This window comes from Pteronotus mesoamericanus, unplaced genomic scaffold (genome assembly GCF_021234165.1).
Source record: "Pteronotus mesoamericanus isolate MK-2021 breed Mesoamerican mustached bat unplaced genomic scaffold, CSHL_Meso_final contig_32, whole genome shotgun sequence".
NCBI classification, from domain to species: Eukaryota; Metazoa; Chordata; class Mammalia; order Chiroptera; family Mormoopidae; genus Pteronotus; species Pteronotus mesoamericanus.
Genome location: NW_026555134.1, coordinates 8,072,281 through 8,360,638, shown reverse-complemented (window position 1 = coordinate 8,360,638; position 288,358 = coordinate 8,072,281). Strand labels below are relative to the sequence as shown.

The 288,358-nt window shown below is 34.6% G+C and overlaps 3 protein-coding genes across 3 annotated transcripts; 1 reads left to right on the top strand and 2 right to left on the bottom strand.

Moving 5' to 3' along the window:
• The first annotated feature begins 66,863 nt into the window (after positions 1-66,863).
• On the top strand, positions 66,864-110,624 carry ANXA10 (annexin A10). Its single transcript, XM_054575978.1, has 12 exons — positions 66,864-66,905; positions 69,898-69,979; positions 75,324-75,418; positions 93,375-93,488; positions 95,279-95,369; positions 96,441-96,520; positions 103,226-103,279; positions 103,373-103,466; positions 104,201-104,296; positions 106,381-106,439; positions 108,486-108,608; positions 110,556-110,624. Exons 1-12 carry the CDS (start codon positions 66,864-66,866, stop codon positions 110,622-110,624), a joined length of 999 nt encoding a protein of 332 aa, XP_054431953.1.
• Positions 110,625-114,855: 4,231 nt separating this feature from the next.
• Positions 114,856-187,066, bottom strand: LOC129072507 (probable ATP-dependent RNA helicase DDX60). The gene is given in 38 exon segments (XM_054575977.1): positions 114,856-114,958; positions 115,058-115,120; positions 123,170-123,321; positions 124,783-124,925; positions 128,100-128,247; positions 130,438-130,559; positions 132,572-132,716; positions 132,860-132,964; positions 133,678-133,878; positions 134,566-134,670; positions 138,641-138,797; positions 140,758-140,898; positions 142,307-142,465; positions 143,434-143,561; positions 147,997-148,122; positions 148,710-148,814; positions 148,905-149,014; positions 150,736-150,875; positions 151,487-151,602; positions 153,026-153,235; positions 154,854-155,003; positions 155,920-156,075; positions 156,702-156,865; positions 158,219-158,471; positions 160,454-160,620; positions 163,816-163,931; positions 167,767-167,869; positions 168,892-169,047; positions 170,484-170,625; positions 172,140-172,298; positions 173,493-173,663; positions 174,297-174,419; positions 175,915-176,256; positions 176,603-176,792; positions 179,206-179,275; positions 182,448-182,736; positions 182,839-182,944; positions 187,034-187,066. Coding segments are annotated over 36 exon segments (5,427 nt in total). The 5' UTR covers positions 182,734-182,736; positions 182,839-182,944; positions 187,034-187,066.
• Positions 187,067-194,538: 7,472 nt separating this feature from the next.
• On the bottom strand, positions 194,539-288,032 carry LOC129072570 (probable ATP-dependent RNA helicase DDX60). Its single transcript, XM_054576073.1, has 38 exons — positions 287,846-288,032; positions 277,276-277,385; positions 277,036-277,105; positions 276,268-276,457; positions 274,837-275,178; positions 273,783-273,899; positions 266,914-267,075; positions 265,225-265,383; positions 259,892-260,033; positions 258,719-258,874; positions 256,950-257,055; positions 256,372-256,487; positions 254,910-255,067; positions 249,492-249,750; positions 247,568-247,734; positions 246,874-247,032; positions 240,841-240,990; positions 239,638-239,757; positions 238,371-238,466; positions 235,727-235,842; positions 234,741-234,883; positions 234,537-234,646; positions 229,659-229,763; positions 228,996-229,124; positions 227,603-227,727; positions 223,047-223,205; positions 220,636-220,783; positions 218,535-218,687; positions 215,629-215,733; positions 213,721-213,921; positions 209,394-209,498; positions 208,988-209,129; positions 207,324-207,445; positions 202,677-202,824; positions 201,235-201,377; positions 198,653-198,804; positions 197,496-197,558; positions 194,539-194,740 (listed from the first exon to the last, which is right to left on the bottom strand). Exons 2-38 carry the CDS (start codon positions 277,277-277,279, stop codon positions 194,641-194,643), a joined length of 5,142 nt encoding a protein of 1,713 aa, XP_054432048.1. The 5' UTR covers positions 277,280-277,385; positions 287,846-288,032; the 3' UTR covers positions 194,539-194,640.
• Positions 288,033-288,358: the final 326 nt, after the last annotated feature.

The following is a 288,358-nucleotide window of genomic DNA, read 5'->3' as shown; positions in this document are numbered from 1 at the left end:
CTTGAAGGGGAGCTCATTCCTTTTGTAGATTTTTATTACTATTATTATTTAAGTAGCACAAATTAAACTGAGGAGAAAAACATTCATTGCTCTTTTATTGTGGGAATTATTGTAATTTTATGTATAAGTGTATATTTCTAAGCTGATTTGGTATTTAAGTAGCTTTTCTGTTCACCACTAGAAGTTTTTTTGTTTGTTTTGAGGGAAGGAGAAATCCAAACTGCATATAGAGTACATCAACACTCAGTAGAATGTGCCATAGTTGTAAAACTGGCTTTCTGGAAAATTCCATAAACAATGTTTGTAGATGAGAATCTGTTCTCTCACTTGAAGGTAAATGAAAATGCTTTTTCTGGGATTCATAATTATCAATTATTATTTCAGAAGACAAACTGCAGTTCCAGTTTGCTATTAGACTCTGCAATTCAATCCACCTTTACTTCACATAGGTCTGCTTCTATAGCTACTTTGGAAGTTTTCAGAGAGAAGTAGAGAGGAGTAAACTATACAATTAAAGCAGTTACTACAGGTAAACATTTAATTAGTCCCTTGTTAAGGTCAAAAGGATTGACCTTAATTATGGATCTACCCTAAAAATTTCCCTGTAGTGAAAACTAGACTTGATGCTGTTCTAATTTTTGTTTCAGGGAAGTGCTTCTGAACATACACAGCATATCTTGGTTATCAGAGGGAAACCGCCCACATCACAATAATTTCTAATATACTGACTTTTCTTTTATCAATTAACTTTCTGTGTTCTCAATTTATATGCTAACCTTACACAATAAACTATGTAATGGGATTTTTCCTGTATGTGTTTAGGCACAAAGAAAATGATAACGTTTCCTTATACAATAAATTATATAAATGAACTTTTCCTACATGTGTTTAGGCACTAAGGAAATTATAATATTTAAAAGAAATGATAAGTTATGACAAACAAGTTTATATAATTAGAAAACATCACAATAAAGCATATTATCACCAAATGCTCAACATATTTGCTTTGACTTTTTTTCACACACATAATTTGTTAATTGAAAATAATAATGCAGCTTGTAAGTTATCCATGCTTAGTTATAACCAGCTCACTGTTTGACAATGTTGGTATTGAAGTATTATGGGGAACACTTCCAAAATCCAGAAAAAGTCCTTGGTCATTCCATCAATTTGAACCCTCTGAGAAGCTGATCCCAAGATGGTATTAAGTAAGCAAATACATGTGAAAGAAAACAGGCAGGAACAAAGCAGGCATAGAATGGGAAAGTCATAAGATCGCAATGCAAATCTTACCCTAAGAGAGAGAGCAAGAACGAGCAAGAGAAACAGACCATTGAGCAGCAGACTATTATGCATCCTGAGATTGGTTTGCCAATCTGACGCCAAAGTCTGTGGTAGGGACAGTCCTGTATGTCTCCGGACAGAGTGTGCCTTAGGAACCACACTCAGTCATGGGACTGCAGTGAACAGTCAGCTTAGGTCTTCTGGTTGCCAGAACTGGGGTCAATTAGATCTCATTGTCTTCTCTATCAATGTTATAATAAATAGAATGTAAAGAATGTTCAAAGCATTTGCAAAGAATTGTTTTTGCATTTGACAAACAATTTTTCCTAAATAGCTTTTTTGCTTTATCCCAAACTTTTTTTTTCATTGCCTTTCTATACTTCATATGCTTAGAAGCAGAACAGACAATATATGATTATATAGAGTTCCAATCTAGGAGTACTAGGTACTTTAGTTCCAGCCATCAGCTAGTTGTAAGATAGCTTACTGTGCTGAGTGTTTTCCTTTATAAAATAAGCAAATTATTTTGTATCACTAAATGTAATCATATCTACATGGTTTCTACTTTACATAAAATCTTGTTTTATTGCTAGAATTAGCATAGAAACAACGTAATGCATCCAATTAGGAAAATTTTTCAAACCCACAAAAACAGTGAGTGTGATCTGATATCTAAATAATTAAATAATTTTTCTAGCCATACAGCTTGTTCTAATCTTTCTGGCAAGCTAACTATAAAGTTTATAATTCTCATTTTGTTTGCATGTGGCTGGGGCAGGGATGGCGGGTAGGTAAGGTGCAACAAAAGGTTCAATTCATAGTTGTCCAGTTGGGTAAAATGGGAACTGTTTCTTTAAGTTATATATTTAAGTACTAATGCTTATTTTTTCACCAAGTTATAAAACATAGCACACAAGCATATTCCAACTGAAAAGCTAATGAAGTTAGTGACATTGGGTAAATATACTATTGCTAAAGTTTCTTAAGAGTGCTTCTACAATTCTCAGCAGTCAAGAGGTAAATAATGGTATGTTATTTTAACAGTAGGTTAATTATTATTATCTTATTCTATATTATCAGTTTTTTATTGTTATTGTCCTCACTGCACATTTATATTCTTTGTTTGCATAGTTTACTCTTCCAGTTGTATGATTCAACGACCATCTTAGACATGGACTACAAAACCTTTTCTTGCTCTACTAAGTGCATTCTTTTGTTATGACAGAATTTAAAACTTTACTTCCAAAATCATCTTGAAATATATATATATAACATATAATATATGAGATATATTACATGTACAGTACTTATTTTTAAAAATATTCTGTAGGGAAGTCATACAAAATATAGCTTATTCTTGAGCTTGTTAGATTGCCCTTTATTTAAGTTATTTATTCATATAGAAAAAGTGCCCGGTTTTGAAAATTAAATTTTAAAAAATGTATGTTTATATGAAGTAGGTTGCATAATGCTAAAGAGGAGGTGCTGAATAAACAGAAAGATATCTTCAGAGCAGAAGTAATCATACAGGGTGGGGCAAAAATAGGATTACAGGGGTTTGCATGGGAAATAATACAATAATTAATAAATAATAACACATGAATAAAGTTTGCATTTTGTGTACTCACAACTGTCAATCTGCTTTTGCCCAACCCTGTATTTTCATGGTAAGAGGGCCAGGACATGGACAACTTGATAGAGAGAGGAGCTCTGCCCCTTTAAGTGGAATTTCTGCAATTCAAGAATTCCAGTACTCAAGCATACCTGATGGTGAAGCCAGCAGTGACTGGGCATGTTCCTCTTCATGGAAACATAAACCTCATTTGAGAGAAGAATCTGTACACAGCAAAGGATAGGGTTTGTTTATTTGATCACAATCAAAGAAGAGTAACAGTGTGATGCAAAAGAAAGAAAAATGGTCTTGAGTTTCACTTCTAGGTTTTCTACTAAGAAGCTCTATGGTTTTGAGTAAGTAATTGAATGTCCCTGAGTCTTGGGCCATTTCAACTACAAATTTAGAATGATGAAAGCTGAATGGATTTATTAAAACTATGTATAAAAGGGCTAATGATTAAAACTCAGCAATTATAATAGGGCCTTCTAGCATTTTACTTATGTAGAAAAAAATAATAATATAAAGTCAACTTAGAGAATCTAGGATTCTCACAACATAGAATAATTCCAGTCATAGTAGTCAACATCAATGAGTAATAATTTTTCTTCTCCTACTGTGTAAATATCATCATTATTGCACACACATTCATCAGGAAATACAACAGGGTTACTGCCTTATTGGTTAGAGAAGTAGTCAGAATATGTTTAGTGGTCAGCAATTAAAAAACACTTCAATGGATTTATTTTCTATGGTGATTATGAGTCAACTTTTTTAAAAAAAAATTTTAAGCATCTTTTCTACCATTCACTCCTTCTTCAGCATACTACCATTTGCAATTTGACCTGACATTCTTGAGGCTTGATGTAATGTTTTTCATTTGAAATCTGTCATTGACATAACATAGCTCTGCTTCCATCTGCCTTGTGTGACAAATTTGAACTAAACAGCTTTATTGAGGTCTCTCCTATCCCTCAACATACCATTATTATTTTTATCCAGGTGCATTTTCAAATGTCTTAAGTTGAGTATAAATATTTCTATTAGCTTATCAAGTCATGTGAGTTTAATCTTATGCTAAAACATGGCATAAACTAGAAACAGATGATAACTTGAACAAAAACACATAATAAAATGTTGTTAATCATTTTCTGTTTCTTTGCATATATCTGTGCATGACTATGAGATGTATGTGTGTGGGGGGGGGTGTGTGAGAGAGAGAGAGAGATCTGGAAAGTAGAGGCCATTTATTTCTTGTGTGAAAGAAGAAGGTTAAGTGCTTGAGTTTGATTCCTTTATTTTTGTAGCAGGAGCACAGGTCCTTTACTGCCATCACCTGGAATAAACAATAACTCACAGCAAGGGGAACCGCCAAGAAAATGAAAAGGCAACCTACTGAATGGCAGAAAATGTGTGCAAATCATGTATCTAATAAAAGGCTAATGCTCAAAATATACTCTAGTCCAAAATAATCTATGGAAACTCCATAGGAAATGGGCAGAATATCTAAATAGACATTTTTCCAAAGAAGGTATATAGATGGCTTCACTACATACATGAAAAGATGGTCTACATCATCAATCATCCGGGAAATGCAAAAGAAAACCACAATGAGATATTACCTCACTCTTGTTAGAGAAAAGACAAGAAAAGGGAACTCTTGTGCACTGCTGATTGGAGTGTAAGTTGGTGCAGACACCATGTAAAACAATATGGCAGTTCCTCAAAAAATTTAAAATAAGACTACATATGATCTAGCAGTTTCACTTCCGGGTATTTATCCAAAGGAAATGAAAACACTAACTGGAGAAGATACATGCACCCTCATGTTCACTGCAGCATTATTTACAATAGCCAAGATACAGAAACAACCTCAGTGTCCACCAGTGGATGAATAAGAAAATGTGGTATATATACAATGTTACTCAGCCATCCAAAAGAATGAAATCTTGCCATTTGTGACAATATTGATGACCCTTGAGGGCATTATGCTAAGTGAAATAAGTCAGACAGAGAAAGACAAATATCGCATGCTGCCTTTTATATGTGCAATCTATATCTATATCATCTGTATCTATACCTATATAGATAGAAAAATACACAAGTTCATAGACAACAGAGAACAGATTGCTGGTTGGTTGCCAGAGGTGGGGAATCAGGAGGTAAAAAAATGGATGATATTTTTGTTAGTTTAAATAAATTTTTAAAAATAAAAATATGTGATTAGTTTAAAAGCATTTAATCTATGTCTTTGTGTAGAATGAACTATTTCTAAGGAAGTCATTTTTCATATACAAGAATTCTCAAAAATGGGTAAGCATGTTGTTTCTACTACTTCAGTGTGAAATTCATGCTTATTTTTTTAAAACAGTGGACATGTAGAGAATTTGTATTTATGTATCAATACTCTATAAACATGCATCATTTTTATATTCAGAATAAAATTAATAAAGGCAGTAAAATTTTATGCATTACAAGAAAGTTTAAAGATATATTGGTATAACCCTTTAAAATAAGGGCTTATTATATAAATATTAAAAGAATAACATGATTTGTTTCAAAAAACAATACTGACAAAGAAAAATTAATAGACTACTGTATTTCAATTCCAAATTTCTTTACCCAGTACATATTTATCAAGTGACTATGACCAATGCATGTCTCAGCTCCTGAAATACAGAGGGATACACAGAGAAAGAATATAAACTTTGGCTTTAAGAATTTATGATATCAAAAACAGAATATATAAGCTATCATATAGAAGTAAACATATCTCATAATTCCAATGAAACATTAACTATAGAAGTAACACTTTTACAGAATATCTTCCTTCTTTGAAGTAATTTTAGTAAGAGTCTATTCCAATAATTATGAGTGCACACAGAAATGGAGATGAACACATCAAAAAGCAAATGGAAGTAATTGCATTGTATGATACAATTATTTTCTAGTTATGCCATGAGGCCCGCAATTCACACTTGTTTTCAATTGCACAAAAATTATAATTTTTGAAGACCTATATTAAATGGCATACAAATATGGGATAAAGTTATACTTTGTTTTGAGGAAAAAGCACCACTGTAAAGACAAAAATGTGTGTAATACTTTCGATTTTTACCAACTATTCTTTGTGCAAATAACATAATTATTTCTCCCTCAATTTTGAAACCAAAATATGTTAATTTTGGAAGCCAGGTATATGTAGTCATTGTCATATATTGGGAGGGGAGAGGAGAAAGATGGCGCTGAGGGGTAGAGAAGGGAGGGAAAAGAAGGACTGAAAAAATACGATTTCTCTAGTGATGGATGCTTTTATTTCATTAAAAAATTTTGTAAATTAAATGTATTGGGGTAATATTGGGTAATATAATTATAAAAGTTTCAAGTGTACAATTGGGTGATATAATTATATAAGTTTCAAGTGAAACATCACCTGTATAATGTATTGTGTGTTTTTATCACACACAGTCAAATCATCTTCCATCACCGTATATTTGACTCCCTTTACTCTTACTAGTCCCCCATCCTCCTTATCCTCCTTTCCTCAAGAACCATACAGCTTTGCTCATATGTGGGATGTAAAACTTGATGCTTTTATTTTAAAATACTATCTGAAGCAGCAGAAGAATGGTTGAGAAAAGTACTATAGTACATACTGCCGGTAGCCATGTCCACACTGCGGAATGAACTTTACATCACATTCAAATCCCCACATTGATGCTTTTACTAAACATGTAAGAACTGATGTCTGTCTGACTGAGGTTAATTTTCTTGGCTATTATTATGGGCTACAAACCTATTCAGTAAATCATTTACAACAAGAAATTGTCTAGAGAGTCAATCATTATTCTTTGGACATCTAAAATTAGTTTCTAGGTTGCTTATCTTTGAATATTTTTAAGCCCTGAGAAGAAAAGGCAGCAGAAGTTATAGAGCATACATGACAGTTAGGCAATACCTAAGCCTGACTCACAAGCAGATATAACAAACATCACAAGTCCTCTGCTACAGCAGGTTACTGAGTCTAGTTTTACATCAGCGCAGGAAAGCCGAACTACAGAAAATGAAGAGACCATGGCTTTGAAGGGCTGATCCCATGGGAAATAAAGACAGATAAAGAGGAAAAGGCAACAGAGACCAAAAGAGATTTTATGCGTTAGTTCTGATTTCATACTGGTTGGAGCGTCCACTACATCATTTTTTTCCCCATTCAGTTAAAGATCTTATAAATTAATTATGTATTGGAGGACCAATAAAATATATGTATAAAAAACAGAGGAGATTTTGTATTGCCTAATGTATAGCAAATCGTTAAGAATTACTAACAGAACACCGTTTATGTAAGAAAGAAACCCATGCTCTTGAGTTTCAACAAATCATCATTAAGCGACATTAACCTAGAGCAAAAACTGGTTTTAAATTTTTATTGCCTTCTCAGTGATTATTTATTACTTTTTAAGGCAATAGTAACATAGTGGCTTACAATGTATATTGTTGAAGATTTCCAATGAAAATTCACATTAATGATTTCTTTTGATCCTTGCCAGAGCCTTAAAAGTTAGTTGTAAGCAAATTATGTTTACTACTATGTGATCCAAACATTTTGAAGTATCTCATAATTACAAAGATCTCTTTATGCAAGTTGACTAAATTATCAGATATGATATTTCTAGAGACTGTATTCACATAACTGAAGGAAAAAAATGAATTAGACTTTTCTGTTTACATGAAGTATGTTAAGTAATCAACTAGAAAGTTAAGATCAAATCATTGACTTTAATGCCTGAATTATTTAATGCAATAAACTGAATGGTGGACAAAAGGAAAATCTCTCTCCAGTTCAATGAGACATTTCAGGTTGTTTTCTATGAGCCACATAACATTATGCACCATGTAAGTTTATAGAAATCTTCCCAACACTCACATATGTTTGAAAGAGACATGATTACAATAAATACTATGGTTAAGAGAGTGAGTTCTGAAATCAGGCTACCTGACTTTAAACACTGGCAAAAAGCAGGTTCGAATAAAAGCTCCTTGAATAAATAAATTAAATTTTTTGAACTGGAGGGAATGTACACAACAGTTACTTGTTAATCTAGACATTCAGTATATATATATATAATTTGACATAAAATTTTATTTATTTTTTTATCTGAAAAAATCTTTAGTTTGCATTCTTTAACAATAGGTCCTTTTTTTCCTGACATCTAACAAAAGAAAAAAGCATTTAATTTCCTCTTTATTTGCCTCTCACTTATCTTTCTTTTACACTTTTGATCCTTGAGAGATGGGGAAAGATAAGGAAAGTGAGACCAATAACCTTGTATTTTAGCATACAGTACAGAATGGTACGGGAAATAGAAGAAAAGGGAGTAAGTATAACTTTAAAGAAGTGAAAATCACCCTGGAATCGAGAGAGGACATGTTAATGTGGACCCTATTATCAAAGCTTAGAAATGATGACAGTCTACACGCTGTGGGGTTGGAGTGAGACTGGGAAGACCTGCGTGAGTAAGTTGTTACTTATGAACAACATGAAGAGAATTATTTGCATCAGTGATTTCCATCTCATGTAAAAACTACATTTTAGAAGAAAAGAACCATGTTCTACCTTATGTTAGCAAGTCTTTTTTTCAATGTTATTTTGTTGACTATTTCTTAGTTGCTTCTGTCTAATGTTCACTAAAATAGGTACAGAAACTGCTAAAATACCTTCTGTGTTTACACTGATGGCATGCAAACATTTTATGTCTTACCCAAGATTTACCCTGGCCCCTGTGGATAATCAACAAATATATTGTATCTTATCTGGACAGAGATCATTTACCAGCTTGAAATATCAAAAAAAGAAATCTATAATGTTTCAGAAAGATGGAAAGATGGAAAAGAGAAGTAAACTCTACAGTATCAGTAATCAGATTATATACACACCTGGAAGCCAGTGAAAATTTTCAGGTAAATACTCTTCGAGGGAACAGAAAAAAAGGAGATAAACTATCTCCATTGAGCAGAGACTTTGTGACTGTCATTCCACTGAGTAACTTACATGTATAATCCATTTCAAACAATACAACAGCCCCATGAGGGAATTTGTATCATAATTCCCATTTTCCTTCTGAGGAACCTGAGGTGCTGAAAAGGTAATTGATTTGCCCAAGGAAGCCTCACATTCTGCAAGTAATAAGGACTAATAACTGCAATAAGAAATAAAAATGAAAGCAGTAATAATGGCAACACTGTTAGTAGTTTCAAGAATGTCTACAACTTACACAGTTCTTACTATGAGACAACAACTTGCTACCACTTCACACACACTGTTTCATCCTTATAACTTCTATCGGGGGGGATCCAACCTGTGGCCCATGGGCTGTATGCAGCCCAGGATGGCTGTGAATGCAGCCCAACATAAAATCATAAATTTACTTAAAACGTTATGAGATTTTTTCGTGATTACATGTTACAATGTATTTGATGTGTGGCCCAAGACAACTCTTCTTCCAGCATGGCGCAGAGACGCCAACAGGTTGGGCACCTCTGCGAGATGATAGCAGGAAAGTGTAGTATAAATAAATCATGCATTAGATACATAAACAGGGACTTACTTTTCTCATTGGAGTTGATAAGAGATGACAAAAATTTTTTTGTATACTGCTTATATTGTCCTCTGCTCAAAATGGTTCTCAAATGAATACTGTAAAAGTTTGTTGGAATCATCCTAGTATAGTTACAAAATCATGGTCTTCGAAGCCAAACAGAGTAGGCTAAAGTCCAAAATATACCAGCTGCCAATTTTTAAATTCTGGGAAAATAAGTTAAATTTTCAGAGACAATTTTACACTTTTGCAAAACATAGATAACATCTCCTAGTTCTAATTGCAAAGATTAAATAACTAAATGTGTAGCCTACCCTGATACATCACCTGTGATTAAGCAGAAAATAAAGCAAAAGCTGTGAGTGTCTCCATGCAGCCTGAAAAAACAAAGGCATTCACCCCTCCAAGTGACTGGTATGGGTTGGGGTGGGGGCAGAGGAAGTACAAAACACATGTTCTTCATTTTAAGGCAGAATCAGAATTGTTCATTGAAGAGGGTATTACAGTTTTTAATTAGAGTGAATTATTTAAAAGCTCACAGATTAAGACAATGAAAAAACAAGTCAGACTTGCAGAAAATATTTTCAAAACACATATCTGATAAAGAAGTTGTATCCAAGTTATATATTTTTAAAAAACCCTTTAAACTTAACAATAAGAAAACAACACAATTGAAAAGTGGGCAAACTATCTGAACAGACACCTCTCCAAAGAATATATACAGATGGAAATATAAGCATATGAAAAGCTTCTGCATATCATACGTTACTAGGTTATTGCAAATTAAAAGAATGAGATAACACTACACACATATTAGAATGGATAGTATCCACAAGAGCAACACTATCAAATGCTGGTGAGGATGTGGAGCAAGAGGAGCTCTCACTCATTGTGGGTGGAAATACAAAATGGTCCAGCCACTTTGGAAGACAGTTTGAGGTTTTTGCCAAGTTAAACATAGCCTTACGGTACAATCTAGCCACTGCTCTCCTAGGAATTTATCCAAATACTCTGTGAACTATTTTCCACACACCAATATTTATAGCAGCCTTACTCATGATTGCCAGACATTGTAAGCAACAAAGATGGCCTTCAACAGGGGAAGCGTTAAACAAACTGGTACATCCAGACAATGGAATAGTGTTCAAAGATAAAATGAAATGAACTACTTAAGTGAAAATTTTACAAAATGACATGGAAAAAACATTTAATGAATTTTGCTAAGTGAAAGAATTGACTCTAAAAAGGTTACACACTATAAATTTTAACTATATGACTTTTTTTTAAATCTAAGGCAAAATGACAGTGATGGTAAAAAAAAAATCAGTGGGGAAAAAAACGAGTGATTTTCTGTGCCAGGAATTGGGAAGGGAAGAGGAAGAGATGAATAGGAGTGGAGGAGGCACGCACAAGTCAGTGACAATGTTGTTTGTGAGATGTGGTCATGGTTACATGATATTACTCCTTTGTCGAAACTCATGGAACTGTCAACACTGAGAGTGAAGGGTATTGTAGAACTACGGACTTCAGTTAATAATGTATCAATATTTATTCATCAGTTGTAATAAATATATCAGTGCAAGATGTTAATAATATGGGAAAAGGGAGGAGTGGGGCACATAGGAACTTTCTCTATTTTCTACTCAATTATTTTGTAAGCCTAAAACTGCTCTGAAATATTGTCTATTAAATAATTGTTTTTCAGTTCACAGGAACAAAATAAACAATGAGGATGGTCTTTTACATGCAGGTGAAACAATCTGGAAGGCCGATATACTATATTCCCCTTGTAGATATCAAAATTGCATTAGTATATGAAAGTTGGAACAATCTGAAATAAAGAAATATACTTATTTTTAGTCCTAGTTTCCCAGACATTTCAATTACTGTACCCAATTTCTAAAAATATGTGTTATCTAGCTGTATGATACATTAGGAAAGGCTGTACTGGGCAGTCATTATTCAGATAACTTCCAGATTTGGGAACCATTTACTGGTCCTGGTATTTCTGTTTCCTGATGAAAAAATGGCTATGACATTCCCAATACTTAAGGAAATCTGCCCTCATTATTACTGAGGCAATACATTAAATATTTTTGAAGAAAAGCAGGAATTGTTATGCGTCTTAGCATTTTATACAAAGTCACTTTTTGCTTCTAGATTAAAAACAAAGACTCTGGAACCAGTTTACCTGGACTCACATACACTTCTGTCACTGTCCAGCCGCTGTGCAATTGTGGGCATTTAGAAAATAACAGTAAGCTCTCTTAACCATTAGCAGTTATCATCATTATTTTTATTTCTTGCAAATATCAAATTTACTCTGAGGGTGTGACCTTTATAAAAGGGGTCAGAATCTCAGTGAGTCAAAGTCAATGGCTACCTTAGAGGTTGCCCTGTATGATGAAGAAAAAAAAAGTTAAAAGTGGAAAATCTATGTAAAATGGAGTTTTACTTTGGCACATGCATCCTCTTCATTTTCTAGTCTTTCACATACTTTCTGCAATCCAAATCACATAGACAATGATGTTATTGCTTAGTGAATATACATCAGGGTATGTTTTTAAATTACTCTGCATGTATAAGTATCTGTGGTTCCCTAAGATATGACTTGATTCAGATTTACAAAAAAGAATTAGAAATGTTGGACACAATTCTGAAATTGATTTTAAGTTATATTCTGGCCAAATTAATATTTCACTGAGCTTATAAAAATTCCTCCTTTGAAATAGGAAAATATAAAAATTAGATATGTGGTTATAAAGTTTGCGTTAAACATTTAAAAATTCAGAATTTATTATCTGCTTTACCCAATCCTAATAAGATAAATTGGTACCAATATATGTCAAATAGTCTTCGATATTTTTTAATTACGTAATGATAATTAATATATAATTAAAATATGTAACTGATACCAATTTGACATACATTGTCAGATGTTATTAAGTTTTACTACACTTTCATTAATCAGTTATTGTGAATGAAAAATGTTTTGCAGAGCTGTTCATTGATAAATCTGGATTAATTGAAATACTTTAACATTTCCATTCTATAAAGGCTCATAATTAATAGTTTTTCTTCTCTTGTCATAAACATGTGCACATCAATGAATGAGCATAAATTTTTTGTTGCATTGTATCTCTTTAAGTAGTCTTATAGTGGAACTAATGTAATTAGCATTCATTAACTTGCAGTTGATCCTTTATAATGGTTCTGCTGAGAAAAAAATCTTTCCTTCACACATTTTCTATAGTTTGTTCTTTTTTCATTGGAAGATATGACTGCTCCCCAAATTTGCCCTAGGCATTTAATTGTGATTGCAAATAAGCCTGAGGCGTATTTAAAATATGTTACACATGGCTTAAATATACTTCTATTTAGGTACATTTGTAATTCATGATGGTTTTGATCATTATAATGGGAGATGATTTTTCTTGTTCACAAATTGAGAGACAAAGCCACATATGATTTCAACTCTATAGGTTTGTAAATTTTTATACCATAGTTTTACATCAGAAATGCAGAAACAGCTTATATTACATAATTCTTATTAAACAAAATGTGTGAATGTATTTTTTAAATTTAATATATACTTACATGTTGTATTAGCTTGCTATGGCTGCAGTACCAAGTACTACAAACAGTGTGGCTTGAAACAAAAGAAATTTATAGTCTCACAGTTTTGAAGTCCAGAAATCTGAAATCAAGGTGTTACTATATGGTTGATATCTTAAAAGAGCTGTGAGATTTCCATTATTTATTTCCTTGCACATTCCAATTAGGAAAGTATTATTACTGTCAACTTTATTGTTGAGATAAGGGATCTGAGGTAGAAAAAAGTTAATAGCCCAATAAAGATCTCACAGCAAATGAATGATGTAGTCAACATTGGACCCATTAGTCAGGTGCCATAGTCCATTCTCTTAATCACCATACCATACTGCCTTTCAAATGGTTTGATGATAGATGGCATGCAACTTCCAAATGTAAGTCATTTTGAAACACTGAGATTAGACACTTGTTTGCTACCACACTTCACAACAACACATTTGAGGCACTTTCTTGAAATTTTAGGGGATTTCTTCAAATTTGACAGAAATTCCTCACCAAAGGTTTAGACATATGAGGTCTGTCTCAAAAAAATCCAGTCATTGTTACTATAACAAGAATGGTTTGAGCAACATTGATATAACCTAGCTGCCAAAGAGAGTGGACTGGGATGCATATGTATGAACAATGATGACTTCACTGTTCTAGTCAGTGGGGGTAGTATACACCATTGAATGAGCATGTGTACTGTGTGGCCATCACATTCAAAATGACTGAGCGAGTACAGCAACGAATCTGCATCAAATTTTGCATTAAGCTTGAACATTTCTTGGCAGAAACTATTCAGACAATTCAGAAGGCCTCAGCTATGGGCAACTGGTGATTGGCAGCTTCATCACAACAATGTGCCTACTCATGCATCACTACTCCTGCAGTTTTTTGGTGAAACATCATATTACCCAGGTGACTCAGCCCCTCTACACCCCCAATTTGGCACCCTGAGACATCTGGTTTTTCCCAAAACTAAAATCACCTTTGAAAGGTAAGAGATTCAGATCATCGATGAGATTCAGGAAAATGCAACACAGCAGCTAATGGTGATAGGGAGAACTGTGTGAAGCCCCAAGGTGCCTACCTTGATGAAGGGGACCGAGGCATCATTGCATCATTGTCCTATAAACAAAGTTTATTGTATCTTGTATCTTCTTCAATAAATGTCTCTATTTTTCAAATTACATGGCTGCATGCTTTCTGGACTGACCTCAGTATTACAAAGTTATGATAAAAAACAATAAGGAATAGAAATAAGAACAGGCAAACAAATTAATGACAAAACATAATACAACTGTTAGAGAGAGTCCAATGTATGTATAGATACTTCATATACAGTAAAAATGGCACCAGAAATAAATGATAAAGGGACATCCTATTTTCAGCAGATGTCTCATTTCACAAGGAACATTAAAACAAGTCTTTTCTTATACCATCACTAAAAGTGGACTCCATTTAAAACATTAAGAGATAGATATGAGAAGCAAAATGATATATCTGTTAGGAGAAAATATAGGGGGAGTATTTAAGTAAGCCAGACACTCTAAGTAGGATTCTTCTGCTTATTTATTGAGCTCTTTATACCTCAGAGATCCTTGTACCATGGTATCTGCCCTCAAGTCATGGCTGCCTCAGACTCCCAGAACTCCTACCTTTATCTACTCATCTTGAGAGATTGCCCAGCTCTACCTGTAGTCTCTCTTCCTGTACTGTAGTCTGAAAAGAACATCTAGTTAAGAAGCCCATGGAAAAGTTAGGTCTGATCTCATTGATGCTCCTCTCAAGGTTTGCTGATTTCTGCTTCCTGTTACACCAATGCCTAAAAACAGATGTTTCATATATTTCATTCTACTTTTGTAGCAGACCGTAAGCTCTGCACCAAAAATTTTCATGGACATAAGCAGAAATTAAGCATGGTATTTTTAACAACAAAATTTATCTGGCCAGCACTCTTACCTCACTATCAAATATAAATAGTTACTTATAATAATTGCCTCTTCCCACAGGAAGCTGTGAGGCAGCATTCTGATGACAACTGATAGTTGTGTCTGTAACAACAGAGAGACACATAGACTCTCTCTGGTTTTCAAACTTCTTAGTTCTGCTATGTGAGTATCCAGCAAACTAATCCCATTACTTCTATCATGTCCTTCCTGAATCAAATTTGGTTGACAGTTAAAATTCATTACTGAACCCACAATCATGCAAACGTCATTCCTAGGGTTTTTCACCTACATATAATACCTCTGATCTCATCTAGTTATGGGAAAAAAGATACTTAGAGTACATCAACTTTAAACATTCTTTTAGGTAAATATAAGGAATCATTAGAAAAGACAGTGGTATGAGACCTTTAAAAATTAGATGAAGCTCTCTGTGAAATTGTATCATAGGAAGTAATAAATTCTATATAATAAAATATAATAAATCATTCAGGCCCTAGCTATTGCCAAAAATATTTTAATTTAAAGAGGAATAGCAAATAATATACCACAGAGATCTAAAAAATGCATTTAAAAACGTTTCAACAATTAGTTTCATATGAATTCGTGGAAGGTAACAAAGGATGCTAAAATGTTCTTTATTTTTTTAAAAATGGAGTCATGATAATTATTAAAGGAACACTTGGGAGAAAAACCTTTATATTGGATATTACTACACCACAAGTATACAGTCATGACAATTCTAATTCTACCACTAGCTTTCTTCTGTTTCAGGGCAAATTTTTAAGTATGAAGTTTTCGAATTTGTTCAAGCAAATTTGTAGCAAACAGGACTGCAGAATACCTCAGAAGGAACATTTTTATAACGTTGGCAACATTGGTAGATTTCCATGCATATTCTACTTTTTTAAAAAGAGATTGTTGGAATAGGAACACTGCTGTGTTTTTCTTTAGCCAAATATGTATTTAAAGAATGAGAGGGAGTTGAAATATTCTCATTTTAAAGGCTGTCTTCATTAGCAAGCATTTACAACAAATGTTGAAATATTTTGTTTTCACTTGTATGTCTCCATAAGGATTCACAGTCTGCCACTAGTTTCATTAAACATCTATGACTACTTTGTCAGTTTTGCATTTAAAAGCAAAAACTGATTTTTTTTTTACTTTTAACAGCTAAAATATGTGCTGAAGAACATAATCTGTTGTAATGTTAAGAAAGGAACTCAAATATGACTTTCAGCATTCAAAGTACAGGCAGAGAAATAAAAAGTCAATACTATAAGATAAAAATATTTCTAGCACAAACACTTTTGAGTACATCATATCTCCAGATTAGTAATATATTAGCACTTAGAGTAGGCACTGCTGGAGAAGTGTTTGGCTTTAAGTGAAGTGAAAATCCTAAGTCATAAGAGTAAGTTTATGACAAACAAAAAAACTGGATGTATTATACACAAGCCATCTTGAAACATGGAGTTAAATGGACTTCAGTCAACTTACAAAATAAATTATTTCAAAATTGAATTCAATTTCAACAATTAAAGCTGAAATCTGTTAGTGATTTTGTTCTCAACATGGAAATAAGTGACTGCATTTCATGCTGGTGCATGAACAGGAATCTAGAACAGTGGGCCTCATGGAGGGAAAGACTGGGAGACTGCAGCTGGTGTAGGAGCCAGTCCATTGGATGCATGTGGAGTTGAGGGTATTTCACTCTACTGGGTCAGAGCAGAGTAGAAAGAACAGACTTCTCATTAAGTCCAGCTGTAACAGAACTGGAGGAATAATTTTGCAAACTCTTGCAAGTTAGATATTCCCACTTTTCTCACCTACAAAATGAAAAGCATCCATCTAGTCTAGGACTCTTTCTAAATCTAAAACTTAAATAGCATTTTAAAAAGAAGAAAAAATTGGCAGACTAAATGGAAGGATCTCCAGTAATTCCTGAAATGGTGTGAAGACTATTTTAAAAAATTACTACCAGGTTTCTTCAGAAGGTTCCCAAACTCTCCTTGGGCCTCTGTGATGCAACTGGTTAGCACGCTCAGCTGTTAACGAAAGGCTAGTGTTTCAAGTCCACCCATATACTTAGCAAAATCCTCTGTGCCTCTTTGTCCTCTGCATATTCTCTCAGCTGTTCCCAAAGAGACTGAATGCACCCAATCTGTTTTCTGTTAAATGGTATCAAGTATTTTCTACACCCTTATTCCATTGTTATTAGTCAGGGTTCTCCAGAGCAGCAGAATCAATAAGAAGTGTATATGTGTGCACATACATATGGAGATAGAGGGTAGGAGAGGGTGAGGAGGGGGAAGGGGAGAGCGGAGGGAGGGAGGAAGGGGAAAAAGGAGAGAAGGAGAGAGTTGAGAATTTCTAAGTAATTGTCTTGCATAATTATGGAGACTGAGAAGTCCCAAGATCTGCAGTTGGTAAACTGGAGACCTGGGAAAACTGGCATGCATAATTCCAGTCCAAGTCTGAGAGCCTAGCACCAGGGGGGCCAACGGCGACAATGCCACTCTGAGAGCCAGCAGGTTTGCTGCCCGAGAAGAGCCAATATTGCAGTCCAAATCTGAGGGCCTAAAAAGACCAATGTACCAAATTAATATTGTATATATACATACACATATATACATGTATGTTATATAAAATTATACATATTATATAATTATATATATATATAATTAAGCTAAGGTATAAGGGGAAAATGTACCTGTTCTTAAAAATATTCAACATAAATCCTTAATTTTTTAAAAGAAACTTTTCCACATTACAAATGTAATCATGTTATCAAAATAATACTTATGTTCATTGACGTACTAGAAGAGTGCAAAATTCTAATTCACTAAGTATAGGTCGTAATACAGTTGTATTTTAAAAAAGTTCTCTCTCTAATAATTCCAGTGCCAGCAGTTAACTCTGTATTTAGTTATCTAAATCGCTTTGAAATACAATGCTGACAGTGAAGTACTGAAAACTGCTAATTAAATATTGCATTATTCAGAAATAAAAGATATCAGACATTATAGAATACAAATTTCATGTTACATTTCTAAGTAAGACAACCATATTAATTGGTATAATCCTATTAAAGATGACTCCGGGGATAATTTACCAGATACAAAGACTTAGCAGAAAGACTATTATACAAAGACTGACAGAATATAATGGGAAATAAATATTATGATATAAAATTCATATTAACCATACAGCATACGTAATGTTTTATTTAATGATAATGACTTTCATTAGAATTTTAAGTTATATTTTTAATATGAATTAACAACTTTTGAAATTAAAATACTTTTAATAGCAATATATATATTTGTTATGTATTTATATTCAAAATTTTTCTTGTTGAAGCTCAATCTACCCTCACAGGAAGGAACACATTAGCCAAGCCTTGAAAAATGATCAAGTGCTTGACAAATGAAAAGAGAGAGAAATATCATTTCAGGGGTTCTAACTCTGAAAGACGTAGCATAGAGAATTACTCAATGTACCACTCAATGGGAAGAGAGGAGAAATTTGGATTATGCCTAGAGACAAGGTTGGAGTGACGAGTTAGTGTTAGATTGTAAATGACTTCATATAATCAAAATAAGAAATTTGTATTTTCTTCTTCAGGCAAAAAACCCCAGCTATTTTAAAATTTCATTTTTTTTTGAAGCCCTGGCCAGGTAAATTAGTTGGTTAGAGGGTTGTCCTAATATGCTAAGGTTGCGGGATCAATCCCCAGTCAACGCACATATAGGAGTCAATCAATGAATGCATGAATAAGTGAGAAAACAGATCTCTCTCTCTCTCTCTCTCTCTCTCTCTCTCTCTCTCTCTCTCTCTCTCTCTCTCCCCCCCCCCCATCTCTCTAATCAATAAATAAAATAAATTATATTTTTGGAAAAAAAATCTTTGAAAACTCTGACAGTCATATGAAAATGGAGGTATTCATCAAAAAAAGAGGAATTTAGTGATAAGATCAATTAGGAGGTTGTTTTAATAGCTAGAGCATGATGTCAAGGCCATAAACTACATAATAATGGGGGAACAATCTTTAGTCTTGGGTAATTTATTGGCCGTTTTGCACATCATACTGTTTTCTGGCTTTGGAGACCAGGTTAGTGCCAGAGCTAACAATGTGTCTGAAATGGGTAGTTTTTAGTGTATGGGGTCATACTGGTCACTAAGGACAGCACCTAATTGGCAATACAAACATCTTCATGCCTCTGCTGGCAAAACCCAAAGCAAGAATATTGGGCCTGTTCAGTGAACTATGTAGTCCATATAAACAAAGATAAACAAGCTGCTGAGTTTCTGACCTAGCACTGAGAACTCTGTACCTGGCATGTTACATAAGATGCTATGGAGCCAGTGGGACTACTACATGCAAAGTTATACAGTGAGCTGCTCCCAGAATTTGAAGTATAAAGTTTCTCACCGAAAATAGCACAAATCACCATGCTCAGGTTGATTTGTCCTGCTAACAAATACATATTGAGCCCCTGCTACAGATCATGCACTACATTGAAAACCATAGATAAAGCAGTAAACAGAAAAGAGGGGAGGCCTTCATGAGTTGACAGTCTAACTGCATTATCTTAATCATTATAGAATTAACCAACCATGAGAAATAGTTTGTGCATATGTTGGTGATGAGATCTTGAGAAAGATACAAGTACAAGGTGTATGCAAAGGACATATACAAGAAAAATCTATTTAATATGGTTTAAAAAATAAAAATGTCAATTTGATTATAATGCAAACTGTCTGGAATGGTGTGAGTGCATGTTTAGTAAAGTTGTACAATATATTTTAAGTAAAGCTGCAGACAGTGTGCAAAGGAAAGTGTTCTGTATTCTAAAGCACCCACAGTTACTGTGTAGACAAAAATATCCCGAATTTCACTTAGTCAATTTTAATACAATATTCTCCAAGACCACCTGGCTCACCTCATTCTAATTATTGCTCCAAATCATGTCTTAAAGGGATTGCATCACCAGAAGTTCCCAAGAAGAGGATGTACACTGAGAAAACAACTATTAACAACTGATTCTTTGTGTATTGTTCCACTGGCAACTTCCAGTGAATTTAACTGGGTTGTGTTAATTTTACCACAGGGGCTAAAACTGTTAGATTTATAGATCTCTTTTTTATTGTCTTTTATTATTTATGCTATTACAGTTGTTGCTGCTTTTTCTCCCCTTGCTCATCTCCACCCAGCTCCCCCTCCCATTCTTCAGGCAATTCCCACACTGTTGTACATGTCCATGGGTCATTCACATGTGTTCTTTGGTTAATCCCTTCACCTTCTTTCATCTAGTCCCCCAGGTTTTTTAAACAATCTTGGCCCACAGCAAGATACTGTACCAAAGAAAGCTATGTGTTCTTTTTTAATCCTCATCCAAGGACATGCTTATTGATTTTAGAGAGAGGGGAAAAGCAGAGTGGGGGCGGGGAAAGAAACATCAAATGGTTGCCTCTTGTACACACAACAGGTGATTGAACTTGCAACCCAGGCATGTGCCCTGACCAGGAATCAAACCTGTGACCTTTTGGTTCATAGATGACACTCTACCGAAATGAGCCACACTGGCCAGGGAAAAAAGCTAGGTTTTATAAGAACATAGTATCTGTCTTGTTAAAGCTCCAATTCAGTGCCCATTACAATGCATGAAGTATTAGTTACACATTTGACAGAAACATCCAGTCAGCCTGCTGATTTTTTTTAAACTATCAATACTTACAGTAGTTGTAATGGTGCTAGTATACTGTGAAACATTAATCCAGGTGATTTTTCTATGCAATTCCTATATCCTATGACCCCTTCCAAAGGCCAGGCAGTTAGGATATTTATTTGCTTCAGGAGTAGGAAAACACAGAAAAATGCAGAAATCAAATCTGATTCATTCTTAACTTTTATATTTCATACACATAACCAAATACTTGGAAAAATATATGATGTACACCATTGTGTATTGATAGAATTGATCTCAGGGCTTTGATGAGATAATGATTTCCTGAGCATTAGGAAGATGAGTGTGAGAGGGTTTCAGATACTGGCAGATGCCTGAGAAGTGGAATTACCACCTTATATCAACTGTGAGAATGTGGGTGAGGATAAGGAGGTGGCAGTTTCAGGAACACAAGAGTAGAAGGCATTAGTCCTATGAGAAAGCCTAGCGAGCAGGTAACATCCAAGCCTTTCCCATAACCATCATTCACCAAGGGAAAAACATCTATTACATATCTACATTGAGGGACCAAAAAATACCTCAGATAATTTCCCAGCCTAAGAAACTGAGACCTACATAGTAAAGGCCCTGCTTGTGTTTGGAAACAAGGGAGGGTTTGGCTGTCATCTGTTTGGGCCAATGAGCCAAGAAAAGCATATGTCAAGTAAAACCAAGGATAAGAATGAATTAGCAGATGCTGGTATAACTGGATGATGAACCCAAGGACAAGGTGTTCCATCCCAACATCTTTGTCCTTAGAAAGCCTTGCTGACTTCCAAAATTTAGCCACTGTCTCTGGATAAGATAAAATTAGGTAAACCTCAAGTACATTGAGATGAATTTTTGCCATTTTGGGGAACATGCAGCTTAAAATGGAAATCTAATTATCAGAACACAACAATAGTGTTCTTGAACAATTTGTGCCCATTACAGAATTATCACACATGCATTAGAAGTTATTATCTATGCATTGCAAGCAGAATAATATCAATTAATTAGATGTGAGAAATAAAGGTTCATTTTACAAATCCATCTACATACTGATCAAAAATATATTTTCAGGAAATATAAGCATTTTAATAATAAATGACCATATACGCTCTTAATGATTGTTTCTGTATATCTGTACCAGGCCAGGCTCTGAGCTAGCATTAAAGCTGGCTGAGCAGTCATTTAGTCAAGACTGCCTGCCTCTAGCCAATGCAGGAAGCCAGTTAAATGATGGGATAGCATTTATAAGAAAGTACTGATAGATGATTACAACAGCTGGTCTTAATTTGGGATTTTTTTTTAATGCATCAAATAATAAATTCAGGTATAGTACAGTGGAGGTTATACAGAATTTAAGGACAGGTAATGAAAGAAAAGATTTTTCAAAACACAGTCCCTTAAGAATGTCACATTAAGTGAAATGTTAGGCAGAAAAAAACAAGAACCCTATGATTTCACTCATGTGGGATATAAAACTGAAAGCAACAAATGAGCAAACAAGAAAAACAAACAAAAACTCATAGACACACAGTACAGTATGGCTTGGTGGTTACCAGAGGAAAGTGGGGAGGGAGGGATAGTAAAGGGTAAAGGGGTTCAAATATACAGTGACAGATTTGTCTTTGGGTGGTAAACACACAATACAATATGCAGATGATGTATCATAGAATTGTACACTTGAAACCTAAATAACTTAATTAACCAATGTCACCTTCTACCCCTCCAAAAAACAACAACGACAACAACAACAAAACCCCAGGCGCTAAGCTCTGTGGACTGTAGAGAACAATCTGGTCGGAACTGTGAAACACCAGCACGGCCTCTATGCCCTACCCAGGCTGGAAGCAATAGTTGGCCTTCACCATTGGTTAAGTTCCGAAGGTAGAGTTGGGTAACAGATCTTTAGGGCCAAAAAAGTTCTTGATTACCAAGCTGGGTTTTTTCCCCTGCCGATTCTGGGTTATTTCCCAGGTGGGGTGGGTCTGTTTTCTTTTTCTTGGCCCTGACTACTTGCTCTCTGCCAACTTTCACACCTCTCAGCTCACACCATATAGTCAGCAATTCCAAATACTCACAGGCGCCCTGAGCGTGCTCAATGATCAAGAGAAAATTCCAGCATTAAAACAGTAACTTCAAGGAATCAACTGAGATTTTATTTCTGTTCAAGGGTACAGTGTAGATTGGTAGAACTGCAATATTTTCATGGCAAACAGTCCTTTTATAAAGTCCTGTGCTATAGGTTTAGGTTATATTAAACTTTCCTTTGCCACAACTAGTCAGTCATCACCAGCCACTAACATACTAAAGCAAATAAAAATAGTGAAAGCAGTTTGGCTTTAGTAATCTATTAAAACTTATTTTCTTAGTTGGGAAAAAATATAGTCTACGGTCTTAGTTGTGGGGTGAATTTTATCAAATATTTTAAATATTTAAAAAATAACTTTCATTGTTTTCTTTCTCACATAATTTTGGAGCTCTTGAGCAGAGAATACTTCAGCTGGAATTTACAAACATAATTCATGTAGAAGGAAGTATTTTTGTACTATTATTAGGAGGTTAAAATTCAAATTTTATGGTATAATTTTAGGTAGACATATATAAAAGTTTTATTTATTTGATACACCTAGACACCAAAACAAAAAGCCTAGATACTTTTTAGTATCTCAATTGTTTTTAAAATATAGCAAAGAGCCCATAATTTCTCCATAATTTTTTTCTTTCAACCATGTATTTTACTAGAACAGACAATAAAGGTAAATATATTTAGACTAAAATTATAAACCCATCAAGAATTTCATATTAAATTCACAACCACTTTCAAATTATTTGCAGAAATTAAATCACTTGTATCATAGTCACACAATACAGAGTCAAACGTTCAATACAAGCTACCTTATCTATCATTTCCCTTAGAAAAATCTGTAAGCCATGAGTTGTGTGGTGTGTGTGTGTTTAATTTAGCTTTTAAAACCTCTTCATTACAGCCTAAATCAATCAGAAGGTAGATTCCCTAGCAATTCTCTTTTATTGATCTAAATATTATTTAGAAATAACGTTAAATTAGTTTCTAAGAGAACAAAGTTAATTGCTTTGAAAATACCATGTTTTCATTGAGAAACAGGTACATGTACAATTAAAAATGCATGAAAAAAAGTAATTTTTCTTTCATTATTTGAGTTTAGCCTATTTTGCTGTGATGAGTTTCCCAGAGACTACTATAATACTGGCTCTTAAAAATATCTGAAATCAAAATAAAAATTTTTCATAGACTATTCAATACTCTAAAAATAAAATCATCAATATAGAAATTTTATTTTCTTTGGAAGAATTCTGACTTTTATTAAACTCAATAAAAAGATAATATTCAACTTATGCAAGATGAATAATTTCTAGATACCTGCTGTACTACATCATGCCTACAGCTAACAGTGCATTGTACACTTAAAAATGTAAGAGTACATATCGCATGTTAAATGTTCTTACTACAATAACATGTATATCTATGAATATTTAAGCAAAATCTAAAAACCTTTCATATCACTTCTCTAAACAATAAAAACATAAGTAGAATAATAAAAACATAATATAGAAATTACAGAAATAAAAAATAAAGAATTGTAACTATCATATGCATAAAACAAGTAATTTGTAGCATGTAATGGATACAAAAACTTGAAAGAATGAATTCTCAAAGATAAATGTACTATTTTATTATATCATCAGAAAGCACAATATGGGGGAATGAAAATAATCAAATCAAAAGATTTAAGACCATATTGACTTATATGTAATGGTTAATATTACCTTTCACAGTTCAAAACTGTTTTTAGCAACCACTATAAAGTAATAACAGTGTTGGAATTTTTCCAAGCAAAAGCACCTTCTACATTAAAAAGTGCTTTTAAACTAGTATCATATGATTTCACTTCTATATGGAATCGAATGAACAAAATAAACAAAATAGAAACAGATTCATAGATATAGAAAACAGACATCTGTTAGTGGGAAGGAAATTGAGGGGATTGGACGAAAAAGGTAAAGGGATAAAGCAAAAAGGAAGGACAAAAATTCATAGACAAAGCACAGTATGGCGACTGACTACCAGAGGGAAAGCCGGGCAGGGGAGACAGGAGAGGGTACAGGGGAAATAAATGGTGACGGTGATGGAAGGAGACAACTTCGCGTGGCGAACACACAGCACAATATACCGATGATGTATTAGAAAATGGAACACCTGAAATTTATGTAATTTCATTAACCAACGTCACCAAAACAAATTCAATAAAAAAGTACTTCCATTGTAAGGCATATCTTCTGATGTTACCGTTGGAAAACAGATGCTAATTAAGTCTATTGTTTAAAAAATAGTTAAAAGTCACTACATGCAGAATTGCACCAGAATTTCACAAAAAAATGAAATATTCATCTAATAAAACTTTTATTTGTAATATTTCACCACTGGTTTCAATTGAATTGAATTGTATATATATATTCAGCCTTTGCTCTTTATATGACTAACAATAATGTTATAATATTAAGAGTAAAAATCACTACACCATCCAATTTAAAATAAAAAATCAGATTTGAAGTAAAGAAAAATGACCTTTTTTAATGAGACCAAAAAAAAATATAGCAGTAAAATCTCTAAGTATTCAATTAGTTATTTGCTGATCTCGCAACTACTTACAACTTTATTACAACTGATGAATTTCTGTCAAAAGAAAAAATAAGTAACAAAATAAACCTAACTCCTGCTCAGTAACGATCAAGGAAAAATCACAGAAGCATTTTCAAGGTTTTTGCATAATGATTTTCTCTGCAGGCTTTCTTACTGTATTTTTATCTCTGATGATTTATGCTTCTCACACAAGCAACAATTGAGAAGTACAGGGGGGAAAAATGTACCCAAGACAACATTTTAGACAAATCTCTTAGGAGAAATATGCACTGGATTTTTTTCCCTTCAACTCTGCCTTTGTGCCCTCTCTCCACTCAACACCACTTTGCACCTGCCATACACAGAAACAACACACACTTCCCCCAAACACTCAACACATATGTACACAAATGACACAAACATGCATATATTCAATACACACATACTTATAGCAGTCAGATTCTTCTTGTCAGAGGGTTCATATGAAAAAAAGAAAACGTTTCATCCTGTAACTCTAAACTTTAGTTGAAATGACTTTAAAATCACCACCTTTGTCTATTTGTTTGTGTTACTAAATGTCAATGGCTTTCTTTCTTTTTTTATTGGGGCAGACCACAGTACCCAATTTTGGTATCCAGATATAGGAACAGATTATGCAAATGTATTAACCCATCAACTATATACTGTGATATTCAAGAGGTCAACACATGGTTTTTAAAAGATTAAAAAGCCAAGTATAAATACATACAGAGAAGAGGGAACTGGGGGCAGGGGGTACATGAAAAACAAGAACAGAAAATTATTTTCATACCCCTAACCCTCAGAAAGTTAACTGCCACACATTTGCTTGATGAATGAATATTGTAGTTAAAATCATAAAAAGTAATTATAATGACATTTACAGCCACCTCTGCATGCACAATGTTAATTCCACCGAGCTGTCCGCAATTATATATTTAAACTAACTGCTGTTAATAAAACTGCCTTTTTAAAATATCAGTTCACTTAACAAATGAAACAACAGTTAATACCAATTACCAGTTGTCAAGGTAACAGCAGAATACTAAAAGGTGGATATTTCTCTCCTTTGACTTGTGCAATCTGCTTTCTACATGCGGGCTCAGGGTACGAAGTCAAACATCTACGAGATTACAATGCTGAGGTCAGATATCCTTCATTTAGCATTTACACGCTATCATTAAAGTTATATTGCAGCTCTATTAATTGTGCTTGATTGCCTCCTTGTCTAGCTTTTTTTAAAAATATTTTACTTATTTATTTTTAGAGAGAGGGGAAAGGAGGGAGAAAGGAAGAGAAACATCGATGTGAGAGGGAAACATCAATCAGTTGCCTTTCGTACATGCCCCAACCAGCACATAGCCTACAACCCAGGCATGTGCTCCAACTGGGAATGAACCAGTGACCCTTCACTCTGCAGGACAACACCAGACCAACTGAGCCACACCAGTCAAGGTCCTGGTCTAGTTTTTAAGACAAATAATTGCAGAGTGTTTATATCCTGAAACATTCCTATATTGCTAGTTAATAAAATATGCTTTCTAATATTGTGAGAATTCTTTCAAAAGAAGTTACTTTACATTGAAAATTAAAAAGGCTCTGTACATCCATTTCACTTTCATTTAAATCATATAGAAAATATTATATTAAAATGGGGGAGCTTTGTATTTTAAATAGACTGCAGAATTTAATTTATGACATATTAATTTATATGATTATTGAAATCAAGCTAAAGAGTCCATGATAAATCATCTAAATCATGGTACAACAGTACGTCATAAAAATAGGTATATTATAGAATGATATAGTACTTGAACAAAAATCTGCAACAAGAAAGGGACTGTGGAATCACATGTTTTCAGTGACAGGACCTTCATAATTAATAGTCTTGCTGTTTAGCACATCAAAGCCCTTTAGGGAATAGCTGGAATGTCTGGCACATAATATTTGTAATGTAAATTTAAACTTGTACTCCATTTGCCCCATTTTTACAGGTCTTGGCTAGAGAGCTAAATTAAAGCAATTTTTAATTGAAAGCACAGCCAATTTCAAGTTAGTTCATAATACTCCCTCTCCTACTCTGCCTCACTCATCCCAAAATGTGTCCTTGGCCAAACCTCCAGTTCTCAGAGCCATAAAATAACTTCTGTGTTACCTTGCTATGGCCAAGTTCAAGATGAGGAGACTATGAGGAGAGATTCAACATTTGTAGGAGAGTTGAAATTGGAAACAATGAGCAGATTCTCTTGAATTACAAATCACTACTTCTAGACAATGACTGTGGAAATCACAATAACCCTTTAAAGCTGCGGTTATCAACCTTTTGCACACATCAGAATCATTTGGAGTTGGTTAAAACAAAAATCACAAGTTCCTTCCCCAGAACTTGTGAATCAGTAGGTCTGGGGAAGGACAAGAAAATTTGCATTTCTAATGATTTGGCAGGTGGAGGATTCCCCTTCTGATCCAAGGAACACTTTTGGGATTTATTCAATTAAATAGTTAAGCCACTTTGCAGATTATCACAAACTCACTTCTGAGCCTTTACTGAAATCAATTGGTATTTATGGAAGTCAAAGAGCAATTTCCCTATTATCAGATACTGTCAAATAGACAAGCATATTACCTCTGACTCAGGATGCTCATTTGCCGCAGGTTTTGCAGCAATGTAGCTGGAGGGACAAACTCCTAATCTGTTAAACTCTGTAAAGCCAAATATAAATAATACAAGCCCTGAGAAGGACAACTGTCCAAACCCACCCTTAGATATTAAATGGAATACTTTTGAGGCCACTGAAATGTTGAGGGAAAAAATATAACACGTCAGTGGCAATATATCTAAGGTGTCTCCTAATTCTCTACTTTTGGTTAAGATATAGTTGATGTTGTGATATAAGAGGCTCCAGGAACTTGGACTTCTTATATGTGTATAACTGTATTATAAGGACAAGATGAGATAAGGGAAAATATGTGGGGACTCTTTGTCAATTAATGCAAATGAAGCTAGTTAAGAAAAATGATTAGGATTGTTTAAAAGAAAGAAGGTAAAAATGAAAGGGTAAAATGGAAAAAACTCAGAAAAATTAAACTGAATGTTAACTGTTCAAAAGGCTGATTAAAATATCATTAAAAAGGAGATGATAGATGATACAGCCACTAAAATTTTAATGAATCACTATATAAAGATTAAGCGATTTGACTGCCCACCAATTCTTCAAACCCTAAAAGCTGTGTGACAGGTTTGCTTAATTTTCCCTAGCCTTAATAAATTTTTAAAAATATGACTATTGTGCAAGAAGGAATTTATAGTCACCCTGTGTCAATGCCAATTACAACTCTGTAGAACAAAGGACACTATGACTCTGGATGACAGGGGGGTCAAGGTGACTTGGCTCCACCCCTAAAAACCAAGGTCATTTGCATCGATATGAGTAAAATAGCCAGAAGGTGGTGAAGAAATTTTAGACTGCTAAACACTGAGCCCAACACAGTGTCATACTAAAGCCTGGCAATAAAAAGTTAATATGCAGTATAATTAAATTGAGGAGATACAGTGAACAACTCGAGGATACAGTAAAAGTGTGGCTTAAAATGTAGGAATTTATTAACAAAACTTTTGTATGCTTTCCTCACCCTGCCAGAATGTATTATCAGAATAGATGTAATGTTCATATGGAAGAATATTATCTTACCAATTTACTGGGGAAAAGGTTGTCCTGAAAATCTGTTCTTCATGCTTTTTTAATAGACCATGATAAAATGAAAGTTTTAAAATTATCTAAGCCCACTCAAGTGGCTAATTTAAAACAATTAGGATACCCTAGGGTTGGATACCTAAGGTACACAAAGAAATTTTGATTTTAATTAAAGATCTTTTAGATGCACTTTCATCAGTGCCCACAAATTCCTTGTTTAATGGCCTGTGAGAAGAGCTGATGAATCCTGGAGATTCACTACAGGTTGCAGAAATCTTAATAAATAATAACCCATGCCACAAGTTGTGCACAATAGGAAATTAACTATTGGAACTGTGTAACAAGCTAAGGGAGACTGTAATTTTGTGACCAATGTGGCTAATGTTTTCTTTTCCATTTCTACTCAAGAACAAATACAAAGCCATTTTGCATTCATGTGAGATATATGGAAAAATATACTTTTACTGTGTTTTCACACATACTTAAATTTTCCTGTCATTGCCACTCCTAATAGAATAAACAAACTTTTTCCCCCTATATATTTGATACCCAGAACTTAACTACAAGTTCTAACCAGAAGGGTACTAGAAGTTAGTACCCTTTGACCAATACCTGTCTCCTCATTCCCTTCACCTTTTAGCCCTGGTAACCACCATTCTACAATCTGTTACTGTGGGTTTGACTTTTTTATATTCCACATGTAAGTGACTTCATACCATATTTGTCTTTCCTTATTTCACTTAACCTAATGCCTTCTAGATCCACTCATGTCACAATAAAAGAATGTGCTTTTTCATGGCTGAATAATATTCCATTGTGTGTGTGTATACACCATATATGTGTCTCATGCATACACACACACACACACACACACACACACAAGGACTATCCAGAAAGTATCCATCTGTGTACTATGAAAAATAGAGACATTCACTGAAGAAGATACAAGATACAAGAAACATTTTACATAGGACAATGATGTCTCAGTCCCCTTCGAAGCAGTCACCTTGGGACATCACACAGTTCTCCCAATCACCATCAGCTGCCCTGATGTATTTTCCTGAATCTCATTGATGGTCTGAAATCTCTTCCCTTTTAACGGTGACTTTAGTTTCAGGAAAAACCAGAAGTTGAAGGACACCAAACCTGGGCTTTAGGGGGAAGCCGAGTCACCTGAGTGATTTGATGTTTCCACAAAAAACACTGCATAAGATGTAATGAAGCTGCAATCACTAGTTGCCCATAGCTGTGGCTTTCTGAATCATCCAAATAGCTTCCATGGAGAAATGTTCACGCTTAACACAAAATTTGATGCATATTCATTGTTCTACTTGCTCAGTCATTTTGAATGCAAAGGCCACACAGTACACATGTACTGTGTATTAATGAACTCACACATGTATTGAGTAGACACTCACTCAATGGCGTCTACTGCCCCCACTGACTAGTACAGTGAAGTCGATATTGTTCACACTTATGCATTCCAATCCACTCTCCTTGGCTGCAAGGTTACATAGATGTCACACAAACCATTCTCGTTATATTAACAATGGTTGGATTTTTCTGGAAAATATATATATATCATGTTTTCTTTGTTCATTCATCCATTGATGAACACTTACTACATTTTGCCATTGATAATTTGCACTTCTTTACCCAAATTTTTGAGGGAAAAATAAGGATATTTTTTATACATGGTCGTAATTATTACATTCCATGGGTATAATAATCCCATGTATAATGCTCACAAAAACGTGTATGCATACTATACACAGGAGAGCATTATACACAGTAAAATACAGTAGGTTGTTTCTAAACCTTGGCTATCATGAATAATGCTGTAATCATCATGGGAGTATGAATATCCTTTCCTTTCCTGCTTTCATTACTTTTGAATATTTACCCAAAGGTGGAATTACTGGATTATACGGTAGTTCTATTTTTAATTTTTTTGAGGAACTTCCATACTGTTTTCCATAGTGGCTGCACCAATTTACAATCCCATCAACAGTGAATTTCCTTTTCTCCAAATCTTCTCCAACACTTTTTATCTCTTATCTTTTTGATGATAGCCATTAACAGGAATGAGATAATATATCATTGTGGTTTTGATTTGCATTCCCTCATGATTAGTGATGTTGAGCATCTTTTCTTGTACCTGTTGGTCATTTGTATAGGTCTTCTTTGTAAAAATATCTATTCAGCTCCTTTGCCAATTTTTAAATTGGATTGTTTGTATTTTTGCTATTGAGTTGTATGAGTCCTTTATATTTTGATTTGAGATAAACTTAAGCCAATTCAATTGAAAAGTATAGTTATCCATTATGTTAATATAATGTTTATATCTCAATCTAAATTCTAAAGTAAAATGGAATTATAAATGCTTAATAGTCATATCAGCTGAGAGGCTAGCTGATGAACCAAACTATAGTAGAAGGCTCAGCAAAAACAGTGAAACGATCAGACATTTCTTAGATAAGATTGACTACGGCACCTCTCAAACAACCAAAACTAAGTCACTGTTCCTGCCAACTCCAAAATCAAAGCAAGCGGTATAAAAATTTATTAGGTTGTTTCTGTAGAAATCACATACAACCTTAGAATATTTTAGCCCCTATTTTTAAATTTAACAATAGGGACAAACTCAGTTGAGTTTTGAACAACAGCAATTTTTTTCTTTTTTAGGTCTTCAAAAAACTATAGCACTATCCAGCCCTTCCTGACCCTACTACCCTAGGCTCACCTTAGACCCTCATGTTGAAAAGCTATCCCTCAAAAACTGACAGGTAAGTAACCATCAAAAACTGACTGGAGTATTTGGCAAAATCCTATTACTGTCATCTAGTGGTAACTGCTGGTATTTTAGGCTAGAAACAAATGACATAACTGCAAGGTATCCCATTTGAAGATCATTCTTGGCTTGTTGTTGTTACTGGGAAATTTCATTGGAATTTTTCCTTCTTATTTTTAATCTTTATTGTATTTTTTCCATTACTATTTAGTCCCCTTATACCCCTCTCCCCCCAGCAATCACCACAACTGGTGTCCATGTCCATGAGTCCTCAATTCATTTCATTATGAAACTTTCAATTCAATTCATTATGAAACTTGAGATATCCATCCTCTTGGATTAATGTCATGTTCTCATCCTACATGGAGGGAAAGAGAGAGAGGAATTTCCTCATAATGAAAATACTGTATTCAAGAACACACAACAGGGTGGAGCACTAAGGGTACTCATCATATATATGAACAAAGGTTGCCACCCCTTTGGGCCTTATAACCCTCTTCCTGTGGAGTAATATAAGGAGGTAATGGAATTATCCCCACCTACTGACACATTATCAAAAGGTGTCAAACAAGCAGCATGATTGGTAGATGATCCTCAAGGTCAGAAGACCAGTCAAAACCACATTCAACCTAAGAAACAGCTGCACTGTTGAAATATTAATTAACTAAAGAGGCAAGACATATCTGCTAAATGGGCATCACTGAGCAGTGTCCCTTGCAGCATCAGAGGGACCAGACAATAGCAAAAAGTGACTTTTGCCAATTCTTAGGTAGTAGCCAATACAGTGGCAATGGTCCAGTAAATAGGCCCAAGGTGGCTGGAAGATAAAAGAACTCCCATGTGGGTGGCTATAAGATGAAATCTGTTATGGAATCAGAGGTGGATATCAAAATGCAACTCTTCCAAGCTAACCCCCTAATGACTCCCAAAGTAACTCTGGTAGCTGCTATTACTGGTTAGTCAGCCTGGCTTGGCTATATAATCAGAGTAGCATATAAGATCCCAACAGAAACCTTTGGTAAGCTCACCCAAAACAAGATATACTGTACAAATGACAATTCAATCTGGAGATGAATCATATGCGAGCAAGTGAGAAGGACCTTGATAAACACGCCCTATTGTTTGACTGAACTCTCTTTCCCCTGCCATAGTGTCCTTGCATTTACTGAAGGCCTCATACAAGGATGCTCTGTGAAGTATTATGAGTGATTTCATTACCTGAATCTAATTTTCAATCTTTTCAGTCCCCATTTATATTACAGAATAATAACTCTTCATAAAGGTGTTTCAAGAAATAAATTAAATCATTTAAAGAGTTTAGAACAAAGCTGGTACACTTGGTGCTTACAAAATTCTCTTTAACACTGAAACAATGGCATTATTACCATTGTAAATATATAATCTCCCAAGGTAAGGGACTATACCTACTTGGATATATAAATTTTAATGTTTATTTTTAATTACTTCATAGTCACACATCATAACAAAATCTATTTTATCTACAATATTATATATTTCAATGGATAAAATTAGCACATATATATGTTGAAAATATAATATTCTCATATTATATGAGCTTTATTTACTGATCTCAAGAAAAGTTTAATCAATTTAAAGCTCTAATTTTGCCATATTAACTCTATAAGAAAACATGCTCTCCTCCCTATTACCACATCAAAAATATAAAATATAACTAAAATGTGTCATATGTAATTTATTTCAAAACAAAAAAGCATTTATAAACTAAAAGGTAAATATAATCCAGAAACATTTGATATTGTTCTTTAATATACTTTGATCTTAATAATGATTTCAGATGAGACCAATATGGCAGCACAAATATTTCTTCTTTAATGACTGAGATTCTCTATTTCTCATCTCTATAAAATATATAAAAAAATATTATTCTAGGAATGTGAACTTTGTTTCAAATCAATACACATGACTAATGTACTAGAATCTAATTTTCAAAGTGATGAAAATAATTTTGCAGTGTTACTTTTTTCTTTGACTTTTAATTAAATTTCTTTTATAAGGATTTGGAGGTCTGATTTGAAGAATAATTAATAATTGGTTATTTTTATTCATGAATTCTATTGCTACAAAATGAAAAGTGTCAGTGCAAATTACAAATTAAAGTGAACCTTAAATGGAATTTAGAATATCATAATATATCCAAAGTGCAGAGATAAAAATAATTTTTAAAATCACATTTTGTTCATTTATCCGCAACATGGATATCTTGTGCCTTTTGTATGCAGATTTACTTGAAAAAAACTGCCTTAAATTTTAACATCAATTTTCTTTGTCAATCTATAAAAATTGAAAGTGGCATTTTCAGTAGGACAAGTATGATGTGTAAAATAAAAATTTATTATAAGTGATAAGCAGTATAATGCAGGAAACATGATTTTTTTCTCTTTTGTTTTAGAAATATCTTAAAGAATACAAGAGTGAGTTTACAGAGATTGCTAGCTAGAATGACCAACCACAAAGATTTTTAAAGTTCTGGGCAAAGAAATTCAAAGAAAAAAATACGTGGACCTGGGTGACACATAACTGCTCCTTAACTAAGAGATAAACTAGATGTACATTAGAGGGTAAGGGAATTGCCACAGAGGATGGTCACCAAGGAAAGCCTAATGGCTCCACTAATATTACTTATTTTCTTGACCTCAGCTCCAAATTCTTAAAAATCTAATTCATTCACTCAAAAAATATTTGTTAGACGCTTTTATATTTTATACACTTTTATTTACTGTGAGTATATTAGCAAACAAGACCAAGAAATTTTCAATCCTTGCAGGGTTTATTCCAGATGTAGAAATACATTTTAAAAAATAAAGGAAAACATAATTTTTATTATTGAAGAAATGAGTTAAATAAAAACAAAGAAAAGTAAAGATAGTGATGCAAGCAGAAGGATCTATTAAAAACAGCATGATGATGTTAAAGAAGTAATATTTCAGCAGAGTTCTACAAAAGAAAAACGAGCCACCCCTACCAAAACATGGGGGTTGGGGTCTATATAAAAGAAGAGCAAGTTTAAATGTCCAGTGCTATAACTTTGAATAAGAGGCAAGCTTAGTGTTTCCAGAACACCAAGAAGATGATATTTAGTCTAGTGTAGAATCCACCATGGGAAGAGAGGTTGGAGAAGAAGACAGAAAGTGGTCATGCCAAATCATGTAAAGTCTCATATGACTTAGCAAGAAGTTTTGGTTTTATTTGAAGTGTTGTCAGAAGTTACTAAAAGAGATGAATAACATATCTGATTTGCTCTGGCTCCTGTGTAGAGAATGGAGCCTGCATAGTAGAGCAAGTTGTCAAAGGAGCATCTTGAGAAGGAATTTGCTGTAGTCTCAGTTTGAATTAAGGTAGCTGGGGTGGAAGAGGTGAAAAGTGATCATATTCAAGGTATATGATAAAGATAAAATCAACAGGTTAGACAAAAGTGATGATTCATGTTAGACAAAAGTAGTAAAGGATGAGACCTAGATTTTTGGCTTACGCAACTTAGTGCACGGTGGTGGCATTGATTGACATGGGAGAGCAGGTTTCTGGTAGTCTGAAGGAAAAACTTATAGTTCTTTTTAATACATTTTGGACATCCAAATAAAGGTGTTGAATAAACATTTGGAGGTCAGGGACAAAATATAAAATTGGGATTCATAAGTACATGAATAGTTATAAAGCTTAGGGATTAAATTTATAATTTAGGACAAGCACTTACACAGAAACAGAATAGAACCAAAGACCATTCCCTGGAGCATTTCCAAATACAAAAGTTGGGAATAGCAGAAATTTACAGTAAAGGAGACCAAGAAGGTACAGCCAATTAAGTTAAAGATAAAACCAAGAGAGTGGGATTCTCCAAAAGCCAACTGAAGAGCGTGTATCATAAAGGAGAGATAGATAGCTATTCCAAATGAGATGAGAAGAGAGAATAAGTCACTGGATTGGCAAAGATGACCATGATTCATAGGAAGAGCAGTTTCAGCATCATGGAGGAAAGCCTGGCTGAAGTGATATGAAGAACAGTCAAAGCAGAGAAAGAGTACAGACAACTGTGAAGGAGCTTTGTCTATGAAAAGGAAAAGAAAAAATGAGCTGGATCTGATGGAGAATGTAGAGTCAAAAGAGTTTGACTTCTGTGTGGTTGGTTCCTTGCTTTTTAAAATGAGATTTGCTCTAACATGTTTTGGGGCTAATGGAAATACTAAGAGAATAAAATTAAATAGAAGAGGGATGGTTTCAAGATTAAAGACACTGTGTTGGAGAAAATGTGTTACATCAAGTGCTGGAATTTGATAGGAAAAGGGCCTAAGTTAGTAGCAATAACCATCATTATGGGGGTAAGAAGGAACACAAGGGTACAGATGCATACATGAAGAGATTTTTAAAACTTCTGTTTGTATTCATGGATATTTCCTCAATAAAACAATAAAAGAGGTGGTCAACTGGAAATTAAAAGAAGCTAGAGGAGCGGTGGTTTGAGGTTTGATGAAAATAAAGATGTGAAATGGGCCACCAGGAGAGTGGAAAAGCTGACAAGGATTGTCAGAACCGGTTATCACACACTTCATATTTGCTGCCACACACGTAAATTGTGCCTGCTCTAGTGTTTTTATTGTGTTTTCCTTATTCACTGTTATTTGACCATATAGTTCTCTCCTCACACATAAGTTTAAACCACATACTCATTATCTATAGATTTAGATCAACATATCAGAAACATGAATTTTACAGTGATCAATTCACTTAGCAAAATTATTACTATGATTTGTAAGTCCTCAAGTTTTTCATGGCATAATAGTTACTCCCTTCAATACTCTTGGTGTCTGCAAAGTACACAAGTCTGTATTCTAAGAAGAACACCAACTTATGTATGGATATAGGACAAAATGTCCTTCACTTTGGTCTGGGACATAATGCCTAGAAATTTGAAAAATCATCTTTATTGAAGATTAATAACTTTCAGATGTTTATTGCTGTTCTAATTCTGTCAAAGTAAAAATTATAAACTTAATTATTTTCAAATTTCATATGAAATTACTAATATATCTATGTAATATTTCTGAAGTATCTGTCTTCTGTTCATTTGTAAAGTTTTCCAAAGGACTTAAAGATAACCAAGAAAATAAAATATTTACATAAATAAATCGACATAAATAAAATGTTTTTTGTTACCAGGGGATAAAAACAGTTTGACAAAAAAAGGTCCCTACCTATAGAGTTGCTTTTCCCCAGTTATGTCTAATTTTTTAACTCTGACAAGATGTATCTAAGAAAAGAACAATGACAAAATTAGTAGTCATTAGAGAGGTCTTGCTTTTTGGTGATTCTAATAAATCCAATGTACTAGAAATTGAGATGAATGATTATAATGTCTAAACAGCATATCCTTCTGAACCAAATTTATTTGTTATCTAACAAGCTGACAAATATTTTGATAATAAGTTATTATACAATGTTCATATCACTCAGAGCTTCACATAACTCAGGAACCTTCTTGTAAACTTCCATTCCTATCAAAGTACTTATCTAAAGACCTTTCTCAGAGCCTTTTTTTTTTTTTTACCTATTTAAAAAAATAAAACCTGAATATATGCTATACTCTGCGTCATTCTAGCCTTCAGTGACACTCCTCCATGGATGCATATACTCATTGAGATAATTTATCTATCTCATTATATTACAACATATTTGAAAGATATTTATATTTTTGGCAAATTGTGCACCTTTACTCTGAGAAATCTCTACTAAGAAGAAATATATTTTCAACACTTGGAGGCTTATTTTCACCAGATTTTTAAAAATTAAATTTCAGTGTATAAAGGCAGAACTTCCAGCAATGGTGTTCAAGTACAGTGATTAGGTAGACACAACCACTTTAAATAGGTAATAATCATAATAGATGCCAATTATAATAACTGGATGAAATAAAAAGTCACATTAAGTAAAGACACCAGAAACTGTCCACAATCAGATAGAAGCTATTGGAAGTTTTACTCTCAAACAACAGCTCTTAAAAGAGTAAGAGGTGTGAGTTTGAGGCCATCGGGTCAGAATCTGTGGCTTGAGGGTCGCCAGTCCTCGCACCCCCACAGCTACAGTGAAGCAAACAAGCGGAAGGAAACCATTGCCTTACTTGGTCGAAATACTAGAAATGAGTTTAGTGTTGGAAGAGCAGCTGGAAATTTAAAACAAACATTACTAGACATTTAGAGAAGCAGTAAAGTATGACACATCCAGGAAGACAGTCAATATAAACTGACTTTGAGTGGACCCAGACATACATTTAGGAGAAAAGACATCAAAGCCCCTATTATAAACATTGAATGTAAAAAGAAATAGAAATTTGAATAGCTATTAACATTAAATCCATAATAAAAATAAATTTTACCAGGAAAAAATCCAAACAAGTTTGGCTGCACTGGTTAAATCAATCAAATATTAAAGAAAGAAATAACACTGGTGTTACATGGACAATATTACTATTGCATAAGTTCTTTTAAAAATAGACAAAAAGGTAACAGTTTCTAACTCATTTAATAAGGCTATAACAAAGCTGAACAAAGCCATTATAAAAAAAACAACAGCAGAAAATACCAGTATCAGTTTTTATGAATACTAGATGCACTTTTTAAGGAAAATAGTAAGAAATCAAATTGAGTCATACATTAAAATATAATGCATGATGGCCAAGAGTTTTTCCTAGGAATATAAGGGGTGAGACTTCCTCAAACTGAAAAGATATCTATTAACGACACATAGCTAATAATATATTTAATGATTTAAAACTGAATGCTTCCCTCTAGCATTCATAAAAGGCTAGGATGTCTGTTCTCCCACTTATTAAACATTATATTAATTCCTTAGCCAATAAATTAAGAAAAATAAATTCAGGAAAAAAACATACAGGTTAGAGATCAAAGGAGTAAAACTATTATATTTTCAGAGTGCCATGTTTGTTTATGTAAAATGTCCTAAAATATTTACAAAATAGCTGCAAAACCCAACAAGTTAACTTGGCAAGGTCATAATATACTATGTGCATAACTACAAATCAACAGCATACCCGTTTATTAGTACAACATAATGGTGAAATGAAATAGCAAATATAATATGATTTTCAATGGATTCAGAAAAGATGATGTTTTTCAGATAAAATTAAAATAAATGGGGACAAGTGTAATTGAACAACAATAAAAAATAAAGAAATAAAATAGCCCTGGCTGGTGCGGCTCAATGGATTGGGTGCCAGCCTGTAAACCAGGGGTTCACCAGTTCAATTCCTGGTCGGGGCACATGCCTGGGTTGCAGGCCAGGTCCCCAGTGGGGGTTGCTCAGGACTTGACCACACATTGATGTTTCTCTCCCTCACCTTCTCCCTCCTATCTCCTCTCTCTGAAAATAAATTTTAAAAAGTCTTTTTAAAAAATAAATAAAATAAAATAAATACGCCAAAAAACACAAAATATTCACAAAAGTAAAAAGAATTAAATAAATTAAGAAATACATTATGTCCACAAAACAAAAGGTTATCTGTTGTTTAAAAATCATTTCTCCCTTCAAATGAAATCTATAAATTCAATGATATCCCAGTGAAGTTTACAGCAGGCTTTTTAAAAGAAATTGACAAGCCATTTAAAACTCATAAAATAATAAAAATAACTTACAGGAGCCAAAGCAATTAGAAATTGGAGGAGGAGGAGGAGATTAATCAAGTTGGAGAACTCAGAACTTGATTTCCACACTTACTATAAAGTTACAGTTATAAATTAAGACAGTGTGGTATTGGTGAAAGGGAAGACATTCAGATCAATGGAGAATAATATACAGTCCAGTAATAGAGCCAAGCAGACATAATAAAAAGACTTTTGACTGAAGTGCCAGGATAAATCAATGGGGAAAAGAAAATCTTTTAAACAAATGGTTTAACAATTGAGTTTCCCTATGGGAAAAAAAATGAAACACTACTCTTTATACCATACAATATATGAATATTGATCATATGTCTCAAAAAAATATAACTTCAAACTTCTGGAAGAAACACTGTAACGTTGGAATAGGCAAAAATTTTAGACTACAAAAATAGCATAAAGTTAAAAATTATTCATTGGACTTTGTCCAATTATTAATTAAAAACAAACAAAAAAACTTTTCCTACTTATAAGATTCCATTTCAAAATTGAAAAGACAAGGTTCATGCTGAGAGCAATTATTTGTAAATCAAAACTGCTACAGAATTTTTATGTAGCATATACAAGATTTCTTAAAACATAATACTAAAATCAGCTCAGCTGGAAAATGGATAATTGGAATAATTTACACAAGAAGGTGTAAAAATGCCCACTTAGCATAAAAAGATATTCTATATATATTTATTTATAAAGGAATTGTGAAATAGAAGCACAATGTGATACAACTGCATAATTAGATGAATAAATTTTAAAAAATGATATCAAGGATTGGCATAAAAGCTTCTTTATAAAAGATGAACAACAAGAAAATGGGTAAATAATATGCAGTGTTTCAATGCAATGGAATTACACAGCAATAAAAAGGAAGGAACTATGTTTTCAGTTTTTTGAGGTAACTCCATACGGTTTTGCACAATGGCTGCACCAGTCTGCATTCCCACAAACAGTGCACTAGGGTTCCTCTTTCTCCGTACCCTCAACAGCACTTGCCATTTGTTGATTTATTGAAAAAGCCATTCTAACAGGTGTGAGGCAATATCTCATTGTGGTTTTAATTTGCATTTCTCTGATGGTTAGTGATGTTGAGCATCTTTTTATATGTCTATTGGCCATCTGTATGTCCTCCTTGGAGAAATCTCTATTTAGGTCCTTTGCCCATCTTTTATTTGGATTGTTTGTTTCGTTGGTGTTGAGTTTTATAAGTCCTTTATAAATTTTGGAAAATGACCCAGCAATTCCACTTCTGGAAATTTATTTGAAGAAACTTGAAACACTAATTTGAAAAAATATATGCACCCTTATGTTCACTGCAGCATTATTTACGATAGCCAATATTTGGAAGCAGCCCAAGTGTCCATCAGCAGATGAGTGGATAAAACAGCTATGGTAAATCCACATGATAAAATACTACTCAGTCGAAAAAAAAAAATTTACCCTTTGCAACAGCATGGATGGACCTGGAAAACATTATGCTAAGTGAAATAAGCCAGGCAAAAGAATAGAGACAGACACATAAATAGAAATCAGGCTGACAGCTTTGGGGTGGGGGGCGGGTGTTGGGGGATGCAGGGATTGAGCAAAAAATATAAAAAGTTCGTGGACAACAGTGTGGTGATTTCGGTGGGGGTAGGGGAGTGGACAAAGGTAGAAGAGGGTATAAACGGGATAAATGGTAATGGAAACAATGCAATAAAAATGAATTATTAGAAAAGGAATGAACTCTCAGATATACAACATGAATGAATCTGAAAAGTATTATGCTGAAAAAAGTCCAGACAAATAAAAGTACATATCATGTAATTCCATTTAAATGAAATTCTAGGTAAAGTAAACTAATCTACAGTTGCAGAAAACAGATTAGTGGTTGCCTGAGAGAAAAGATGAATGGAGGGTGAAACTATTATGGGATATGGGAAAAGCTTAGGGTATGAGTGATGAAAATGTCCTGAATCTTGATTGTGGTTTTACACACACACACACACACACACACACACACACACACGTTCAAAATTTACTGAATAATTCACTGTAAGAGGATGCAGTTGACTACAGACAATTTACATTAAAGTTGTTTATAAAAATAACAAAGATTACTAGAAAAGGGCCAGAGCCTGTTGTTTCCAGATTTAATTGGAAGTGGAAACGTTTACAGGTAAAATTACAGAAAAATATATATACATATAATTTATAAATACTATATTTTGCCATGTATAGTGTGCACTCACATTTTTGTGTGCATTATACATGATTATACCCATTAGTATACTCATGGTATGTAATCATTCTACCCATGTATAATGCGCATCCTTATTTTTTGCTCAAAAAGTTGGGCAAAAACGTGTGCATTTTACATGGCAAAATACAGTATATGATAAAGTGATCCCTCCAAAAAGATATTCAACCATAAGGGAAGAAGAATGGAAACTCCTATTCTGAGAGACAGAGGAATGATGTAAAATATTCAACTGTCAACTAAGAGCTTATTATATATTTTTTTAGATGAATGATGTGGGTACTGAATTTTTATGGTATTTGGATTTCATTGGATGCTTTTAATAAAAAAAATAAATTGCAAGTATCTAATCTTGAATGAAAATATTCCTATGAAGCCTTTACAAAAGAATAAAAAAAGTCCACAGTTTTTAAAAAAAATTTAGAGAATATTAATACAAACATTTTGAAGACCACAGCCTAATTAGAAAGAAGCTTCTCCTTTCCACAGCTTCCTTTCCTATGACTGTGGTTTTAGGCAATTTGCAGTGCTCACGGAGGCAGTGTAATTAAAACAGTGATGAATGAAAATAGACGCTAAGTAATCATTGTCTAGAGGAAAATTAGGAAATACAATCAAATCTCATATTACTAAGTCTGATAACATTAAGGTACATGTTTGCCTCAAATATTTTGACAATTTACATTGTGTGTTGACACCTTTAGTCTATAATTAAAGCCACCAATCACAGACTTGGAACAAATTATAAAAAAGAAAATAGTAGATAACTTTAGTTCAACACCTCATTTTCCTGTTTTCAATTCTAAATCCTAAACAAGTAAGTGTAACTTATTCATTTAGTAATCACTATTTTGTTTAAACATGCACACAAAAATTTCAGACATTTACAAAGACAGAAATAGATAAAAGGGCACATGTACATGGCTGACTTACTAGATTATAACTTTTTAAAAAGCAGGTGTGCTTTACATCTTTCACAGTAATAAACACATTACTAAGTTAATAAGATTCTATTATGAACCGAATGTTGCAGAAATCAGATATCTTTCTGCTCATAATATATTTTACATGAAGACATCCTGCTTAATACATTTTATTCATATTTTGACATCAGGTTTATTTGGGGGGAAGCAGTTCTAGATATGACTGCTGATCAGTGGATATTTATTATTGTAATTTTCTGTTCTTTCAATGAAGAAGTATTTATCCCTAATTTGTCATCAAAATATTTTAAACTTTTAGACTAAATGAACACTGTATTCTTCATTAAATTGTAAGTAGCTGTAAAATGATATAATACACATTTCTTTTGACTTTTGGAATAATATATGAAATGTACGATGATAGATATTTCTCAAAAATCTATGGGACTTTAAAGTATTTTTAAAACCTGTTTCCTTAAAATGTAATAAAGTGTTAGAATAAAATGTATAGAAAGTATGAAAGTTATAGTGAATATCTCATTTCTTCAAAGACTTTCATTACTTGGTAATCAATTCTGCTCTAAATACACTATTTTTTAACATAAGACTAGCAATACAATCATCAAAAATATTTTAAAAAGCTACGGACACACAGAGATGCTAGCAATTTAAAAAATGAAAGTAGGGGTGTGAATTTCTGAAAGAGTCTGGATGTTAAATATGATAAAGCAGAAATAAATTATTAACTTTGTGATTAATGAACTTACCTTTCCATAAGTCATCAACTTTCTCAAAAGATTACATTTCTTTCATTGACTGGCTAATTTATGTTTCTTAAGTCAACACAGGACCAGGGATTAGGCTACTGGTTCTATTTATTTTGTGCAATAATTCTGCCTAGTCACCTATGACTGATAGCTCAGCATAGATACTGTATCTCGAGACACGCTATATCCAGAATTGATCCTGCATTTTCCTGCCTGTAAAACCAAGGTGAAAGGTAGATATATTTAAACCTGACTGAACAGTAAACTTCAGGTCTTTCTAGCTACGTAGGAAAACAAGGTTGTACAGTTGATCACCTTCTAAAAATATTTTGATCTACTTTGAAGTTAACCACTATCATCAAAATGTTTTGTGGAGACTATGTAAGTATAATAGCTTTTTCTGTCAAACTTTCTAGTCTTTTGCGGTTTAAAACTTATAAAACTTCATTTGTGATACTTGACATTTTCAACAGGAATACTGGCGTTTTAATTTATTTTATTAAATTTTTAATTAGTAGGTGCTCAATATAACTATTAAACAAAGTTAATATTATTAAACCTCAACTCCATGCTAATATTGAAGTAATATATTATTCCACAGATGCAATTTAGTTACACTTATTTTAATAATTCTAACTGTAAGAATTCCAATTATAACTAAATTCTAATGACTTTCTTGCCTCCAATTTTCTATCAGAAACTAAAAATAAATATGATTGTTAATTTTTATTTTAAATTCATGATCTCTTCAGAAAATAGTTTATTTTTAAATAATTGTCTGTTGAATTTACACAGTGTATAACTCAAGTTGGTTATTTCTTTTTTTCTTCCTTGTCTGAATCACTTTGATCCAACTGCTCTAACGGTCCACAAACTTTTGAAGAACCAGCACAGACACTGATTTATCTAAAACCACATTGTTTGAAAATATATACAATTCACATGACCTTGGAAATTACACCTAAGTGTGTCATGTATAGATAATTTTTTCAGAAATCTGTATTATAAAAAATGTCTTCAGAAAGCTTTTTACTTTATGCAAAAAAATTACAACATAATTACTTGATTAAACTTTGGCACAAAACAGTATTATTCACTTATTTACAAAATAATAATTACTGGACATTTTACTTTTATTTTTTCAAATTAAATAGTAGATGAGACCTAAAATGTGACTACTTTCTATCACTGTTGTCTTAAGAATCTTTTCACCTGGAGATTTCAGGATCTTCTTGGCAGTTGAAACTTATTATTGTTTTATTAATTGTGAGGTAGTTATACTTCACTACAAAAAAATAAAATTCATTAGGTAATTTAGGCCAGTATAGGAAATTGTTTAATTTGTAAAAAGCTATATAGTTTTCTCCATTTCTATTCATTCAAGTACAATTATTTGGAAATAATTAATATTATACTCTTTGTGTAATGTATATCTGATTTTAACACGCATATGCTAATTTATCAAAAAACATGTAGAGAATATTTCAATGATATTTCAGGGATTATTAAAAGTTGCAAGGATAATATTTTAAAGAAACGTAATTATTTGCTACACTTCTGAAAGAAATAAAAAATATCAGAGATTAAACAGCTGCATTTGACCATACCTAAAATTCATTTTAAGTGTTTTACTCATCTATATCAAAAATTTCTTGGCTTTTATGTATTATCACTACATGTTTTGATGATAAAATTGTTTTACATAATCAGTGTTATCATATTTTAAAGTAATTATTTATTATCCCAAGACATACAGCTCAAGTGGTTAGAATTTGTCATTAAAGAGACCAATGTTTGAGGCCAAGTTCATCTGGTTAATCTCCATTTTGGGTCTGGTGAACTCATTTTGGCATAGACAAGGAAAAAGTTCTCATATTATAATGTGAATAATAACTGACTGGGTTGCTTGTTAACAGAGGCTTGGATCCTCTGCTCAGTAGTTCTGAGTTAATATATATGACATCTGAATTTATATGCTTGATATAAATTCATGATCATTTTTGAGAGTCACCGATGTAATTCATTACTTTCTTACAAAATGAAAATAGAAACTAAAAAAGTGAAGCAAGAGGCAAGAATCCTAAGAAAGCAGTTATATTTCTGTAAGAAATAAGCATACATAATATTTTAAAGTAACTTTCCAGGAATATGGAGTTAGATGGCCCTCAACTATTAAGGCAGTTTAAATGGGTTAGTTACTTTAAGAAGATAAATTTACCTTTGATTCGTAAGTGTATTTTACTTATGTGCTCGACTGTAAGACTGTCTATTGAGAGCAAGATTTAATTAAATGATTATGGCAAGCCTGGAATTGTTTCGATGTATTAATTACTCAGATATAAATCACCTTTCAGGAAGATACTACGCCTCTTAGATGGAGGAAATAGCACTGTAGAGGACTAAAAAATAAATAAACCCAAGCGAGGATCCAAACCCAACCATCCCTGTGTGACTGTAATCAAGCTAAAATATACTGCCTTTTCCAAATACATGTCTTGATTTTTCTAATGAAATTGTTGGCTATTTTTGTCCAATGTGTTAGTGATCAACTGATCCTCACTTCTTTGTATAGCAGCATTTTATTTACTATAGATTCATTTAATTGATAGACTCTTTCTTTTTGCCTTTAAGCAAACTTTAATCCTATTCCTTTTCCTATTCTTTGGACAACATTCATGTTTCTACCATACTTATTAACTGATAAGAAAGTGTTAATCATAGGAATATTACAAGCAATATAACACATTTATATCATATTACACACTTAAATTAACATTATATATTATACTTAAAGTAGAGAAACAATTATGAAAATACCTTGTGTTTTTACATCCGGAGCTTTGCATACTTTGACTAATTTAAGAGTCAAAGCAAATCTTTTTACAAGAATACCACTTAGCATGCAAAAGTTTTTGAAATTCTTCTTGGAGACACCAGATATTCTGCTCAGTGGTTTTACATATATTTTTAGTCTTGACAACCTTCAAGGAAAGTCTTATCAGCTCCATTTTCCACATGAATACACTGAGGCTTAAAGAAGGTAAAAACTTTTCCCAGGAGTGAAAAGCCAGGCCGTGGTGAAGTAGGGTCCTTCCTAACTCCAAGAACATTTCTCCCACAAAAATAAGGGAGATAAAAGTACCTATATGTGATGATCATCCTGACTTCATAATGAAGCAAAAAAATAGATATTTTGTGAACCTAATTGAGAGATACACAATTAGCTACAGCATCTTTACAAAGATGCTCTTAATAAATTTGCCCCGGGAATGGCTCAAGAGTAATAAAGTCAGACAACAGCAGTTTGGGCAATGTTTAGTGTCAGCAACAAGACATTCTGCATTTTGGCCCAACGAGTATGGAATAAATGCATTGGTGCTTAGCAGTGAATTACATATAATGAAGGAAGAGCACTCAAAAAATCAGAAACACATTCAGGGCATTCTATCCAGTAGGGATTGCAGGCTGAGAAGACCTCCTATAGGAGCAGAAGCTGTTGAGTAGGTAAAAATTTTTTAATAGCAGGCTTTTCCTACTGAAAGGTATTCCTGGGAGAAGAACTTCCATCCAAGAAATCTGACTTTGATTGTTTATCTGCAAAATGACTTACTGAACAAATATTAATAAAAGGTTACTCATACTTTAGATTGCTTTTAACTATCACAAGACTGCATTGTCTGAACTTTACACACTTTGATTCAACAAAAGTTATGAATCATGCTGGTTATGGCTTCAACTTTTACTAAAGCCTCTTTTGAACTAATATATATTGAACTGGAAAAGTTAAATGTTGTTAACTTTTTACTTGAAGTGATACATAGGCATGTTGTTAAATTTTTATAAACCCCTTTATACTAGCTGTATATTGCTTTTAATGTAAAAGCTGGGTAAACATGACTACAAAATAGTAGTTAAACATACAGTCAGAGCCAGGTTTACCCAGCAGGATTCATATGACTGAGAACAATTTACTTAACACTTTCTGTATCTCAATTTTCCTACCTGTAAAATGGGTGTGATAATAGCATCTATAACATAAAGTCTCTTGAGAAGTGGCAGGTAAAGCACTATGAAGACCTGGAGCATAAATAGCACCCCCCAAAAAGGTGAGCCATTATGAACAGCTTTAAGTAACAGTGCCAGATTTGAACACAACTCTAATTCAAAACCCCTGCATCTGCTTGTAGAAATGAAGTTGTTTGTATCCATTACTAATGTTAAGTTTGTAAATACATATACGTACATACACACACATATGTATAATTACTCATAAAATTTATGAATAAGCTTGAGTAACATCAAAAGTTTTATGAGGAAATATAAATGTATTTTCTTAAACTCAGCATAATCTTTATTTGTATAAATTGCTCTGCCATGCTAAAAAATTTCATAATCTCACTTCCCTCAATATTTACTGCCAAATTCTCTTTTTTATGGCAAAACTCCTCAAAAGTGTAGTGCACTCATTACATTTAATTTCTCTCCTCCAATTCTCTCTGAATTCACTTGAACAGGATTTTCACCTACTATACTTACAAAGATAAGCAGTGACCTCCATGTGCCAGAATCCCATGCCTCATTTTTCATGTTACTACATATGAGTGTTGTGTGACATAGTCTCCTTTGCCAGTAATGCCCCAGGACTAATTTCTTTAAACTTTTCCCTTTCTTATTTATAGCCACTCCTTTGGTCATTGCATCCAATATAATGGTTTTAATTACAATGTCTTCAGAGTCTTTTTCTGCATTTCTATCTCAATCTACCATCTATGCCTGAACCCCAGATTCATATAACTAGGTGTCAATTCAGTGAGTGGAAACTCCACCCTCTTACTAGCTCAGGCAAAAAAGAAAAAAATAATAAAAATTGTTTTAAAATTTGGGTTTATTTCTTATTCCTCTCTTTGTCTCACACCTTACAAATGATCCATTAACAAAACCTTTTGGCTCTGCTTTCACAACATATTCATTATCTGACCCACTCTCACCATTTCCATGGCAACTACCCTGGTCGAAGCTACATCATCAGCATTTGCCAACTTTATGCCATAGCCTCCTACTTAGTCTCTCTGCTTCCATCTTTGCTCTCACTTTTATGTACTACGGGGAAAATAGTGGATATGATTGTCAAAAACTGCACTCTTGAAACATGCATTCCATTGGTGTACAGGAGCCAACATCATTCTGAAATTAGAGAAAGTCAGACTAAAAGGTAAAAACATTATAGAGACTGTGAGAAAGCTTTTGCTTCTCATTCACAGTATCTTAGGGTATTTACCATAAAAGCAAGAATAATAATAAAGCTTAAATTTGCAGAATCATTTACATTTTCTAAAGTGCTTAAAGTGCACAGATCGCAGGGTCTGTGGAAGATGACGCGCCTCTCTCACAGGCCTCTCTAGATACATTAGCTTCTCTTAAATGCAAGACATTTTCAGGTGATTATAAAATGATGTAAAAAGTTATTTCGATATTGCACTTCTATTATTAACATTAATACACAGCACTCATTTAAATAAGCAAGAGGTTAGACCCAGAACCCTGTTCAAATTTAACGACACTGGAAGTTGTGAAACTCAAGGAAAAAAAAAAATATGGTTAATCATATTTCAATTTTATGTTTTCTAAATTAATCAACCTGTTAAACAGTATAGAAAAAAATTATATTATCACAAATCATTTTAAAAACTACACATATTTTTCTTAAATCACAAGATGAAAGCCTTAATAAGCTATGTTTAAGCAATAAAACTCATAGTTATTTTAATAAGTCATGTATTTCTAGGATTAGGTGGAGTGCAGAGAACAGAAAGACAGCATTTAGAAGGCATTACTTGCTGATTTTTCATTCTGTAGTATCACCTCCCAGACCAACATCCTGCCCTCTATCTACCATAGATTTCTTCTATTATCAGAAACCCCTGCAAACAGGAGTAGCTCAGCCTGATTCACCAAAGAGGAAAGAATTACAGGAATTTTTACAAGTATTTCAGAATTTTTACTGTCTATCTCCTTGCCTCAGCATCTTTTGGATCATCTCCAAAGAGTCCTAAAACTTCTGTAGCTTGTAGACCTGCCTTTCTCAGACGAGGCATAGAAAAGACCACTATTTTTAATGAAAAAAATGTACCTGCTTTTTTATTCCCCACATTGTCTCAGATGTTTTTCAGAGGGCTTGGTCTTACACTAAGGGCATGGTATTCACAGTACCTCATGGAAGCTTGGACTTCCTCATAAGATTTAGTATCACAGAGCGCTCTTACAAATTTAAACATCTGGTGTATATATGAGTCTTTGTTCTGGTGAAATGAAATAAGCCAGTCAGAGAAAGACAAAAACCATATGATCTCACTTTTATGTGGAATCTCATGAACAAAATAAACTGATGAACAAAATAGAAACCGAGGCATGGACATACGGAACACACTGACAGCTGTCAGAAGGGGCAGGGGAGGGGCGGCGGGATGACAGAAGGTGAAGGGATTAACTAAAGAACGTACATGTATAATCCACAGGCGCAGACAACAGTGTGGTGACGGCAGAGGGAGGGGGGAGTGGAGGCTGGGAGGAGGAGGGCAAAGGGGGGGAAAGGGAACACCTGTAATCATGGCAACAATAAAAATAAAGGGGGAAAAAGAGAATAAGAAATGCAGAAGTTATTATATTCTAGAAGAAAAGACTACTTCTTAGGACCCACTTTTCTGCCTGCATCCCACCTTATCATGACACGTAATTGTGAATATATTCTTTCTCAATTACACTTTTATTTATGTCCTTCAGAGATTCCGGCAATTATGCTGAAAGGGACCAGAAAAAAAGTTAAGAGACCATGACAAGTATAATGTACAAAACATAAAAGTAATTATAGGCTATTGAATATAAAATAATGTGTTTTATGTGCTCCTATTATGGATAAAGTGGAACCAACCTCACTCACAGTGTCCTATGATTGGCTTTACATTTTTATTTTGTGGCAATTTGTAATTAAGCAACAGGATAACTCAATTTATTTTACTATCTTATCTCTTAATTGCAACATTGTGCTATTTTGTTTTTAAAAAAGCAAGAACTGAAATAAATGTAAAAATATTTTTCAAATATTATATAAAAGCACTTTAACCCAGCAGGCACACTGCTCTAAGTAATGTGTATTAGTAATGGTGTTAAAAAATATAAGATTCATATTCTATTTTATAGTCGGATGATTCTTGTATTGTTGCCATCATTATAAATAGTAATCTTCTTGACTCATTGTTCAATTCTTCAGAAATATTACATATATGTACACACTCTTCTAAGGTTTCATTTAGCTGCCAGTTTCAGAATGTCATCGTTTTAAATAGTGAATAAGAAAATAGACAAAGGCACGAAAAGATAGAGGCATTTGCACCTGGGGCACACATACATTCTGACACATTTTATTACCTGTTGTACTGACTGCTCTGTGTATAATCAAACATATAGGCTGCATATAAAAACAGTAAATATTAGAAGTGAGTGTAGTGGTCCCTTCAAAACCAAAAAATGGCAGATTTATGAACCCTTAGTGATGGGTAAATCATTGGTTTTGAAATGAGAATTTTTGTGCAACCAAAGTTGCAACTGAACCTGTAACAGCTGAATGACCAACAGAAGCTCTTCCAGACTCACTCTGCAGTTCTTACTGTGTTTCAGCTCAGATATTGTGAATAGTAGGATGACTATATGGACATATCACTTCATCCTTCAAAATATTGAATGACTCCTAATTTCATGGCTTAGTAGACTTGGCATTTTTTTTATAATACAGATTTGAAGTAATTTAAGTGTTTCAGACATGAAAGTGGTTTTAGTTATTTGGCACAGGGAAATAAGTATTAAATAATACTTCTTAGAATCACAGGATTACATACAACAATGAGAAACAGGTGGGTCAGCCTCGCCCTAAAAGATACCAGAGTGCAACTTTATGATCTATGTTTATTTCCTCTCATTTTCTTAATTGTTTTTGTATGTTTAGAAAGTATGCAAAAGAAAGTTTATGCAGTCTAGAATTTGATGGAGAAACTAATTTTAGATTAGGTACAGGGAACTGTGTAATGTGGTAAGTGGTCTACTGTATTTTTCTCTGCCCCAGTCCTGGAATTAACTACTTCTCCAAGGAGCCCTGATTCCCTTAATTAAAAAATGATATTTAAAAACCAAGATCTGGATACTAGATGTGCTCCTTGTTACGTATAAGTTGCTCCTTATACGCTCTTTCAGATGACAAAGCCAAGAATTATGTGTATGTACTAACCCATGGATCTGCACACATCTAATCTATATTTATATCTGCATGGATGTAAGTATGTACATACATTTGTATGTATGTATGAATCTGTCTATCTACCACTCTCTCTCTCTCACAAACATTCACATCTATCTTCATATTGATACCTTCAGTCTACCAGTACCAAAATTTTAGCCTTCTGATTATTTATAACTTCTCACACCATAAAAACCACGACTATCAAATCTAAAAATATATGTGCCTATTTGTTCAAGCCTACATGCATGTGGATTAAAGCCTGTTAAATCATAGACCTATGACAAAGTTTGCCAACAAGAAAACACTGGGTTCTTTTCATCGTTTAGCTTTCCAGTATTCAGCCAGGCACTATTTTCCAAAGTTACTTAGGCATGTCCATTCTCCAACCCACTTCAATGTGGTTCAGGTGTAATTTAGACAAATTGGTTTGCTACAATCTGCATTCCCTGTTGGGTTTTCCTTTCATTATAGCTGATTTTGTTAAACTAAAATTATGAGTGGTTAAATATGCTCTTTGTGGTATACAGTTATATGTGTTTTAAGTGTTATATTTAATACATTTCCTTATAAAAGTCTTCCATCATCCAAAAATTCTTCTATACTTACCATTTATAGTCATCCACGACCCCAACCCTCAAACCCTGGCAAATGTTGATGTGTTTTCCATTACTATAGTTCTACCTTTTCCAGGCCATCATATAAATGGAATCATAGACAATAAAACCTCTTGGATATGGCTCCTTTCACTTAGTAGTAGAATGCATTTAATATTTATCCACACTGCTGAATAGTTCTGTCTTTTGATTGCTACATAAATAATTTTTTGTATGGGTGCACCACAATTTGTTTATCCATTCAGTCTGAAAAGCTTGTGGGTTGTTCCTAACTTTTAGAAAATACAAAAAAGTTTCCATGAACCCTCAAGTAAGGTTTTAAAGATAAGTTTCCATTTCATTTGGATAAATATCTAGAAGTAGGATTGCCAGTAAGAGTTTGTTTAACTTTAAAGGTCACTGCCAAACTGTTTTTTTTTTCAAAGTGGCTGTACAAAGTGACATTCCAACCAAACAACGTATTGCAGTTAACATTTCACTGTAGTTTTACTTTGCATTTCTTTATATGTAATGATATTGATAGTTTTTCATATGTTTACTAACTATAATTGGAATGTGTCTGTTTAAAATACCTATTTTTTAAAATCAGGTTTGTTTTTTTTTATTGTCCTTAATATATTTTGGATAAAAGGTCATCATGAGAAATGTGATTTACAAATTTTTTCTCCAATTCAGTGACTTGTCTTTTCATTATTTTAACTGTTTTTCACAGAGCAAAGGTTTTCGGTTTCTATGAAGTCCAATTTATCTATTTTTTTCCTTTATAGATTGTATTTTTGTTGCCATCAAAAAATTATTTGACAAACCCAAAGTCATGCAGAATTTTTCCTATATTTTCTTTCAGAAATTTTATACACATTTTTATATAGGTCTATAGTCAATTTGGGATTAATTTTTATGTAAGGTATAAGGTATAGTTCAATTTTAATTTTTTTCATATAGATATACAGTTTTTACAGCCATTTCTTGGCAAAGCAATTTTCTCTAATAAATTGTTTTTACAACTTTATCAAAAATTATTTGTCTCTACTTATATAGCTCAGTTGCTAGCTCTCTATTATTCCACTGGTCTATTTTTCTGGAATGTTAGCCAGTTTTATCCTCTCATAATTACTTTGGTTTCATAAAAATTCTTAATATCAATTAGCATTATTCCTCCAATTTTGTTTTTCTTTTTCAAATCTGTTCCAGCTTCTTAGGTCCTTTGCACTTCCACAGGTATTTTAGAATCTAATTATTCAAGGCTACACAAAATGGTTCTGTTTTCCTGCAGTGAAAATGGTATATATCCCCATTTGTTTAGGTCTTCTTTAATTATTGTTAACACTCTTTTTTTTCTGTGTCCCAATACATATGCCTTTAATTTCTTTTCACTTCCTTATTGCACCATGATTTTCAGTAGGATGTTGAAGAAGTCATAACAAAAAGGCATCCTTGCTTTCTTCCCAGTGTGGGATAGGTAATGTTGGAGGAAGGGGGATGAAGAAGCATTCAATATTTCTCCGTTACCGTAATGTCGTATAGTTAAGTATAGTAGTAAAGTTTTTGTAGACGTCTATAATCAGGTTTTAAAAGTTTCCTTCTCTTTCAACTTTGCTGAGAGTTTTTAACATAAATGAAAGCTATACTTGTGAAGTGCTTTTTCTGCATTATGTTTTGATGATCGTATGAGTTTTCTTTTAAATTTATTAATATGATGAAATAAATTCACTTTGAATGTCAAATCAGCTTGCATTCTTGGGATAAACCTCACTTGATCATGCTGCATTATTGTTTTTACATATTGCTGCATTGGATTTTCTTATATTAAGTTGGGTATTTTTGTATCCATGTTCTTAAAGAATACTGTTTTGTCATTTTATTGCCTTGTAATGTCAGTATTGTTTTGGTATTAGTGTAATTATGGCTCCACAAAACAAATTAGAAAATGTTCTTTTCTATTTTCTATAAGACAGTCTGTAAAATCAGTTGTTATTTATTCTTTGAATGTTTGGTAGAAATTCCCAGTGAAACTACATAACTGAAGTTCTCTCTGTTGACATATTTCTAATTACAAATTCAATTTTCTCAATAAATATCAGGCTACTCATGTTATTTGTTTTTTCAGTGAGTTTTGATAGTTTTTTCTGTCAAGGAATTTAAATTGTCATAATCATGGGTATAAAATTGATCATAGCACATCTTTTAGTAGTGATTTTCTCAGCTATTTTCTTATTTATAGTTTGTGTCTTCTCTGTTTTTCTTTGTCAGTATGGCTAGAGATCTATGAATTTTGTTGTTATTCAATAATACTTTATGATTTTGTTTATTTTATCTCTTTTTTAAATGTATTGATTTCTGTTCTTTATTACTTTCTATGTACTGCTTGCTTAAAGTGTAATTTTCTATTATTTTTCTAATTTATTATGGTATAAGCTTAAATTTTTGTTCTAATTAAAATTTTGTCTTTCTTGTTCTAACATATGCTTGTAATGCTACACATTTTTCTTTAAGAACTGAAAGATACTAAGTATTGTAGACATCAAACTTGCAGGATGGCTATAGACCTTGATTTTGTTTCTCCTGTCTGGTTTGAATCAGAAAAAGTCCATATGATCTTGAAACCTATTAAGATCAGTGACCAACTTTTTAATGTTGCACAATGTAAACAACTTTGGATCAACAATATTTTAAAGCATTTATTATGACTTTCTAAGGTATAGTGTATGAGAAGTGGAAAAATATAAATATATTTGTGGATAACTAAAAGACTTAAAGTTTTATCAACTCAAGTTAACACTTCTAATTTTATATCAATGACTCTTAAAAATTATGATAGTGTCCCAGGGAGCTCTCATAAGAACAATCAAAACGTTAAGTGGAATTATAGGTTGAAGCTAATGATGATAATGAGGAAGAAGAGGAATAGGATTAATAACTATCATCCATTGAAATATACATTGTATTAATTGTCATAATAACTGAAGTGTACAAAAGATCTATGACTGTAACTCCTCAAAGTATAAATCAGGGGAGTTTAAGTGACTTTCTACATTGTCCAGCAAGAAACAAAGATGATTTAAAACTAAGCCAGCCTTCCCATAGTGAGATTAAAACTAAGCCTTATTATAAAGGATAAGTGTGTTGGGAACAGAGCATCATGATGTTTTTCAAAGCAGTCTTTCAGTGCCTAAAAGGAAGTATAGTGTTAGTCAAAAGAGCCCTTCCCCTCCCCCATTAACATCTCAAGAACACACAGTTCACTAGATAACATTTTCATTGATTTGTTATTAAGGGCTCTTAATAACAAAGGGAAATGGAGAGATGTCTTAAATTTTGCTGGCTACCTTTTATTTTTTTTAATGTACAGAAAAGGTAATCACTAGCTGTTTCCTGGTTACAGGCAATATATTTGCTCTAAACGGTCACTGACTTGATAGATGTGTTTCTTTTCAAGCTCTTCCTCTAATCAGGAACATGATAAACCACAGAGAGTAAAGATGCATTAGATATAGAGATGGAAGTTTCTAGGTCAGTGGCATAAAGCATTGACAATTCCATAGATATTTTAGGAGTATTTAATGCCACATTAGTTGGGGGACCTCTTAACTTTTCCAAAGGAATCCTGGGAAAGGAATTGGGGAAAGACCCGAATATACTATAAAATCACCACCATATCAGTATTCCTTCTACATGGGCCCTATAGATAATGGTAAAAGCAGACCAATCAAAAAGAGAAAGTATAGATTTTCTTGATTACAAATCAAACAGGGAATTCAGTTTAATGTAAAATAAACTGGAAACAAAATTGCAGGTTTCCTTCTCACTGTGTCCACAGGCAGAGAGAAACCCAGCTCTTCTTCTAACACTAATCCCATCATGGGACCCCACCCTCATGACCCTTCTACACTGATCACCTCCCAAAGGCTCCACCTCCAAACACCATCACACTGAGGTGGGGGGGTAGGCTTTACCACATGAATTTGGGGGGGCCCCAAACACTCAGTCTATAAGAGATCTCAGGACTTGTGTATTACTCAGCTAATTAAGTATTCATAAATCAATTCCACTCATAAAAAATTATAAAAATTAAATGTCTACATTTGTGCAAGGTAAAAATCCTGAACATTTTTTCTTAATTAAAGCTTCTCTCCCTCACCTGCTCCTGCCAGCTTCCATTCAAAAACCTGTATTAGTAAAGAAGGCAAGAATGACTTTTTGATCCTTCTCTGGGTCAGCCCCTCACACCTGACAGTGGTCTCACAGAGGTTTTGAAAAGTTCAGGAAAGTCTTTGGTTTTATTTCACAAGTATTTTAGTCACACAGCACTAATGCTCTCTGACCACAGAAGGTGTTTCTTTGGGACCACTGTGGGTTTTTTAAATACCTCTCATTGCCAGTAATCTCCCGAAGTTTGTCTGTCTGCTCTCAGAGCTCCTGTTACTCTTCCAAAGGCAAGATTTGGAGCCAGATTCAAAAAAAGGAAAAGGACAAATGATTAACTCTTCCTGAGAATAGCTGTCAGCTGGTCCATGCCAAACACTCATATATCCTATGTCCCCGCAAATTCTGAAAGAGCAATAAGCTCTTCGAGTTCAGGCATCACTAAGTGAAGCCGTCCTCCTCACTTAAAGCAGCTAGTTAGCTATGTAACCTCAGCCTTCGCTTGTCCCCAGTGGGAGTCCACTGCGCTCCCCAAACGCCAGGACTGTATATCTAGTTTTCGGTGTGGCCTCCTTGCTGGTACTGTTACCCGGCTTTGTGTTTCCCCCCACTTCCCACGGCAGGCAGGAAGGTCTCACGGCGCACTAGCAATTCTACCCACATAAAGCTCTTTCACAATTTTAAATAGAACCTCTTCAACTCCTCTAAGCTGGTGAGTGGCTAAGAGGGACAGAACTTGCTTCCAGAATTTTCTTTACAAAGCCAATCTAGACGGCCTGTCCTTCCTTCACTTTAGAAGGTAGATGCATTGGATGCACTTGCCAGTGAGTTATAGCCTCAACAAAAACTAAATTATAAGGATATCAAAGTTAAAATATTACAGTGTCATATAAACATCTTAACTTTCTGTCTATCAAATGAACTTTTCTATCAACCCTCACTTTCCAGAAAGGGGAGTGATATATATCTTGCATGCAGCAATCCATAACTGATTCCTTTCCAATGCAACATATATATTTGGCAGATATTTTCCTTTAACATAAGACACCATATGAATGTTGATAGATTTTAGTCCCTTTGGCTTATGTTCTCAATTTTTGTAAATTATATAAATACTAGTACTGCGTTAACTTATACCCTGTTCATCTCTGTAGCTATTAAAATTTTTTAATGAAGAAATGTGTTATAAAAACATTCTAAATGCAATTTAAAGCAAAAAATGGAATTGTACATGAGTACATATTAGGAAAATTTTAGGTGCATTACTAATGCTTCAAAATGTAAAAATAAACAATTGAGTATTACTTTAAAGAATAAAATAACAAGATTGGATTTCCCTTTTGGAAGACTGATTATCCTGGTATTTTTGTGTGTTTTGGCAAATGGCTGGCAGACTACATTGCAAATTAATTTAAGAGGAGACTTAGCTCGCCATATAATTTGATGAGCATCAATATTTTCTGAATTATTTTTTCTCTCTAAACATTTGTTGACTTCTGAAATATATACTACACAATGAGATCACATCAGTTGCTATTCATCAGAACATGGATCAACTTTTATAAGTAAAAGCATAATAATATTAAATTTAATATCCTTATAAAATGAGTTCCTCTTGAGAAATTTAAAAATTAGCTTAAAATACTTCAAACATTTTAAAAGAATATTTGTAAAGTTAACTAAGATATCTTACTTATCTTGAATTCTTTTGCCTTCTTCATCACCAAGGCAAGTTATGGCTAACTAAATAACCAATATCTATAAAGAAAACTTCTAATAATGAATGCCTTCTACCTTTATTATGATACCATATTTTTCCTTTGGTATATATATCTTTTGATATTTGTACATCTTTACTCACTGAATAGAATAGGAATGCTATGCAGAACATTTATTTAAGACAGTTCAAGTCAAAAATTACCCTGAACAAACTGGCCATTACTCACTCTGTACCATCTATTAGTCATATATCTACCAAGATTAACTCCAAAATTCTAAAACTTTTGTCTGGGTTAAATTTCCTTTAATATAGAAAATATAAGATTTCCTTATTATATAGATATACAGCTTTTTTAGGATTATCCAGCTGAGACTTTATTGAACTACAAATAGGATTTACTTTAAAATCATATTCTCTTGCTTTAGTTAATATTAACTCAGAGGAGGAAAAAACAGTAAAACCAACTAAAACTAAGCCTTATTATAAAGGATAAGTGTGTTGGGAACAGAGCATCATGATGTTTTTCAAAGCAGTCTTTCAGTGCCTAAAAGGAAGTATAGTGTTAGTCAGAAGAGCCCTTCCCCTCCCCCATTAACATCTCAAGAACACACAGTTCACTAGATAACATTTTCATTGATTTGTTATTAAAAGCTAAGAATTTTTAATTACCAGGAGGCTATTCCTATTTGTGCAATAGGTTACTGCGCTGGAGAGAGCCAGTTACTTACCTCCCTAAAAATACCAAATTAGAGGAAAGCTGCTGAGATTTTAGAATCACCACTTAGGAGTTCCAACAACATTTTGTATAAATGGTTCTAATAATCCAGACTCACACATACAGAAAACACCCTGACCGCTCCCAGGGCAGGGAGGTAGAAGGGCTGAGCGGAAAAAGGTGAAGGGATTAAACAAAAACAAAAGAAAACTCAGTCACAGACAACAGTATGGAGATTGCTAGAGAGAAAGGGTGGTGAGAGGAGGTAGAAGAAGGTAAAGAAGGGATAAATGATAATGGAAGGAGACTTAACTTGGGGTGGTCAACACACAATACAATATACAGATGATGTATTACAGAATTGTATACTTGAAACCTATATAAGTGTACACTTGAAACCTATATTTTATTAACCAGTGTCACCCTAATAAACTCATAAATAAATAAATAAAATTAACATTGAGCGTCAAGTCAGTCAGTCACAAAAACTGGCATACTGAAGGATTCAGGACAAATTAATGTGTGAGACAGAATGGTGGTTGCCTGAATCTAAAGACGGCACAGAGATTGACTGGGGAGGGGCACAAGGAAGCATTGTGGGGTCCTGGAATGTTCTATATCTTGATCAGGGTAACAGCCACATGGGTATATACATGTGTTCCAAAAACAGAGCTATATTCATATATTTGTGTATCTGCTATATGTAAATCATCCCTCAAAAAAGCACTGTTATTTAAATTAAAGGATCCATGAAATCCAATTCTTCATGCATTAAATGCAGCATAATCTCTAAAATTTTAACTGCGAAACTCAGGACTGCATGTGTTCCTTGAATATGAACAATCGCTTAGATCCTATACTGAATTTGTTTCTCATTTAACCTTTTAAAAATGTTGTATATTATATGTTTTATCCCCTCTAGGTCATATTATGTGTATTAGGATTTTTTAACTATTTTATGAGACATAAGCAAATATGAAAGTAGCAGTAATTTTTGAAAAATGGGAATAACAGAGGTGAAAAGAAGAGGATTGAGAGATAAGATATACTTGGAAAGTACCAGTTTCGAAGTCAGAGCCATATTATTCTGGACTGCCAATTGTTAAGCCAATGGCCTTGTATAAATCCTGAGTCATCATTCTGATATGTAATATAGGAAGAAAAACACTTATCTTGCCTGATACAGCCTTGATAACTTCAAATTAAATAAAGAATATAATGGTGCTGCTTAATTGCAAAGTACCTATACAAACAGTAAGCAGAATAGTGCCTCCTTCACCCCTAGGACGCCATGGTTCACACAATACATTTACACATTATTATATTTGGGACATGGATATGTTCATTAGATTTCCATGTTATTTGAGGTCTCTAAATAATTATTATTGATGAAAATAAAAACAGTAGAATTTTCAGCAGGCATAAAACCACACTATACCATGGTTTCTTATCATAGTCTTAGTTTTACCAGCTAAGAACTAAGACCCTTATCAACAGGAACTGACTCACCTGTTTGCAGTTCTGCCCTTGTATAAGGGTTGTGGACAGTAGTAAAACTATACAGAAAAAAAGGTCAGGGGGGAATGCATGGTCAGCCTTGTTAGTGTGGGATAGTATAAAACTGAGCTTGAAAATGATTAAATAAAAACACAAGTTCCTCTCTTTCAGCTGAAATGATCACATAGAGTATCATCTGATCATCAGTCACACAGTGGACAGTCACAGGTTTCTGTTTTGGGGAGGACACTATTGTAACTCCACATGTTCTTCTTTGATTTAGGCTGTGCTCTCAGCTCCTAAAAAAGCCTTTAGATCAACCTGAGCGTGAAGTGATTGTAATGTGATCGCTCTCTCAGAGCAGGAGATATTGCACGATGGCACCAGTGTTATGAATGGGGAGTTGTTGTCCAAATAATTCAAAATCTAGCTGGTATTTCACCCAGAGGAAGGTGTTAAGCCATTTAGAATATATTCCTTACTATAGAGCATTTCTCAATTACAATCATTTCATAGTATGAGAAGAGACTTTTAGAAATTTGCTTAAATATATATTTTTAAGTGGGAGGAAATAATTCTGAAAATATTATTAAAATGTGTAATAACATCTTTATGTATAGTCTTATTTAGTTGGAAAAAGATAATATAAAGAAGTAAAAATTATTTTCTGTTTTTATGTATATTTTACACGATTAATTCTAAACTACCTTCTCATAGAGGATACTTGTGTAAACAAAGATGACAGAAACTCTACTAGTTGGAACTATTTAGTAACTATAATGCTAGTTTTTATATTTAATTATGAATAGCTTTATTTTTATCTAGAATTTTTTAGAGACGTTACATATAAAATGTTATACAATATGATATATTGTATATAATCATATATAGTAAGATAAATATTTTTCCATTATGTATAAGACTATAACTCATAGGTCTTTTGTTTTATTTATTTCAAGCATTTAGTACTATTTTCTAATGAGAACATTACACTAGAAATCATATTATATAATGAAAAAGGAACTAATAATGTCAGCCCATAAAACTATCTTAGGACTGAGGTAGAACCTAAGGAAGAAATGAGATGTCCAAGCAATGCATTTCCATTTGTTGAAATCTAATCAAACATGGGATTTTTGCCGCAAATAAAACCTCTTCAAGAAGTCTCCCCTTGAACCCTTTCCTATTTTTCGCTTGAAGATTCTTTCTTTCTTCCAAATTCCATGGATTCTTTTTAGACTTTTATAATATAACATATCACTTCTGCCTTTAATTAGTTGTGTATATGTATTGCATTTACAGTAGTAAAACTATAATAGTATGTAGCACAACCTAGTACAAATATTAATTGCTTATTTTTAGTTTCTGCAAAGAATAACTGAATAAATTGATAGGGAATATAATAAGCCATTATATGTATAGCTAAAATCAATTAATATTTAAAGTAACTTAAATTATGAAGTAAAAACCTGCATAAAATCAGAAATATTACCTATGAACATGAAATGACTTATCTTATTATTCGGTATAAGGCCAAGAATACTTAACTCTATAAAACTACAGTAAGAATGACAATTATATCCACATACATAACTTTTTCAAGCTAATGGTCTCATTCTTTCTTATGATATCAGTCAATTCCAAAATTTGACTAAAAATATATTATCAATGTATTAAATACTTAGAATTAAGAACTGAGAACATTTGCTGTGCTACTGAAATAAATTTGAGGTTCAGATCTTTTAAGATATTAAATAACATTCTCATATTCTTTTGTACACACTAAAAATATTTTATTTATTTCCTATTTAATCTCAATTTTTCCCTTGAATGTGTTCTTTTTATACAGATGCATTGTCTTTTAGTTCTCAACTTTTTAATTCTCCATTTTTACCTTCCACTAATAAGACCCAGTCTCTAAAATCCATGTCAATTGCAGTTATCTCTGGAACAGCGACACATTGATATCCTTTTCAATCATCCTAATCTAATTAGAGATATGAGTGTAATAAGAGGAGGGAGAGTTTATGACTGAGATCATATGACTAGGAAATAATTGCCTTTAATTGGATTATCTAGTAAGTAACTGGAAATTTGCACATAAACTGTATATCCAGTCATAATATTATTTAGTGTAGATCTAAATTCCAGTTGCATGAATTTTAAATATTGAAAGAAAATACCTAGAACTGATGTCAATATATAATATTAGCCTAAACTTCAAGTTAATTTGGTGAAGAAATATGTTATCAAAATTCTAACAATCTACTAATAACTTTGAAAAGACTAAATCATAAATTATTTCAAATCATATCTAGCACCTCTAATAAAATAATACCACCCAAACGATGGCTTTGATGACTTAAGAGCCATGAAGCAGCAGGAAGGAACATAAGCCAGAAAGAATATGTGTGTGTTGGGGTGAGGGGAGGTACACACATAAGATTGTCTCAAATGCCCTGATTATGTGTTGTGAAGTCCAAAGCCTTCCCAGACATCAAATTCTTTATATCTTAGGTTGTCATCTTTCCTCCAAATGAACCTGTAAAGTTACACGTTATTTCTCTTTTTCACCCAGAATAAATCCAAATTATTTCCCCTAGTTTCTGCACAAAAAGTTGACACGCAATTCCTCTTAACAAATATTAATGAAAAGTTATGAATAGCTGGAAGAAATCACAGAAACTCTACCTCACTATTCATTCCTGTTACATATCATAGATCTTCCCAAACTGTTTCCTGGATATCCAAATATTCTTACTTTATTCATGAGAACAGTTCCACCTCCAAATGTGCACAACCACTCACATTAACATTCATCCTTGGCAAAACAAAGAAAGCCCAGTTAGTAGGACTCATTATTTTTAGAAACCTGTTACAATTAGAAATGGGTATTTTCCTCTCATGTACTACTACCAGTTCTCTAGTAGGATGTACTGCAATTCTGGCCCATCACAGGAAGCACTAGGAAGAAAGAAGACCATGCTACTAGAGGCATCAGAAAGGGAAAAGAGCTCTATGTGAAAGATGACACTGGAGCTAAGTTCGAAAGTTAAATCTCAAATAGATGTTCAGCATGGTCATACCATGGAATCACAAGACAGGAAAAGTAAAGTGGGTGGGGAGGGGGAAATATTTCAAACAGATGGAACAGAATGAGCAATGCCTCAGAGATCCCTCTGGCTGGCGTGTGTGTTGCTGTTGTCACAGTGTGGGTCTAGAGAGGTTCAGTAGAGAAAAATAAACCCATCTAGACAGTAAAGGGCCAGGTCATGAAGAACATTGTTTACTCTGTTAAAATGCTAGGATTGAATCCTACAATTCCTAGTCTCAGTCATAGTAATGAGTTGTAGCATTACACCAAAAATATAGTCATTAATAATAATGAGCAAAATGTGAACGTCTTTTTTGTATTCTATACAATTCATGTTTTGCCCTAGATATGATATCCTCCCTCAGTTGTTTTACCGTATACTCTGTTAAGAAGACTGGAATGGAATGTCATTAAGGCTAGCATACTGCAATATGTTCATAAACCTAGATGTTCCCAGGGATGTTTCTCTCATATGAAAGTCATCCATCCTGTGGGCCAGAGTAGAAAACAAATATTGAGAAGCATTACTTTGGGAATTAAGGATTTCAGGCACGCAAAGACAAACGATGGGTTTATCTTTTAGAAGTATCATTGTGGCAGTGAAAACAAATTGGGCCTACTTAGCAGCCTAGTGGATATAACCCAAGGGAAAAGAGGTAAAGACTTTACTAGGGTAGTAGTAAGAGTAGGGGAATTGCATGAAAGCTAGTTAGAGGATAGAACTGACAGTATTGTACCGAAGGACACATTAGCTGTGAAAGAGTAAGAGAGAGGAACAATATGCTTGTTACTCTATCCTTTAGTGTTCTTTGTGTTGAAAGCCACTGAAAATACTTCCGGACAACTTTGCTCAGATAGGAAGACCTTCCGGAAAGATTAGGGGATTTTGACCTGAGCCAAAAACCAACGCCCCAACATGAGTAAAGGCTTGCTTCAAAGGAAGTGCCCTATGAAAGGGTACCACGAGATTTCTGTAGAATTTCTTTTCAGAGCTCTAAAAATCCCTATTAACTAGAGATCTAGTAATCAACTACACTAAAACTAAGATATTTCAATGATGCTGAATTATTCATTAAAAGTGCATCCAGTTAGTCAAATTACCAACTCCCATTGGTAATATTTCAAAGTCTGAAAGTCTTGAGGTGCTCAGGTTGTCAATGAGAGTGTGGCTCAAAAGCAACTTGAGAAAAAGAAGAAAATGTGGATGGCCTATAAACACTGAATTTGGAGAGACACGGGTTTATGCACTCCAGCTACTGGGTTAACTATGAATAAATAAAATATGATGCATTTATTCATGTACCTACTGCTATGAAATGATGAAAATAATTTTATCTACTTCATGAGCAAAATATATATGATTATTTTTAGTCTGTATTCAGTTTCCGATAATAATTTTGACATTTTTCTGTCAGTTAAAGAAATCTATTCATTATTTACTCGGGGGATAGTCTAGAACCGACTTTATATCTACAAATTACTCATGCTCTTCTGCATAGTGAGATTATGAAGCAGTTTATTTTGTCTTTCAAAAAGGCAGTTATTTTTTATTCCTCTGTCAAAACCTAAATTTACACATGACTAAAAGCAAAGATTATATTTTGATTACCTTGTGGTAAGAATTCAAATTGAAATGACAGACATCAGAATTTATTTTGCCTTATATAAGTGATACTATTTCTGAATCTGTCAATTTCCAAAGCAAGAAAAATAAAATACTTTTTACCACATACATATTATTTTTTTATGTCAAATTGGAAAGTGTCCACTTTTTCAAACTTTCCAATCTTCTCTAAGACATGAAAAAAAATTAAAAAGATGTATATTAAAAAGGACATTGCTTAAAAAGGTATATGCACCCTGGCTGGGTGGCTTAGTCGACTGCAGAATCATCCTGTACACCAAAAGGCTGCCAGTTCAATTCCCGGTTAGGGCACATACCTAGGATACAGGTTTGATCCTTGGTTAGGGTGCATATTGGAGGCAACTTATCAATGTTTCTCTCTCACATCAATGTTTCTCCCTCTCTCTCTCTCTCAAAATCAATAAATCCTCAGGTGAGGGGGAAAGTATATATGCTGAAAAAACACCTGACATCATAGCCTGATTCTTTCAAAAGGTTAAACCAGAGCTAACTGGGTTAACTTATAATATACCTCAAAAATTAGTAAGTTAAATCACATTCAGTTAACCAAGCAACCTGAATTTATTTAACATGCTATTTGCTTCAATTTGAACGTGCTTTATATTTCAAGTAGGTTTCAAATTGACCACCCAAGCCTAAAGCACCATTTTCATTTCATCCTTTATATTGTTCTAGAGTGTTACTACTGGAACTCAAATTATTTCATTTTCTTGCTTAAAAACCTTTAGATGTCCCTTAGCAATCGTGTCTTTGTCACACCTCACTTCTATCTTTTGCCTCTCAAAGGAGTCAAACTTGACTACAGTCCTATTCCTTACTTATTTGTTCACACATACCGTTGGGGAAATGTTGCCCTGTCAACTAGGAACATCTCCTCCCTCTACATACACCCTCTCCTCCTGGCTAATTATTATTTGTCTCTGCTCAGTTTTCCTCATACAAACCACATTATATAATGATTAAAAGAACCTGATTAATTCATGTATGCTCTGATTTAAAATATATATATACAAAGCCAGGAGATCATTCAGCCAAAAACCTCACTTAAAAACTTTTTAAAGAAATCATTTAACTTAAGTGACATAACCAGTAAATGAGAACATTTTAAAAAGAAGTCTTACCACACAGAAAACCATGGTATATATTCAATATATCTTCTGCAGAAAAGGAACATAAATATAATTAGAAGAATAAGAAATGACACCACAAAACAACTACTTGGTACAGCAATGTATTGTAAAACAATACTATATATAACATAGTCAAATTCCCAAGTTTAAGAACGGGTAACAGATAAGAAAACCTAGGGTACTAATGATAAATAAAAACGCAGTGAGTGTTAAGGAGTTAGTGAAAGAAGTGCCCAGTATAGATTGGCTTCATCTGAAAGAGTGGAGTTTGCTATTAAGGAATACATAGAATATGGTTGAGCATAAATTCTGGAAAAAAATACAAAGGAGATGAAATTACCTTAAATTAGATGAATATATACCTCTAGGTATACTGTAGTCATTTGAAAAAAAAAGAAGTTTTATGGCCCAAAGCAATTAATGATCATTGAAAGACTGGTGGTTGCCAGGGGCCAGAGTGGGGCTGGGGAATGGCAATTGAAAGACGTTGGTCAAAGGGTACCAGTTTTAAGGTAAGTCTTGGTCCTGTAATACAGCCTAGTGATTACATGAATGGTACGGTATTGTAAGGTGTACTTAAAAATCGCTAAGAGAGTAGATCCTGAATATCATCATCAGGGGGGAAAAAAAGGAAACTTTGTGAGATGATGGATGTGTTAACTAACCTTATTGTGGTAATTATTCACAATATATACACATATTAAATCATCACATTGTATTCCCTTACTTACATAATGTTATATATCATTAACATAATGTTATGTATAAATTATATCTTAATATAGCTGGAAATATGATCTAAAAGACAAATTCAGTATGCCAATGACAAAACAAGTAAAAGGAACATTATGTACCTTACATGAAATAATGTCACTGACTTGAGCTTAATTGAAGCATAATAATGGCATAAAAATGAATAAAATGATTTAATATGCTATGTAAATGGGCAGAAATGGCAAATGCTTACTAGAAAGTTCATGTTTTGTGACTTACAAAGCATTCACAATTTTTTATCTTTTAATGTTGAATTTATTTCCCAAACATTTTTAGTATATTATTTTAGGGCCAAATGACAAGGATAATAATTTTAAAAAGCAAAGGAAATGAGAACTATAAAAAATAAAAAAGCAATTTTTTACATTATACTGTAAAAATAAATTGTAATATGTACAAGGATTTAAAAAACCATTAATATAAAACTGTGGACTTCTTTCTTTTGCCTACAGACTGAAAAATCACTGCAGGTATTTCTAACTCTCTGTATGTATAACTTTAAAAGCTTTTTAAATAAATAAATATATATATGTATATATATATATACACACATATATATATACATTTTTTTCCTTTTATAGCACTAACTCCAGTAGAAAACCTAGGGGATCTTAGTCTGGCCAGTAGTGAAATGTCTTGTGGTGAATATTTGTGCACTCTGCTTAAAATTGCCTAGATAACTTACACATATTTAACAGTATGTCTTATTGCTTTCAAATACATTTATACTTTGAAACATCCCTTTAGCTGATAGCACTCAGAAAGTTTAAGATCACTAAGTCAATAAATGGTACTGTCCACACAAAACTTGTCCAAACAACTCTTCTAACTCCTAAAATAGGGAAAATAAAGTACCTCTCTTCCATGCCTCACAAAAATTCTTAATTTTCCCAAAGAGGGGAAAAATACTATGAGAGAACTAGGCAGACAAAAAGGATTCAGTAGAATTAAGTGGCAAATGCAGCAAGGAAAATCATTTTTACATTTAGTGGTATGTATGGCTGTTCTTTCAGAAGTTTAAATCTTAAATTCCTCTAGGGTTATAAGATGCAAAAGGAAACCCATGAGGTGAGAAGCACTCAACCTAGGAATTTACATTACAATCAGCTATACAAACTCAAATAAAAGAATCAAAGTCTACTTTCCTAATAGAGTCTCACCCAATGGGACAGGTCAGCAAATAAGAATAAAACTCATGTTGTCTCATAATAAATAGCTTCTAGAATTGAGGATTGGCTCAAGAGAACTTGTTTCTGTATCATCTCCAATAAATTCAAGATATCAGAAGTAAACTGGATTTTAGTTTGTATATGCATGCACTATAGCAAAATAAGGTGAAAACGATGTTCTTATTTTAATTACATATATCTGTCCACATAAGCATTTTAGAAGAATATTTCACTAACAGGGTTGTACTTTTAAGTATGAAAATATGGCCATATCACAATTAATATATGGTTTTCAGTCTACTTCAAGTAAATTCCTGTTTATTAATATGAGTCAAATGAAATTCAAATTGAATTTAACTCTTAGTTTTAATTCAAGTGAACAATATTCTTAACCCTCCAAAAAGTGTTTCATAAATATCTTCATATTGGCACATTTCTTGGACTACCAATTATGGTCCAGTCTTCTTCTCCTTAATTAATTAATTTTCTACCATTATACAATGGGCACTGAAAAGCCCCATCTTCAGCTAAGATGTTACTGCTGCAGAAGAGCTCAGGGAATGGCTGAGTTCTCAAGGCCTCCTACATCTGTTTGCTGTGAAAAGGCATTTTTTCCCATGTTTTTGGGCACACTGACAACAAAGACAGGGAGAGCTCCCCTTCTTTAATAAATTTTGATTGACAGTTCTCTGGTGCCGAGTGTGGTCATACAGTGCCTAGGCCTGACTGGCTCTGTCTGAAATAACAGACCATGTGGTTTCAAAGCCTAACTTAAATGTTCTGCATTTTATTATTGGCAAGAGACAGAATTTAAATGGAATGTCTGTCAGGTTTCCATGCTTCCCTCTGCAGCTTGCAAGCTTCAGCTAAAAATTCTCTTCCCTATCTACATCATCTGTATTTTTATGAGTTGCATAATCTAAATTCAAACATTTCAATTTTCTCCACTACTTTAGGGTCCCTAATGTATTGAAAAAAAAGGTGAGGTGGCAAGTGTCACTTATAATTCATATAAATGACATGAATTTCCCAATACAGTTCTCTTTTCAGTATTTATAACAGTGATCAATTCCTGAAATGCTTGTTGTTTTTTAAGAAGCTATATATTTATTTGGGTCTCACATTTTCCTATTATTGGTTCTAGTATCTAATTTTCCTACATGAATAATAGATATCAAGATAGTACAGGCCAATGAATTTTAAAAATTCACCCAAATTTGCTCTCTGCAATTAACATAAAATTAACTTTTTTTTCTAAAAGGATTTTTTACATGTTCAATTACAACTTATATTCAATGTTATCTTGTATTAGTTTCAGGTATACAGCATAGTGGTTAGACAGTTATATACTTTACAAAGTGGTTCCTTTGATATTTCCAGTATCCACCCAACACCATACATAGTTATTACAATATTATTGTCTATATTATCTAAGCCATCCATTATAGATGTATGTGTAATTTAAACATAGAGAATATTCTTTTGTTTTCATTTATATGAAAAAATGTTGAACTCTTTTGTGCAAATTGTTGCAATCTCTCTCATGAACTCTTCCCGCCAGGTGCAAGGAACCATCTTCCCGGCTCCCAATTTCAATCCCATAATGGATGCCCAAATGCTAGGGGAAGCGCTCCAAGGATTTGGTGAGCCTGATAATTTCTATCATCTTTTATAATACTTTCATAATACTTTTTTTGCTTTATCTTCTCCTAAGATTGTAATATGGGTTTAAATAGCTGATGTCTAACAGAAGACAAACATTTTTCTAGAAGCTGGGCAAAGTAGAAAAAGAAGAAAAATAATAGAACTGGACAATAATGGTGAACAGATCTGCTTCTCTTTCTATTGTAAATCTGATCTTGACATGTTTTTGCCTTAAATCCCTCATCACTTACTACTAAATGAAACCCCAAGCCAAAAAAAAAACAAAAAACAAAACAAAACAAAAAACCTTAATCTAGGAAAAAATATCCTTCTCTGCCCTTGTTTGTTTCCTAGCCTGTTTCTTTTGCTACTTCCACTTCGAACTAAATCAAACTTCCTGCTATCCTCCCAAACAGATCTATTTTCCACATCTTTGTAAACTGGCCCAATAATCCCCCTGCCTGGAGTGCTGTTCTCTCCTTTTTACTTTGCATCCAAATTCTCTTCAAGATTCTCCTGAAATGAGTCCTCCTCTTTAAATCCTTCTTTAGGAACTTCAAACACACCAGATACACTGAACCCTGAGCTTCTGCACTTCCGTGTTACTGATCTCTTTGGGCTTGTCCTTTTTGTCTCACTTGCCTACTAGTCTGTGAGCTCCCTGAGCGTTGAGCCTGGCATGCAGGTGTTTAATAAAAGAATGGGAAGTGAATGAAAGTAGAGTGCAGAAAAGGGAGCTATAAAGAAGGGAGGAAAATGTGTTGGGTTCTTTTAAAAAAGATTTAATCTTTAAGATACGGTATGGCACTGTTAAATATCCATATATTTTTGTTAAGTAATGGCTATTTTAAGAAGACCTATGGTGAGCACGAAAACGTTGGCAACAGAAAGAAAACGTTAGCGTAAAACATGCAAAGCCTTTCATAAGAAAGCAAGCTCTTAACTTTAAAGACAAAGTCACCTTTATGAGAATTTGATTCACTTTGTGTTTTATTCATTAGCAGAACCCATAGGAAAACAATAAAGGACTTTAAATGTGCTCTATAAAGTCGACTTTAGGAGTTTGCAAAGTTGTCATGCCTTTTAAAAATATCAATAATCACTAGAAAAAAATACAGAGACAAGATAACAAAAAGTTACAGAAGAGTGTATTATTCAGGACAGTAATTTTTGCTTTAAAACTGTAGATCAGAGCAATCTATTCATTGGATAAAATTTTCTTTGCTACAGTTTCCATTTTCCCACCACTGTAATTTTAGGGATGAAACACGGATTCATTTTGACCACTGTAATTTTTTGTTTGTCAAGTGTTTTAGGCTTAAGAAATTCAGGAGGTTTTGGTTTTGATTGCAGGGTCCACTCTAACTTGCCAGAGCACAAACACAGCTCAAAATGTTTTAAAAGTGTATTCATCCTAATAACTCCAGCAGAACGCAATTGCGAAAGACAATTACTAATGTTTTCCTTGGTGACTGGGATGTTTTTCCAGCTCTATTAAGCTACAATTGCCATACAACATCATGTGCGTTTAAAGTGTACAATGTGATGATTTGATATACTTATATATTGCAAAATTAACACCCTTCACTTCACGTAATTACCATTTTTTGTTGTTACGGTGAGACATTTAGATTCACTCTCTCAGCAACTTTCAAGAAAGCAATACAGACAGTATTGTTAGCTAAAGGCACCGTGCTATACATTAGATCCCTATCATTCATTCCTCTATAACTGGAAGTCTGTACTCTTTGACCAACATCTCTCATTTTCCCCACCCCCCAGAAAGCATCTGAATGTTTCTATGAGTTCAGCTTTTTTAGATTCTACATATAAGTGATACTATATTTGTCTTACTCTGATTCATTTCACTTAGCATAATGCTTTCAAGATTCATCCATGTTGTACAAAGGACAGGATTTTCTTTTTTATAACTGAATAATACCTCACTATGTATCTATACATATGTATATGTCACTTTCCATTTATCTGTTTATGAACACCTAAGTGATTTCCATATCTTGGCTATTGTGAATATTGCTACAATGAACATGGGGGTGTAATATCACTACAAGATAGTGATTTCATTTCATTTAGATAAATACCCAGAAGTAGGATTGCTGTATTATATGATGGTTCTAATTTTAATCTTTAAAGAAACCTTTCTACTGTCTTCCATACTGGCCATACCAATTTACAGTCCCAACAACACTGCACAATGATTCCCTTTTCACAACTCTCATCTTTTTGGTCTCAGCTGTTCTAACAAGTGTGAGGTGGCATCTTCTGCTTTTGATTTGCATTTCTCCATGAGTGCCAATATTGAGCACCTTTCATGTACTTATTGGGCTTTTGTATGTCTTCTTTGGAAAAATGCCTATTAAGGTTTTTTTACCCATTTTTAATCTAATTATTTGTATTTTGCTATTGAGATTTATGAGAGCCTTATATATTTTAGATACTAACTTACCAGATACGTGGTTTGCAAATATTTTCTTCCATTTTGTAGGTTGCTTTTTTGTTGTGTTGATCATTGAAATAGAAAAGAGAAGACTTACTGATCTGTGCATGAGGCTGTCCACATTATGCTAAAGTAATATGGGTACTATGAAGCTATGGAAAAGCCCATAAATTTGTGAGTTCATGAGATGATTACTGCTAATAATAATAAAAAATGTAATGGTCAGCTTTCTTTTGAAAGTAGTGCTGGCTGGCTTGCATGTTTCAAAAGATGATACAGCATAAAAACTGTTAAACTCTCAATCCTGCAGATCAGGAAGGTACAGAACACCTCCTTAAGGTATTCTTTAAAAACACCTCCTAAGCTCCTATACAGGAAAAGCATATGTGGGAAAGATGATTTACAATGCTGATGAGACTATTTTACAAGGACATTGATGAACAAAAATGTATAATGTAATAGGCATTTCTGCTAACAAAAATGGTGTGACCACAAGGTCATAAAAACATAACCCTGTATTTTCCCTAGGAGCTATATATTTACTAATTCAATGCTCATGGAGATTTTGTAGGAAACTACCACACATAACAGGAATCAACTATACATCATAAAAGTCTATAAATTGCTATGATTCATTGTGCCAGACTTTTCTGTTAAAGCAGAGGATAAGAATTATCTAAACATTCCTGACTTAATGCAATAGGGCAAGAAAGAGAACATACAATTATAAAGAAGAAATTGAAATTCTAATTATTTACAAATAATATTGTTACAGATCTCGAAATCCAATGTAATCAACTAAAAAGTTATTAAAAATTATATGTTCAATAATTTTTCCGGATATAAAGTAAATATAAATTTCAATATCATTTATTTACTTAAGCAATTATGTGTTAAGTAACAAAATAAAAACATGACTTGAAATATCAACAGAAAGGCAAAGATAAATAATTTTAACAAAATTAAGTTTCTCATCATTTTCAAAAATTCTATAAATCTTTACTAAGTCATTTAGGGAAGAAAAATGAATAATAGGGCAGATACATCATGTTAGTGACAGAAAGACAACTTATTAATTGGTTCTTAAGTTTATAGTTATTTTAATTAAAAACGTTTAATAAAATTCTTCTGAAATATCTCTGGAAGGATAAATGAGCAAGAATTGGTATGAACACTTTGAAAAGTAAAGAGTAATTCAGAGACAGAGCCTGTGGATTGAGTGGATAATCACAACTGCACAACCACAAAAAAACAATAATTACTTAAATGTGAGGACAGTAAAAATAGCAATGGATGTAACCGAAAATTCTCCTCTTTATTGTTTAAAATATGTTAATTTTGGCGTGCCCAGTGTGCATCTAACAGGCTCCTGCAGGGCTCCTGGAGGTCCATTGAGTCCGGGCTTTCCCCCGACTGGCCCCACGGCACCTTGTTGCTCTGTGCCTCTGCACTGCAGGCTGCCTTTTTAATCACAAATCATCAAGTTCGGTCTTTGGAGCTGACCCTATGCCTCCCTTTCTCCATCTCACAGCCTTCAGACCATTTCTCTCACCCACAGGGAACACGCTGCTTCTCTGTTTCTCACTGGCGCAGTCAGCTCCTGACCCGCAGCTTTCCTGTGAGCCTAAGGTCATCTGGGACGGCTTTCATTTTCCAAAATGTCCTAGCCTTTCAATTCATTTTTTTTCTCATCTCCATTAAATGTCTCCTTTTGTCAAAGAAAGTCTGTACCACAAAGAACTGAACAGACAAGGCAGGCTTTGTTCAATTCTACTGCATTAGGGATCCAGATTTTTTCCCATTGAGGTGAGAGATTGAACTCAAGTCCTTTGAAACAAAACACAGGAGAGTATTAAGCCTGGGGTGAGCAAGTGGAAAAGTTCTGGAGGACACTGGGGTTTAGGGTATTGGTCAATAGGATTGGGTCATCTGTATCTGTTAATTGGTACTTACGTTAGGTTTCTACCCTCCAACAGAGGCTGGGAGACAGGGTCTCCACCTTTCTGGACACTTATCTTTAAAAAGGACAGATCCCAAGTCCTTGAGAAAGACATTTCTGGGCTGTAAAACTGACAAGTGGTTGGAAGGAGATTTACATCTCAAAAGAGTACAGAGAGAATTTACAATTGGAAGTTTCCCAAAATAAATGCTCTCAGAAAATGGAGATCGAGGGTGTACAGTCAGGAAGAAATCTAAATTTTAGTCAAGCTGAAGAAAATGTTAAGGCCTTCTTCATGCTCTACTATAACTATAATTACAGCTAATTTTAGCTAAACTAGTTGTGCATTCAGGTGTAATGTCAGTTCAATGCGTTGGTACATGAACACTAGATGCCTCATAGCCCAGAAACAAACCTTTATTACAAGAGAGACCATGTTTCATGCAAATCATGGGAGGCTCACCCTATGCCTCAGAAGGGTACACACCCCTTATACTTGTGTAACTTCCTTCTCTATTTCTCTTTCTTATTCTGGAGGTTCTATTTTGTCTTAATATATTTGTATCTTAATATATATTCATTATCAGTCACATCTCTTCAACTGTAATATGAGAAAGATAATGCCCCATTTAAACACTAATCAGCTTGAAGGTCATGGAAGCCTTTTCCAGTGGGGAAGGGGAGGTGGCTGAAGGACTACCTTTTTACTTTCCTGTATTTCTTATTGAAATGGAAAATCTGTAGTAGTAGCACCAAAGTAAGAGACAGGAAGAACCTTGGCTTTAACAAGTGTTGCTCTGGTATCTCCATCTTACTTGAAATTGCTCATTGCATTGAAGTGCCATCAGGGATAAAGCTTGTGCATTGGTTTCAATTCTCAAATAATGGATTCTTCTTAGCTACAAACTAGCAACTTTGCTACTCTTCAATTATTATTCTTTTCCAGGCTGTGACAAAGACATGCTGATCAACATTCTAACTCAACGCTGTAACACACAAAGGCTGATGATTGCAGAAGCATACCAGAGCATGTATGGCCGGGTAAGTTCTCTTCATCTTGACTGTAATTTTAGGGCAAATGCCTGAGAACTGAAAACATTCTCAAAGAACAGGTACTGGTCTTTTCAGTCTCACAGGTGACAAAGATTTCAGACATCACAGTATTAGGTATCAGAAACAGTTCCTATGACTCTAGCATGCTTCAAGGAATACAAGAAAGATATATCATCAAATATATCCATGTGCGAGCTATGTTCACACTCACAGTGACTCCACCAGTCTTTTCTCAAATATCATTCAGCTTCATAAAATGAAAGTTCTGCTAGCCTTACCTAGTTGGTCCAATTAGGCTATACATGTCACGCTGGGAATACCCGTGTCAAGCTTTAGGGAAGGCATAGGAAGAACTAATAATGATCACAAGGTCAAAAAGCAAGATCTTTTCCTGCAAGTTTCCACATGTCCCCACCTAACTCTCAACCAAAGTGAATTCTCTACTAGTTCTTCCCTTAACAGCATGCGGTTACAGAGATCATTTAAAAAGAATGGCAGTTAAAAATAGTTCAAGGCAACAATACTCTCCATAGTGTTTTAATGTAATCACATTCTAATTTCAAGCAAGTACCATTAAAGATTCCTTTCTTTTGTTATGCATTTAAAACACAGATTCAGAACAAAAACTGTTCAGGTCAAAAGAACCTGAAATATCAATTACTTTGTCGACTGAGCATTGTCAGTGAAACACTATCATGAAACTCTTCTCTATAGAGTTAGTCCATATAAATTTACCTCCTGTAGAAACCTCAGTCTTTGAACTATAATACCTAAAGTAAAGGAAAACACTCTGTTTTAGAATGAATTAATTATCCAAAAAGCCACGAATACTAGTTGAAATTAGTTGAATTAGGCCGTAGAGGGAAATCTATTATTATTTTTTTAATCCAGGTGAAACTGTTACCTTATGTTCCTCTGACACAGAGCTAGTTTTCTTTTGAAAGAAAATGTAAAAACCATAAAAGTGGAAGCATTACTAATCTCATATTTTTTTTAATATACATACTGATATGACAGGTCACCTTTAAGTGACTTTTTTGTAACCAAAAGACTAACATACATTTTTGCTTTTTACACATCAGGTAAATTAGGTTGAAGCATTACTTTCTCAATCTCAACAATATTATATTACAACAGATTAAAATGATCAAGAAATGAGATACTCATTCAAGGAATGTAAAACCCATTAAACATTTACACTCCAGTGGAGCACTTTCACTGTATGTATAAGGCCTCAAAGTTTGTTAGATTCTCACTTTTGCTGAATAATCCATACCGTGTGGGAAAGCGTGACTACTCCACTAAATTATACCCACGGGAAGATAGGAAATCATGCTGGCCCCTTGCCTCTGAGATACGCTTGTCATGAAATCAGTTACCATGTCTCGTAAATCCCCTTCCCTCTCACAGGCCTCTCCTTTTCCCTCACTCCCACAGGCTTGACTTAGGCCTTCATCATTGGGGGCCAGACTAGCGGTGAGCCTGTTAGCTGATAGCTGCTATTCCCAGTTTCATCCCACCCTGGTCAATCCTCACTGGAGCCACAGTGATTCCCAATCTAAACTTACACTTCTCGCTTCAATCCCGAATCTTTACCTTATTTCTAACAAATATCCTTATGCCCAAGGAATAAACCCGACTGCCTGTCCAGGGCACACAAAGCCTTGCCTGCTTTGTTTCTGCCCTCTGTCCTCCGCTCTCTCCCTTTTCTTCACACCCCCTCAAGGCCAGCCAATGAGAACTACTTGTAGTTCTACCAGCTAACCATTCCTACTCCTTCCCCTTTCGTCACGGTGTTTCATGTAGCTTCAATGGCCTGATTCTCCACTCCACATGCTGCATGCCCACTCATCTTCCCAGGCACTGGACGTTTTCCTCACACCACTACTCCTCAAAAAGAGTGGCACAGACTTGTGCTGCTACTGCATCCTTTATGTAACTTTCCCTTGGTACCCAATGACACATTATAGGCTTTTTATATCTGTTTCTGTATATCAGAGCGTAAATTCTTGAAAGCTGGAATACATCTTGTTCATCGCTGGAGTTCAGCACAAATGGTCTGTCTCGTATGTCAAGATCGCTTCAGTAATGTTTGTTGAATGACAATGTGAAGGCATAGGTAATTGCACCTCCTCCCGTAATATGCAATAAGGTTTGGGCTGCTCTTGGAAACCCCCCCCCGGGCATGCTCACTCTCCGCTCTGGGCTAGGGGCTCCCTGCTAGGCTTCCAGAGCTCCCTGGGTATTATGCTACCCCAGCCTTGCTACACTGAGTAGTGTCAGCTATCTGTTATCCCTTGCTGACTAGGCTATAATCTTCTGGGAAATCAGGGACTGTGTTATTTGCTGCAGAGCTCAGGCCGGGGCCTCACACAGAAGAAGCACTGTACTTTTAGAATAAGGAAATCTCAGGAATTATATTCTGCCTTTGTGCTTTAAAAAAAGGAAAAAGAAAAACACCGCTTTATTAGCCACTTTATAGTTAAAATGAATATTCATAGATTACTTCAATTTCTCTTTTCCCTCATTCAAGCAGCTCCCAGGTTCAGCCACCTGCCCCCCCCTCCGCCCCCACCACCCCGCTGCTCACTTCCAGAATTCCTGCTTCTGTTTTACCAAGGCGTGTCATCTGATAGCTCTCCCATTCTGGGGCAAGAGTTTATAGATTTCCTGTATCTTAATCATGGATATTTTTATTTTTTATTGACATGGGTAATCCAGACTTGACAGACTTATTTTCTTAGCTACAGAGTTGAGTGCAATTCTAGGCCTGCTCCACAAATACTCGTGATTTAATATTTAACATCAGTGAAGAACTGCCGAATTCCGTCAACAACTTTGCCTCATCCAAAGCAGAAGGTGATCCCTAGACTCAAATGAAAAGCCCTGTGGAATGCCTCTGACTGACATATTTATCAATATCATTAATGAGGTCACTCTGATCCTCCACACCAAAGAAAGTGCTATTCTATTGACAGTGCAGTGAAAGCAAAGGAACAATGAGATGCCTCTGAGGCTGGGGAGAGAGCCTACCCATGCCCGATAATGAAGGAGTTCAAATTCAGCATTGAAGCAATTGGTTTTCCCAGTTTTCATTTAAAATAGGGGTGATCAGCTCTGAAACATCCTGGCATCTGGACTTCATTAACCCTATGGTATTGGTCATGTAATTTAGCAAAGGGACTGACTTGCCCCAAATCACACAAAACGAGAACTTGCACCAAGGTTATCTGACTCTTAATCGAGTCTGCCAAAGCTTCTCAATAAGGCCTGTTGTTCCCAACTGAATAAACACCAGACTTCACGACGCTGATATCTGTATTGCTAAGTCCCTCATATCCTTCAAAGCTTTACCCAATGTCAGCTACTCAACAGGGCCTAATCTGATTCCCCTTTTTAAACTGTCACCCATCCCAAAGCCTATACTAGTACTCCATATTTGTTTTACCTGCTCTTTTGCTTATTGGCTTCTAACACATCACATAATTTACTAACATATTATAATTAATATTTAGTTTGCCACCCCCCTCTAGAACACAAGCCCAAGAAGGAAAAGAGCCTTTCTTTTGATCACTAATATGTCCCCAGCATTTACAACAGTGGCAGGCTCTTAACTGGCATTACAGACTGAAAAGTGTCTCCTCAATATTTATATGTGGAGGCCCTAACCCCCAGTGTGACTGTTTGGAAATAGGGTCTTTAAGGAGATGATTAGGGTTAAATAAGGTCATAAAGGTGGGGTCCTAATCCAATAGGACTAGTGTCCTTTTAAGAAGAGGAAAAGATACCAGGGGTACACACACAAAGGAAAGGCCGTGTGAGGACACAAGGAGGCCAGCTCTAAGCCAGGAAACGAGGCCTCACTAGAAACCAACCCTGCTGGTACCTTAGTCTTGGACTTCTAGACTCTAGACTGTTAGGAAATAATTTTCCATAGTTTAAACCACACAGTCCATGGTATCGTGTTATGGCAGCCCAAGCAGACTAAAGCAGTTGTTACTCGATAAGGAGTTGTGATTGTATGAAGAGTTCAAGTGTTCCATGTTCTCATGACTTTTCCCCCCATCACCTATCATCTTCATGGTTAAAAACACAGATCTTGAAGTATCAACACACTTAGGAAGTGCTGGCTAGAAAACTAACATATCTACTTTGGAGGTAGAATCTCACTAGTACCAGTAATAGGTTTGTATCATCTCTATCCTCACTTTTAGTTTGGAAGTGATGGGGTAGGTATAGTTTTATCCTCAAAAGCTGAATGGTATACATTTTATCACAGATCAATTTTATAAGCATGAATTAAATCATTTAAAATGGCACAACTACCTTATCTTTCAAATATATCATGGGTTAAATAAACTCCTTCTGGTGAAACTGAGAACTTAACTATCAAAAGAAATAACTTTTTTCCAAAAAGGTTTTCTATATAATCAAAGTTTTATAAATCGAGTAAACCCCCTGTGAATTTTTGCTACATCTTGAACAATTATTTCTCTTTGAAATAACATATACAATCTCTGCCACAGAGGGAGGGATGAGGGTGGGAAGAAAGGAGGGAGGAAGAAAATTCGATATTCATAAAGCCAGGCTGCATTAGGCTTCAAAATACTCTTTAAAGCCATTCTGTAAATTTACACTCCCACATGCAGTGTATAACAATTCTCATTTCCTTTAAATTCTCATAAAACTTCTTAGGTTTTGACCACTCTTATGGATGTAAATGGAATCTCACTGTGGTTTTAACTTGCATTTTCCCTAATAACATGTAATGCTGAGCACCTTTCCATAGGTTTCTTTTACATTCTGGTTTGTACTTCTTTTAAGTTAACTCTTTATATTCTTTGTGTATTTTTTGTTCAGCAGCCTGCAATTTATTTATTAGTTTGTAGTTATTTATATAAACAGGACCTTAGTCATGTCTTATGGATGGAGACCGAAAATACTTTCTTCAAGCATATGGATTCATTTCACACTATGTTGTTAATCTTGTGTCAAGAAATATGATGGGTATTAGGCGATAATATGTTTACAAGGTAGCAAGCTACCCAGCCAAGGTGACGCCGATACAGATGGAACTAGGAGACTCCTGAGTCAAAGACAAAGACATTCATAGTAGTAGGGGTGGCCAGACTATCAGAATTTTTGTATCAGCTTCCCTAGCCTCAGTCCCACAGGTCACTGCAAACATGACCAGAGAACACCCGCACATGAAGCTCTTGCACTGACGAAGAAAAACCATGAGGATAGAAACTTGAATCACTTGTGATGGGCAAAATGCATAATGAGACACTAGCTCTACCCGCCAATGCTACCCACTATACAAATATCCTTGGAAGGGTAATGCGGAACAAAGACCTGCCAGTGGTTCACTCAGCAGAACATTCAGAAACATGAAAACTATAGAAAATTGTCTCTCAACAATATCACCCGTCATTTCTATGCCCCTTACACTACTGACATTTTTTTTCTGAGTACACCAACCCCAAAGCCACTTCTATGATTCTTACCAACAAAAGCTGAGACTAAATCCATCAACTTGTCTCACACAGCATTTAATTATCAAAGGACTCCAAGAAGCAGGGGGAGGTCAATTGGCAGTATTGATCCCAACCATGCCCCCATGGGAGCCTGGACCCAATGAGTTGAACAAATCCCATAAATCATCAGGGCCTATTTTTTTAAAAAACTGAGTGACTTTCTCTTTTGGATTTAGTAATGACCTTTCCACTTGGTCTGAAGTTTTCATCTAGATACAGCAGGATGTATTAGCAGTGGCACAGACTTTACCTTGGCCTACAAAGAGGAAGTCCAGGGCCAGTCCATCATCCATAACAATTTGGCCGGCGAATTGAGGCTGTCCTGAAAACCTGCTAGGTCCAAAGTTGTGTGACTCCACAGTCCCTCCCTAGAGGCCAATGTGGTTGTTTTTACTGTGCTGCTAGAAAATTATCATTATTCTAGTAGTTGTAACTTTGCCATTTTTCCTATTAGCTCCAAATCACTCTCAGAACTTTCTTTTGGAATGGTCAGGTGCAGGAGGGACAAAGGCATTTAAATAAAACTTGAAGAAAGTCATTATGTCCCACATACTGTCAGTGTATTCAACCAAGCAACCATTATCTTTATGACCCAGAATTATAAGTGTCCAGGGATAAGCTGGGCGGCTGAACCAAAACTGTCTGAAGTCCTGTTCCCACTTTTGGTTAGACTGCCACCCACAGAGTACACCAACCAGTACACCCTGAGGTTGACGATTTAGGAGAAGGAATCATCATGCCCAGGAACGGTTAGGGAAGAATCCCAAATTTTCAAAATGTGTCTACATAGCTAAAGGAAAATTGTTTCTCTCTACATTTACACAAATTCAACACTTCACTTCTGACACCAACTGTGTGGAATTCTTCTCCTTAAATTAAACAATTTTCATACTAACTACCCAGAGTTACCACAGGCCTCAAAGGTTAAGGCCTCAGTCTCACAAAACTGCATCCCACTTCAGATGCCAAATGAAAGTCCCAAGCTGTTGCCTGCACTTCTGACTGACTGGCTATAAATCAGGGGCTCCCACAACCCTCTCCATGGGTTTGATAATTTGCTAGAATGGCTCAGAAGTGCAAACTCAGGAAAGGGTTAACGATTACTGGTTTATTATAAAGGAGACAACTCGGGAAGAGCTGAGTGGACGAGATGGACAGGGCAAAGTGTATGGGAAAGGGTGCAGAGCTCCTGTGTCACCTCCAGGCATGTCATCTTCCCAGCACCTTGATGTGTTCGCCCACCTAGAAGCACCCCATGCCTCTTAAGTTAGAGTTCTTATGAGGCTTCATCACATAGGCATGATTGATTAACTCATTGGTCATTGGTGAATAAGTCAGTCACCAGCTATTCTCTCCTCCCTAAAGCTCAGGAGTAGGGCTGAGAGTTTCTATGGCACCCAGCCCCCTTCCTCTCATTAGCATAAACTCAGGTATGGTTGAAAGGGGCATATCATAAATAACAAAAGACACTACTCTCATTACTGTCACTCAGAAAATTATAAGGTTTCAGGAGCTCTATTTCCAGAAGTGAAGACCAAATATATATAGTGATAATTATATCACAGTAACTCTCCACCTTCATCATCATCATTAGTTAGAATGGACGAGTGCATTCAGGACCAAAATACCCACAAAGCTGTGTACATCAGATGGAGCTCAAGGAGACAGTCAGAAATCTTACTGAGTCCATCAATTATCGCCAATACCAGACGCCTATGAATGGTGGTGAGCATGGAAGATTCATCAAATATCTTGACTATCAGTCTATTGTTGAGTGGCTTCTGTAGTAAAAACTGTACAGGATAAGACTGCAAGTAGTCTGGAAAGCTAAATACATGACATGACACAGAATCATTTTAAGGACCATAATGGTATGTCCAGAATAAGCTAGCTGGAGAGAACTGGAAGCACTGTAACTTGAAAAAGTGTCAATAGTTGTGAGCCAACTAGCAGCCCTAAGAGGGGATCTAAGACTGGTGAAGCCCATCTGAAAGGGCTGTGCAGGAGCAATGCCCTTTGAACTTTGACTGCCTTCACCATGAATGAAGCAAGGCAACTTCTGACTGTGGACACAAAGCTGACAAGCAGTGGTAACCTTGGCACTAGCTACACAGAATATTTTGTGCATGCCCAGATTATAATGGGGCATGTGCTGTGATGTGCACTATGATGGTGGATCCAGGTACAATCTGGCCACCGCAGGCTTGATCAGCAGCTGGGCACCAGGTGGTATCATCCAGGAATAAGCCCTTGCAGTGGACATCTATAAGAATGACAGAAAAATTCCTACTAGTAGCCATAGTATGTTTCCACAGACTACCGTCTCAAAGAAACCCCCTCTTCATATGCAATCTGTACTTTTCCAAGCATTAAAACAAAGAGATAGGTCTAACAGCCCAAGACTGGGTAAAAAGGTAAAAAATTTATCAAGGGGAGCACTGGCCAGAACTATGAGAACAGCCTTGATTTCTGCCCATAGAGCAAAAATCACCCATTCTTGGTTCTACACAGCTGTTACTGAGTTGAAGAGTCACAGCAGCCCAGTGGACACCCTCTGGTTTCAGTGTTTTCTGAACCATCAGTGAACCAGGTCAAGTCATGTGGGGCAACTGATTAAAGTCACCATTGATTCAGTAGCTTGTTTGAAGCCCAAAGTGGGAGTTAAAGGTTTTCTTTAAAAAAAATAACTGCCATTTTTTTTTTCATGTAAAGCCATGATGCTCCTGGGGCCAGAAGAGCCGTTTCCTTTAGTGTGCCATGTCCATTTGACAAGTGAGCCTTGATTTCTTCCCCTGTTGCTAGTCACTGAGTCCCAGTTTTCTCTCCAAAATGGGACTATTAGGCAAAAGAGTCACCAACCTCCATACGTCAGGCATTTGATTTCTAAAAGAGTTCAGTAGCAAAGCAATAACTGATTTTCAAAAGTGATGTACCTGGAAGTCATACATGGAAGGCAACAAGTTTGAAACACCAAGGGGAACTTTTGAGAAGCTTCCACCTCTTGCCAGAGGTTCCCATCCACAAAGCACGTGTCATAGAGACTTGTAACAGAAAGTGACCATTGGGGTTACAGAGCCTTCCCATATGTAGCTAAAAGTAAAAGCACCTTCTATGTGTGGTTCTTTTCCTATCAAGGGCATCCCCTTTGGTACTTACAAGCACTCACAGTAGAAACAAATAACATAAACATCAACTACATTCCACAACAGAAGTTATGTTAGAACAGTGAATCAGCCCAAAGGCGCCCAATCACAAGCTCCTTTAGCTTCCCCTCTTCCACTGCAAACCTTGCTCACAGCCATCATCTGAATTTGGGTGTTCTCCCAATTCAAACAGTGGGTCCACACAGAATGATGAGTTTGTAGCTGTATCGAACAAGTTCATAAAAAAACTTGAGTTCTTCTCCTCCTGAGAGTCCCTTTACATGATCGGACAAGTGTGAATGGCCTTTGGTTTGCAATGGGACAGCTTCTTTGGTCCCACTCCTATTTATTTCTCTCCCAGCAGAGGTCGGGGTAGAAGGGAGGGAAAGACTTGAAGGGACAGAAAAGATCAGTATCAATAAGCAAGATACTTATTTTCTTGGTGTTTGCTGTATGCATCTTAATCAAATGAACTTTGATGTTTTGGTCCTACACAAAGTCCTATATCAGACAGCAAGTTCATCATGGCAGATACCGTATGTTTCAGCTCTGCATACTCTCAGTTCAGTGGCCACAGACGTGAAGCTGATTTGGAGTTGGCTCATACTTGGGAAGTTTTTAAAATAGATTTGTCTTTGAAGTGGACTCTGTAGCATTTGCGGCTCTGTCTTCAAAATGGCATCTCTTCAATTTATGCCTGGCGTGAACATGAAGGCTAGGGGTATTTTCTAGGCAATGTATTATTATTATCAGTTTTTTTTATATTACCTTGTTTTATACTTTCCCCAAATAATTATTTTGCTGTTTATAAGCTAATGCTTCTGTAGAGTTTCATTTATAATTTTCAACTTCTTGGTTCATTTTTCTTCTAATGTTCAACTCCATATGTCTGAGTTCAATGTCATCTTTTCAAATGATATTTCTTCACCTTCTATTTCCCCAGAAATAACAGATAATGGTTAAATTATTTAGGTCTTTTCTTTAATACCTTCATTTTTTTCTTCATTATTGAATATTAGTTTAAATGGCTATAGAATTCTATGTTATATTCTAGTTATTTTTCTTTAGGTCTTCGCAGATATAACTTCATTTTTTTTGTCCTGATCTCTTTTGATGCTTTTATCTCTTCTCTCATTAAACGTTTTCCTTTGTGGGTTACCTATTATTCTCAAGTTACTTTTAAAGTATTTTCCTCATTTTTGGTATTCTGCAATATCACTGCATTGATCAACAGGTTTGTGTACTTTTACTTAAACAGCTAAGGTTCCATGTGTTGTATAGTATTTGAAATAGCATCTCTCTAACATTATCTACAGTCTCCTGCCTAAATCCTACCTGACAAAAGTTTGTTCTTGCCATTCAGTCTTCCAAGTCTCAACCTTATGTTCATATGACTTGTTCTTATCTGTCTCTGTACCATTTTTTGTTATTTTTTCAGATAGTTCTCCAATTTACTAATTCTGTATGTAGCTGCTTATTAGCTACTCTTTAAAATATATATTGTATTTTCTTTTTGGTTGTAGGAGTTTTTAATTTCTAGAATTTTATTTGCTTTCTTTTCAAGTCTGCTATTTTTTTCAGAGCATTCTTTCAGATTGTTATTGTCTCAAATTCATGGGGTATGAATTATGCTGTTTGTAGAGTCCACCATCTATCTCTCTGGAAAATGGATTCTAAGGGCATATCACCTTTTTATTGTGAGAACTTTTAAAGTGCAGCTTGTTTTCTTCAGTGAGGATCTTTTCTTTTTTCCCCTGCAGAGTCAGAGAATTTCTCTAGATACATTTTGCATTTGCTTCTTCCCAATGTCCCAGAAGAATCACCAGCTCAGGACCAACTTTCATGATGATTTCTCTTCATGGATGTCTCAGTTCATATGAAAATTCAAGCCCAAGGGAGACGGGTTTATTATTTCAAATTCTCAAGAAAAAAAAATACTCTTCAATTCAAAACCTAGCCAATGAGAGATGAGCTTTCTGCCCATCTTCTAATGCTGAATGGTACGGATTGTCAATCTGCTGGTGGGCATCCATGGACAGGGAGGGCTGACTTAAGTTATACACGAATCATCCACTATGCAGTGAATTGGTGCCCCTTACCTCCTGTGTTGTTCGAGAATCAACTGTATTTTTCCCTAGTTTCCTCTATTACACTGGCCCCATAAACGTTCTCCAGTCTTCACATAATATCTCACACTGGGTGTTGACCCCCAAAATAAATAGTTCCCACACCACACTCTACTTTCCCCTGGTCACCTGCAAGGTCCATGCCAAGGTGAGCGCCTTTGCTTATCCTCTGGTTTTCATCTGTCTCCTGGTTTTTACACCAAGGGGTTTTTCTTCCTTCTGAGATCAACTATACTTTTGAAGGAATGTTTGTTATATTTTGTTGTTTGGAGGGGGAAAGTTTTAGCTTTTATATACTGATCCTCCAAAAGACTGAAGTATTATCATTATTATTAGACAAAAATTAACAGTGCCAATTTCCACTGCAAAGTGAAAGAGTAAATAAACTGTGAAAACAACCCTATAGTGAAGCTATTCAGAAGAATATACAACTTGTACAAATGTTTCTATAATATAAAATTGTGTGAGTATTTACACAATAAATACTAGGATGTGTAGAATTAAGACAAATTCTTAGTTACACTTTATACAGCCCTACATCACTGAGTGTTTAAATAGCAAGTATTTTTTATGATAATAGGAAAAAAATGTAAGTTGAAAGCATATAAAAATATAAGACTGTTCCCCCAAACATATCCAGACAGGCAAAATGTTAGCCATACTTCCACTTCTTGCCCCTGGTTAAACATAATTAGATAAAGGAAAGAGAAACAAGGAAGAAACTGCCACTTTATTTTCAATGTAAATGGAGTGGTCAGAAGAGGTGCAACAGGGGTAATCTGTGGTTTCATCAGCTCAATTTGAAAAGCAAGTACTCATTAGCTTAGCGCAAGGCCCAGCTGCGATGCCCATAGAGCCCTTCAAGGCGAGTCTGTCTCCAGCAGACAAGAAAGCAGAGGCATCGACCTGGGGAAAGCCACACTCCCAAGGCTGCCTCTGTAAAGTTATTTGTGTAACTCCAAGTGAGAATTCAAGACTCTTAATTAGAGAACCTATTTGAAGGCTCCTCTTTGTACTTGCAAAGTTTAGCTATTTAAACATAATATTCAATATTTATCTTCCCAGCTGAAAGTAATATCTCCTTCTCGATGTCCTGATAATATTATACGATTTTCACTGCTGTAGCACTTAGTACTTTTTGCACTGCAAGAAAATGGTAATTTCTGTGTTTCTGCACCCTCCACTAAATAAAATTGCTTATTCCTCTTTGAGCAGACAAGATGGACTTCAAACAAATAATGGCTGGATTACAAGTGGTCCTCATTTCTTTTATACCTATTTTGTAGGTGCTTACTGTGTATAAGGCACGGCTCTGTGGGCTGTGAAAGAGCCATGAATAAAACAGACCAAAAGCCCTGCCGATGATGGAGCTTACATTCTACTTGGGTGAAACAGATAAAAAAAATTAGTAAAATGTATCATGTTAGAAGGTAAAAAATGCTTTGGAAAAAAATAAGATGCCTGGTGAGAAAAAGGGAAGTGTTGGGGGACCAGGTGTGATTTTAAGTAGCGTGACCGAGGCAGGCTTCATGAAGAAGGCAGGGAATATCTACAGAAAGAACACTCAGAGAAGAGGGAAGGGCAAAAGCAAAGACCCGGGGCAGGGGTAGGGGAGGGTTATCTGCTATTCCAGAATCAGCAAGAAGCCCACTGTAGGTGCAACAGACAAATCAGGAGCGAGGAGAAGAGTAGTAGGAGAGGAGGACAGAGAAGTGACCGAGAACATGTCATGAACCTTGCGAACCATTGTGAGGACTTTGACATTTGCAAGGACTGCAACACCTGGCATGTCTGTTTATCCTGATCAACTACCCAGCAATAGTTGTAGTTTATCCTGAAGTTTGGAATGGGAACAAGCATTCTGAGCAGAGGAGTGACTAATCTGATTTTGTATTTTTACAGGATCACACTGGCAGACGTGTTGAGGGGAGACTGCAGGGTACAGGGACAGAAGGGAGGCTCATTTGGAGGCTGCTACATTAATGAAGGAGAGGGGGCAACACTACATTAATATAGGTGGCGGCATCCTAGACAAGGGTTGTAGCAATAAAAGTGGCAAAAAGTCATCAGTTTCTGGATGTATTTGTAAGTTAGAGACAATAGAATGTATGGACAATTGGGTATTATAAAAGTTGTGATAAATATAATAAATTGCTGGTGTGGGGGGAGAGAGATTGAGACAGAGACAGAGAGAGCAGAGAAACAGGGAAGATAATCTAGTACTTGCCACTTCTGGTCTGCAGTAGAGTACCTAATTTTTTTGGAGAAAAAAAGAGACATTTTGGGGTGCCTAATATGTGCCATAAAATATTTTAAAATTTTACCTAAGCTAAATATTTTCATACTTAGATCCAGGCTCTCAGGTAGGTGCTAATTATTTTCATTTCCCGGATAGGGAAACAGACACAAAGAGGTTAAGTAACCTAAGCAGGCTACGCAGTGCAATCTCACAGCTAGTGCTTTGCACGGCCAGGATTCAAAACTAAACAATCTACCTCCAGAACTGGTACACTCTAATAGCATTAGCTAACACCTGATAACATTTTTTTCACTGAAATGCTATAAACTCTTTGCAATCTTTTATAAAATCAGTTTACTATATACCCCTGTATACAGGAGCACATGCATTCACCTCAATTACGAAACAAAAATATACCAGTGCCATCTAGTGGTGTTACTAATCTCAACCTACAGTGAATGCATACAGAGATGTTCAGTATACAAATGAACATATTATAAATGTTTGGGAGGGACAGTGATGATAAAGAAAAGATGACCAAAGATTAAGTAAAAACATTTGCAATGCCTAAGCAATCTTCATTTTGAACATTTCCTTTATTCTTTAAATATAATCAGTAATTTTAGGGTTTTCTCTTTCCACATTCTTTCATTTATTCTTTCATTTGTTTACACATTTATGTATATGTATATATATATATTTTATACTATACACATTTTATATATTCAGTACAGTGCTAGAGCTAAGTGATAAGTTTAGGAAAATTTATGAGAAACCCACATCTTGATAGACTTTGGGGGAAAATGCAAATAATATGGTCATCAAAATCTAGTGGAAAAAATGGGAAGATAGAGCGGTGCTCACAAAGAAATAATGAATTTCACTTGGAATTAGAGGAAGGCTCTGAAAAGAGATGATACGTCTAATGTTTCTACATTTCCAGTAACTGCCAAGTGCCATTATTGATCTATTTGGATTTAAACCTTTAAAGCACTGCCACTAAACTTAAATGTCCATAAATGCTACATTCACCATCTATATGTTATGTTCACCACCTTGCTGATATGTGACTGTGGCTTCCTATGGCCTAGATAACATAAAAAGGAGACTAGAAGGCCAAAATATTTTATTTAAAATCCAGGTTCCATCACTTGTTGATTTGTATGAAACTTGCAACTTAAGCTCTATGTGCCACAGTTTTTTCATCTATACAGTGGGATGATTATAGTTTCTAATTCATAGAGTTGTTGTAATAAATTTTTACTGCTCTTCTAATACTCTGAATCCTGCCTGACACAGTGAACAATAAATGCTAGCGGTTATTAGAATTATATCACACTCCTCCGCCTGACCTGCTTGAATTTCCATTATCAGGGTGTTTCCACTCTGAACTAGAAGAGTCAAAAGAATAACTGACATTCAAAGTCTCCTTTAAAATGTTTAGATTTCACATCAATTCACTTTATTTAGAACTAGCTTATACCTTTCAAATGCACATTTTACTTTACCCAGGCCAGTGGTTCCCCTGTCCCTAAGTATTGTCTATTGTTGCTACCTCCGATGCCTTTGCCTAACGAAACCCCGCCTCATCTTTCCAGGTGTAGCTCATCTACGCTTTCCATGAACCTACATTTTATTGACAGTATCTTCCTTTTATGAATTTCTATTATTCTACGAGTCTCTGTGCACTGCCCATAAGAGCCTCAGTTTGGCCTTTAATGATATACACTGGATTATAGCTTTGCTTTTATTGTGTGTATACTGTTTCTTCCAGTTCAATGGTGTTCACTTGGGGTAAAGGAACAACTATCCCACTTTCAAACAGAATATTATATTAAATTCATTTGAATAATTTTAGAAACTCTTCCTCTCACCTAGATTTCTCACAGGGCCCCATCCTTAGTCTTACTGAAGGAATCATTCATTACTTCATGGCACCAATATTAATGTGCGGTGTATACTTTTCCTATGCTATACTAGTATGGAAAAAAAAAAAATGCCAAAGACTACTAAATTAGAAGGCCTCTGATTCTCTTTAAATAGCTTTTAATTTTTTTTTTTAAACATGGGAGAGTCCATTAAGGAAAAAAAATAAATAAGTGTTGTATCCCAGACTTTTAAAACAACAAAATAACTAACTGGAAATTATTTAAGGAAATAATTCTAAGGGTACAAGTTTTCTAAGAGATATCTCATTTTGAAATTTAAAAATGGGTAGACATTAAAGTTAAAACAACTAATATTAATTAAGGTCGTATCTCTTACTCATCTATATTGAGAAAAATCATTATTTCAAGGAGCCATTATCCTTTGCTGAATTCATGGAGCACCGGCTTCGAGTTTCTTTGTGACCAAAAGCTGCGCTGGTTCCAGAGTTCCCACAGGAGCAAAGAGCCACAGTCACCACACAGTTCTGCGCTATAAGCCTAATTTAATAGCCATCTTCTCTCCAAGTGGATCTTTCAGCCTCTTCAGATCGCCTCAGAGGGCAAATGCAAACACACAAGGACAGGATTACCCCTGACTCCACACTTCCCTTTCACCAACTGACTTACCTTCCTGGATGGTGTACAATTCAGGGTTATGTACACAGTTCGGTACATATTTGCTTCATAGGTGGCATGAGCCAGACTCGTTACTGAAGAGTCTGAGACACCCGCCCTCGGCACAGAGACACTCAGGTGTTCCTCAGGACAGCAATCCTGTGCTATCCCGTGGCTCCTGGGATCCCGCAAGATCAGACTTCTGCTGGGAGGAGTGAATTGCTGCAGCTGAGCTGCAGGCCTCGCTGACTCGTGCATTATCTGGGCCGTTCCTGACCGTCCGCACGTCCCAATCCGTCCTTTCCCAGCGCGTTCACGCACCAAAAAATACCTTAATATCTCTTCCTGTCTTCTCTTCACATAGCTGTATCATCTACATCTATAGCTATATATCTATATTTATATAGGGAGGGAGATTTTAAGGATTTAGCTCATATGATTGTAGAGACCAGAAGTCTCAAAATGCGCGTCCCTGGCCAGCAGCCTGGAGAGGCTCTGCAGTTCAGTCCCAAAGCGGGTCCGCGGGCGCGGAATCCTCTTCCGGGGAGGAGCGTCGGTTTCTGTGCCGGCTTCAGCTCACTGAAGGAGGTCCACAGTATGGGGAATAGTTTGCTTTACTCAAAGTATACTGACTTAAATGTTAATCTCATCAAAAAATACCTTTACAGAAACATCTGGAATAACGTTTGACCAAATGACTGGGTCACCCATTGACCCACAAAGTGTCACGGTGACAGAAGATGAACCATTGCAAATGGCTTCTCTATCTCCTATCCCAATGCTAGCGGTCCTTCCTTGCCTAAGTATGTCCCACTTCCCTAATCCTGTAAATCCATTCTGATCGCTTATCTGAATTCTTTTGATTTTCTTGTACTCCTGCCTTAGAATCTTTGTGAAAAATTATATTGACAGCCCTAGAAAGTATGTTAGCTAACATTTTTACTTATGTTTATCTCTGGCTTTGTAGAATGTGAACCTCCTTGAAAACAGACTGCATTGCATTTTTTCCCCTCACTTACCACCATGACTGGGAAACAATATTAATAAATATCTGTTGAGTAAGAGCCACCTGTCATTCAAAAAATATTCATTGACCCCCTGTGGATATGAGAATACAAGCTTTACAAGCTCATATGTTCATTTCTATTTTATTTATTGTTTTAGTCCTAGTGCCTGCAAGAACGCCTGGCTCATAATAGTACCTTAACAACCATTTGGTAAAGGAATTAGAAAAAGTCACTGGCCAATAATGAGAGAATTAAATAGAACATAAGTTCAAATAAAATGGAGATGTTATGCATTTATATGTATTCAAACACCTGACACAATTCTATACATAATTGTTCATTAAATGAATTTCATTGACCCTAGCAAAAATTCAACAGATCCTCTGTATTATCAATTACCACCATGTGGATGAATGCTTTCATTTGCTGACAAAGAAATTGCATTACAGAAGTGCTGTCACATTATACCAAATAAAATAAAAAATATAACTATTTTGTTTTTTATTATATTAAAGCTTATTATTCTTTACTGGGACATTTCTCTTGAATTCTACTGTGGAACCTCTTCAGAACTAAAATATCATGTATTTTAAAGTAACAGTGAATATACTTTATGCATTTCAGCAAAAAATGATAAATTGTAAACAGATATCTTAGTAACCCTACAAAAGATAACTTTAACATATGTATTTTTAAAAACATGCCTTATACTAAAAATAAGTCAAAGTAAAATGATTGATTTCATACTTTTATGTCTTCCAATGTCAAAAATTCATGATGCTTGTTTTTCTCTATAAGTGTTTAACTTTCAATATTTAAAATAAATGTAGTAATGTGGCTGTTTGAAGAAAGTTCTAAGATTACTTAAATTATTTACACAAGCTTTTTGGCATTCGTATAACCAGGAACCCCCTGCTAAGAGAGACTGCTACAATAATAAAACAAAATGCGTATTTTATTTAAGGACTAATGTTTCATTAATTCCATACAAGAAAATTAAGAACTCCTAACCAAGCTGTTTTTAGCTTTCAACTTTTATTTATTTTCATAATGAGGTCAAAAGAAGGTTGGGGGTGAGATTAGAAAAAGAATATTATTCCATGTTTATATGACTAGAATGTCCATACAGATGACATCTCATGGAGACGTGATTACATCAGTCATTTGCAAACCCTCAAGCCCATCGTCTCCTGTAATCCATGAATATATGTGTGGATCAAAACCAGACTTGTTATTAAGTGAAATAACATGGAAAAGGAGATTTTACTAGAAGACTTTCTGCAATTATCCCGTTTCTCTTGTGAAGTTGGTAACTGTTATAATAAAAATATTTACTTTTCTCTTTATAGGATCTGATTGGCGACTTGAAGGAAAAGCTTTCAGATCACTTCAAAGATGTTATGGTTGGCCTCATGTACCCACCACCATCTTATGATGCTCACGAACTCTGGCATGCCATGAAGGTAGCGGTCTGATGCAAAAATATAGCTCTAAAGGCACAGGTCCATGTTTCGGTAGAGAGGAAATTACCCTGTGATGTTGCTTCATGTGATCAGGGAGAGGGAAGGAAATATTTGCGCAAAGATGAAACAATGGAGCCCTGACTGGTGTGGCTCAGTGGGTTGGGCATGGTCCTGCAAACCAGTGGGTCGCATGTTCCATTCCTCATCAGGGCAGCCGGTCGATGTTTCTCTAGCACATTGATGTTTCTCTCCCTCTCTCCCTCCCTTCCCCTCTCCAAAAATAATTTTTAAAATACTTTTTAAAAAGAAACAATGAAAATGCTGTGGTCAGGAGAAGTGGTCCCATTAGAAAGCAGGGACCCCTGGGGTCCACTGGCCAAGATTAGCTTGTTCTTTTGGTATACAAATTCAGACTCACTGACCCAGCTGAACTACCAAAAGGAAAAAGTAAACAAGCTTCAAGAACTTACTCATATTTGTCTCTCCCCAATGTGTATTCTGTTCCTATATTAAGGGGAAATGTTATGTCATATGAACCTCTTTAAATTATTGTAAAAATTTGGCTCATTAAGTAAAAATAGGACACTGAGTCAGACACAAATACAGATGACATTTTTATTTGGATAATTTTGTGATCTTAAATTAGTCCTTTACAAAAACTATTGCTCAAATATATCTTAATTTTACTTCTGAAGGATTAGAATCTTCTTTCTCACAGGAAAGTAATTTCTATGAAATAAACTGACTACAGATTTGTTAGAGATTTCGTTGGCCAGGGATGGGGACAAAAAGGCATCGCACATCTTTTCAAATGTCAGTATTAAACACCTGCATAACTGTTGGAATCATTCCAATACAATGCCTGCCAATGAGCGGATTACCACAATCTGTGAACAATGTGCAACAGAAAAGAGGAAAGGAAAAAAAAATTAAGGGAACCTGAACTTTTGCCATCGTATATTTGTAGATCAGAATAGGCGTTGTATAAAAATTCATATGAATTTGAACTAATTGTTTTTTTAAGTTGCATATGTCAATTCCTACCCCTTGCAAAATTGTGTGACTAAAAACTATAAGAAGGAAGTGATGTTACCGTTTAGATGAAACAAACATTTTATCTGTATCGCATAGAATAGTAAGGATTTCTGAAAAAGATGTTCTGTTTTTAAAATTACTATCAGAGAAGAATAGAGGGTGGGGCAAAAGTAGGTTTACAGTTGTTTGTATAGAAAGTAATACAATAATTAATAATTAATACAAGAATAAATTCTGTGTTTCATGTTCTCACAACCGTAAACCTACTTTTGCCCCACCGTGTATACGCATTTGACTGTAAGAGACTATGGAAAGTAGCCAAGTCAAATGTTTAAGAAAATGGTACAAAATTCTACATCTAGGAAAAGACATAGAGAGGTCCCCAAACATCCTTTAGGAAACTAAGAGACCCACGTTCTAATTTCGGCTTGCCAAAGAACTGACATATGAGCAGCAGAAATAATCAGTGTCATGGGCATTGCATAAACACCTTTTCCCCACATTATTCAGAAATGTCCATGTTGTTTTATTCTAAATGAAGGAACAGGTTTGAAATAATATTATCTTCTCAGGATCAAAGAGCTGGTAAAGAGCGAAGCCAGAACTGAACTGGGCTCCCTGGAATCCAAACACATTTCTTTTGGCCTCTGCCACCTCTCAGAATTCCAGGAATGCAGTATCCCTTTATACGACATAAGGTGCACTATTATTCCCAATACAGATGCCTTCATATCTCTCTGTCTCTGTCTTTCCAGGGAGTAGGCACTGAAGAGAATTGCCTCATTGATATATTAGCTTCAAGAACAAATGGAGAAATTTTCCAAATGCGAGAAGCCTACTGTATGCGTAAGGAAAAACACACACATTTTATACATATATAAACCTTACATTTCTCAAGTAACAAAAATATGTGTTTATATATTTTAAAGGATTTTCTAAGACACTCATATTTGAAATAGGACTCACTCAAGACCAATTAACTCCCTAAGTAAAATTGATGATAAGATATTAAAAATGAGACAATTCCCTAGAAAATCAAAGTAAGCAAATTTTCCAGGACAATAATGACAAGTTTATATGAGGTGAATGCTTGCATTAAGACAGGAAAGTGCCCAGCACAGTGGTTCAAGGAGCATTTTCTCTCTTACCCAGGAGACACCAAGTGCATAGACCAAACAAAGCAAATACAATAACTGCTCAGCTAATTGTACAACATGGGTAACTACTTTACTGTGTATAAATTCATAATCACTGTAATATATCTCAAAATAAAAATCACTGTAATTATCTCAAAATCAGAAGCACAGATTTTAAGAGTAGAAAGGTTAACTATTTTCATTTTCAAAAAGGTTTAATGCATTACATATTATGTGACATTGAAAGTCAAGAAAATGTTGCAGACAGTCTGTTATATTGCATTTGAACAAATACATAACTTTCCCAAAGGGAATGAAGTAAGATCCTCCATTCAAAATATGAAAGTGAGACAAAGCACTTGGAGAAAGTCTGGGCTGAGCAACAGTCTATGGAAATGTAATCCATAATTCTAAATTTTGAGAATTAGAGAATGTGAAATGACTTGCAATGTTATTTTTCAGCTTTGGAATGAAGATAATACTTTTTATGAACACAGATCCATGCCTAGGTTACTGTTACATGTCATATTTCTTTGGTGAACTATTTATTAGCTTCATCTGAGTAGAAAGTAGTGAAGGACAAAGAAATATCAACAGATTGATTGTGGCTTCATCTCAGTAAAAGGTAGTAAAGGACAAAGAAATATCAACCGGTTGGTTGTATTCCCTATGCTTTCCACTCAACTTCTCAGCTGAGGACGTAGCATTAAGTTATTCAAAGCACATCGGTATATGGTACTGTAATAACTTATACCTTTAACATGGATGTTTTCTTACCCAGAATACAGCAGTAACCTTCAAGAAGACATTTATTCAGAAACCTCAGGACACTTCAGAGACACTCTCATGAACTTGGTCCAGGTATGATACACAAAAGTTCATACCAATTTGTACTATTACAAAAATAGATATGTTTCATTTTCAAAAATGGAACAGACAACTCCATTGTATTCCAGTTTGACAGTAAATTCTATGTAAAATAATTTACTGAATACCAACTCAATTTAAGTCACTGTGATAGAAACATGAGTTGGGTGTAGAGACAAACAAATATGAATGGTACACAATCTCTGTTAATTTGCTATCTTCCTCATCTGAGGCAGATTCATATGTCGAATCAAAGACAGAAGGTATGATTTATTTTAATGTATGTTTAATGTGACTAAAAACTTCATATTGTACTTTACAACTATTTTGTATGATTTAATTTAAGAATGGATAACTATATTAGCCAGAGTAGAGCACAAACTAACAATTCCATTCATTGCCAGGAAGCACAGATTTTAATTCTTTGTGAGTATGTTATGTGTGCGCCCAGGTTAATGTCAGTTTTGAGTTAAGAATAAAGTACAAAATAAAATATTGTTGAGGAAGCCAAGTATATACTTCCACAAATTGAGGAAAATGGTAATTTGTGCTGATTGGGTTCCTTCCAATTGTTGAATTGAAAAAAAGCAGCATAGTATTAAGCAAATTAAATTTAAAAGTTCAATTAAAACAATTAAGAATTTGCTTTATTGTGTTTGGTTTTTATTTGATTTGCTCTGGACTTGCAAGGTTTGGCAGCATAGTTCATAAACCACCCATGTCACCAGTCTCAGTTAATCAAATCTTATTCTGAGGATGCTAAATCTAGGACTGTAACATCAGGGCAGGGTACATAGTTTGGTTTTTTTATGGCCCAACTTGAGACTTCTGTGTAAGTTGTAGAAATAGGTTTATTTTAATTTGTAAGATAAGTTGAAGTTATTATAAGGGAAATAATTAATAATTATTAATATTTAAAAATAATCTCATTTGTCATTTAATTGTATACTTTCTAACTTTTAAATGTCATAAGAACAATTTTAATTAAAACATTCACTCAATTTAGAAAGGTCATTATTTCTTAATTTTTTAGTATTGAAGCTACATAATATAAATAAAAGCAACAGTTTCTAGTCAGAAATTCATGTTGGTGTAAACGTTGTTCCTAATAGAAGAGTAAAGCTAATATCCCATTGTTAATTTATGAACTGCATTCTGATATCAAACAAGTTTTTATTTTCTTAATATCAAAATAGAAAATTATTATTATTATTGAAGAAAACTGTAAGTTGCCTAAATAGGAAAAAAGTATATTTAATTAGGACTCCTTTGCATTCCAGTAGGACTGTACCAGAGTCCACCTTTTCCTTCTGCCAAATTCTGCTTCTTTTCTCTCCCTTCTGTTGTATTGATCCCAAGCACATTCTGTAATAAACAAGAGTGTGCCAATCTCCAGCTCAGTCACCTTCCCTGGGAACCCAACCAGCCCTAGCTCTCTTCCTTGGAGAGATGAGGAAACTGAAGCCCAGAGAGGTTAAATGGTTTGCCCAGAATTACACATGTACTGCGTGAGAGGGCTAATGTGAGAACAGACTTTATCAACACTATAGCTTCATTGTTCTTAATTAACCTCCAACCCCATTTGATTCCACTCCAGTTCTACTTCTGTTTAGTAAAATGTCCATGATCAATGCACAAATAACCTGTTGGAATCTCTGACCCTCTTTAACGGTTTAACCTCTATAAACCACCTGAAAGTAACTCACATCTAAGAATCCAGATCACAGCATATTTTTATAAAGCAAATATTATTGTATTTCAGGGGGAAAGAAACAACACCTCTGAAAATTAGATATGACAGAAAATAAATTAGAAGTAGGAAAAACAATGGAATGTTTTCCCCTGATGTGTAATAGGGCAATCAATCTTATTCATAACTGCAGCCCCCTTTTCCTGAAATTAAACTATAATGCTTTATTGTGATCAAATATATAAGTGATTATGCATATTTGCCTAATAATATTATCTGTAATAGAATTGACACAAATATTTTAAAATAACACATAACAATTTATTTCATCACTGGATTTCACCAAATTTGTGATGTGGCTTTACAGGATAAAGTATAACTTTTTAAGTTCAATTCTAGAGTTTGAACCTTAATTGTATGTGTGTTTAATTTTGAAATATCTTCTTAGTATAATGAAATTTTCCTATGAACATAGAATATCAAAAAGAAGGGTAAGTAGAGACCTAAATTTTATCAGAGGCCAAGGAAAATATGGTTTACTAAAAATTGTATAATTATAAAGTTTTATAGTTCATTGCCTTTAATATATAAAACACTTTACATGTACAAAATAATGTATATTTAATAGAAATTATTTAGAAAATAAAAGTAAAAAACCTTATAAAAAGATGTATCTTCATATAATCTCCATTAATATTCATCTTATTGGAAATCAAAAATGCCATGATCACTGATACTTCTTAATAAAAAGTATAGTTTATCTTAAATTTTTAAATATTTTGAAGTTCTTCCACTGACTCCTGACTTCAACATTAATGGGTCTTCTGATTCAGGATTTGGATGAGTAAATTGAGGGGATTGGAAGAAGAGAGAGTGAATTAGGAAATTGAATAAGTCCATCTCTTGACCACCATTTCAGAAAGAATCTGTCTAAATATTTTACAAAAAGAAACTGGAATTTATTCTTAAAGAGGTGTGAAATTTAGAGCTGATGAGTTCCAATGAGACAACTGAGTGGTGCTGCAAATCTCTCCTAACTGTCCAGTTGGGATTATTATCCTGTCTGTCTGTCTATCTCTCTATCTCTCTATCTTTCTATCTATCTATCTCTATCTATCATCTCTATAAAACAACAAGGTATGTATTTAGATATTTGTTTCTCTTGGCTCTGTTGTAGTTCAGTTGTATGTCTTTGGATTTATCATTTAACCTTTTTGTAATTCAGATGAGAGAGATTCAATCTGTAAATTAAGGGACATGAACTCATTCTTGTCAATGCCCTCCTAATACAAATATTTGAAATTTCTCCAGCTGTTATAATAACATTCTCTACCTCCCTCTGCATGGTCACTTTCAGAAGCAAAGGAAAGACTGTCCCTGACTTTCATCTTTTTCATATCGTGAAAATTAAGACACACCTCTTTTTGTGAATTAACAGAGATTGAGGGAATTAGAGCACTGGAGCCTTAAGGTGTTCATGCAGTGGAAAGTGCTGAGAATTACTGTCACATTTTCTGGGAGAGAATATCTTTCACTTAACCTATAGAGTATTTTCCTACAGGGCTATCTCCAATAAGGTAACAAACAACTCAGCCAGAACACGTTCTTCTTGAAAACTAACGCCAATCATTAAACTGGCTCACAAGACTTCCTGTGTGCTTTTATTAAACTAGATTTATAGGAGATCTAATTATCTGCCAAATAATGAAAAATGAGTCACTTAGGGATTAATTAATCAATGTGTGCAAATCACCCTGGAGGTGATGAATGTTTTCACAAAGAGAAAGAATGGAAACTACCCAACTGGATGCCTACTCCTCATCTTGGCTGGCAGGGTTCTCCTTCTGACAGTTTCTCGGACTTGCACGGCGGGGCCCTAGGGATGTTATCACCAAAAGCTTTCAGTGATCATCTGTAGTTGCCTTACCTGCTCCAAATATTTTCAGCTATATTTCAAGTCCTTTTATGTCTTCCTTTGACATCTTCTTGCCCCTAATCCAAATGCTGTACTCATTTATGCCATTTCTCTGGCATTTGCATCAATTACACATACAACGCTGCTATCTTAGGCTTTTTTTATAAGAGAAAATCAGCCTTGGTGGAAAAAGCTAAATCACAAACTTACTTATGCACATCCTTTTAATATGTCAGTCTGCTTAAAATGCTCTCGGCAATTAACTGCACAAAGAAGTAAACAGTTAGGCAACCACTTCAAGTTAAATGTCCAAAAAAAAAAATCTTACCTTTCAAAAAAATTTCACATACACAGAACTGCAGAAAATTCTTAAACATTTCTCACAAACTTTCCAAGAGTACATGTTTACTTAACTATTTAGTTTAATTGGAAATCACTAAAAAAAAATGCATGATTTAAAGTCATATTCATGGTTAAGAATAACAAGGGCAAGATTGGGTACAGACAAGGACAGGCTCAAAGGCTGAGTACTACAACTTTCCAATATTAAGAGGCTGAAAAGTAAAAAGGGAACCACAAGGTTGAGAATAACGAATCAATGAAGTAGAAGGACTTCATTTTGAAAGACTAACCAATGAAGTAGGAAGAAAAGAGAGTGCACAATCCTGGAAGCCCAGTGACGAAAGCACAGCAAGGAGGAGAGAGGGATCAATTTCTTCAATTCTACTGATGGGTCAGATAAGATGAAGACTAAGAATTAAATGATAAGTTTGTGTTATTAAATAAATGGCATATGTCCATAGAAAATAAAGCATAGTAACTGCTTTTAGTCATTTCTTGCCTGTGCAAATTAAAACCATAGGAGAGTGACCAGAGGAGATTGTCTGAAAATAATGAGCTCTTCAGGTTAAGAGTATGATAAACAAACCTCAGGGACAGATATAGCACTGAAATAATCATCTTTTCCAACAATCAGACCTTGGTTAATTCACTTAATATCTATAATCCCATGTATTTTTTTTATCTTCAAGGGGCAAAGCTATACAATCATTATTGTCCCTACATCTCAATACTTTCATAATTTGAAAATAAAACAACACTGATATCTTACCACTCAATAAAATTATTTACTCTAAATGATGTGTTCTATTCCTTGCTCAAATATGTATAAAGCACAGTTATATATATATATATAAATGCATGGATTTTAAAAATAAGAATTGCATATGTGCATTCTTAGTCACCTGATATTTTAAGTAATTGAAATGAAGCAGATGAAATATATCTTATAGGCTCATATCAATTTTTGCCTAGCTGTCCTCTTCTAAACACAACTCCTGAGTTATGATTAAACATATTAATTTCCAGGGCCACAAATTTACTCACAAGAAAATTTCACTATGAATAAATTAATCCCTCTCATATGTCCCCAACTTTTGATCAGCAAGGGAAGAAAAACCTCATATGCCTCTACTGTGGCAAATTTAATCCATACAACATGTAAAACAGCCTATGTGAGAGTATAAGGTCAATCGCATTTATATATTTATTGAGTTAAATACTCAACTGTCAGATTTCTGGCCCTTCTCTTCCTTTCAAGAAGGCACTTGGTGGAGAGGTGTGTGTGGTTTATGAGATGTCTTGGCAACAGGAGAGGGATAGTGCCTTCAGGTCAGGATATTTTCTGCCTCCTTGCTCATCTCAGGTATGGAATGGCAGTTCTTGGCAACTCTGAACATGTAGCATATGAGGTGTAGATATGAGTGTTTCTCTGTGTTCACTGTCAAACTATACAGCTGGTGAATTTATGAGCTTTTATTTTTGTCTTCATTTGGTCAGAGCCAAGTAACCTTTCATGATTGTTTAGCCTCAACTTTGTGTTCAGTGGAGCTGAAGGATCCTCCTAAGGTCTAACTGTGTCTCTCACACAGTTTCAGCCAATGTGGTCTACCATGTAGCCCTTGGCTTCCGGAATAATCTCTCCTTCCCATGGTCATAAACAATTCCATCTGTCAAGGTTCCTAAACAGGTTCTCAGCTAGCATACTAGTCTCTCCATCAATAGTAGATAAGAAATTTGGAAACCATTCATGCTACTTAGGTATTAAGATTAATTCAAGAGAGTTGTATTCAGCACTTCCCTCTGCCCAGTCATGCCATATTGCTGCAATGTGGCCCTTGCCAGTCAGGAAAGGTTATAGGAGCAGAAACCACTTTATCCCCCAGTGTTTTCTTAGCATAGATTACATATCACATGTAATAAATATTATAGATTACACACACACACACACACACACACACACACACACACACTTTAAAAGCATTTCCTCCAGATCTCAACCCAAATAAAAGGTTAACTAAACTGATCACTCATCTCTCTTACCTCTTTCTCCCCTCTTGTCCTCATAATACAGAGAGTCCTGCCTAGCTAGCCCTCCTTTCTTCCTCTTTTGAAATGGCCCTTCTTTAGGCTAACTTGACCATGTCTGTTCTTTATATGATGAAGGGATGGAGGTTAAACAAATTTACAAAAACTATCACTCCACAAAATCTAGATTTCATGATTATTTTACTGCTGCATATATCCTATTTCCTATGTCAGAGACCAAATATTAACTCATTATTTCCCTGTGTATTTTCACTCTAACAACGTTAAATCCATCTCTGCCACCCACGGCCAGACAGAGGATGCTCTTTTTGATGGAGAAGAAGATATTGTACAGAAAGTTGAAAAAGTGAAAATCATATTAACATCTTTGAAATATTATCATTGCTGCAAAAGAAAAAATTCCACATTTTAAGACAAGCTATTTCATAAAGTATTCAAGAAATATAAGATTAACTCTAACTAATGATAGAATTTCCTTAGAAATCACCAATGTGTTGTGGTTCAAAGGTTTTTGCCCCAATACTATATGAGTTGTGAGTTCAGAAAAGGAAGGAGGACTCATGGACATGGACACCAGTGTGGTGATTGCTGAGGGGAGTGAGGTATAAGGGGACTAAAAAGTAGTGTAAAAAATATACAATAAACATTAAAAATTTTTTTTAAAAAAAAGAACAGCTACAAAGGAAAACCTGTGCTTACTTTATAGGGAAACAGAGAGGAAGGATATGCAGATCCCGCTATGGCTGCTCAGGATGCAATGGTAAGTAGAACCAGCTCTCAAAATGACTGTAAAGAACCCTCGTTAAACGCGCCTGGGGAGGTTAGGCTGCTACTTCTGCCTGTGTGGTTTCAGGTCCTGTGGGAAGCCTGTCAGCAGAAGACAGGGGAACACAAAACCATGCTACAAATGATCCTGTGCAACAAGAGTTATCAACAGCTATGGCTGGGTAATTATTAACCAGGTTCCTTTTCAGACACTTAACTGATTATATAATAAAAAGCAAGTAGTTAACTGGGAAAAAAAAGTAGGGGTAGGGGGAAATGTTACATATGAACAGAAGAAAGCCAGTTGTCTCAAAGGTACTAATTTTGAATTATGTTTATACAGACATCTCCCATCTAATGACATTACTAAAGGAGGAAGTTTCCCTATAATTTTATTTTTTTCAATAACTGGATATAACCTTTACATACCAAACCTTTAAAAACCATCCTTTTTTTTTGATGAATAATGTACTGAAATATATCAGCTATTTACTATTATGCATATTATATGTTCTCTTGAAAAGAATATAGTGAACATAACTTAATCAAGCCTATTGTGAGTCAAGATCATTCTTATTGACATCATGATTTATATGAAGATGCCGTATTGGTCTAAGAGGTGCATTCATATTAGTTTTCATTTTGTTTGATTTTCCCCCAAACTGCTGTACCTTTCTGCTTCTCTCTTTAAAAAAAAAAAAACCACAAAAAACAAAAAGCCCTCTTTTTTGTTTTCTTACATATATAAAACACAGAGAAATCTATAAAAATTTTTAAAGATGGTCTAGTTCAACCAAACTCCCAGCCCTCTACTTTATCTTCACTATGTATAGCAATCTAATCAATATTTGTATTTTAAAATTATTGTGTTTAAAAATTTATAATATTTCAATTGAATTATATCAATTTGTTAAAGTTTTCCAGGAATTTCAAAATATTTCTGGGCAAGACATAGTAGATGCCATAAATGAATGCTACGATGGGTACTTTCAAGAGCTGCTAGTCGCTATAGGTAAGTAATGATTGATTTAGTATACAGCAGACCTTTTATTCCAGAACAAATGCTGATTGGTTCTGATTATATTAAAGACGCATGAGTAAGCTCTTGATTGAGTCACTTTCTCCTGAATTTAATTATTAAGAAAGGATGCTAACTTTATAGGAGGAAAGAACATCAGCTACTGACACAATGCTCTAGACTGGCAACTGGAGAACTTTAATGAACAAACAACCTTCCCTAATAGCGGCTTTAGCTTTCATACCAGGCAACATTGGATTCTCAAATGCTCTCTCTCAGGCAATTGGGATCTCACACCTTTAAATTCATTTTATATATACTGACTTCCATTCCCTTGTTAGAGAGAGATAAATGCTAGCAATATGGGTTCTTTGTCTCCATGAGGAAAATGGTGTTTTGTTACCATCTCTAATAAATTTGCCTTTAGGGGAAAGTCTTGCTGTAGAAAAAGATTTACCATGTTGTTATTTTAGTAATGATTTCTGCAGGCTGTTGTGAGAGAGGTATACCTTCTGCTTCTTCCTAAGTAAGAAAAAGTATCCCTCCATAAATGGGAAAACAGTCATAGCTAGCCACAAAAACTGCTGTTAACTACCCAGGCACAACTTTGTGCTGTGCTGTGACTTGGCAGCATACATTGCAAGGACAAGAAATGGGGGGTCATTTTGACATTTGCCTATATTGCCTATAGCAGGCACACATCAAGAACAAACTTAGATATTAACTGAGCAAAGGAATATTGTGTTTTTCCCATCCCTAGAGTGGCACAGACATATATGGTAATGGAAGCTGAGTTGTAAGGAGTTTTAAGCTAGGGTTCCATAAAAAGGGATTTTTGGGTTCTGTGAAATCCCTAAAATAGTATACAAAATACGAATATGTGTGTGTTTTTCTGAGAATAAGGTGCATATGTTTCAGAAGGTTCTCAACATAATTTAATAGTTACATATATCAAAACTCCTCATTTTACAAACAAGGCCTAAGGAGATTAATTGACTCCTCCAATGTCTATAACTAATTAGCAACAAAGCTATAACCAGAACCCATGCCATCTGCATCTCAGGATGGCTCTCTTTCCACTAGACCACCGCCGCAAACAAAGCAGTGGATGCGAGACAGGAGATAGTGGACGTTAGAAACAACAGAAAACAATTTAACTGTTCCATTCATTCACTGAATAACATGTATTGAGCATTTACTAGTCCGGTCATTGATTTAAGCACTGCAGATAGGACAGTGAAACAACAAAAGCCACAGAAATCCCCATCCTTAGGTCACTTCCACGGGAGCAGCAACCCAAGAGTGCTCAAGGGGTTCACAGTTTCGAAGAAAAGTAAAAGATGAAGGTGGTGGTCTCACAGTCTAAAGTAATCGTTTGAACTGTGGAGAAGACATTGTTATGATTTTATTTTGCCTAGAAGTTATAGACTTGCATATATTACTCATTCATTTATTAATTTACTTGTTCAATTAAACAATATTGAATGTCTGTAATCATCAACTGACTTTCACCAAGGACAACTGTAAACTAGATTTTAGGTTCTTCAAATGCCATCATGGCTTTGATTGGATGACTTCTAACACTGGTATAGACCAATTATTGTCCACATCTTCTCCTTAACAGACCTCAAATCTATTCACAAGTCTATACCCTAAAAACAGTGTATTGGATGGAAAATGAACTATTTCATGGAACAGCGTCACACTGAATTCTACAATAATAAAAATCTATAATAGCAGTGGTAACCTGGGCCTCTTTGAAGTTCTATTTATTAATTTTCAGATAAAGAAGACACATTATATGAAGGAAATAAGAGAATTCCAAGAGATAAAGACAAATGAAAATCTGAATTAATCATTATAATATTGTTTCTTTATATTTCTATTGATCATGGTTTTACCACTAATTTAAATGCTGGAATTGTAATACACAATGTATAATGAGCAATCTTACATAGAATTACAAAGACCTTCCCAAGACAGTAACAGAAAAAAAGGTGCGCTCATTGTTTCTCAAATTTTGAAGAAAATATATAGTCACTCTCAAATTTTCTTTTTTCCTGTCTGATTTTTTGTAGTTCTTTGTGTTCGAGACAAACCAGCCTATTTTGCTTACAGACTGTATAGTGCAATCCATGTAAGTATGACCCACATATTTTTAAACTTTCTCCAGAAATTGTCTACTTCCTCAAATAACTACTTTTACTTCCATTGATTTTCGTTTTTAAACTGGTATGCAAATATACTCACTTAAAATAAAATATGCTCAAATAAAAAACATAGTATACAACAAAATGAGACCCATCAAATAACAATGAAGGTGCACTTTCTTTATCAAATTGAGGGACCTAAGAAATACGATTCCTTGAGGACTATCTCCTCCATTGCTTTAGTGTTTCTTAGCAACTAACAAACTGGTAGATTTAAAGACTTTTGTATCTTGCCAAAGACCTCAACCTCATATTCATAAAAGTACAAAACATATGGCATCAAGCAGAAAAGGTCAAAACATTACAAACTCTCTGCAAGAAATTGCTACATTCCTGAAGTTTAAAAACACAAAATAATGCCAGTGGTTATTTTGAAACATAAAATCTTATTTTAAAAATAGCATTTAAAAAGTGATAGCTAGACAACAGTAAGCTCTAAAGATATTTTTTGTAATTAAATGAGAATGTTTTCCATAAACATAAGTTTATGTGTGCTGGTCAACCTCACACCCTTTGGTACTTTCATTTTTAAAAAAACAAACAATTAAATGCCTGAGACAATTCACACATTATTCATAATATGCATGAAACATAATTAGAGAAAGAAAAGGCCTGATACAAATCATTCATATGTCACAGTCTTAAAAACTCAATGAAATTATTAAAAACAATTCACTAGTATAGTAATTGTAATCATCAATGTTTTATCCTCACAGAAATTTTAATAGACATACTTCTTAAAAGTCGCCACCGTGCTGGGGTAATATGCTAATTGTCAAGAATATTTCTGTTATATATCTTGGTAAATAAAGAGTATTTTTTATGTATGTACAAGAACCTGTGTACCTTCAGAACAGAGGAAGAAGATCAAATGGTCACTGCCTTCCTTTTTTGTTCTATTTCCAAGCAGAAAATATTGATTTGATTTTAAAAATTATAGAAAATGGTATATTGGGCAATGTTATTGGATGATTTCAACAGTTTTTTTCTCCAACATAGAATAAAGCTTCACCTGTGAGTGACCATGAATCATAATCACAATTACTCTGATTCTAATAATGCCCAAAATGAGGCTACTTATTCTCATAATAAAACTGTATTTCTGCTCTGTGTGTTGTAATGCAAAAAAAAAGGAAGGTATGTGTACCCCCGAATAGTTTGAAGGACAAGAGAGGGACTGTATTTAAGTAATCAAATTTTTGATATATGAAGCTCTTAAATGTAAAATATAGATCATGTATTTTAGTCACTTTGAATTAGGAAAAGGTTGTTAGTGGTTCTACACCTAAAACATTGACATCAAATCTTAGTTTATGCTTACTGGCCACTGGGTGTCACCATTGCTCCATTTGAAAAGACAGCTTAAAATTTATTTGTGAAACTATCCTTTCTGAGGCTAGCTACTACACAAAAATTGGTTTTTTTGGGGGGGTGGTATTTTTAGTATTTAGCATATGTTAAGTACCTGGAATTTTTATATTTACCATGTTCATGAATGAACCGACTATAAAATAAAAATGTCACTGTTGTGCTAGACATACGAACATTCACCTACCAGAGTTCAGTCTCCTCCCACCGGGCCCCAGATTCCCACTACTCATGCAGCCAAGAAGAGTTTTTACCTAGAAAGAGAACATGATAAGATTTGTATTTTATAGTGCAGTGCGTGAAGGTTGACAAGGCTGGAAATTTCAGAATCAGGGTGAAAGAGTAAGGGCTGGCATCAAGATGGTGACACCGGAAATAAGAGATTAAGAAGTAAAATAGGTAGAATACTTTTTGTCTGTGTACACAGTGAGAGGAAGGAAGGCGGGGTCAGTCTCTGAATCTGTCTTGGCACTCCCTGGATGGGGGCTCCAGTGTTGGAGGAAGAAGAGCAAACTGCTTCAGAAAAGAGGATGAGCCTCTTTTAGACTGATTAACTGTAAGGTGCTGTCATCTCACTTCTTTCTTCTTCTTCTTGTACCTTGTAGGACTTTGGTTTCCATAATAAAACTTTAATCAGGATTCTAATTGCCAGGAGTGAAATAGACCTGATGACCATAAGGAAACGATACAAAGAGAGATACGGAAAATCCCTATTTCATGACATCAGAGTAAGTCTCCCACACCTGCTTTACTTTGACCCATAATTTGTCCTTTTTTGAAACTGAAATAAGAGCTTGAATTTAAATAACTTCATGTCAGAATCTAGAAAGTTACATAGGCTGACAAGGATAGTTGACTTCAGTACACCGGACAGCCCTTCAGTCCATCAACAGTGTGGAGGGAATCCCTTCACATCAGTTGCAGATCTCACTCCCCTTTCCTGTGTTTTAAGCAAAAATCATTGATGTGGTGATGTAAAACATTCATTCCCTAGTTGTGTAATTGTGTTTTATGAGCTAAATTCTGAAGTATGATCAGCATTGAGAAAAGTACATTTTAAAGACCACCTAAATTTTGAAGAGGCCCCTTAGATCAGTTCGGCTGTCTTCTCATATTGTCATAGAAGGCAGGGCTGCCAGGCAAATTCCATAAATGGTCGCCTGGAGGAATTCAACACCAACAGTTATGCAAAACTCTACATTCATACCCCTTTAGCCCTTGAAGGGCAAAGAAGCGATGATTCTGAAGTAACAAGCCAGTTTTACATTCTGATAGACCTAAACTTTCCTCTGGATTTTGATAAAACCTAGCAAAGAATTATCAGAATGTACAGAACCACCTATGTAATTTTTGGTACCCAATGGAAAATGAAAATTCTTGATCCTTTTTACAAAAAATTAAAAAGAATTTCAAGATGGCACCAGCAGAACATTAAACCACACATAGGATCCTGAATATATTTTAAATCTTATTTCACACACACCTACCTTGTTTGCATTAGTTTCTACTGAAATTTTTAATTGTATGAACGGCTTCTTAAATGAAAGAGTGGTCCAGATTCAACTTGACAACCCAAAAAGGAAGAGACCACAAAAAACAGAAGACCTCGTAGGCCCTCAGGTAGCCAAAGTTGTTTTTAAGAGGAAAAGCTGATGGACCATTTAAGAGAAATACTATTCTATGTCTTTGACAAAACTTTCTTTGTATCCATCTTAAAAACCCTAAACTTTTAGTGATGATAAACATGTCTCATTGAGAAATGCGTGTCATACTTTTTAATGAATAATTCTAGTACATTTACTGAGAATAATCACAGCTGCATCAAAATCTACTGATATTTACATATTAATGCAATTTTACTATGTGGATTCAAAGCAATAAATTACAATTACATGCCGTTATATAAGAGAACATTAATATGACGGCTGACTTTTAACAAAGACCGGTTTTAGAGTTCCATTTATTTACTACTCTCATTGTTTTGAAAAAGAAATTATAGAAGATCATCGAAAGGAAGATAAAAATTACCCTAGTTTTCTACTACAGACAGCCAGTAATAAAATTTGCTTTAGGTGCTTTTTGTCTTTTTAAAAATATATATAAATACTAATATGTTTTACTACTTAGAAGTTTTTTATTGTATAATTTGTGAAGTATATAAATTCCTCATTATTATATATTACTTTTTAATTTTTTACTATAATACCTAATATTATGGCAAACATTTTTTAGCATAAATCTTCATACTCATCAATAATTGATCATTATTTCCTTAGGATATATTTCTTGAAGTTACTTCATTAATGAACTTAAACATTTAAAAGTCATTTAAAGGTATATTGTCAATTTGCCCTTCAGATACTATAAGGATTTATAGCAATATTAGGACATCTCCTTCTAAACTTGAGAAGATTTAATTCTACTTCAAGTTATTCCTTTTATAAATACACATTAGGGTTCAATTAATTTTATATAAACCGCATTCTACTGACCATGGTATTATTTTACAACTTCCCCTGGGAATGATTCTCAGGACATACTAAATCTTTAGATGAAAAAAGTAAATACTTTTGGAAAAGCTAATGGCCCATGGGTCTTTTATACTGTAGTTCAGAGGAATTACAGCTTTTTTAAAGAAATGTTGTGACATTTTATTTTAAATAATTTTTTTCCAGAATTTTGCCTCAGGGCACTATGAGAAAGCTCTGCTTGCCATCTGTGCTGGAGATGCTGAAGACTACTAAAGCAAGTGAGGGCTTTGGAGAATGGTGCACCTGCTTTATAGATGTGTCAAATATAGACTTTTGCCACGAATTTGCATTGTTAGCAGCATTATAACAAAACTATAGAATCATACATCCTCTTATATCTTTAAAATTATTCTAAGCTAAAGAAAACTATTGACAAATTTATGTGAGACTGAATGTTTACTTATTAGCTAAATCAACAATTTATTAAATGATGTATAATGGCATAATAAAAAATCATTGCATCAAATTAGATTGTATCTAATTGTGAAACATCAACTCCCTACACCAGGAGACTCTGCTTATGGCCGCCCTTAGCACGCTTGAGAAACAAACAAAAGCACAGTGTATGGCCATGTCTCTTAGAAGAATTTTCAAACTCTTGAACAAATGCAATATAGCTAAAATGAACATGTGAGGCCACCTTTAAAAGAAAATAAAGGTATAATACAGCAAAATGCAGTCAGGTGGATGCTTATTAGACTTAGATGTGCAAGACACTTAGATATAAAAGGGATGTGTGTGTGTGTGTGTGTGTGTGTGTGTGTGACAATTACTCTGGTAAAGGCAATTTATCGCTAGCTAATATTTTTAATGTTGGTGCCTAACCAACCACTTGCCCATTGATTTTGTTTTCACTTCTTTTTTTTAATCCTTACCTGTGGTCATTTTTTCATTGTTTTTTAGAGGGAAAGAGGAAGTGGGGGTGGGAGGAGAGGTGAGATGAAACATCAATCAGCTGCCTTCTCCTACACACCTCAACAGGGGATCAAACCTGCAACCTGGGTATGTGCCCTGACCAGGAATCAAACTCTCGACCTTTTGGTTTGTGGGACAAGGTTCCAACCAACTAAGCCACACTGGCCAGGACAAGCTGTTTTCACTTCTTAATATCAGCATCCAAGTCTTTTGAAAGTTATTATACAGTTTGTGCCATCAGTAGAACCTGGTCCTTTATGTGTCTCAACATTCAGTATATTAGAAACAGCAAGAAAAAAAAAATCTCACTGAGGTCAGATTTTGGAGAGAATCTAGCTTAATGCCACAATCTACGCTAGAATAAAAGCAAAGATATGGATGGTTGAGCCCACAGCAAAGGGCTACCAACAATAGTAAGGGGAAACACAAAAACCAAGATCATCGAAGCAGTGATTAATGAAGTTGCACAAAGAAAATGAAGACATATTTACAAACTTGGAGGAATCACCTTATCTGATATCAAATTATACTACAAGACCATAGTCATGAGAGCCCAGAAATAAACCCGTGCCTTCATGATCAATTAATATTCAAAAAGAAGGCAAGAATGCACAACAAGGTAAAAGATAGCCTATTCAATAAATGGTGTTGAGAAAATTGGACAGATATGTGCAAAAAAAATAAAATTAGACCAACCACTGTCTTATACCATATACAGAATAAACTCAAAATGGATTAAAGTCTTCAATATAAGACTCAAACCCAAAAAAATCTTAGAAGAAAATATAGGCAGTAAAATCTTAGACATTTCTAGTAGCAATATTTTTTCTGATATGTCTTATTGGGCAACAGAAACAAAGGAAAAAATAAACAGATGGGGCTACATCAAACTAAAAATTTATTGCACAGCAAAGTCCTCATCAAAATGAAAACCATCATCATCATCATCATCAAACCATGATCAAAATGAAAAACAACCCACTAAATGGGAGAACATATTCACCAATGATACATCGGATAAGGTTTAGTATTCAAAATTTATTAAGAACTTACAAAACTCAACACCACAAAAACAATCCAATTAAAATATGGGCAAAAGACCTGAACAGACACTTCTCCAAACAGGACACAGAGATGGCCAATGGACATATGAAAATATGTTCTATGTCACTAATCATAAGAGAAATGCAAATTAAAACCACAATGAGTCCTAGCTGGTTGGAGCTTTTTCCTGCAAGTCAAAGGATTGCAGGTTCAATTCTAGGTCAGAGCACATGCCTAGTTGCAGGTTCAGTCCGGAAGGCAACCGAATGATGTTTCTCTTACACATTGATGTTTCTCTCCCTGTCTCTCTCCCTCCCTTCCCTTCTCTCTAAAATCAATAAGCATGCCCTTAGGTTAGGATAACACACACACACACACACACACACACACACACACACACACACACACACACACACACACACCCTGAGACATCACCTTACACCTGTCTGAATAGCTATCATCAATAAATCAACAAACAACCAATATTGGCAAGGATGTGGAGAAAGGGAACGCTAGTGCACTGCTGGTGGGAATGCAGACTGGTGCAGCCACTGTGGAAAGCAGTGTGGAGTTTCCTCAAAAAATTAAAAATGAAACTGCCTTCTGACCTAGCAATTCCACTTCTGCGAATGTATTTTAAGAAACCTGCAACACTGATTTAGAAGAATACATCCACCCCAATGGTCACTGCAGCATTATTTACAATAGCCAAAATTTGGAAGCAGCCCAAGTGACCATCAGTAGATGAGTGAATAAAAAAGCAATGACACATTTACACAATCAATACTATTTGGCCAATTTTTTTTTAAAAAGGAAATCTTACCTTTTGCGACAGCATGAATGGACCTGGAGATTATTTTGCTAAGTAAAATAAGCCAGTCAGAGAAAAACAAATGCCATATGATTTTGCTTATATGTAGAATCTAATGAACAAAATAAACAAACAAAATAGAAACAGACTCTAGTACAGAAACCAGGCTGACAGTTGTTAGAGGGGAAGGGTTTGGAGAGCTGGGTAAAAAAAGCAGAAGGGATGAAGGAAAACAAACAAATAAATAAAACTCATAGACACAGGCAATAGTATGGTGATTACCAGATGGGGAAGGTGGGCGAGGGGGAAGTAGGAGAGCGTGACAGAAGGAGACTTGGTCACTACACAAAACAATGTAAGATGATGTGTTACAGAACCGTACAACTGCCATGCTTCAGAGGGACCCCGCCTTCCTGTAGGGAGAGGGTGCAGACCCCCTCCAAGGGTTGGCACCTGAAATTTATATAATTTTTATTAACCAATGTCACTCCAATAAATGCAACAAAATTAAAAATAAATAAATATGATAAATTGGGTTTGGCTTCTATCTTTAAAAAACATTATCACATTTCAAGCTGAACACAGTAATTGTTAGACATCTGGCATAGCTACTTTACAAACTAAATTCTTAGAAGAAAAATATTGTTAGAATTTAGTTAAATAAAAACTTCTCACTAAGATATCTTTTTAAAAATATATATTTATTTATTTTTCAGAGATTGGGGAAGGGGGGGAGAAAGAGAAATAGCAATGGGAGAGAAAAATATCAATCCGGTGATTGCTCGTCTCTCTTCTATGCCCCAGCTGGGGACCAAACCCAAAACTTTGACATTTGCCCTGACTAGAAATTGAACTGATGACCATTTGCTTTGTAGGACAATGCCCAACAAACTGAGCCACACCAGTCAGGGAAGACTAGGAGATCTTTTGATACGTTGGTCAATAATTTGTGAAATTTATACTTTACTTAGGTAATACAGTTTATATCTTTGGCACAGAATGAAAATCAAATCAAACACAAATCCAAACTTAGATAATAAGAGACTTTATTTGAAAAAAGAATTGCAATAAGGGGAGGGGGCCTATTGCAACATGTAAAGGAGGTTAGTGAAATAAAGAAAACATCCTGCCTCTGGATTTTCAGCAGTCTCCAAGGTCAGCCAGAAAAGAATTTTAATTTCCAGGGATAAGGAAACAAGGCTAGAAATAATCAGGTATGAGCGAATGACGTGTTGTGTGGTGTGATTGGACAATCGGCCTGGGGGTGTCTTTGGTTGACTTTCCTCCTTGTAGTTGATCCGAGACAGTTAATCAGGGACCTTGAGCTGAGGATGCCTCCAGGCAGTTTTCCAGAGGGCCTAAGGGTGGATTAAGATTCAGGACCTGTGGGGAGGGGAGAAGCCTGACTAAAGTTGGTTGAGTCAAGTAATCAGGTATTTGGTCAGCAGGAAAAAACAGTACAGCTAATCATTTATGAGACAAAGTATGGGAATTTGGAGCATTATATTGAGGATAGTCATAGGCAAACAAGGGGGTCATCTGAAAGTCTAATCTAAGTCACATAAGAAAGGGTGGTTCTTTGCAGTAAACCCTTTCCTGAAACATGGAAGAGCAAGAAAATTTCTGGACCATCTCCGTTTTCTAGGAGCACAGTACTTGGGTAAAGTTCAACATTTAGCCTTTTTTTCCTAAGATTTGACTGAATGTTTTACTTAATTGTTTAAATGCTAACACAACATTGTCATCTTCATCATCACATAATTCACTCAGTGAAATCCTGTAAAAGATTAAGTGTTTAAATTATTATCATTGCTATTTATACTTAATGATATGTAACTGGTTCTCTGATCTTTAAATGCAAAATTGTTTACTATACCTGATGGACTGAACAGTAAGTGCAAAATCTTTCAGTAAATGATAAGCATCTCCCATATTTAACCTATAGAAAAAAGACAAAGTAACTTTTAAAAGAATAAATTTGTTTGTAGTGTGTTATCAGTCTACAGTAATGAAGTAAATTACCACAGAATTGCTGACTTTTCTACAAACAAAATAAAAACAGATATGGAGAGGCTGCAGAGAGCTGTTTGTGTCCTTTGCAGCCATTACTTTACTATGCTCATTTTAGTCCTAAATTGACTAAATTAGTAAAGAGGCTAATCGTTTATCAAAATAAAATTATGACTTATATTTCTTTCATACAGTAGGACATTATTATTATCAAATTTAAGTACTTCTCATACGTTAAGAACAGTGACGAATATAAGCGATGCCACTGAAATGCAGTGTAGGCAGCTCCAAGGGCAAATCCTTCCAGAGAAATATCAAAAATGTGTATATAAGCAACAGCAGTCAGAATCAACTTTCTCAGAACTCTGGGAAATAGTCAAAGGTTTGATTCACATAGTGAAAAAGTTTAGAGAAGGCAGAAAAGCTTTGTGACATCTTATTTGCCCTTTCCCCACACTCCTCCCAGGTTAGGGATAATCTTTGAAGATAGCACCCTGTTGATAGAAACAAGGTGCTGGGAGGAGTGAGGGAGGGGCCCTCGGAGGAGGTTGCACTAGGCAATGGTAATCAAGCTAGCTAGGGGCAGGACAGATCTCCCTGCCCTCGGGGGGGGGGGGGGGGACATAGCAGGAGGAGGTGCAGATCTGCCAGTGCAGGATAGGACTGGCTGAGAAGCTGGATGCCTCCAGAGCACATGGAATTATGGGCCAGAAGATTTAAACAGAAGGAGAGCAGAGACTCTCTATCTTTCTCTTCCTCAGGGAGCCGCCTGGATGACTGTGCTGCAGCTGCCTGTGTTTCCCAAAGGATGGTATTTTTAAGTGGGAGAAGGAACTCTGGGCATAGCCGAGGATGCGGCTGGACTGGCAGAGGGTGGCAGGGTTACTCTTCTTTGGGTGTTCTAGAAAGTATGAATTCTGAGGCAGATGCCTGCCATTCTTCCAAAATTGTGTAGCTTTTGTATCTTATGTTGTTTTAATTTGTAAACTAATCATACAGAAATAAGATAATTAAAAATTGACAAGGGGAATGATTGGGGAATTCAAGAGTTAAAAATTTTAGCCTTAGTTGATAGGCTTAAGCTATTTTTTAAAAAAAAGCTGTTATTTCAAAATTGTGTAGCTTTTGGATAAAGACTCCTTTCCTTTTTCACCAAACCTCTGACTCCAGAATTTTGCTTAGAGGGCGGCAATGGGCAGCAGTATCCCACTTGCTGTTCAGTAACACTGTGTTCCCAGTGTGACCCTGATCCCTGGTTCCAGAGGGAGTAAAACTGACCATTTAAACAAGAAATGCATGTATTTGTCTGCTTAACCTCTGTGGGAACTGTGTAAAGGGCTGAGGTGAGGCGTTTATCTTTTTTTTTTTTTTTTTTTTGCATAGCTCAAACCTCACTCCTGAAGGAAAAATGAAGAGGCAAAGGATAATCTTTCACTCACTGCAGCTGGCTGCCTAGGGCACAAGATTACAATTGAGTCAAGGATATTGAGTAATGAAAATCTGTGAGAAAAATCTGGGAAAGAGTAACCAGTATATAGGGGAATTTATTGTAGAAAGCCATGCTCATGCCTAGGGCAGGACACATGCTTAGAAAAGACCTGAGAAGTTCCTCTGGCTGGTCTCCAAGACGAGTATAAGCAGGAAGGGAAGGATAAGGCAGAACTGTAAATTGACTAAGTGTTGATAGGAATATCCTAGCACACAGCCAAACTGCAAAAAATGGGAGAAGTATTTTCTATATTTTTCTCCTCCTCCTCCTTCATCTTCTTTTTCTACTCCTCTTCCTTCTTCTCCTTGTCCTCTATCTACTCCTCCTCCTCCTCTTTCTCTCTCATACACACACTTTTTTCTCTTTCCTTCCACATTCTCTCTCTCTTCTTGTGTCCAAAAACTGCATGCCAAAACACTAGATGAATACAAACTAAAAATATATGGACTTCAGAGATCACATATCATAAAGAATACAGACTCAAAAAATAGTGAGGAAAAGTCACTAAGTAAAACAACAGTTACAGTGGACTACTAGAAACAAAAACAATAAACCCTGAGAAGGGAGAAAATTGCAGAATTACATTTTAATATTCAAAATGTATAGTTCTCAAACAAAAAAGAAACAGGAAAGTGTGCCCATTGACACAAAATTATCAGAAATTATCCCTGAGAAATGAAAAAAGGTATAAGAGATAAAGAACAAATACCAAAATGGCAAAAGTAAGGCCTTCCTCATCAGTAATTACTTTAAGTGAAAAATGAATTAAATTATTCAATGGAAAATTAAAGGTTGGAAAAATGGATAAAATATAAACATTATCTAACCATATATTGTCTGTGAGAAACTTACTTTGCATCCAAAAACACAAAAATATGGAAAATGAAAGGATGAAAAAGATATTCCATGAAAACAATAAGCAAAAGAGAGCAGGAGTAGCTTATACTAATGTCAAGCAAAATAGGCTTCAAGTAAAAAACTGTTACATGAGACAAGAAATACATTATATATTGACAAAAGGGTTAATTCATCTAGAGGAGAAAAACAATTATTAACATATAGATCCCAAACAAAAGAGCCCCTAAATACATGTAACAAACATTGACTGGATTAAAAGGAGAAACTGACTGGTCTAAAATAATAGTTGAATGCTTTAATATCCCACTTGAAATAATGGATAGAATATCTAGAGAGAAGAGCAATAAGGAAATAAATAACTTAACACGATAAGCCAACTAGACCTAACAGACATCGTTAGATGACCACACTCAACAACATACATTCTTCTCATGTGCATATCAAACATTTGCCAGAAGAGGCCATATTTCAGGCAACAAAACAAGTTTCAATATATTTAAAAATGTTGAAGTCAGACAAAGTATCTTTTCATACCACAATAAAATGATGCTTACAAATCATTAAAAGAAGGAAAATTGGAAAATTGACAAATATATGGAAATTAAACAGCACACAAACAATGGGTCAAGGAAGAAATCACAGGAAAATTAGAAAACACTTAGAAACAAATAACAGTAAAAGGACAACCTGCCAAAACTTACAGGATACAAAGAAACAGTGTTCAGAAGAAAATTTATATCAGTTAATACCTACATTGAAAAATATAAAAGATCTCAAATCAACAACCTAATTTTACGCCTTAAGGAACCAGGACTCTTAAGGAAGAGTGATCAAAACCTAAGTTAGCAGAGGAATGGAAATAAAAAAGATCAATGTGGTAATAAATGAAATAGAGAATAGAAAAATAATAAAGATGTTCAATGAAACAAAGGTAAGACCTCAGAAAAGATTGACAAAATTGGCAAACCTTTAGCTAGCCTGACAAAGGAAAAAAAGAAAGATGCAAATAAATAAAAGCAAGAATGAACAGGGTGGCGTTACTACTTATGCTATAGGGAAAAAAATGAATTATATGAGAGAACTGCAAACAACTCTAAACCAAAAATTAGATAATCTATGTTAAATGGACACATTTCTAGAAATACACAAATTACCAAAACTGTTTCATAATAAACACAACAATCTAAAAAACTTGGCATTACTGGTGAAGTCTACCATTTAAAAAAGAGCTAACACCAACCTTCCTAACTCATTTTATAAGTCTTATATTTCCTGATACTGAAAGCAAACTATGACATTACAAGCAAACTACAGGTCAATATCTCTTATGAATATACATGCAAAGATTCTCAACAAAATACCAGCAAACTGAAAGCAGCAGCATATTTAAAAGATTAAATACTATGACTTTGTGAAATTTATCCCAAGAATGCAATAAATTCAACATAAGAAAATCAGCTAATGTCTATGCTACCCAAAGCCATCTATAGAGTCAATGCAATGACTCTATTAAAATAGCAGTGACATTCTTCACAGATTTAGAACAAATATTTCAAAAATTTATATAGAAACAAAAACAGCCTAATAGCCTCAGAAATCTTGAGAAAGAAGAACAAAGTAGGAGGGATCACAATCCTGAAATCAAACTATATTACAAGGCCACTGTAATCAAAACTGCCTGGTACCGCCCTAAGAACAGACATATAGATCAATGGAACAGAATAGAGAACCCAGAAATAAACCCATGTCTCTGTGGTCAATTAATATTCGACAAAGGGGGCAGGAACATAAAATGGAGTAAAAATAGCCTCTTCAATAAATGGTGTTGGGAGATCTGGACAAGTGCACATAAAAAAATGAAACTAGGCCACCAACTTATACCATATACCAGAATAAACTCAAAAATGGATAAAAGACAACCATAAGCTGTGACACCATTAAAGTCCTAGAGGAGAACATAGGCAGTAAAATTTCAGATATCCCACACAGCAATATTTTCATCAATACATCATCTAGGGCAAGGGAAATAAAGGAAAGAATAAACAGATGGGACTGCATCTAATTAAAAAGGTTCTGTACTGCTAAATAGAACATTATCAAAATGAAAAGGGAACCAACCATATAGGAAAACATATTTGCCAATGATACCTTGAACAACAGTTTGATCTCCAAAATATATAAAGAACTCATATGACTCAAAACCAGGAAGACAAACAATCTAATTAAAAAAAGGGCAAAGGACTTGAACAGACACTTCTTCAAGGAGGACATATAGAGGTCCCATAGGCATATAAAAGGATGTTCCACATCACTAGCCATCAGAGAGATGCAAATTAAAACCGCAATGAGATACCACCTCACACTGGTCAGAATGTTCATCATTAAGAAATCAACAAACAAGTGCTGGTGAGGTTGCGGAGAAAGGGGAACCCCAGTGCACTGCTGGTGGGAATGCAGACAGTGCAGCTACTGTGGAAAACAGTACAGAATTTCCTTAAAAAACTAAAAATGTAACTGCTTTTTGACCCAGTGATTCCACTGCTTGGATTATATCCTAAGAATCCCAAAACACCAACTGAATATTCAACACCAATGAATAACTCCAGTGAACACAGGGGTGCAAGAACCTATGCACTACTATGTTCATAGCAATGTTATTTACAATAGCCAAGTGCTATAAACAGCCTAAGTGCCCATCAGTAAGTGAGTGGATCAAAAAAACTGTGGTACATTTACACAATGGAATACTACACAGCAGAAAAGAAAGAAGGAACTTCTACCCTTTGAGACAGCATGGATGGAACTGGAGAGTATTATGCTAAGTGAAATAAGCCAGGCAATGAAAGACAGGTACCATATGATCTCACCTGTAAGAGGAAACTAATCAACAAAACAAACAAACAAGCAAAATAGAGCCAGAAACATGGAAACAAGGAGCTGACAGCGACCAGAGGGGAGGAGGGAGGAGTATAAAGTGGGAAAGAAGGGGAAGGGTCTATACCTGTTAATCAATGAACAGGTATAAAAGAAATGCAAAGGAACTTCCTCAACATAATAAAGGACATTTTTGGAAAATCTCATAGCTAAAATCATAATGATAAAAAGCTGAAAGCTTTTTCCAAAAATCAGAAATAAAGCAAGGGTGTCGGTTTTTACTCTTAACCATTCAGCATTTTATTGGAAGTACTAGTCAGAGCAAGTGGGTAAGAAGAAGAAAAAAAGCATTCAAATTGGAAAAGAAGTAAAACTCCTTCTATTCATAGATAACATGATCTCATACATAGTAAATCCTGAAGAATCTACAAAGTAACTATTAGACCTAATAAGCAAATTTTGTAAACTTGTAGAATACAAGATCAATACTAAAAAAAATCAGTTGTGTTTCTATGCACAAGCAAGTTACTTTCTGAAAAAGATATTAAGGGGAAAAAATCCAATTATAAAAGCATCCCAAAAATAAAATACCTAGAAATAAATTTAACCAAAGAGGTTAAAGACATACACTGAAAACTACAACATTGCTGAGAGAAATTAAAGACCTAAAAAATGGGAAGACATCTTATGTTTATGGACTGAAAGAAGTATTACTGTTAATATGACAATATTATCTAAAATGATCTATAGATTCATTGCAACCCCTATCAAAAATTCCACAGTCCTTATTTTAGAAGTGGAAAAGACAATCCTCAGATCCATGTGGAATTACAAAGGCCCTTGAATAGTCAAAACAATGTTGAATACAAAGAACAAAATTTGAAGACTCACACTTCCCTATTTCAAAAGCTATATCCAGACAGTGTGGTAATAGCATACAGACAGACCTATAGACTACTGGAACAGAATTGGGAGTTCAGAAGTAAATCCATGGCCAACTGACTTTCCACCAGGCGTGAAGACAATTCAGCTTGGATAAAATTCAAAAAAATGGTGCTGGGACAACTGTATACTCATATGCAAATGAATAAAATTGGACCTTAACACACACCATATAACAAAATGTATTTGCAAATGAATTAACCACCTAAATATAAGAGCCAAAACTAAAACACTCATAGAAGAAAACACAGGGATAAATCTTCATGACCTTGGATTTGTGAATGGATTCTTACATATGACACCAAAAGCATGAGCAACAGAAGAAAAAAATAGATTGGACTTGTGTGTGTTAAAGGACATTATCAAGAAAATGAGAATATAACTTAAAGAAAAGGAGAAAATATTTGTAAGTCATATATCTGATAAGGGTCTATTATCCAAAATATATAAACAACTTCTACAACTCAAGAAAAAAAGAAAAATAACACAATTAAAAATGAACAAAAAATTGAATAGACATTTCTCCAAAGAACATATACAGCTTTTCATGGTATGAAAATATGCTCTATCTCATCAGTGTATATGGAAATGCAAATCAAAACCACAATGAGATATATTTCACACTCACTACAATGGCTATAATTTTTAAAAATGCTAAGCGAAATAAGCCAGGGGGCGAAAGACAAATACCATATGATCTCACCTATAAGTGGAACCTAACCAACAATGCAAAGATGCAAGGAAAATATGACCAGCAACACTGAAAGGAAAAGAAATCAACAGAGACAAGAGGGAAGGGGGGGGCCAGGGAAAGGGAAGGGAAGGGGAAAGTCAAGGAACATATAGCAAGGACTCATGGACAAAACCAAAGGGGAAGAGCTGAGGGAGGGAAGGTGGGAGGGGGCAAGGGAAAGAGGTGGGGGGGAGGCAGAGACAAATGTATTTAAAAAGTAAATAAATTAAAAAAATAAATAAAAAAATAAAAATAAAAATAAATATAGCAAATATGGTGAGATTATGGAGAAAATGGAAAACTTGTACATTGCTGGTAGAAATATAAAATGGTTCAGTTGTTGAGGAAAATGTTTCAGTGTTTCTCAAAAAGTTAAATATAGAGTTATTATATGACCCAGCAATTCTACTCCCAGATATATATCCAAAAGAATTAAAAACAAGTACTCAGATACATGTACATGCATGTTCATAGCAGTACCATTCACAATAACCAAGAGTTGAAACAACCTAAATGTTAGTCAACTCGATAAACAAATTGCATATATACATACAATGGAATATTATTTCATGCTCTAAAAAGGCATGAAATACTGATACTGCTACAACTTTGGAATATTATAACGGAAGAAGTCAGACATAAAAGGTCACATATGATTCCATTTATATTAAATGTTCAGATGAGGTAAGTCCATAGAGACAGAGAGCAAAGTGGTAGTTGCCAGAGGATGGGGTAAGGGAGGAAAGGGAGTTACTGTTTAATGGGTACAGATCTTGCCTTAAGGATAACGAAAATGTTTAGCAGCTAGGTAGATGTAGTTGTTGCATAACATTATGAATGTACCAAATGTCAAACTGTTCACTTTCATATGGTTAATTTAATTTTATGTGAACTTTCCCTCAATAAATAAGAATAATAAACAGCATTTTAAAGCAGTTCCAAGTAAAATGCATCTCTGTGACTCTCCTTAAATTAGTACATCTTACAATTATCCTCATAAGTTATAATGTCACAGCACAATAAATGTTAATTACACAAGCAAACATACATCTATTAAGAATGTTAAATAGAAAAATTCATACCAATTATCCGAAGTGAGTCCTGATAGGGAACGGTTTTTGTAGAAATTCAATACATAACCATTCAATGGACACTTCCTTCCATTCTTATCATATTTAGTCAACTGAAAGAAAGGAACTTTTGTAACATCCACTTTAGTTGTTCGTAGCATAGCCTGAGGAATACAGAGATTTCAGTTTGTTGGCATTTTCTTTTGAGATATGCCTCTATTACGAACTTCGATTATTGTGGTTCATTACATCTAGCTAACTAAAACAATAATCCATTTTAATGAAATATTATCAGGTATTAAGTATATTAAGGTTCTCCAAACTTTAGTGTAAATGATCAAATAAAATCAGTAAAAACATCAATATTCAAAATATTAAAACTATTTTTGAACTCACAAAAATATATATCTAATTTATTCAGAGCTTGAAAAGACACAGTCACTTTTACAACCTCAGAAATATACTACAAATACTCTTTTTAATCATTTTTCCTGAAAAAGCTATTTGTGAGCTTACAAACTTACATAGGTTTCAGCTACATATAATAGTAATAGTGCTTGTTCTTTTTTCCCCACAGACATCTATTTTTTCTTTCAGAATATAAGAATCTGATTTTGGCCAATCAGCGTCATTGGAATTTCTTTCCATCACCATGCTATGGATAAGCTGTCAGAGGTCCAGGGATGACCGGATGTCTCACAATTCCCAATCTCATGGGGCGGGAAACAAAGTGGCTCTTGTGTCACTTAAAAAAATTAAAGTGCTTGATATGTAGCTATTGAGTGTCTACTCCCCATTTTTAGGTGCCAGGATCACAACGGTGAAACAAACAAAAACTGTCCTCAAATAGTTTATAGCAGGGTTTCTCCCATGTTTTTTATTTCATTTTTAAAATTTTTATTGTTTTTGCAATTACAGTTTACACTCTGTATTATTTTAAATTAGTTTCCGGTGTACAGCAAAGTGGTTAGACAAACGTATACTTTACAAAGTGTTCCCCCCTGATATTTCCTGTATCCACCTGGCACCATATATAGTTATTACAATATCATTGACTATATTTCTTGTGCCGTACTTTATACATCCCCATGACTATTCTCTAACTACTGATCTGTACTTCTCAAGCCCATGTTCACCTTTTTTTCCCAGACCTTCAACCTCCCTCCATACTGGCAACCATCAGTCTGTTCTCAGTATCTATGAGTCTATTTCATGTTAATATGTACATTGAACTCAATTGTTCTGAGACAGCTCCCAAGATTCCTCATTTCTAGCAGGTCATACTGATGTTGCTGGTCTCTGGTTCACACCTGGACTGGCAAGGGCTTATGCTATAGTGATTCACACAAGTACAATAACATAATTCATACATGATGATTAACTGAGAGACAACATTCTTTTCATTATCTAATTCAAACTTTCTATTTTTAAAACTACTTATATAGGTAAAAAAAGGGGAGAGAGAGAATTGTTTTCCCCTTCAGTGAAAAGAAAACTATTATTCTGGAATGAGAATACAATGGCTTTGCTGTACTGGACACTTAGCTGGTATTATAATCACATAGAATTATTTCTCTTAAATGATATATAGAATACGAGAAAATTTTACAGTTACATTTACATACATCATTCACCACATTAATATGAAATAAATCTTGATCAGTTATGTTTGACAGGCAAGCAAATGGGGAGACAGCAGTTCTGCTCTCAGTTCCAGGCATCAAATGAGAGACCAATTCAGAGTCTTCACATTCTTTACCTGAAAAGTCTAATAGGAAAATCAATTAGGAAATCAAATAAGAAAATAATTGAAAACTGTTCTTCTATTAAACACAAATGATTTAAAACAAATCACATTTGTTTTTACCATTACTACTAGGCAAGTTATTAAACTTTCTTTTAACAAAAGTATTTAAGAGAAAAATTTAAGAACTGTATTGCCAGATGATCACTGAGAAGACTTTCTTCAAAAACTGAAATCATTCTGGTATCTGCTAGTGGTTCTATTATTTGTAGTTATCAATTGGTCCAATTGGGTAACTCCATGTCTATCCACTCAGAAATTTATCAGATAGACACTATTGACAAAGCATAAAACATGCTTCGTTGGACACTAGTGGATCTGAGGACCCCAGATCAAAAAGCAGCACCATCCACCTGTCCTTTAGAATGAATTTTATTATCATTTAAGTCCTCTCAGGATCCTAAAGAGCTACAGAAACTGCAAAATTTCTCATAAAAGAGTTAAAATTGACATCATGCTCACTTTCTTACACTAACTCTATTATTCATATTCCCAGAGAAGGGAAGAAAGTGCTACTTCACTCATCAGGAGGCTAGAGTAATAGAGAACATTTCTAGGTCTTGTGGAGATCAGCCATGTTACCTCAGGCCTGAGTGGTGAGTTTGGGTAAAGGAGCTATTGTCGTGTCCATCTCAAATGGTTCCCTCTCTATCTATCTATCTATCTATCTATCACCTATCTATGTATCATCTAGCTAGCTAGTTAGCTAGCTATCTACCTACCTACCTACCTATCATCTTCCCTTCTACCTTCCTTCCTCTATTTCTTCTTTCTCTGACTTCCTCTTATGACAACACTTGTTTCTGTGTTTCATTGTTTCTCTTTGACTCACTGCCTCTCTTGTTGTTCCCTCTGCCTCTTTGTCATGTTTGTTCTTTTTTACCTTTCTCTTTGTTGTTGTCTATTTTCTGTCTACTCTCTTTGTCTCTCTTCATTAATCTCCCTTTGTAGGCTTACTTCTTTCCCGCCATTCTGTCCTTGCATTTATCTATTTCTATTTCTCTATTTCTCTCTCAATCTCTTTCTCTGTTTCTCTCTTTCTGTTTCTGTGTGTCACTCTATGTATATTTTCCTCTATGTATGTATGCCTTTCCTACATACATTTCTCTGTACCTGCCTCTGTCAGTCTTTCTGTCCATCCTTTTATTTCTGTTTGTCTTTCAATCTCTGCTTAAGAGCTAGCCAATGACTAAGAAGATGCATTCTACTATTTTCTCTGTCTTGTGTGGTAACTTAGAGGAGAGAATTACAAGAGACGGGCATTGCTTTTTCATTTGGGGGACAGGAAAGTGCAGCGCCACTCAGGGTTATGCTTTGTGAAACATATTTGACTGAAAATGGAAACCATGTGTTCTAATTCAGCTTTATCCATAGTACTCCCCTGTAAATTTTTTGGTTGATCCCAAGTGTAGGAGAGAAATACAATGGTTTAATGCCTGACCCTTAAGCCCCCAAAATTAAATTTATGACTATATTTATTAATAAGTAACCCCGCATTTTTGAGTTACAATTATCTGAAATTATTTGTTTTAATTAGAGGTGGTAGTTGCACATTTACTGTACCAAATGCCACTGAATAGTATATAATACTTGGAAATTATATAATTGCATATTATATGAATTTCACCTCAATTTTAAAACAATTTAGGAAAAATTATGCTTGTATTTGTCACTATTATTTTTGCATGTCATTTCTTAGAAATTGTATTAATTTCCTAATGCTGATGTAGCAAATTGCCACACAATTTGTGGTTTAACATATCCATATTTATTATTTTACAGCTCTGTAAATCAGAAATCTGATATGGATCTCACTAAGCTAAAACCAATGTGTAGTCAGAGCTTATTTGTTCTCTGGAGCCTCTTGTGGAGAATCTATTTCCTTGCTTTTTCTAGCGTCTAGAGGCTACTACACAGTCTTTGGCTTGTGGCCTTTTCCATCTTGAAAGGCAATGATGATTGGTAAAATCTCCCTAATAGCACATCCTCCTAACTCTGATTTTTTTTCAGCTTCTTTCCTTTACTGAAAAACACTCTTATGATTCCATTGGGTCCACACATATACCAGTAATCCAGTATAATGCTCCCATCTCAAGGTCAGTTGATTAGAAAATTTAATTCAATCTGCAATCTTAGCTTCCCTTTTACTACATAATACACGCAGGTTCCCAGGATTAGGATCCAGATATCTGTGAGAGGCCATTATTCTGCCTGTCACAGCAATCATCTCAGAGAAAAGCAGGAAAGAAAAATAGTTGTATTTATACCATCAAGTCCCAAATGTAGGAAACTGCCTGGGAGCACTTACAGTCTTTTCCATGAAGTTGACTCATTATTGGCTAATTTCTCATCCCATAGTTGAATAAACTGACCAATTTTTCTTTATCCGTCATAAGCCTTCTACATTCCAATATAAAACTTTATTCAAAAGTATGAATAACCCAAGTCTGCCCTTACTGCTCCATTTTTTTCTCCTTGCTCCTTCTAGAAAACAGAATTCTGCCACCTTCCTTTTACCTCCCAATCCTTCTATCTTTCCATCTTGGAGCACTGAGTGTATTCTTTACTTGCAATCCCTTTACATTATCTGGCATACATTACTGATTTTTTTCTTATGTTTTAATATTCTTTTTCATTTATTCTGTCTTTTCCTCAAAGACACATGCAATGTGTTAACTTCTTTAATGTCCCCCATAGTACTCAAGGAAGAACAACACACTGATGACCACTATAAATGTGCCAATATTTCTTTTCTTATATTTTCATAGTTACTCAGATTTTAAAGTTTAACTAGTTAAGAGTATCAATATCTACTAAAAATAACACCAATAGGAAAGGAAGCATTTTATAATAAATTTGGACCATTTCATGGTCTGTTAGATTATAAATGGCACACAAAAAAGTATAGAAATATTTGAAGTATTTAGTGTAAAATCAATCTATGTTGGCTTAGCTAATTCCAAATAATGTTTTCAGTATTTAATTTCCATAGCATAGATCTGAAGGATTATCTTAGTTTCCTATGTATTCTTTTTGCAATAGTCTTGTCCTTATTTTATAAAGTTTAGTTTTATGTCAAAATTTTTGCATTTTCTTTTATTGACTTCACATTCTGTTTAGGTACATTCACAATCTTACCAATTTCTGAGAGAGGTAGTTGGTATTCTTTTCTCATGTCCGCCAACTTAGAAATCGTTAGGAGGAAGGAACCAAAATTCTTCTGAATTGTGTTGTTGTGTTCCTCTACCACTTCAGCAAATTCCTTGGGAAGATCATCTAGAATTACCTAGGAACAATGGATTAGATTACTGTAACTAATTTTTTTTTAAAGCAGAGGATTAACAAAGTATGTGAGACAGATGGTCATAATATATTTAAAAGTCTGGATGAAAAAATATTTTTAGGTATAAATTCTATTATTTATAAAAGTACAAATACAAAAACTAAAATCACTTGTGATCCTACCACCCAGGAATATATGTTTTAAAGGTTCGGGTGTATAATATTTCCTCCCAGTCTTGTATATACAAATTTTGTTGTAGTACTCAGATTCTTTTCTGTCTAATGTTTATGTTCAACATTATATCTGGAGTATTTTCCCATGTCATGGCATATTATTTGAAAATATGAATTTTAGTGGCTACATAATATTGTGACATACAGGTTTGCTAAAAGTCTTCTAACCGTTCTCTTTTTGTTGGCTGTATGGGTGGCATCCAGTTTTCAATTATAAATAATTATGATATGTTATGGTTTGAATTGTGTCCCTTAAAAAAATCACAGGTTGAAATCCTAAGGTTCAGAATTTAAACTTATTAGGAAATCGAGTCACTAGAGATGTAATTAGTTGAGATGAGTTCATACTAGAATAGGATGGGCCCCATTTCATTATGACTGTCATTCTTTTAAAAAGGGGAAATTTGCATAGAGAGACATGCATACAAAGGGAATGCCTTGTGAACATGAAGGTAGAGATCAGAGTTATGCATCTATAAGTCAAGGAATGCCAATGAACCACCGAAAGCTGGGAGAGAGGCATGGAACAGATTTTCCCCTCAGTCTTTGGAAGTACTCAACCTTGCCTAGACTTTGACCTCCAAAACTGAAACAGTAAATTTATGTTGTTTAAGGCAGTTTGTGGTTGTTATAACTGCTTAAGGAAACTAATAAAATAATATTTTTACATAATTAATTTCTATTTTGATTATATCATTATAATTTCAAAGAAGTAAAAATGCTACGTTAAAGAATATTTTAAAGGACATATCTATTTACACTCCTGTCAACATAATTGTCAATTGCAATATTTTCCATATTAACAAGTAAACTACAGTATCTTGTTAGTATTCATTTTTTTTTACCATTGGTAGGATTATTTTACATGTTATTTTTTTGCAACATTGGTATATGAAAAAACTAAAGTTTTCATCATATTTCTTTTGTATTTGAAGACTTACTAAACTGTCATTAATTGTTATCATTTTCCTGTTGACCCCTTTGGCTTTTTCAGTAGACAGTCATTTCTTCTGTAAATAAAAATAATTGTTAAAATAAGAGCTAACACTTATTGGATGCTTCCTAAGTACCAAGCACTGTTGTAAGCACTTTGCATGTATTAATTAATTTAATCCTTATAGCAATCTTTTGAAATAGGTACTATTATGATTTCCAATTTACAGATAAGTAACAGGCCTGGATAAAGAAAATTGCTTAAGGCCACTGATGTGCTAAGTAGCAAAGCTGGGAAGAAGTCCAGGAATCTATCTGCCTTTAAATTACTTTATTATACTTCATGTTCACTATGCTTACCTATCCCATAATATATTGTATTTTTTATCTTGTCATTTGGCCATGAGTAGAATTCCCAGAACAACAATTTCAAATAGCTGTTAAATTGGGTATTCATGTCTTTTGATTCAAATTAAGTGTGACTGTGGCCATTATTTCACCATTAAATGTAATGATTGAGATCATCTTCAATGTAATAAAAAGTCCTATGTTACTCACTTGCTAAAAATCTCTAACAGATATAGAGTTTTCCACTGTTTTTTTATCCTCACCTGAGGACATACTTACTGACCTTAGAGAGAGGGGAAGGGAAGGAGAGAACCATCGGTGCAAGAGAAAATCATTGATCGATTGTCTCTTCCTATGCACCCCAACCGGGGACAGCTCCTTCAACCAAGGTATGTGCCCTGATTGGGAATCAAACCCACAACCATTGGTTTATGATCTGATGCTTCAACCGATTGAAATATACCAGCCAGGGCAAGTCTTCCATTTTTAAATGAGACCTCAAGCTTTTCCTCACCTGAGAAGTCACTGTATATACCAAGAACTGATTGAGGCACAAAGAAGAGGTAACTCTAGTAAGTGACAGCAAAATTTTGTTTCTGGGAAAATATGATTGCATTGCATGCTATAGTAGAAAGATTTAAAATAAAATTACAAGGTTATGGTATATATTTTTTCTTACCTCTGAACGAGAAATTCTCATTTCAAAATTGTTCACACAGGGAGGGAGATACCGTCTTCCGAAAAGATTTGCTAACACGACCACTAAGGTTTCCATCACATCTTCAGAAAAGCTCTTTTGGCCTATTTAAAATAAAGAGTTTAATTTTCTAAAACTTTAGAGAACAAAATTCATCATTTTAGAAATATACTAAAAACAAATACGGTGAACCAGTTCTTAAAATCTAAACTCAAGCCCTGTCTGGTGTAGCTCTGTGGATCCAGTGCTGACCTATGAACCTAAAGGTTGCTGGTTCAATTGCTAGTCAGGGCCCATGCCTGGGTTTTGGGCCAGGTCCCCAGTTGGGGACCTGCAACAGACAAGTAATCGATGTACCTCGCTGATGTTTCTCTCCTTCTTTTTCTTCATCCCTTCCCTTTCTCTCCAAAGCCACTTTCCAGATGTTTGGTGAATTTTTAAATAAATTACAGTATTACTTCATAATGATGCAAAGTAGTTGACATCCTACTGACAGACCCTAGTATCCTTGGATCCACTCTTAGCTATAGAAACCCCCTTTCCCCTCTCCCTCCCCCCCACAAGAAAGAACTGACATTTGGCCTTTAGTTCTGGAATTGCCCTGGATTCCATCATAGGCTTTAAACTTTCTCTTTGCAGGTTTGTGTCCTAGCTGTAGGAACACCCTCTCTCCCTGTCGCCAAAAAAAGAACTGCCATTTGGCCATTTGGCCTTTAGTTCTGGAATTGCCCTGCATTCCATCATGGGCTTCAAACCTTCTCTTTGCTAGTTTGTTTCATTCAGTTTTTCTGCCTCTCTTCAAAGCCTACTAAGGAATGAAGACCCTATGCAGCTTTCCAAATTCCTTATCTGCCATTTGAGGCCAATTGTTAACCTGTACCCACTCTGCCTTTGGCACACATTACACTCCAAAAAATAATCTCACAATTACTATTGACATGCTCCTGAAATTTCTTGTAGCAGTTTAGGTACTAAATCTCAAGGGAAAACCTATGTCTGATTCCCGATTATTAATCAGCCACAGTATTTAATAGGGTGCCATGCCCACACTAACATCCACTCATCTGAGACCTTGGAAACAAGTGACTCATACTACTGGAAAAATGCCCAGCATTAAGAGTGAAGCTTCCAGATTTCAAGGAAACAAACAAAGGAAAAAAACACCTCAATTTTAAGTGTTTATATTGGGAGCATTTTAGCAAATTTTTTTCAGATTTTTAAAAATTCCTTTAACATTGTGATATATTACTTACAATATTTATAAAATACATAAAATTTAATGATGATTACTTTCTATGATCCTTTCTTGAAAAAATATAGATTAATAATGGATTAAAGGTTTTATGTTTAGTTCTAAGGTAATATTATTTAATAGTTTCATTATTTTTAACAATATTTTAAAAAGTTGGTAATTTACTAAAAATAAAATGTACAATGAGATATTAATTATAGTACATATATCTGAGTTCATTTGAATTTGGATCATATAACTTTAGTTCTCTCTATATTAAATTAAGTTTAATTATGTTAAAGTTAGGGAAAACAGAAAAATAATTTGTGATTTTAAAAAAGGAAGTCATCATTTAAGAGGACAATATTGTGATGCCAATATATTTCTACAGTTTATATTTGACTTTAAACTGTTACCTTTATGTCTTACTAAGATACAGCTAATGATTAGGACCTAAATGTGAGGAAATCACAAAGAGACCTGTTTTTCATATCAAAGGACAAATTAGTGATTTTACACATATTATTGTAATTTATTTCCACTGATTATGTATATATATTAAAAATGTGATTCTGGAAGAATAATATTTATTATTCTATGGATTTATTCTTTAAAATTTAAAGTAAATTAAATGGTCATAAGAATATTTACAGTGTTTTACAAATATACCATGCATATATTAATAATATTTTGATAAACATTTTTAATAAAATAAAATAAGAAAAATGTTCAAAATACATTGAGAGAACACAGTTAGAAAATCACACCATGCAAAGCGGATGCATTCTGGGGAACACATGGATATATGTAAATACAGACACGATTTGTGTGTGTGTTTGTGCACACAGTTCAATGAGTAAGTTTGGTAAAGTAACATTTGCTTACCATTTATGCTGGTTGGAATACACAACTTGTGAAATAAACCTTTCTTCAGCAAGCTTACTAAAACAAAGTTTGCAGGTTCATGGTAGTGCAAATGGGACACAAGTCCAGAATATCCAATGGGAATACATTCTTGATTCAAGTATTCCTATAAATTAATTTTAACACATTAATCTCAGTCTCTAGATCTCAGAAATATCAAATAAGTTGTTAATAAAGAACAATTTAGTACAGTGGAGTTAAACATGTGTACTAGCACCTTACTTTAGTGGAAATAGGTTTAAATCTTACCTCTCTGACCAAAAATTGCAAAGAATATATAAAGTAAAACTTTAACATGCACTTGATCTTTGGTTGCTTGAAGGACATCAGTGAATGCTGGAGAACTGATAATGCCTATATATATGTGTGTATATATATATATATATATACGTAAAAAAATATCAAGTTAGTTACTAAGCAAATTTTATATTGTGTCTTCCAAATGTAATATCCAAAGGACAACTAAACATTTCTTTTATAGAACAGAGTGCTATATATATTTATGTACTACATAGCACATATGGCATATATTTATATTGGTCATTGAATATTGATTTATTATATTATTATAATTAGGCATTTCATAGTGTTTTATATTACATGTGTGTGATTGAAAATAGTAAGAAACACTTGAGAGAAAGATAAATAATGACACCTTTTTGCATGACAGGTGAGGGTAAAATAAAGTATAAAAATGTAAAACCAGTAATTGTGAATGTTGTAGTACCTTTTGTTTTTCAACCATTAGTTATTTCTTTGAAACTTTTTTTTAAATCTTTTAGACCAGATGTACATTAAAAATGTTTCTTTTCTAATATATATACAGAACCCAGGGATTATTATAACAGGACAATCATGGGCTTAATTTCCCATATGTTCGAATGCATGAAAATTAAAAGCAAGTTTCTGTGTTCAATAAGGGTACTATAAAGTAGAATCAAATGTTACAGTGATTTTATTTAGAGCACATTGTTATTTTATTCTCTTCAGTTTATGTAATTTATTATGAAATAGAGGTTAAATAATTATATTTAGTTCAGTAATTTAAATAATATGAAATGGAATACCTTTGCTTTGGCATCCTCTTTGTCATCTGCTTTGGCAACTAAAAGCAGAAGTCTGAGAACCAAGGAAATGCTTAAAGGAAACTGACCCTTCAGTTTGGGCACATTTGACTTTAAGAGCCTTTCTATCTTAGGTAATGGAATATCATAGAAGAACACATTTCCTGTAAGATCTTCACCACGTCTTCCTGCACGACCAGACATCTAAAAAGATTACCACATAACACTTTTAAGTAATTTCAAATTTTGCCTCTGTAAATGGTTAATGTCTGACTTACCCATACCACAAGAAACAAACTTTCAAAAACCTTGAAAGAGTTCTTTGTTGCTTGGTATATTAGTTTTATCAAAGTGCAAAATATTATTTTATTTTAAAAATATATTATCAAAGTGTTTGCTACTTTAGTAATGCCTATGTTTTAAGATCATGACTTGAAAGTAGGGGTGTCCTGGCTGGGTGGCTCAGTTGGTTAGAGTATTGTCCTGTACACAAAAAAAGTGGCAGGTTCAATTCCCTGTCAAATCACATATAAGAATCAAACAATGGGGCCCTGACCTTGTAGCCTGGTAGCTCAGCTGGTTAGAGATTGTCTGGATATGCCTAGGTTGTGGGTTCACTCTCTGCTTGGGGCATGTAAGGGAGGCAACCTATAAACAGTTCTCTCTCGTGTTGATGTTTTTCCCTCTCTCCCCCCACCCCACCGCCTCTCTCCCCCTTCCTCTGTTTCTAAAATCAATAAACATATCCAATAAACATATGAAAAACAACTCAACCTTATAAGTGAATTCGTCCCCAAAGTTTCAGAATAATCATTTTTTTTTTTGGCTTACTGAATAGATGTTCCCAGTCCCTATGTATGCAAAGGTAATATAGGCAGATTGTATAAATACCTGTCGAAAGTTCAAGGCATCCAAAAAAACAGAATCTTCCATAAAAACAACAGATTTACATGGCATGTTAATTCCCAAAGCAAGGGAAGAGGTAGCTGTTACCACCTAAGGGTGAAGGGTAAAAAAATATCAAAAATAAGTTTAACACAGAATACATTAATGTAGGCATAGTCTTTAAATATTAATTAGATTAGACTCCCTTGAAATCATTTTTCTTGAGTAAAACACCAGTGGGAATCCAATGTCATCAAAAATACAAAGTACATTTTCTTTTGGAATAAATAACTCCCGTAGAGATTTGCATTCACATTAATGTTTTCCTTAATATTATAATTATCTAGCCTTTTTAGATTGCAAAATGATGTGAAATCATAATCATTCAGTAAATCTGTAATTATTTTGCATAAACAAAAGCGCTAGGTTATAAAAGGAGTATTATTTTACATAAAAAAATTTCTAAAAATACAGTAGGAAATAAATTCAAAGAGAGAGGGCAGCAACCAGGTCACAACAATCATTAAAAAAAGGAAAAAAAAACACTCTAAGGAGTTTAGATTTTAAGAGAAAGGAGAGTAACATGATATAATTAATATTTATAAAATTGCCTTGGTTAGTCTGTGAACTAATTTTAGTAAGCGATGAATGGAAAATGAATGATCCAATAGAGGCATTTAGATTTTTTTGGACATGACTTGATGGCGTATTGAGTAGAAAATGGTATTCTCAATTGAGATAAAATAAACGAATAAAGAGGATTTCCTGAGACTTTGCTTTTCTGTCTCAATTTAAAAATACTATTTTTACTCACATTTCTTACTAAAAACTAAGCTAACAGCAAGAATGTCTTATCTCTATTTTATTGCAACCACACTTGAGATTGTTCGTACTCTTTCTTACTTCTCTTTTTGGCTTTCTCTCTTCAAAATAGACACAGTTATGCTTACATATTTTTCTCTAAATACTAGTTTAACTCCACCACACACATTTGGTTATATAGTGTTTTATTTATCTATCAACTCTGTATTTTATTTCCATAATGATTTTTTCTTTATGTACTTTTACATTGTAAAAATGTTAAATTAGTATAATTTTCTAATGGTGGGATTATCTGTATCTCTAGTAATGACTTTAACTTAAAATATATCTTGTTTAACATAAACATAGCCACATCAGCTTTCGTTTGGTTATTATTTACATTTTTCTTTTCAGTTCTTTTTTTCTTCTTATGTTTTAAATGTGTCCCATATAATCAACACCTAGTTGGATATTTTGTTAATCAACTTCAAAAATGTTCCTCTTAGAGTCATTGAGTACATATGCATCTGTTTACTTAATATAATTTTTATATTTGATGACCTGGCTATTACTTTATACTGTAGTCACGGTGTTTTAAATCACTTTATTGTCTGCTTGCTTAGTTATCTTTTGATTCATTCAGATGTTGTAATGCCATTTATTTTTCCTTTGTAGTTTGGATGTTGAACACTCAAATTCTGTTCTTTCAGTGGGTATTAACAAATTTACATAATCTGTACTTACCTTTTAAAGGTCCAAAATTAATCAATAATTTTATCCTCCTTAAGACATTTCCTCAAATAATCTCCACTTCTGAAACATATACTAGTGTGACATACTTTCTTTTTTGTTTTTATTCCAAGGGGTTATTTTTATTCAGATAATAAAAGTTTTAATTTAACTATATTTGCATTTTTCTAGGATTACTCTTTATGTATTTTTAAACAACTCTCATTTTCCTGGAATTACTTCCATTCTGCCTGATTTAGTTTTCTTTTAATTGGTGAGGGGAAAAGGTGAAAATTGTATTTACTTGTCTAAAATTCTCCACTTTGCCATCATTCTGGAAAAATAATTTTGCTGTGTATAAAATCTAAGTTGGAAGTTATTTTCTTTAAATTTTTGAAAACAAAATTTCATTTATTCCTGGCTTCCATTTTGCTTTTAACAAATCAGATGTCCCTCAACTACAATAATCTATTTTCTCAGAGCACTTTTAATGTGCTTTATCTTTAATGCCATTTTCTTTCACAGTATAGTACATATTAAAACATATAAAGTAAAACTAGCAGAACTACAAAGAGAAATGAAAAAATTATATTAACAATGAGAGATTTTAACACTTTCTATTCTCATAATTCTACTCTAAGAATTGATAGAAGGTAAAAAAAAAAAAAAGAGTTCCAATAATACAGATTTAAATTAAGAAGCCTCAAAGAACACTGAAACCAGGACCCACAGAACACATACTTTAATGCATGTATAGAACATATTGCTAAATAAACTTTATTTTAGAACCCACTTAGATTTCCAGAAATTTGCAAAGATAATACAAAGTTCCTATGCTCTGTACCCAGTTTTCTCTATTATTAATATCTTAAATTGGTCCTATACATGTGTTATAATTAATGAAAAAACATTGATGCAGTATTATTAACTAAAGCTCAAACTTTTCCCAGATTTCCTTAATTTTACCTAATGTCCTTTTTCTGAATCCACCCAGGGTACCATATGACATTTGATAGGCATGTCTCCTTTGACTGTTTTTGGTTGTAACCAAAAGATCTGTATCTTGTCTAAAAGAAATCAGGGCTCTTTGGAGACATGACTTTTTCTAAGATTGGGGCAAGAAATATACAAGATAAGTGAGCACCTTACTTTGCCAGAAAGTAAGGAAATGCTCAAAAACAAGCAACTCACAATGATGGAAGCATGCCAAAGAGTTACAGAAAGCAAGTGAAAAAGCTCCTAATTGTCAAAACATGTACAACTTGAACAAGAAAATAAGTAAAGCAGCACTGAATTATATACAAAGCATAAAATAAATATCCACGTGTCCATATTGATATAAATGCTGGGTACATAAAAGAATGAGGGAGAAGAGATATAACTCTTACACAGAACAATTCTGAATAATTCATGTAGATACCCCAACTATAAGGAGGAAAGTATAACTGAACTACCTACTCCTTAAGTGGGCTGTGCATAGTGACTTCCTTCCAAGGAAGACAGTATGGAAAGTGACAATGAAAGGTAACTTTATAGTGGAAAAGTCTAACAAATATGACCTCGGCCAGATGCTCAAGATTAACAGCAACGGTGATGTCATATCCACAGTCTATAACCCCAATATAATATGAGGAGAATTACATGTGACCTCTGAGGTCTTCCTTCAGGCACCGCATAGACTCCACGTGATCATGAGGAAGAATATCAGTGAAATCCCAACTGAGTAATATTCTACAAAATGTCTGATCGATTATCCTCATCACCATCAAGATCTTCAAAAACAAGGCAAATCTAAGAAACTGTCACAGGCAAGAGAGCCTAAAAAGGGCTGACAAATCAATAAAATGTTGCATCCTGGGAGGGATCTTGGAAAAGAAAAAGAACATTAGAGGAACAACTGAAGAAGTGAATAAAGAATAAATTTTAGTTAATAAAAATTTATCAATATTAGATAATTATAACAAATGTGCTATTCTAATGTAAGATGTTAATGTGGGAAATTGGGTGCATGCCATATAAGATACTCTCTGCACTGTATTCAAAACTCCATTTCTTAACCATAGTACTAAACATTTGTCAAGGTGAAGTAAACAAATGGAGTAATTCAGGAAAGATATTTAGCAATGTATTTCTGGAGCTTGAAAATTACTTTTGCTCTTTGAAACAGTTATGTTACTTTGCAGAATCAGCTGATCCTATCAACAATCAGAAATAATGATGTATGTTTATAAACAAAAATTTCATTAGCAGAATGTTCAAATGAATTTTATATATGTGTATATTATGATATACTCATAAACTGTATGTAATGCTAATTCATAATAGACTTAAGCATATATTATTGGGCAAAGCAGACAGGATTCCTAATTGCATATACATTATATATTAACTATATAAAATATAGTTGAAAGAACAGAATATAATATGCTACAATGTTAGGAGAGCATCTCTCCAAGTGGAGGGATTACGTCAGAGCACATTTCTTCCTTCTGCTCAGGCCAAAGGAGTGAGCGCATTGCTTCTAGGAATGTTGTCCTCAAAGTTCACCAACCTGGACGTGTTTCAGTCTGAAAAGTATCTCTACAACTTGTCTTTGTTTATACTCCATTGGACCATAATGATATCCGATGCCCCGCTTTAACAGACCGTGCAGTTTGTAGCTTTTTCTTGTTCCTCTCAGTCTGTATACGATCTTTGATAAAGTCTGAAATACCCCAAAGAAAGAGTGTGCATTATCAACTTAAAGGATTTATCCCTCAACTTAACAATGATATCATGTGTTAAAAAGTTGTTTAGAAATCAGTGCAGAGTTGGACAGACTTCTAAAAATAGTTGTGGTCAGAACACAAAGCCTATTTAAACTACAAAATGCCCAATACATGGTATTTTAGTAGAATTATTTCACAGTACCTGATATTCAAAGTTTGATGTCTGATACAAGGAAATGCAACCCAACCTTACGTGTGGTGATGCTTTCTTCATCTATTTCTTCATCAGGAACATGCACCCCATTTTCTTCCCCATACCCACTGAGTGGTTGGGACCTATCCTTGGTCCCAAACTGTTTAATCACTGGTTATAGCTCTAATGAGCTGAACTAAGGGCTCCAGCTCACCCTGGGGCAATGAGGAAACCCTGAAGAGAGAAGACATGGCTGGTGAGGGACCAGAATACCCTGATGTTAGTACCAAAACCTATCCCTGCCTAAATTCTCAGCTTAGTCTAATTTTCTATCACCCCAATTTTGTTTCATTTTTGCTGTTAATTCAAATCTAACTTACTGGGTTTCTTTTTCATTAGCTCTTCCAGTCATGTCTGATCAGTGTTGGTTGTTCTCTCTTTCTTTGCACCTTCCTGTCTATATTTTGTGTGTTTTCTTTATGTCTGCCTGCCTGTCTGTCTGTCTCTCTCTCTCCCTTCCTCTCTGTCTCTCTCTCTCTCTCTCTCTCTCTCTTCTTCTTCTTCTTCTCCTTTCTCTCTCTCTGAAACACCCTGGATCTAATCCAGTACACTGTCTGTCTCTGTCAGTCACTCTTATTGTTCCTCTCTTCTCTTTCTCTTTCTTTTCTTTTTCATCCCTTTTCTCTCATTCTGCCTCTTTTTCTCCCTCTCTCCCATAAAAAATAAAAATAAGTTAAAAATAAAAAAATAACTTTTCCTTGCCTACTACATGAACAATTAGGTCATTTTATGAGCACCCATTGTTCAGCTTGTCTCTCCATGGTTCTAGAGTGAAGTTTCTGAATGAGGTATGGCATACAGCAGTAGTGTAAGACATCATAACTCCACAGTTTCCAGCTTGAAGAGCTAGGTGAAAGGTAGGTAAAAAAAAAAAAAAAAAAAAAAAAAAAGGACAAGAAAGAATTTTCAGAAGAAAGACAAATATGATTTTGAGGTTCTTTTAGCTAGTTGTTGCTTAAGCCTATAGCTTGGAAAAAAAGATTTTACATTTAATTTTAATATATCTGTCTACATATAGAAATGGTTATAACTAACTTCAGTTAATAAATATAATTTCATAGATATAGGAGTTATACTTTGGCACAAACCTTCGTGCTGCTTTTAACAGCTGTATAAACTCACACAAACTATCTTAATTTATCTAGCCTCTAACTGTAGTCTCTGATTTATTGTTTCGATTAATGTAGATCATGTTGTGTGTTTTATAAATCCCATGTCACAACTTAGACACTATGTAGACTTTCATGTGCTAAACTGTGTTTCTCCAAAAATCCATTTGTCGAAGTCTTAACCCTCAGTACTTCAAGACATGACCAATACATGACCTGTATTTGGATACAGGTTCTTTATAGAGTAATTCCATTAAAATACGGTCATTAAGGTAGCCCCTCATCCAATATACTTGGTGTCCTTACAAAAAGAGGAAATCTCAACACAGACACATTAAAGGGAAGAAGATATGAAGATACAGAGAGAAGATGGCCACCTGCAAGCCAAGGAAAAAGATCTAGAACAGATCCTTACCTCATAGCCCTCAGAAGGACCAACCTTGCCAATACCTCGACCTTAGACTTCTACTCTCCAGAACTGGGAGAAAATAAGTTATTGAAGCCACTCACTCTGTGGCACTTTGTTACAGCAGCCCCAGAGACTCAACACGCACACCGGAACACATGAATGCAGCCTTGTTTCTTTTCCCTTATCTGGCTGTCCACAACTGTACGGTCTGCATAAGTACAGCCTGGGGTCACTTCATAATACTTCTTAAGGTTTTTCTTCATTTCCGTTATTTTAGATTTTAATACAATCATTCTTTGAATTCTAGCACCTGAATCTGAATTTAAAAATCTGAACATAAAAAATTTGGAAAAGCAGTAAATATTTTGATTATAGTTTATTCTTTTATTTTTTAAGTTTGAGGTTATATACATAAATGCCACGTAATAATTCAAGATAATTCAAACCCAAAACACTCTGTGTCTATTAAAGAATATTCATCAGGCCTTAATTACCTCAATTGTCTCTTTCATCAGCTTCCCATTAAAGTATATTTTAAATATATTCATTAAAATGCACCTAACACAGTGAAAAACCTTCTGCACCTCCTCTATCTCTCATGCCAACCAAATTTTAATTTATTTTTTACATTAAGTAGAACAATATATTTTTTTAATTTATTTATTTTAGAGAGCAAGGAAGGGAGAGAGAAAAATACCAGTTTGTTTCCAATGGAACAATATTTTTGACATTAGAGTGAAAAACTTAATTTTCCAAATAACTGCATAAAAATGCAAATTCTTTATAGTTGAAGAAGTATAGAATAAATTTATCTACAAGACTCTTGTTTTTCTAATATATACTGTAATTAATTTTCTGTGCATGCCAAAATTAGCCTTGAGAAATACTGGGGTACTTCTTAGTAAGTCATTGCTTGGGTGGAACAACGTATAGAGGAAGGGTGACCAGCCTGCTGGGCTACTAAAGCAAGTGCGTATCAGCCATCTTCTCTGCAATTTCACTCTTTTAAGAATAAGGTCATATTCTATACAGCCACCTCCATCTCAGGAATGTTCCTGAAACTGTCAGAAAAGAATAATTTATTGCTTTAGGGTTATTATTTCTTTCAAGAGTAGGTAAGGGTCAATGCTAGAAAAGAATGCTGGAGTGAGGGTGAGAATTGTGGAACTACAGTCAAACAAAGTTAGGTAACGAAATTCATATTTCATGTTTTCCAGGGTAATTTGTCCAGTACAATAAAACAAAAATAGAGGCATTTCTTCACATATTTGTATACTTTATGTTAAGACAATAAAAGCATAAAAATACAAAAATCATATTTCCTGTATTGTATTAAAAGACAGTTAGTGAACTTGTTCTAATTAGTTATTTGATATTTTAATGGTTATCTTTTAAAAGTGAATGTAAACAATTATACAATTTATTTTTAGCAAATTTGCAAACTTGCAATTTCTATAAAAACAAATGTGTAACCTGTACTTCTGAGAAAAAGGAAAGAAGCTAACACAATGAAGAAAATCTTTGCAAATTATTGTATAATTATTACTGTAAAATACTCAAAAAGTCCTTCTCTGGATGTCCTCCCAAAAGTGAAATATAACTCAATTAACTTGATGTGTCATATAAAAGAGAAAAAAAGTCACATCATCACATTGTAAAAACACGTTTGAATTATAAAAACAGCTGCAGATATATACATTTTATTTTAAGCTTTTACAACTCAACTAAAAGTACTCACACAGCATAATTTCTTCTTTGAGACTTTATTGCTTTCCATAGTTTCTTGTTCAAATTTTTCTTCTCTCTTTCAGAATTTGGATCATTATGAGTATTCTGTTTGATTATCAGATTTGTAAGAAGTCGTGAAGCTGATCGTTCCACTGAGTGAATGTTGAATCTAAATTAAGAATTAATAAGAATTTTCAATAACTTCATCTTTATATCAATCATATGTATACACTCATATATCTTATTGATATCTATCTCATATATATGAGAGAGATGGATTTTATATATAATCATATAAGGTTTATTCATAATCTACCTTTAGTTTGCTTGCTTTGGACACCTTGTTTTGTTTCAAATGGAATGGAATAAATTTGATCTAGGCTTCCTTCCTTCTCCTCTTTGTCTAGAATATCTACACTTTGAAACCCAGCCCCTTTGTAAGGGTCTCCATAACCACCCTAACCCACTGATGTCTCTTCCCACTAAACTCAAAGCAAAGTGAAATGAACTGAGTATGAGCACATTTCATCCATATAGATTGATTAAATATCTCCCAAAGGAAAATCTGTGTTTTAAGTACAACAAAACGATGATTGCTAATTATTTGATATGGCTACTAAGCCCCAGCTAACTTTTCTTTTAATGCTCTGAAGGGAAAAATAGAAAAAGGAAAATGAGCAGACTGAAGGTCTTTCCTTTTTAGTGAAGAGTTTAGATGTAACCACCTTTGGAAAGAACCCTCAAAACAAATATTTACAGCAAGGTCATATGTGTGCATTTGGTATGCATGTGTATTAGTGTACATGCTCTCTTTTGGCAAGTGCACACTATATTTTAGCCTATTTCCTTTGTCTTCCTTTGATGGTATAAAAAACCTTTCTAATATTTGATAGGCCAGAGGATTCTATTGCACTAAATTATACAATTAGATTTTGAAGTATAATTTACTAAGAGAGGTGTTACTTCCCCTCATCTTATACCCAGCTTGATATCGTAAGTATGACTTCGACACAGAGTTAAAATTTTTTAAAATTCTAGTATGAATCAGAGAATATATATATCCTTCCTCAATTATTGTTTTCAAAAGTCTTCAAATTCATACAATATTAAGTATAAAGATAAGTAAATGTTACTTATGAAAAGAATATTGCAGGCAGCTTATTCATTTCTTTAAGTTTTTCCACAAAACAAGGAAACATTCTTTGCTTTTCAGTTTCTGCACTGTCAAAAGTTTGAGGCTTAAGGTACTTCAGTAATTCATTCACCTAAATAAAATTATCATCAGTAAAAGATAAGTCATTAAATATTTATAGTTGTGAAGAGGATACAATTAGCTAGCATTTGAGACTGAAAATCAAAGTGGTAAGGCTTAGTGCATTTCATGGAGTAAGCTGGAAATTATATTTAAGTCATGCACATTTTTAAATAAAATTAAAATCTAAGAAAACTTGAATGATATATTTCAACAATATTATAATCATGTCTATGTAATATAGTGACATGGTGTTTATGGAAGGGAAAGGAGATTGTCACAAATTGATGCAGTTATTAACAGGGTGAACACAGGGTATGGTGAGTAAGACTTTAACATAAATAGAGTCAAAATTGCTTAAAATTCTACAAATACAAATCAGATATTATGTATTTGTCCAAATTCATCATCAAATTAATGTTAAGAGGGAAGGACTGAGGAGGCTAAAAACAAGAGGTGCAAACCATGGTTGTCCTGGAAAACTAAGAAATGTGAACAAATACCATAATGGAAAAGAATTCAACTGACTCCCCAAGTGTTTAGGAAGCCAACTGTGAGACACAACAAATCAACTATTAAACCAAAAAATCAGTAACTGTTGGAATTAGAGCAATGTATAGTTCAATATAAGCTCAAGGAGGAATAAAACACTAGGGGAACTCTTCCAATTTTCCAGACTATATGTACCATGTTTTCTTACTTTTCTGTTTATGTTTAATGACTTAATTTATAAATCATAAATGAATATATCATTAAAAATTTGAACAAGATTTGTTTCATTCTCTCATTTCTTCCACTCCACCAGTTGACTCACCCTGAAGGAACACCTCTCAGAGCCATCTGCAACTGTTATAAGGTAGAGATTAATCCACTTCACAAGAACCTGGTGATTCAACCCTCTCTAGCCTGGCCTATGACTCCTACTAGGCCTCAATAGCTCCAGCTTCAGTAGAGGAAGCTGAGTACTACAGAAAATTGCTCTGGTAAAGCTCACTCTGCCTTTAAATGAGAAGGGTTTTCTTTTTGATACCATTGCCCAACATTTTGAGAAAAAGTAGATGTGTTTTTATCAGTAGACAGTCTATGTATTATAGGTAAAATGGAACAGAAAGAGGTGAGTCAGTATATATGAAAAGTGCCAATAGAATTTCCAGAAAGTTATGGCAATCTAATAGGATATATATTCTCCTTCAGGAGTGTGAGAGAAATTCTCTGAGAACAAAAACAGAAAGGCAGGAGTTCTGCTTCTTTCAGTTTCTGTTACCGGTGAATGAGTTCCTACTGGGCCCCACCCTCTTGCAGGTAACTACTGCCACTTTGCGGAAAAATACTACCAAATAATGGCCTGAGAAGTGAAACAAAAGCAGACAGGTCCTAGAGGAGAGTAAAGAGGGAAAGGGAACAACAGGAGTGGAAAAACACAGCCTTCTGGCTTTTAGCCCTGGGGTAGGTAGTAAAGCCAAAATGTTGCCAGGCTCTTTCCCTCCCCTTTCCTACAGTCTTTTGCCTAAAGAAATAGAAAATCTAGCTGAGAACAATAGCCACTAAAGTGAGGGGGAAATTCCAGAAAGGAGAAAGCTACAGAAGAAAATTCTGAAAATCTATGAATAAACTAAGCTCAAATGTATCTATTGACCCACACATGGGTAAGGCAAATGCCATACAGCCCAACTAAAGATGAAAGAATGGAGATTTTAGCTGTCACTCAGAAGACAGGATTTGTAATTTAAGCTATAGTTACCTTCTAAAATAAATTAAAAAAGAAGAAAAGAACATTCTCTAGAGGACTATAACAGAATACAGAATCTCCATAACATAACATTCACAGTCCAAAAATAACTAAAAGAAGATAATCCTCCAAAATAACAACATATAAGGAACAAGGAAAATATGACCCTTTCTCAAGAGGAAAGAAAATTATCCCAGATAAACATAAAAGATTACAAAGATGTTGGAATTAGCTGATAAGGAGTCAGTTGTAGATTAGTCACCTCAGAATAAGAACTTCTGAAAAATATAAGTAAATACTTTCAGTGCCAAGAAAGACAAAAGAGGAAAAAACATGGTTAAAAAAAATCAACTAGAGGAGTAGAAAAAGATACAAAGAAGAAAAATTTTTAAAAAATAAATTTTGAAACATGAGACTTAAAATAAAAGTTTTTCCTGAATATCGTAAAACTAGACTTTCTGAATAAACAGCCTTCCATGAACTTCAGATAAACAAGAAATCATTATAGATGCCAACACAGGAAAAAAATTGTTACTCACTCTAAGACTAAAGTATGTCAAGTAAGACTTGTTAAATATCTGCTGCGAGGTATCTCAATTCATAATTGAAACTGTGTTGATATCCCATCAGTGTAAAAGTGTAATATTAATCAGTTCGTTCTTTATTCCAATGTTGCAGGCTATATTTTGCTTGCTTGTTTGTTTTGTAGATTAGGGTCCACTTATAGGTAAGATCATATGGAATTTGTCTTTCATTGCCTTGTTTATTTCACTTAGCATAATGTTCTCCAGAAGGGGATAACAGGGAAAAGAAGAAGGGTTGTCAAGGAATAAGCATAAAGGACTCACAGACAAAACCAAAGTAGGGAAGGATTGAGGGTGGGAAGTGGGGGTAGGTGGGACAAGGGAAAGTGGTGGTGGGGAAATGGAGACAACTGTACTTGAACAACTATAAAAAAATGAAGAAAAAATTGTAACATTAATCAAAGCCATATCAAACCACAAAGAAATGATATAACTAAAAAATCAAAACCCCTTTAAGTTTGTCTAGTAAAAATATTGGGATGAAGTAATATTTATAACCAGTCTTCTAATTAAAAATAATATAGAATAAAAAAATTATCGTAAGAGAAAAACCTGGACACATAAATATTAACTAAAAACAGAATTTGGGTTACTATACCAGAGGATACCTGTTAAAAAAATAAAATTAAGAAATGAGTTTATTTATTTACTCATTCAACTGATATTCTAATTTATACTCTACTGTCTATAAATAATTTTTAACAAAATATCTACAATTTAAAAATTAAGAAAAATAAATGTTTAAAACTAAAATTTTAGGTGAAAAGAATGTAAATTGTCCAATGGAAATTATTAGACCAGATATAATAGATGAGAAGATGATTTCCATGTTATGAATGGCACAGTTTATTGCCACGAGGCATGTCATGAGCTGTAAGGGAAAGAAATATATGACTCATGCCTACTGAACGGGATGTTGGATGAAGCTAATCAGAGCTTAGAGATATGCTCCCTCTGAAAATATTGTAAGTCAAGAGGACTAAGTAAAATTAAGTTCGATCTAGACTGGTTTCCATATATCCCAGTGTGTTAAAAGCAAGATAATAGCAATGATAAACCAAAGATTTTCAACTGCGTCTGCACATTAAAATTTCAAAGAATTTGTTTTTAAAATTCCAGTGCTGTAGCCCCACAGAAGGCCAGTCAAATCAGAATCTTTAATAAGCAGCAGTGTTTATCAGCAGCTAGTGTTGAAAACCTTTATTTAATATAAAAGCAATTCTTGACATTTGGTGGTTTTCAGGCTTGTAGATCAGGTCATCTGTCCAAGTCAGTGTGCAATTAAAATAAACAAACATAAAACAAACAAACAAAAAAACACAGGAAAAACACCAACATGGGTCCCTTCTCATGTGAAAAAAGAATGCAGAAAATAGGGATGGATTAAAATTTTGTTTCCATTTCCTGAACTGATCAAGGAGTAATCATTTCTTAACTATGACTTTGAGCCCCAAGCAGTGAAGATTGTTTCATGTTACATGTCAGTTTGACCATACTCTTTTTCTTCCAACAGCCTAGTAAACCATCCTTGAGTAACTATGGATATGTGCCATTGCTTGTGCATTGAAATACTGTACCCATTATCAGGAAGTATCATGAGGATATTATCAACATGAAAAAGTAAAATCAAAGAATACAGCTTATAGTAAGATAAATTAAATAATACTTATAATTTTTTTTATCTTTCCAGTTTGTTGGCAACAGAAAGAAACTGGACAGTCACCTACTCGTATAAGAAAGCAAGCGAAAGGTCTTCCTTGGGGAAATATTGAATAAGAAAATCAGGGTTATGACCCAGTTGTATCAGAAATTAGAGAAGTCAAAAAAAAAAAAAAGAAAAAAAAGAAAAGAAATTAGAGAAGTCCTGTCTTCCATGAAAAGCAATAGCCCAACTTGAGATTCAGAAAAGACATTGGTACCAGCATGTGTGGGTTGTCCAAGCTGGAGCTCAAGTAGTGATTCTTTGTATTTTTCCATATCTAGCTAACTAAATTTAAGATAGAATAGCAAAGCATGGCAATGGGGTATTCATCTGCAAATCCTCCAGAGCTTTATGGGTGATTCTCTTGAACCTAAAGTCAGATCCATTTCTTATTCATTTGAAATGTAAAGAAATCTTAAATGGTTGTAACTACCTTGCTTCGGTCCAGCTGAATCCAATGAATCACTTCCTTTTTCAGCTCTTCTTCATATTTCTTGGCATCTGTCCTCATAATGACTATTTTATTTTTGAAGTAGCTGAATTCTTCAGGTTCTAACTCCTTGAAAATGAAGATGCACAAATACCAAGAAAAATGAAGTCATCATCATCCTTTCTAAAGTTTTCCATATACATCATTATTAAGGAAATCTCTCAAGCAGTCAATAATCATCCATATGCAATTAGAGGTAACTGAATGTAGGCTGACAGTTCTGTTCTCTATGTAACGGTTGCATGTTATTCTGTTTTCATTAGAACATACCAACACATACATGCTTTTAATACTGCAGTTAGCTTTAGAGGTAAAAGAAATAAAATGTCTTAAATGTTTATTTTTAAAATATTCTTTTTTTTTTACCATGGCGAGGTACTATTCTAAGCATTTTACAAATAACAATTCAGTTAATCTTCATAATAACCCAACCCCAAGTAGATTTTTTTTGGCAGGAAAAAATATGGATAATATAAAAAAATAGAGCTAATTTGCCAATTCTGGAGCATTGTGGCTCTAGAGTTTAAATTCTTAACAATGAAATATGCTGCCTTTATCTACCAGAATAAAAACTATTCATGAACTTGCTCATTATTAATGGCCCACCATAGCCAAAGAACTAAGATATCAGTCATAGAATGCATATATTCACACACCTGCATCCTTGTCCATTCTGGCCAAACATGTGCCATTGCATCATATAGCAGTACGCTTTCCCGTGGAGAAAATCCAAGACCTAAAGGGATTCCATATTTCTCTATCTAAAAACAATAATTAATAATTTTGTATTCCATCTATAGATTTTTAACAACCCAGATACATACTCATTTTCCAAAGTGGTTTATACATACATGTTGGACTGTAAGTGCAGCACATGGGTGATAGTGTTCAATGATAAAATCATTATCCTTTAGGGAACACACATACTTTTCCAGGTCATTGTATCGCTCTTTGTACCACACTGTAATTATAGGATTGAAATGATCACTAAGATTTATTTGCTTTCAAAACAGTGACCTACTTATGATTTCACAATTATAAACAGGCCTAGGAAGACCTATGCATGAGCCCATTGTCAACAAAACATTAGAAACAGTGCTGTTCATTGGGAAGAACGTTGAAAGAAGATTCAATGTATCTATACTCCTTCTCTGTGCTTTACTTTTCTTCCTGGTCTTAATCTTCAGTTATACTGTATCATCATTTTTCAGTTCCTGGTATTTAATGATGATTTTCTTGTTTACAAGAACTCCATGTATTCTTCTAAAGCATGCCTTTGTGTAATGGGGCATGGAATAAATAAATATATATATAGACATAAAATTAATTAGGAACATTGGGTATCACTATTACTATTTTTATTATATTATCTCTCTATCTTTAAAAATAATATTATGGGATCAAAGAAAGAATATCTGTCTCCTATTTTTCTGTTCATTTTCTTTAATTGAAGGAACTAATAGTCTAAATATTTCTATTAATATTACACTTGGCTTTATTTTTTTTAGCACTTAGTACTACTTAGCATGCTATTTGCTTTATATTATTTCTTATTTTATTTACTATTCACTTTGTTTAATCAATGTCCACATTAAAATTTAAGCTCCAGAAAAGCAACAAGATTCCTACTGTAATTCTAGGGACAATAATGGGACACAGGAGGCATTTTAATATTTGTTAAATGAAAGCATGGGCGTCACATACAGGCATCTGCAGCTCTCAGCTGAAAAGTAGCCAGAAAAATATAATTTTATGTGACTTTATAGAATTCATATAAAAACAGTCACAAGTATATAATATATATAGCAACATTCATTAATTCGGTAGTAAAATATTTAGAATACATATAAAATAAAAGACACCATGATGTGGATTAAAAATACATGTTTTATATATAACTTATTTTATATTATCTATTTACTTAAGTGTATATGCATATATGTTTAAAATGTCTACTGTTTTCCAAAGAAAATTGACATATAAAAAATAGTTACAGTAGACTTTAGGAAATGTCATAATGTAGGACATACTATGGGACTTTAACTAAAAGAATTAAGGCTGCATTTGAGCTATGCCTCTAGACAATCTCTCTTAAATCGTGAGTAGATAGAATCTGGTCAAGTGTAGATGAAAGGTTATTTTAGTAAAGGGAACTTAAAAAGCAAAGGCATGTTTTGAGGAACAATGAATAATCTGAACATCAAGAAAATTCATGAAGTGAAAAACTACTGTGGTATGAAACAGGAATGATAGCACAGAACTAGAACACAAGTTAAACAGGTTATTTTGAAGCAATGATTTTCAAGCAAAATAAAACTAAACTGCTCTCTAGAAATGTTTTTGTCTTTAATTTTTTCCTACAAAATGGAGTGAAACATTTATCTGTGCTACAGTTCTGCCTTAAACCACACTGAATAATGCAGGAATTCACATTGTTTCAAAATAGATAATCTTTGCAAGAGTTTGATCATCAGGTTTATTAGACCCACATTTGTTAGCTGTGCGGGCTTCAGCATGTCAATCTTCTAGAGCTGATATTCTTATTCAGTTTCCACTGTATATTAAAACAAAACTGATTTCCTTTCAGAGTTGTAGTAAGAATCAAATTGATTTTACACATAGAAGATGCTCTGATATGTTTCAAGCATGTGGAGCTTTCCTTCTAGGTTAAGTTAGTCATACCCAATCTAACTCTGTATGATGGCTTTTCTGTTCTTTTTCTTTGTTGTTTCTTTGCACCTTTCCAGGCATTTTGTGATGGACCAGAATTTTCGATTGTGCTTTCAACATGCTGCCAGTATCTTTTAATTAACACCAACCATCTAGTTATTAAAAAAAGAAAGGTATTATCATCACAGGAAAAACTGTATCATTTGTTTTCTAAGGAAAATCATTAAAATTGATTCTAAGAGAAAAAAATACCAACTTTGTACATATTAAAACTATATTTATATTTACATAGTTTACCACTATTATTTTCATGCAGTCACCAAGAACTGGTACTTTGAGGTTTCTTATGAAATTCATTGATGCAATAAAAGTTATATCCATTTCTGCAATATGGGTTGACTCATTTTGAAAAGATTTTTAGTGTTTTGCGCAGGAAAGTATGTGCGTAGTATATTGGAAGGATAGTTCTAAACTGCCTTATGCTGTTCTCTGGGAATCTAAATATCAAGTTATAAACAGGAATATTAAATAACTCTCATACAGAGTTCTTGAAGAAGTAGGTATATAAATTACATCTATCTAGTCAAAGGAAGGACTAAATGTTTTCTAGTTAAATATAACAAAATTTAAAGAAAGTCTTACTTGAAGAGATTTTTTTTGTTCTTTTTTTGAGGTTACTCTTTAAAAATCTACTGGATTATTAATTATTATTATAATTATCATCACTAATAGCAATTACAATGAATGGGAAACTCAGGCTTACTCAGTAAGATGTTCAGGATTACTGATAGTAGCAGAAAGTGCCAGAAAGGGACATCGGATCATGACAAGAAGATGTTCCCAAACTTCTGCTCCAATTTCTCCCCCAAGACAGTGAACCTGGCAATGGGATTATGTAGACTCAGTATACAATCAGTTACAATTTTTTCTAAAATATTAATAGATTAAGCCCGCAAAACTTATTATTTCTCTCACTCTTCACATTCAGTAATGTTCATTCACCCCTGAGAAAGCTGGTCAAAGAATCCCAACATGATTTCAAGAAGAATTAAACTGGGTTCGAGAACAACACATTGAGAGATGACTTGCTCTATTACGCATGATGATACCTGAACTGCAAAAAAGGTAATTACATGCCATGATAATAATACTCATAAGCAAGAACAAATTGAGCAAAAGAATACACTGTGTAAGTCTTGTTTACAAATGAATACTGGTTAAATTATACTGATTACCACAAAAAGATAAGGTGAAGAAAAATCTCTATAAAAATAAAATATTTACTCATATGTCTCTAATTCTATCACTAGAATGCAGATAAAAATGTTTCTGAAATAAGTTAATTTGAAGTAAATAAAATTTTCCAGGCTTCAGTCTATAAATATACATAGAGCACTTATTTTGTACTATTTAGAAATCTAGAGAAAGCCTAGTCCCTTGACTGTAGATGGGGACAAGATAAGTGCAGTGATTATTAGCTCATTCATTACTTGTTTGCCACAATAATATGGGCAGTTAATAATAATATATGAAGGCCAAAACAAATTTGAAAGACTTGATTTTAATTTCTGTAAGATCCTCAACTAACAATAAACTTTTATATATTTGGTAAAAGTAGATCCTTATGAATATTATAGACTATGTTTTACAGAATTAACTAATAAAGATATTCTAAAGTTTCATTAATTTGCCTTTGATGCTTCTATGTTTAAATCATTTTGAAATTGGTTTTGCATATGATATGAGGAAGTGATCTAATTTTTTTTCTCTCCATATGGATTTCCAGTTTTTCCAATACTCTTAACAGTGCCACTTTTTTCTTAAATAAAAGGTCTACACATGATTCTATTTCTGGGTTCTTTGGTCCATTTGCCTATAAGTTTATCCCTGTTTCAAAAGACATCACTTCATTACCACTGGTCTACAATAAGCCCTAATACCTGAAAGAGCAAATTTGCCCACCTTGATTTTTTTTTTTCAAATGCATCTTTCTGCGTACTTTAATCTGCTTTTTCAAATGTATCTTGGTTATTTTTTGCCTTTTGCATTTCTATGTAAATTTCAGAATCTGGTAATCAGTTCTCTCCTCCTAACACACAAATGTGCACATCTACACCTATGGACACACACTCACACAAATACCACGAAAGGACAGAAAAAAAAAAAATCAGTGAGTTTTTATAGTGATTACCCTGAATCTACAGGACAATTTAGGGCTCCTAATTGTCCAAAATAACCTATTTGTGTCCACAATGATCAATTGTAAGTATAATCATAATATTAAATTTTCCAAAGTGAAAACATGGACTATCTTTATTCTTTTTATTATTTTAAAAAATCTTAAGTATCACTCAGTAAAGTTTAACAATTTCTATTTAAAAGTATGACCTACCTGACAATTGAAGGTATCATGACGGTAATCTCTTGTAAAAACTCCACACACAGTTAATCCTGTTGGCAGTGTTTTGGTAAATAAACTGTAGACAGTTCCTACCACTTGATTAACAAGAGCCTTAAATCATAAAAAACATAATCTGCTATTCAGTAATTATTGACAACACTGAAAAAAAATGTTAAAAGTAAAATAAAATATCCAGAACAAATTTACATGCAAAAAGTAGAGAACCAATTTTTATATCATTCTTTCTTAATAAAAGAATTACTTGCACTAAATGCTTCCCACTGGTTCCATTTTAATGTTTTCCTTAATGTGTAATATATTAACAGTGTTTATTAATGTGATGGCTAAAAACAATAAACAACAATCTATGGCACATAAATGTGATATATATTTGTACAGGTAAAATCATGTGATGATTTTGTATTTAAAAATCTAGTGGGTTCCCAATATCGGCATATGACTTTACTTCACTAAGCCTCCATCATCTCATCTGTAGAGTGGGAGGGCTGGGTGATATGATAGAGATGACCCCTCCCAACACTAGCATTCTGAATTTCTTCTCTCACTGCATCTTTAAGACCTGAAATCAAGTATTCTTCTAGGGAAAGAGAAAGGAAGGAATACCCTAAATCCCTTCCAGATACAGAGAAAAGTTCTGATTTAGCTACGAGCCTCTGGACTTTGTTTTATACAGGATGTGGTAAAGAAAGACGCCTATAGCACTCGCAATAGTCAGGCCGTGATAACAGAGACCCGGTGGCCAGATGAGGGCAGCTGCTCCTCCCTCTCCTGCTGGCTCTCATGAGCTGGTCCATACCATCTTAACCCTGGCACAGAATCAAATGTTTTCTTATAGCGAAAGTCTCAAAAATGTTAAATGCTGATTTTTAATAATTGCTGGACCTAAGGGGGTTTAAGCAATAAAATGAATTAAAAAAAAAAAAAGGGTGAAGGGTATCACTTATTGATCAATGTTTACCCCCAGGCATTATAGTAAATGCTTTACATACATCATCTCAATGCTTAGAATTAAAGTACAGCAGCTCCCCATTATCCACGGAGTGTATGTTCCAAGACCCCCAAGGGGTGCCAGAAACCACGGATATTAATGAGCCTTACACACAGTACTAGGTTTTCTCCTATACATACATACTATTTCACTTAAAGAAAGCACTTCATGGCTTCTCTTTGGCATATCCAAATTGCCAGCATCCCTAATTTTGCACCTTGGGGCCCTTATTTGGTAAAATGATGTTACATAACATAAGCACTGCACTATCACGACAGTTAATCTGATAACAGAGAGGCTTCTAAGTGATTAATGGGCAGGGAGTACCTATAACAAAGATACCCTGGGACAGGAATGCTTCAGAGTGGATGGTACAAAATTTCATCATGCTGCTCACACAATTTAACACTTATGAATTGTTTATTTCTGAAATTTTCCATTTAATACATTTGGACCATGGTTAACCATGGGTAAGGAAAAAACCATGGAATGCAAAACCATGAATAAGCTGGGGCTACTGTATAATGTAAGCATTATTATCCTCTTTTTACAGATAAGGAAACTAAGGTAAGAAACTGGCTCAAGATCACACAGCATAAAAGCACTCACATCCATGACTGCAATGCTAGAACCTGTACACTCTGGTACCTCTCTTTGATTAAGGGCACAACTACAGTTGAGAATTACCATAAGATACAGAGTGTCCTAGGGACACAATACCTTTGTTGGAGCAACATACACAACCACCCCATCATCGCTCTCTCTCAAGATTTTCTCCATGCAGTAGTAAGAAGCATAGGTTTTCCCTGATGAAGTTGGAGCAACAATTACAGCAGATTCATTATTATCTATGACATCAAGAAGTTCCCTCTAGATAAAAAGAAATCATATTTCATTTTGAAAAAATTTCATATTTAGTATCAAATTTTAATTTAAAAGTAACTTTACAGTCATTAGAATTCAGTTACTCCTGAGACATAGAAATTAGTGTTCAAGATGGCAGGTAGTTGAAGGAATCATATTTTCTTTTACTCAGAAATAACTTATATCACACTTTCTACTAAAAAAAATCCTTCACTTAAACTTGTCTTAAAATACTCAAATATACAGACATCATCACAAAGGGGTCTGCCCGGGTTACCAAGCAGCCCAGCTCTCTGCATTCTTTTTAGCTTGAGTTGGGAAAACTTAGACTAAAATCAAAATTACCAAAATCTACTGTTCTTTATAGCTCCATTTTTCTGTTTATAAATAAAGAGCCCACAAATGAATACAGTGTAGAAGATGGCAGTTTTAAAAAAAAAAGCATACATATATGTAATTGACAATATATTTATCATTATTTATCATGATATAATATGAGTGACTCTGCTGTTTGACTTGGGACAACCTGAGAGCACCACTCATTTCAGAAAGCAGTAAACTCTTGCCAAATATATATCATTAAACATCAGGCACTACATTTTTAAATTAAATTGATATGGATAAAAATTACATTGTGTAATTGTTAAGAGCAGTCTAACTGGAGTTAGTTTAATTCTTAATCCAGGCTTTGTCATTTAATAGAACCAATGTCATTTCCTAGAACCAATGTCATTTCATTTCAATTGACTCTTTTCTTTATTCTTTTATGTCTTCGGTGAAGACATGATTTATTTTCATTATTATTATGTTGCTTCTCTAATGATGTACATATCCAAAATCTGTTGCACGCAGTGACATCCGAACCAACTGTCTCCATCAAGTTTCTTGGCTTTGTCGGGCTGCAGATTTTTTCAGAAAGTACCTGCCATGTGTCAGGTATAAAATGATACACTCTGGGGTCTGGATCACTTCTTTCTTCTCGAAATAAGTAAGGTCCCATATATGTTAATTGAAACCGAGCTGCTCCCACGTGAACTGAATATTTAGAAATATCCTTCTCAGTACCTGATTCCTGCACCTAAAATAAGGATGACATAGTAGATGTTCATATTTAGAATTTTAAATCTGGGCAAAAAAGTTATTATCAATCATGTTGTACTTTGCTTCAACAAGATTACTATTTCATGTTTCACAGCTGTTCAGTGTTAACAATGGAGGATAAGGTATCTTACATCTTCACTATGATTTTTTTAAATACTGTTTTATGTGCAATACTATGTTCCACGGAATATAATTAAAAAGTGATATTAAATTAATTTTTTAATTATAATTCAGTGTAATCTTTAATAGTTGTTAAATATGAACAACCTTGCCCCCCCTCACACACACTAAAATTTGTGTTTCAATTAAGAGACTCTTGCCAATCTTAAAACATCAGCTTTAGTAAAGAAAATATTCTTATAAGAAAGGAAGGGAAGGGGCAAGTCAAGGAACATATAGCAAGGACTCATGGACAAAGCCAAAGTGGGGAAAGATTGAGGGAGGGGAAAGGGGGGAAGAGGGGCAGGGGAAAGTGGTGGGGGGTAGGCAAAGACAAATGCATTTGAGAAAATAAATTAATTAATTTAAAAAAAAGAAAATATTCTTATAAGAATCTAATGAGTATACATCATTGTTCAAATTATTTTACCCAAAGAATTCTACCTGAGGACATAATAAGTGTGCCAAGTTGTCAAAACCAATATATTTTAGATATTTAGCTATTTTTTGTCGATGTGTAGTTTGTAATAGTTCTGAATGTTTTTCATGAATTACATGAATCCTTTTCATCAAGTTAATTATTATGCTGATATCTCTGGATCCTTCTTCTGTTAAAAAAAAATGGCATGCATAACTTAAGTTACACAAGATATTGATAATAAAACCTCCAAACCTGATTTAATTTTATTGCAGGATAAGAAAAGTAAGCATATTCATATGAATCACTCATAAAAATTGAGGAATTCATAGTGATTAGTCAATTGCATAGCAGTTGAGAGTGTGGCTTCAAGTTAGAGTACAATTGCCAGCTTTAGCAAATAAAAATACAAAAGATCCTGTTTCAGATATATATTTCATGACATATATTTTAAAAAATGCTATTTATCTGAAATTCAAATTTAACTTGCCTGTACTTGATTTAGGAACTTGAGAAGTTACATCTCTAAGCATCATTTTCTTTAAATAAATAATAAGATACTAATAATAGAGCTCATCTCATATGGTTATTATTAAGATTGAGTAAATTAATTCATATAAAATGATAAAACAATGGCAGCAGTTATTATTAATCAGAAGGATTAATATGGAGAATGGGCTGAACTGACATTTTTAAAAGAAGGTCATTCCACATTTTATTCTTTTAATATTTACTTTCTTGTGAACACAATTAAAAGATAAATACCTTTCATCTTCCCTCCAATGAAAAATATTAATTTTCTGGCCCTTATCCAAACACTGTTGTGTCCCAATTTAATTAATTATTTAAACTGTGCATATGCTTTAGAGTAGGAATGCTATATTATTCTTGCTCTGTCATTGACATTTGGGCACATAATTTGTTCTTCTGGAGCCTTAATTTCTTAGGTGTAATATCAGGGTAATGAAACTTACCTCAGAGAATTGTGAGAATTTATATATGTATATATAGTATAGGTCCTTGGATAACACCATTTTGTTCAATATTGTTTCATTATAACATTAATGAGATGCCTTAGGAACTTCACTCTTGTTATTATCAATAAGCCTGTGATAAAATGAGTTTCACTATACATTGTGTTGCTAGTGACAGAACCCACAGATGACTTTTCATGAGAATTCACTGCATGCAGCTTTGCTTGTGGCCCTCACACTGTGCACCTTCAGAGTAGGCCCAGTGCTCTTTTCTTCAGAATCCACATGGGCACCTAATGAGGTACTCAGCTCATGACTGACCTTGAAGACCTGTTTGCTAAATTAAATTTCAAATTAAATCTATTTGCCCATCAGGTACACAAATGGCCATAATGTCATCAGTGGATCAAACAAAAGGATATGTTCCTACTCTTTAGGCATCAAAGAATTCTTGAGGTCATACAGACCAGAAAAATCAGCATATGTGGCCAATATCAATCCTCTTGCTCTGTTCTTACTGACCTTTAATTAATAGTTCAAGAAATTTCTAAAATTAATGGTTTATGTACCTGGTTTTGAACAGTGCTCCATCCATAATTTGAAACAGGCATCCAATCCTACCATTTCTGCAGCAAATTTTATAGATTTAACAGGGCATATTTGGATAAAATCTTCTAGTCTTTTTACTCCAGAGTCAGGATTTTCTTTAATTTCCTTTTGAATACATTTGGACAAATTATTCCATCTTTCTTCCTCTTTTTTCTCTAGTTTGGCTAGCTGTTTCTTTTGATTTTCCTCAATAATTTTTTCTGCATTTGTCTTCTAAAAAAACAAAGAAATAGGAAAAACCAACAATAAAACATGAGTTTCCATGATAATCCATTTAATTTTTTTCAGTACATGGCTTTTATTGAATCTTTATGAGAAATAATTTGGCATCTTGCTATTCCTGTAGCTAGGCAACCTAAATCTTATTCATCAGCCTGTTATTGAACTGTTTCCTTTCTAGAAACACAGATAGCATCCAAAAATTTTCTGATATCCTGTTTGTAACTGCTGTGGCTTTCTGAATCAAAGCAGTTGAATGTGATACAAGTTCAATGCCATTTCCTTTAAAAACTCATTCATCTTTCTTGGCTTGAGATACTGTACAAACAACACCTGACCTCATCTGAGTTCTGCAAATGTGTTTTTCATACCCAAAATTTCAGATTTCAACAAGAGAACAACCCTCCTGAATATCAGCATTGACAGGGAAGTGAGCATACACAGACATCTTTTAATGAAAGCCCAGTGTAACACCCTTGATCATGTTCTGTACATGACTACAGATGGTGCAAATGGTAGTCACTTGCTTTCTATTTCCCTTCTTTGGTCAGTCTGGAGCCTTTTCTTTTCTTTCCAAGGAGACAGATTTCTATATTGATGTGATTGGCATCCTCCACAGGCTGCTTCTGAGGCCCTTCACCATAACTTTATTTCCCTTCAGAGTGATAACGACATTTTCTAGAATGTCGACAGTCTGATTGCTGAGAACAGTCTTTATTTTCTCAGGAGATGCCACAAGGAGGAGAGAAAATCTTTCACATTTTGATATTTTTTGAAGGAAATATTTAATATCTCAGGTCATTAGTTTACATTTAGCACAGTGAAGTAGCACACTGAAGAGGACTTCAGGGGTCCTGAATAGTTAAACGCAAACATCTATATTCATACGAGAATGATAATTCAACTTTCCCTTCTTTCTATCCTCAGCAATTACGTTCTTAATTGATTATGTGAAAAACCAGTCTTCTGTAATTCCAAGTCTGTGGGGTAGGGTCTAGGAAAAACCATTTCAAACTTATACCCAATTGGAGTATCTATGTTTTATAAAACTAGGCAAAGTGTAGTACTTCAATATAATAACAAAAACTGGCCAGTAGAGTAGCATGTTATGCTTTAGAGAAAAACAAATTTAACTTTTGCCCAGTGATTCCCAGAAGAAAAATATGTGTAGATTGAAAAACTTGGAAGGGTAGTCATCAAACAGTTAACAAAAGTAACTTTGGAGGTGGGGCAAAATTTGGTGATTTTTAAAATTCTTTTCTAGATAGTCTAAATTTACTAAATATGTTTGACCTTCTTAATCTTTTTTTAAAAAGCTGTTTAAAATTTGGGAAATAGTGTGCTATAATGGAAACATTTAATAAATGGACAGAAAAATGTCCATTATATATTGATGGGTAGGGAAATAGGCTGAAAGTATATAGAGGGTTTTTTTTTTAAAAAAAAAAAAAAAGCACATCATGAAAAAAATGACTGAAAGGATGTATGTCAATATGTTAATAGTGTTTATCTGTGGGATGTGAGAATAGACTTTATTTTCTTCCCTTTTTTTCTTACCTGTTTTTCTATATTTCAAAAGAAATAATTAAACAAATAATAGCATGTCATACTATAGGTTATACAGTCACAAAAATGTTTTCCAGAAGATTTTCATTAACATGGAAGGAAAATGACTACAAGGCAATGCACCAAAAAATTAAAATCCTATTAGGATTTTGTTTACTTCATTTCATTTTCTTTTTCATTTTACAAGTATTTTAAAAGTCTATATGTTAATTCATGGTTAGTATTTAGAGTATACTTAATTTGACAGTTTTTTTTTTTTTTTTTAGAAAAAGGTGTGTTTTTTCCTTCTCTAATAACACATGAGATTACCAATGAGCACAGCAATGGATATTGTTAAGGAAGATCTCACGTGGAATGAGTAGACTCTTGGGACCCCCACGTGACTGAGCCCTGATAGACCAAGAATGTACCTGGGGTTTTCTTTTCTTTTGCACTGAAGAATTTTCTGGAGGTGGCAGATCTCTTCCTCTTATAACTCTTACTGATCTGTTACTTCCTATCATAGATTTTCCAAAGAGGTGATAGAAACACTGTAATTTCTGTATTTCCCTTCTTTCTTTGATGCCTTTGTATTTAGCTGTAGGAAATAAATACATTATTAATATATACTGACAATGCTATTTATGAACAAGAATTGCACTTAGGAAGCATTCATGAAAAAGCCTTTGACAAATCCCCTTAAAACTGGCACTAATCTAATTATAGACATGTTAGAGATTGAGATATAGAAATCCAAATTATTTGCCATGTGTAAGTAACATAGTAGAATTTAAATCAGTGTCTGTCACAAGGAATATGTATGAAGGATCCATGGACAAAGCCAAAGTAGGGAAGGATTGAGGGAGGGAGGTGGAGGTGGGGAGGGCAGGGGGAAATGGAGACAACTGTACTTGAACAACAAAAAAAAAAATTTTTTTAAATCACATGATTAAAATAAAAGATACAGGTGGCAAATGAGCACAATAAAAATGCTTAATATCATTAGTTTCAGAAGAAAACAAAGTACAACCACAGTAAGATACCACTATCATCCTACTGGGATTGCTAACATTAAAACAAAACCACCCAACCAACTGACCAAAACAAACAAACCAAAAAACGGGTCATACAAATTGCTGGCAAAGATATGGAGCAACCAGAAATCTTATATTTCTTGTGGGAATACAGAATGATACAGTCACTTTGGAAAACACTTGGGCCATTTCTTATGAAATTAAATATCCACTTATATATGAGCCAGGAATCCCACTCCTACATATTTACCCAATATTAATGAACATGTAAGTCCACACAAAGCTCTGTCCATCCATGCTCATAGCAACTTTATTTTTAATAGCCAGTACATCCAGTGGAAAGGTCTGTTCAATAATGAATGGACAAATAAACTGTGGAGCATCCATACAATGGAATACTCAGCAGTGAAAGGGAATGAACATACAACTTGGGTGGATATCAAAAGCATTATGCTAAGTGAAAGAGGTGAGACACAAAAAACCCTTGAAATACAAATTCATATATAATTATTCCATTTTATCTCCTATTCTGGAAAAGGTGCAATTATAGAGAAAGAAATCAGATTAGTGCTGCCAGGAACGAGTGATGCCATGGTGGGGGATCTGTGACATAGGAACTGGAGACAATTTTTTGGTGCCCATGTAGCTTGATTGTGTCAGTGGTTACACAACTAAGTTATTTGTCAAAAGTCATTGAATTGTACTGCATTTCTAAAAAGAGGTTATTACTGTATATAAACTACTACGCCACATTAAACTGATATCTAAAAAAAGAAATATATTCTGTGTCTTGTCTAAAACCACTGCTGCAACATACGAAGTTGTAAGTAAATGCACTAAAAACTATTAACCTGAAGTTGTGGTAAGGAGAACATTTGAACAAATAGTGAAATAGATATATCAAAAAATCTGCCATATGATTAATAAAAACCTCACTAAATCCTAACTCTTGCTTGTGGTGGCCAAATTTCTTATTCTGTTGAGGATGCTTTGTGATTTAGGAAGCACTAACATGTAAAAACATTTGAACAGAGAGTTACATTGAGAAACACAGTTGGAGAAGTTCAGAGGAATTCGGAAGGTCAAAGGGAAGCTTACGGTTGAGGCACAGAATGAAACAACAAGCCAGGACAGATGTGAGAAGAAACAAAAGGCTGGGGAGAACCAGAGAGTCCAGTTACATGGGTAAAGAGCTGTAAAACACAGCAGAATGAATTAAGAACTAAAAAAATAAAAATAAATCCGTGCCTGTCACTTGCATTTTAACTTTGTTACAATCTATAAACCTCATGGGTACATCCCAAAGAATAAATCAATGGTGAGCTTATGCTTCTCTTTTCTTCCAGGACATCAATACTGCAAAAGAAACCTCAGCACTTTGGCATTTTTGATGGCACTGGGCATAGGGGCAAGAGCAAACGACATGAATACTCCACAAGAGTTTACAATTTAGGAACAGAATCTCTGAAAACTATCCCAAAATTAGGTCAGAAACATTTGTCCAAAACAACTAACCAAATTCCAGAGGATATCATAGAATGAAGGGACTCTGGAACAAGGAATTACCAATTTGCAGACCATTCTTAGTCTTCAGCAGTATTGGGCACAACTAAAGGGAATGCACCTTTCTCCACACTGCTGCCAGGTAAGGATAAGCCTGAGCACACTGTTCATGTGGCTTCGACATTTTGATGGCTTCCTGTTACTCTTCTATCGCTCAGAATCCCCACTAACGCCTGCGTGATTCAGACTCCTCTCACATTGCTCTGTACTACGGGCTCTCTGACCACTTCCGCATTGGTCCCCACCACTAACATGTACACCCAGCTAACTGTCTTCCACTTTCAGATTTGGCTGGAAAATTTCCCAAACCCTTGAGCTGACTCTCTTCACATTCTTTGCACCCAATTGTAGTATTCACCATAATTTTAAGTAAGTATCTTTGTAATCGTTTGTTTAACACCTACTTTCCCTTGCTAAGCTAAGAGCACTACAAGAGCAAGAACATATATTTCATGTTCCCTGCTCGGTACCTGGAGCCCAGCCCAAAGCTGGGCACAGTAACTCTCAATTCATAGGACAGATGCTGAATGAGTATGTCAGAGACCTGGAATACCAATATGGCTGCCACTTTCCAATCTATAAGGAATCCTAACTGTGTGCAACTGATTTTTAATTTTCCTATAATGATTTTCCTGTACCGGTTTTAAATCAAGAAGGCAGCAAGATTAGAAAACTATATTGGCCCATCATATCTCACTGCCAGAATAATTACTAAGTTATTTGAATGTTTATGACTTGTTTCATTTAATTAACAATTACTAAACAGTATTTTAAACCAAGTAGTTAATAGAATTAGTAATTTTGGCAAATAATGAAAATATAATGTGATTATTGAAGGTATTGGATCTCATAACACAACAAGAATTTTTAATTGAGAAGAAAAAAGAACTAAAAGAACATTTAAAATAACATATAATTTCTTGTAAAAGCCCAAGAAAAATTTTTTAAAATCCTGTCTCAAACTTCCCTACTCCCCAACAGACTGATTGAAATCTCATTTTTTATACTATAAAAACTAGCTTCTTCCTGGTTCTGCTGTGAACAGTATTGGAAGTTTGTATGGTGGCCTGTGAGACTGAAGAAGACTCTACATTAGATTTCATTAAACCAAGATGAGTCATTTTTTTCTTATACATAGGATACATTCTTTAATATATAAGAATATTGAAAATGGTGACAATATTAGTTATACTTACCATCCCTGCTGTACTTCATCCTTTCAAAATCATCACTGAGAAGCCTAGAAGAATGCCAGTGTATGAGTTCATCAAATTCTTTCCTCTCAGAAAGAGATATAACAGCTGGGTCATCACTGGGGAAAAAAATCAAAAGGCATATATTATAAAATGCATAGAATTTGTTTTAGTTTCTACTACAAGCCATGAACTTATTTAATGGGCTTCTACCCTTAATTTTATAATTATAAATGAACAAAATATCTCATGAAGAAATAGTCAAGAAGTGGGCAAGAATATCTGGAGAAATGGCATTTCTATAGCAATAAAAAGTGCATATTAAGAATTTATTTGTATGTGGGATTGAGTTATGTACCAAATAATAATGAAGTGTATATAGCATTACCTATAAGAGATGATATCTCTAAAGGTGAGAGAGGTTTCTGCATTACTTTAGCATATTTATTTCTATGTATGTGTGTGTACTTGTAAATATTTCAAGCATAGAAGGAAAAATGAAAGAATAAGTGACACCCATGAACTTACTACTCATTTATTCCAAGATATTCAGAGTTCCTGCAAAGTCCCAGGCACTTTTCTCAATGCTACAAATACGTTAATGAGCAAAAGAGGCTTTAAAAAAATGTCAAAAAATGTCTGTGGATTTTATATATTCTAACAGAGGTTTACAGATGACAAAGAAATATAAAGATAAAATACTATCATGGGTGACTTAGTCATCAGATATGCTCTGAGAAATGCCTTGTTAGGTAGATTCCTCATTGTGTGAACATCGTAGAATGCATTTACACAAGCCTAGGTGGTATAGCCTACAACATTCCTAGGCTATATGTTTATAACATAGTGGTGCTACACTACAAACTTGTAAAGCATGCTACTGCACTGAATTGTAACACAATGGTTGAGTATTTGTGTATCTAAACATAGAAACGGTACCGTAAAAATATGGCATAGAAGATAACATGTGTGTGCACACACCCACTCTTGCAGGGACAGGGAGAGGACTGTAGAGGAAGGAGCCTTTAGAGGGAGAATAGGTGTCAGGAAGAGGGAGGGAGGGTAAAGGAGAGAAGGGAGAGTCAAGATCAAAAGCAAACCAAAGACATAAAGTTCAAGACGACAAATAACAACAAGGAGAGGGGATAGGACAGAGAGAGAGGGACAGGGAGGAAAGAGATACTGAGCAGAAGGGACCGGGAGGAAAGAGATACTGAGAAAAGGAAGGGAAATGAGTTGGTGCGCATGAAAATGTGTGAGGGTGCATGCGCGTGGGCATGCAGGGGCTGGGTCATGGGAAGGGCAGGCTCCTGGCTCCCATCCTCCCCAGAGCACGCCCTTGCCAACTCAGGGCCACAGTCTTGGGCAGGTACAGGACAGCATACTGAGCCTCCTTGTATATTTAAACCACTCAGAGCCTGCAGTAAATTCAACATTGTGGTTGGGACCAGCCTTTTCTTTCAAGATAAACTTCTCTGCTTATAAACCACTATAATCTTATAGGCACACTGCTGTATATGCAGTCATTGTTGACTGAAATGTCATATGGTACATGACTTTATATATCCAATACTATGCAAGATGGTGGAAAGCATGAAGGACAAAAATAAAGCAGGAGATAAGGTAGTGAGTCCTGGGAAAATGAGAGGGTGTGATTTTAGGAGGAATGGTCGGGAAAAAGCCTTGCTGAGAAGGCATTTGAGCAATGGGCTAAGAGTTGTCAGAGTCAGACCATTTCAGGCAAATAGAACAGCAAGTAGAAAGGCTTGTGGTAGGACAGTTGTGTTCAAGAAACATGAAAGCCAAGAAAGGGAAACAATCTAAGTATCCATTGACAGATCAATAGATAAAAAAGTGAGATAGAGAAAGACAGGCAGGCAGGCAGGCAGATATTTACAGTGGAACATTACTCAGCCACTAAAAAGAAGAACATTCTGCCATTTGAGACAACATGGATGGGCCTAGAGAGCATTTGTATGCTAAGTGAAATAAGTCAGCCAGAGAAAGACAAATACCACATGATCTCACTTTTATGCGGAATGTTTTTTTGAAAGCCAAACTCATAGAGACAGAGATTAGAATGGTGGTTGCCAGGGGCTGAGGTTGGGGAAAATAGGAAGATACTGGTCAAAGGATACAAACTTCTAACTGTAAGAGGAATCAGTTCTGGAGATTGTAAACATTGTTTCTATTGGAGCACATCTTTGGCATCACTTAGTCTTATAAATTTTGTCGAAATGGTGTTGTATAACAGCTAATTGTAGTTTTAATCTATTTCCTTGAGTAACAATGAAGTTAAACATCTTTTCAAAGTTGTATTGGCTATTACCATACTTGCTCGCCTATTAATTAACTGTTCCCATTCTTTCCCTCCTTTTCTTCTGTCTCATTCATAATTTTCTAATGCATTGTAGGAATTCTTTACCCTAATTTATTTATATTAATCCTATGCTGACTACATACATTCTAAACATCCCCAATATTGTTTGTATTGCAGTATTTAATTTTAATATTGTTAATATCACTTTTTTAATGACATGTTTTATATGGAATTTAAATGCTCTGATACCTCTACCTTGGAGTGTAAAGATATTTTCTTAAAATTTTTTCCACAGGTACGACTGTTGGTTTTCACATTTATATTTCTATTTACTTGGGATTTATTTTGTTGCACGGTATCTTGTAGAGATAGAATTTAATTTTTGAAAAAAAAATATATATTTTAAAAATATATAACATTTACAAAATAATTTGTCATTTTCAGTGTTTAGTTTTCTCACATCTTCCAAATACACTATTGGTAGGATCACCTTTACTTCCAAATACTCCAGTCTCCTTATGAGACCACCAATGTCCACACTTTCCCCACCATACTTCTGGTCTCATCACCATTAACTACCTAAAAGACACATCCTTAGCATGATGGTCAATATTTGGACTACCTAAACCACCTTCAGAACAATAGTTCCATCAGGCCAGATACGTCCATTTATCTCATTCTTCATCCAAAGTCTACAATTACAAGGTCACTATTCATCATCACCAGACTATGATTTTCATATGAATCTACTTCTGTAACCTGACTAAATCATTTCACTACATCTTCTAGAACAAAGAGACTATAATTAGCAATTCCCTCTGTTCATAAACTCTTCTTTGAATATTTCCTTCACCCAACTTCCTCTAAGATCTGACTCTTCCCTGAGGACTTTTTTGCTTTTTTGTTTTTAAAGTGCTTGCTCTTTTTTCCCCATCCCTCCCTTACTATTGGGTCAGAGACAAAGGAATACCCTCCTTGCTCCTCTTCGCTGCTTCAGGACACCTGTTCCCCTTTCTATCCTACTGAAATATGGGAATCTGTTATCAGTTTCATAGATTCAGCAAGCAAAAATGTAGGACACAGAGATAAAATTGAATTTCATATAAACAATGAGTAATTTTTAGTACAAGTCTACTTTGCGCAGCCTTACCCCAGGTCAGCATCGACAACCCTTCCTTGCTGAGAGTTATTCTCCTCTTACTTCCTTTCTTTGACTGAAGGTGTAAACCAGCTAACTCTCTTTCTCCTTGCTGTTTTCTTCTCTTACCATTCTTGATGATTTCAAGATCCACACTAATGATTCATTCATGTCTGGACTTTAATCTCTATATTTTGGCTACCACCACACCTCAGCCACCCATTAATTATACCCTTAACTTGTCATATCTATTAGAGAGAAAAAGGTAAAGGAGATGTCTCCATATGTGAGAAATGAAAAAAGTTATTTAAGGAAGATTTATAAGGGTTTAAAAATTACAGTAATCAATTACATACAAACAAAGGTCGCTAAAATTATCAGTAAAATTTATCTTCCAATGCAAAATTTTAATCATATGTATACAATATATACAACAATAAATCCAGTTCACTATACCCAGTGATATCACAAACAGGCAAAGTTTTTCTATAAATACCTGCTTAGAAAAGGTAGTTCTGACAAAATATCTCCAGCATAATCTTCTATAATCTCAGCTTTCAGAGGAATGAGTCCTAATTTGTGAATTTCTTGACTTGATCCTTGTAATATTTAGAAATATAATTAATATTTGAACACAAAACTCTAATAATAACTTACCATTGTGATGCAAATGTTTCTGAAACAGCAAAGTTAGACATTTTCATGATTCATTTCAAAATAAGTAATACTTCAATAGAATTGTAGCAAATCAGGATGTTTAGATCAACTTTATATTATACCTTTTAGGTCACAGATGTAAATGTATATTGAGTGAATTGATGTAGTATTTCATTTCAAAAAAGGTTGAAGGCTTTTGAGAAATAGTCAAGAAATCACTATGCAATCTTGAAAGGACAAGTATTTATTTTGAGACACAACAAGATATATGCCTATTTTTTCCAGAGACCAAAAGAAATAAGGTTTACAAAAGTTCTTCAAATTTCATAATCAGTATTAATAAAATGAAATATTAATAAAATACTTTGTTTCTGTGATTAGTTGAAACTTAAAAGAAATTTGTATATTTAATTTAGTGCAAATAAAAATTTGCCACATAAATAGGCTGGTCTAATCTGTCAACTGCAGTCCTCATAGGTCTACTTAAGTACAAGCTATTTTCTTCACATGAGCCTTAGCAAAACTTCTAATTATTGTATAAAATACAATAAAATATTATTAAGATGTCCTCTATGTCTGACTCTGCAGACAGACAGATTTGGATTCTAATCTTCTACCATAAATTTGTTACATGACTTAAGAGCTTCCCAAGATCTCATCTGTAATGTGGGATTATACAATGAGTAGGGCAGTTTTGAATGGCAAAGCACAATACCTGGAAGAATGGGTATTTAATAAAAGTTAGCTCCCTTTCTCATGTCCTTACAATAAATAAATAAACAAAGAAATAAACAAGTAAAGCAATGAGAAGACAAAGAAGGTGTGTAGCTATAGAAGCTAATTAGCAGGACTAATCCCACAAAAAAACAAAACTTTAAAAGGTCAGATTTATTTTCTAAACATGGATTGTACTACTAATCTTTCTCTGTCCTGAATGAGATCAACTCTTAAAACTCATCAGCACCTTTAGATGATGTTTCTTTGTGTGTAAGAAATGGTCTGGATGTTGTCCTCACAGGCGAAGGCCCTCCGAAATCACCATCCCCAGATAATGTTAAAACTGTGTTCCACAACTTCTCATACCCCTGGTTCAACGTGTCACCCAATTCCAGGGTTAGTCCTTAAGTAGAAAAAAAAAATATGTCCAAGTAAATAATTAAAATCTGAGTGATAATCACTATATTTTATATTTTATGAGTATATGAATTATTTTACATGTTTGTCTGTATTTCATCTTGGATGCTTAAAACAAAATAGAATAGGCTCTGGCATATTTTTTCATGTTGTAGTTAATGTTATAAAAAAGTAAAAGTATGTTTGAACTGCTACTGGCATTGCTGTATTTTTCTCTTAACAAAACCAGACAGGCCAATGAGAAGTCAGCTCATGGCTCCAAAATGATATGTGAAGGAGTCAGGAGTCAATATCAGGAGTTCTGTAGGTTATGTTGGAGGAAATGGGGCAGGGTTTCTGCACTGTGCATTTTCAATTCTTCACATAATACTTTCACCTGACACTCCTTTTGAGTTTTCACAGAATCATACCTTGTCCAAAACAATCAGCAGAAAAGCTATGGTGTCATTTTATAGCATATGCAAATTATCTAACATATGAATGATATACAATAAATGGTAACATTTATCATAGAGTTTTAGGAGTAGTTCCCATAGTTCTTCTACTTAAACTCTCCCCTCCCAATAGCTGATATTGTCTCATAGTTTGAAAAAACCCTGACAAGGTCCTCAATGGAAACATTTAGCTCTTTTGAAAATGCAGACTTTCCCAAAACGCCAATTCAAAAGAACCTATGCACCCCAATGTTCATAGCAGCACAATTTACAATAGTCAAGTGTTGGAAGCAACCTAAATGCCCATCAGTAGATGACTGGATCAAAAAAATTATGGTACATTTACACAATGGAATGCCATGCAGCGGAAAGAAAAAAAACTACTAAACTTCATGACGGCATGGATGGAACTAGAGAGCATCATGCTAAGCGAAATAAGCCAGGGGGCAAAAGACAAATACCATATGATCTCACCTATAAGCGGAACCTAACCAACAATACAAAGGTGCAAGGAAAATAAGACCAGCAACACTGAAAGGAAAAGAAACCAACAGAGACAAGAGGGAAGGGGGGGGGGGCGGGGAAAAGGAAGGGAAGGGGAAAGTCAAGGAACATATAGCAAGGACTCATGGACAAAACCAAAGTGGGGAAGGATTGAGGGAGGGAGAGGGGGGAAGGCAGAGACAAATGTATTTGGAAAAATAAATTAATTTAAAAAAATGTAAAAACATAATATGCAAAAAATGTTTAAAAAAAACTAGAAAAAAAAAACGTTTCACCAAAAAGGCCTATAAATAGTAAATAAACATATGAAAAGTTAAAAAAAAAGAAAATGCAGACTTTCCATAGAAAATTTCAGCAAAGAAAGCTTCCTATCCAATTACAGCTATATAATGAATAGCTCCTTGCCATTAATTGTCAGATACAATTCTCACCCACCCACCAAAAATAAATTAAAAACTTAACAACACAGTTATTTAAAACATACCTCTACTATATTCAATTTCATAATAATAAGCAATATTTTTCCACAAACTATTATCAGTTAGGTCAGGTAAGCCAGTGAAATTCAGATTCCAATTACTTCTAGCCTTTAATTGTTTCAGGGTAAAAAATTTACAATAATTTAACTGGAAAAAAAAAAGAAGAGAGAGATGCATGTTTTAATAATACCAAATTTTTCCAGAATATTCATGTCTTCCTAAAACTTTCCTCAGCATGATGTATGTTTACTAAGAAAAAAGAACAAGAGTACATATGAAAATACAATGCCACTGTCCTGGCATTGACAAAGTATGTGACTATATAAAAGGACTTACCTTCTTTATGCTTCATTTCTTTATAACTGCAACATAACATGACTAATCTGTATCTTCCAATATCCCTTGCAGCTCTAAAATGAAATGACTTTTTGAATGTATCACAAACATGAGTGCAATAAATATTCCTTCATTGACTCAAAATAATAGAGTCATTATAGAAAAGTAGTGGATATTTCATTGTTATTGCTATAGTTTCAATTAAAAGTTATTTTTGGCATCATTTAATGAGTTAGGTCCTAAATAAAACACAGTCATCGATCAGATGGGATTTCTTAAATATACAATAAAAATGTCACCTGCATGCATAATACTATTGTGCTGACAATAACTAGGTAATAGAAGCAACAATGCAGTTTTTCAACCATACAACTATGCTTTAATTTATTGTATTATATGGGTTTCTCAATATCTCACTAAAGGACTGTTCTAGCTTTCTGTAACTTAGCATCCCTTTATCTCATCCTGTGCTAAAGCTAATGGGAATAATTTTACTCTTTATGGGCTTAAGGATAATAAAAGTATAATAAAGTTTAATGTTCTTTTTGGTTAAAGTTTGCTCCAAAATGCAACTTTTCTCCTTGAGCTACAGTTTTAATCCAAAGTAAGATTGCAAGACACTATACAGGTGATTTTCAGCTGGTGTGCTACAAAAATTTTTAAAATATGCAATACCTGCCTATTTAATCACGGGCACTGACATCTTTCCCCTTAGATTGTCAAATAAAAAAATGACAATGGCCAACACAAAAATAGCCATCTGGTGTGAATGAATCAAAATTATACCTATTTTTTATAAGACTGGCAAAAAAATACAAATTTCTTGCTGTGTTGCAGAATTTTAGTAGCTTATGTGTGCCATTAGATGAAAAAGGTTGATAATCACTACACTAAACAAAAATATCAAACTAGAAAGTACTATGCTAAAATATGGGAACAAAGATTTTTGAAGTTTCAAAAAAACTGACAAATGAGTTTTAAATGTATTTTTCTGTTTTAGTTAATAATAAAATGAAAACATGCAATTGACATAGAATTTTATTTATTACTTTTATATATATCAATAGTAAGGGTTGTCTTCAAAGAAATTGTATAAATATTTGATATTCTTCAGAATATGGATTTTTTATATGTAGTTTGAAGTACTTTTTATCGTTGCATACTTTTATACATGACTGGACTATTTTTCCTAAAAACATGCATTGTTTGATGATAGCAATTTTTAAGATGCATGCAGAAATAAAAGTACTAGAAAAAACGTTCGGCTTTCTAACTTTTGCCTTATTGAATTACAAAGTTTGTGAATTTCCATGTGGTTCACCTACCATTCTTAAAAATGGTGTAAGTGTTCTGTCCCAAATAGAAGTAATGATTCTACTCTTAGCTCTTTGACACAGGGGTAAACGTTGAAGGAAAATCACACTAAGACAGTGCATTCTGCAAAGATATGCTGCTTCATTTAGTGTTGGTGTTTTCTTCAAGTCCTAGAAGAACATGAATTTAAAAATATCAGCCTACACACAGGCAACATTAAGATATGCAAGAACAGCATCTTAAAGCATCTTACTCAGAATTTCCCCATATGATATATGTATTCCTATTTAATTATTTTAAGAAACTTTTCAATAAGCATATGATTTATTTTTCTAAGCAATACAACTAATTGTTTTGCTTAGTAGTGAAAACTTTTCAAAATAAATAGAGCCCCAGCATTTACTGTATTTAATACTTACACTTTTTAATAAAAATGGTGGCAGATGATCGCCTGTTGGAAGGCATGGCTACTATCTATTTATTTACGATCTCAAAGCAGACATATGAGGAGGGTAATAAAGCTTACTGTCACACCTGTTCCTATGCGGAAGACCAGGGCTTCATGGGAGAAATGACCTGTATACTAAGCAGTATAGTCTAGCAGGAAACAAACAAACTTGGGTTTGCATCCTAGCTTTGCTACCAATTAGTTGTTTGACTGCTATTCATCTATGAAGTAGAATAATGAGAACATCTACTTTGCAGAAGGGTTGTAAAGATTAACAATAATGTGTATAAGATACCTGGCATTGGCATGTAATAAAGATTTAGTAAAAGTTAGTGTCTATTATTAACAGTAACATCACTATTATCATTGGTATTCTTTTGTATAGTATTTTTCAATTACGGTTGGCATTGAATATTATTTTATAATAGTTTCAGGTATACAGCATAGTTACTGGTATTCTTAACAGAATACATGGGTTCTGGGCAACAGAGTAGATGGCTAGTTATTTATCCAGGATCATCCTGATTCCAGCCAGCAATACTACTTTCCATCAGCTATAACAAATTGTAAATTTCCTGTGGGACATCACCACCTATGCCTTGAAATTCATCTATGAAAGTCTTAGCCTCAGTGATGATCAGCTGAGAACAAGAAGGAAATAGATATTTGTTCTTTGGTTAAGGAAGAAAGAGATGACATGCTCATTCCAGGAAAAAAAAAATATCCTAACTTGTGAAGAGCCCTGCATGCCTTCATAAAAATATGATCAATATATTTATCAATGTTCACTCAACAAATGTGACAAACACATATTTTCTTTTTGATGATGAGGTTACACCTATAGCTACTACTCATAAGCATTGCCACATCTTTAAAAATAACATTGGATAATAAATTAATTTTGAAAGAATCCCACCTGTGCGTTTTGATTTTCTGTGCAGGTGGGTGGGTTTTCACTATCTTCTGCATCATGTAACATTTTTGTAAAGAGTTTTAGTGTCACAGCACATGAAATAGAGCAGACAACACTTCGCACGTCAGCTCCTTCAGGGCACAGAGTGTGAAGCAAGGACAAGGTTTGATGTATCTGCAATAAAAATTTTTTTAAAGACCTAGTGATTACAAGGGACAAGATTCAAAGTTCAGGTGACATTTAGCCTCATAAAAGAGAAGTTTAATTTTTCCCATTAATAATACTAATACTGAAATTTAATCTTTCAAAGAATTAAAACAGAATATAAAAGATATACCTAAGGAAGAACAGGACAGTTGGAAAAATGTTTAATGAAAAATGACAATGAGGCTCTATCTAGCCAGGCTCTAAGTATCATTTTAATATTAATAACTATTTATCCTCCTGATTTGTATACTGTCTAGCAATTCTGGATAAGCCATGCCCAGTTTGTAAGTTCCTGAGTGACTAACTTGTAAATTCTTCAATGTTGTCAGTTCAGACAATTTTCAGCCATATATTAAGAATTAAAGTTTGAGATCTTCCCCCAATTTTACTGTGTATTTTGTACAAAGTGTCTTCTGTAGAAAATGTCTAGGGTTTTGTAATCAATAAATTTAGCAAGACTCCCTCTGCCACAGTGTAGGCAAGTCTATATAATCAGTAAAGGCATGAGTTGGTTAAAAATATGTCTTCCAGAAGCAACAAATCATTGGAAGTATATTTCTTAAGTGCTGAACTTTAGTTTCCAGATAAATGTGTTGTTACCTCTTTCTGCATTTCTCCCAAGTTTAGCCTCAAATGACCGTACAGAAATATTTCTTTTTCCTGTGACTTTTGGTAATACTCCAGTATGTAGGCATGTAAGGCATGTTGCAGCTGTTTCTTATGCTAAAAAACAAAGCACTAAGTAAGTCTTCTTCAAATAAAAACACCTATTGCAAACCTCTAATTAAACTAAATACAAGGTGGAAAATAATGTTTATAATTATTTACTATAGATAAAACAAAAAATCCATTAATTCAAGTTAAAATAGATTTCCCCTCCTTTTGTTTGTACTATTCACTGCTGGTGTTATTAGAATATAAGAAGAGACATTAAAGTGCGTTAATTCTAATAAAAACTAACCATTAAAAAAGTACTGGCCTTAGTAGTAGTATAATTGTTCTATATTGCCACACATTGACCTGTTCTGGTTTTTTTTTTTTTTTTTTACAAAAAAGAAAGAAAATTGCAAGGTATATTCTTAAGCTTAGTATTTACTCACAGTTATCTTTTTAATGGATACAACTATTCAAAATAGTTGCAAAAAAACCCTGTCTAGTGTGGCTCTGTGGATTAAGTGCTGGCCTGCAAACCAAAAAGTCGCCAGTTTGCTTCTCAGTCCTGAGTCAAGGCCATGCCAGGCTTGCGGGCCAGGTCTCTGGTTGGGGGTGTGCAAGAAGCAACCAATCCATGTATCTCTCGCACATCGATGTTTTGCTCCCTCTCTTTCTCCCTCCCTTCCCTTCTCTCTAAAAATAAATAAATAAAATCTTTTTAAAAAATCATTGCAAAAAAGCACTGGAAAATATGATGATAAAATATTTTCTCTATCATCTACCTTAATTTTTAAAGGATTTTGTTTATTTATTTTTAGAGAGAAGGGAAAGGAGGGAGAAAAAAAGGGACAGAAACATCCATGTACGCGAGAAACACTGATGTGCGAGAGAAACACTGATGAGTTGTCTCTCGCTCTCCTTCAACTGGGGACCTGGCCTGCAACCCAGGTACATGCTCTGACTGGGAATCAAACTGGTGACCTTTCAGTTTGTGGGATGACGTCCTGCCCACTGGGCCACAACAGTGAGGGTAGCTATCTTAATTTTAAAAGTGAGAATATATATAAAAATCACCCCAGATCATATACATGTATATATACACACACATATGTATTTGTAAAATATATACACAAAAAACATGCATATATAATATATGGGAGTATATAAATAAATGTTTATGTGTGTGTGAATATGTGTTTATGTGTACACACACATAACGTGATTTATGCACAAGACACTGGCTGAGAATTTCCCACTGTGCTATTCACATGTCATTAGCCCCTCTGAACTATTCCTCCCCAGAGTCTCTTGTACATGACCTGAGCCCATATTTTTCCTCCTTACCTCTCAAAATTGCCCATACAAAGGCTTAATTTACAAGAACTTAAGGTAACCTCTTTTGCTAAACCCATACAAAAAAATTCTGCCCTCTTTCTCCATATTAGACTATTCCTTCAGAGTGTTCTCACAACCAGAATTTTTTAATAAAGACTTATGCTATAGGTTGTCTGGTTAATTTTTCCACACTTACATTGCTTAATTTTTCTGGGCAATTTAACCTTACCATTTCAAAAAACTCTCTGTGTAAATAGCGACTTGAGGCATAGTATCCATAAATTCTAAGGACATCTGACTCCATTCCTAAAGGCTGTACAATATTGATTTTCTTCTGAAGAGCATGAATGCTAAAAATGTTTAAAAACTGCGTTTGATGAGGTGTTATTCCCTTTTATGAGACAATTAGGAAATATGGATAACATTCTTTAAGAAATATCTCCCATTCTGGTGTCAGACAGTTGGAAAATTCTGTATGAATAGTGACATCAGTATTGTACTCTAAATGTTGAATCAATATGGTACGAAGGGCCAGAAGTTCAGGGTAATTAAAATACAGATTTTCTGCATCCTGTAAAAAAAGCAAACCAATATTAATTTTATAGATAAAAATAGAGTAACTAGTTATTTTTCAAAATATTAGCATTGTATATAAATTGTTGTATCAACATGATACAAAGAGTTAAGAAGTTCAAGGTTATTAACATAATTTTTCTGGATCATGTAGAAATGTCACATAAATATGCATTAGCTATTTTCCTATCAATTATACTTGGTATTATTTCTATTAGTAGGAATTTAACCTTAACCTGAAGAAGCAAAATACCTAAAAGAATAAATAACAACTGATCACATTTAAAAATGAATACTTTTTTCTTAGACTCTAAAAAATGAGAAGAATTATATCTGTTTCTTACCTTAAAAAAAACTATTATAAATCTGGCTTCCTTTTGAATGAAATCATGCAGAAATTGTTCTACAATGTAGAAGAAGTGAAGAGTCTGTCCTTTCTTGAAGTTCACATTTAAAACACAAGTGATGAATAGTGAATCTCCATCAATCAAAAAACATTCAGTCTCAACAAAGTCTTTAAGTAAGCTCACCATTCTGATTAAAAATATAAAACACATAATGCAAAGATTATTAAATTAATAGCTGCTTGAGATAAAATTCCACCGTTCAATTGGTTACACAAATATTCTTCTAGTTTAATCAAGAAACTTAAAGAAAAACTAACCATGAATTTCTATTATATTTAAGTAACAATTTTCCAGGGCATTCTCATTATTCTGCAATGGTAAATAGCCCCTAGTTAAAAATATGACTGATTCTAAAGTGAAACTGGAATTCAGTTGTGCGAAAAATTGCATCTCTATTTTAAATTTAGATACTATATTTGTACTTCTAATGTGAAAAATTAAAACAATCATAATCCTTGGTCAATTACATGTATGAAACTATGTTATTTTGCATTTTACTTTATTTTTTAAATATTTTATTTATTTATTTTTAGAGAGAGGGGAAGGGAGAGAGAGGAGGAGAGAAACATCAGTGTGTGGTTGCCTCTTGTGCACCACCTACTGGGGTCCTGACCAGCAGCCCAGGCATGTGCTCTGACTGGGAATCGAACCGGTGACTCTTTTATTCTAACTCTGGCATTCAATCCACTAAGCCACACCAGCCAGGGCTTATTTTGCATTTTAAATTAACATAATGAAGAGCTGTGAACTCTTCACCCACTCCAAGAAATAAAAGATTTTCTATAACTTAAATCTACCCGATAAGCTATTTTCAAAACTTATTTCCCTACCTCTCCCTCAGAGGCAACCACTGCCTTGAATTAAGTTTTCTTCATTATCTTGCTTAATTTTTTAAAGTTTGATGATAATATGTGTACGCCTAGTTTTGGGTCTTTATTAAAGGACAATGTCTTACCTGTGTTTTATGGAGTTTACTCGTCAAACTTCATTACAATTACTATTAAAATTCCAGCATAAGATTACAGGAAGCTATACCTAAATAAATTTACTGCTATATAATATCAATTACATGTCTACATCACAATTTATTTTATATCTTTCTCCTTCCCATGAGCATTTGAATTATTTCCGTCATTTACTGCTGTTACAAACTGTGCTGCAATGATCATTCTTACAGATGTTCCCTAATACACAATCATACAGCAATAGCAAATTGTTTTCCAAAGCAATTGTGTAGAGTTATAAGTGCATTAACAGACGTCAGAAATTCAATTCAGCTACATAATTTCCCACCCTGGTGCTGTACAAAACATGAACTGCATACTTTCTTCTAATGTGTATGTGTGTGTGTTGTGGGGATTATTTCTTTGGTTTTGTGGCTAGGATGTGAGAAGCTACTACATGCTGCATAAAAAAATTAAAACACTGCAGAAAGATGTTAATTCTGCTGTGTAGTTTTTCAGAATTTAATCCTCACATAGTTGAACACATAGAATCAAGTTACATTTGCTGCAGCCAGACTGCTGAGATTTGAATCCTCCATCTATCACCAACAAGTTCTGGGACTTTAGATCACTTGCTTCTCTATTCTGTGCTACAGCTTCTCAACTAAAGTGGAAATTAAAAGCAGATAATATTTCATGTAGTTGCTGTGAGAATTCATGAAATAGATATTATAAAGTTATTAGAACCAAAGTACTCTTAGATCATAACATATGATTAAAACATGCATATTTTAAATGATGTTTTGTTTTTTTTTTATTACTCTTCAAGCAGTTTTCTCCATTTTTCTCCCCAGCAATTCCCCCACAGCACCCATCTTACCTCCTACCCTTGACACTATCCCCCCTTTGGCTTTGTCCATGGGTCCTTTTTTCATGTTCCTCGATGACCCTTCCCTCCCCCCACAAAAAAATAAATAAATGTTTTGGGTTTTGATTTTATTTTGTAATTGCATATAATTGGCAGTATAGTACATCTTACTTTAAGTGAGCTTAGAAAACTGGAGATGATGACATAAGATTAGACTTAGTAAATCACCTAAATGGAAAATCTTACTTTCTTCATCACTGTTTCCCTAGTATCTAGCATATTAATGGGCACACAAAATAACTGTTGAGGGAATAAAATGATGCATTGGTTTGGTGGATTTGTCCTTGGTGCTATAACATAATGTTTTGGCATTAGTTAAAACATACCAGAGACAATTTTATGAGACTTGAAAATATTGTGACATGTAATACAATGCCAATTAAATCGCTACTTTAGTCTTGCGCAATATTAAAAGAAAGGTCTTTCCTCCACATACACCTCTCTTCAAAGTTTTCAGTATATTGTGCCTTGCTGTCAAATGAAAGCTCTACAGCATAACCCTTCCCTAGAAGAGAAAACGTTTACCTGTTTTCAAAAAATTAACCTCTTGGCCCATTGGCAGTTTCTCCAAAATGATTCTTAGCAGGAAGAAATAAAAATTATGACATATAGAGGGAATGAACTGCTTCTAATAATATATTACTTTTAAGAATTTGTGTTGTACTTACTGAGATTTTGACAGAGTATTCCAAATCAACAATGAGAGCGTCCTCAGAATTTTCTTATATTCAGTTGATTCTTTAAACATAAGTAACAGGATTTTAATACTTGATTTTAAATTAATTTTAACTGATAAGTCTTTCTGTTGTTAACTTTGAGTATACTTACATTTTGTACAAGACTATGTAAGCATGGCTGAAATATTCAGTGATGTCAAAAAATAAACAAATATGTTAAAATGAGATATGCATACATTACTCTCTCTAAAAAATAATTATGGGCAAGGTAAGCCAATCTTACAGTTTTAAAATTAGATTTTTCATAAACTGTACAATAATACATTCTCAGTTGCAAATGAGTTTTAATGATATACATAAATAACTAGTCCACAAAGACAAAATTGTCCAGAAAACTGATAATTTACCAATTTTGAAATGTATTCACATGACTATATAGATGTATAATATAGATACAGTGTCTGTCTTCAAAAGTTCTCTTACTAAAGATAAATGATAAAATGATAAATACTGTATTTCTTTTTTACTCTCCAATGTATGGAAGATAGAAAAATTGATTTAATTCTTTGAAATAAATTTCTCCTGCAAATTCCTTTGTAATATTCTGTCCTTGTTAAGAAATTAGGACTTGGAAAACAAATATTCATCTATTTAGCCTGTGAGGTCTCAGGAAGAAAAGCAAACCAGGAATAGTAAAACACACTATAGACTTTTTGGCATTTTTGTTACAGTATTAGTAGTCTCTCATATTGTTATTACTGGTGTTAATTAATTGAGTCCTCACAACTGCTTCTTCCTCAAAAAAATGTGAATTTGTGCATAATTGAGGGCTGTTAGGTATTATAAAAGAATATTTAAATATTTGGGGTCCCTAGGCATACCCACATACGGGGCCAGATTTATGAATAATAGCTCTTCACTTCTAAAAGCTACTTCTGGACTTTATTAAGCAAACAGTAAGGCTACGTTTGGGTGTATATATTCATTTTCATTAAAATTATAATTATTCGGTGTTTCTTACAATTAATGTAGAAGTCTCCAAATGTCCATCATTTTGTTATCCTAAAATTCATCATTTGTGACTGATAGGCATTTAGGTTATTTATTTTCTTGTCATCATCTTACAAATTATGGCATATTGTACATTATTTTTAATATATCTCAGTGAGCATATGCAAGAGAGATTCTCTAAGAGGTAAGGATTAGAAAGGTAAGCGACTTTACTAGATAGTATTCGGTTCATACTCATGATATTGATATTGTCAAATTTTAAAACATTTCTAATCTGAGAAATGGGAAATAGTGTCTCATTGTTCATTACTACCAAGGATAAGTATCTTGTAGAATACATATCTATTTTTTTAACATTCAGATTTCCCTTTTGTGATTTCCTAATTTACAACATTTTCCCCTTTTCTATTGGGTTGTCTTTCTACAATTAATTGGTATACAATCTTTGGTTTTTCTGGATAAATGATTCTTATATTTATACAAGGATTTATGGTCTCATTCCAGTCTGTGCTTTTAACTTTGTTTGGAATTTTTATTAAATAGATGTTCTTTGTTTTTTATTATGGTAAAGCTTATCAAACTTTTAATATTTTATTTGAAATTTTCTTTTAACTCGTTTAAGAAATCCAGCACCAGTTTTATTTTTAAAAAATTTACCCCAAGATCCTTAAGATATTCTAGCTCACTTTTTATGGTAGAAGCCAGATGAAAGAGTAGATTCATATTGAAGATGTATTAAATTAAAAGATTAATTTGGGAATATTAGATATACTTATAATATTGAATAATAACAAGGAAGAACCTTGTATATTTCTACATTTATATAGTACAATTAAGTCTTTCTATAACGTTTCAAAATTATTTTCTCCTTAATATGTTTTGTTAGATATATTCCTGGGTATATTTTAGTTTGTGTGGCTAATTTGATGGGAGTTTTTGTTCTTTTAATGAATTTTCAAATTAGTAATTTTTGGTACTTAGAATCAGTACTATATTCAATACTAATGAACATTTTCATAGTGATAACAGATAGGATCAGTATTTTTTTTAATGTGATCTTATATTCCCAAGGGAGATTTCTCTTATTTCTCTGTTGTATAAAGGTTCTCTTGGATATTTTAGGAAGACTTTCTTCACTATCCAAGATAGATTATAGTAACAATTAGTTTCTTTTTCTTCCTTACCCTAACATATTTTATTTACTTTTCTGAGGTTTTTCCTTAGACTAACTAGACATTTCAATATAATATTGAATAGTAGTAATGAAGGCTTTCTTGTCCCTCACTTCAGTGGCAAAGTAGATAAAGTGTTATCATTATTTGACGTTTGATGTAGATTTTTAGCAGGTCTTTTCTTAAGTTTAGGTAAATATCTTCTCTCCCTAGTTGGTGACAAAGTAATCATGAGTCACTACTGAACTTTATTAAAAGTTTTTCTGCATCTCCTGAAATATGTTTTCTTTGACCTGATAGAGTATTTTATTATAAAATTTTTATATAGAGATATACACTAAAACAACATGGTATTGATGTTTTTTACATTCAATATAATAGTATTTTATGTGCTAATACAGGGAGTGACAAACGTGGGTTTACATTTGTTTGTATGAACATAATACAATAATTAACAAATAATAATACAAGAATAAACTGTGTTTTACATATTCACAACTGTAAATCTACTTTTGCCCTACCCTGTACGTAATTTAGGGACTCAAGCTTAACATTGTAGTACTCATCAAACTTTTGAGTCAAGCAGATTCTGTGGACCTGCTTTTAAATTTATACTACTATAATCAGAATCATGTGAAAATCTTACTGTACTTGTTGATTCTCTATCCCTATCCCTGAGGATTTATTGATTTAGTTGTACTGAAGAAAAGTCTAAGATTCTATGCTAGGGTGAAATGTAGCAGATCCATATATAATGTAAATAATATATGGACACATAAACTATACCACTGTAGAAAAAATAAAATAGGGACATTCATAAAATTTACACACTGATTAAAAAAATTCGAAACCCTTTTTTTACAATACAGATTCCAAGCCAAGCAAACAACTCCAGGTCAACTAAAAAACAGCAACAAAAATCTTTTTCAATATAAAAGAGAAATGTCTGAAGGCATTGATATTATTGAGAGAGAGAGAGAGGAAGAGGCAGAGGAAGCGGGGAGGAGAACGGAGGGAGGGAGGGTAATTCACCCATGGGGCATGTCTCACCTGATCTTTCTAAATCATAGCTGCTATCATCTGTAGCTTCAACATCTGAAGGTTTTTCTTTGTCGATTTCAAACTCACACAGCAACTGCCCAGAAGCTGGCTCTTCTCTTATCATGTCTTCTGAGCTTAGATGATCTTCTTCTTCGGATTGATCAAATGAGGACAAGCTCTCCACGGTCTCACTGTCATCAGAGCTGTCACTTTCAGCATCGCTCTCCCTCTCACTCTCACTTTCGCTGTTACTAGGGCTTGATTTTTCATTTAACATAGGAGGTGCAGAAGCCATGATCTATAAAAACAAAGCTATTAATTGTCACTTTTGTTAAAATAACATTACAGTATAGTTTACTTCTTTCAGAAGTAAAATCTGTTCTCTAAACCTCATAATTACCTGGTTTCCTAATAAGGATAATTTTCATAATCTTCTCCTTAAATATATTTACCATTAAGTCACTCAGAAGGGATGGTGGAGTGGCATGGTAGGGCAAAACATATTCCTGAAAATATATATGTGAAAGTCACATTTACAAAGGCAAAAAAAATAACATACCTGTTTAAAGGAAGATTTGATCCAGGAAAACTAGAAAATAGTAAACATCTCTATGTACACTTTAGCTTTGGAACAGTCTACATAGATAAATTTCCAGATTCATTTTTAATTTAATGATTTGTGGGGAGAAGAAAAGAGAAAAACATTGATTTGTTATTCCACTTCATTCGTTCATTGGTTGATTCCTGTATGTGAATCAATCAATGAATGAATCCGGGATCGAAACTGCAACCTAAGTGTTATCAGGATGACACTCTAACCAGCTGAGCTACCCAGTCAAGGCCTCCAGCATTTTAAATATTACTTTGACTGTGTTCTTTTATTTCATAGTTGAACACACAGGCAACCAGGTTACAATGAATTGACATCCAATTAATATTAAAATTTGCTGGTGTACCCAATGACTTTCATCATTTTTTCAACTGAGTTTATAAAATATGCATTCCTTCATTGTATCAACATGTGTGCTCTTCTTTTATCTGTTCTTTTTTTAATAGTAAAATATTTAAGTGGTGATACCAAGGTGGATACCAACAGTGAGACACTGTCTTGGCCAACAGACAGTATAAAATGTTCATTTTTCACTAATGGAGGAAAGAATCAAGTGAGGTTTCTCAGAAATCAAACTAATAAAGGGTCACTATATACCTTAAACAAACAGGTACAATCATAGGTACTATAGATACTTAGATTCACAATACAGTTACATGCAGACAGGATAATTCTCTGTAAATAAACTCCAATCAATAGTAACATAAATAGTCTCAGCAAGATATTTTAATGTCATGGGCTCTTTAAAAGAAATCACAGATATAATGATAAAATGATATAAAAAGAAACTACATATACAGATTCACAAAAGTTAATGCTTTATTTTTATAAAAATAGGTATATGAGAGTAATTTAGCTGTAATACCTGCCATCCTACTGAGTGCCTATAGTAATAAAATTATTTTATTAATTTATCTACTCAATCATATTTACTCTAAGTTCAGACACTATTCTAGGCAATATCTTCAAGGCCTCTAGCCTCAAGAAGCACACATTCATCTGACAAAATTCCATATCCATTAATGATAAAGAAAACAAAACTCTCAGCACAGTGGGTATAAAAGGAATATACCTCAATATAATAAAGGCCATATATACAAACCCACAGCTAACATCATACTCAACTGAGAAAAGCTGAAAGCTTTTTCTGTAACATCAGAAACAAGACAAAGATGCCCACTATCACCATTCCTATTGAACATAGTATCAGAAGTCCTAGCCACAGCTATGAAGACAAGAGGGGGAAAAAAATGATATCCAATTTGGAGAGGAAGAAGTAAAATTGTCACTATTTGCAGATAACATATTACATATTTTTTAAAAACCTAAAAATTCTACCAAAAATATTAGGATTAATAAATGAATTCAGTAAAGTTGCAGGATATAAAATTAATACTTAGAAATCTCTTATGTTTCTATACACAAATAAAGAATTATTGGGGGAAAAAAAGAAAACAATCCTATTACAACTGCATCAAAAAGAATAAAGTACCTAGGAATATATTTGAACAAGGAGGTAAAAGGCCTGTACTCTGAAAACTATAAGACATTGATACAATAATTTGAAGAAGACAAGAATGGAAGCATATACCATGCTTATGGATTGAAAGAATGTACTTAAAATGTCCGTACTACCCAAAGCAATACCTATCAATATAACAATGGCATTTTTCACTTAACTCTAACAAAAAAAATCTTAAAATATCTAGGGAATCACAAAAGACCCTGAGGGGCCAAAGAAAATCTGGGAAAAAAAGAATAAAGTTGGAGGTGTCATGCTCAATAATTTCAAATTATACTACAAAGCTATAGTACTGAAAACAGTATGGTGCTGGCATGCAAGCGTGCATGTGCACACACGAACACCAATGGAACAGAAAGGAGAGCCCAGAAATAAAACCATGTATATATGGTCAATTAATCTACTAAAAAGAAGGAGAAAACATGCAATAGGCAAAAGACAGTTTCATCAATAAATGGTGTTGGGAAAACTTGAGAAATACAAAATTTGAAACCAGATCACATTTTTTATACCATACACAAAAATGAACTCAAAATGGATTAGAGACTTAAATGTAAGACCTGAAACCATAGACTTTTAGAAGAAAATATTGGCAGTAAACTCTTTCATATTGGCCTTAGCAATAATTTTTGGATATGTCTTCTCAGGAAAAGGCAACAAAAGTAAAAATAAACAAATGGAACTGTATCAAACTAAAAAAATTTTGCATAGCCAAAAAAAATAAATAACAAAATAAAAAGTCAATCTGTTGAATGGGAGAAGATATTTGCAAATGATATATCCAGTAAGGGGTTAATACAAAAAATATAGAATTCATACAACTCAACATCAAACAAACAATCCAATTTTAAAAATGGGCACAGGCATAAACATACATTTCTCCAAAGACATACAGTTAGCCAACAGATACATGGAAAAAATACTCAATGTCACTAATCATCAGGGAAATGCAAATTAAAACTGCAATAACATGTCACCTCACGCCTGAGAGAATGGCTGTTATCAAAAAGACAGCAAATAACAAGTGCTGGTGAGGATATGGAGAAAAGAACCCCATGTGCACTATTGGTACGATTATAAATTAGTGCAGCCACTATGAAAAACAGTGTGAATATTCCTCAAAAAATTAGAACTGCTGTACAAGCGAGCAATTCCACTACTGGGTATTTATGCAAAGAAAATGAAAACCATAATTTGAAATAATATATGCATTCCTATTTTTACTGGAGCATTGTTTTCAATAGCCAAGATATGGAAGCAATCTAGGTACCCGCCTATAGACAAATGGATAAAGGATCTAGGGAACCATCTAACAGCAGCCCTGGCAAGCCTACAATCTCACTGATGTCTCATCCTTCACAGTTTTTTTAGTAAAAATGCATATAAATTTTGCATTCTACCTCGGGACCCCCAACCCAGGGCAGGCCTGTTAAGAACTGGCTGCAAGCCAAGTTCCTCTGCACTTTGTCTTCTGTTTCACCCTGCCTCAGTTGCCCCCATCCACAGAGGGGGAGAGAAGCTCAACCTGAGCTCACCTTCAGCCTCAGGCCACCCTGCCCTGCAACACCTATCCTTCAGGAAACCAGTCTGTGGACTGCTGTTCTACCACACATTATTTCAATATTTTTTAAATATAAAAATGTTTCTTGAAAATATTTTCAATTCATCCTCATAGAGCTCTCTGAACAATTGTATATTGTGAGACCAACAATACTACTGTGGTCATTAAAAGGGAAGTGGCTGCTCCAGAGGGCTTCACAATTACATATTATTAATAATTTCAGAGACAAGAACTAAGTTTTCCTTTGATTTCCAATCATACTGAAATATTGCAGAAACATAGCCTTAATTGTTTAGAGAAACCCAGTAAGAAATATATCACCATCTATCCTAAAGGGAAATATAATTCCCTACTATTAAATTTAGAAATATACTCAAGATAGCTCTGTTAACAGTATTCAAAATCCAAATTTACAAATCACCATTTAAGGTAGATTTCTCACTAACACCATTGTTTCTCAATCAGTCTTTCCAAGTTCATCACTGTCCCACCCTCGGCTTCTCAAAACAGAAATATTTACTTAAATTAATATATGCATTTGCCATTTTATGTGTGCCTGTTACAATAAGCTATAAGCCTAATGCAAAATTATGTCACATCTATTTTTAATAATCACTGGTACCAGGAAGTCCTAGCATGTTTTACAAATAAAATTCAATCTAAAGCAGCTATATGTTGACATCAGTCTCAAATGGATGTTGGAGTTAATTTATTTGCAAATACATTATTTTGCCTTGGAACTAAAACTACCATCAGCTCTCTGACTCAGGTCTAATGAGCCTTCCAGTTTAACTTAGCCCTTAGCAGCAATTCTTTTTCCTTGAATGGTCCCTCAGTATAAGCACTCATTTTTTTTTTCCTCACTAGTTTATCTACACACAAGGCACCAAACCCTCTCTTACCTGGGCTCTGTAGCTTTCTTTTCACCGTCCACCAGCTAGCCACAGTGCACAGTCAGGAGAGGGCCGAAGTCTGCCCTGAAGTGTTGAGTCAGATCTACGTCATTTCTCTAAGTGAGCCACGTAAGCAACTTCTCTGTGCCTGTTACCGCATCCTGCTTTCAGTTTCATTTCCTGGAGAGGCTGGAAAAACAAAAAGAGAGTCCTTAGGCCAGATCCCCTGGAAAAGTAAACACTGAAGGCAAAGTGCAAAATAGACACACACCTCCCTGGACTACTTCACTGCAGTCTGGGACACGCCCCAGCGGCCACCTAGTCCAAGGACTTCGTTCAGCCACTGATTTATTATTGGATTCGTTACTATCACTGTCATTCTTCTGTTATAAAGTTTTGTAAAGCATATAGCACTTGAGACACTCAATAAAATATAAGTTTTTCTTTATAATGGAAAAATATTTGTTGTTAAAGCTGATCATGAGAATACAATCAGAAAAGGGGACTTGACTCAATGACAGTAGGAGAGGCCTGCAGAGACGCTCCTCCCTCAACAGAACTAAAGGCTCTAACTCCAACCACCATCCCGTGTGAAGACCTCTTTGGATAGGTTATCTGCCCGTTATTTCTAATGTGCTGACCCTCTTTTCAGTTAGGTTTCTAGCATTTAGACAATATCACAGTTTAAGGGCTTTGCTTGCTTGGTCTACAGAAAATACTTTGAGACGATATAAATTTGAATTCATCTCTTTACACTGAGGAAGGTTTCAGTTCATTGGTGACGATTTGGAGTTGGAGAACATTGGAAGAGTGGCTGTTGTTTTCGCTTTCAGTGAAATCATCTGAGAGGAAAGCCAGGCAGAGGTGATATTTGAGGTGGATATTAAAGCACGGCTACGATTTAGATAGAACAACAGGGGCGGGGTGGGGGCGGCGATTCAGAGCCAAATAATAGGTGTCCGAAGAGGAGAATGTAAACTTCACTTTGGCGGGCACTCTGCGGACTGGTTTGGTTTGGCCAGATTATTAAAGGTATATTAACAAAAAAGCGGGCGATACAGCTTGAAGGACAGGCTGATGCCAGATTGTAGAGATCTTGAATAGCATCCCAAGGAGTTTGGATTTTATCATTGAGAAAATCTCATGGAATTTTAAGTGTATAAAATGTCTCTGTACCTCCAAATATTAAATATTCACTGGTGACTCTTGTGTTCCTGATTTTTATCTTTAATTTATCCAGAAATGTCAAAGAGGTAGCTCAACATAAATATGTCCCAAATTAAAATCATTATATGCTGCTCCCCAGATATTTGCCCTGGTATGTCTTACATAGTTTAATGGCATCCAAATCCATTCCTCCATTCAAATGAGAAACGTACCTCTTCTTCGACCAGACCTGTATTTAACCCACTCTTAGATCTCCTCAGTTCTATCTCCTGAACACTATTCTTTTTCATTCCTTCTTTCTGTGCCTAGCTCCACTGCTTTTGTTAAGGTTCTTGTTTTATCACCTCCGACTTTGACTATTTTAAGAGCCTCTCAACCGGCCTGGTCTCCAGTATTATTTTTTATTCCAGTCACCACACAACTGTTAATGTTTCATTCCAGAAGAGAAGTTTGGACTTGGGGGAAATTTGGACATTTTACTCACATGTTTTGCTGCCTCCAGTGTATCTCCATGAAGTGTTTAATAAAAGTCCAATTGTCTATATGATGTCTTTTCTCAATAATTCTTAACAGATATAATTGCTAACCTTTTCTGTGTTCCCAAAAAGTATTGTATTATACTCGTATATACTTGTCTCACAGGGATGCTTTACAAAATAAATGATACATTATCTGTAAGACATTTAGCACAGTGCCTTGCAAATTTTAACTTACCGATAAAGATTGATTATTATTATTGTTATTGTCAGATGGAAGTATAGCCTGGCAGTTAAGAGGGTGCCTTTTAAGCCAGATTGTTTAGGTTCAAATTCTTCAAATAAGTACGTGTTATATTCACTAGCTGCATCATCTTGAACAAGTTTCTAATTGCTCTGAATCTAAAGTTCTACATCAACACAATGCAGACAATAATTGATTCTATCTCCAATGTTTATTGTAGAATTAAAAGCGATTTCTATACAGTACTCAGCACATGCCAAAGGTAAAATTGTAAGTAGCCTTTTAATATGCCCTTCCTTTAATAAAATATCTACTTACCTCAATGGGTTAAATGGTTAAACAAATTGTTGCACACCCGTACCCCGCAAAACCACTCAGCAATACAAAGAAACATACTATTGATAATACAATAACTTGGATGGCTCTCAAAGGAATTATGCTGAGTGAAAAAAGCCAATATCAAAAGGCTACGTACTATGTGATTCTAGTTATATAGGTCTTGAAATGAAAAAACTGCAAAAATGAGAACAGCTAGTGGTGGCTAGCTCTTAGGGATAGCTTGGGGGTGAAGGGGTGTGGAATCAGATAAGAAGGGGACAGCAAGAAGCACGAAACTGAGGGAGGTGGTTATAAAAGGAACATGTGAGGGTTTATTAAGGTAATGGAACTGTTCTGACCTTGATTATGTAGGTGAATATACAAATCTACATGTGATAAAACTTCATAGAAGTAAATACACACAAATAAATGCATGTAAAACTGATGAAATCTGAATAACAGATTATATTTATATCCATTTCCAGGTTCTGATAATGTACTATACTATAATTATGCAAGATGTTACCATTTGGAGAACTGGTAAAGGCTATATGGGATCTTACTGCATTATTTTTTAATTATCTTTTCATGTGGGATATAATTGACATATTAGTATTAGGTGTAAAACATAATGATTTAATAATATTTGCATATGTTGTGAAATGGTCACCACCACAAGTCTAGTTAACATCCATCACCACACATAATTACAGTTTTATTCCTGTGATGAAAACTTTTAAGAGTTACTTAGTAACTTTTATTCAGTACAGTGTTATTAACTGTAGTCACCATGCTGTGTATTATATTCTATAACCTTTATTTTATAACTGAATGTTTTACCTTTTGACCCCCTTCACCTGTTTCACTCACCACCCACCTTCTGCCTTGGGCAACCATCAATAAGTTTTCTGTATCTATAAATTAAGTCCTTGGTTGGTTGGTTGGTTGGTTTTTAGATTCCCTGTATAAGCAAGATTATGTGGTCTTTGTTTTTCTCTGGCTTACCTCACTTACCATAATGCCCTCAAGGTCCATCAATGGTGTCACAAATAGCCAGATTTAATTCTTTTTTATGGCCAAATAATATTCCATTATATGTATATATTTTTTTATCCATTCTTCCATTAATTGACATCTAGGTTGCTTCCTGTCTTGGTTACTGTACATCATGCTTCAGTGAACGTGGAAGTTCATAGACCTTTCCAAATTAGTGTTTTGTCTCCTTCAGATAAACACCCAGAAGTGGGATTGCTGGATCATATGATACTTCTATTTTAAATTTTGAGGGACCTCCATATTGTTTTCCATAGTGGCTGCAACAATTTACGTTCCTGACAACCATGAACAACAATTTCCACATCCTTGCCAGCACTTATCATCTCTTGCATTTTTTATGATAGCCACTCTAACAAGTGTGAGGTAATACATTGTGGTTTTGATTTGCATTTCCCTGATGATTAAGGATGTTGAGCATCTTTTCATGTACCCATTGGCCATCTGTATGCTTTCTTTGGAAACAATGTTTATGTAGGTCCTCTGCACATTTTTAATCAGATTATTTATTTGTTTGTTTGCTACTGTGTTGTATGAGTTCTTTATATAGTTTGGAATATTAACCCCTTATCAGATATATGACTTGCATATATTTTCTCCCATTTGGTATGTTACTTCTTCATTTTAATGGTTTCCTTTGCTGAGCAGCAGCTTTTTTTAACTTAATGTATTATCATTTGTTTATTTTTGCTTTTGTTGCCTTTGTTTTGGTGTCACATTGGAAAAAATCATTGCCAAGTTCAATGTCAAGCTGCTTACCACCTACTTTTTCTTCTAGGCACTTTATGATTTCAGGTCTTACATTCAATTCTTTAATCCATGTTGAGCTAATTTTTGTATATGATGTAAGATAGTGGTCCAGTTTCATCCCTTTGCATGTGGCTTTCCAGCTTTCCCAACACTATTTAGAAGAGGCTGCCCATTTCCCAATGTATATTCTTGGCTCCTTTGTCATCAATTAATTTACCATTTTTTGTGTGGACATATTATTTCTTAAAATAGCATATGCATTTACAATTTTCTCAAATCATTTTTTAAAAATAAATGGCTCTTCCAGAATACCCTTTATAGGCCAAATATCAATATATTTTTCATCTCTTAGAAAAAATGGAAATAAATTATGGTGGTAATAATATGTCTCCAGTAAATCTCACCAGGATTTCTGTGTATGCTTCTCAAAAAGAAAGGTTTCACATCACTACAACAAACAGAACATAAAATGCTTTCAAAGTGCCTATGTAAACTCACTGTACATAAATTGTCCTAAGTTATTCTTCAAAGCTACTGTTAAAAATCAAAAAGGAAGCTGCCCTTAGACTCACATCAAAGAATTCAGGTATATAATTTTATATTCTTCCTGAAAATTAAAATGCCAGATTGGCTAATTTATACAGGGAAAGAAAAGCTCACATCACCATCAGAGTTAGAAAACTACAAGTAGGAAGTCAAAACCCTGATATTACATTAATATTTTGTATCTTTTTTTTTAGTAGAGATGAAGGACAATAGAAACTACTTGGTTTCTAAGAATTCTGGTATTCAGAAATTGTTGTAGTAGATGTTTTCAAATAATAAAAAAGATGTAGCCTAAGAAAATAGAGACCCCAGACATGGCACATTAATGATGACTCAGTTCCAGAAAACAGAGCTCTTCTATATCGAGATGAAATGAACCATGGGTGTTTTTCTAAACCAATAAAATGTACATATAAAAAATGGCACACAGAAGATCATCTTTAAGTAAGACATCCAGGTAATTGGACAAAATAGACCTTTTGCTCTGAGGATGAAATGCTTTGTTCAAGTTTAAAGTCAAAAATAGATTCTAGAACTGTGATCTGAGGCTGAGGCTAGGGTGGAAAAATAATTAACAGTTGATTCTTGAGCAACATGGTGGAGGTGTTAGGGTCTATAGTCATATATTTACATATAACTTTGATTCCCCCAAAACTTAACTACTATTAGTCTAATATTGATTGGAAGCCTTACTGATAACATAAAGTCAATTAATATATAATTTCTACACTGTATATATTACATACTGTATTCTTACAATAAAGTAAGCTGGAGAAAAAATATTAAGAAAATCAAAAGGGAAAATACATTTACAGTACTAATTTATTGATACTATAGTTTCATATTGTTTACAAGATGAATGGCCTGTTGGTACCTAAATCAATATTGTCTTATATGCTAAACACATAGACGTTATTTGTACTAATACTAGACTTCAAATATGAAAATATAATATGAAAAAGAAATTCTCATTTACTTATAGGTATAACAATTCATGCACTGAGGACAAAAAAAACAGCAATATAATTGCTTTAGGTAGCCTAGTGCAATTAATAGGATTGTTTCATGGTCATCTAGCCTATACACTAATATATGAATCATTATAAAATTTTATGGCACACAGTATTAGTCATATTCATATTACAGTATTGGAAACATTGTTACTTTTTTAAAACCACTTACCTATGATGATAAGCTGATACACAGTTTCTCCAATTACAACAGAGATATGCTACCCATACTGTAATTCTTTGGAAGCCAAGTAATAAAACAGTAAGAAAACTAACACAGTGTTAATTTTATATTAAATATCACTCACATTACGCTTATGTAAGGATAGCCTATCTAATTCCACACAAGCCTTGCAGAGGGTGCTCTGCATGTTGAATACCGAAGCGATGGTGATGATGATGACGACGACACAAAAACGTCTCATATAGTTCTTGCCACACAGTTATTATTGTCACATGAAGATACACACATACACAACGGGTAAGTTTATTAACTGTATAGCATGATAATTATTCACTATTCATCAAGTGGAAGTGGATCATCATCAGGGTCTTAATCCTTGCTTTCTTCGCGATGCGTAGGCTGAGGAGGACCAAGAGGAGGAGAGGTTAGTCTTGCTCTCTCCTTGTGGCAGCCGCAAAGAGAAGTGGAAGGAGTGGCATGAGAGGCAGACACTCTCAGTGTGACTTTATAGAAATACATCTCAATTTCTGTCTGACTTTTGTGCTTTTCCATTTCTCTAAAAATGTTTCTATATGGTACCAATCCTTCTTCCACATTTGCTTTAGTTACAGTGTCCTTATCATTGAAGGGCCCATGTTGTAAAAGAAGTCAAAGCGGTCTTGAATAATCAGAACCCTTCTCCCTGATTGCCTAATGTCAATTTGTTTTCAGGCATGGCTTCTTCTGCATCTTCTTCCTCAATTCCTGGCACTGGTTCAGAAGCACTCACCTCCAACAAGTCGTCTTCTGTTCATTCCTCTGGTGCGGTGTCTTTAGTGCTTGAATTTCTCTAAGAGCCATATCTTTAAACCCTTCACCACCACCACCACCTCTTTTTTTTTTTTTTTGTCCATGTCCACAGTCTTTTTCATAATTTCTTTGACTGGTTCTGTTATATGTTATGCTAGTAAACAATAAGATAGACTAGTATCTACATATATTTTATGCATTCGTGACATACTTAATTTTTTCGATAATATAGGCTTTATGGTTCATCTGTAAGTTTTTTCAAATTGTTGCAAATCTCAAAAAAAATTGCAATATATTTATTGAAAAAATCTACATGTAATTGGACCCACACAGTTCAAGCCCATGTTGTTAAAGGGTAAAATATATGCATAAGCTATTATATAAAATTCATATGTGCATGCAAATGGATTGACAGAGGCATAGATTTAACATAACAAGACAAATGGTATATATTTTAAATCTACTTTCTTTGTAGTTTCCAAGCTAATTATATATAATTAAAATCAAGTGAAATCATCAGCTACATTTAATTTTAAAACATCGGAGAATTTTATAACCAAAATTCTCATTTATAATTTTAAATTAGTAGTTTACGATTACTGGAAGATACTATTTTAATGGCCATATATCTAAGACATGTAATCACATTTAGGTCAATTAGAATATATTTTAACCTCGGAATACTGTTATCATTTATTTTAGCCTTAATAAATACTTTACAAATATGACATTGAGGAGAAAAATGTTCAGAATGTAATATTTGGTTAAGTCCCACAGAGTAAAAATTGCTTTTCAGTCACATACAAAGTCCTTGCATTTTCTCAATCAATCTGAAACTAGCTGAGACCTAAGCATTATTACTCAACTATATAAAGAAATGAAAACTCAGAAATACTAAATAATTTATACAATGGTACTCATGAGAGACCATGGAAGTTTTGATCACAACTGACTCTAACGTGCTTGGTCTTTCTACTTCATCATATACGTATTTCTAACAAAAAGGATGAAAATCATAAAATACATGACTTGAAAAATGCCCATGGAAATATTTTAAGTGGTTTGGATAGACTTTGTTTTTAGACTTTCTCAAGTTTTTCAGAAAAGGTTTCACTCAGTTGTTCAAATGCTAGGACCACATTGTCTTCTTCACATTCACATAGTTCACGCAAAGAAACACTGTAAATAAAAATAAATATGTATGAAGCACCTGTATGAGAGGAGTCATCAGTATTATAAGAAAGGCTTTCCCCAGGAAGGCAGAACTAAGTAAATCTCCCTAGACCATGAAATGTTAACAAACAATAAAGAATAATGACAAGTGTTTATTCAAAAAAACTGTGTACAAAAAAACAAAGATAACAAGACAACTCACAGGCTATTACTGTAGTCCATGTTCATTACTAAGAGGATTTTAGAGCCACAAAGAGGATTTTAGAGCCACAAGACTCCATAAAACCTGATCCCTCCTCCTTTCAATAGTAGCCACCAAAAGTTTCCTTCTTTTCCACCCAAGTCTCCTATGAAGCCATTTTGTGTGTTGGGGGCAGTGGGGGGGGGAGGAGGTGGTACTGCTACTGTGTCCAGTATATACTGAAATCCATAGGTAACTACCTCTATGAAGAGCAAAATATTTCTTCTTTTACCTAAATGTGTGCGAAAGTAAAGAAAACACAATGCGGTAAAGAGAATAATGGCCCTCCAAAGATATGCTCAGGAATTTGGGAATATGTTAGGTTACATGGCAAAGGACAATTAAGGTTGCAGAAAATCAGCTGACCTTGAGATGGGGACATTACCCTGGATTATCTAGGTAGGCCCACGATCCTTATATCTCAAAGGTCCTCATTAGTAGAAGGGGGAAGTAGGAGAAAATTAATGTCAGAGTGATGCAATGTGAGATTCTACCCACCAATGCTGCCTTTGACATAGAAAGGGGCCACAATCAAAGTAATGCCAGCAGCCTCTAGAAACTGGAATAAATAACAAAAGAGATTGTCCTAAAGCCTCCAGGAAGGAATGCAAGCCTGCCAACACCTTGATTTTGGCTCAGTGAGACCCATTCTGAACTTCTGACCTCCAAAATTATACGAATAAGTTTGTGTAGGTTTAAACCACTAAGTTTGTGGTACAATAATTTGTTACAGCAGCAATAAGAAACTAAAGTACAGATGTTGAGGAAGGAGAGAGGAAATTCAAGAATGCACACTGCAGCTGGGCTGATCAAGGATTGAAAACAACCAAGATCTGATTTTTATCACCCTTTTAAAATTGTATCTACCTTAGTTCCACTACACTTCCAGTTTTATTCCTAGTGTCTTCATTGACCTACCAAAATGAACGACCAGATCTGTATTTACAACTTCATATTTACTCCTAGTCACAGACACAATTATGACTAGTGAACATTTCCTCCTGAATGATATTCTACAGATAATACAACACACTATTTTTGGTTGTCAGTCCCCCACTCTCATCTGCACACATATGTTTCCTATGTATCTAAAATAGAAACTTTGGCATCTTCACCAGCTGCATGAAATTTAATGACAATTTCTTTGAATTCTTTAATTTTTATTTTCATTTTACTTAAGTTGCAATATAATATTAGATTAGTTACAGGTGTACAATATGGTGATTTAACACTTATATTTCTTACAATGTGATGACCACACTAAGTCTCGTGATCAGCTCTCACCATGGAAACTTATCACAATATTATTGACAATGCTCCCTTTCACCCCTTGCACCCCTTTCACCCCTTTCACCCATTCCCCGTCTCGCTCTCCTTTGGCAACTAGCAATTTGATCTCTGTTTCTGAGTATATTTTTGTTTTGTTTTGTTTGTTCATTTATTTTGTGGGTCATTTTTAGATTCCACTATCTCATAAGTACTTCTCTTCTTCAACATTACTTCTCTTTCCTTAATTCAGAACCTCACTCATTCCCACTTGCATGACTGTTACAGCCTTTGAGTCTCCACCATATATATAAATCATACCTAAACCACAGACCCATATTACACGCATTCTTATGCACTGTCTACACACTGCTCAAAATAATAAGCTCAAACTTCATAATATGATAATGAAGAACCTTTCCAATATACATCCAAATTGCCTTTAAAGCTGCTTTACGGAACTCAGCATCTCCTCATCCCTATTCTACACACCAACACAAGGCTTGCAGCCTATGCCTCACACATCAGGTCCTTTCTCACTCCTGTCCTTTGAAAACACTATTCCCTCTGTCCCATCCTTTAAGACTTAGTCAAAATATTTCTCCATTTGAGAATCCTTTTCTGAATTCGAGGAAGAGTAGACCACCTTTTTATCCATCATCCCAGCACTTACTACCTTTGTAATATCTGCAATTCAGTTTCCTCACAAAACGCTGTGTGATTTGTTTAAAGTAGGAACTGATTTAATAATTCTCTCTATCTCAAATGTTTAGACTACACCTCAAATCAATAATACTTCAATACTTTTATAAAAGGGAATGGGCGAGTGACTTCCCTAGACTCAGCTTTTGAGATAGCTCCAAAGTCTCTGAAGTTCCTTGGAACTCTCTGGAGACTGTAATTTGGACAACTATGAACACGTAAGGAGACTCAGCCTACAGCACCTCCCTCTGCTCCACCACCCTAAAAGTTCCCTCCTCCATGTAAAAAAGTCCAAACAGGTCGGATTAATCTCAGATAAAAGAAAAAAAAATGACCTTTTTAGCAAAAACCCCATAATGGAGGGATTCATGGCAAATTATATGTAGGTATACATTTTTTAAAGTAAGTGTCAGAAAAAGGAACATTCATAAAGTATAAAAGTGCATGCAGATTGGAAGCTTAGTGACACCTTTAAGTATGAGCTCAGCATTTTTCAAATTACCACTAAATTACTAGAAAGCTCAAAATTAGTGTTTACAATATATAACGCACCTGATAGATTTAATGGTGAGTAAAAAATCTTTCAACAACTGGTAAGCATCTCCTTCATTCATCCTAAACAAAACAATATTTGGAAAATTAATTGTGTAAAGACATTAAAGAACTTCTTATTTCATAATTGAAATGCTAGATTTGTCAATGATAATAGATTACTTTTGTCTGTCAAGATGCATTTACCAGAATCATTTCTGCCACAGACTCCCAAACAATGATTTCATCTGTGCAAATGATGATTGTGAATTTGAATGACAAGTATCACAGCCAAAGATAATCAATACACACCAGAGGGTAACCATCTCAGGAGAAAACCCAAGTAGGAAAGCAAAGCCCGAGACAGTGAATGAGAGCTAGAGAATCAAAAAGACCCAATAAATTATTTACTGATATCACAACACTTTATTCACAATAATGAATTATATTTTTTAAAGGATCGATATTTCTCAAGTGTCAGAAGTTATAAATACTTTAATTCGATAAGGACTGTTCCAACTTTATGTGAAATGCACACTGAGTTCCTGACTGGAGTGACGGAATGCTCTCCCCCCGCCCATCTCTGTGCTCAGGGCCTGGGCCAGTAAATCCAAGAGGACTTATTCCTGCTGACTTTTTAAAAATGGCTTCCCTGCCGAGGAGCTAAAATAATTGTCATTTTTTCAGTCCTAAAATGTATGAATTATATACGTCCTATATAGTTCTCTCAGATAATGAAGAGCATGGCATTATTTGTTATTGTTACTTAGTTTTAAAATATCTAATAATGAATAAATAGGATACTTAATAAATAATAATATAGCTGTGAGTAAATACACCTTTAGAGTAAATCTTTATGTCAAGTGAGTCAGCTTACGTCCCAAGATTTTTTCTGGTAAATCACAAATAAAAATAACAAAGGAATTGTTTTTTTTCTCTTGCCTTTAGTCTGTAAAAATAAAATTCCAGTATGCTTAGCATGATTAACCTATACTTAAAATTGTACAAAGGCTTTTGCCTAAAATTCACTAGGCAAAATGAATTTGAGAGAGAGAGAGATCAACATAGAGATGGAGATGAATACGGATATAGAGATAGAGATGAAAGGCATAGACATGGATGTAGATGTAGATATGAAGATAGAGGTCGTAATACATATGGAAGCAAATAAAACATACCTGTTGTCCTGGACTAATCCTATCAGGGAACCGTGTTTATAGAAATCAAGTGCATAAGCATTAAGTGGCATTCTTCTTCCTTGGCTATCATATTTCTGTGACCAAAGCAAAGGAGCCTGAGTGTAACTGATACCAACTGTGCGCAGGATGACCTGAGGAAATACAATTTTTCTTAATTTTTTGCTATGCATAAAGAAAGTTTATAATTTCTTAGATTGTGCTTTTCAGTTACTTCCTTTAACCAACGTTTTTCAAACACACTCTTTCAGGGAGGGTAGAGACTGTCCTTCAGGCGCACTGGGTAGTGCCATCCTGAGCCAGCCTGGGGAATGGCGTGGCGCCACCTGAGAACATTATTGCCTCATAGCACGCTGATGGCAACTTCAACCATCCGGCTTAGAATAGAGCAAGATTCACTAGGAAAGGAAAGCTGATTTAAAATTCTACCATTGTCCTCATTGGTACAGGAAATGCCTGTATAAACAAAGTATCAGGGAGTTGGTACTTTTCTGAACAACTCTAACAATTTGCATAGTCCAGTTACCAGAATAAAAAGGAAGGGGAGAAAAGAAGGAAGAAAAGAAGGAAAATAAGAGAAGAAAGAAAGTCCACTAATAGTTTTCCATGTCTGCTCTTTCTTTGAAAGCTTTACTAGGCAGGGCCAATAGGAATTCTAGTACATTGCTAGTGAGAGTGTAAATTGGTGCAACGATATTCTAAAATGACTTTGCAGTAGCTTGGAAAGTTACCATTGTTAACAGTTCTTATAATATTCTTATTCCATTATGATAAAGAAAATCATTTTAACTCTGAAAATCTAGATAATTTATACTCAAAGGAAACTGTTGCACATATGTATCAGGCATTCATAGCAGCCCTATGAATAATATAGACTAGAAACAAACATGAACACTAATTAACAGGAGAATAGATCAACAGGTTGTTTTATTTTTACTACTTCATAGTATGAAAGTAGAGTTTCATGTCGTTTCATGTCACAACATGAATGGATCCCATGGGCACAGTGTTGGGCATAAAAAAAAAACAACTTCCAAAAGACCACAGCATTCCTTCACTTTTTATAAAATTCAAAAGCAGCAAAAACAAAATGTGATTTTGGAATCTGACATTTGTAAAGGAGAAAATCAGTTGCTATCCTGGGGGGAAGAGGAGAGACAAGTGAATGAAACAGAGGGGGAGCACATAAGTGCTCTTACTAGTTTTATGCCTTCTAGCTTATCCGTATGCCATTTAACAATATGTATGTATGCAGATTAGTGTTATACTAAAATGTAACAAACAATAAAAGCAAAATATGTTTTAAGGGATTATAATTTACACTAGTAAAGTAAATTTGTGTAAAGTGAGTTTGATAAGGCAAGGAGCATATCACCATCAAGCAATACTCTGGAAATGTGCAAGAGTGCAAGATGTTTCAAAATAGAGGAAATAGACATGTCCCCTTCTCTCTGGCACATCATCAATAACAATTATGAGTCTGAGTCACTTTATATCCTGCACTTTAAAGGTCTTGCTAATTCATAAGAACTGTATGACAGTAAGCACAGACATTATATCCTATTATAACTGTATCAACGTCTCTTCAAAAGTCATGGAAAAACTTGTACATCAAAAGGAAACAAAAGTGAATGGTACATTATGTCCATAAGCTGGATTAATTGTATGATAAAAGAAAGGGGGAATTATACTTAACAATTAATATATCTTTTTTCAATGTAAAAGAAAAATATTCCAAAATCCCTTATGTAAATAATTATTTGTGGTCATACAAATAAAATACAGGAAAAAGACCTCCATGAAATCATTGGTCTTACAAGCTAAATAGACAACTTTATTATTTCTATGCTAGAAATCCACATTCTTCAAAGGCAGTTTATTAGAACTAAGACTATTTAGATGGGGTAAAACTCTACAGAGCCATCCATATAGAGCCTCAGACAAGACCTGGAGCAGAGGTCTCTAATTTGATTTGTTTTGCTTTGTTTTTTATTGATTTTGCCTTGGACATCTCTTCCTTTATTTTTTATTTTATTTTTCAATTATATTTTATATTCAATATAATTTTGTGTATCAAATATAACAAAACTTATTTTCTTTCTCAAAATTTGTATTAAGGTACAAATTAAACTGCTGAAAGGGGTTTATTCCAATGGTCAAATGAATTACTCAGCATATTCCAAGTGTGTCAAGTTCTTCATGTTCCATTTTGGACATTAGTGATCCAGAGTATATAAGTGGTTTGCAGCATCTATAGCAACACTGGGAAGCTTGGAGACAGTTTTCGGTGCTCTTTTCACTGCCAACTGTTTCAATGCCCCCTAGAGTCTTCAAAGATGGAAAAAAAGTGATGGTCCTGGAAGTATTATATAGTGGAGCAGGGTGCATACTGAGAACAAATCTTACTGGCCCTAAGAGCACCATTTCCTCTATATTTCTGTTGATATACCTAGATTTCTTTTTCACTTTGAGAAATTTGAAGTCCTTTGTAAGCTGCCTGAAAGTATAAATCTTTTTTTTTTCCCTTAAAGACCTTTTATTTATAAACCCCATTTTCTACTTACATGGTCTGGAGTTTCTAGGTGAAGCAAATCATGATCAGAATTCCCAGAGAGACAAACAAATGGAGAAATAGCTCTTCTTCCTTCCTTGCAGCTCATCAAGTGAGACACAAGTTGGGAGTCTTCACATTCTTTACCTGTGAAATCTGGCCATAACAGGTTGGGATAGTTTCGTTTTACAAATTAGCCAAATTATTAAGCCATCTGTATCTGCTCTAGACCATGCAGTTTTCCAGGGCCAACAGCATAAGGAAGACTGGCTAGGATATGGCACATAAAATGCATAGCACATCTTGGCACAGAATATACTCAATAAATGTTAGCTACTAATATTATTACCAGCATTTTAAAGTTTTGTTTTCTATTTCAGCTGCTTTGATCAACAGGTAATAAAAGACTAATTTAAATTGTATGCTCTTTTAACACAGAATTATTGTTATTACCTTGGTATTTTTTACCCGCTGAACTCAGACTTGGCCTCAGAATCTTTCTAGACAGGGTGTTCCAAGTAGCCACTATCACTAGATTTGGAAATGGCATATGAGAAGAGATATTTTTCCCATTCCTACTCTTACAAAGCACTAGATCAGGTGTTCCAAATTGGCTCTGATTTGTCAGGGAGGCAAGATATTCACACGCGCCGATTTTGCCTCCTCTGGGAAGCACAGAGCTGCACTATTAATCTCTGCTTTTGTTCATGTTGCTTCCCACTTGAATAGGGGCCCAGAAGCCACAAGCTCCCTTTCCTTGACTTTTTTCAGTTAAGGAAGTTAGGATATAATGTAACCAGGAAATTACTACCCGCAGCTCAATCCATTCCCTTTATCCCAGTAACCTTTTTCTGCTTTACTTTCTCCTGGAAGAGTTCCATTCAATAGCTTATGAAAAACAACAGCAAAGATGAATAGTGTTTGCCTATGTGCTACTAGGAACAGTTTTAAGATATTCACACATATATTAACCTAATTATTTAAATTGCACTCAAACTAAGTAGATAATGTTATCCTCTTTTTCCTATATCTGTTGAGAAAATTGAGGCAGGAATATGGAGTCATTCATCCAACGATTCGCTGCTAATAAACAGGGTCCAAAGTTTGGACCCAGGTATCTGCTGATTGTCGATCTTCATGAATACCATGAATATTTCCTCTCAAGGAAAAAAGTGACAGAATAGTCTCTAGTTTCTCTTCATCCCATATATGTCCTAACTCCATTTTCCAGGCTTGACCCAAAAGCAACCTTTAATCAAGATGGTTTACAAATGGCTCTATTGACTTCATATTAACTGCTAATAATCAGCTTTTTCACTGGAAAGGAGAAGGAATCCCCTTATTCTAAAGGAGACTGATTATTTTCAGGAATCTTTTCTTCTTTGGGGATACAATATTGTTAGGTACAATTATTTATGCTTCAAATTTTTCACAATGAAGGTAATATAGACTTACCTATTTTTGACAATGGGAGTTGATATTCCTGTTTCATATCAGCCAATTTGGAAACAATTAGTAGAAAGGAGGCAAAGTCCCTTGTAACTTTCATGTTATACTCATGTAAAGCAGCATTAAAGTCCTCAGGGAGATCCTCAAGGAACACCTAAGTCACCAAGGAGATCATCAAGAGCGCCAAAGGGCCAAATAGTTTTCAGAAAGATCTACATACTTTCCTTGAAAACTAAAAACTTTGGAAGACGGGCAAAGAACATTGTGCTATAATTCTACATATATTTATTTATTCAACAATGTAATTGTTTTATTCCCTCAGCCATGAAATTAAGGTAAAATTTGTGTTTCTACTTGCATTTATAAAAGCAGTACTTTTACTCCTAAAAATGTGCTTTCACACTACTTAATCAAAACCAAATTTTAAACAGAAACAGAGCTTGAAATGACATTAGACCTATGAATAGTTAAAAAAAATCTAGTGACACATTTGGAGAGCAAGCAAAAATACAAAATACATTGCATGCCCGGAATAAACCTCACTTGATTGTGAGAGTTTTTAAGACCTCCGTGGATTCATTTTGCTGATATTTCGTTAATTTTTCTACCATGTTATAATATTAAAACTAATAAAATCAGCAAAGTTGCAGGATACAATATCAACATTTAAAAATCAGTGGCATTTCTATACATCAAGTGTCTGAAAAGGAAGTTAAGGCAATCTCATCACAATAGCATCAAAAAGAATAAAATACTTAGAAATAAACTTAACCAAGGAGGTGAAACATTTCTACACTGAAAAGTATAAAACACTGATGAAAGAAATTATACCTGTTAATAGAAAGACATGCTATGATGTCAACAATTTCCTAACCTGTCTACAGATTCATTGCAATTCTTAACAAAATCTCAATGGCATTTTTTACAGAAGTATAAAAAAATCCTAAAATTCATATGGAATCACAAAAGATCTTGAATATCCAAAATTATCTTGATAAAAAAGAACAAAACTGGAGGCATCACACATCCTGGTTTCAGAATATATTACAAAGCCACATAATAAAAACTGTATGATTCTGCATAATGACTGATTTATAGATAAATGGAATAGAGTCTCCAAAAATAAACCACAGATATATGGTCAGCAGATCTTTAATAAGGGTGCCAAGAACACACAATGGGGAAAGAGAGTCTCTTTAACAAATAGTGTTGGCAAAACTTGATATACACATGTAAAAGCATTAAATTGTACCCTTACCATATGCTGTACATAAAAATAAACTCGAAATAAATTCAAGACTTAAATGTAAGACCTGAAACTGTAAAACTCATAGAAGAAAATACAGGGATGTTGGTGTTAGGTGTTAGCAATGATTTTTTTTTTTTAATATAACACCAGAAATGTAGGCAATAAAAAAATTTTAAAAAACAGTGGGACTATAGCAAACTAAAAAGCTCTGCATAGAAAAGGGACTAATCAATAAATCAAAAAGGCATTTCCAGAATAGGAGAAAATATTTCTACACCATCAGCAGATGAATGGATAGGATTATGTGGTACATACATACAATGGAATATTATTTAGCCTTTAATAAAAGGAAATCTTGTCATTTGCAACAACGTGAATGAACCTAGAGGACATTGTGCAAGTAAATATGCCAATCACAAAAGGACAAATATATATATGAAGTCTCTTATTAAAATAGTCATAGAATGAAGTAGAGAGTAGAATTGAGGTTGCCAGGGGCTGGGTGGAAAAGGAAAGGGGGAATTGTTTTTCCATTTGATATGAAGTTTCTATTATGCAAGATAAGTAAGTTCTAGATATCTGCTGTACAACACAGTACCTATAATTAATAATAAATCATTGCATACTTTAAAATACACTAACAGAATAAATCTGTGTTCCTATCAAAAAAAAAAGACAAAAACCACAAGGACATATTTGGAGGTGAGAGATATATTTAGTACCTTGGTTATGGTGATAATATATATCATGAGTTTACGTATATTTTATATTTTCTAACTCATTAAGATGTATACATTAAATGTGTGTAATTTTGCATACCAATTGTCATCAATAATGCTAAAAAAAGAATAAAGTAGACATATACATAATCACTTGATGTGTTATCAAATCAATCACAATGCATCTACCATATTTTAAATTATGTATAGAACATATGCTAAATATAAGTACACATTTCTATATGAAAATAAACAAGAGTGGAAAAATTCCAGTTTTTTCTAGCTTTCATTATTTTGGTTAAAAAATCAGCTATCTTATTTCTTACTTCAAGGAAATGTCTATTTTGGTTCTAGCTGATTTATGATTTCATCTTTGTTTTTTATTTCCATTAATTTTGGTTTAATGTTTCTTTATATTTATTCTTCTTGAAATTGACTCTACTTCAGAAACTATGGAGTACTGTCTTTCATCAACTTCAGAAAATTCCCAGCTACGACTGTTAAGTACTTTTCCATCATTTTTTTGCCTCCTCTTCCTCTGGGATGCCCCCTGTATAACATTAAACCTTTTGAGTATGATTCTCATATCTCTTCTGCTATCTCCTTTTATTTTCATTTTTTTTCTCCCTGTGCTATGGTTTGGATACTTTGTTGTTTGTCAACTCACTGATTCTGACTTCTGATATGTATATTCTGATCAGATATTATATTTTTTAATTATGAAATGCCCAGTAATTATTTGGTGAAATTATCTGTCCTTTCACCACTTCTATGTAGCTCTTCCCCTATTTTCTTGAACACATCAACCATACTTGAAGTCTTTTTATCTTAATTCCAGTATTTGGATTCCAGTGTGTCTTCTACTTCTGCCTACTTTTTCTTCTTGCTAAGTTGGTCATATATTCTTGTTTAGTCACTCTTTTAGTTTTGGGGATTTGGGGGTTTTGTACCAGAAAATGTTTATAAAAGAACATAAAAGTCTTTAAATGATGTTTTCTTGACTAGAATGAGCTCCCCCACTTTTCTGTTTGACCAACTGAATAAAGATGTGGTCACCTCAGTCCAAGTATAGACTGAAGTTGGGTGGTCCTGTTTTCCAGTTTTAATAAGTCTCAGTCTATATTGATTTATCTCTGTTCTTATATCATGGTCCTCTCAAGATTTTGGTATGAGGATGGTGGGTCTCATTCTTCGGAGCCTTAAAAGACTGCCAAAAATCCACCTCTCTCCTAACTCATATCTTCCAGCCCTTTGATGGCTTCAAAAATGTCTTGAGGAGGATACAAGTCTGTAAATAAACACAGATCCTTTTCTCCAATGGGGTTTTATTTAATAAATGCTACAAGATTACAAGAAATTTGGTGCCGTGCCCTACCATTTTATGTAGACCTTATGCCCAGTAAATTTTCAATGGCTAAAGCTCACTAAATCTCTCAGGTTTTCTAGTCTGTCACTCCAGCCCCATGTTGTCACTAATAACTTTACTGGTTGGTTGTTTTTGTTTGCATGTATGTATGTTTTATTTGTTTGTTTGTATTATCTCACAGGAGAGGCTCTCTGCATATGCTAAGTACAATTTTCAACCCTTTTCCAGAACAGATAAATTCTTTGGGAGAAAAACCAGAGTTGGAGATTCCTATCACACCTGGGATAAGTTCTTGCCATTCTATCACTTTAGCTAATCTAATCCTCATTACATTCACAGCTCTCTTTTACAATAAGAGTCATGACCACCTATTACATCTTACCTTAACATGCACACACTTACAATAATCTTAAGGAAGAGAGAGACAGAAGACCTCTGCTCAAAACCTTCTTTTATTATACATTTTTATGATGACCTTACTTGTAAGAATAGAGATACTGAATTTTCTTTTATAAGTTAAATATAAATTTATGTAAACAAGAAATTAAATAATAGTTAAGAGTGTACGTGTGAAGTTAAAAACCTGAAGATGATATATATCAATGTCTAAAGTTGTGTTCACTGGTGTACAGAACATTCTATGAGACTAAGATTTGTAATTTGACACTGAGGGCTAGACAACATAAATGAACTCTTCTCTTTGTGTTCCTTGTCACCTTTTACTAAGGTTCTCTACTCTAACCAGCCTATCCCACTTTCTCAGATTCTAGTGGAGTATATTAGTCATAATAGTTAATGATAGGAAATCAAGATCAAAGTAAATGTTGCAAATAAAATTGTAAAAGTTTTTCTTGATTTTAGTCTATATGAGTCAGGAGATGATTTCTTAGATGACTATTCTAATGTTTGTTTGTTTGTTTCCAGTAAGGACATTCTAACTCACAACATATTCTTCCTAGCTATAGCCCTAGTTCAAGCTTAAAAAACCCCTAAGAGAACTGTAGATTCAATGATGGGAACTATTTGTTCATTTAATGCATAATTATCTACATTTTTTCTTTAGCCACTAAATGCTATAATTTGATACTTTCAGATAGCACGAGCAAAGTTTTTTATCTTATGGTTTCCTCAAGATGTTTAATCTTATAGGGGGAAATTTATGAATTACAGATGAAATATAACAATGATTACAGAAAAAAAATTATTAGTATATAAAACAAATGAATTCTACATTTAATAAAATTGTATTATTGCTGAATCATCTGTGGTAGGATTTAGTCATCTTAATTATTTAGTGTTACCAGAATTATAAATATTACCTTTGATTGACAAAATTTGACAGTTGTATCTTGGAACTTTGCTGGAAGATACCTTCTTCCAAACAGATTTGCCAATACTAACACAAGCTTTTCCATAACATCTTGAGAAAAACTTTTTGAGCCTACATAAAACAAAGTATTTTGTTAACAAATATAAAAAAAATAGTATTTTAATCCCAATTTTAATGTTTAAATTCAATATTACTTTGCATATCATGTTAACTGAAACTTTTTGACAAATATAGCAATTAAGGAACAACTCTAACCTAGGAGTGTTACATCTGTGCCTTCTTTTTCATTCTTGTTACTCCCACTCTATTTGGGACTTCAGTTATTCCAACCACATATTGCCTCATCTCCTTACCTGGATTCTCCCCTCTTCAATCTGTGATCAGTTTTACTAAAGCATTTATGGTCACATCCCTCACCTATTCAATAATCTCCAATTGTACCTCAATGGATCATAAACACAATTCAGTCTTCTGAGCCTAGCATTGAAGGCTTCCAAAAATTCAGCCTACAAATAACCTCTCCCTACATTATCTTCCTGTCACTCAAATTAAAGTTTGATCAACTTGACTTACTCTCTCTATCCATCACAACACATGAGAATTCTATGGTAGTGGTTTAAAAAGCCCCCCATTTAATAACTTGGGCTCTAGAAAGTGGACTACTTACATTTGCATCTTGGCCCTGACACTTACTAAAATTTTGTGACCATGGCAATTTAACTTCTTTGTGCCTCAGTTTCTTCATTCACAAAATCGTGATAGCCATATTATCTGCCTTATAAAGTTACCAAATTTTCTATCTCTGTGTTTGTAACTGCATACACTGCTCTTCCTCATACACACACAGCAATAAACACAAACCACACATCTTGATGCATGAAATTACTTCTCCTCTTACAGAGCTTTTGAAAGGACAGAATTTCCTGAGTATCCTTGTTTCATAAAACAGTGCAGTGACTAATAGGGTGTTTCTATCAGTTCATGACATAAGATAAAGTAATGTTGTCAAAGGCAGATTCCACTAGGCATTAGGAACTCTAAATAATGTAAGTATGAAGTGGGAAACATTTTTCTCAGGAACATTGTTTAAGGGGTCTATTTAATTATAAAAATCAAAAGCTGTGTTAAATGTAATATTACACAGGCATTGCAAACAGGATTAACAAAAATTTACAAAAACAACATTGGCAAAAACATATTTAGGGAGAAAACAAGATTCTAAATTATGCAATTAATATAATATGAGCTATTTAAATACAGTATACAGTTACATTTTAAAACTGGGAGGAAATATTCATAAAAATGGTAAATATTATATATAACATGTTTTCCTTTTCTATAATGAGCATATACTGAATTTAATTTAAAATGTTTATTAAAATATTACATATTATTTAATGTGTTCTGAATCCTGGAGTCAAGGAATCACTGAAGTTAGAAAGAAGTTGACGTTTTAAAATAGGTATTACAAAATATAGCTGTTTCCCATATAATCTATATGCGTAGGCATATATAAGTTTATCTAGTTTTGTATCTCTAAATTATCTCAATATTACCTTGTATTTTCTTTGTAGAAATATATTCTTAAAGTGTTAACTTCACTATAGCTTTTGTTGCTAATTTTCGACTATACACATGGCACATCAAGCTTACCTTTATGGGTTGGCTGACAGAGATTATGGAAAAGACCGCTTACAAGAAAACTGACAAAAACAAAATTAGAAGGTTCATGATAATGCAAATGTGATACCAGTCCAGCAAACCCCATCGGATTACCTTCTTGATCTACATAGCCCTAAGGAACAAAAATAATTTATTAGTTTACTCAACTCATCATATATATTAATCAATAAGGAACATATTAAGTGCCAGTTTAAAATAGTAATGCCAATGTAAGAGAGAGTGATAATAACCACCTCCCCCAATTTTGATCATTATATCAATTATAAGTAATATTAAGCATTGGATATAACATTTTAAAGAGTACAATTAATTCAGCATGATAAGAAATAGAGATAGTGCCAATGTTATTTCACAAAAAGACAATGTACAATCATACCTCTTTCACCAGTAACTGCAAAGAAAACAAGAAGTAAAGTTTTAACATCTCCGTGGTTCTGGGTTGTTTGAAGGACAGCAATGAGTGCTTTAGCACTGACAGCACCTTTGAAGAAGAATACCTTCCATCACACCATGTGAGTGATACAAAGTATATTCGTAAATGGTAATATAGGTATATTGTCATTTAAATTTTTTTGTTTTTGTCTGTATATTATGATATTTTGACATCTTAAGAGACCATTCTGGCTGAGGACAGACTGCCCCTCCCAGGGCTAGTTAATACAAAAAGATAACAACTTGCCTGAAAGCATCCCTATCCTATGCAAACCTACCAATCTCAAGTGTACACCCCCCAGGTACTTTCTCACCTAACTCACACACTAAGCCGTATCCTTTTGCCTTAAATCACCCCAGAGGCAGACACCAGGGAGCTAGAGAACACTCCTGTAACCAAAGCCCCCTGGAATTATTCAAATTAGCAAATTCTAAACTGTTTACTCTGCCCTGTCTTGCTGTCTGTGGAAACTTATACAAAGGCAGTGGCCTGAGCTTTCCCCCAGCTCTTGTCTTGTGCCTCTTGACCACCCTGGTATGTTTTGCATACAGCCTTGTAGGTCATGCCTCCTGTCTCCAGGACCTGTGAGAACAATACTTTATTCTTCAGAGCCTCTCAGTCTCCAGTTGTGGGCTTGTTTGCATAGATAGCTACTTAGGTATTAACAAAGGAGAAAGGAGCAAAAGCAGCTAAACTTGATTAAGTCCCAAAGCTACAGCTTCACAGACACCCCAGGGGAGAGCAGAGAGTAGAGACCAGTTTTCTAATCTCCCTAGGGAACAGCCAGAGCAAGGGGGAAATTCCTTTGCTGGGTGCATGTGAAGTAGAAGACAAAATGGTGCAGGGGCAGCTCCTTCTACTTACGCACATGTGATGCAGAAGCACATGTGATGGACAAATGATGAAGCAGAACTTTAAGGTGTGCATAGTAGGCTCCCAAATGGTGACCATAAAGGGGAGGAGTCTACCCTGGGAAAATCTCGGAAAAGGATTGGATAGAATAAGGACACAAAACCCCAGAAGATCCAGGACAGGGACTAAGTAAGTGTAGGTCCCAGCACAGTCCTGAGGGAACCCAGGAAAGACAGCTTGCTTGCTTCTGAAACCAAGAAAATACATTAAAGATTATATGAAGATTATATAAAAGAATATATATATATATATATATATTTTTTTTTTTTTTCCAGGCAGGCTAGAAGATAAGGGGATCTGGCCATGAGGTCTGTAGTGATATAGGAGCAATGCAGGCCGTAGCAGGAGGCAGCCATGAAGGTTGGCCATGAGGAGAGAGAAGGAGGAAGTAGCCATGAGGAAGGAGCCATGATCCAGAAGATATTCTGCTATGCTGCCTGTGTGTGAGAGGAGCTATGTCTGCTCCTCTGAGGATTAGGCCATGCAGCCTGGTGTAAGGAAGCAGGCATGTAGTCTGTAGTGAAGTAGCAGCCGTGCAGGTGAAAAGGATGTAAGGAGAAAGCTGATGAAGCTGTGTGGGACCCTGCCTAGCCAAGAACAGATTAGCGGGAGATGCCTGGAATGCTGAACTGTGACTGGAGACTGGGGACTTCTGCTTCTCTGAGGGACATATGGAGAGGCCACTCTTTTGGGACTTGTGCCTTCCTGAACTTCACCATGATCCAGTGCAACATGGTACCTGTTTTCTTGTACTATTACGTGGAGGCTGAGAACAGCGCATCCCAGATTCTGAAGGAGAGAGTTGTTGCAAGAGGATGGCGAAACCCACAAGTGCATTTCCAGAGGGGATGGAGAGCTGTTTGCACAGCTGGCTTAAAAACAGACAAGGAGATGAGGAACTACTGGGCTTGGTTCTGGCTTATAGCCTGGTGGGGAGCAAGGGAAGTGCTGGGTCTCGTGGGAGAACAGGGCTCTGAGCAGGAGTGCCCACGAAAATGCCTATGAGATTCCAATTAAAAAGAAAATTTCCCAAGATGACTAAAATTTAAGCCTTTGGATATGAAAATTTATAAAAAAAACTAGGAAGAATCTCTGTTCGTTATAAGGTCAATGGACTAGATGGAAGGAAGGGAGGGAGGGAGAAAAGGGGGAGGAAGACAAGAAGAAGGAGAAGGGGACATACTGTCCATCACCTTTACTTCAGGGAGATAACTTCTGAGGGCACCAAAAATGCCTTTTCCTACAATCTGTCTCTCTCTTGCTCTACATTTAGGCATAGATAGCAACAGCCAGAAAACAGCAGAGGTTTTCTGTAAACTAAAGGGCGTAGGCCACATAGGTCTCATTAAGAGAGTCAACAACCCTGTTAGTGATGCATCCTGTAGTGTATAGTGATGAGTGACAACCACATGAGCAAGGTGTCCGTGAGACTGGCAAAAGTAGAAGATGAATTTTCAGTCCAGAGAAGCTACATAAGCTGAAAATCTACTAAATACTGAGATTTGGGCCAATACACATTCATCTAGCTATCAATTTATGAGGGTATTTAAACAGTATTTAGCTGCACAGAAAGTGAAGCCGGAAGGAAAATCATACATATTATTCCTTGGCAAAACAGCAGATTTGGACAGTTGTAACTTCCTTCAAAGGCAAGAAAATAGAAAAACCTACAACAGAATTAAATAGCAGAACCAGTAGCAGAACTAAAATCCACATATGTATTACTAAAAAACCACTGAAACTGTGGAGAGCTTCATCAGCAATGTGGAAGATACATTTCATGTTCTTTAAGAATGAAAAGCAAAAGAAAAAAGGGGTTTCAATTTAAAAATAATAACTTTTCCTGAAAAAAAAAACAACTCAGCAAATTAAAACAGAAGTAAATATCAAAGGTCAAATTTGAGAAATCTTTTTTTAGTTCCAAATCTACCTGACTATTGCACAACCCAAATACACTTAACATTCTATATTATATACTTAAAAATGGTGAAAATGTGTATTTTAACACAATTATGTGTATTTCAACACAGTAAAAAATATCTGAGCATAAAGATTGAGGTTGTTATCATATAAGAGTTAAAATATCAATTTACCAAAGGACCCACAAAATAGAAAATCCTGAGGAAAAGAATTTGAAACATAAGAATTCAAAAGAAAAAATTCATAATTACATAGCATTTCCCCACCCCTCAAAATATCAAATTAACTCCAAGAGAACAGGAATGAGCATGGCTCCTCTAGAGAAGAATCTAAAAGTGCCGGCTCCTCTAAAACAGTAAATGCCAGGAGGCAATAAAACTAGTTTATTTTGATGTGACTAGCAAAGACAAGAGTCTAGAATTGTATGCCCACATTGAAGTCTTTTATGTGTGAAGGTTACAGACAGGTTTTCTCACATACGCCAAGGCAAAGAAAATAAAACCATTCTACTAACTTATCTTCTCTCCCATACAGAGGTAAAAATTAAGTACTCAATAATGAGGAAGTTTTTGTCTAAATGATGTGTCCCTGCTCTGGAGCACCATCAACCAACATAAGAGCCAATGCATTGCAAAATTCCTAACGGAGTCCTTCCTCTCAGCAAACAGTATCTGATTTAACTGGGCATACTAATCAATATACAAAAACAGAGAGGAGGGGGTTCCCTATCACAGGATCTCCATCAAGATGAAAATCAAATTATTTAATTACAAATTTTAAATCTCTCATTTTGGGATTGGACACAAAATATTTATCTGAAAAAAAAAACCTCTTCAGCAAAATTTATAACCATATTCTGAATTCCAATTTAATATAAATATATATATCTGTGTTTAAAAAACAAATGCACATCTATGCCTGGAAAATGGCTTTAAAAATATCAAAATGATAATGTAATTGTCTTTGAATAGTGGAACTAGGTACAGGTATTTCTTTTTCTTCTTTCAACTTTCTACATTATCCAAGTATTATTTGATGAACTTGGGTTGTATTTTTATGAAAAATAAACTTTTATTTCAAAACCATAAAAAAATATTTTTGTTCTTAATAGTAGACATAAGATCTAACCTAGATCTTTATAAATCCAGAGCCAGCACCATTACTACTATGGGACAAAGTCTATCACATAGGAAAACCATAATCTTGAGTAATTCCAAATGCCCATCCAGCCACAAATTCTATGACTGATAGAAGAGACAAACAAAATGAATTGTTATTCTTCCCCTCCACCCTCAATCCTATATTATTCAAGACAGAACAAAGCATTAAAGACTAATGAAACTGAAAGTTCTTGCCACAGGCTTCCAAAAGAACAGCAGACCTGCCCACAGTCAGGCCGGTAACGGACACTCTACCTTAGAAAATGTAAGCACAGTACCTTTGCCTGGGCGTCCTGTGGATCATCGCCCTTCGAAGCCAGGAGCATGAGTCGCAGAACCAGGGTTACCCTGAAGGGGAACTGCCCTCTTAGTTCAGGCACATTGGATTTTATGAGTTTTTCTATTTTGGGCAATGGAATATCAAAGAAATACACATCTCCCATCAGATCTTGGCCTCGTCTTCCAGCACGCCCAGACATCTGGAAACAGAATAGAGCAACAGTGTAACACTTACCTAAATGCTTTTTTATCTTATTTTTTATTGTATTTTTTTCCATTACCATTCATCCCTTTATACCCCCACCTCCTTGCAATCACCACACTGTTGTCCATGACTATGAGTCTTTTTTCCTTCTTTTTGATGCCTTTACATGGGGTTGGAATAGGTAAATTGTGCCTATGTCTCAACATTAAATAACTGAAAGTAAAATCCAACTATGTAGTCCTGACAAAATTTACCAGGCTGAGATAGAGCTAAAAATGGGCCATTTACTATTATTATGAACTTATTTCATGCCAAAGATCATGCTAGACATTTGTATTATACATAGAAGAAACAAAAAGCAAGAAGACAAGACTAGGTCCTGATTTCAAGTTTACTTATAGCTTAACTTACTACACACATTCTTTCCTTTCCCATCTGCTCCTCCCTCGTCCCTTTCTCTTGCACTCTCTCTCACATGCAAGTGTGTTGAGTTACAAATCACTGTAAAAATTTGCCCAAATTGAGGAAATACGTGAATAAGATAAAATTTAGAAATGCTATATGTAAAAAAACAACTTAAGGACAAACTCCTTGAAAGAAGTTCTATTAGTTTGGAGTTATTAAGTGCTTAGAATGTGCTAAGTCCTTGAAACTTTCTTTATACAAACCTCACAATTATATGAGGTAAATCTAACCATTGCCCCCATTTTACAATATAGAATCTGGGACATGGGGAATATAAGAAACTTGCCCATAGTCAAACAATCAGGCATTTGCTTGGGAGATCCAGAATTCAAACTCTGACTTTTTGACTTCCAAGTTCACTATCTAAAATAGCATTAACACCCTGGCTCCAGAGCCCTAAGTATGAGATTCCCAAAGTTGATAAGGGAGGAGAGTTTATGCACAGCATGGAAGCAGGAGGAGAAATAAAAAAGACAGGGTTTGGTACAGTGGTGGGAAATCAGATGCAAGGGCTATAAGGCCATAAGCAGCATTTAGAGAGAAAGGGAAGGACAGTACTTTGATAAAAACTCCAATGTTAAGTGATATATCTAACTTTCATGCCTCTAGTAAAAATATTCATCAAATATTCCTGAGCAGGGAAACCACATGAAGACAAACTACACCACATGCAACAGAGTAAGGAGAAGTAAAATTAAGAAAAATCATTTTACTAATACAAAGCCAAGGATGTCTGATGAGATATTGAAAAAGAAATTGCAAGGCAAAAATTAAATATCACTACAGGAAACTAATGAAATGGGCTTGGTAATAGACTGTGTATCAGCAGCAAAAGAAGAGAGAAGCATTAAAGAGAGCGCCACAGCACAGAATCTTGTGCAGAGGAAACAGATGAGAAATGCTCACGGAGCACCTTCAGCGTGTATCTTCCCTACAAACCACTTCATTTAATTCCTGCAAATGATGTGGAATATTAATTATCATTCCTATTCTGCAGGCAAGAAGGATCAGGCAGTTTAGATATCTCACCTGAAGTCACATGCCTGGTTAGTGATGGTCACATAATCCCAAGCTCATGAGCTTTTTATTATTTTACCGCTAAAAATGAAAGTCAAGCATGAATAAATATCAAGGTGTGCTAGCTCATAAATTGCAGCATGTTTGTAAACTAAAGTTTTTTTTTACTATTTTATAGCCGTATTTTAGTGATTTAGAGAATGTATGCATATCACAATACCTGCCTATAACTTAAAGCATCGAGATAGATTGAGTTTTGAGCAAACACCACAGATTTACAAGGCATATTTATTCCTAATGCAAGTGTCCCAGTAGCAGTCACCACCTAGAGAGAGAATAAAACAATTATATCACAAAATAGGATTTCTATAAAATGCCATAAAGTTATAGAACTTTGAACTTCAATTAAACCACAGTGGTATTCTTGCTATTTTACAAACACATCAAGCACACTCCTAGCTCAGAGCCATCAATACCGGTCACTCTTGGCTCTGCGCATAATATTCTTTTCCAAACAGTCTTTTATCTTTTGTATTCAGTTTTCTGTTCAGATGTCAAAGAGAAAGTTCTGGCCTACCATTTTCAAAATAACCACCCCTGTCATCGTTATTTCTCTCTCTCTCCTACAGTATTTTTCTTCAGAGCATTAATGACTGCCTCTAGTAATATTATTTGCTTGTTCAGGTGTCCTGCACCAGAGCCCAAGCCCCATTCAGCACTGTAGCCTCACGTTCAGAAAGGTACCTGGCACATGATAAGTGTTCAGTAAGTATTCTTCAGTAAATAACTAGAGAGGAAATTTCGCCGTGAGAGGGTAATAATGCTTTTACAAACCCTGGGCCAACTTCATCGCTAATTTATTTGTGAAGGTTATTTCTATGGCAATAACATATCTAAGTAATAAGAGCAAAGTTCCATTTCTTCCCTGAATTGTCATTACCAGAAAAGGGTAGGACAAACTTTAAAGTTTACTAAATAATCCACTTTTGCTTATATTTTCATATAATTCTGGGTATTCCTAATTGCCCTCTCTTTCCCTGTGTATTGATTATCATATGCACCATGGTTAATGTTAATTGTTAAGTATATGAGGTAATTTTCTCTATTTGGTAATGGAGATCTAGACATCTGTCAAAATGCAACACACCATTAACTGTTTATCTAAAAGTATTTAATAAGAATAAAAATGAAAAAGTAAGACCATTAAATTTGAAATATAATGAGAATAAATACCTTCATAAAAAGGTTCTTTGTCACAAAGCTATCACCATTTCCACATCACTATTCTATTACGATCTAGCAACTATTAATTAGTACTATTTAACAGGTACTATTTTAGATACAAGATATGCTGATCAAAATAGATGTGCCTCTTTTCCTCAATCCATAATCATGTAGAAAACTTTTATCTCCAGCTGTTGACTTTCAAAATAAATAAATAACATTATTTAAGAGACAAGCTAAACAAAGTTGTTAATGATATTTTGGGGTTTTTTTCCAGATTACAGATTTACCCTTTATTTATGGTGTCAGATTTTCCTCAACATTTATTTAAGATCTAAAGACTAGCAAAAGAGTAGCAAAATCAATCCCAATCTCTCTCTCCCCTCTCCCCTCTCCCCATATACACAAATAGGATACACATCATAGAGTTATAGCACGCAGCTATTTAGGTATTAAAGAAAGGAAAGGGGGCCAGACATCTCATTAGGCTTTATTAACCCAGAGGGCCTGCTTCACAGCCACTCCAGGCACCGGAGCAAGCGGAGAGCGCCGGCTTTCCAAGCTCCCTGGGTGACAGCAGGCCTGCTCCCTGCTCCCCCAGATTAATGGCAAACACAAGGGGGAGGAATCTACCCTTTTAAGGGGAAATGTGGGGAGGAAGGTGAGGGGCAGGATATGACAGGGGCTTGAAACCTAGGAAGATCCTAGAAAAGGAATGGATAAAGGGAGGCACCGGCAAAGCCCCGGGAAGAGCCAGCAAAGATACTGGATCGTTTGGAAGAAAGCCTACTTTCTTCCAAGCCCAAGAAAATGTAACCGAAGCTTAACAAAGGTCCAGGCGCTTTCTCCCTTCAGCCCCTGTAGGGACGGGAGGAAGTGCAGTCCAATCACCGCCCCCGGGTACAGAGACGATGCTGGACCAATGGAGCCTCGGATGCCTGGCTAATGGCACCGCAGCTCTGGGTCCTTGCCCTTGTCCTTGGCTTCATGGGCACAAATGCAGGCTTGTGGCCCCAGAGACTGGAATTCTTTTGCAGCGGGATGTGAGCTAGCTAGTCGTGGATGAAACATCACCTAAACGCTTCTTTTGTTTTTGCTCCTGTAAATCTAGCCACTATACCTCAAATCCTCCTATGCGTGTGTCCCCAAAATATGTTTCCTGTGGAACTGTGGAAGAATACTATTTCCTCTGTCGATGATACGAAAAAATTTAATATAGATAATTTGAAAACTCTTTTGAAATATTACTGAAGATCTAAATTACTAGGAAATGATATAAACTCTCTTTGTGAATTTATCCAGACTACCCCCATACATCCTCATGGGACATAAATAAAACATAACAAGGGTTTGGTTTGCAGGCTATTTCAGGAAATCTTCTTCTTGTCCACTATCAGTGATAAGAAAGAGCGTTGAGGAGTGACACATCTAAAAACTCTGCCAAGATATGCAGTGGGCTGTGAGGAAGTGATACATTCTTGCTCTTCTCTTAGCTATTTTGAGAAAAGATCTGATCAAAGCACTATCATAAATGTTGTCCAAGCCCATGAGAGAATGTCTGTAGCTAAAATTATATGAACAGCTGACCAAATTCCCTAGATATTATAAATTAAAAAGGCAAGGGGTTTTTCTAAGATCAGCATAGGCAATTTAATGACAGAAATATTTGGAAAAGTATCTTTATAGGGGCTATTTTAGTTTCATGAAAAAGAGGTAAACTGAATGACAAACTTCCAATCCTTCCCCTCAATTAAATGAGATGGGAAATATGCAGTCATTTCAGGAGTCATTTTTAAAAAAGCCAATTAGATGAGGAAAAAAGTAGTTATTTTCCCTTTTTCAAGGGATATACCTCTTTATGTCGACACAACTTCAAATTTTAGAATGCAAATATTCACCGACCTTAATAAATCCTTTCCTAAAAAGAATTTCAACGAGCTGTTTTTCTTTGAAGTTCAAAGACCTGTGATGATATCCGATGCCCCTTTCTGCCAAGGCCTTCAGTTCTGCACCTTTTCTTGTGAACTTTACTCGATTGAACACCATCTGCAAAATCTGAAAGAAACAAAAGTTTTAGGGATTTTGATCATTTTTATTTAATTTTCATTTAAATCAGAATACAGTGTTTAGCCCTGGCTGGCATTGCTCAGTGGATTGAGTGCTGGCCTGCGAACCAGCGGGTCACCGGTTCGATTCCCGGTCAGGGCTCATGCCTGGGTTGCAGGCCAGGTCCCCGGTGGGGGGCACATGAGAGGCAACCACTCCAGGCACCAGAGTGAGTAGGAAAGACTGGCTTTCCAATCTCCTCAGGTCACAACCAGCCTGCTCCCTGCTCCCCCAGATTAATGGCAAAAATAAAGGGAAAGAGTCTATATATTGATGTTTCCCTTCCTCTGTTTCTCCCTCCCTCCTTTCTCCCTAAACATAAATAAATAATTTTTTTTAATGTTAAAAATAAAAGAAACACTCCCTAATCTGTGAACAGATCTTGCACTGTTCCACCAGGGCCTACCCCCCACTGCAAGCTGTAGGGGTGGGAAGTTCTGACAAAGCAGTAGATAAGAGATCCAGAGGCGGTGCAAAGGTAGGACCTCCATGTGCCTAAGAAAGGTCAGCTCTCTGGTGGGTCCTGATGAGTTCTCAGGGACAAAGAGAGTTCTCCAAAAAGACAGAACAGGTTCCTTACCCTGTATAGTTCAGGAATGCTTACTTCTCACTGTAAATTGGTCACAAATGGCCTTAAAAATACTTATGCCCAAAGGAGGCAATCCACTTGTGTACAGTTACATGTACAAAGATAAATACTGCTTATGAGGAGAAAAAGAAAAAATAATCCCTAAAACACTTTAGGGATATAGTCATCCGTTCAATGGATTATTAAGGATCTAACTAAAAATGATGATATAAATACATGGTCATTAAAAATGAAGAGACCATGAAGTTTACAAAGAATGCACACATGTATACAATAGAATGGACATATGTACAGGGTGGGACAAAGCAGGTTTTTACAGTTGCTCATATGGAAAATAAGACAATAATTAATAAACAGTAACACAAGAATAAACTCTGTGTTTTGTATACTCACAACTGTAAACCTATTTTTCCCTACCCTGCATATGTATCGATACCTTGTGTGTATGTATTTGTGTGTGCGTGTGTGTAGCCACAAATAAAAGATATAAATATTTCATGTCAAAGGGCAATGATTACTTCTGATTGATGGCATTGCTTTTCTTGCTACTAATTTGTATTTTCAAATTTGTCTATTATAAGCATGGATTATTTTATCTAAAAAAAGTTTTAAAGAAGAAGTGGCATACCACTTGTAGATATTTTAATACTTTTTTGGTGGGATGTTTTGACTACAATATAAAAAGCCTCTGATTTTGAGAGAGTCTATGTATATCATTTAAAATATATTGGACTACAGGTACCCAAACATTCAAATGAGGCACATGAGATTGAAGTCCAGAATTCAAGCTGTGAAAAACAGTATCACAGAAACAAATAATGAAAGGGTAGTCTCCCAGGGGTTAATTGTAAACAAGCAAGAAATAATCTATAAAGCACTGGTTGGTGTGGTTCTGTGGTTTGAGTGCTGGTCTGCAAACCAAGAGGTTGATGGTTCAATTCCCAGTCAGGGCACATGCCTGGGTTGTGGGCCAGGTCCCTAGTTGGGGGCACGTGAGAGGCTACCAACTGATCAATGTATTCGCACAATGCTGTTTCTCTTCCTCTTTCTCCCTCCCTCCCTCCCTCTCTAAAAGCAAATACATAAAATCTTTTTTTAAAAAAGAATCTATAAATCCTAATCCTCTCCTTTTTAGACATGTTCTGCAGAGCGCTTAAATGTTATGTGTGGCCAGGAGGACATACACAGAGATGTCTATTCTTGTAGGGATTGCATTTAGTTATTACATTCAACACTGTCTACCACTGAGAAGTAATGGCTGGTGAGAGAAATAATTTCTTGGAGAACTATTTCATTGGAAGTGCTTACCTCAGGGCCCACTGCTTTTTGATCAGCATATGTACACTCCGGAGGGATTTCCAGGTTCTTCTCTAACATCTTGACTAGATTATCATGTTCAGCTTCGTATAGTAGGCTTTTATCCATTTTTCTGGGTTTCTTCTGGCTTTTTTCATCTCTGTTCATAAAAATAAATTTTAAGTAAGAATTTGGCCACTATAAGAAGCCCAAGGCTTCCCAAATCTTCCTCATAACCCAGACATTCAGTCTTACACACATCTTACTATCCTGACTGAACCTTCTTCCTCTAATGCACTTTCTCATTGGCCTCTGGAACTTCTTATCCCTATAAAAAATTCCCTTATATAAGCTTATTTTCTCTTAAGGTTTACTACCATTACTGCTGTAAAGAACCCTCTTGTCAAATGTTTCCTTCCCTTTTTGCTATAAGGAGCCTTCTCCCACATGACCTTGATAAGTGGTCCATTTTCTAAACTGATGATCATTTTCTCTTTCTCAGCCTTCATAACTCTAGGCTTGAGAGTAAGTAGGTGACCTCTTTGTTCCATATTGCCAGTTGCAGGCCATTCTCCATCTCTGTTTGCGGTGGATGCTATAGCTGCTCTGAGTTGATTGCTAAGGGCTCTTGGCTGCACAGTTCCCTGCAGAATTGCCCTCAACTGACAAGTCTCTTGGAAATTCCCAGGAGGTTACAACCTCTCTTGGGAATGGGGAAGTAGCCCACAGCCAGTAACTCACTGATAGGAGGTATAGAAGTCAGCCACCTTGACTCAAATTGGGACAATTTTGTGGTGCCCCAGATCGTTCTGTTGGACCAGGCTGATGCAATATTCTAGGAAAACCCACATCCTTGCTCATCTTCATGCTTCCCTTCCTTCCTTACAGCCCCTCATAAGCACACCACTTCAATAAATCCCTTACACAGATATCTCCATCACAGCGGGTGCCACTGGGGAATCTGACCCATGATGTCACTACATAAACCCTAGTTTAGATAACCCTGTGTCACCAGACTGCATTATCCCTTATTGCAGTGCAACAGCCTTTTAGAGATTCCCAGATCACTTACCCTTTCTTGGATCTTACAGTATGCCTCTTAAGTATGCATATAAGACAACTCCACATATGAGACGAGCTCACTTTTATCCCATCATCAAGTATTCTCACCGCCAACTAACATAACCCTTAACTCTGGGGAGAGTGCCAAGACTGTGCCAAGACCTGGTCCTGATGTCTTCGGAGTGGGGACCAGAATGCAAATGGAGGCCCACCTAGTGCTGTCTTTTGAATCAAGGTTATAAATTATGACTTTTAAGTGAAGGTTATAAATTATCAAGTAATACATTCTATCCTTCTACCTTGACAAATATAGCTCCATAAAAATTTGGAATTTAAAAAGGTGAGCGTGAGCTCTAGGTGGACATGCCTAAGCTTCACTGATACACAATTTTATGGGAATGGATGCAGATGGAGGAAGACCAGAGAGGAACTTTCTAAAACACAGGGCCCTACTCATCCTCAGTATAATGATGGGGCTAAACAAGGTATTAAAACATTCTTTATCTTTTTATAGCTTCAATTATTGGTCACTAATTCAACTTGAAGTGGTAGTTACTAGTGAACTGGAAAAAAAAATTGTCTAATTATAAGATCAGCTGCTGATCTTTAGTTACACCTCCTAGGTTGTCCCTATCTGGCCTTTTCATATTCTAAGCAAAGAACAAGGAAGGCTATTGAGTGTGGGATCATTTAATCCACTTGAAATTAGCAAAGTCCTTTGTCAGATAGATTGGAAAGTGGTGAATCTTAAGAAAAAAAGTCCTCTGCAAGGAAGACAAAATGAGCGTCTCAGGTCTGCAGTGACTAAAGAGGGAAAAGGTGGTAAAGAGAATAAACATTCTGGACATCGAGTTGTCAGAATTAGACACTGAGAACAGGGAAGAGGAGTCAAAAGTGCAAACTGCTACCAAGCATAAAATTTGCATTATGGTCCATTCTCAAGCTCATCCAATGCCACATGAGATTATGATGACATCAGCAACACTTCCATATTGTGGCCCAAAGCAATGTGGTAGACTTTGTTTACACCTTCTGAGGGCTGACTGAGAGTAATTGAGTAAGTATCAAAGATGTGCTTATTTTGAGGAATGATTATGTCAGGTATATATTCTAACCCTACTCATAGGCTGTGGTCTTGCCTCCCTGACGCCCTAAATGAGACTAATTTATGCAACTTAGAAATATATAAATATTATGGCTACTTATTTTTACACTAATCTCCCACCCAAATTTACTTAATTTGCAAACATACCCAAGCAATAACTAGAACTTCTTTGTTACACATTCAGTCTATGTTTCCCACTGGGATTTGTGAAGTATTTTAACCTTTTAACCACCATTTTGTTTAGTTAGATACTTACATTATTTTTTGTTTCTCAATGGATTTTTTAACTTTCCGCAGTTTGTTAGCCATATTATGGGTTTCTTTATCAGCTTTGGGATGCCTTTCTCTCTCTTGCTTCTCTTCCAGAAAAGCGCTCACACTTTTAGCTCTCTGCTCTACATCTCCTAACTTGAATCTGGAAACAAAGGAAACAAATGCTTTTCTTGAAAAGAAAATCGTATATAGAATACAGTCATATTTCCATTTACTGCTATCAGCCTGACACATACCTATTGAGTTTTTAATATCCACCTTTATCAGTTTTATATTGAATAGATGCACAAGGTGTTCTGCATCAGCAGACTCCTTAGTAACTATGTCTTAGTGCATAGGATGTTCCCCTCTGTGTCCCAGACCTTACTCCTGGGACAATGGCTATGAGAGCCTGTAGAAATTTTTCCTGTAGGGGTAGTCAGACACTCCACAGGCATGGGATAGAAGGCAATGGATTTTCTCTATTTATTTACAGAGGAGAGATGCCTCCCTCCCCTCATGAGAAATGAGAGAAAAATTTTTAAACAAAACATTTTTGTTCTTTTATTTACTTTTATTGTTGTGGTAGTTGTTCCTGTATTTAATTTCACTGACCTTTAGGTCTGTCCATAACAGAGTCAAAGGCCCTTACTGTTAAGTAAATATACTTAAGTTCAGATTTCTTGATAGCCAAATCATTTGTGAATTCTAGTGTCTTCTTTGTTTTTTTCCCCAGCTTTATTGAAATATAAGTTGTATAAATTTTAAGTTTACAACATAATTTGATACATGTATGTATAGCAAAATGACCATAATAATATTAGCTAGCACCTCCATCACCTCACATAATTACCTTGTCTGTGTGAGTGTGTGGTGAGAACATTTAAGATCTACTCTCCTTTTGCCCTTCTCACCCAGCCCCCAACCCCCACCCCTCTAATAGCTGTCAGTCTGTTCTTTTATCTAAGAGTCCAAAGGGAAAAAAAGACTCATAGGCACAGACAACAGTATGATTATTGCCATAGAGAAGTGGGGGTGAGGAGAGGTAGAAGAAGGTAAAGGGGGGATAAATGGTTAAATGGTAAAGGAAGGAGACTTGGGGTGGTTAACTCACAATAGAATATGCAAATGATGTGTTGTAGAATTATATACCTGAAACCTAAATAATTTTATTAATCAATACTTCCCCAATAAATTCAATTAAGAATAAATAAAATGGTAAAAAAAAAATCTAACCTCCTAGCAACTTTGAGGTACACAATACAGTATTGTTAACTATAGTCACCATACAGTACATTAGATCCCCAAAACTTATTCATCTTGCAATAAGAAGTGTGTGCCCTTCAAATAATATCTCATTTCTTTTCCCCCTGCACCACCCCATCCCCAGTCCTTGGCAACCACTAATCTACTCTGTTTCTAGGAGTTAGGCTTCTTTATATTCTATATATAGGACGGAGAGAATAGGAGAGAATCTTGGGTTCTCACCTTAACCTTTTGGAATGTGACAACTTTTTCTGGAGACCAGATGAACCCCAGATGTCGCTGGCCTTTACAATCCACAAATATACCCAGAGCGTGGACTTTGTATCTTTTGAAATGTAAGCGCTTAGGGCCATAGTGATCCAGATTTCCTGGCACTTTGGGATTTAAACTACAGACTAGGCCATTCAGACCCGAGCAATTAACCAGCCAAATTGCTGCAGGTCAAATTCTCCTTGTATGTGAAAAGCAAAATATTTCTAGGGGAAGTAAAATCAAACATTTTTTTTCTTTTGATCATATACATCGCCCTATATCAGGAATATAGAGCCTTTCACAAGAATACTGAAATAACCACTTAAGCATTATTCCCCTATGATATTCTAGGAGCAAAGCTCTGTGCCTGGAAGGAGCTGAGAGCCACTATCAATTTACTAATCATGGGCCTACACAACAAAGTTTTTTTAAAATGTAAATTATAAAGCAAAGGGCTTGTCTAAAGTCTTGACAAAACAAGCATGAACAGAAAATGTTATCTAATGAAGAGTAAATAAATTGACACACTGGTGAAGGAAGGATTAAGAAAGTGGCAGTCTATGCCACATGACAAGAAATTTTATGTAGTAAACAAAATAGTAAATATAGTAAACCCTCTATTTATTACATCAGACACTATTCTAAATGTCTTAAATATATTAACTTACTTAATACAACATCTCTGTGAGGAAGGCACTATTATGATCCCTATTTTGCAGATGAGAAAAGGGAGACATAAAGAGATTAAGTGGCCTTTAAGATCCTACACTTTGTATGCAGCAGTCTGACCTCCCAGCCAATGTTCTTTTTTTTATTTTTTTATTTCATTTATTTATGTATTTATTTGAGAGAGGGGAAAGGAGGAAGAAAGAGAGGGAGAGAAACATTGATGTGTGAGAGGAACTTCATTTGGTTGCCTCTCACACATGCCCAGCTAGGGACCTGGCCCGCAACCCAGGCACGTGCCCTGCCCGAGAATCAAACCTGCAGCCTTTCAGTTTGCAGGCTGGTGCTCAACCCACTGAGTCATACCAGCTAGGGCTCAGTGTTTTTAACCTTGACATTAATGTCGCTTCTCTTTGTACTTGAATGCAAGTCCCTATGGCCTAGGCATAAACTGTGTATTAAGCAATGTAATTTTCATCATGGTATTTCATTTCTTAAAATGGATCACATGGAAATAATTTTTTCTCTTAAATCTCTGATAACCATATTATGCACATCTGCCCATAATATGTTACAGTATTGTACTGATTTCATAATTTATTTTTATTTTTAACTCCAACCCTATGTATTATTATTTTTTCATCTCATTTTGCAAATGAGAAGACTAGGGCTCAAAGCTGTTAAGCAGCAGTCTAGAAGTGACCGAGCTGATAGGGAGCAGAGGTAGATTCCAAACTTGGGCCAGACCATGAAGAATGCACACACTGATAACAGTCACTAAGCTCTAACCATGTTCCACACATTCTTTTTTTTTCAGAGACCAAATTGGAGAAGGTTGACAGGTATGCTACTATTGGAAAAGCTCCCAGCAGTATAGATTGAGTCTTGACAACGCCTCAGATTTGCTGATGACCTGGGGCTCCTTAAGTCTAAATAAAACTGTATAAGACCATGGTATGGTATGCTTTGTAGAGAATCCCAAATTCCATAAAGATGTGTCAAGATTCAACTCCTCAAGCAGAATTAAACTTTGGTGTTTTTGTAAAATACTTTACTTTCAAATATTTTAAGTTGGCGTATCTATATAAATAATGAATCCAGTTATTTTTGGATTTCTATTTTGTAACTAGGCTTCCAGAATTATCCCAGAGGTACTGAAACATGTTTGTAAAGTAGGTGAGCTGTGTAGCTTCTTGGTAGTTCAGAAATTTATTTTTCTTGTCTCAGCAATAAAGGTAAAGGAACAATTTTATTGCATTCCCCAAAATACAACCTTACATTCAATATTATCATTATTTTAAATATACATTATAATAATTCATTACTATATGTCTGTTTATGTGTGAACAAATTTCATTCAACTTTGCCACTTGAGCAAGATTCTGTGGCCTTATTTATATGAAGCTTCCATGGCTTACAGTAGTTTGAAATTGCCTAAAGCAAATGAAGCATTCTATTCTTACCTCAAAATATATGATCATGGTTAATCCAGGATATGGTATTATTCAATTAATAAATTATACTTTGGTATAATTTCTACTTTATCAAAACTGTTATTATATTCAATTTTAAGCTGTTTCATGTTATATCAATATAAAATTTATCAAGATATCAGTGTCTGAAACTTATAGTTATCACAACTATAAATTAAAAACAATAAACTATCCCACCAATAAATACTCTGGCACATTGTAAGGATACTTTAATTTTATGTGGGATATTTGTACACATAAACATTCTACCTGTTTTACAAAGAACTTAGGTATTTACTAAACCTAGATATTTATTGAACCTAGATATGTAAGGAGACCTTGAGAATAATACAATAGTTAAAAGAAAACAAGAAATGGAAAAGGGAACTAAATAAAGAAGGTAACTTGTAATAGCTCAAGCAAAAAGTGTTTTATTAAGAATTAAACTACAAAGGTGTATTTTTAAATATTTATTGTGATAACAAATGGGCACCAAAAATAGTAATGATACTATATTACAACAGTAAACTTAGTAAAACTTTCCTCAACTTAACCTACTCAACAAAACAAACAAGCAAGCAAAATATATCCAAAGACATTGAACTAAAGAACAAACTGACAGCAACCAGAGGGGAGAGAGGGGAATAATAGGGAAAAGAAAGGGAAGGGTCATCAAGGAACACGTATAAAGGACCCATGGACAAAGACAAAGAGGGGAAGGATTGAGGGTGGAAGTTGGGGGTGGGTGGGGCGGGGGAAAGTGGTCGTAGGAAATTGGAGACAACTGTACTTGAATAACAATATAAAAAAGGAATGAGTATAATACAAATTATAAATAAAAACAGTTTAAATGTCTTACACCCAATAAATTTAATTTAAAAATAAAAATAAATACATGACTTACAAAAAAAATAGTGCTGGTAACTTCTCCATTTTCCTTAGCTTTTCAACAAGAAGTGGAAACATTTGTGTCATGTTTTCTGAACTAACACCCAAACTGGGACTGAGCTTCCTCAGGACCATTTTGGCCTGCAGGAATAAATAAATAAATTATTTTTTTAAGTTCTTCATAATAAAGGAATTACTACTTTTGACTAAAATATTTTCATTGTTGCCTCATCTCTGTTGCTATGATTTTTTAAAATTACATATGATAAAAAATAATTATATGATAAATCTTTGTAAAGAAGCATCAAATATAGAAATCAATACACTAGAGAACAAAAAGACAGTAACATATGTACATAGACATATGTGTAATGTAACATGCAATTTTTTAAGGCAACACCAGTGAGTTTGGTAAATGATGCCAGTTTCACTATGGCAGGAGGTGGGGTGAACCAGTTTTCTCCATGTCATAGAGAAAAATCATTTCCAAATACATTTTAAAGATTTTTTTAATGACAAAAAAAAAAAGCAGAAGAAAATCTAAGTTAATTATATTATGACTTTGAATGGGGGGAGATAATCTAAGTTAAAATATAATAGAAAATAATCACATGAGAAAAGTCTAATATATGTCAATCCCCCCAAATCAGAAACTTCAATATGTGGTAATAAAGCAAATTTCAAAATATAAAGACCAGTAACTTACATAAAATAACTTATATGAGCCCAGGTTAAGGTTTGTTTTCTTTTAATCCTCAATTGAGGACATGCTCACTGATTTTAGAGAGATGGGAAGGGAGAGAGAGAGATACCAACATGAGGGGGCACACATCAATGAATTGTCTCTCATATGCAGCCCGACTGGGAATCAAACCCACAATCTAGGCATGTGCCCTGACCAGGAATCGAACCTGTGATCTTTTGGTTTACAGAACAATGCTTCAACCAGCTGGGCCACATAGGCCAAGGCGCCCCAGATTAAGGTTTTAATATACAGATAGTACATACAAATTAAAATAAAAATCATTTAAAAAAATTTAAGACAAAAAATTGAGTAAAAATTTCTTCTCAGATACTGGTAACCGTGACTCCAATATCTATATTGCCACAACATCGAGCACACCGACTGTGAATAGTGGCAGCTCTGTTCTTAACATCTGTGTCATAACATCTATCGGGAACTAGTGGCTATTGGCACATATTTTTAGGAGGCACAGAGGATGAGACAAAGACCAATTTCTTTTTTCTCTTTTTATCCTATCTCAGAATCACTAGACTTCGTGTTCAGCTTAAAATCCTAAAACGAAAATTAAAGATTAAAAGAAAAACAAAAAAATTGTAATCATTGAACAATGCAACTGAAGAAAACAAAGACAGCATGCTTCACCAAAAACATTTGTGAAAATTACCTCCTCTACATTGCCATTTCTAACCCAATTTATTAATTCTGCCTTTAAGCTCTCTTCATATTTTCTAGCATCCATCTTCTTAATGACTATTTTATTCTTTAAATGAACGAAGTTCTCTGGACACAACTCCTTGAAAAGAAATACCACAAAATTAAATAAAATCATGCAAGAAAATCAAGTGTTTCTTAATTATTCATTTCCTCAACAGAATTACAAGCTTCTTGAAAGTACAGACCATTGAACGTTTTTCCCCCCATTGTTTCTAGTACATAAAATGAAAAAAACTCTTCAAAGGAAAGAATGAAGAGCAAAGTCAAACAGATTAAAACAGGCAGCAATTAGGGTAAAGAGAACAAAGGGGAATATGATGAAAGAAAATGGAGGTATACAAATCCAAGAGGTAAGAGGAAACTAAAATCTCTCAAGAAACAGAAAGAAGAAATACTTTCAGGAATTAGTGACATTCCATGTCATTAAAGTTAAACATACAATGTTAGAAAGAAGAATGTCTGAGAAGGGGCAATTATATTTTGGAAAGAGTCCACTGATAATTTTAAAAGGTCAGATGCAAGTGATTAGAAAGGGTAAGATTTTGTCTTTCTGAACAGTAATGCTGCCATCCACTATAACAGAATTCAAATTAATTCCGTAATTATTATTTACCTGGGCCCTGGGCCAACTTTCCCAGCATTCAAACATGACATCATAAAGCTGGATGGTTTCTCGAGGTGAAAGGATAAGATCAGAAGGGAATCCATATCTTTCAATCTATGGTTAAAATAAAACCGAAATTTTTAATATTCTCTTTATTTCATCTTATGTTCAAACCTTTGCCTCATAGTCACCATCATGAACCCAAAGACACTGAAAACAGCATTTTAACTAAAATGTTCAAATGCTAATTAGTGCTAAATACAAACAAAATACTAACCCAGAGTGTCCCTAATTTACTGAAATAGAAACAAAGAAGACCTCCAAAAAGTTATTGTGTTATTTCCTAGGACACATTTTCATTCAAATTAGAGTACTGGGAAGCTACAATGTTTATGGAATCATTTTAGGCTAGAAAACAAGACCTCTACCTAGCAGCTAAAACTGAAATTGGTTTAATTAGGAATATGATTATTTGTTTTGAGTACCAAGCAAGGCTAACAGTGGCAAATTTTATAGGCTGAAGTTCTAAGATCAGAAGTGGGTCAGCTCTGAAACAAAGGCTATCAGATCACTTTTAAGACACTGAAAGAAAGTTCTCTCCAGGTCATGAACTTGATTCCACTTTAAGCCTCCTGGATGTGTAAGTTATTAACTTTTCCACAAATATCTTAGTTACTTAAATATACTTTTCAGATATTTTCCACAAATATCTGAAAAGTATAAATTTTAAAAATCCTGCTTTCAAAAACGCTGTGTTGTAGTATTTTCTACTGGTTTCAACCACTATTACCATGTATCAATTGCCTGGTAAACTATGATCCCTGAGATGTTAATAGGTATTCTTCAAAAGAAAAGGCGGGGGTTGTGTTTTCACAGATGTTTTATTAAATAGGTTTTATCAAGATTTTGCATTGGAAAGGTTCAATCTCAAAGAAGGGGCTACAGTATGCAGATTTTTCCAAAACTATTGGAAAGTAAGATATTTGTTTTTAGTAAATAGCTATTAACAAGTTATGAAACTTACGTTTGGAAATTCTGGGCTAAAAAAGCTGTTCCAAACACAACACAATTGAAAAAAAAATGTTTGGCAGAATGGAAAGGCAGTAGATTCTGAAACAGAAGATCTAGTTCTAATTCTACCTATAAATGCTAGTTCCTGCTCAATATAGGAATTAAAATATCCGTACTCTCACCTTACAGACTAGTAAAATCAGACAGGATACATATATCAACACACACTTTTCAAACTTTTAAAACTAGTAAATAGGTCCTGAAGATCTAATGTTCACTATAGTGATTATAGACAAATGCTATATTACAAACATCAATATGCTAAGAGATGAGATCTAATTATTCTCACCACAAAAAGAAATGATAATTGTGTGGCTTGATAGAAGTTTTAGCTAAGGATACAATGACAATCATATTGCAATATATGAATGGATCAAATCAACATGTTGTATATCTTAAACTTATACAATCTTACATATCAAATATATTTCAATTAAAAATCAATTAGACTTGTAAAAAACTATAGGGTGCAAATAATTGCATGGAATCATCATTTAGCATCTCTTAGTTTGAGCATTGAAAGCTAGCCCACATTCTGCCAAAATAATAAGTGAATACATTATTTTGGAATCAGTATTTTGTTCTCTATTACTACCTGAAAGCGGTAACTCATTCTAAGTTTAAAAATAAATAAATCCAAGAATTACCATAATTTTCAAGATTTAAATCTCTTTTGGTCACTAGAGCGCTTATGATTTCTTAGGTCTCTTTAGCTTATACAGAAGCCTCAGTTGCCTCATTGCTAAGACGAAGGAAAATCCTGTCTATGATATAGCTTTGTTGTAGGAATTAAGTTAGACACTATACATGATGAGCCTAGTAAAATACCTGGCTCATGGCTGATGCCTCAACTGTTAATGTGATTAATTAACCTACAGTTCTTAATTTTAAAAATCATTTTAGCAATTCTATGGCCAAAAACTGGGAATTAAATTTGGTGATTCTCCACCATACAGTAACTAATGAGCTGGCAAAAACTGAGCCGGTCTAGGTAGAAAAGAAAGAGACATAAAAGGTTACAGTGTATTATAGAATTGTATACTTGAAATATGTCATGAACCAATGTCACTCCATACATTTAATTTTTTAAAAAGTCATAGATTAGTATCATTCTTCACTTATAAACACAATAGTATAATAGCATGATGTTATTTTTGCAAATCACATTGCCTCTAACTCTATAGGTGGCGGTAAACACTGACCCATGCTGAACAGAGCGAGGCACTAGTTCTTTCAAGGACTTCCTGGGGACTTCCAGGAGCGAGCAGCTGTTCCTGTGTGGCATAACTGGTGGCAAAGGCCAAACGCTGCTCTTTGCCAGAAGCAAGCCCTACATAGATGGAAGGCAATCCCTCACCTCAGTTAGACTAAGGTCAGCTCACTGGTTCTGCCCCACCCCTTCCCTTCGGAAACCATTTCGATAATACAGCTATAGAGGAGAGGATCAAGGTGGGTGGTTCTTCTCTTTATGTTGCCACAATTTATTATGATTTTTTTCTTGCCACTCAGTTCTTTCATGCTCACCTGAAGTATAATACATAATGATTTGCTCATTTGGCAAGGTCTACTTGCTTTTTTATCACTGCTACTTTAGGAAGTATACTTTAGGAAGCATCCTATATAAACACATGTTACACACACAGTGTCAAAACATATCTAATAATGTCTAAGCCTTTGTGTTCATCTTGTATTCCTGTTGCAGAAGCCTACAAGTCTTAAGAAGATTCATATAGCAGCATGACCTTTGCAGAAGTCATATGGGGTCAGAGCACACTGTAGCAGTTTGCTGCTTTCCAGTTACTCCATTAATAGCTACTGAAAACAGAGGAAAGGCACTTGGACCAAAATGCTAATCTTGTCAAGTACTCCAAACCACTCGACATTGCTACTTAACAATAACCTGCCTTGAACCATTGTACCCAAAATAAATATTTTTTTAAAAATACCATGCTCTTTTTAAAATGCCAGGTAATGATGGGGAAAAGAAAAGAAGAGAGAAACGGGTGTAATTATTTATGTGTGGCTTGTCATCCATATTGTAGTTTGGAGGTTTGGGTTACATCACTGGAATTTTGTCCATATGTTAGTTTTATTTAGATTTTGGATTGGGCCACTGCAACACAAAAATGAAACATCCATAGTAAAAATCCAGTTAGAAAATCACAATCATTAAGATTCATTCAGTTGCTTTTAGAAGCCATTGAATCATAGCGAAAATTCTCATTCATTCCCTCATTCAGGTATTTGTTCAACAGACCACTCAGAATACTGGGTTAACAAGAGCTTCAGTGGCCATTCCTGAGAGTAGGATGAGAAAGCAGGCTCTGGAATCAGTCTGAGATTTCATCCCAGCCCCACCACTTACTTAGGACAACAGTGAGTGAGTGAGTGAGTGACTGAGCGAGTGAGTTAAGTTCTCTACGCCTTACCTTCCTCATTTGTAAAATGGGAGTATTAATACAGCATCCATGCTAAAAGTGTTGTGATTGTTAAGAGACAAAATATGCAAAATTCTTAGAACACAAATCAAGTGTTTAAGCTGGCTATCTTTATTTAACATACATTTATTAAACACGTTTATATGTATAGCCGTTCATTAGGAACTATAAGGACACAAAATTTGTCTTCAAGGAGTTATTCTACTAAGATAAAAAAAAAAAAAGACGTGAAAAGAATTTTAGCAGCAAGCTGGTCATAACTATTGTCATATAAGAAATATAGAAAAGGTGCTATGGAGAGAAGGGTACATCTATCTAAGAAAGTCACAGAAGGACTCCAACGTGGTTTCATATTGGAAGAGTTATAGAACATAAACAGGTTCTGAACAACTGGCATTTGGCATCTGGGGAGAAATATTCCAGGAACAAGATAAACGATGATGGCACCTAGGTAAGGTACATCAAGTAGATAAAGAAAGAACTGTGGAGCCAGGTGGCAGAAGACCTCGGAAGCCAAGCTGGGAGCTGTGCATTTAGCCATTTTCAAAGGAAAGCCACTAAAGACTGGGCAAAATCAGAATTATCTTTATTACTTATTTATCTAAATTAGCTTTGTGGATCCAGAAACATTATTCAGGCAGATGATGGAACTACTTCCTGTGACGTCTAAAGTTTCCTGCCCCTTAAAAATTGTCAGATTAAAAGGCTTAACATGCAACAGAATTTAGAATATATTTAATTTGCCAGGTCTTGGAAGGAAGACAAACTATTGACTAATTATCACTCTGAGAAGCAACCAGAGCTTGAATGAGCCATTCCTGAGAATAGGATAAGAAAAGAAGAAAAATATGTAAGAAAAATTCAGAAGTCTTGCCCCACTCAAATGCCAGTGGCTCCAAATGAAGTCTTCTTAAGATGTCCATTTTATTTCTTCACTACCAATAAACCAGGTTGTGATTACTAAGTTAGTGAAAAGTGTCTTTTCCTTGTTTAACCTCATTCATAGTGATCAAGTTCTCACATGTACTAGATATTGTCCATGTGTATTTGTAGCTGTACTAAGAACTAGTTTCAGAGAAGTAGATAGATAGACATGGGTGCTAAAAGAAAAAAACTGGACAAAGATAATACCCAAGAATAAATAAAAGTAACCAAAAAACTTCAGGTTACAATTCTCAGTCATTTTAACTTTTGTGGACGCAAACACCATTGTAGAACCAGTGAAAGCAATAAAACTATTCTTAATACTTTTAAAACTAAGGTTAAATATCTGTTATACAGTAACTACCCCTTAATTCTTATAAGTATCAATGAGGCATCTTTTCAACTGTGATACATACTTTATATTCAGATCAAATATGGCTGAAGTGTTACTTACATGATCTGTTGTTAGTGTAGCACATGGGTGAAAGTGGTCAAAATGAATGTCATTATGTTTTATTGAACATATATGCTTCTCTAAATCATTGTATCTCTCCCCATAGAGCACTAAAAATGACAGCCAAGAATTTCCAAATGAATGAACACACAATGACTGGAATAATTTTAAAGAATAAAATTCCCATGAATATATCAAACATACCAAGTCTAACTTTATATGATTGCCTCCTTTGAATGCAGTCTTTGTGAAAATTGGCACGACAGCCAGCGCTTCTTTTAGAAGAAGTATTTTGTCCCATTAAATTGTCCTCTTTTTTCCAGTACCACCTTACTGATTGTAGCCACCTTAAAAAAGAAATTGACACATTATTGAGGCAGAATATGAAACTACTTTCTTTGATATCAAATATTTTTAATAAAGAAAATGTCATGTGCCTTAAACATTGTACTTAAGGTAATAGGCCCTGGAACCTGACAAACTGAGACTGAATCCCAGCCTCCTTGCTACTGGCTGGGACTCTTGTTATACCACTTAATCTCTCTATGCCTTATTTTCTATATTTTAAAATGGAAATAATAATAGCAGTGTTGGAAATGCTATTTAATAGTAGTAATGGAAGTAGTAAATCATAAGGTTGTTGGGCATTTAAAATAAATTGATAGATGCAAAGCACTCAGAACAGTACCTGGTACATTGGCATCTTTGCTCTAACTGTTATTATTAGTGGGCAAAAATATAGCCCAATGACAAAATGATATGAGGCTTTAAACTAGTAATGCTTTGCTATCTTTCTAAACACTTAGAAAGCAGGGCAATAAAAGAAGTCTCAAGGTCCATGAGAGAGTATGCCATTATTCTATTTTATTTTTCTTTCTTGGTAAAGGACAAAAAAACAAACAAACAAAACATAATCGATTATTTCTGGGGAACCTTTTAGAGGTATAGGGGAAATTTCTTACTCAATTACAGGTCTGCCAGGGAGAATCCTTGATTTTTTCCCTCACAGAGAATGGCCTTGCTCAGCACCTGCCAGGAGGTGCTAGAGAGACTCTTTCCTTGAATATCCACAGATAAGTTAACATATTCACCAGGGAGTTATGAAATATTTCAGAACCCATATGGAAAGTATGATATTCAAATGTTCAAAAGAAATAACTATTCTATCCAAATTGGAATCTAATGCCTACTCCGTGAGATGTTCAGGGTTGCTTATTGTAGCTGAAAGAGCCAGAAAGGGACACCGGATCATGACAAGGAGATGCTCCCAAATTTCTGCTCCAATTTCTCCACCAAGACAATGGACCTATTAAAAACAAATAATTTCCATTAAAGGGTTAATTTAAAAATAAAACATGAAGATAGACACAGAAAGCTGAATTGTCTTACCTAGTTTCCTGTAACCTTTAATCATCTGTGCAGAATTTATATATACATATTTAATATATATTAAATATATATTATATTTTTTATTTTATACATATATTAAATATATTAACTATATCAGACTATGTATTTATCTTTTATATATTATATAATATATAAAATATTATATTATATATTTATATATTATATAAATTATATAAATATATAATATAAATGTACTTCTATACTTATATATTTATGCTTATATAAGGTATATATAATATTACTATTATATATGTATATATTTTATATATATATATGAAAATTCAGGCAATAGAAAATCTTGACACATAAATTTTCCCTAATCCCCATCAATAATTCCTCTTTATCCTACTTTCAAAAACTATCTTGGAATCTATAGTAAGCATTTCTCTCCATGCTTACTGCTAGCCAAATCACCGTCACATGTTAGCTGCCTACCACAGTGTCCTCCTGGCTATCCCTACTAGCTTCCCCCTCCCTGCCCACTACATTCTTCATACCATAGCCAAAATGAGGTATCTAAAAGGTAAATTAGATTAGGCCATGTCCCTAAATAACTTGCTTCAATATCTTCCCATGACATGTGGAACAAAATATAAAGTCCTTAACAAGGTATATAATGCCTAACATACTTTGGCCCCTGTTTGCCTCTCTATCTGCATTTCAAGCCACTCTTCCTCATCTTGCTTCCAATTTTCTCCAGACATACTGGCCTTTTCTTTATTCCTTGAACATAACTTTCCTACTCCAGAGCTTCGACATATATTGTTCCCTCTGCTTGCACCTCCCTTTTCAAACTGTATTAACTTCAGCTGACTGTCACTCTATTAGAGAGACTTTTCTGACTGTCCACTCCACAGCTGTCCTCCTACAGACTCCCTGCCATTATCACAGCCATGAGGCCCCCTCCTTTTTCTTCCCAGCATGTACCAATGTGGGCTGGCATAGCCATTTGTGGGCCTCATTGTTTAATTATATTTCCTTCTTTACTCTGTGACCTTAGACCTGAGCATCCCCAACACCAATAGTGCCTGGAATTGTGGAAGCACTCGTTAAATATTTGCTGAATACATGAAAATCATTTGACCAAATAAAACAAATTGATATATATTCAGAGAAGATTCTCAAGTGTGGTCCTCCTTAAATAGATTAAGGTATGACACCTGGCAATTAATTGGAAAAGGCTTAAGATAATTAAACTTCTTTTATCACTACCCGTTTGGCTTTTCCCTGGTCCAATAACATACCACTCGGCTGAATACAAACTTTGCGCTTTGTACTAGATAGCACATTTCCTGATCCTACCAGAATGTTAGCCTTCAAAACCTTTCAGCTTTACCCTTGTATAAAAATGTTCATAGTTCTGAGGTTAAAGTACAATTCAACATTCTAGATTGCAAAGACGAAGTGGCTAGATGTTTTTCGAACAGGAATATTCAAGGCCCTCAAGATGCAATACTTAGAGATTAACCAAAAATCAGGGTCAGACAAATCAAAAGCACAGCCTGCTTGGAAGCTCCAAGTTTATAACAAGTTAAGTTAAATAAAGACATCATCTTTTTCCCCTTTAAACTGGAAATTCCTTGAAGCAATATATCCTTTTATAATGTTTTAAGTTTCTTTGAGTAAATGTTCCTAATAATACTGTTATAAAAGGTTCTCAATATCTTCCATTTGCCCCTATAAATCTCCAGTGGTCTCTAGTTCCATTATATTTGGTTAAAGGAGAGCCTTGGCAAGTGGTCAGAAGGGAGGGGAAAGAATGAGGTCTTTATTCTGTTGCCTCCCTTCCTGGAAGGTTACCTTGAGCCACCTATGCCCTTCATCCTCATATGAGCTGGCCACATATGAGGAGCCATCCTCCTCATATTGGCATGTCCTTTTGAGTCTCAGTATCTGCTTCTTTGCCTTGTCCCTTTAAATCTAGGGGTAAGCTACTAGCTCTGAATTACTGCGCTCACCTTTATAGTTTCCTTTATGAACACCTCTGGAAAACACTCTTTTTGAATTGTATTTTAAGTGTGCCACTTCTTTTCAGTTGGAACCATGACTGATAAAATAACTTACATAAGTGACATCATTGTTAGAGCCCGAATTCTTTGCTTTAGAGATTAAAGACTGAATTTTGACATCTCTGGAAAATTTATGCCATGCTGGTTATTTCTGCTCCTCTGAAACAATGGTCACACCAGTGAAAGATTTCCATCCCAAACAGAGCTCTGCAGCATTACCGATACACCCTACTGAGTCACACGAGGAAAATGGAGCCACATTATGGAGTATGGTTCACCAAAAAAACATTCAGAAGGAAGTGCCACCCAAACCTGAACTCCATACAAAGGGACAAATGTCCTGAAGTACCAAAGATCTTTATTCTACGTTCATATACACTAGGAAATTAACCCCAAGGAATAATACCAAATCTACCTCATCAAATATAACGTATCTGATCCTTTTCACCCATGTTTGGCGATGAGGTGCTAACAGCAGAATTTCAAGACAAGCAGGCACTGTAATAAGTACCTAAAATAAAGAACATTGTATAAATAAACATTTTGGGCATTTATTAATTATAAACATAGTTATAAGAATATAAAAGACAGAGTCATAACTCCTGAATGTACCAGCTGAAAAATAGGATATAGTATTGCTTCTGAGAGTGTGTCACTAAAATTATAATATATATATACTTAGAAACTTATGAAACTGCAATTTTATAAGTCAAAATGGTAAAATATCAGATTTTAAATTTAAATTCTTATTTACGAGTATTCAAAGTAATAAAAGTAAAAAGAGTTAATTGTCACAGGTTTATAGGTTTATTTAAAATCTGACACTGAGATACAGCTTAGGTTGAAAAACATTCATGAAGAATCAACAGCAATGGAAGTGTAGGGAAGCAAGACAGGGCAGAGGGAGAACTGAACTTCAAAATAGGCCGAATGAAGCCTGAACCAGAAGCCTGAGCCTTGGCTCAGAGTTCTAGAGTTGAATGTTGGCTGTCAGAGCAATTCCACATGAAGTCAGCATGGCCTGGTGTTTATAACCGAACCTAGCTCAGTCACAGGATACAAACTAAGGAGGCAGAACTGGGGAACTGACAGCTGGTGTATGTGTTGACCACACTTCCACATCTGAGCAGCAAGTCCTTCCTTGAAAGGTGATCTGGGTAGCACATCTTCATGTCTGCCATGCAATGTTCTGTAATCATGTTTTTACTTTTTGTTTAGTCTTATTTGCTTATCTATGAGTTTGATAAGGAGGAAAACACTGTCCAGGATTTGCTTAAAGCCCAATTTTCTATCCATAACACAACATTTAAAGGATTACAATGAGTATTCTACTCATCAAGAAAAGTGAGAGAATCCTACTTAGCAAGAAAAAGTCATTCTGATTGGAAACTGGTGTTTGTTAATTTTTTATAACATCGGGTTAATTCATATCACTTTGAACCAAGTTATAAACCAAGGTGATACAATGACCTATAAGTGAAATCTGAAATCAAAATTTAAGTGTCCATCTATTACCCACTCTTTAAAATGTATCAATATTGTATTTTCTCTAAAGATATTTCATCTTTGGTAAATTCAATAAAATAATTTCCATAAGGCCTGTGAAGATGCTGAATTTCAAGTGAAAAAGACATGTAAGTACCCTTATAAAATTTGATAACAAAAGCATTAATATATCCTACCTGACAGTTTAGGGCATTGTGACGATAATCCCTTGTAAACACACCACATAGACATTGACCATTTGGCAAATTTTTGGTATAACGATTATGAACAGTTGCTGCCACTTGATTAACGAGGGCCTAATTGACAAGGAAACAGATCTATTAATCACATAATAAAGTACAGGTAAAGTGCTAATTTCAACTAATATATTGATCAATCTGGTTCTGAGGCTGACCACAAGTCACTCAACACTACACATTATCTTAGAAAATAAAATAGAGTCTGAATTCACGTTAATCTGTACATTGAAGTTATCCCAACTAAATTTGCCTTTCTCAAGTGTAATCCCATTTAAAACAAACGGCTGTAAAGGAGGACATGCAAATTCATAATTCCTGAAGGTACATCAAACCTTCTCCTAAATGATAAAAATCATACTTTCTGTTTTTAAATTCACCATTATGAGTTGTAGACAAAAAATAAATATTACAAAACAACCTGGCTTGAGAAACAGAGCAGCCACTATGGCCCAGCGGCAGTTTAGATAAATCTCATAAACTCTGCAGAGGCCGCATGAGGTTCTTAAGAGACTGAACATCGCTCAGCAAAGTGTGGGTGCTTCTCTCAATTCAAGCCTAATGCTGAATGACAAGATAACAAGACCAGACTTTTCATCTCAGCGGCTCTTAAGGAACGTATTATTTTGGTCTCTGAAACTAAAAAAAGAAAATAACCTACAAGGTTAAAAATCAATTAAATCATAGACACACAGGACAGATTTGGTTGCCAGAGGCAGGGATGGGGGCTGGACGAAATGCGTAAAGGTGGCCAAAGGTGCAACCTTTCAAATGTAAGATACAAAGTTTTGGAGCTGTCATGTACAGCATGGGGACAATGGTTAATAACACTGTATTGTATTCCTGAAAGCTGTGAAGAGAGTAGATCTTAAAAGTTTACATTACAAGAAGAAAAAAATGTAACTATTTGAGGCAACGGATATTAATTAAACTTATTGTGGTAATTATTTCACAATATATACATATGTCAAATCATTTTGTTGTACATTTTAAGTAGTACAATATTATATGTCAATTATATCTCAATAAAACCGGACAGTGAATACATACAAAGTGAAACAAATTCACCCCTTGACTACATCCATTATTTAAAAAGAGGAGGTTCAAGAACGAAAGAGCAAATTAAAGTCACTTGAGCACTACCTTTGTTGGTGCGACATACACAACCACCCCTTCATTGCTCTCCTTCAGCACTTTCTCCATGCAGTAGTAGGAAACGTAGGTTTTGCCTGAGGACGTTGGGGCAACAATCACGGCTGATTCATTGTTATCCACAACATCGAGGAGCTCTCGCTGCAGGGTTCACAGCATCACTGGCATTAGTAACGGCAAGAGCATGCTACCAAAACAAATCTATTACTATCCTTTCCATATAATTTCCTGAACCTCAAAAGGAATGATTGGGAGCTGCAAACACATGAAGAGATGTATAGAAAAATCTAAAGAATTTATGATTCTCTCAAAAGAGAGAACTGTTATGCTTTTGAACAACTAGAGGTGTGTTTGTGGGTGAAAAATGGAGTGGGAGTTCAAATAAAGTATCTTGTTATTAAGACCTTTTTTCTAATTATTTGTCATTGATTAAGTTCAGAATAGCTTTGCGAAATTCAGTTCTAAGAAGTAGCCGGTATATATTTTTATGACAGTAAAAAAAACAGCTGAAGAGGAAAAGAAAATGATTCATTATTTTATTACGTATCTTCTAATTCCTATATAGAAAACTTCCAGCACCCACTTTGAAGGGCATGTGGGATCTTCATCACTGCAGCCCATCCTTTTATTCATCAAAATGATGACTGCTCAAAGAGGCCTGCATGGTGGGAGGTATGTGTGGTGGGGGGAACTACCCAGAGCCCAAATACGCACATTCTCTTAATCTATGTTCACTCTGAGACACAGCTCAGAGTGAAGGGAGCATCAAAAGAATCACAAAGACTGTGGGGTTAATGAAGAGCACATGACTGCCTTCTACCCCACATTGCAGTGAGCACTGGTTCATCAACCTAAGAAAGATAAAGCAATATCAAGCATGACCAACAAAAATGGTATGAAACTAGAAATCAATTACACAAAGAAAAGTGGAAAATTTCACAGGTATGGGAAGATTAAGCAATATGCCACTCAACAACCAGTGGGTCAGAGAATAAATCAAAAGAAAAATACAAAAACAATTTGAGTCAAATAAAAATGTAAATATAACACATCAAATTTATGGGATGCAGCAAAAGCAGTTCTACAAGGAAAGTAGATAACGACAAGGACTCCATCAAAACACTGCTAGAACTCAAAACAAGTTGCTGGATACAAAATCAATATACAAAATCTGTTGCATTTCTATATACTAACAAGTTATAAGAAAGAGGAATTAGGATAACAAGCCCATTTACAATTGCATTGAAAAGCGCAAACTACTGAGAAATAAATTTAACCAAGGAAGTGAAAGATCTGTATATTTAAAACTACAAGACATTAATGAAAGAAGATACAAATAAGTATAGATACTCTATGCTCATAAATTAGAAGAATTAATATTGTTAAAATGTCCATATTGCCCAAAGCCATCTACATATTCAATATAACCCTTATCAAAATTCCACTGGCATTTTTCACAGAAATAAAATACATAATCCTAAAATTTGAATGCAGCCACAAAGGACTCTGAACAGCCAAAGTAACCCTGAGAAAGAACAAAGCTAGAGGTATCATGCTTCCTGATTGCAAACTATATTACAAAGGTATACCAATCAAGAGTATGGCATTGGCAGAAAAACAGACACACAGATCAGTAGAACAAATGGAAAGCCAAATAGTAAAGAATAAATCCATGCATACATGGTCAATTAATTTATGAAAAAGGAGCCAAGAATGTACAATGGGGAAAGGACAGTCTCAATGAATGGTGTTGGGGAAACTGGACAGCTATACGCAAAAGACTGAAAATGAAACACTATCTTATACCATAAAAAAAATTAACTGAAAATGAATTAAAGACTTAAATTTAAGGCCTGAAACCATAAAATTCCTTGAAGAAAACTTGGGTGTTAAGCTCCTTGACATAGGACTTGGCAATGATTTTCTTAATCTAGCATCAAAAACAAAGGCAACAAAAGCAAAAACAAGTTGGCCACGTCAAACTAAGAAGCTTTTGCATAGCAAAGGAAGCCATCAACAAAATGAAAGGGCAACTACTGAATGGGAGAAAATACTTACAAGTTACATATCTGATAAAGGGTTAATATCCAAAATAACAAAGAACTCATACAAGAGCTATGTGGAAGCAAAAAAATCCAATTACAAAATGGGCAGAGAATCTGTACAGACATTTTTTCAGAGGAGATTTACAGATGGCCAAGAGGCACTTGAAGAGAAGTTCAACATCACTAATAATCAGAGGAATACAAATCAAAAACCACAATGAGATACCACTTCACACCTGTCAGAATGACTATTAATCAGAAAGACAACAAATAACAAGTATTGGTAGAATACAGAGAAAAGGGACATTTTCTGCATTATTGGTAAGAATGTAAATTTGGGCAGCCACTATGAAAAACTGTGTGGAAGTGTCTTAAAACTTAAAAGTACAACTATCATATGATACAGCAATTCCATTTCTGGGTATTTATTGGAAGAAAGCAGTAACAATAACTGGAAAAGATACATGCACCCCCACATTTACTGAAGCATTATTTACAATAGTCAAGACATGAAAATGACCTAAATGTCCATCAATGATTAAATGAATAAAAAAAACTGCGGTATATATGTATATACGCATTGTGTATATGTATATGCACAATAGAATACTATCAATATTAAGCCATAAAAATTGAAATCTTGTCATTTGCAACTTCATGGATGGACCGTGAGATCATCATCATGTTTAGTGAAATGTCAGTCAAAGATAACACTATATTGTCTCTCTTATATGTGGAATCTAAAAGAAAGAAAAAACAAAACAAAAACCAAAGCTCAGATTGTTGGTTGCCAAAGAGCAAGAGGTAAGGCTGAGGAATGGGACAAAAATGAGTGAAGCAGGTATTAAAATAAAGCAATTTAAAATAAATGAATAAAAATCATGTCAAGAAAAAAATTGGACCTCCACAATAATGACTAGGGTTAGATTATCCTAAATTAGAAGGAATCATAGGAGATTAAATTTCTGTGGGGAATTAGAGAATATGTACAACTATCTAGGCTCTGACTGTGAAATCTATGCATGGGGAAAAAATGCCCAAGACCAGAAATGTAAACCTAAAGGCATCAGTCTAGGCAAATGGCAAGGCATTGGCGGGCAGGACTGGGCCTCGGGGTGAGTGCAACATTGGTGCAAAATAAGTGTCTCTTATCTCACTCTGAATTCCTCTGATTCTCCAAAGCTAAATCTTCAGGACACACCCCATAGAGATAATGTTTTTCATTTTGGTGCTAAGTTTAAGAAAACATCAACACTAAATTGTCCCAGAAAGAAAATGCCCTTGCTCCTCTTCTTCTCCTTCTGGTATCCCTATTATACAGATATTATTGCATTTCAGGTTGTCCTGCATTTCCCTAAATGCCTCTTCATTCTTCTTGAGTCTTTTTTCCATTTCTTGTTCTTTCTAGGAGCTTTTTTCTACCTTATCCTTCCATCTCTCTGGTCGATCCTCGGCTTCATCCAGCCTGCTTTGGATTCCTTCTACTGTGTTCTTCAATTCAGAAATGGTATTCTTCATATCCTCTTGTGTCTTCTTGATAGTTCCTTTGTCCTTTTCCAGGCTGATACAGTTTGTTGTAAGATCCTGATAGTTTCTCTGTAGTTTCTCATAGTTATCTTTGAGCTGGCTGAGCTCATTGAGCTTCCTTAGAACAATTGTTTTGAATTCAATATCTGATAGTTCCCTTGCCTCTATTTCATTTAGCTCTCTCTGTAGGGAGTCCCCTTTTCCACTCATTTGGGGGGAACTTCTTTTTCCTCCCATTTTTGTGAGAGTCTGTTAAGTAATTTATTTATTTATTTATTTGTTTTTGCTTCTGCTTCAATTGGGCTGTCTAGATTTCCTGACTTTGTGGATTAAACTACAAAGCCACTACACTCAAAACAATCTGGTACTGGCACAAGAACAGATCCATAGACCAGAGGAACAGAATAGAAAGCCCAGAAATAAGCCCAGGTCCCTATGGGCAGCTAATATTTGACAAAGGGGGCAGAAGCATAAAATGGAACAATAATAGTCTCTTCAACAAATGGTGTTGGGAGAGCTGGATGGCTACATGCAAAAAATTGAAATTAGATCATCAGCTGACACCATACACAAAAATAAACTCAAGATGGATAAAAGACTTCAATATAAGTTGCAACACCATAAAAGTCCTAGAGGAGAACATTGGCAGGAAACTCTCAGATACCCCACGCAGCAATTTTTTCACTGATATGTCTCCTAAAGCAAGGGACATAAAGGAAAGAATAAACAAGTGGGACCTCATAAAAATAAGAAGCTTCTGCATGGCTAAAGAAAACATCAGCAAAATGAAAAGGGAGCCAACACTATGGGAAAATATATTTGCTAATGATACAACAGATAGAGGTTTGATCTCCAAGATATATAAAGAACTCACTCGACTCCACTCCAACAAGACAAACGATCCAATCAAAAAATGGGCAAAGGACCTGGGCAGACGGTTTTCCAAGGAGGAGATACAGAGGGCCCAGAGGCATTTGAAAGGATGCTCAGCATCACTAGCCATCAGAGAAATGCAGATCAAAACCACCATGAGGTACCACCTCACACCGGTCAGAATGGCCATCATAAACAGATCAACAAACAACAGGTGCTGGCGAGGTTGTGGAGAAAAGGGAACCCTAGTACAATGTTGGTGGGAATGCAGACTGGTGCAGCCACTGGGGAAAGCAGTGTGGAATTTCCTCAAAAAGCTGAAAATGGAACTGCCTTTTGATACAGTGATTCCCCTGCTGGGACTATACCCTAAGAATACCAGAACGCCAATACAAAAGAACCTATGCACCCCAATGTTCATAGCAGCACAATTTACAATAGCCAAGTGTTGGAAGCAACCTAAATGCCCATCAGTAGATGACTGGATCAAAAATTATGGTACATATACACAATGGAATGCTACGCAGCGGAAAGAAAAAAAACTACTAAACTTCACGACAGCATGGATGGAACTGGAGAGCATCATGCTAAGCGAAATAAGCCAGGGGCGAAAGACAAATACCATATGATCTCACCTATAAGTGGAACCTAACCAACAATACAAAGATGCAAGGAAAATAAGACCAGCCAACACTGAAAGGAAAAGAAACCAACAGAGACAAGAGGGAAGGGGGGGAGCGGGGAAAAGGAAGGGAAGGGGCAAGTCAAGGAACATATAGCAAGGACTCATGGACAAAACCAAAGGGGAAGAGCTGAGGGAGGGAAGGAGAGAGAGGAGGCAAGGGAAAGTGGTGGGGGGTAGGCAGAGACAAATGTATTTGAAAAAAAAAAAAAGTTGAAAAAAAAAAAAGAAAATGCCATATAACATAAAAGTAAATATTTCTGATATTAACTTCCTCAAAATGAAACAAAAACGATGAAGTCCAATTCTGAATAGGACAGTCTATTAGACTGAACCTATGCAACTGCACTTTTTTTAGGTAAACATGTTCAACTTACCAGCAATTTTATATGGTTCAAATCTATGCAGAAACACACCATTTTATTCCAAATTTTATATCTATAAATATTCATTTTATATTTATTTATAGAAGAATAGCAGTTATGGTGACAGATGAGGCATGCAAATAGCTATTGTCCACATAGTTTAGCTACCAAATTCCTCTGTGCACATTTATATATTTACATATGAAGTCCTACAGATACATGGAAACCTTGGAGGCTGACCCATGATACAACTGGAAGACATGCAACTTCAAATATGTATGTGTGAATTCATCATAGAACCTCCAAGGAAATGGCATATTATTTTTAAAAAATGAACAAAACGAAAGCTTCACTTCCTTTAAGTTGAAATAAAGTCAACATCTGACATTCCCAATGACAAAACAATTTGAAATGATACGGCTCAATATTAAAAAGTTAAGGCAAATGTCAACATAGAGCCACAATAATGAAAAGCTCCTGAGATCACATTTAATAATAAAATACAAAAATGGTTCTTTCATTCAATAGTTACCTGCCATGTGTCAGGAATAAAATCTTGAACTCTGGGATCTGGATCTTTTCTCTCATCTCGTATCAGATAATGACCCATGTATTGCAGTTGAAACCGAACGGGCCCAATGCCAATTGAATATTTATTCTTTATCTTCCTTTTTATGTCATCTCCTGCAACCTATATTATTTTAAAAGTATGTTTTGAAAGTGATTTTAAACTATAACATCCTTTAAGTAATTAAAATATTTATTACTAGCACTTTTATGAGAAAATTATTTTACCACTTTAAAAATTTTGTAATATTTACTGAAGTCTTTTACCACCTAATCATCTTTACTATGAATAAATGAACAGACATCAAGATTTTCAAATATCCATCATGCTGCTTGTAGCTACAATTTGATATATTTAAAGACAATTGAAGTATCAGAATATAGTGTTTAAATTCTTTGTTATAATTAAACACAGAATTAGTTTTAAGGGTCTGCAGAGATTATCTGGCATTTATTATTTTGTCCAAACAAGCATTTGAACAAGCTTTCTGTTTCTAGATTACTTCAAATTTGGGTGGTTGGATAGTCAATAATGATTATGAATACAGATTAAATATATTCGGTTAAAAAAAATCTAGAAGAGGTGGCTGTATTTGCAAGATACTTTATGTATACTTAGTAATTACTCTATTAAGATGGAGCTATTCTGAATACATTACCTTGGTTGGATATAAAGAACTTGCCAAGTCATCAAATCCTAAATACTTAAGGCATCTGGCAATAAGCTGCTGATCTGCCTCTTGCAAAAGTTCTGGGTATTTTTCCATCAAGGAATGGATCCTTTTTATCATTTGAACAGCTATACTTACATCTTTTGTGGTTTCACCTTAACAAATAATACACAATAAAATTGTTATGAAGACCACCAAAAATAATAAATTTTATTATCTGAGATTAGTTATGTAAGCTATCAATCTGACCTAATTAAATCCACTATCTTATTTAACAATAATGGAGGTTTGGAACGCAGAGCACTAAATAAAATAATATCGAAGTGCAACCATACACACTTCTTCATCTCCATGGATAATGGAGAAGTAGCTGTGGAAGTGCTGGAGAAAAAGAAAAAATCTTATAGCTCATGATAGAAATAGATCATTAAAGCTCAAGTTTGGATAAGTTCTGGGGAACAACAAATATTTTTTCACCTATTATTTTCATGCCTTCTCTACTATGTTCAAAGAAAAATATTTGGATAACTTTAAATATCTGGTTAAAACTTAGCAACATTGACTAAGGCCTATTGTTGACCATAGGTAAGCATGTGGCATAATTGTTGGAGCCTCTCAATTCAATCAGCCTAATACAACTTCAGGATACAGACTTGGCTAATTCCTCTGCCTTTCTGTACAGTCATATATAACTTTTTTTTTCCTCTTCACTGCTCATCTTTCCATACTTACCACTTTAAGGCTGTTATTGATTCCAACTGTCTTCCCATTAACTAAACAGATATTACCAAACATCGACTAAATGCTATAAGAAACTACAAAAGAAATTTAGTACAGAATTCTTACTCTTCAGGAGGGTATGTTATCATCAATTCCGATCTCTCTTAGTAACACCCAGCTTAAATCCTGATACAACATGTTGGTTTGGGACAAACATATAAGCCAAGTCCTAGTTCTTCACTCTAATAAAATCTATATGATAGAGCAGTTTGCAGGTAATAAAAGGACAGTGTGGAAAAAAAAAAAGAACCTGGTGACCATGTGTTAAATGGATTCAAGTGTGGAGATGCTCAGGACTGACATCAGTTAGGTTTACTCAAAAGAATTGTCAGTTTGGAAGTATGGAACATAATCATTGTACTTGCTATCAATTTATATGTCTCCTTTATCATCTTCTTCCTGTCCTTTTCTTTACTACTATCTCCTCTAGCAACTGTAGAGTGCATAGAACCACAGCAACTTTTGGAAGAACTCAGCATGCTAACATGATCCCAGTTTTACCCAGAAAGAAAATGTTTATACTTCAGACCTCAAAGATGAACGACAGATTCTCCCTGGGTGCTTCCCCATCTTTGCTGGTTCCCTTAACCAATCCCACAAATTTGCTAACAGTATTTTTCAAACCCATCTTTGATTGTGATTTGATTTGAATTTGTTTGTGAATGTGCTCAATATTGTTACTGGAACCCACTCTAAGATTCCACTGCTCATTGATAAAGTAGAGGCAAGAATACTTAGAGGAATTTTATAACAATAAAATCAGATAATGTGTCTAAGCCTTCTAACACAAATTTCCAGTTACTAAGTGACAACTATCATCACTGTATTTTTATTAATTCTCCAATTCATCAAAATAAAAAATACAGCCCTGGCCAGGTGGCTCAGTTGGTTGGAACACCGTTCCATATACCAAAAAGTCACAGATTCGATCCCCGCTTGAGGCACATATGGGAGGCAACTAATCCATGGTTCTCTCTCACATCGATGTCTCTGTCTTTCCCTCTCCCTTCCTTTCTCTTTAAAATCAATAAACATATCCTCGGGTGAGGATTAAGTGTGTGTGTATATATACACATATACAGCATATAAATATATTTACATAATCATATATTTATATATTTATATCACAAACCTTTTCCTTGGCTACTACAGTGTTCTTTCCATGCTTTCAAGCAGGCAGTTAACCCGAAAATTTCAACTCGATATTTCACTGAGTTACTTTTACATGATTTCAAAAAATCTTCCAGGTTCTGTATTCCAGAGTTTAAATTCTCTTTCATTTTTTCCTCAATGGAAAATGATAGAACATTCCATTTTTTCTCTTCTTTTTGTTCTTCCTTGGCAAATAACCTCTTCTTATTCTCTCTAGTAATTATTTCAGCCTTTGACTCCTGCCCCAAAAGAAAAGAAACACACCATGACTCAAGGTAGAAACATTCCTAGATGATATTTCAAGAATGAGACAATATATTTAAGTATATATAGATTATTTTTACCATCATCCCATTCCTGAATAGGCACAATTTTAGTTTGTGTCTGTTTCTTAAAATTAAAACCTCTTTTAATTGAAAACTTATGACAATTTAATGAGTACAAAGACTCCATGGAGATAATTTTTTAGGTTTCTGGGTGGTGTAGATTATAAATCAAAGAGTAAATACAGTAACATCAGAAATACCAAGCCACTATTTTTCATGTCTCCAATGCACTGGTTTCTGCTGTTGTCTCTAAAATTGGTTTCCTTCTCCATTCCTCCATGGTCACCTCTCTATCTCTTACTTGTCCCTCAGGATATTTCTTATAGGAAGTCTTTTCCTAACTCTACAGCTAGGTCACATGTCCCTCCTCTTCCTGGGAATCAAAGCACTATCAAAACACTCATCGTATGTATTATAGCTATGATTATATTTGTCATACTTCCTCTTTAGATGAATGTCCTTGAAACAACAATGTGTGAAAGTTGTTGTCTGTCCCAAGCCGAAATATTTAGTTCATAATGTTTGATGAGTGAGTGAGGAAATAGAAAGGAAATGAAGGAAAGGAGCAAATAGAAGAAACAATATAAATAAAAATGATTTGCCCTATCTAGATATGCATTTTTAATTGACTTAAACACAATATGGTGCCACTTTTACCACTTTGGCTTATTAATGTACAAAGACAAGTTAGAAAATTGTATTCACAAAAGAATTCTCACGAACCTTCCACTATTCTGGCTAGTCATTAAACTAATATCTAAATTTTGCCTATAATGAAGTCAACTTTAGTTGCTATCACTTTCTCAGTGCTTAATTCTAATCAAATATTGAGGTTTCCTAATGTTTTAATCTTCCAAATGCACTGCCTTGGGTTAACTCAGCATGGTTCTATCTCAATAGGACAAGGACGACCCTTGCTTCTTTGCCATGGAAAATGCTTCTATCTTGAATATGCACATTTATTAAACTGCTGCTAGAAGAACACACTTATATAGTGCTAAGGATGTTTAATTACCATGAGATTATTTAATTTCTAACAATGCAGAAGAAAAAAGCTGAACTTTTTTCAGTCTTTATAACTTGCACTATGTAATGAGGATTTTTCCAAACTTGACATTTTATAATGACAAGAAGAAGGAGGAGAAAAAGAAGAGAAGGAAGAGGAAAAAGAGGAAGGAGGAGGAGAAGAAGCAGAAGTGGAAGAAGAGGAAGAAGAAGAGGAAGAGGAGAAGGAGGAACAGGAGGGAGAAGAGGGACAGAAGGAGGAGGAAGAAGAAAAAAGGAGGGGGGGAGGAACAGCAGCAGCAGCTTCTTGGTAGCAATAAACGAAACAGAAAAAGCTGTAATTAGATGGTCTTATTAATAATAAAATTGGCTATGAAAAAGGTGATCATGGCTAAGAGAAAAATAATGACCACCTAGCTGGGCTTGGGGAAGGGACTTTTTTATTATTAGAACAAATATCCTCATTTCTTCTTGGACTTTCTTTTTTAAATTTCAGCTTTATTGAGGCATACTTGCCAAATAACATTATAAGATACTTAAAGTGTACATCAAGGTAATTTGATATACATATACATTTTGGAAGGATTCCTCACATTGAGTCAGTTAGCCCACCCATCACTTTATTTATTTATTTACTTACTTATTTATTTATTTTTGGCAAGAACATTTAACACCTACTCTCTTAGCAAATTTCAATGATGCAGTACAATGTTATCAACTACAGTAATAATGTTTTACATTAGCTCTTCAGACATTATTCCTCTTAGAGCTGAAAAGTTTGTACCTTTTCACTAATCTCTCCTTATATCCTCCAACTCCCAGCCCCTGGCAACTTATCTACTGTTTCTAAAAGTTTCACTTTTTTTTTTTTAGATTTTACGTGTAAGAATTGTTTGTTCTATTTCTGTAAAAAATGCCATTGGAATCTTGATAGTGATTGCATTCACTCTGTAGATTGTTTTAGGTAGTATGGACATTTTAATAATACTAATTCTTTCCATCCAGAAGCATGGAATGTCTTTCCATTTCTTTGTTTCTTCCTTAATTTCTTTCATCAATGTTACATAATTTTTAGTATATGGGTCTTTTACCTGCTTGGTTAAATTTATTTCTAAGTATTTTATTCTTGTTGATGCAATTGTAAACTGGACTGTTTTCTAAATTTCTCTTTCTGATAATTCATGATTAGTGTACAGAAATGGAACAGATTTTGGTATATTGATTTATACCTGCAACTTTCCTGAATTTATTTATTGATTCTAACAGTTTTTTAGTGGAGTCTTTAGGCTTTGTTTTGTTTTCTTTTGTTTTTACATATGCTATCATGTCTTCTGCAAACAGAGACAGTTTTAGTACTTTTTTTTCAGCTAGGATGCCCTTTATTTCTTTTTCTTGCCTAATTGCTCTAGCTGGGACTTTCAGTACTATTTTGAATAAAAGTGGCAAAAGTGGGCTTTCTTGTCTTATTTCTGGTCTTAGAGAAAAATCTTTCAGGTTTTTACTTTTATTATTATATAATGACCTTTTTTCTCTCTTATTTCAGCCTCTAACTTAAAGTCCATGTTCTCTAGCGTAAGTATAGCTACTCCTGCTTTCTTTTGGTTTTCATTTGCATGGGATGTTTTTTTTTTCCATCCTTTTACTTTCAGTCTGTTTGTTCTTAAAGCAAAAGTGAGTCTCTTGTAGGCAGCATATAGTTGGGTCTTTTGCTGTTATTCATTTGCCAGTCTATGTCTTTTGAATGGATAATTTAGTCCATTTGCCTTTAAAATAATTATTAACAGGTACTGATTTACAATTACCATTTTTTACATCTTTTTCTGGATGCTATTATAATTCCTTTGTTCCCTTCTTCTCTTTGTCTCTTCCTTTGTGATTTAATAATTTTCTACAGTGGTATACTTAGATTTCTTTCTTTTTCTCTTTTGTGTGTTTTGTTTGGGTTTTAGCTTTGTGGTTACCACTTGACTTAGGCAAAACATCTTGCATTTATTTACATTATTACATTGTCCACCTGGAGCAGGCCAGAGGGAGAATATAGAGATGAGAAGACTGGCCCTCAGGCAGCAGCTTTTAAAGTATGAAATTAGCCTCTTTCAGGGAAAGAATGGGAGATAGGCATTTCAGTCTGCTGCCTCTGGCTGAGCCCTGGGGGTAGCTAGGCAAGGATAGCACAAGCCTGTTAAGAACCATGTCTTTGTTTGCTATAGTCTTGTGGGTCTTGTGGGAACAAGCCAATTCTGGCACTCAGAGTAGATGTTTTGGGGGTCCATTAAAAGTTGCGGTACTAGATTTTGGGTCCAAACCCTTCCCTTCTGAGGGAGAGATGAGAATTATGAGTTCCCTCCTAATTTTACAGCGTGGGACAAAAGTATGTTTACGGTTGTGAGTCTGCAAAACATGGAGTTTATTCTTGTATTATTTAATTATTATATTATTTTCCATATGAATGACTATAAACCTACTTTTGCTCCACCCTGTATGTCACTGTGTTGGAGGTGGGGTTTACTGCAAGAATATGTCTCAGCCTCTTTCTGTTTTCTTGGGTGTTTTTCTCATTCACCCAATGTGCAGGAGTCACTCAGCTAGTTTCTGGATTTCCTTCAGAGGAGGTTGTAAAGAGAATAATTAAGATAGCTCTAAATTCACTGTGTCCATGGGAGGAGATGAGTTTAGGGATCTCATATATGTTGCCATCTTGAACCAGAACTCCCAAAGAGCTATATTTTTACTGTTACTTCAATGTTGGGAAACCCCAAGTCTGGTTTCAGGAACTGTAACCCCGCAGACAGGCTGGAAGGCCCCACAGCTGGAAATCTTCAAGGAGGCCTTGGAGAAACAGGTCAGAGGAGATATAACCTGTCCCCCCTAGCAGGGGCGTAGCTCCTGCCACTCTGCTTGCCCCTGTGATGGTTGCTTGTTGGTGATGGGTAAGTTATCTCTTGCAGAGATAACAGCCTAAGCCAGACATCGATCGGTATGGGAGGCAGACAAGAAATTGGGGGACATGGAGAAAGGGCAAAAAGGTCCGCATCCCTCGGCTTGGCTTGGACATAGCCAGAGTCCTCATTCTATCGGAAAGAAGTCTCCTTGTCTCTTGGCGGTTCCCTCCCCCTGCCTGGCTCAGGCTTGAAACAACACAGGAGTCAGTCCTAAACCAGATCTGGCGGCTCCCAGGCAACTCAGGCCTAACAGTAAATTCTTTAAAGTGTGCTCTGTTCTTCCCTCAGAAGCTATAGGCAGCTCATGCTGGGAAGGAAATTTACATTATTCACAGACCCTAACCCTATACCCTTAGGCACTCATGTTTACTATGCTCTCACGTTTAGTCGTCTCTCTTGTTTACTGGCCTCCTCTCAGACCCATGTAAATTGGTGTGTTCCTGCCATTTATTTTCTTCAAAGCATCACCTATTCTCTGTAAACATTAACATACTGATGTAATGAGATAGCCCGTGCATTCCTGTTACCTGGCCCCACTGATAACCCTTTCAATAAAAGCCTTTGGACAAAGGGACTCTGGGCCTTCCCCACTAGGGGGATGTGCCATGTCCCCTCTCCTGGCAAACAGAGAATTGTTTGCGACAACTCCTGTTTATTCCCCCCATCCGTGACACCCTCAGGACGGGCTCTGCAGGACTCAGAGTCCCCGCTCCTCTCTCACCTGGCCCCGGACAGTAACTCCCTGATCCCACAGTGCCACGCTCCCCGCGTCGGGCTCTGTCCTGCCCCGTGGCAGCAGTTGCCCGGACCAGGGATGAGCAGCAGTGCCCCACGGCACCCCCCCCAACACGTCGCACTGCATGTTGCGCTTCAGCATGTCTAAAACCAAGCCCTTGGTCACATCATGTCTTACTTTAAAAATATATATATATTTAATATGTATAGATATGCAGTTTAGAGTATCTTAGCAAGTAAAGAAAATAATAGGTGATTATATATACATATATATCTATTATAGTATATTTTATATATATGTTAAAGAAACCACCGGAGACAGAACAAAAATCAGCTTAAGAAGAGACAAAAAGAAAAGTAAAACATTCTGATAGAATTTATAGAACTTACATTTGCCTTTTTACTCTTGGGTTCACTGAAATTCTTTGGCTTGATATTTTGAGTTACAATGATTTTGGAAGAGATCGATTCTAATGAACTTCCATAAAATCGCTGAAAAACATTATACTTTTGCACACCTCTAAGAAAATAAGGATCTCTAGATTTTTCTGAAAAAGAAAAGACTTAAATGTAGCATAACTACATTTTTTCAGTAGTATTCTCACTAAATTATTCACTTCACCCCACCTTAACATGTACTTCTCTTTTTAGTTCGAAGCAGTAATTTACTGTTCACCTTCGTTAAAGAGGGAATGTTGAACTCAGGCTGCCTCTTGCCTATAGAATAATTCTTTACTTTATTTAAAGGATGTAAGTGACAAAGCAGTCTTTCACTGTTTACCTCTCAAAACAAATATCAGGATGCTAGGAAGAATTATAGATTCTGGGCATTACCTCCATCATGTGCCCGGTGAATAAAGATAAGAGGCGGGCAGAGGTAGAGTCAAGCACATATTCATTCAGGAAATTCTGGTTTCTTGCATCACTTGATAGAAAAATCATTACTCTAGACCATAGCCACAGAGTCAAGAACTTAGCCAAGAAAAACTTGCACTATGGTAAAGTCCAATAACATAGGAAATCTTAACAATTGAGATGTAACTTACTCTTTTATCCAAGGAAAACTATAATACTCACTTAAAGGGAAAAACTAAGCTCATTTTTTATGTCTATCTACTTACAGCAAATCAAACCACTCTGAAGTATGTTAATGATTAATCTAAAAGATCCCCTCACATCTTGCAAGATCATGGTAGCAATCCTGCAAGATGTGAGCAAGCAGCCTGATAAGTATTTCATGCAAGCAGGCTTACAATGCACACTTTTAGATTGTTCTGCAAGTAAGTTTTGTCAGCCTGAAGGAGGGTAGAAGTGAGCACCAGGGTAGACAAAGGCAAGATGTAGCAAGGATCTCTAATTCAATCGCAAGCAAGGATCTCTAATTCAATCTCTGTTGCTCTACCATGAGTGGTCCCATGGGCCTCCATTTGCAGTTCCTACCATCCTGAGCTTGAAGGCAGATAAAATACTCATGCTCGTTAGATGCAGTCACCTGGGCGGTGTGAAAGCAGCTGCGATTACTTTAAAGACTATGATCTCAGTATTTTTTTGACCTCAGATTTCTTCAAAAACATCCTTTGCTTAAGACAGCTTCTAACTTTTGTGGGGACAAATGCAATGCTTGCTTACTTCCCTCCTAAGACACCTGCAATACATGTGTTCATATGACTGTCAGGGAACAAAATGGGACCTTCTGTCACCATTTTTACTGACATGCACCTCAGTATCTTCTAGACTAATCTTACTCAAGAAATATAATTTGCAGCACATAATATGCCAATATTTCATTATGAGCTAAAAGGCAGAGAGCGAAATTAACTTTCATTTATTTCACCAGAGTCACAGAGCTCACCATCAAAATGGCACTTTGTCCTGTCATAGTCATCACTGAGGGGCTTGTGAGAATGCCAATGCACAAGTTCATCAAATTCCTTATGTTTAACCAGTGAATTTACACTAGGATCATCCCTGTGAGATAAAAAGAAATATATTCATATTTTAAAGTGCATGCTTTCAAATATAACATAACACAGACTGCATTTTGTAATAATATTTTTTAAAATCATAGCCCCCTTTCCTCTTTCTGTGATATGATATAAATGGTTGAATCGAAAGAACAGTTTATTAGAGGCTTAATAACCCAGAATCCATTCCATGTTTTTAACAGCCCCATCAACATCAACAAATATCCATTCATTAATTCATTAATTAAAAACATGGAGCTCGAGTGATTTTACTCTAAGATTAGAACCATGTTGATTTTCACCTACTATTGACCAAAGGACATTGATAAATTTGATATTAAACTCATTATACATTACAAACATATATTACATCTAATATACTCTAAGCTGTTACATTTCAAAGAATCTTTAAGGATTAATTCTCCATTCTACACAAGTATGAGTAGAGCTACTTTTGGCCCTATACCTCTTTAAGAAAGGCAAATCTTTCAAAATGTCTCCAGCAAATTTATCAACCACTTCAGATGACATTGGAATAAAACCCAAATCGGGCATCTTTTCCTTGGAGGTATCTGTAAGCAAATAAAATTTTAAAACAAGGTCAAACATGAAACTCTCATAGAGGGTTATTACACATTATTTTCTAAAACTTTACATTAAAAAACATTTTTCACTAATCTTATTTATATTTATCAAACCCAGCCCTTCCAATAAAACTATTTCCCATATTAAAAAATTTAGGAACATAGTAGAGTATAAAAAATAAACATCGTTTAAGCAGGCAGGCAGGCAGGTAGGTAAGTAGGTACGTAGATAGCATACATATCACATACATATCATATATATGCTAGTTGGTTAATAAAAGCTTTATTTAGTATCTGGTTCATAATTCTAGGTAACTTGACATTGCTCTCTGTCCGTTACCAACTTGTTCACTGTTTCTACCGTTGCCCAGTACCTTTCTACTATAAGCTCTCTAACTCTCTGCCTGAGCACTTTTTATCTTACAGCCCATATGGAGCAGTGTTAAGAATTTAATGCCAAAGAGAAAGCCCTAAGCAAAAGACTGAGATTCCCTGTAAAATTTACCTGTAGTTGCCCACAGTGGAAACCTACTCTTTAATACATCCTGCATGAATTCTCTTCTCCTTATCTAATCTTACCATTCCCTTATTTGATCTTTCTGGGGCCAATAAACTTCTTCCATTCAAGTTGCTGTCTGGTGGAACTCATTTTGACAGAAGGAAGGAGAATATATGTATTGTATATTCTTTCTCCATATCATGAAAAATATCCTTATATCAATACACCCCAAATTCCCATTAGCTTTTTTTCTTATAGTCCTTCTGGGATCATTTTCTTCTTCTTAATACTCATATAGAAATACTTCTTCTGTTGACAATACTGGCATGCCTACAAATTTGGTTATTTTAAAACATAAATGATGTTTTATAGTATTTTGTTATTTCCTCATGTTTCAAATATCATATTTTATTTCATTAAGTATTTTTAAACACATATGTAGTATATTTTACATTTGATAATTATAAAATCTGAAGTACTTAAGAGTTCTAGTTTTTCAGCTTATTGTTTCTCTTAGGGCCTATTTCCTTTGTTGTTTTATAAACTTATAGTTGGCAGAAAATCCTATAAAAGCAGGGTTTATTTGTGCTCCTTTACAGAGAATTTGCCAGATTCCTTTGACCGCTGAACGTTCATTTCTGGCTTAGAGTTGTCTTGGCCCTGCTCCTGGAGTAAACTAGAGCACCAGGTTCTTGGGAGGGCGGATAGATAACCAGAAGCTCGGAGTAATTTACTTGGTATTACTCAGAGAGCAGGCTCTTTCTTCATTTTTGGCCCCTGGGATTTCCCTTCTGTTGCTTTGAGCTCAGCTATAATTATGTAAAAAGATGTTTAGTATCTCTTATCCAGCAATTCAATAGATTCCCACAGGAGATTATCACTTGATCTATACTGCCAAATTTTTGAAAAATGGAAGTCACATATATCTGGCTTTTAAAAATAAATCACAACATTAGTTACAAGAAAAACACATAACACTTCAAAACTATAGTCACAGCATATTACCCAGGTGATATGACAACATGGTAATTTATTACTAAATTGCATAATGCCAGAAAATCATTTATACTTGCAGCATTTAGTTGGTGGTACTTTCAAAACATTTTCAGAGAAATAATGCTTTTATTTCAGACTAATTTAGAGATTTATTACCTTTGATTGGTAATGGGTTCTTTTCAAGAAAATTAAGTTTTGTTGTTCTCAGAGGAAATGGCTTTCCAACATCAAACTTTCGGACCAACATTGATACAGCATTCCAGAGATATTCATAATCCTTCATAATGACATTTCCCAAATTCAAATGTAGGCCTATATAATAGTTAAAAAGACTAAATATTAAAAGTCATTCACACATACATAGAAATACATATACACAGAAACACACCTTTTGACTAAATTCATAGAGCTCTGAAATACTTATAAAACAGTAAAATTTTCAGTGAGCTCCATGCTGCACCTAAATGAAAATGGTACTTAATGCTGTCTATGAGATTGTGCACTTAAAATTTTATCATTTCCTTATTTTATAACTAAGTACTAAAGTTATAACTATCTTAACTAACAATTATCATTTAAAATTATAACTCATTAAAATTAGTTATTATTAAAATTAAAATTAATTATTATTACTATTAAAATTATAACTATCTTAACAATTATCATTTAAGTAATAAAGATGTTACGCCACACATAACTTTATAACCAATAAAACTGAATAAAACTATGATTTTTCAGAAATGAGAAAATTAGAGAGGATTGTTAAACTTATATGCAGCCAATTCATTTCAATGCTTGCAATATGAAAGAACCGAAACTAGGGCTCATAGGAAGTTCAATAATGCTCAATCAGTTGTAGGTCTCTTAAAATGAGTTTGTTTGTTTGTTTTTTACTTTAAGAAACCACAGAAAAGTTATTCTAAGAACTTGGAGTAAAAGAAACAAGTCACATATGATAAATGCATAAATGAGCTTTATCTTTTAAGAAAATTCCCTAAATATCTAATAGTAGTAGGATGATAACACTAATTAGAGTAAATATTATAGAAAAATGTTATGCATATATTTAAATAAAAATTCAACTGTTAAATTACCAATATTTTTTTTTAAATGCTTCTGGAGTAATATTAAGTTAAGAGAAGTTTTAAAATATAATACTCACTCTAGCTGCAGCTAAATAAAATATACATATGAGTAAACAAATGAAAAGAGAAAAACTATGTTATATTAATATATAGGAAACACAGGAAAATGATTTTGAAGTTTAAATTCTTTATATTATTTATCTCTGGATGAAAGTATAATTATTTTAATACACAAAGGTAGTACCTTGAACATTTTCATTTTCATAGTAAAAAGCAATGTTCTTCAACAAAAGCTCATCACTTAAGTCACAAAGGTGAATTAAATTCAGATTCCAACATTCGAAAGTATCTATATTATTTAGGATAAAATATTCACACCACTTTTTCTGAAAATTGGAAATAAAACCAAGTTATTGACAATTTTTATATTAGCAATAAGCTATAATATGACTTCAAAAATTTCTATAATCCAACTGACAGGTAAACTGGCAGGGCTCTTTCCAATTCTTAACATAAGCCCTTTCAGAGTATTTATGAATACTTTATACCTTAAGGTTAAAGTGACCCAAAATTAAAAAATTAAAACATAAAATTAAACTGACCCAAAGAAACGACTCAGTGTAGTTCTTTGTTCTGAAGTAGATAAATCAATATTTGAGTCTTAATAACATTTTTTTCTTACACTGTAAAGATACAGTCCCAAGGTTTCAGAAATATTTTTGCTTTCAAATGTGCCTCTGTTCTTTACTTAGGTTTAATGTTCTAAATTTTTACTTTCAGGTCAAGAAAGCATAAAAATAAAGTGTATTTGATTGTTCAGGGATCTAGAAGATGCTTAATCCCTCAAACTCAAAGATTCTCATCTGTCTACCCTGCGGGACACCTACCAGGTTTATAGTATGAGGCTATGCTCCCCACTAACAGAGAGAACGTCTCCACTGACCACACTTAGTTCAGAGTAGGGTAGACAGGAGGGAACAACTTCAGCACATGAGAGTCTAGTCATGCTCTCAGCCAGTAACAAAGTTTGGGGAGTTAAGTTCAAAGGGCAAAAACTGAGGCTCCCCTCCTCCATACTCTCTTAATGATAAAACACAAACACTTTCCGAATGTGAACAACTTATTCTATATTGATGTGGAACTTGAACCCAGCATTATCCAATAAAAGTGTAACAGGGGCCCTCTGCATGTGTTATTGTAAATTTTCTGAAACCACAGTAAAAAAAAAAAAAAAGGCTGATATTAATTTTAATTTAACCTAACATATCCAAAATAGTTTGATGTCAATGTCTAACCAATATAAAAATATTGACAGAATAGTTTGCATGTTTTTCATACTGAGTTTTTGAAATCTGATTTCTTTTAAACATACAGCACACCTCAATTCCGACTACCCACATTTCAAGTGCTGAGTATATAATTGTGCTTACTGGCTGCTGTATTAAACAGCCTAGCTCTGATTAGATAAGTTAAGGCTGCTGCCCAAGGTTCAATATGAAGTCATAAATATCAAAGAACCAGGAACTTCTTACCTGAATATAGTTTTATTACAAATACAGTCAAGGGCCCAATAACAACATCAGTAACAGATCCCATGTATGACCCACTATGGTCCCATAGATTTTAAGGAAACTGAAAAATTCCTATCACCTAGTAACGTGGTAAGCTCTACGTGGTAAACTGCCCTAGTTGTGCCCATCTCAGTCAATTGATAGTAATGTCATTGGCTAGAAATGTGTGGGGCATTGACAGGGACCAATAAGCTTCCCACAGACATCTTCTTTTCAAAACAACGTTACAGCTGGCCTGACTCTTGTGGTTCTTATTACAGTATGACTGCAGGACACCATTCAAAGATAACAATTAGGAAACTTTGAAGAAAACGAAAAAAGAGTTTATTACTCATGAGCCCTAGAGTGTACAAAGTGGGGTGGAGGGTGGGGGAACACAGGTCCTGGGTTTAGAGAGAGACTGAGCATAGGTCTGGAGTTTGGCTTTCATTTGAGGTTCAGGGTGGAGGCCCTGGGTTTGGTGGGCTCATACATTATCAGTGAATTTAAAACATAAGAGTGAGAATTTAAAGTATGGAAAGAGGGAAAAAACAAGCAGTGCAAGTGGTCAGTTATGGAAATCAACCAAAATCTCTAAAATAGAGAAGTCTGGGGTGGGGTTGGGGGGAGGGGAAGGCACCCTGGCTTTTTGTGTAGTTCTGTGGCAGGCAGTGTAAATTAGAGATAGCCCTCTTGAAGGGATGCCTCTTTGAAATAGGTGCCTAGGCCATCAACGCCTAATTCAGATACTTGCATTACAACAACAAGAACCAACTTTTCATGTTTGTGCTGACACTGGGGTAAACAAACCTACTCACTGCTAGTCATTTAAAATACAGCATATACAATTACAGTAGTGGGCCATACCATCTACACTCTATAATGTTAGCACAACAAGGAAATCACCTAATAGTCCACTCCTCTGAACTATCTCCATCATTATGTAGCGCATAACTGTAAAACACAAAAGAGATTCCCATGGAACCACAGACCAATGGTTCTCAAACTTTAGCATAAACCTCATCTGGAAAGGCTGTTACATAAAACACAGGTCACCTGGCACCATCACCAAAGACTGATTTAATTCATTTGGGGTCCAGCCTAATACTTTGCAGTTCTAACAAGTTCCAAGTAATGTTGATGCTATTGGTCAGGGCACCATACTTTGAGAATCAGTGCTATGTAAGGCTGCCCTAAGTTCCACTCCACTAATCCTCTCCCATAACACTGCTGAGTAAACAGCAGTATGTGAAAACAGTACAGCAATTGTTCCTCGTTTTATTCACTTCATACAAGAAGTGTCTCTGCGTGGTCTCTGAGTGTCAAGATCTGAGTAAACATGAAGCTCTCCCTTCAGTTTGCTTAGGTGTTTCTCCTGAGGCCTCAGCATAGGCCTTTATTGTGAAAATTTCAGAGGCTATCTGAAGTTATCAGGTATAGGGTGTTAGCAAAGTAAGCACAGAGAATGGGAAAGCAGAGAGGTGCTTGCCTATAAGATAATCAACTGCTCCCCACATCAAGAGAGCAGATCATGGTGGGAAGGGAACAGATTTGGAAGCTGAACAGAGGTGAAGTTAGATCTCAACTTGATCATTTATTAGCTCTGCTAAATGGCCATTTAACCTCCCTGAGCCCAAGTTTTTCACTTGTAAAATGAAAACATGACAGGAGTGTTATTTCTGAACAAGGTAGCATAGGTCCACACAAAGCAGGTGCAGAATAAATGGTAGCTATTCCTATCATGTCCTGTAATCCATGCAATCCTAATTACAGAAGGGAATCCACCTCTATCTAAGGAAATCCTCCAGATCACATCCTTGCTCACCGTAATTTCCTTGTATTTTCATCTATCCTCTCAACTTTTATAATTCGCATTGAAGCATGCTCAATCTTTGCCATTTTAAAAGCACCCTAATTGACCCACGTTCCTCTCCAGTTTTACCTTATGTCACTTTACTCATTCAACTTCTTCCACATACACTACTCTTCATCTGTATTTTATCCCTTCCACTCACTACTGAATTCACTTTAACATCCATTGTGCTTCCCACCACTGCATTCACATGCCTCCTTAATTATGATCAACAGTGAGCCCTATGCTATTAAATACAAGGTATTATTTTTAGCCCCCAACCTCCTACAATTCTCTATAGCATTTAATATGATTACCCACAACCACCTTTAAAAGACCCAGTTCCACTGACTTTAAGAACAACCCATTCTCCTGGCTTTCCATTCTATTCATCTAAGCAACTTCTTCTCACTGTCTTTTGTCACTGTCTCAACCTTTCCTTAACTACTTAATATTGGAATATCTCAGGTCTCTGTCCTAAACCCTCTCTTCATATCTCTCTCTCAAAATAATTTCATCTACCACATGACATCGATTAACATCAATTGATCTCTCCGTTTGGATATTTCATTGGCACCTCAAATTCCATATTTCTAAAACTGAACGCATGATCTTCCCCTGCAAGTGTCCTTTGTACAATGGTATCATCCCCCAAATGCTCAAGCTAGAGATTCAGAGTCATCTGACTGCTCCCTTTCCCCCGTGCCCCACACTTAATCACTAAACGTGTCAATGCTACACCTTAATTCTTGAAATTACCCACTGTTATTCATCCTTATTCATTCTTAATCCCTAACATTATCAACAGTAATGATACTTAACCAATCAATTGGTTCTCGTGTTTAGGATCAAATTTTATCTCCATTCCCTTAGCATGATCTATAGAATTCTACATGATTTGTTTCTTACCATCTCTTCAGTTTTATCACTTTCCCATATTTTTTCTAGTCCAGTTACACTTGATGTTTCTCACTTGCTTGATCATGCCATCCTCAGGATGATCATGGTGGTTATTTCCTAGAATTCAGTTTTCATCCACTCTTCAACTTGCTAACTCCTATTCATCCTTCTAGACTTGAGTTACTTCTCTTCATTTCTTAAGAGAAGCCATACTTTTCAGAATGAGTAGTTCTTTCTTCACAATAATTTTAAAAATTCAATATCTGTCGTTGCTGCAAAAATATGGGTCTACAAAGGTGGTAGGGAGTAGTTCTTCTTTTTCTCACTGTATGACCAGTGATTCACACAACTCATGTGCATTAGATAAATATTTGTGGACTGGCTTCCTAACTAACTGGTTCTAAAACAGTTACCTTGATCATTTAAATATAGTATCAAAATCCTTTTAAAAAAAAAAATCCCATGTCAATCAATCCACTAATCTCATTGCTGAACAACAGTCTAAGTCCATACCTTCAGATTAAAGGGAAAGGCTTACACTCAAATAACCTAGAGAATAGCAGCACTTATGTTATAACAATTCAAACCCTCTTAATATCCTGTAACAAAGAAATGGGTGAGTAAACCATAGTACACCCATGAAAAAATAACTAGTAGCCATTTAAAAATGATGCTAGCCAAGAATGTGAAAGAAAATAGAAAAAATATGTGAAAAAAAAATCTAGATTTCCAATAATAGAAATAACAAACAACAACAGAAAAATCTAGGCATTTAACATAAAGAAAATAAACCAAAATGTTAATAGTTAACGAAGATTCATTTAAGTGGTGGGCCACTAGATAAGTTTTTCTGTTGTTTTTGCTTTTCATTTTCCTAAAGTCTATACATTTTCTATAATTATCCTCTATAACAGACAAAAATCATACACTATTACACTGATTTATTAAATTTCTCTCAAGAGTAGAACACAACAGCCACCAATCCCTTATAGTTGATGACACAAAAACCTAATCTTGACAGAATTGGAAGGAGGGAAACAGAGAGGCTTTTTCTTTAGGCTGAATGTACAGCATGCTGTTTATTATTACTATCGCAGAGTCGTTGTAATTAGAAAGTGATTGATTTAGGTCATTAAACTCTTAAAGCCCCGAAAGGGCTGACATTATTCACATATAAATCTACTTTTGAATGTGATTGTGGTGTTTCTGTATCAAACAGGTGAAACAAAAATAAACAAATAAGTAAATATATAAACTAATAAAGAACATATTTACCATTTTTAGGAAAGTCTGAATGTCCTCAATCCAACGGGAAGTGATGAATCTAGTACAAGCTCTTTGGGAAAGAGGTAAATGGAGTAGAAAGACCGTACTGAGACAATGCAGTTTACACAAATCTTCCATCTCTTGCAGGCTTAAGCAATCACTTTTCCCCTAAATAAAATAAAGAAGGTAAGCCAGAGAACAGCTGGCTGTGAAACAGACTTACAGCATGCAATATTTGGCCGTTGCATTCTGCTGAGCAGGAATCACATATTATGTTACGTTCTTCATTCTACATTTTTGAGAAAGTCCTTTCCTTCATACATACACCTGACTGAGTTTATACAGATGTAAGGTAGGAGGGACAAGGAACTGCCAGTTCAGTAGCAGTTTATATAAAGCATTTTTCAGTACCTTAGTCAAGTCAATCTTTACACGAGCTGACCAAGCAGCACATGTGAAGTGACTGATGATCCTACAGGACTCGGTCCTGGAGAGCCACCGAATAAATGCTCTATTCTGTCCAATGCATCATATTTTAAAAGTTATATTGAAAATTACCAGAATGAGGAAACCAGGACATTTCCAAAGCACTTATCCAATTAGAATAAGGGTCAAGAAGTGGGCATGTTTAACATGATAGGACAAGGACCTCACAGCCATCTTCTGATGTTTTCAGGGTTGTAGGTGAAACAAGACTAAGACTTCTTTCCAAGTACCTTCAAAGGGCCACATAGGGTCTAATAATTAAAAGTTCCACAGAGATACATTTGGTTTAGTATTATTTTTTGATAACAATTTAAAATGGCATGCCTGATGATGTGCAAATATATCTAAGCATATATTCAAGCAGATACTGAAAAGCCAAAACTGTATAAAGAATGCTGGATAAAAGATAATGAACCCTGTTCATTTCTGAGATTGCAGAATAGTGAGAGAAACTTCATTTTTCTTCCCTAAGAATCTTTAACCAAGAAGGCCCCAGCATTCGAGTTGTATGCAAAATAGTCTACCTACAAATGTGTGTACCTAAGTGTGTGTGTCCAGGAGTTTGTGCATGTGCACGTGGGCACAAATATATAGAGATAACTATTTAGTTGAGAGCAAACTTACACTGGTCAACATATTCTTAAGGTTAAAACTTTTAGTATCTCTCCAGCTAGGATGGCACTGAGACACCACAACAGAAATATTCTTTCAAAATACAGTTTGATATTGTGGACCTTGAACAAGACAGACCGAGGTTTAATCCACACTGCTCTTTAATACCTTTGGTTTAAGGAATGTTACCTGGACTCTCTGAACCTCAGTGTTCTCATTTGTGAAATAGGGATAATAATACCTCCCTTGAAATGTGAGAATTTAATGGCACGAGGCATATAAAAAGCTAAGATAATTGTTAACATTATACGATCTCTCCAAGCGCTAATTTCGTTTCTCATCTCCCCTTCCTCTAGATGGTTGGACAAATTTGACTAAATATGTACTAAAGGAAACACCTGCATAGTAAAACACTGAATCTTATAACAGCTCACTAGGTGATTTTTATAAACAAATTCTAGATTTTCCCTTTTTTGAAAGTTTGTATAACTAAATTAGAGAAATAAATGACTATCAAATGGAAGAAATAGCAGATATAATCAGTGAAATTTCTGAAGTTGAGAGCAATGGTGTTTCACAGTAAAGGGATAATGATCACACCTGCTGGATGTCATTTTTCTGACAAGAGGTAGTCTTCTTTCTGTTTTCTAAGAAATAGTGGTACATTCTCAAAGACAAGGAGCATGAAGTAACACAAAGAACACGCCGAATGTCAGATCCTTCTGGCCAGAGCTGCTTAAGCAGAGAAATCGTTTCGCATGCCTGTCACAGAAGGAAATTGTAAAATGTCATGATATTTACAAAAATATTTTTATTCATAAGTGATCTTACTAGAAGAAATGATACAGAAAAGGATAGATATTTCTGTTAAAATGATAAATATTTTTAAATGAGAATATTCCAACAAATACTTTAGTGAAAGCTTTAAACATTTAAATATGTAAGGAGCTCTTATAAATCAATAAGAAAGCATGTTAGCCTTTTATAACGCATGAGTAGATAATACGCAAAAGAAACAAATATTATGAAAGAAGAAGTGTTCAATCTTAGTAATAAAAAGAACAATTAGATATCTTATTTTTACTTTCAAGATAGCAAAGTATCCTTTAATGATAATAGCACTGAAATATGATGCCATTTTCTCTCATTCTTTGCTAATGAGAATATGAATAGGTATTGAATTATTGCAAAGCTGTTTGGTAATACTTATGATTATCATTAAATATGGTGATACTTTTTGACTGGCTATTTAAGTTCTAAATCTGAGTTAGGGAAATAATATTACAGTGTGTACGATGATTCATGTACCAAGATGTTCACCACAGAGCCAACTTTCAAACCATTTAAATGTTTTTCATTAGGAAAGTAGTATGGACCCAGTACAACTAAAAACTATGAAAATTTCTGATAGTTAGAAAATGTTTAAATAAGAACTTAAATTTAGAAAGTGAAAAAGGGTATATATGATATGTTCTCCATTGTATAAGAATACATAGAACACCACTGAAAGAGTATATTAAGAAATGTATAATATACCTCTAAGTGGTAATCATGGTATGAATATGAAGTTTTCAAGGGAACAAAACAATAACCCTGAAATCTAGATATTATACTTCCATTAATGAAATTTAAGTCACCTTATATTCCAATATGAGGTATTACATTACAGGAAATTCTTACATTTTTCAAATTATATTATGCATTTTTCTAAAATTCTCTCATACACACATAGATACATTGTTTTGTGAGATTTCCATGTAGTCAAAAACAATAGAGTCTGTAGTAATCAACTTCCTAAAAATATTCAATATTTTCTATCTATAAATATTTTATACAAAATCATATTGCCAAAACTAAGAAGACAGAATAGTGACACTGCAAAATAATTGTCTATAAGGGAAACATTAACAAATTCCAGCTCTGCAATCCCTCATGGTCCTGTGCCACACTTGTCCAACTCAAGGCTTTGTAGTGACCAAAGGCAGAGTGAGAAAAATTACAGGAAACATAAAGGAGAAACATTAGTGAAAACGGAATTGGAAGAACCACTAGAATTAAATCCACCCTCAGTCTGAAAATACAATAAAAGTAACCAGGTAGAGTATAGTACAGACTGCAAGAAAACGAATTTCAAAGAATGCGCCACTTAAAGCATCAGATGGCATATAAAAGACCCAGACACATGTTTTAAAGAGACAGTCTCAGTTTTCAAGGATAAATATGACATAAAAGGATAGAAATTGCTTACAGAATAGGAACTATTTAAAGGAATAATTTTCTGAAAATATTTTGGGGGCAGAAACAAAGCTAAAAGGAAGAAAAAACTTTTTATAGCAACTACCAGTAAGTAGTGAAGGGGGAAAGAAGACAAAAGAGAACCCATAGGGCACTGGAAGATAAAAGAAAACCACAAACTAACAATCCCACATCCACCTCCCAAATAAATAAATAAAATTCCCACTAACATTGCCTTAGCTCTGCTAAATTGACAGAAAGGGGCACCATTAAATTTAATTAAATTATTAAATTAGGAATCTCATAACACCTTAATATCATCAAAATAAAGAAAAAGAAAGAGAAGGAAGTACATATGGAGCTATTGTAAGAAAATGACAGCAGGAACATAATTTCACACAAATGAACTACAGAAAATCTCATTATCACCACCAAAAAATAGTGATAACAATAATAGTAACAACCATAAAAAAGAAGAAATACAGGAATCTATACCTTAAATATGACTAAAAAACTAAAACAAGCACTTGAATATATGAAAAATTATCTTTATTCAGCAAATAATAAACCAGAAACAGAATGGGGAAGAAAGGAAAAAATGAACAAAATAGTTAATTTAATTCAGAAAAATAACCTTAGAAAAGACAAAGCTATGACAGAAATGAAGAATAAATTATAAGATGCCCAAAGAAAAATGACCTCAATAGAAATTTAATAAGAGATATTGAAGAAAGATAAGAAAACAACAAATGACATTTAAAAAGAAAAAAAAAGAGGCTGGAGAAAAAATAGTAAAAATGAAAGAAGCAAAGATGGGACAATATTTGTTTTATCAGACACCTGAAGAAAAATAACTAAAACAATAGAACAGTGAATAATTAAAACGATAAGCTAAGAAAATCCACTATAGGCACAAGATGGTTGCTAAGGGATACTGAAAAACAACCAACCAAACAAATATAACCTTCAAAAACCAAATAATAAAACATAAAATAAGAAAATGGAAGATACATTAAAAATTTTCCAAATAAAAATGTAAAGAGAAAATAACTATTAAGACAGAAGACATTTTAAAAATCATAAAAGCTTATTTTGCAAACTTTTATACAAAGAAATTTGAAATGTAAATGAATAATATTCTCATAAGAACAAATTACTAAAATGGACCCCATTACAGTTAGTAAGCTTTAAATTTCTCTCTCAGGATTTTTGCTATGTCCCAGAAATTTTTGGTTGCTGTGTTCCCATTTAGTAAGCTTAAAGAAACCAATTTCCACAGGGGGGCAAAAAAACAGAAAATTATTAAGAAACTGACAAAAAAGCACCAGGCCCACTGGGTTTTACAGGGAAATTCTAGCAAATCTTCAAAGACCAGAAAATACTAATAATTTATCATTTATTTCAGAATATGAAGCATGTATAATACTGATACCTAACTCAAGACATGCAATCACAGGAAAACAAATTTAGAAAAGTATCATTTAAGCATATTGATTTCAAAAATTCTAAACAAGATATTAGCAAACAGAATCCAACATCATATTAAAAAAATACTATAGTATGACCAAGTGAGATTTAAACATAAGAGAACACATAAATTAATTAAACAGCAGGAATGCAGAGTTGCTTCAATATTAAAAATCCATTGATATCAAAATATCATATTAATAAGCCCAAGGGAATAAATCATGATTGAATCTACACTTTCAATACACATACATAATAAAAACACTAAAAATATTTAAGTTGATGGCTACATTAACATATATGTAAAATGGAGAAACACTAGAGATACTTTCACTAAGATCAGGAGCAAGACAAAAATACCCACTGTCTCTGCTACTATCTACCATTGTACTGGATTTGTCAGGTAAGGCAAATAGACATGAAAAAGTAATTTGAGGCATAAGAATAGGTCAAGAAGATGCAAAACTCTCTCTGTTCACAGATGATACATGGAAAATCCCAAAGAATTAATAATAAAACTAATTCAAAATTTCAATGAGTCATCAGGATATGAAATTGGCATATAAAAATCAATAGATTTCATAAGCACTAACAACAAAGAAAGAACGTTGTTGGAGAAAAATTACAGTAACAAAAACATCAAATAAAAAGAAAATTAACAGGAAATGTACAAAAACATAGATAAGGAAATTTTTTTTAATTCACAAAAAGAACTTAAATAAATATACACTCCTTCTTGCATTGAATAATTCAACATTATAGAGATGTCAATTCTCTCAGTTTAATTATTAAATTAAATATACTCCATTAAAAATACCAAGAAGATATTTTTTGAAGTTAGGCTAGTTATTAACAAAAGTTCACATTGGAAATCAAGATGCAAAAATAGCTGTGGAATCACTGCAAAAGAGAAACTATAAACTGAAAAACTAGCCTAACAAGACATTAAAAATACTAGAGTCTTTAGAATCAAAAGAGTGTGAAACTGGAAAATAAACCAGTGGAATAGAATAGAAAGTCTAGAATTATTTCCAAATACATATAAAAATTTATTAAATGACAAAGGTGGCATCTGAAATCACTGAGATATAGACTGACTTTTTAGTATATAACAGAGTATACATTTGGAAAAGGTAAAAAATTATATGCAGATCTCATACTGTACACAAGAATAAAGTACAAACGGCTTAGGTATCTAAATATAAAATAATTCTAACTATAAGAGGAAACCTCAAATTCCTCTTTAACCTTGATGTGTGTAGGGGAAGTTTTCCTAAGAGTGACCAAAATCTAGAGACTACAACAACAGAAATAGATTAATATGACATTATGTATTTTTAAATGTGCATGGCAAACACGATAAAATAAAAAGTAAAAAGACAACTTACAAATTGGAAAAAATATTCATAAAATATAACACTTAAAAATTGAAATATAAAAAATTGATAAGCCTTTTAGAAAGAAAATTGGCCAAACCTAATTAAGCTACATATACACTTAACTGTGACTCATCAATCCCATCTCTGAAAATACACCTCCAATAATACAAAAGTACATATACATGTGGTTATTCATTACAGCATTGATTGTAATTGCAAAATGCTGGAAACAGTATAAATTCCATAATAGGAAATGGTTAAATGAACCATAGTGCATCCACACAAGGGACTAGTACTACACAGCTATATAACAATGAGGAAGATATCTATGAACTGCTTTAAAATGATTTCTTAGACATGCTGTTAAATGCAAAAAGAAAAGCACTAAAAATATCTATAATATGCTATCCTTTTGTAAGAAAAAAGGGGACATAAGAAAATACATATGTTCTGCTTTTTTGTGCAAAAGAAATACAGGAAGGATTAACTTGAGACTAAAGAGACAAGCAACCTACAGAAAATATTTAGGAAAAAGGTGAGTTGTAGAGGAGAATAGGACTAGAGTAGCAAAGGTAAAAAAAAAGTGCCATTTCTTTAAGTATATCTTTTTGTATATATCTGATTCTTAAAACCATAGTAATGTTTCATGTAACTTTCACATACCCCCCAAAATAAACATAATTAAAAAACAACTGGGATATGGGTGGGAGAGACCCAAAATGAAATATAAACTGAAACCAAAGAACTAACTCTATTAATAATGGATAAACATAACCACACTAAAGGAAGTGGACAAGAAAGGAACTAAACTAAATAACATTGGAAACAATATTGTGACGTATTCTGTGACTACAGATTAAAAGAATTGCACATAAATCCTGTAATCCACTTAGTGAATGTTTCTCTTGATATATGGTTAGCAATTCTAAAACGACCTTATGTGTACACTAGAATTTGAGAAAGTAAGTATATATACTGTAGTTAATGAGAGCTGGATTTCTTACCATTACAATTACAAATACAGAAAGGGGAAAGAGAAAATAAACTATATGGCTTTGAATTAGAGCAGAAACATCAGTATGAACATATGACAGATGAGAGAGGTATGATAGACAGATAGATAGTTAGATAAATTGAAAATAGGTGCATATACAGGAGTTAGTATGCAGAGATCGATTTCCTTGCTCTGTCTGCTGAAAAGTCCTAGTAGCAATGACACCCCAGTAACAATGAACAAACATCATTCCTGGATCTTGGCTTCTAAATGTCATTTTCCAATAAAAGCAACCAGAACTCTTTGGAGAAGTGGTTGATTTTAGGGTTGGGGCAGAGAAAATATAAGATGAGATTGGAACATGTGGTTTCAAAAAGTAAGACAGTGCTCAAAAAAATGAGGCTTGATGAATGTGAAGATAAATATACCTCTGGGCAACTATCACCACAATCTTTTATCATACCTCAGTAAAGTAGTTAAAAAAAACAAAGGAGAGGGGAAGCTTGTACAAGAATGCCAGTACAAACTGGAAGGAGTTTCTAATGTTCAATCCTGGAACAAGCTGAGCACCAAAATAATTATAATATTCGACTTTAATCTATAACATGAAATATATATCCATGAATCCAATAAATGGTTTCTTCATATCAGTATGGAATAATGAACTAGAGCAACTGTCCCTCACAGTATATTTCTAATTAATAACTGTAGAATGAAAAAGTGAAATAGAAAATAACCACAGGTAAAAAACATCAGTAATAACTATTATAGACAAAGTCCACCAGTGGGTTCCAAAATTAATTGGCAAAAGTTTGAGAAGAAACAGGATGTGCACAGTGAGGAAAGTGTAACTTGCCAGTGGAGAAAGCTGGCAGGCACCAGCACACCCAGTGTGGAGACACACCGACATTATGGGCCCTTCGATACACTGTACAGAGGGCGCATCCAGTCAGCAGCACTCTCGATGAAAAATATACAGCCTCATTCTAATCGTGAGAAAACATCAAACAAGCCCAAAGTGAGGGATATTAACAAAATAATTGATCAACACTTTTCAAAAATGTCAAGGTCTAGTAAGTCAAGGAAAGCCTGAGAAACTATTACAGATTAGGGAAGAATAGGGAGAAATAAATAATAAATGGATGTGGGACTCTGCATAGAATCTGGAACAGAAAGAAGATATTAGTGGAAAAATAAGTGAAATTCAAATAAGGTCTGAAGCTTAATAATAGTGTTATTCTGATGTTACTTCTCTGGTTTTGATCAATGTACTATGGTTACAAAAGGTGGAAACATTAGAAGAAGCTGTGTAAGAGGTATACAGGAATTTTTTTTCATAATTAAAAAAATTAGTTCAAATAAAAGGGTTTTTAAAAAAAAAAATGTTTCAGTACCTCTTCCACCATATTGTCCCCTATTGAATTTCCAAAAAGAGGTTTGAATGCAAAAACTCTACATTCTTCCAAGTGTTTAATCAGGGCTATATAAGCATTCTCAATCTGCTGTTTATTCTGTAAAAAGAAGACAAGTCACATAAATTGTCTTAAATAAAATATCTAATTAGTTTCCTAATACAGAAAAATCAGATATGGAAGATATAATCATTATAATATACTGTATTTGTAAGCAAAAAAATTACACTAATGTAATTCTAGATCATTAGCTATGCATTTAAAGCCTGCCAGACAGCACTATTTTGTCTTAGTCAAATGAAGTTAGTGCATTGAACTTTTAACAACTTTATAAAGGTATAATTATCTAAAAAATTTCTAAAATTATCATAAAATTTACCCACTTTAAGAGTATAATTCTACATTTTTAGGTAAATTTACAGAGTTGTACAACAATTACCATAATCTAATTTTACACTTCCAACATTTCAAAAAGAAGATTTCAAGAAATAAACTGATTTCAGTTATTTTCCTTATCAACCTTCTTCACGGTTTTCTCATTAAACACTACATGTTTTAACTATCAATTCACTAGTATGTCTCAGCAACAGAGGCATGCCTTTACCTCCAATTTAATGCATTTCTGACCTTTATTAATTCAAAGGCAGTATACCACACAGTGGTTAAACAAACAAAGACTATAGTCAGACTGCCCCTTTTTAATTCCAAACTCTATTATTAATTTGGTGTTGATGATGACCAATTGCTTATTCAAGTACCTATTTCCTTATCTGTAAAACAGAGAAGATACTAACATCTACACAGGGTTGTTGTGAAGATTAAATAAAATGACTCATAAGAAGAACCAAGCACCATTGTTATGACAGTAAGTGCTCAATAAATGACTGCATTTGTATTATTATTATTATTAATATTCTATACCTCTCTGTTAAATCTATGATAACTTCCATAGAAGAGGTAAAAAATAGAACTGAATCAAGTAATTCAGAAAATTTTGTAAAAGTCTAGAAGAAATTTGCCTTTTGATATAAATTACCTCCTTGAAAAACTTTTGTTTGCTGGACTTGCTTGGCATAAAGTACGCATAAAGTCGAAGAATATCAGACACTTGCCCTGAGGCAAGCACAGCATTGACCTTCATTGACCAAGACTGAATGATTAAAAAGCTGAAAAGGTATGTTTGTAGATGGTTCAAGCCTTCATCTGCAACTATCAGGAAATATGGGTAACTCTCATTCAAGAAAGTTTTCCATTCTTGTGATAAACATCCAGAATATGTTGTTCGAATATCAATGGTGGTGTTATGCTGAAGATGAAGAATTAAGGCAGTTCTCAAAGAAAGGAGTTCAGGTAAGTCGAAATATGCATACTCAGCATCCTATATGGGAGGAATAAAGTACTTTACTTTTGAAATATTATTTAGTAATTAACACATATCATTAAATTCATTAAAGGAATAGGTCCCAACACATCTCTGTTATGTTTCATAGTCAGGGAATAGACCTTTAAACTTTGACTATCATTTCACAAACACCTGCCATAAAACTTCACTTGGATTTAAATACACGTATCCCTCTTGGGGAGGCACACGATACTTGGTATTTATCTCTTTCCCTTCCCACACTAATTCTTCTCCTCTCCAACCTCATTTCAAAAAGGAAAAGGTGACACAAAAACATGTCAAAGAAAATGGTGTACACAGATTATCCAGGAAAAGAACGCTGCCGTGGATTGCTTTGTTTAAGAGGACTGTCTCAGATCGTTGTGACCTACCTGAAGCAGCACAGGTTTTTCTCAACAGACCAAAATTACTGTGATAAACTGACTGTCAGCATTAGGCTAGAACCCTGGCTCTTTATTCAAAACATGGCTTGCAAGTAGTCAGCAATGTTCAAAAATCTAACAATAATGTGAGCTGCAAATTAACTGAACATTCACCAAAATCTTTAAGAGTAACATGATAGGAAGGGGAAACGGTGGTAGTGGTTATATATACCTGTATTTGAAGTTGTTAAAATGTTATTAATTATATTCTTAATTTTTAAAAATCCGACTAAAAATATTCATGTGGAGGTATTTATTACAGAGCAAATAATAAAGAAGCAGCATTAGTGAGTTTGATATTCTTCTGGAATCAAATAAGTTGACTACTGAGTTTTGAAGACAGAAGTTGGAAGACTAGACCCCAGGGATCAATTAAACCACTGTTCAGGAGATTTCTCATCCTTTTTCATGAACCTGTGTATCCTTACAAACAAGTTCCATTATTGTGAACAGAGAACAATCTTAAATTGCATCAGGTAAATTAAATCTACTTAAATCATGGGTAATTGTTTATTTGTTTTCTGTTCTTTTAAATTTTCTAAATATAGATATATGTCAATTTGTAATAAGAAAAAATGTTTATAATATAATCAATTTTAGTTTTAGTTCTCAAATCATAGAAAATAACTCAACTACACAGTACCTTGAAGAAAACTATGGCAAATTGTCCTCCTTTATCAATAAGATCCACAAGGTAGCGTTCAACCAGATAGAAGAAGTGGAGCTCCTGCCCCTGTTTTAATGATCTCTCACATAAGAACATGGTAAGTAATGAATCTCCATCAATGAGAAAAAATTCAGATTCAACAAAATCACTGAATATACTGGAATAACTAAAATGAAAGCAGTAAAAACAAAAATTACATATAAATTAAATAAGGTCCAAAAAGGGCAGCAGTCTTATTATTATCACTATCATCAATAGCTGAATTTACTGAGTAATTATTTTATGCCAGATTCAATGCTAAAACTTTTCAAATATATCCATATGTATTGCTATCTTTCATAAAAAAAGAAGGCAGGATCAGTCCCACTACACTCAAAGTGATAGGGAAAATTATGTAAACCATATGGCAAAATCTGGATTGGACTCAAGAATTAACACCCATATTCTAAATATAGACCTATATTATATTTCCTTCTTGCCTAACCAATCTTGTTCCTTTATAAAACAGTGAGTTCATTGACAGCTGTAGATAAAGAAAGCAAGAAAAACATGGTTTTCATTCACCACCAAACAGCTCTAAAGGTTCTCTATTAAATAATCACATATATAACTATATACATATAATATACTATAATACATACTAAGATAGATGATGATATAGATAGATACTTCTTTAACATCAAAAAGATATACAGGAATATAATATAGCATTTTACATCTTTTTATTCCTACCACATTACTCACTCAGCTTTTGGCAGTTCATTCAAAATTAACTCTGACATTTTCTTTAAAATCTCTGTACATTTTTCTAAACCTAAAAAAAGAGAAAGAAAATGGGTTATTTTCATTCTACCTTTTTAAAAAGAGCTATAATTTACTTACTATTAAAAAAAGAAATAGTAATAAAGTTATTTAATTCTATTAAAACTGCAGCATACAAAATCACTATTTTATAAATTATGAAAATTTTAAATTGAAAATTACCCATTTTTGCTGCTTCTTGTGCCTTCAACCTGAACTGGAAAATATTAAATACAGCAAATATCCTTTACTTGGGTACCTCTAAGTGGCAACTATTAATTACACTGGCAGACCTACAAAAAAGAATAAAAATTAGAAATGTATCCCATGAACAAATAGTACTGAATGACTACAGTGTTTTAAACAAAACATATAGCACTGGGAATACAAGAATATACAAAAGTCAACATGCTGTCAATTCTTGTGAAGCTTAAAATCTCTCAGGAAAGACAAATATTAATCAGATAATCATATAAATAATGGGAAATTAAAAATGTGAGAAAGTTAAAGAGGTCAGAGGAAGCTTCCCCAAAGAACTAATACTTAGGCCAACTTCTGAATGATGAAACAAGAATTAATTAAATAAGGTGAGAGGGTCAGCAATGAGAATACCAAAATACCATGTACATAAGTCCTGTGTCATGGAAGAATGTGGCTGGAACTAGATACTGGAAAGAAGCCACCCAGGCTGGAGCGGAGAGAGTGAAGGAAAAACCAGCTGTGCTAGAGAGGACTACAGGAATATAAAGGTACTCAAAGCCTTTGAGGGCATGTCTTTGACCCTAAAATCCACTGATAGATTTTAAGCAGTAGTATTATGATTAGCTTTGCATTTTGAAAGGTTACTCTGGCTACAGTACAGATAGATAGGATGGAAGCAAAAAGCCGGTGAGTAGAGAGAAAGTCACTGTTTGGAAGAGCAATGACAACAGTTTGACCTAATAGAGCTTGATGGTAGTTTGAAGCACATACTGATATTAAATATTTAGAAGGTGAGTTTTGACATGATCTGGTAATGAATCAGGTATGGATGTAGAAGGGGGGAGAGTGAGGTTTCTCACCCTAGGATTCTACCTGATGCAACAGGATAAATAACTAGGCCATTCCCTAGGCAGGAAACCTTGGAACAAGGTCATATTTGAGGAAAAGATCATGAGTTCATTTGTGGTCAACCTGAGTTTGACTTGCTTTTGAAACTTGCCATAGATATATCATGAAAGTAATTAAATATACAGTTCTAGAAGTCAAACACAAGGTCTGGGCTAGACCTGAATACATGGGAAACCTGAGTACTTTGGTAAGTGAGGTCAGGGGTGGATGAGCTTGCTTAAATAGAAAGACACAGCATCGTGGAAGAAAAGAAAAGGACTGAACATCCAGTTTTGCAGATCACTAATATCTAATAAATGTCAAGAGAGGAGTAAGAGTCTGCAAAGCAACTGAGAAAACTATGAAAGTGGCCAAAGAAAATGCACTTAGGCATATTTTCAGAGAAAGCAAATATCAAGGCATTTTTCAAATATGCATACAGTGTGTTAGGGCTGTGAAACTTGATAGGTACATATTACATGACATTAGGGAACATAAAATGAGGAGGTACATCTTGATATTAAATATTACACTAATAATGTGAGGAAGTATATGGCTGTAAAAATGAGTAAGTTTGAAGAAAGAAGAAATGACTATGGGCTGGAATGTTTAGGAGACAATAGAGGCAGGCCAGAAGCTTGGTCTCTGTCTCACCCAGTTAGTCTGTCCTTTTTAAAGGTATATAGAACATCGACTCCTCGCCAAGCATTTTACCTGCAACATATCCAAATATGCATGAGATATGATCCCCTTACCTGACAACCTGGTAAGGGTTGAAAAAGAATTAAATCCAACAGAATAGTGTGCTGAGTGATCAAGCAGAAATGACACAAGAAGCCATTAGAGGACTGAAAAGGAGATTTTCAATCAACTGGAGAGGTCAGGGTCCTGTGTTCTGAGGTTTCAAGGACACACTGAAAAGATGATGAAGAATTTTTGCAGATTGGGGAAGGTAAGATATATAGGAGATTGCATTCCAGGAAACAAAACAACGCTGGTTTAATACTCAGATATGTGAAACTGCATGACAAGTTTGAGCTTGTCGTTCCACAGGTCATTCTACATGGCATAACACAGGGTAACTTGTTTGAAATAACAATTTGGTATGACCCAGGTTATAAAGACCTTTTGCCTGGGAGTTAAGTTTAGGCATTATCCTGAAAATGCTGACATTCATTTCCTGTGATCCTCAACCTCACTAATCGCATATTAGTCAAACTGTCTTCAGTTCTCCAAATAGTACTATACTCAAACAGAAAAGGCGGGTCAGAGAGAACCAAGCAGTTAAGAGAAAATTAATCCTAAATGCATTACAGAAGGGGAAGCTTCAGAAAACATAGTGTCAGATTCTACACGATGAAGTAAGTTAATTCTCAGGTCCCCAGATGTTCGCAGTACACTTAAAGTCTCAGGAATATTTTATGGTACTCCTAGGAAAAAATAAATACATAAGTTTATTTAATAAGTAGTTAGCTCCAAAGTAATAAGTCCTAGCAACTTCATTTGAAAATACAATACACATAAATTGAGAGGAATAATAGTTTTTTTAATAGTAACAGTTGCGAATGAAACATGTGCTGGACACTGTACAACTTTTCCACAATGGCCACAGTAATAGAATAAAACTGTCCTCAATTTGACAGTTAAGGCATTCCATAGTCTCCTGTCTACTCTCTTCTCACATATCCTACAGGAAACTTTCCTTATTAAATTTTATTCTGAAGTCTTACCTTCCTTAACATTTACACAGAATTTACAGTCCTATGTCCAGTTTGTTCTCATTTAATGAAGAGGCATAATGGAGAAAATAAAACCAGCTCTCTACCATTGTGATCACTAAGTGAATATGTATTAAAAAATTAGAATCACTTGAGGGGAGGGAAATGAGAAGCCAGATGAATAAAGAAGATTCAAGGACAAAATAGTCCTTTAAAAAGTTCTAATTAAAAGTCTCAATAGTCACAATGATATATAATTTTAAAAAAACAGAGTGTTATAGCAAAAAAAAATGCTCATAAAAATTTAAAATATAATTTCAGAAAAGTTCATATGAAGAACAATAAAATGAACATGATAAAATCTCAATTTAGTAATCTAGGGGTTAAAAATCTAGACAATTTCTTAGAGAACAGAAGAAAAAACAAAGAGATGTAAAAAAAGAAAATACTAAGAAACATGAAGAATAAATCAGCCCTGGCTGGTTTGGCTCAGCGGATTAAGCACCAACCTGTGAACCAAAAGGCCACCAGTTTGATTCTCAGTCAGGGTGTATGCCAGGCTTGTGGGCCAGGCTGCCGGGCAGGGGCGTGTGAGAGGCAACTGATCCATGTGTCTCTCACATATCAATGTTTCTCTCCCTTCTCCTCTCTCTAATAGTAAATAAATAAAATCTTTAAAAAAAGAATAAATCAAAAAGTTCTAAATATACCTCATAATAATTCCAATAGAACTAAGATTCCAAAGTGGGGTCAGCATAAAAATAATCAAAGATATAATGAAGTAATATAATAATATTAAACCAAAGTTAAAGAAAAATATACATTTTTAGATTGAGAAGATTTTTACAAATGAGCAGAAATAAGGACAGAAGAGAAAACCACACTTAGACACAGCTCATTGCAGACCTCTAAAAACAAAGACAAAGACAAAGATATGCTACAAAAAATGTAAGTCAGACGGACCATATGTGAAGTGGTTAAATGCATGAGCACTGTTAGCAGACTCTCTGGGTTTTAATCCAGGTTCTGAAACATACTATACTTTTATAACCTGAGGCAAATTATTTACTTTCTCTATGTCTCAGTTTACTCATCAGTAAAATTGGGATTGGGATAGAGAATAAGTAGTACTCTCCTCTGATGGGGATTTCAAGCTATTTAATGTACGAGCTAATGATACAAATTAATGAAAATAGTACATGGTACACAGTTAGAACTCATTAAAATGAGGAGCATTATTGGATATCTTGATAGAATAATGTTTTTAAAGTTCTAAGGGGAAAAATAACTTGAACTTACAATAGAATTCTGTATTGTCATTTGACCCATTAAGAGGGCAAAAAAACCCAATATTACTAGACATGTAAGAAGTCATAAATTTCACCAACTACCTTTTTTAAATAATAATTTTATTTTAAGAGATAGTAAGTTGGAAAAAATCAAGAAACAGTGAAACAATGGACAATCCAGAAGAATTAAAGGAAACTATAAAGAAAAATAAGTATATTTTTATGAGAAGATGTTAACTAAACTTTTTTCAGTAATCATTTCACAATACATGTAAATCAAACCATCATGCCATGTGCCTTAAACTGATACAGTTTAACTGATACAGTATGTGAATTATTTCTCAATAAAACTGGGAAAAATTTAAATAGGAACAACGGCAAAGCTGGTGAGGATATGGAGAAACTGAATCACTCTTATATTGCTGGTTGGAGTGCAAAATGGTACAGCTACTCTGGTAAACAGTTGGGAAGTATTTTAAAAAACTAAACATGGCTCTGCCATACAACCCAGCAACTGCCCTCCTAAATATATATATTTAATCAGAACAGTAAGAAGAAAGAAGAATTCAAAATAATGAGGACAGGCTCAGAAGTCTCTGGGACATCTTCAAACATATACACATCTAAATCACAGGGGCGCCAGAAGGAGAAGAGGAAGAGCAAGAAATTGAAAACTTATTTGAAAAAATAATGAAGGAAACTTCCCTAATTTGTCATAGGAAATAGATATATAAGTCCAGGAAGCACAGAGTCCCAAACAAGTTGGATCCAAAGAGGACCGCACCAAGACACCCCATAATTAAAATGCCAAAGGTTAAAGATAAAGAGAGAATCTTAAAAGCAGCAAGAGATAAATAGATAGTTACCTACAAAGGAGTTCCCATAAGACTGTCAGCTGATTGCTCAAAAGAACTTTACAGACTAGAAGGGATTGGCGAGAAGTATTCAAAATGATGAAAAGCAAGGACCGACAACCTAGATTACTCTATCCAAAAAAACTATTATTGAGAATTAAAGGGCAGATAAAGTGCTTCCCAAACAAGGTAAAACTAAAGGAGTTCATCATCACCAAACCATTATTATGTGAAATGTTAAAGGGAATTGTATAAGAAAAAGAAGACCAAAACAATTATCATTAAAATGGCAATAAATGCAAAACTATCAACAATTGAATCTAAAAAACAAAAGCAAACAAGCAGAACAGGAACAAAATCATAGATATGGAGATCGTTTGGGGGGTTATCAGCTGGGAGGGGGACAGGGGAGAAAGGGGGAAAAATTGCAGGGATTAAGAAGTACAAATTAGTAGGTACAAAATAGATAGGGGAATGTTAAGAACAGTATAGGAAATGGAGTAGCCAAAGAACTCCTATGCACGACCCATTGACATGAACTAAGTGTGGGGGGAGGATTGTTGGAGGAAATGGGTGTACTGGGTGGAGGGGGGCAACGGGGGAAAAATTGGGACAACTGTAACAGCATAATCGATAAAACAGATTTAAAAAATGAAAAGGGAGAAATTAATTAAGCTGAGTTGGTATGTTAAAATATAAGAGAAGTAGAGCCAAATAAATGTTAAATAACTTAGTCTTTCTCTGTCTCTTAAAGTTATAAGACTTATCATGTCTTTGAAATGCAAACACCAAGAAACTAAGCAAATTATTGCCCAGAGAGATTGAAAGGAAAAAACAAGTGGCCTTTTAAAAATACCGACTACTATATAAGTTCCCTCACCAAAACTGATTTGTATAAGAGCTATAGTTTTTCACAGAACTACTAAAAAAAAAATGATAAAATGAAATGACTGTATATGAAATATAGAATTATGTTTTTATTAGTAGAAAAGATGAAGCACGAAGATGTGCTTTTGTTGAGAGAAAGAAGAGAATATGATTTCGAGATAAAGAAGATATGAAGTACACAAGAGTTCTGCGCCCCCGACTCCGCTTTGGTGAAGAAAGAAAAAAGGAAAGTAATTTTGTCCTAAAGTAAAATGATTGTTTCAATATAAAAAAGGAAATGATATGACAAAAAAATGAGAGGTGTGTGTAAGTTGCAGAAGGTTTGTGTATGTTACAGAAGGTGGGTGGAAGTTGTAAAATGTTTGTGGAGAAGGGGTCTTAAAAAAATAATTTTACATATGGTCAAACTAAGTTTGGAATGGATAACTAAGTCAATTATTGTACATCATTTAAACATGTATGAATAGGAACTCTCACCAGATTTTTTAATCATAGCCATTTTTAAGTCTTTTATCATGTACAGATAATCACTGTTTTACTGTGATACTCGGGGAAAAATATTCCTACAAATGTGTTTCATTTTCAAAGATTCATTAAAAAAAAGAAAACTCTGACAAGTACTCTAAAATACAGATTTCTCATACCTTAAAAAACATAACATTGGCCCTCTCTGGTGTGGCTCAACTGGTTGGGCATTGTCCTGCAAACTGAAAGGTTACCGGTTTGATTCCTGGTCAGGGCACATGATTGGTTGTGGAACACAAAAGAAGTAAAAAACAAAACAAAACAAAACAAAAAAACACTGAAATGGATAAAGATTTACAGAACTGTAAGGAAAAACTGGACTCATTAAACTATTAACAAAAACATCAAGATCAATAAGAATTGATAACATGGGACTGAATGAACTGATAATGATATAATTTCATGACTTCTTTATATGAAATATTACTGGTTTTTTATCTTTATCTTTCAGATATAAAAAAAATTTTCCCTTAAGTTACCTATGATTTACAGCAATTTGTTAATTATACCCTTTTAAAGAGAATTAAATCATTTATCAAAAAAAAAGCATTTATCTTTTCATATCTACCTGATCCCTCTGAAATTTCAGGTACTCTTTACTAATCCATGTGTGATGTAATTTAGAGATGTTGACTCTTAGATGCATGTTTCTCAATTTAAAGAAACCTCTGATACCTAATTTGACTGCTCAACCAATGTATAATTTGAAATTTTAAAATTACTTGGAAATGAAGCTGATGATATTTGTTGTTAACAACTAACCCAAGATTCCAGACTGGGCCTGTATCATTTATACCTTTCTATTTCCCTTTTTTCCTTACTTTAATTCCTTCATATCTCACAAATAATATGAGGCTAAGCACATACTATACTATTTCCTTCCCCCCCGCCTTAATTTCTATCTAGACAAATAACTCAGCATTGAGCATCATCTTTAAACCTGCTTCACAGGTCAAATGGCGCAACTCATTACACACATAGTTAAGGACGCTTTATGCTTGGTGATGTCATCCCCAAAAAAGGCGCCAGATTTGGAAAATTGTTTTTTTTCTCGGGCTTATATTACATTAGCCATCACTGCAATAGTCAACCAGGAAAAATCTTTAAATTTCTTTGCATGAGTTGTATCAGACAGAAAAAAATTGCTCTTGACCATATCTTATGTAACAAGGTGGGATCTGCTCTGTTATTAATACCTTTTGTTGTACTTGGATAAAAAAAAAAACACCTCTGGTAAAATAAAGATGGAACTAAATAAAATATGGGTACAAGCCAATGATTAAGTACAGTGCCCAATGATACTTCATGGTTTTTCAATATCTTCAGCTAACTCCCCTCACGTATTACCTTCTAGTTCAAATCTATTCTTCATTCTGTTTGTTACTATAGAAATGTTTGCTGTTATGAAACCTTGCCTGCAATAGCTCAATGTTATGGATGTCACTTAGGTAATAGCTGCTCAATGTCTTGAAATGACTACTAAGGCCTATGAGACTTCATATCAGATATCTCAAGAAAGTACAGAAAATGTTTGCCTTAGCGAAACACGACTGAAAAACTTTCCTTTTTTCTGGTGCTCTGGTTGCTCAAAGGTGGCCTAAGTTTCCTAAGAAAAAGAAAAACACTTTCTCTGCTACATGGGACATGGCATACCATGAATGAGCCCTCCTGGCAATGAGGGACCAACAATGGCATGACACCCTAAAAGGAGCCATCTGACAACAAAGGACCAATGATGCTTATAATAACTGATTAGTGCTGGGTTGGTTTGTTTTTTAAATTATTGATCAATGATAATTTCAAGGAAATATCTTGATCAAAAAAGGGAAAACTATTAAAAAATTATAAATGGAGCACTTTACAATGGAGCCAGAAGAACTGCCTTGCACACCTTATGCCTCAAACTTCTGGAATGTCAAAACAAGGCAAAACAACCTTTAAAGTGGGCCTAAAGCAACAATTTGTCCCAAAGAACTTTTGCAAAGATAACAAGAAAGCAGATATTATGACTACCAGACTGACGTCTACCACACTAAAAATTTTAAAGATTGTTTAGAATTAGGGCCACTACGGTATGGCTCAGCACCAATAGAAATGTCGATCTTCTATTGATGTAATTGTTCCCCTTCTCTTTCTCATAAATATCTTTGCCTTTGTTTCTTAATCAGAACATTATTTGTGCTTCTGCCTGAATCAGTTCTTTCCAAATAGCTCTTCTTATTAATCCTAAATAAATGCTTTTTTCCTCTGTTATTTTTAGGTTCACAGTATCAATTTCAAAGAGATTTAATGAGCTAGCACTACATTTCCCAGCCCAACATATAGTTTGCTTCTACAATGAATAATCATAATTTTGTAATTATTTACTGATTTTCCATTTTTGACTCAACATAGAAATAAATTACAAGAATTAAAGTCTCAAAATACTATAAATTATGGTCAACCCTAACAATATAAAAATGACATAATTAACCAAATTGAGGAGTTCAGAAAGGGATGAATAGTAGAAAAAGAAGAGTATATACTAAGTTCCTCATTTTTCATAGCGGAAAGTCTATAGATAGCATCTAAAGATAACATATCAAAAATTAAGTATTTCTGAAATCACAAAGTTAATCTGTCTTTCATACAAATACTGCACCATTGGGTTACCAAATAACAGAAAGGAGAAGTTTCATTTCCATTAGTTGGAGGTAATCCAGCTAATAAGGAGATGGAATAACCATTTTACAACTCCTTAATGAATTAATGCATCTTGGTATTTCAGGTGATAGCAGGGGGAAAAAAGAGGCAAATATCTGCTTTTGTATAGAACAACTGCACCATCATTGAAATACTCTAGCCAAAAAACAAAAACTAAACCTGAGTTTGATCAAAGCCCTAGTAGGAATGGCAAAACATTTAGAAAACAGAAGAATATGTTAAATGATATCAGGAGCACCAAGGAATCTCTACAAGACCAAGAGGGGCGGGGCTAAGGGGGAACCCCACTTACTGACAAAAAATTACAAGAGGATGGAAGAGATTATGACAAACCTATCAGTCACAGCAGCATCAATACCTTATTTGAATTCTGACTTAAACAATCTTAAAAAGGAAGAAAGGAAGAGAAGGGGAAAAAAGAGAAATTGTAGGTTATGTGTTAGAGGGAAGATGGCCCAATCCAGAGGAGGCAGCCCACAGGGCGGTGGAGCCATCTGGTGGAAAGAGTCAAGGTCCAGAAACACTGTCTGGAGAGGAGCCAACCAGCAGTGGGGGAGGTTCAAGATGGGCTCCATGAAGCCAGCCCCTCTGGTCTACATGTCCCTACAGTCTCCTCTCCTCAGTGTGGGCAGGACCTGGGTGTTCAACGGAACAGCCTCTCCCATGATTATGTTACATTAGCATGGCAGGCAAGGGAGAGATCCTCCTGCTGGCCTGGAAGACAGAAGCCACCATGTTGTCAGAGGGACATGTGGTTAGGACCCGAGGGTGGAAGCTAAAGGTTGAGAGTAACCCCTAGCCAACAGCCCACAAGAAAACAGGGAACCTCAGTCTCACAACTGTAAGGACTTGGATTCTTCCAACAACCCGAAAGAACACCCAGAGCCTTGATGAGGTGGCAGCCGCAGCAGACACCTTCATTTCAACCTGGTGAGATGCTGGGTGAAGGACTCAGCTAACCTGTGCCAGAACTTCTGATCCACAGAAACTATAAAATAATACATTGCTATTGATTTAAGCTATTAAATTTGTAATAATTCGTAACGCAGCAATAGAAAATGAATACATGCCCTAAATCATGAATACATTCTTTTAACTTTTATATAAGAAATAAATTCTTATTGTGTTAAGCCACTGAAATTTAAGGGTGCATAGGAATCACCTGGGAGATGTTATTAAAATGTAGATTCTAGTTCTACAAGTTTGGAGTTGAGTCTGAGGTTCCACACAAAGGACAAAGCTGCTTGCTGCTGCCAATATCTAGGGAGTTTTTTCATTTGTTTTGCTTTGATTTGGTTTGGGTGTGGCTGTGTGGGGGCGGGGCGGGGGTGGCGGCTGTGGTCAGAGGTAACATCTCTCGGTAGTCCTCAATATCCTCAATACCTCAGATCCCAGGCACGCTTTGTTTGAAGAGGGCCTTTTTAACGCCTGACACTCCCCCTCTCCAGACTTCAGACCTCCGAGCTCATCACCGGTCCCTTTCCTCTGGGCTCCCCAGCCTTGCATCCGGAGCCAGCAGAAGCAAATCCACCACCGCCTTCGGGAGCCCAGTGGCATCAGCAACTCCCTGCACCCCAGGCAGGTGCGCCCACCCGAGAGCCCCCTTTGATCCGGGACCTAGAACCCCCGCGGGACATCGCCGCTCCAGGTCCCTTTCCAAGGACACCCTTCACCTGGACGTACTCACCACCTCCAGCCCTATGTCGGGCTCCGGGGTACCACCTGTTCCTCACCCCGGACTCCGGACTCGGAAACCGAACCTCTTGCGTCCAGAGAGCCGCTGACTGGCGCGCTGCGCGGGAAGGGAGTGACGGATAAGGGACAGCGAGCAGAGACAGAGGAAAGCTGCTGGGAACCCTGGAATGGAGTTGAGCTGAACTGAGTGAAGCCGCCTCAGCCAGTCCTTTAATACCTAGGAATTTACTTTCGGTTTCCTTTTCCATCACAGCGGCGTTTTAGTTTCGTTTCTCGCCATCACAAACTGGGAGACAAGTTTCGGAAAGGTGGGTTTTAGCATCTTTCCCATCAGTCTGAGCCTATTGAAATAGATAGCAGAGGCAATAATACGGACTTTGAAATTTAGACATAAAATAGAGGTAAATGAGGCCGAAAAATCTGGGATACCTAAGGAAGGGAAAATCAACAAGGGTGGAACTTAGATGAAATATTCTGAAATTAGATCATCAGAGGTGGGGTGTTG

Bases quoted from the DNA above. Each gene is read 5' to 3' on its own strand.
- ANXA10 (XM_054575978.1), top strand. From the start codon at position 66,864: ATGGCAATTGAAAGACGTTGGTCAAAGGGTACCAGTTTTAAG. The intron at 104,297-106,380 runs GTAAGTAATGAT...GATTTTTTGTAG, and splicing joins AGAGCTGCTAGTCGCTATAG to TTCTTTGTGTTCGAGACAAA. The intron at 106,440-108,485 runs GTAAGTATGACC...TGTACCTTGTAG, and splicing joins GACTGTATAGTGCAATCCAT to GACTTTGGTTTCCATAATAA.
- LOC129072570 (XM_054576073.1), bottom strand. The intron at 234,884-235,726 runs GTAGGCATTAGA...TTCTTTTTTAAG, and splicing joins AACCCTGAACATCTCACGGA to GTGGCTACAATCAGTAAGGT. The intron at 220,784-223,046 runs GTAAGTATCTAA...TTTTATGAACAG, and splicing joins ATTGAGAAACAAAAAATAAT to AGATGAAAAAAGCCAGAAGA.